A 288,358-nucleotide genomic window follows, 5' to 3' on the forward strand; every position below is an offset into this window, starting at 1 on the left:
GTCATTTACTTAAATACAAGTTCTTTAAAGCATGGGGAAATTGATTCTTAACTTCTGCTCCAAAGACAGAGTTTCCTAGCAACCAGGTCAAGATTGAGTCTTGGCTAGCTCTAAACTGAGACTAATTACTAGCTCACTTAAAAGCAAACTAAGAGGAGTTCTTCTTAGATAATTGAATGAATGAATGAATGAAAGCACATACACACATGCACACACACAAAATATCACTTAGAATGTATTTGATGGAACACACGACAATTAGCTAATCAACTTTCAAGAAGAGCTTTCTGACTACTTTCCATGGGTTTGATTCTGTTTTGGCATTGATGGGGTGGAGCAAGTATGATGCAGACAGAAGGTAAGCAAATGTAATCATTAGAATAACGATTTAGCATGTATTATGGGCTGGTACACACAAGTGAAATAACTTGAAACATGGGCAGAAAATGGCAGATCAAGGTCGAACCCAGGTCTGTCTTATCTTAAAGCCCTGTAAACTATATTGCCTTTACATGGGAAGCCCAAAGTGTTTCTTGTCTTCCAGAAAATTCCAACCTCACTGTAATGAAAACATATCAGAGTCTGTGCTAAGGATCTGACTTCATGAAGGAGATGGAGCTTCAAGCTTGGCCTTGAGACAGATTGGGAGAAATGGGAGCAAAAAAGGAGGATCTTTCGAGAAGAAGCAGCATAGGGGAGGTGGCATGATTTGGTATCTGTCACGCTTGGGGTGATAGGTTGGTGTATGGGATAGGCAGATTATGGAGGGCCTCACAAACCAGGCTGAGTTGCAGAAATTTGACCCAGGAGGGAAATGTGGATTCATTCTATGTTTTTGAACATTGAAGACCTGATAATTATCCTCTATAATTACTAGAACAAAGGGAATATGCATTTTCTGTTGAAATAGCTACTGCCAATATTCTCTCCAAAAGGCTTGCAATTTACACTAGTGTCAATATGCCGATAGGATCTTAGAGTTTTCCATCTGCTGTATTTTCAAACATTTTAATATTTGCTAATTTTTTCTTTAAAATGATATCTCTTTTTAAAAATTTAGTACATCTCTGGTTTTTTATATGATTGTGCATCTATTTATAGGCTTACTGGATATTTGCATTTATTTTTCTGTGAATTCATGTTTGTGTTTTTTTCTTTTCTCATCCTTATGTGCAGTTTGGGGTTTTTTTTCCTTGTTGATTTATAAAAGCTCTTTATATATTTTGGTTTGTCTCTTTGTTTATCATATATTTGCAATATTTTCTCAGAGTATTGTTTTTCTTCCAACTTACAGTGTGTTGTTTTCCATATAGAAGTTTTTACCATATATTTAGCTAAGGGTACAAGTCTTTTTAAAAAATAGATACTGTGCTTCATATGCCTATAAGGAAATGCCAACATTATATAAATATTCCAATATTTTCTCCTAGAACTTAAGTTTTTTAAATAGATTCACATTTCTATACATTTGATCCATCTGAAATATAATTTGATTTAGGTGTGAATTAGAAATTTATTTTTATTTTTGCTACTGATTTGATATGCCTGATTATCACATGTTAATTTTCTACATGTGGGTCTGTTTCTTATCTTTATTCTATTTCCTTATTCTATGATGAGATGGTACTATTTTGGCTTAATTGCTATTGTTTTGTAAAAAAAAAAAATTCTGATAGAGCATAGTACAGTGGTTAAGAGCATAGATACATCATATAGATAAGAGCACAAACCCTGGAGCCAGTTGACACTTTATTGTTTACTAGTACTGAGACAAGTTGCTTAATCTCTGGCCTCAGTTTCCCCATTTTGGAAATGAGGATAATAACAGGATGATTATGAGGATTTCATGAATCCCCCCCCCCTTTTTTTTAAAGAGAGACAGCACGCATGTGCACACATGCACAAGTGGTGGAGGGGAGAGGTGTAGGGAGGGGAGGACAGAGAGAATTTTAAGCAGGCTCCATGCAGTGCAGAGCCCCAGGTCTCAATCTTAGGACCCTGAGATCATGACCAGAGCCAAAATCAAGAGTGGGGTACTTAACTGGCTGAGCCACCCAGGTGCCTTGGATTTCATGAATTTCTACATATAAAATATTTTGAGCACTACCTTGCATATAGTTAGCATTTATAAATGTGTTGGCTATTATTATTTGTCATAACTTCTTTCCCCAAATTTTCTTGCTTTCCTGTGCATCCTCTGGATGGCTTTTATAATTGGTTCCTAAGAGTACTGATGAAGAGATTTTCAAAAGACAATTCCCTTCCTACAGTGAATCTGATGTCAGCTATTAAGATAATTCATTTTTCTGCCTGACACGTAGTAAGCACTCAATAAATGGCAATCTTTATTATAGTCATAATTATTATTTTGGAAGGAATAGCAATGGTGCAAAGTGAATACATTTTCCTCATATATCTCATTCTTCTCTGCCTGGAATGGAATCTAATGTAGAGAAGGGAAAGAAAGAAAGCTCAGATGTGAGGGGTATGGGAACAGAGTGTGGAAAGAGCTGCTTGTTTTAAATTTCTTTGGGGGAATTTGCAAGTCAGTCTCTGTTGCCCATCAGAGCATTCTCCTCTATGGCCCCTGCCTTTAAAGAGTTTTTGCAAGAATTAAAAAAAGCTAACCATCCTCTGTATTTCATTCAGCCCCTTCCTCTTTGGGAGACATATCTCCCAAAGGCAGATATGTCTTTGGTTCATCAGAGATCTAGCAAGGGGTGGGGGTGGGGGTGGCAGGGTAAATAATGCTCCCAAAAACTTCACTTGGGGATTAACACAGGCTTTAGCATAGAGTTGCTCCGCTGTTTTGCTAAGGCAGGAATCATTGACCAAAATGCCACAGGTGCCAGCAGGCAGAGCAAATCAGTGGTAGTCATGAACATTTCCCAGATTTTTGGAAAACCATATACCCCTTACCAGATTATTAGGTTAACATCTAAAATTTTTTTTTAAAGATTTTATTTATTTATTCATGAGAGACACAGGCAGAGGGAGAAGCAGGCTCCACACAGGGAGCCCGACGTGGGACTTGATCCCAGGACTCCAGGATCAGGCCCTGGGCCGAAGGCGGTGCTAAACCGCTGAGCCACCCGGGCTGCCCAACATCTAAAATTTTAATCATATGCTTAATTGTTATTTCTTAAAAAGTAGTAGTGTACTGTAAATGGTAACACTTTAAAGTCATTTACATCACTCTAATAGAATTTAGACCCCATAGCAATTTGATAACCACCATCAACCATAAAAAGAATACACAAACAAGTTCTTATTTGACGAAGAGAAATTTTACTTCCTTTTTCTCCCTGAACTCATATTTTAATTACTCTTTCCCCACAAAGTTTTATTCACCTATAATGTTTGATTTAAAGTGTTTTATTCATCACACTTCCATACTTTTCTGCAACATAAATAAAAATACAAATTAAAAGTTAATTTCCTGTGACCATAAGGCCATAGATCTTAAAATATTTTTCTTCTGGAAAAATTTATTAAAATAACCTAAATATACTTGTAAGTTTTGTGAATAATTATTAAACATAAAATTTTACTTAAACTGCATACCTACACGAGATAGATGGGGTTTTATTTCTTCCAATTAGTTCATATATGCATGCATGAATATTATCTAGAATGAGGTAGGGCTCTGCACCAAATCTGTTCCTGTGTTTGAAGTTCATAGATATAAATGCTGAGAAAAATGGTTTATTAAATAAGTAAATGGGAATAGAATCTTTTTTTTTTTTTTTTGTTATGGCAACATCAACATCAATACTGCAAATTGTCAGTTGTTCCCCAGAGGGTTGTAATACCCTGTAGCAATGCACGGTAGTAAGACCTGAGATGGGTCAAAGGTGTGCATTTCTTTTGCATAGCAGGTTGAGTTCTCTGGAAGCAGTTGCTGAGACAGAGTGTGGGAAGCAGGGTGTTTTCTTGGGATCACAAGTGCACAGAAGGAAGTGGGAGCAAGCCTGGATGAGAGGAAACTGGTGAAGGCTTCTCAACAGGCAGTTCTGAAATGAACACTACCCATGAGAGCTGTCTTGGAGACAGGTACCCCACATTGCCAGATAGGGGACTGTCCAGGGAAGGGTGTGACTTCAGTCAGGGTGGCCTCCTGCAGCTGAGGCCAACCCTGAAAGAGCTCCGCACAGAGTATACTGGTTTTCTAGGCCCACCATAGCCAAAATACTGCAAACTTGGTGGCTTAAAGTAACAGAAATTTATTTCGTCCAGAAGTCTGAAATCAAGGTGTTGGAGGGTTTGGGGCCTTCGGGAGGCTCTGGGGTAGAATTTGTCTATGTCTGTCTTGCTGATCCTGCTAGCTCCTGGCGCCCCTTGGCTTATATGCATCACTCTGCTCTCTGCTCCTGTCTTGACATGGCCTCCCCCTCTGTGTCTCCATGGCTGTTTTCTGCTTAAGGATATTTGCCATTGGATTGACTATCTCCTGTAACCCAGGAAGATCTTCTCTCAAGATCCCCACCTTAATTATATCTACAAAAACCTTTATCCAATGTTTTCTGAGGTTCCAGATGGACATATCTGTTGAGGGTCATCTTTCAATCCACCGTGGGCAGCAAGTTCTTTGTAGCAAGTTCTTTGCCATTTACATTTTCGTGTCTACTGCAATTTGTGAGGTGGGAGAAAGGTGATCTTAAAGGGGACCTGAGAGAGAGAAAGGACACATGTGAGGGCTCAGAAGGCAAGCAGGTTGCCGAACAGATCAGCCTTAGGAATGAGAACATATGGAAGTTGGGTGTCTGGAAATTGGTACTTCTTGGAAAACCTTTGTGTATCCCCCAGGGTGACAAGTAACCCACTTTGAGGATTTAGTACAAGCTGACTGCTCCCATGCAGGAATACAGGCCCCAGATTGCTTGATCTCCAGTTATTTAAAGAGAAAGTCACACTTTAAGTGATATCTCCTTATGTTTAAATGTTGTTAACTAATTCAAAAGAAATAAACCATGTAGGTCCACAGAAAAATGTTTGTAGGCTGAATCTAAGCCCCTGAGGTAACCCATGCTCTATATTTCTTTCCTCCTACCACAGCAAATAGAAGAAAGATCAGTGCATCTTCCTCTGATGGCCTCAAATTTATCTTCTCACCTGGAGTGCTGCATCAGCCAGGGTTCCCCAGAGAAACAGAACCAATAAGATAAATGTGTATTTATGTGTGTGTATATTAAGAGATTTATTTTAAGAAATTGGCTCATCTGACTGTAGGGGCTGGCAAGTCTGAAATCCACAGGACAGTCTGGAAAGATGGAAACTCAGGCAGGAGTTCAAGCTGCAGTCCTGAGGCAGAACTTTTTCTTCTCCAGGACACCTCAGTTTTTGCTCTTAAGAACTTCCAGTGGACTGGACAAGGCCTGTACATATGATCGAGCATAATCTGCTTTACTTCAAGTCACCTGAGTGTGGATGTCAAGCACATGGACAAAACAATCTTCACAGCAACACAACTAACTAACTGGGTACTAGAGTCTCACCAAGTCCGCGTGTAGAAGTAATCACAACAGGAGCTGTTGCTTACTTTGTTGAACTGAAGAATCTGAAATGAAGGGATCGTACAGGCTACCTGGCTCAGTAGCACCTCATGGTATAGCAGAGGAAGGTGGACCCAGGAAGGTGAAGTGACTTCTCTGAGATCACACAGCTGGCTGGGGAAACGACAACCCAAAGCAATACTCTGGCCTTGCAGCACAGTGCTCTTTCCATTATTCTATCTTCATGCAACTCAATGTCTCAAGACCAAAATTGTGGCATTTAAGAGCACAGAAAGCATCTCAGGGGTTATACAGGCCAAACCTCTCATTTTATAATGAGGTCCAGAGGCATTAAGCCATAAGAATTTTGATTCCTAGTGAAGAGCATTTTCCACTATACTACATAGCCTTTCATACAAAGCAAAGATGATTGTACTCAAAGAAAACTCATCTCTGTTAAGTTTTCTCTAAGACCAGAGCATAAATTTTCCTTGGTGACAGTGTTCTGCTTCCTTCTCCCATACCAGCCAGGATGCGGGATAGAGAGGACACAGAGATGGGCCTGAATAAATAAACCTTATTAAATAACTCTTGTCTACCATTAATTTCCCTCATCAATATACCCGTTTGCAATTTACCACTCCTAGAAACCCATACCCTTCCTTCCTAAAACCACAAAATCTCTTCCACCTCTCTGCCTCTTCCCCACCCCTAATAAAACAACAACAACAAAAAAAAAAAAAAAGGGAGAAAGAACGGATATAATTTTACAGCAGCATGGAGTTCACTGTTTCTCTAGGCAGTGAGGGGTAGAATAAAGTCTGTGGGTACCACATGTTCTCTGAAACAACAGCGAAGGAAAAATAATGTAGCAAATTCTATTTATTTTCACAGCCAATTCTCTTCCCACAGAATCGAGGTCTAGAATCCTGATATCAAATTTAACAATACCCAATTCTTTATTTTCCAGGATAAAGAGGTTTGGGAAATGGCCAGTGGAACTTTCCAGTTCAGTAGCCACAGTGGGGAGTGTACGTTGTTACACGATTGCAATGAAGTTTAGTAATGAGCATCACCATGGAAAATTAATAAAAGCTCAGTATAGCCCAGCCCATTCAAGTAATTGTCAATTAAGTCTACAATCAATACCGAGGTAATAGCTCATGAACGAGATAGTTGTGTACTTACCTCATTAATGTCGCAAATCGATGTCGACCATTTGGGAGTAAGTGCAGAGAAATGAGCTCATATACTGGAGGTAATCATATTTGGAGAATTTGCTGGCTAAAAGTTGACTTGGGGATCAGAGTCTGCAAATAGACAAATGTCAAGGAATGGCCCAATCTGGTTAGTAAAGTGTTCTGTTTCCTAGAAGACGAAACCTTTGTTCCAACCCTTGATGCTGAGATCTTTTGACAGGACCTTAGTCTCCTTTCCTGTGCTTGGAGCACTGATCAATTTCCTATTCACCTTGAGTCTACTGCAGGTATCTGTGTCCTCCTTCTGCTACTAAAAAATCGCTATAAATTTATTTCTTCTATGGTCCTTTGTATCACCAGGAAACCCTCCCTGAGCTAGGTCTGTTTATTCAACAGGTAGACCTTTAAGAGATGTTTGCCTAGAGGATAATCTCTTTAGGGTCTGCATTTGTTGGCACTGTGTCTTTGCCCTAACCTCACCCTCTGGCCCCTCCTTCCCTGCACTACAATATCACTTAAAACAAATACATACATAATATGAAGTTAGAATGTATTCCTAAGCCTGAAACAATTATTAAATTATATGCCTAATGGAAGGAGCCTGATCACAAAGTATCTCAAACAGTGCATGGTTGCTGACTTTCCAATCTAAGCTGAACACAGTACAAATCCAGCACAGTAATCATGCTGATAAATTCCACCAGCCCCTTATTGTCACCCAAATAATTTATTTTCTTGACCTTATTGTCTAAGAATTTATGGGTGTCCTTCTTGCCTCGTGTTCCTCCCCAGAATGTGCAGCCTGTGGCATTGATAGTTCAGATGTAAGCATTCCACGAAATCCTTGTCCTGCTGTATGAAAAAGAGAGACAGAGACAGGGCTGGGTCAGAAGGCTTGGAGGGGATTCTCATGCCAACTTTGTAGATTTGAGGCTCAACAACCTTCTACAGCCTTCTTTGGCTTCTGAGGCATTTCATGAGGCTCATGTGTTTCGACACTTCCACTTGGGACTCACAGAAAAGCAGATCCATGGGCCAAGTGGAAATCGTAGGTAAGAGTATGGAAGGAGCTGCACTCTTAGCCCTCAATCTAAGAGCATCTCTTTAAAAGAAAAGTAGAGAAGAGAGCAATAAGAGTTGGAGAAATGAATGTTTATTGGGCTCCTACTACTAGAGTCAAGCACAGAGCCACGGGCCCTAGTAACATCATCTCACAGAAAGAGCCCTCGCCCAGGAGGTCAGAGACAGGATTTAGAATCCGCCTTGTGTGGCCTTGGAGAAGTCACTTAACCTGCACCGAGCCTCCATTTTCCCATCTACAAGCCATGTCAGGATCCAGCGAGACAATATACACTTGAAAAAAGATAAAAGTTCTCTCCCCTCAAATGCTTGATATCATCAGAACATAGCACTGGTTATGTCGGCACGTCCAGCTCTGGGTGGAAAATCCAGTGAATTTAAGCTGTATTTATAATCTTTCAAAAATGACAACATTTAAAAGAGACAGTTAAGTCTCTTTTAAACAGACAGTTTCTGTTTTTATTTCCCCATGGCTTTTTTCCTTTTCCAAACCAAGTGTTCTCCCCCAAGAAGAAGCAATTGCTATTCTATACTTCAGGTGACAGCAGTGGAGATATCCACCCTTGCTACTACCAGGAGAACTGTAAATTGGGGCACACAAACGCAGCCAGAGGAAACCATTTCCTAGGCTGTCACCTCATATGTCAGCCATCAGTCAGGAGCATGTTTTTACGGCCCAGGAAATGGGGGACCCCAGTGGAGCCGCCAGCAGGCCCTGGACGACCCCACCACAAACTGCACACATTTTTGTGAGCTTGTTTGCCAGGAGATGCTTTCTTCACAGAGTTGAAATATGAGGTGTTTACTATCGCACTTCATGAAGATTCTCCCCTCATTACAAATCCCTCCTCTCTGGAGGTTTCCCTCCCCCTCATTTTGTTCTAGGGGGGCAGAAGCTTGCTCCACAAAGGGTGTGAAGGGACAGTGTTCCCCACCTTCTGAGTTAATTCCTTCCAAATGTATGCAGGGTGTTTGCACGTGCCGGGCTCCACCAGACTCCAGCGTGACGGTGTCCCAGCCAGCTTGACCTTCCATGGCTCCCCAGCCTCCCCCAGTCCCTCTACTGTTCTACACTGTCGTCACCAGCAAATGGCAGATCAGAATTCCTCCCTGGCCCGGTCTCCTTGGTGGGATTTTGTTCAGATGATGCCCAGATAATGCTCCCCGGGGGTGCTTCAAGAAACAGCTATTTGAAACTCACAACTGTGTTGTCTTAGGGGCGTTGTTATATACTATCTCACAGAAAATCTCTTTATGAAGACTATAAAAAAATTTCTTTGACTCAGTGCTAGAAAGAGCTGGGCCCTTTCTAAGTCCCTGGCTTCTTGTTATTTTTCTTAATTGTGTTTCTGTGAATCTAGCTGCTGAACTTTGCACTCTTGTCACCTGCTTGTCACTACGCTGCTAGTAGTTCTATCCAAAACTACTCATTAGGGGTTTTAACCATTCACTTTAACCCTAATTTTATCTTATTTCCCTTACCTTCGCATTTTCTTTCTCTGATTTATTATTAAAATAAATTATTTTTATTATTTTTTCATATTTTAATAACATATGTAGTTCTGTGTGAATTTTAAAGCAGTTTCTGAAATCCCTAAGAAGCAGACTATCAATTCCGACATTTATTGATCACCTACTAGGTGCCAGGTATGATGCTTGTTCCTTAGGCGCATAGATAAAAGTAACCCACCCTGCTGCCCCTGGGGAGCCCAAGGCTTGGTTTCCATGTACCCTGGGGGCTGGAAGCCACCACCAGGCAGGCCACGCTTGTGGGACCCTGGGGATGTGGGAGCCAGAAGCATACCAAGGAAGGGCCACCTTCTCTGGTTCTGTGACTTATGGGTCAGTGTTTCCTTCTCATACTTCCTCCAATGTGTGGGAATTGTTTTTCTGAATGCTGACTATTTGTATCTGTCTTTCCTCTAGAATATTAACTCTCTAGCACCACTCCTACCCAAGAATGCCAGGCAAGAGCAGGATCTCAGGTCATGTTCATTGACCAGACAGATGGATGCAGGAAAGTAGCTTTCCTGCCTAAATCCTCCAGTTTTTAAAATCACATTTAGCATAAGTTCCAAATTCCTTACATTGGCCTGTAATAAGCTTCCTCATCTGGCATCCATCTACCTCCCCCCAACCCCCACCTTTTGATCTCCTTTGCTCTGCTGTCAACTTTCCCCCTTTTACTATTCCTGGTGCTTAGGTTTACCCCCAGGATATGACAAGGCCAGATCCTTTACTTCTTTCAAGTCTCCACTCAAATGTTAACCATTTTGAGAGGCTTTTCTCCCTGTGAAAGTACCACCACTGCCAGCCTCACCTCCATCACTATGGACTGAATGGCCCTGCTTTCTTTTCCTTCACGTTCCATTCACGTTGACAGCTGGTTCCTACACAGACTACTGAAATAGCCTGCTGATTGCACAAAGCCAAGTTTATTGCTTAGTGCAGTAAGAGATACTATCACTTTGATGGAGTCATAGAAGCTCTTTAGAAGGGAGAGGTCAAGGGTGGAATATTGATAGGATTTGGAGGGTCTAGTTTACGATGGATCTTTCAATGTGGAGCCCTGATTGGAGCTGTGCAAAGTGTATGATATAATAGTCTAGGACTGATTACCACAGCGAGGTGTGGGCCTTGGAGGGGACCTTGAAGAATATCCTTCCCAGCTGGGTTGTTCAGAGAAGGGGATGACTACTGTGATGAGGACAAGTGAAGAGTCTGCTGCTCAGATAAATGGGTTTTCAGCAAGTTCCTAACACAAATAGTCACATTGTTTGCAACTTCATCTTTTGGGGCTGGAATTTTCCAGAGTATTGCAGTCATGTTAATGCTGAGTGCCAAAGAGTTTAATTGTGTTAGCATGAGCAGTACGCTGTGTGGCTATAATGGTTTTCATTCTCATTCATCACTCTATGAAATTATTATGTTTATCTATTTACCCTTTTATTGTCTGTCTCCCTACCACTACCACACACACTAATCCAATTTCACATGAATGTAATTCTCTATCCCGTTCATGTCTGTACCTGCAGTACCTGCAGTGGGACCACTAAACGGCTACCGACTTTAAAATTTTTAAAGAAGAATCAGGACTTTGCCAAGGCTCAACGCCAGAGGCCACAATGCTGAGCTCTGACTTGTCAATCACTGACTGAAGTCCTGAGGACCTCCTTGTCTGGTCAGAGGGAGCCTGTACCTGGCAATGTGGGTATAGTGTTTGGACTAGGGTGCTCCCAGGGCCTAAAGGGCTTCATTTATTTATTTATTCGCTTGATCAGTAAGCCTTTCTGGAATCCCTCCTATGGGGCTGGCATGGTTCAGGATCTTCCATATCAACATCTGATGGCTAACTGCTGTCTGCAAGCAGAGGGGGGCCTGAGAAGCTCTGTTCCTCTCACTCTCCTGTATGCTGGGAATTAGCGTGAGCATTTTTCAGCCATTAAAAGACCTGCTAATGGACATTATTTAGTGACAGGAAAATGCAGAGTAGTAAATATATATGTAATGATATTTCAAATAAAGTGTTTTATATGTCCGCAAACACACACATACACACATACATGTAATGTTATAGGGGAAAAGCATAATAAAAACCAAATACTTGGATGTTTGGTATAATCCCAATTTTACAAATACATGCCTGACAATAAACCACACATACAGATGTACATATGGAATAGACCAAAATGTTAACATGTTAGCATTGGTTAACAAATCTGGGTGGTAAAATGATGACTGGTTTTAATTTTATTTTTCATATTTCTCTACACTTTTAACAGTGAATGTATGCTTTTTAAAAATGGTATTTGAAAATGTCAAACAGTAAGTTTGAGGGTGGAAAGGGTGGGAGAGTTGCCAAACACATGATGCCCAGTTAGATTTGAATTTCAGACAAACGCGTCTTTCTAGTATAAGTATGAACCCAGCATCACATAGTACATAGGAATGCTACAAGGCGTTCCTTGCGTTTGTCTGAAAGTCACATTTCACTGGGTGCCCTGTGTTTTTTATTTGTTAAATCTGGCAACCCCGGGGGGTGGGGGCAGTTCATCAGTATCATCTTGGGAGCCTGCACAGACTTGTTCTCTGCCTGTCACCCACCATCCCCCATGACCCCCACACAGCCAGCTTCAGATGTGTCTGCTTACCCATCTAACAACATGCAGAATTTGGAATCTCCAGAAGTTGTTCCAGAAGCAGGGGCAGGGGGTGAAAGTGGTATTGGGAGGTTCTGTGGTCTGACCAAGCTCCAAGGATGTTTCAGTCATGGCTGCCCTGGTCCCTCTGGTAGAACTTACTGCATCCCGCACTGTAAGGATAGCACTTCTGGAAGCTGCTGGGCCCTCCTGACTGTGTTCTGATTAGGCTGTCTTCCTAACTTCCTGCTCATGAAGGCACTGTGTGGGCTCCTCTGTGGGAAAGGGCAAACTGTCTGGCGATGCAGTTCTGGGGGCTGCTTGAGGCCTCTGGTCCTAAAGATAATCCTCTGAAGCCCTGGATCTCCCACAGACCCTGGGGTTGGGACAGAGGAAGGGTTGCCCCCTCCCGCCTCCAGAGCACAGCTGTCTTGGCAAAGCCACCTATGAAAGGCCAGGAGCCTGACTGAACTGTTCCACCCTCTGGAAGACTTTCCCCTCTGGTTTTACCACCGCAGCCAGGGAAGAACGCCTTTCCACCAGGGGACAGCTGTGTCCAGAGAGAACGGCCCTCTTTTGGGAGTGTAGTATCTAGGCCCCTGGTAGTGGCCATTACCAGCCTGACACCAGAGCTGTGAGCAATCTGCTGCATTGACCTTTTGGAAGACCACTGCCAAAGACCTAAAATAACCCCATGTGGCAACACCTCACAAAATAATACTGGAGATGCAAACAACTAAACATTAGCTGGGATTTGTAAACCAGACTTCAAAAAGGTGATAATTAACAAGGTGTAGGGCAAAGAGCAACAGAGAAGAAATAGTAGGCTTTTAAATAAGGCTCCCAGAGCCTGCAGGTCTCAGTTTCATCCTCTGCAAAATGGATGGGTTGAACAAGGCGATGGAAAAGTACCTTCTAATTTTGATGTTCTGGAACATTAATTTGGAGAATTAACTGGGGGTCAGTTTCTGAACCAGGGAAGCAGAACAATGACTCAAATAAACCCAACATCATTTGCTGAAACTTGCATCACGAGGGAGTGGAGGGGTCAGTATTCCCCCAGTGTTTACGTTGTACCAGCCATTGTACATGTTTGATCTATGCTTTATAACAGCTCTTGGGACCGGTATTATTATCCTCATTTTCTATCCAGGGAAATGGAGCTAAAAGGAGGTTAAGTGACTTTCTTAAGGTCACACAGCTGGCAAGCGCAGAGCCAGAATTTGAACGAAGTCTGTCTTCTCCTGAACCCGATGCCTGTCTACCACATCATGTAGGCCTTCATGGGCCCCACCTTCCAAGTTTCTTCTCACACTTATTGTCTGACCCCTGAAATATCTTGAATAACACCCGAAGCTTTTTAGTGTGCAAGGAAAGAGTGTACTTTAAGTACTCTGAGTCTCCCCTCCCCATCCCTTACTAAGAGAATAATAGTAGCCTGGGCATCCCAGTCACTAATCATTTCTCATGAATAGGTTTTGACTGGGCAAGTGAGGAGAGATGTGGGTGGCCTCTGCCTGAATGAAGTCACTGGGAAAGAAAAAGCCTGGAAAAGGAGGAGTCAGAAAGTCTACCCTGATTGCAGAGTAAATATTCAAGCAAACTTTTTTGAATACAGTGATCAATCAGAGGAATTATTTGGCTACTATGGACCCTGATATTTGCAGGCCTCCAAGGGCTAGTCACAAGAAAAATATAAAGTAAAAAGATTGGAAACAACCAATGGCAAAGAATTTGGTTGGGCAGGAATAGAAAAGTTCCTTTATTTGTATGAACAGCTGCCACTTAAATGGTGTCAGCCACTTCACTTGGAAGAGGTAGATCTTCTTGGGGTCAGTCGAGGGAAGAGCCCTTTTGGCTGTGAAAATGTGAGTCAGAAGGCACTCACCATCTTGAGCTCTTTAGCTCTTTGGATGGTGTCCTAAGTTGAGTTCTCCAGGGGCAGACTCTGAGCTGAGAGCCCCGAGGAAGTGGTTATTAGGGAAGTGTTTCCAAAGGAAATGAGTAAGGTTGGAGGAAGAAGGACAAGGAAAGGAAGGAAACCAAGTAAGGATATGAAGTAGCTTCACCATGATCCCTCGGAGAAAACTTTTCCATTTCATTTCACCTCCAGCCTGAGGCTCCTGTCTGCTCCTGGTGGAGCACACAGCAGGACTCTAGTGAATGGCAGTTGGGGGAGGATGTTAGATAGAAATTTCTAGACACTTCTAGCTCCAAGCAAAGGCAAGTCACACACTCCTACCCTCAGGGTTGTCCTCTGAAGATCCTCAGGTGCCCACACTCTATCTCTCTCTCTACATCTTGGAGCGCAGAACCAGTCTCTGGAGAGTGAGTAGGTGAATCAAATGGACCTAGACCTGAACTCTTCCCTTTTGAAGATCTGATACACTGAGATGGGGTCTCAGTTTATTGGATCTGAATGAGGCCTACTTATAGGAAAGCTCAAGCTGGAAGAAAATCACCTTGAAGACAAGGTAGTATAGGTTTGTAAATGCCCCTACTAAATTATCTACCCTGGCATCATAGGTTCACTAGGGGACATTCACTGAATGTGTGAGGGAGGACATTATAACTTCAGGAGTCCAAAAGTAGAGCATACATATACATGCATAACATTGAGATGCAAAGGTCACCCTCAAACATCTACTATAGTCTCTGCTGCAGGTAACATTATGGGAGCAGTGGGCATCATTGGGCTGGGAGAGCCACATCTTTTCAACGGTGACAGTCTAACATAGTCATTGCAGTGACATGGGATAAAAAGGGACATTTGTTAGTGGACTGGTTGATTTTACAGCTCCTCTCTGTGAAATATCAGAAAGCTCCCAACTAACTAAATAAACTAAATGCTAGTATTCTTGGACAATACAGCCAGGAGTTTCCAACGTAAAGACATACTACTTTCTGCCACTATGGACATTTGGTGGCTCAATATGTTAATTTAGTTTTCAAAAACAGACCTGGTGAACTTAGGTTTCTAGTCCAACAAGTAAAGTGCTTGGAATCTTCACTTGTGTCTTCACAAGAAAAAAAGCTGAATCCACTGAAAATCAGCATCTCTTCTTAGATCTAACAAAGAATTGTGGTCACAGGGGAAACTGCTGCCTCAGAAATTAGACAGACAGGTGGTTGCAGAGAAGCACAGCTTACATGGAGCAGAAACATTTTACTGCAGCCAGTATTGATAGGAATATTCTAAACTATAACTAGCAAGTTGCTGAGGATTAAGTGTGGAGAAGCATGAAAGTCTGAAACTCTGAGAGGGTCCAACTTTAGGGAGGACTCCCTACATTTGTGAGTTTTGTCTCCCTGCGTTCTCCCAAGGTACTCAATGTGAAGATGGAAGAAAAGTGGCCTCATGCTTCCAACAGGGGGAAGGGCAAAATAGCCATTCTGAAATACAGCCAGAGCTCACTCTCCCCTCCATAAGACCTGCCTTCAAGGGAAACTAACATACAGTGTCTCCTCTACTGTGGTTTTACTGAAGCCTAACCACCCTGGGAAAGGGAAAATACCCAACTCAGGCTCACTAAAAACCTAAAGTCTAATTATAGAACAACAGAAAATTCCCCTCCCCCTCCACCTTATTACCACATCAATCCAGCTCTAGTACTGTAACAGAGGACTGCAGCTGCAAAACTGCTGGCCTCAGACCCTTTTTAAAGTGTCTAGGAAAACCCAAACAACAAGGGAGAGAAAAACAAGGAAACTAGAAGGCATTTTATTTCCTGACACCACAGCTCCAGCGAACAATAACACCACCTCACTCCCAGTCAGATAAACATAGAACTTCACACAAAAAGGCCAATCTAATTGAGCTCTTCTTACCCAGTACATCATGTCTGGTTTTCAACAAGAAATGACAAGGTGAGCTAAAAGGCAAAAGAAAAACACCTCTCATAGTCAGAAGAAATAAAATAAGCACCAGAATCAGACACAGACACACCAGAGATTTTGGAATTAAAATCACTATGATTAATATGTTAAGGGCTTTAGTGGAAAAGTGGGCAACATGCAAAAACATATGGGCAATATAAACAGAGATATCAAAGCTTTAAGAAGGAAAAGGAAATGCTGGGGATCAAAAATTCCAAAATAAAGGAAGAATGCCTTTGGTGGGCTTATGAGCAGATGAGATACAGCCAAGGAAAGAATCAGGGGATTTGAAAATATGTCAATAAAAAACTTCAAAAACTGAAATGTAAGGAGAAAAAAAAAGGAACCAAATATAAAAACTATGGAGCTTTTACAAAAGGTATAACATGCATATAATGGGAATATTAGAAGGGGAAAAAAAAGGAGAAAAGGACAGAAGAACTATTTGAATGGTAATACTAGCTGAGAAGTTTCCAAATTAATGACAGACACCAAACTACAGATACAGAAAGCTCAGAGAACACCAAGCAGGAAAAATGCCAGAAAAAGCTACACCAATTATATCACATTTAAGCTGAAGAAAGTCAAAGATTGAAAGAAAATCTTGAAAGAAGCCAGAGAAGGAAAAGCAACTTAACAACAGAGGAATAATGATAAGAATTACATCAGACTACTCTTCAGATATGATACAAGTAAGAAGAGATTGGAGTGAAATATTTTGAATGTTGAAAAATAAAACAACAACAACAAAAAAAAACCCACCAACCTAGAAATGATGATTACCCACCAGTGAAACTCTTCTTCAAAGGTGAAGAACAAAGACTTTTTCAAACAAAAATTAAGGAAATTTTTTGCCTTGCAGGAAATGTTAAAAGTTCTTCAGAGGGAAGGAAAATAATATATGTCAGAAAATCAGACCCACATAAAGAAAAGAAGAGCATGAGAAAAGGAAAAAATGAAGGTAAAATAAAATATTTCTTCTTCTTTTTTAAAGATTTTATTTATTTATTTATTTATTTATTTATTTATTTATTTTAGAGAAAGGGAGCAAAGTGGGAGGGGGAAAGGGAGAGAGAATCTTGAGCAGACACCACACTGAGCATGGAACCTGACTTGGGGCTCAGTCTCAGAACCCTGAGATCATGACCTGAGCTGAAACCAAGAGTCAGATACTCAACTGACTGGCACCTGGGTGCCCCTACTTATTTAATTCTTTTTTAAAAAATATTTTATTTATTTGACAGAGAGCAAGAGAGCACAATCAGGGAGAGTGACAGGCAGAGAGAGAGGGAGAAGCAGGTTTCCCAAGAAGCAAGGACCCCAATGTAGGGCTTGAACATTGGAATTATGATCCGAGCTGAAGGCAGATATTTAACCAACTGACCCACCCAGGTGCTCCTGTTTTTTTCTTCTTAATTGATCTAATAGATAACAGTGTCTTCAAAACCATAGCAACAGTGTTTTGGATATTTATATCTTATGGATAGCTGAAATAAATGGCCATGATATTAAAAGATACAGGAGAACAGAATTGGGGATGTACTGTTTTCTAGGTACTTACACTACCCATGAAGCGAAGCAGTATGGTGTTATTTGAAAGTGGGCTGTTTTCCCTGAAAATGTATATTGCTAACTAGGGAAACCACTATAAAAAATAAAGAAGTATAATTGATACGTCAAGACAGGAGAGAAAATGGAATCATATAAAATGTTCAATTAAAACCAGAGAAGGTGAAAAAAGAGTGGAAGATAAATAAATAAAGAGAAGGAGGGCTGTGAATAGAAAAGAGTTACAAATACAGTAGATATTAATCCATTCGGATAATCAGTATAAATGTTAGTGATCTACATACAGCAATTAAAAGAGATTCTCATAGAGGATTTAACAACAGCCAAGGAAAACAAGACCCAACAAAGTGTTGTCAGCAGGTAACCCACACACACAGATCGATTAAAAGTTAAGCAACAGATATAGAGTATGCTAACATGAATCAAAAGAAACCTATAGTAGCTATATTTCAGGCAAAGTCAATTTCAGAATAAGGAAAGTTACCAAGGATAAGAGGGGAATTGCACAACGGGAAGGGGGTCAATTCTCTAAAAAGATACAGCAATCCTTACTGTGCTTGTGCCTGCTATGCAGCTGGGCTGTTGACTACCCAGAGTTAGTGCAGACCTCACAGATGAAGGCCTCAGTTCTCTGCAAAACTCCCCTCATTTAGACTCTAGCTATAAGGCACAGGGTTCCCAGACTAAGTACACTTCTAAACGACTGGCACATTTGAGGGTTTCCATTCACCCCCTAGGTTAGATAACTTGTCAGAATGACACAACACTCACCTATGTGCTTTACTTTTTTTTTTATTACAGTTTTATTGTGAATAATATAAATCAGGACCAGTCAAATGAAAAGGCACATAGGGTGAGGTGAGGTCTGGGAGGGTCCCAGACATGAAGGTTCTTTGTCCTTAGAATACATCACCCACCTAACACATCAATGTATAATGACCAACTGGGACTCACTCAAGCCTCAGTATCCAGTTTTTATCAGTGTTTTATTATGTAGGCATGAAAGATCCAGTCATTGGTCACGTGGCTGAACTCAAATCTCTAATTCCCTTCACTTCCTGGAATATCACTGTGAGTTACAGTAATTAAGATAATGTGATAGTGGCATAAGCATAGACAAATGAATTGTTAGAACAGAGTAGAGAGGCCATAAATAGATCTACTCCGTATACAGTCGTATGATTTACGGAAAACATCCTTTTTCAATTCAGTAATTCAGTGGAGAATAGTCAGCTTTTTCAATAAATGTTTCTGAAACCCCTCTCTGTACAAAAAGAAAAAGGACAATCATTATTCACCCCATGTGTAAAAATTAACACAAGGTAGATATAGACCTAAAGTTGAAATTTTCTAGAACAAAAAGTATGTGTTATGTGTGTTCATGTTAATGATCTTAGGATAGATAAAGATTTTTAAACTGGACCAAAAGCACTAATTATAAAAAAGTTAATAGGTTGGAATTGATTTAATTAAGAACTTCTGTTTACAAAGGACTTCATCATAAGTAAGGATTTGAATCCAGAATATACTAAAAGCTCCTGCAAATAAATATTTGAAAGACCAAAAATTCACAATTAAAACTTCGCAAAAGACTTTAAGAAGCAATTCACAGAAGAGGATATCTAAATGACTAATTAGTATATGATAAAGTACTGAGCAGTATTATTCATCAGGGAAATGAAAACTAAAACCACAGTAAAATAGTAGAATGTACCCATTAGAATGACTAAAATTGTACAAACTGGAAATACCCGGTGTTGTTGAGGATATGGAGCAACTGTAACTTGTATACATTGCTTATGGGAATATAAACTAATTTAAACATTTTATAAAACAACTCAGTAGTAATTACTAAATATACACCTGCTCTATGACCTAGAAATTCTGCTCTTAGATATATACCTAAAAGAACTGGGTAAATTTATCCACAAACAGTCATATACAAGAATGTAGCACTTTTACTCATCATAGACCAAACCGAGAAATCACCATCTCCTCTCCATCGACAGGAGAATGAATATATCCCATGTGGTATATTCACACAATGAAATATCTCACACAATGAAATAATTAAAATATCTCACACAATGAAATAATTAAAAAATTATGTGGATGCAAGAAGTAAGACACACATTAGTATATACCCTTTGATTTCTTGTCTGAAACTCAACAACAAGCAAAACTAATCCATGACAGTAAAAGTCAGAATAGTGATTACCTCCAGGAGTGGAGAGACAACTGGCAAAGGACTTCAAGGGAAATTTCGGGTGACAGAAATGTTCTTATATCTTAATTTGCATTGTATTTCAAGTGCACAGACATGTAAAAATTCATCAATCTGTACACTTATGTTTTGTTAAGTGTATTGTAAATTATACCTCAGTTTTAACAAAGAAGAAAAATTAGATGTATTAAAGGTCTAACTAGGGGATCCCTGGGTGGCGCAGCGGTTTGGCGCCTGCCTTTGGCCCAGGGCGCAATCCTGGAGACCCGGGATCGAATCCCACGTCGGGCTCCCGGTGCATGGAGCCTGCTTCTCCCTCTGCCTGTGTCTCTGCCTCTCTCTCTCTCATTCTATGTGACTATCATAAATAAATAAAAAAAATTAAAAAAAAAATAAAGGTCTAACTAGAGCTGTTCATGCTAGTTATAAAGTCAAATGGCAAACGATGAATGAAGCATTAAGTAAACTAAGAAACACCCTTGCTACAAAACATTATTTTTTAAAAAAGGTCTTTAAAAAAAAGATTTTCAAAGAATTTTTCATGACATGGAGAAACACTAAGGAATGAATAAAGGTCAAAATGAGGGGCACCTGGGTGGCTCAGTTCATTAAGCATCTGACTCTTGGTTTTGGCTCAGGTCATGATCTCAGAGTTGGGGATTGAACCCTGTGTGGGGCACTGGGCTCAGCATGGAGTCTGCTTTGGATTCTCCCTCCGTCTCCCCACTGCTCACTCTCTCTGTCTCAAATAGATAAATAAAATCTTTAAAAAAGTAAAAATAGGGATCCCTGGGTGGCGCAGCGGTTTAGCGCCTGCCTTTGGCCCAGGGCGCGATCCTGGAGACCCGGGATCGAATCCCATGTCGGGCTCCTGGTGCATGGAGCCTGCTTCTCCCTCTGCCTATGTCTCTGCCTGTCTCTCTCTCTCTGTGACTATCATTAAAAAAAAAAGTAAAAATAAAAAAAATTGCAACACAAAATTTTCACCCAATTTTATTTTACTTCATTCTTTTTTTATTGTGGTATAATTGACATATAACATTATATATTTTCAGGTGTACAACATAATAATTTGATGTTTGTTTATATCACAAAATTATCACCACAATAGGTCTAGTTAATATCCACTACATATGTAATTCTACAATTTTTTTCTTGTGACGAGATCTTTTAAGATCTACTCTCCTAACAACTTTCAAATAAACAGCACAGTATTAACTATGGTATCCATACTATATTTTACATCCCTATGACTTATGTACTTTATATTGTATCTTTTGATTTCCTACATCCGTTTTGCTCACCCCATCTCCCCCACTCCTTGCCTCTAACAACCATCAATCTGTGCTTTGTATATGTAACCTTGGGTTTGGAGAGAGTTTTTTTGTTTTGTTTTGTTTTGTTTTTAGATTCCACATATACGTGAGATCAGTCAGTATTTGTCTTTCTCTGTCTGACTATCTCATTTAGCATAATGCCCTCAAGTTTCATCCATGTTATTGCAAATGGCAAAATTTCATTCTTTTTATGGCTGAGTAATATTCCATTGCATACATACACTACATCTTTTTATCCATTCATCCATCAGTGGACACTTAGATTGTTTCCATATCTTGGCCTTTGTAAATAATGCTGTGATGAAGATGGAGGTACATATATCTTTTTGAGTTGATGTTTTTCTTTTCTTCAGATAAATACCCAGAAGTGGAATTGCTGGATCATATGGTAGTTATATTTTTAATTTTTTGAGGAACCTTCATACTAATTTCCATAGTGGCTGCACCAATTTACATTCCAACCAAGAGTGCACAAGGGTTCCCTTTTCTCTACATCCTCACTAACATTTGTTATTTCTTATGTTTTTGATAACCTTTTTTACAGGCATAAGGCAGTATCTTACTGTGGTTTTGATATTTATTTCCCTGGTGACTAATGATGTTGAATGTCTTTTCATGTGTCTGTTGGCCATCTGTATACCTTCTTTGGAAAAATGTCTTTTCAGATCTTCTGTCCATTTTTTAACTGGATTGTTTTTTGCTATTGAGTTATATGATTTCTTTATATATTTTATATTAACCTGTTATTGGATGTATGTATCACAAGCATTTTCTCCCTTTCAGTAGGCTATAGTTTGCCTTTCTATTTTGTTGATGATTTCCTTTGCTGTACAGAAGCTTTTCAGTTTGATATAGTCCCACTTGTGTATTTTTGCTTTTGGATTCAAATTAAAAAACCAATAATCAAATGGATAAAGATGTGTGTGTGTGTACATATATATGTGTGTGTATATATATATGTACACACACATATATATACACAATATATATACACAATGGATATATATATATACATATATATGCACATATAAAATGGAATGTTACTTAGCCATCAGAAAGGATGAATACTTACCATTTACATCGACTGGATGGAACTGGAGGGTATTAGGCTGAGTGAAATAAGTCAATTGGAGAAAGAAAATTATATGATTTTGCTTGTATGTGGAATATAATAAATAGTCCAGAGGATCATAGGGGAAGGAAGGGAAAACTGAATAGAAATAAATAATAGAGGGAGATAAACCATAAGAGACTCTTAACTCTGGGAAACAAACTAAGGGTTACTGGAGGGGAAGTGAGTGGGGCGATGGGGTAACTGGGTGATGAGCCTTAATAAGGAAGGCATGTGATGTGATGAGCACTGAGTGTTATATGCCACTGATAAATTATTGAACACTACATCTGATAGTAATGAGGTACTATATGTTGACTTGTAGAATTTAAGTAAAAAAAATAACCCCCCCAAAACCATCATCAAGACAGATGCCAAAGAGTTTACCACCTATCTATGTTTTCTTCTAGGAGTCTGATGGTTTCAGGTCTTACATTTAAATCTTTAACCCACTTTGAGTTAATTTCGTATGGTGTAAAATTGTGGTTGAGTTTCATTCTTTTTCAAATGCCTGTCCAGTTTCTCGAAAACCATTTATTGAAGATATTGTCTTTTCCCTTTAACTCCTATGTCAAAAAATTTCTTAAATTTTATTTATTTATTCATGAGATACAGAGAGAGAGAGAGAAAGAGAGAGGGAGAGAGGCAGAGACATAGGCAGAGGGAGAAGCAGGTTCTCTGCAGGAGCCTGATATGGGACTCAATCCCAGACCCTGGAATTAGACCCTGAGTCAAAGGCAGACACTCAACCATTGAGCCACCCAGGCATCCCACTTCTTTGTCAAAAATTAACTGACCATATGTGAGTAGGTTTATTTCTGGGCTTTCTATTCTGTTTCACTGATCTATGTGTCTGTTTTTATGCCAAATACCATACTCCTTTTTTACTAATAGCTTTGTAGTATGGTTTGAAATCAGAGAGTGTAAGGAAGCTCTGTTCCTTCCCAAGATTGCTTTGGCTGTTTGGGGTCTTTTGTGATTCCATGCAAATTTTAGTATTGTTTGTTCTATTTCTGTGAAAAATGCCACTAGAGTTTTGATAAGGATTGCGTAGAATCTTTAGATTACTTTGGATAGTAAGAATATTTTAACAGTATTAATACTTCTCTCCCAATTTTATTTTAAACAGTTGGGGATTTTTAAAAACTGGTAACAAGTAAACTGAAATATTAGTGGCAGTTATATTTGGGTGGTGGGATTAAAGAGGGTGACATGTTTAAAACATAGATGCAAATTCTTTGACCATATCATATCAAGAGGTGGTATCTATGCCCTTTCTCCTTGAATGTGGGTGGGCTTTGGATCACTTTGGCTAACGAGTATAGTGGAAATGACCCTATGTGACTTCCAATGTGGGTTCATAAAAAGACTTCCACCGTCATCCTGGGTCTCTGGAGTACTCATTTGTGAATCCCCAACCTGCCAGTTATCAAATCCAACTACCATGTTGTGAGAAGGACAAAGTCCTCACATAAAGAGGCCATGTGCAGGCTCTCCAGTCAACAGCTCCAGCTGAGCCCCACTACTGATTCATCTCAGCCTAAGCACCATGCATATGAATGAAGAAGCCTCCACCTGGAGAAAATTCCAACTCCCAGACATGCAGTCTTTCATACCTGAGGTCCCAAACATCTTGGAACAGAAACAGCTGTTTCCACTGCCCTGTCTGAATTCCAAAGAGTTTGTGAGCAGAATAAAATGGCTGTTAATGACATTAATTCAGGGGTAGTTTGTTATTCAGCAATAAATAACTGGAACAGAGGTGATATTGTCTTAAAAAAAAAAACTAAAGCAAAACATAAAAAGTTCAGAGTCTCAGCTGCTTTCCATAGTAGATCTTTCATTAGATCCGGAAGGAAGAAGAAATTGCTTGTCTTACCCTCAAATGGTCTTTCATGAAAAATGTATCCAATACCCCTTACCTGCCCTTATCTAAGAGATACCTGAAGATGAAGAATCTCAGTTAAAAAATGTTTGCTATGACGGGCACATGATTCTCTGCTCTCTTCCTGGGGCTAGCCTAGGATAGCATGAATTTTCCAGGTGGAGGATTGCTTTGGAAAGGCCATCAGTTGAGAGTTAACTTCACAGCACACTGATTACATTCCACACTGCCCTGTGTGGTCATAGCTCCCTCCAACACAGCCACAGTTAATCAGAATATTTGAAAAAGCCAGCTATACTTAATGAAAATTTATTAATCCAGATTTAAGCCAAAACGTCCTTGGTGGAAATCTTTTTAATATATTATGGGCTTAATTGTTAAGATTGTGGTAGCCACTACAACAACTAAATCCAAAAATCTATAGTGGTTTGAATTTAATAGAAGTACCAAGCATTTTTGCTCATGTAACAGTAATGGAAGGGAGATTATGTTGGTGGGATACCCAGAGACCCATTTGAATAGAGGTTGTGCTGTCTTTCACGTGTGTCTTCCAAAGGCACCTTGGCAAGTTTCTCCATTTCAACCAGAAGGGGGAAAGAACACAAAACTGGGGGACCTGTGGCAGGTCTTATGGACCAAGACTAACAATGGAATACATTTTATGACATTGACTGGTACTCAGTCACATGGCCTCTCCCTAGGGCAAGGAGGCTTGGTAACCTAATCTGTGAGCCCAGGTAGAAGAGGCATCAAATATTGGCAAGCAGTTAGTAGTTTCTGCCATAACAATTTCTATGTTCAAAGGTAGATGAACAAAACTGAGTATTTAAAGAAAATCCAGCAGGCCCCCGCCTGGGTTCATTCTGAATATTGCTGATCATTGTTCAAGAGCTAAGTGAACAAAGATGAACATGACTCCATTCCAACTTCACAAGTATTATCTTTATTCAGTGTATTATCGTCATCCACATATTTTTTAAATGAAAGAAAACTCAAGAGCCTATTAACCATGTTGCCTATAGCAAGAAACATTCATATATATCATTTTATTTTATCCTCACAACAATCCTGTGAGATGTGTGTTTTTATTGTCTCCCTCCCACATTTTGCATATGAGGAAATGAGGTTTGGAAAGTAGAGGGGCTCATCCCAAGTGATAAAGCTGAACCTTTAATTCGGGTCCTTTTATTTCAGAACCCATGACCCATCAGTGTCTGTAGTGAGTTCTGATTAATAGATACAAACTCTGATTAAAAGATACAAATTCTGATTAATAGATACAAAGCCTGTCTGTATCTCCTCGGGTCTTTCCAACTACCAACATCTGCCTCCTTGTGCTTGAGGGTTTTCCCTTACTGCTGGAGAGGCTTTTACCAATCTTTTCCTTTTACCAGATGTGCTTTAACCAAATGTGACTTGGGCTCCTCTGGGGCCTCTTTCTGACGAGGCTTCATTCTTGGTCTCTGTCCTTGTCCCATTTAGTCCAATTTTAGCAAAATCCTGCTGGATCAGCTTAGTAAATGCCTCCACCCTTGCCATCTGATCAAAAATACAAAAACACGAGTTCAAAGAGATACCTGTGCCCTTGTGGTTATTGCAACATTATTTACGATAGCAAACTATGGAAGCAGCCCAAATGTCCATCAATAGATGAACAGGTAAAGAAGAGGTGGTATATATATATATATATATATATATATATACACATATACACGCAATGGAATATTACTCAGCCATGAAAAAGAATGGAGTCTTGCCATTTGCAACAACACAGATGGAGCTAGACAGTATAATGCTAAGCGAAGGAAGTCAGTCAGAAAAAGACAAATAGCACATGATCTCACTCATACGTGGAATTTAAGAAACAAAACAGGGCACCTGGGTTGCTCAGTTGGTTAAGTGTCCAGCTCTTGATTTCAGCTCAGGTTATGATCTCAGGGTTGTGGGACTGAGTACTGCATTGGGCTCCACACTCAGTGGGGAGTCTGCTAAAGGTTCTCTCTCTCCCTCTCTCTTTGCCTCTGCTTGCATGCACTCTCCCTCTCTTTCTCTTTCTCAAATAAATTTTAAGAAAAGAGAAAAGGAGCAAAGGAAAAAAAGAGAAGGAGAAAGACAAACCAAGAAACAGACCCCTAACTATAGAGAACAAATTGATGCTTAGAGGGGAGGTGAGCAGGAATGGGGGAAATAGCAGATGGGGACTAAGGAGTACACTTATCATGATGGAACAATAATTAAATGGAAAAGCAAAGCAAAACAAAACCAAAAAACCCACAAAATTTTGATCCCCCACTCTGGCCTGTTTCAGCAAAAATCCCATCACAGTTGGTTCAGCCAGAATTCTCCTTACCTCGTGTTCCCTCTTAGTAATTCTCCCCCACTCTTCTTGTTGGCTATAAATCTTCGCTTGTCTTTGTTGTTGAGCCTGATCTCTCCTCTATGGCTAAGCCCTAGTGTAGTAGCCCTCTTGAATAAAGTCTGCTTTACCATCTTTAACAAGTGTCATGAATAATATTTTTCATCAACAAAGATTTAGGCCCAGTTCTCCTTGATTTCACAGCCAATGTTATGGTCTCTAAACTTCTTTTTTTTTTCCTTAAGAATTTATTTATTTATTTAAGAGAAAGAGGGAGAGAGAGAGAGAGAACGGTAGGGGGAGGAGCAGAAGGAGAGAGAGAAGCAGAATCCCTACTGAGCAGGGAGCCCAACACAGGGCTTGATCCCAAGACTCTGAGATCATAACCTGAGCCGAAGGCAGATGCTGAACTGATTGAACTATCCAGGTGCCCCTGGCGTCTAAACTTCCGACAGAAGATTTCTAAAAATTTCAAAACTTGAACAGTAAAACCATAAATAAATATGCTTAGAAACACCGCATCACATGGTAAACTTCCTTTGGGTTTTCTAATGATGGAAATGTCAAGGTCTCTTCCACAAACCTGAGCTACTGTGTTCAGGAGGCTCTTGTAAACTTTCAGACCTACATAGTAATTCCTGTTTTATTTTGTCCTGGTAAAAATTTCAACTTCCAGACTATTGAGATCTTTATGAACTGGAATTCACTGAGCTTCATTCTCAGCATCAATGGTCTTGTTACTCAGAAAGGACTAGAGCTAAAGCCCAGCAGACCACCCTTATTCACCATTATCCTGGCCTCTATATGGTGGCTAGTGATCAGACCCTTTTGGATGTGGTCAGTCAGTTTTAAATACCACCGGTGGAATTGCCAGTCCATGACACAAGTACGCCCCCCTCCCTGCCCCATTCTGACATTTTCAGATTTTTGTATACTTACTTTAATGCAGTTTATCAGGACTATGTTAAATAGATTTAGTATATAGAAACATATGCAATTCAGTGTAATGACTTTTTACAAAGGGAATTCAAGTTCTACCACCAGATCAAGAAATAGGGTGTCCCAGCAAATCAGAAGCTTCCTTCCTGGCTCCTCTCAATCTTCATCTCCTCTCCAAAGAAACTGCTACTTTGATTCCTATCACCATAGGTTTATGTGACCTGAATATCACATAAATGGAGCTCTACAGTGTGATCTCTTAGACGTGTGGCTTCTTTCACTCAAATTATGTTTGTGGGGTTCGTCCATGTTGTTGTATGTAAAAGTAGTCTCTTCATTTTCATTGCTTCATAGTATCCCACTGTATGTGTATATTAATAAAATCATCCATTCTATTCCCAACAAAAAAAAATATGCTTAGAAACAAATACACAAATTTTACACATATTTTATGCGCAGTGAAATGGTTAAGAGAACTGACCATGGTACCAGCCTGCTTGGCTCCAAGTCCTGCTCTGCCACTCCTGAGCTGGAAAAGTCACTTAACTCACTGAGCCTCTGTTTCTTCATCTGTACAATAGAGATAATATCAGCATGTTTCTTATGGAGTCGTTGTGAAGATTCCATGAGTTAGCATGTGAACACCTTGAACAATGTCCAAATACATTTATGTCTTACACTAACAATGTCTAAACACTATTAATTGTTTCCTATTATTATCACAGTATATACCATATTCATTATGAAGAATATCCTTCCTGAAAAAAAAATAAAAACGATCTGATAAATAATAGATAAAATGGAAGTGCAGAATTTTCTGCCTTCCTGAATTGGCTTGCACAGCCATTGGCCTCCCTAGCCTCTCCTTTGGATAATACTAGGCTGGCCTACACTCACCTTGATGGATGAAGGGCCATGAAGACTACAGTCTGGGCCTGTTAGGATGCGCTCACAGACTCGAGGCATGCCATCTTGGAAACATGCTCACAGTGAGGCCAAGTGTGCATTCCCAGTCACAGAGCCAGTATGTGGCCAGCTCCTCACTGGGGCTAAGCACAGGCTCATACTTCAGAGAGGCTTTTCCAGACCCACCTGTTCAACTAGCCTCATCACCCCCAGTATGCTCTGGTCCATTCCAAGTGATATTTTGTTCACAGCTCTTATCCCTTTCTGAAGGGATAAATTTCCTCATTTATTGTCTGCCCCTTCATCGGAATAAAGGATGTTGTGTATTTCATCCACCATGGTATTTCTAGTGGTTAACGCCCATGCCCTGTACAGAGAAGATGCTCAACAGGTATTTATGGAATCAATGAGTGATGGAATGAACCCTCAGATGCCCCAGGGACCACAAGAAACCATAAATAGGAGAATGAACCCAAGAGCTTCTCCAAGCGACTCTTCCCCTATCTTTCCCCCTTGTCCCACATCCCTGTTCTATAGATGAGGACACTATAGCTCCGAATGGTTAGAGGATCCAAGGATGCACGCAGGGTGGGACAGACGCCTCCTGACTCTTTGAAACACAGTGACCACACCGTAGTGCTTTGCCCCACTGGAAGGAAACAGAAGAAAGCAGAAAAATTCTATGTGGGTTTAATAGATTAGAAGATTGACAAATTAGCCCCATCATCTTTTCATTGTGTATCAGAACAAATCATGTCTTCTCTACGTAGTTTTGAAGTAGTTTTGACCTTGAAGGAGAGAGAGAAAGGAAGGAAGTGCTTTCCTGGGTCACATCAATTCCATTTGCCCAAAGATTTTGATGGGATACTAGGTTCCAGGTCCATTTCAAGGGGCAAGAGGATTGGCCCACTGCACCTTTCTGTTCACATTTTTTTTTTAGATTTTATTTATTTATTCATGAGAGACACAGAGAGAGAAAGAAAGAGGCAGAAACACAAGCAGAGGGAGAAGCAGGCTCCATGCAGGGAGCCTGACGTGGGACTCGATCCCAGGTCCCCAGGATCAGGCCCTGGGTTGAAGGTGGTGCTAAACCGCTGAGCCACCAGGGCTGCCCCCATTCACATTTCTTGAGGCTTTCCTTGATCTACTTCTGGATTACATTCCACCTGATTTTGCTCTACCTGTATTCTGGGTAAGCCTCACCTCCTACATATCTTTCCATATTCCCAACAAAAGTTTTCTCAGCTATTTACTGAGATGGGATCTCTTGTATGCAGAGGCTTGTATGAAAAGCCTTTTCCCCCCTTTCTGTGAAGACTTCAAATTTCTGTCTGAGTAGCTGTATTAGCCCCATGTTATAGTATTGAGACAGAGGCCCAGAAAACCTAAGGAATAATTTATCCAACTAAACCACAATACTAGAATTTGAAGCCAAATCCTTCAGTCCCGAGACCAATTCACATTCCACTGTATCAGACCGACTTCCTCTTACTGCCAGGTATATCAGTAAATATTGGATTTAACTGCAAATAACAGAATACTCAATTAGGAGCAGTCTCAACAAATGGAAAGTTTATTTTCCCCAAAGAACAGAATCAGAAGGCCAGGAATCAGGTCTAGTGCAGTGGTCCAACGATGCCAGTGGAGACTCCATTCTCTTTTTGTAAGATAGCTACTTCACCTCCAACCTCGTGGCCACAGCCCCAAAGAAAGAAAAAGGGGAAGAGGTGAAAAGGCCAAAAGAATATGTTGACTGGGTCTGCCTTTTTCACAAGTCTTTTCTTTTTTTTTTCATTCCAAAATTTCTGTTTATATCTCTTTGCCTGAACCACGTCATGGGGCTGATCCTTGCAGTACGGACAAAGAGAAGATTAGCTGGAGATGGGGTCAAACAACACATCTGCTCCATCTCAAAATCCTGGCTGAAAGTCCCTCTTTAAATACCTGCTTTTGCTGCCTAGTTGTTTTCTGACATTCTTCAGAAGCATCTGGCAGTTCTTTCAGTGAAGAGGCTAAGTTTTACCATCTCCTGTACCCCACATGATTCCCCACACAGAACTGGTCTCAGCAGAGACTGATTGGAAGGGCACAGGAGAAGAAGAGCCTCAGAAATGTGTGATGCTGGGGAGAAGACCCAGCCAAGGTCACGGGACACAGTCCTGAGGGCCTGGAATCCAGGTGAAGCCAGCTGCCTATTTGGGCCACTGAGGCATGCAGGACCCAGAGGAAGGTAGAATGGGTGTGAGCTGTCTTGGTCTGCCCAACCCAGTGGAGGGAAAGCCAAGGCATGAGTTGTTGACACTGTATCAGGTTTTGTCATCTGTAGAAAAGACATGCTTGCACAAATAAGGATGACATTCTTTTTTTTTTTTTTTTTAAGATTTTATTTCTTTATTCATGAGAGACACAGAGAGAGCGCAAGAGAGGCAGAGACACAGGCAGAGGGAGAAGCAGGCTCCCTGCGAGGATCCTGATGCTGGACTCTATCCCAGGACTCTGGGATCTCGATCTGAACTGAAGGCAGAAGCTCAACCACTGAACCACCCAGACATCCCTGGTGTTCTTTTCTTTATTGCTTTCCCCACCACTCAAACTTTGTCTTAAAACTATGAACATTCAAAGAAGAAAGGATTCATGATCTCACTGCCCAGGTAATCCATGTTCATATTTTAAGAAATATAAGTACTTAATATATAAATTTAGAAACTTCCAAGAGTAGAGCAAGGTATGAAACAAAAGGTAAAAGCCTCACCCTTCAGACCCGTGTCTCTGCCCAAAGAAAAAAATGTGTTTATATATGTACCAACGTGCATGTCTGTTGGTCTACCTATCATCATCCATTTATCTGTATCTCTTCCTGTAAAATTATAACATAAGAAGAATGATGCTGGACCCATGGTCCTATAACTGTCTTTTTTCTGTATCTGTGCACAAAACCATTTCATCTTCATGGCTGCATGAGAACCCATCACATGGGGATCCCATACTTTAGCTTTTCGATCAGTTGTTACAAACAATATCTCAGTGAATACACCTGCACATACTTTTTTCTTTCACTTTGTTCTATTTTCATAACCATTTGGCGAGTCTTTCTCTCCCCAAGAGGTAGTTAAGTAATAGGAATATATTTCATATACATATTTCTTGACCAACATCTCTAGGTTTGTTTATATAGGCAAACTCCTAGCAGGATAGTTGCTGAATTAAACGACACATATCTGTATGCTTATAAGTTATGGAAATTTATTTCTTACAGTTCTGGAAGCTGGGAAGTCCAAAGTTAAGGTGCCAACAGATTCAGCCTCTGGTGAGAACCCCTTCCTGGCTCAAAGAAGACTATCTTTGCTCTGTATCCTCTGGCGGGAGGGCTGAAGGAACTTTCTGGGGTCTCTTCTATAAGGGCACTGATCTCATTCACAGGGCTCCATGCTCATGACCCCACCTCCTAATACCATCACATGAGGGGGGGAGGACTGAACATGGGAATGTGGGGAGGACCCAGATATGGTCAATGGGAGTACTTTTAAAACCAAATCGATCTTGCCAAGTTTCCTTCCAGCAACCCACCACAGCCGCAACCCCCCACGCGGCGGCCCAGCGTCTACTGGAGCTGGCCTCTCCAGTCTTCTCAGAATGCGCCTCCTCACTTTACTCTCTCACAGTCTGAGTTCCAAAAAGTCTCTTGTTGCTCTTTCATTTGCATGTCTTATGAGTAATGTTGAGTGTATTTTCATATTGACTGATGATGGCTTTTGATTTCACTTTTTGGTAACTGACTGCTAATGACTGTTGTTTGTCATTTCTCTATTTTATTTGCATAAGCTTTTTAAAAATGAAAGAAATGAGCCCTTTTCCTGTCACATGAGTTACATATTTTCCCAACTTGTGATTTGTCTTTTCTCTCCATTTGTGGTGTATTTTTATTCCCCAAATTCCAGTGTGCATACTGTCAAACTTATCAGTCTTTTTTCCTTTATGGCTCTGGGTTTTGAGCCCTACTTAGCAAGGGCTTTCTAATTCCTGGTGTATGAATTCAGTCATTTATTCTTCCAGAATTTTTATAGTTTCTTTTTTACAATTGGATCTTTGATCCATCTGGAATTGATATTAATGTAATAAATGAGGCAGAGACCAGCTTTATTTTTCTTTCCAATTAGTCTGTTCCTCCAATACCATTTATTGACTAATCACCTTCTCCTCGCTATTTTGAAGTGTTACCATTTCAAACATCAAGTTTCCATATGAATTTGGTTTCATTTATGGACACTTCATTCTTATTCATTGATCTATTTTTGTCTCATAATGCACTGTTTTCATTATTACAACTTTAAAATGATTTTGGCATCAGCCTGGGCTGGTTCTTGTTGTGTTTTATTTTTAAGAAGTTTTCTGATTAATCTTAAACATTTGTTTCATACGAAAAAATTTTAATACATTTTTTCAAGTTAAAAATTGTTCTTTTAATTGAGATTTCATTATATTTATAAATGAATGTAGGAAGAATTGGTATCTTCCCATCAGAGACAAATACTTTGTCTTTTGATGTCTTAAGCCATCTTTGGGTCTGTTGATAGATGGCTAAAGTGTTTTTAAATAAAAGCCCTGAAAATTATATGTTACATTCATGTCACTTTATGGTTGCTATTTTAAATGAGACCTTTTCTTTTACCACAATTTCTAACAAGTATGGTTTAGGAAACGCTATTGGTTTTATATATCTACTTTGCAACTCATCTCTGAATTCTCTCATCGTTTCATGTTGTTTTCCAGTGGTTTTCTCAGGTTTTTCTGTGCTTGGCATTCTCTCTTAGAATGTAAATTATCCCCATCGGGGTAATATTTGTCAAATCACTTATGTGACTAATATTTGATGTCCCTATTCTATGGGAGGATGTGCTATGGTTGGGGTGCATGAAGTCAGTGCCTTTGTACTTCCCTGTTCAAGTACCCCAAAAGCCTTGCACTCCCACTCAACCAACCACCCCTCTGCTCTTTCTCAGTTCCTAGAACCCCCCATGCTCTCTTGTCTGTGAGATTTCATGTGCCTTATTTCTCTATTCATCACTTTCCAGATCTCTGCTTAAAAGTCACTTCCTCCAAGAAGCCTTCCCTGAATCCTCATTGCAGTCACCATTCCCCTTGCTCTATGCTCTCACAGCTCTTTGTTATCTCTCATAATACTCAACACATGTAGAAGCACTGCTTCCATATCTGTTTTCCTTGCTAAATGTCAAGCTCTAGAAAAAACAGAGATGTGCTGCCTTCCTCAGAGCTATGATTGGGAATTCTTCACTATGCCTGGCACATGGGAGCCACCCAATGAGCATTTGCCAGATCGCAGCCTAAAGCAGCCTGCTGCAAATTTGTTTTTGTTTTTTTTTTAAGATTTTATTTATTTATTCATGAGAGACACACAGAGAGGGGCAGAGACAGAGGCAGAGGGAGAAGCAGACACTCCGTGGGGAGCCTGATGTGGGACTCGATCCTAGGGCCCCAGGATCAAGACTTGAGCCAAAGGCAGATGCTCAATTGCTGAGCCACCCAGGTGCCCCAAATTTGCTATTTTTGATGTTTTTGGTTTTATTCTTAAAACTCCAAGGAATTTGGCCTTCAATTACAGAACATATCTATGTCATTTTCATGATAAAAATCATGTTGCTTTTTTAATGGAATAAATTAGGACCCCAGAGATGGCCATGGTTTTTCCTTGCCTTTGTGAGCTGCGAGAGATTTAAACTCTCCATCTTGAACTTAAAAGATTAAGAATGATTTAGCTTCCCAGTAAAGTTATTCTATGGATCTTAGTTGGAGGTGAGTGGAGGAGCTTTATCATTCGTGCTTTTCTGTGGCTTTTCTGTGGGCTCCTTCACGTCATCCGCGTGAGCAGGACACAGAAGTGCAGGCTGTGGTGAAGGGTTGGTGATGTCTGGCTGGACCATGGGCCCGCAGAGGAAACGGCCTGCTACAAACATGCCACAGGCTGTGTGTGTGGCGGTAGAGCAAGAATACACAATAAACAAATAAATGAACCTCCCAAAGATGTGCTTCTCCAAGTTTGGCTGATAGACCTGGAGAAGCTGGAAGACGGCAGTCACTGAAAGGCCAGGCACAGATGGAGAGCCCAAGTGCCCAGATGTGAGCCTCACGTTCACCCCCATCGAGAGCCTGACGGCAAAGGTGCAAATCCTGAGAGGTGAATTCCTGCTGGGTCCGCTCAGGGCAAGAGGCTGGGCCCTCCGACATGAGCCATTCGTCCTGTCTTCCCGATCACAGTGCTCACGCTAGTTGGGTAGTTAGGGGCCAGTCACTTACTCTTTCTGAGTCCTGGTTTTCTAATCTAGAAGGAATTTCTTTTCTTTTTTTTTTTTTAAGATTTTATTTATTTATTCATAGAAACAGAGAGAGAGAGAGAGAGAGAGAGAGAGAGAGAGAGAGAGAGGCAGAGACACAGGCAGAGGGAGAAGCAGGCTCCATGCAGGGAGCCCGACGTGGAACTCGATCCTGGGTCTCCAGGATCACACCCCGGGCTGCAAGCGGTGCTAAACCACTGAGCCACTGGGGCTGCCCTAGAAGGAATTTCGATGAAAAAATGAAATTATGTGTATGAAGAACTCAGTGCCTTGTTTGCACTGCAACAAATGAGCAACAGGCATTAGTCTCCCAAGGTCTTTAAATCAGAGTGTGCAAAAAAGTCCATTTTTCATCCACTGACATTGAATCCCCAGATCTAAGCTACTTGCTTAAGAAGACGCTCAACCTGGTGAAGACCATTGATCCTCGGTTCCCTTCTAGAACTTCCCAAATTCTTGGAATCTTGACTTACTTCCTGAATATGACTTGGTTTAAGCACATGGGTGGAGCATCCATCTTTTGGGAATCAGACATTATGTTAAAAGTGAGGGAGAATGCTCACAGCCTCTAGGAGGACGTTTTTCTACTATACAGCAAAACATCTGCCCTCTTAGAGCCTCTATGATAGAAGAGATGATGGTCTAAGACATGCTCTTAGAACCAGAAGGTCTGGGCTTGAATTATAGCCTTGTCAGAAATGCTCTAGATGACCTTTGGCAAGTTGTTTAACCTCTCTGAGCTTTAGTGTCCACCGCTGTAAAGAAGGTATAATCACATATCCCTGAAGGATTGTTATGAGAAAATTATATATGTGACAGCACTTAAACATAGTACCTGGTTACACACACACACACACACAGTGGAGGAGGAGAAATTGTAAATGAATCCTCCTGGGTCGTGAAAACTGGTCCCATTACTTTGAAGTCTCAGTTTCTCAGGAGAGAGCTTGGACACCCACACCTACCCTATTCTGATCCTCCCTCACTGGGTAGGCCCGCCTGCTATTCCACACACAGCAGTGTCCCACCCACGCAGGGAGTAGAAGCCTAAGCTGGAAATCATTCCCATTCTGTTCTTGAAATCTGCAAAGTGTTGCTTCAGAAGAAAAGCAGAAGGGTGCTCTTGTTCAGTCCACCGGCACCAGTGGAGTAACTGAGGGCCAGCCCCACCTGGATCTGAGGCCAGGGGTGCATGCAGTTGAGGCCCCGGGCTGAGGATCCCTGCAGGGCAGAGCTGAGGGATAGAATGATGTGCCCTATGGGGGATCCGAGCCCTGCTGAGGAGATGCCAGGCCTCACCCTCTATGTTAGGCAACCAGGGAAAAAAAATCCCACCTTGCCCAGAAGGTCAGTTGAGGGGGAAGGAAGAGAAGTAGGCAGGAGTCTCCATCACACACGAGTGTGTTGGGAGGTACGTTTGTGTGAACACTGACAGGCCTGGGCTGAGAGGTAGCCAGCCAGTGATCCCAAGCTGAGGCTGGAATGAGATGGGCCTGGACCAAAGCTTGCATCTTCCACCCGCTTCCCCAGGAGCCCTGTGGCGTGCCCTTAGCCTTTCTGTGCCTGCATCTACTTGTGTCTCCAGGTTGTTCCCGGGGCACGTTGGCTAAAAACATCTGAGGCTTGTAGCAAGGGGCTGATGCCCGGGAAGGACTTGGTAATCTCCCAGGAGCGGCGACAGCGTCGACAGTGTCACAGCGCCACTCATCAGCAGCGACGATGACGCTAGCGGCACAGGATTTGCGGCTTAGGAAGGGCTTCCAGCCTGTGACAGCAGCACTGACAGGAGGTCAGGCAGGGGCTGTTGACACCACCCCCCTCAACCCCCACCCCCTCCACTCCCCCGTTTACAGATGAGTTACTGAGGCTTGGAGGCCGCAAACCCGCAAATCCACGTGTCTTTACTCTGCCTGCTGTGTTATGTGCCAGTTAGTTTACTTCGTAAAGTAGGAATAATTTCAGATACACAAAATATGTCCTAATACATCACTACTTTGTTTCCACTCAAATTCAGTGAATATTAACCTTTTGCCATTTTGCCCCGGATTTCAAAAGAAGTACATTTTATAGGCTGCAAAAGGCCTCTTCCTCCTCCATCAGATTCTCCTTCCTCCCTCCTATAAATAACCTGATGTTGATGCTTTGCTGCTTATGTCTTTATATATTTATGAACTATAGTCACAAGCAGTATTACCCTATTAGTTTATGTTTTTAATTCTTATGATACTGTGTGAACTTTTTTGCAGTTTCTTTCCACTCAGCATCAAGTTTTTGGTTACTTCTTTACATGGGTACATAGACATTCAAAATATTCGTTGTCACCACTGTATACTAATCCATATGCTCACTTATCCACTCCTTGTTACTGGATCTTTATGTTGTTTTGCTTCTCTGGGTTCCTTCCTGCTGCAACAATATCCCCCTCCTTACTCCTTTTAGTACAAGAGTGAGGGTTTTCTGGATCCATCCAGAAGTGTTCTTACTGAATTTAGAGTGAGCACATCTACAACTTGACTCGATTTTGCCAAATTGCTTTCCAAGTTGTTTTGTTAGATTTATTCTTAGTTAACATTTGCTTTTATTGCTACTCTAAAGGAGAATTTTCTTCAAGTGTCATTTCCATTGTTGCTGGTAGATAAAAATATTATGAACTTGGGTGTTTTAATCTTATATCCCTCAAATGTGCTGGGCCCCTTCATTCATTATAATAATTTATCTGTAAATATTCTTGGATTTTCTGGATAAGCAATCATATTGTTACAAAAATTTCAATTTTATTTCTCTTTATGAAGTTTATACCTTTCATTTCCTTTCCCTATCATACCACGGTACAAAGGACCTATAGTATTATGTTAAATAAAAGCAGTGGCGTGATGGTAAATATCTTTGTGTTCTCAAATCTTAAGAGTGCTAAAAACAAATAAAACCAATCTGATGATAGGAATCAGAATAGTGATTGCGACTGGGTCAGAGTAGGTCAGTTGACTGGGAAGTGTCATGAGAAAACTCTCTGCCAAAATAGAGATGTACTGTATTTTGTTCTTGGTCATGCTCACATGGCTGCACACGTTTATCAATGTTTACTGAACTGTACACTTAAGATCTGTACATTTTACTGTCATTTGCCCATTTTCTTCCTGATTTTTTATGAATCCAATATTTATTACCAACATAAAGTTTGCATTTTGAATTTATATTTTGCGTATAGAAATTTAATTTTTACATAGACAGGAAATCATCTTTTATAGTTTCTGAATTTTGAATCACAGTTTGAATGACTTTCCCCACTCCTGGATTATAAAACAACATGAGAACATGTTTCCTTCTGTGAAATTAATCTGTGTATTGTTGTATATTGTTTGAGGTATGTGCCTACCTTAACTTTTTCCGTTAGCTTTTACATGTTATTACATTAAAAGAATTATTAATGTTTCACCAACTTTATATCTCTAGGATAAACTCTTCTTGGTAATAGTATAATATTGTTTTTAATACATTTCAAATATTCATGACATTTTAGTATATTATGCATGCACTTATATATATGAAGAATACATATTTATGTGTGTGTATAAATGTACATATATTCTATAATGTACATAAACTTCTACAATTTTCTGGAATTTTACTTAGGATTGCTGCATCTGGTTTATAAATGAGACTGATTTTTTTTTTCTTTCACTGTCCTTTTTGAGTTTGGGTAATGAGGTCAAAATAAACTCATAAAAAGGATCAAGTAGTTTTTCTTCTTTTCAAGTCTCTGACGAAGTTCTTAAAACCATCTGGGCTCAGTGCTTTTTGTGGAGAACTATTTGACTCCTGATGAAACTTTTCATTGTCATTTGTATTTTTTTATTTCTTGGGAAATTTTTGTTAATTTCTATTTTTGTAGAAAAGAACTGCTTTCATCTAACTTTTCCAATGTAGAAGCTTAAAATTCATGCTATTCTCTAATAATTTAAAACGTCTACTTCTTTCTCTTTCTTAATTCTATTTCTTGGTGCCTTCTCTTTTCTTTTGCCTCATTAATTGACAAACAACTTTAGGGTTTCATGTGACATTTTTGGCTGACCACTTGAATTTCAGAGTCAGGGTGGCAGGAAAAAGAAGGAGAGAAGGCCACAATAAGAAAAACTTGGAAAGAGTCTTCTGGTAATGCAGGGTGGCCACTGCACGCTTCTACCAGTCATCAAAAACTCAGTTATGGCCTCGTTTTCCTCAGCTATATGATAGGAATACAGATAATAGCTACAATGCGGTGCTTGAGGATCAAATGAATCAATACCCAAAGACAAACCGACAAACAAAGCAAAACACGTAAAGCAGTGGCCAGCACACATGGAGATGTCACTCTGCATCATGAGTGCTGTCGTTGTCACTGTGTGCAAAGGAGAAATAAAGTGACAAGCCCAGCTTTCAACTACAAGGACTGAGACGCTGAAAATATTTGGTCATGGATTCCTCCCACACTTGGTCCCTGAGTCCTCCTCTCCCCACCAAATCACTTCCCTCATGCTGAATACACTGCCAGTCTCCAGAGTCAAAGATGCAATTTCCGTGGAGTGAGGTGGTGTGGCTTGGACATGGCCACACAAACGTTGCAGAGACTTTCTGGAAGTTACCTTCCAGCCTTACTTACTTACACAATCAGATTTAACATAAAAGGCAGGACTTGGTTACAAAATGTCCTAATTGTAGACTTAGTTCTTAATGTGTGCTTGATGATTTATTTGTTCATTTAGCTGAGTATTTAAATGACTATGATGTGTTGATCCTGGGTGAAAAAATAGTGTTAGATATATAGCCACCCCCAAATGATGAATGAAGTTTTGCCAGGAAGAGACTCAGTGTTGTCTGCTTTAGTGTTTGTGTTAAAGTCTGCATGCAGAGACTGACCCGTCTGCAGCTGAGTCTATACCTGTACTTGTACATTGACCAATTGGACCTTCTGGGGCTGTGCTGTTCAGTGTAGGAACCACTAGCCACAGGTGGCTATTTAACTCTAAACAAACAAAAATGAAATAGAATTAAAGAGTCGGTTCCTCTATCCCATGAGGCACATTTCAAGGGCTCAGTAGCCACACTGACCGGTAGCTAGAGTGTTGGAAAACTTTGAATTGTAAAACATTTCCACCGTCCAGGAAGTTCCACTGGACAGCTCTGTTCTAGAGAGAGTTTCAACAATAATTAAAATAGTAGTTCTTGAATGGATGCCTCAGGGAACAGATCACCTTGTCCTTACTTGGTTGGCTGAATGCCTAGAGTTATGGCTAGCATGATTAAAAATAGTTTGTTCTTTTAAGCAGGTTAAACAAATACTTTGGAATGTTTTTTATCCCAGGACTTAGCCTGGAGATTCCAAAATTTAGGAATTCTGAATTAGCAAAGTCCAAATTAATGTGATTTACTATACTCTCTGGGCCAACCTTGAAGGCTATGCTTACTTTCACATTATTCCTGGCCAGAGGTCACCCCTTACCCTGTTCCCACCTCCTGCCCCTTATATACTTGTTGATGTAAATGATCATCCACTTCCTGGTCACTATCAGCTCTAAAACATTTGTCAACTTTGGCCACTTTCCTAGAATAAATCATTGGGCATTTTCATTGCTCTTGCACTAACTATGAGTGACATCTTTAGCAAAAGCACCCTCCTTCCCAACAGTATTTGCCAGCCAGGCCTGGTAAAAATAGATAACTTATCATGATGTTTCCTGTTGTGTATGATTCAAGTATCAGATCTATAAATGCTGAATGTGTCATAGATGGAAGAACATTTTTTTTGATGTACTCATGGCAGTTCACGTGATATGGTGAAATCCACGTGAATCAGAGGGAAGGCAAGAGACCACAGGGCTTGGGTCCTTCCTGGGTCTGGAGGGTTAGGAGTAACAAAGGGATGACAGCCAGCAAGAAGAGGGTGAAGCCCAGGACATGTTGCTGCAGTTGCTGCTGGTCCTTCCCCTGATAGGAAGAAGGATCTAGTGTCTTTTATCAGAATATCTGTCTGTTCTTCCCCCCAAAATCATGGTGACACACTTGCTAGCACCTTATTCTCTTCTGTCTCTTCCACGTCCATCCTGAGCAGATGGTGTGGGTTGTAAACTAAGACCCCCACTGAAGTTGCTCAACCTCTCCCTGGCCTCGGTCTCTGGGACCCATTCAGAAGGGAGCACACGGGGGCGGGGGCGGGGTGAGTACTACTTTGCGAATACCTCCTTTCAGCTCATGACAAGCTGAACAAAACCAGGGGGAAGCCTGGAGGCAGAGGGTTAAAGGGATAGGCCATTAGAACTCTTTGTCCATCGTCATTGGGTGTCAGAACATGCTGCTCTCCCAGCTTCTTGGCCCTTCTAGAATAGGCGCCAACTGTCCCATTTAATCCATTGCTAATTCTCCTCACCCTTCTAAGTATCCCTGAACTGTGTCCCCCCTACCATTCCACAATGAAATGACCACCAGCTTGGTGTTCGCCTGCTCTCAGAAAGTGACACTGAAAGAAATCTGAACAAGTTCCCTCCCTGCTTCAAACTCTTCTTACTTAGGAAAAAGACCAAAATGCTCAGCTTGGCCTGTTAGTCCTACCCAGCTGGCCTCTGTTACGCTCTCTCACCTCACCTCAACCTCATTCCCTGGACCTTGTAAATCATGCTTCTGCCACACAGGTTTGTATTTCTTTCTTTTTTCTTTCTTTCTTTCTTTCTTTCTTTCTTTCTTTCTTTCTTTCTTTCTTTCTTTCTTTCTTTCTTTCTTTCTTTTTCTTTCTTTCTTTCTTTCCTTTCTTTCTTTCTTCTTTTTCTTTCTTTTTTCTTTCTCTTTCTTTCTTCTTCCTTTTTCTTTCTTCTCTTTCCTTTCTTTTCCTGTGATAAGCCAAACTTTTTCCTGTCACAGGGCTTTTGCACATGTGGTGCCCTGTGTTTGGATTACTCTTTTCCTAATTTCCTCTCACCTGGTCAATTCATACTCTTCCTTCACATGTCAGTTTAGTCACCACTTCCTCTTCATGCATCACTTTAATTACCACCCTCCTCTCCCCCAGAACTAGGTCAGGGTGAAGTTTTGTATTTACATGGGTGACTACTTGATTAACTCTTCCTCATAAGATATATAAGCTCCAGAGACAATCTTTATCTTTTACTCACCATTGTATTCCCAGCTCCTAACACTATGCCTGGCAATTGGCGCACGAGTAAATCTCTGTGGACCAAGTAAACAGGCAGTGACTTTTGTCATCTTCCAGGAGAGGACTATGGCATACAAAGGAAGTCATGGACTTGAGAGCTCTGGGTTTAAGTCCTGACTCTGATGGTTTGCGAGTCAGGTGATCTGGGGTGAGTTGATTTACCTCTCTCAGCTTTAGTTTTCTCATCAGTAAAATGGGCATACTGTATTCACATTGGGTTGCGAAGACTAAAGACACCGTATGCCAACTGGGCACCCGGCAGGTTCTTTTTTTTTTTTTTTTAACCCGGCAGGTTCTAAACAAACTACAGACACCATCCTCACTGATCCTCACTGCCACCGCCACTGCCACCACCACCATCACTGTCACTACTGTGATCCAATTTGGAGATAATGGGGTGGAAAGAGCCCTTGTGAGGCCCCAGTACTCCTCAGGGAAAAGTAACAGATTGCTCACACCCAAAAGGAAACAGATAGTAACATTTTTTATTAAATATTACAGTGGATCAAAAAGTACAAAATATCTCTTGCCTGCTATGTGATTGGGAAACTATTGGCACGTAATACAGTATCAAAAGCAGTAATAAGTACAATTTGGAAAACATACAAAATTGAGTGTTTATAGTTTGGCTCAGCATTCTTCTGGTAGTGTTTAAACTAATGCAAAGGTTACTCAATAACCTCTCCATTGGGAAACTATGTAATATCACTGGGCCATGTTGCTATATACAAATAATCACCTTACAGAGCATAGAGGTTACATAGCTGGAATCACCAAAAGTATACAATATTTACAACACAGGAAAGTTTAAAAAAGTATAAACAGCCAAGAGATTATGCTGCTATTTTTCAGACATATTTCAACCATGGGGAGACAAGCAGAATATCAAATACATCAACAGCCAACACTGGAATTTAAGTGCTCAAGATAATCATTGCAATGGTGTGGGTCTCACCAGGGCAAACTTGTTCCCATTTCTCTTTAAAACTGGGACAAGAATAAAACTGGACCAGATGGGACTTGGCTGACCACCACCAAATGTGACTTTGTGGGACAACAAGTGAAGAGAAAGAAATGGTTCTCTTTGAAGGCACACTACATAAAATATTTTTGTGGGATCACCTCGAAATTTCCATCAGACACACCAACACACTGAAATACAGTACTTGAGAATTCATGCACCAGGTCAGAAAGTTGTAAAGTCAACATTGAGTTTTAACAAACCCTTCTGTATATGCCCTGATAAACAAGTGAACTTAAGAGCTTCTAGCTAGTAAATAAATAAGTCAGTCCTGTGGCAAATATTACAAGTTCCAATCACTTACTAGAAGAATACTTAATTCTGAAACTCAGTTGGGCTGGGATAGGTTTTTTTTTTTTTTTTTTGGTTTTGTTTTTTGTTTTTTCTTTTTTTTTTTTTTTTGTTGTTTTGTGTTTTTTTTTTTTTGTTGTTGTTGTTTTGTTTTATTGAGTTGCCAAAAGTTAAACCAGAAGTTGCATGGAAAGGTTTTTCTTTTCTTTTTTTTTTTTTTAAATATTATTTAGAATCTCCAAATCTCCAGTAAATCATGGACTTAGTGCTATTTTGAATTGCAACATTTCTTGGAAGCCACGCTCAGTAAATAGATTTATGACTCCATTGCCAATTAGATTCCACAGTTTCCTTTACTAAACTACCAATAACAATGGTTTGATTGCACAAAGAAAGGCTTGTGCAATTCCATTCAATAATAAGGCCCCTTGAACTCAAACAATGCAAACAAAGCCCTATTTAAGACTTTTTAAAATGTAGTTCTCAGCCAATGAAGAATTCAATGGTCTTTTTGAAAGATTTCCAAGATCTCTGTCCGGAGTTTTAAAACAAATAACACACTGCTTCTGTTGGGAATGTATACCCCCATTTCTCTTTATTTGTCCTGATGTTTTGCCGAGGGTATGAGCTTCCTCAGACAGAAACAGTGAGTCTCCTCTCGGAAGAGATGAGAAAAACAAAAGCTGGACTCTGTTAACATTGTTTGAAAATGGTGTGATCGAATTCCAACATGATGAAACCAGACTGAAATCACTGTAGTGGGGAAAACAAATGCCCATATTCCAAACGGATAGGTGAGGTCCACTAGGGACAGAAGGCCCCCATCTCTTGGAGACACAAACTCCTAGAAACCGCGCACCATCTAGCCCATGTCTGCTGCGGAAATGCTGGAGATTCCTTGTTGTTCCATGTCTTCTGATTCGGCCACCATTCAATCTAGTGCAACTTTCTTCTAGGTGTCCTGGCTAGCATCCTGCCAGCTGGAATTGAGATCTCTTTCCCCCTCTACCTTGTGCAATAGCAGGATAATCTGCACTCACACATTTATAATCTATATTCTACTAGTCTATCTATGGTTCTATTAAATATATATATATATATATTTAAATATATATATATATGTGAAATTCCACAGGAAGGTAAATAATTAATTGAAGCAAATGGAACTCTTAACACTAGATCTCTACATTCTTTTGTTTCCACCTTTGGATATTAAGTATGTTACATTGAATATTTGGCTTCATATCATGGAGACATTTCAATACAAATGCACGGCATGCATGGCTTTGTGTAAGAGCCGCAGTGTCATCGTTTACCAGTTTTGATTATTTTGCAGTCGAGTTACCTATTTAGAAGTTGAAAATTGTCATCAATTTTCATAGAATTAAATATCTCGGAGGTAAAAGACTGGTTAACTATGGTTCTAATGTCTACTGGGAGTGTTGGAGGAGGGGAGAGGGCTGGCTGGGGAGTTCATCAAAGCAGTCTTATCAGCAGGGATGGGACTCGGAAAGAAAAATCCACTCTGTATCGATGGACTTTTAACAGGCTTAGAAAATGTATCCACCTTGACCGTTACAGCTCAGCAGCAAAGGGAATAATGTGGCAAGAATGACAATCCACACTCTCCACATCTTTTGACTGCTTGAACAACATGTCCATCTCTTCCAACGATAAAAGAAATCATCAAGTGGACCGTACTGCCAGGCGGTTAAAACCATGACGTGCACCACCAAATGTGTGTGCACACACCCAAATCGAACGCCCCATAAACCCAAAGAAGAGGACTTTCTTTTGAAAAGGGTAATCCAGTATGCCAATTATCCCCAAAGATGTGGCCTGGGAGGTTCTTCTCGGGAACAACCAGAAGCCAACTCGATGAAGGCAATGTGGCTACCTATTACTCAAAAGACCATGGCCCAAGGAAGGTATCTGGTTGGTGCCCGGGCCTCCAGCTGCTGGTTTTCTTCTGGAGAGTCGAGCTCCATCTTCTTCCCAACCCCCTTTCCCACACTGTTTAAAGGGATCAGTGCCAACACCAATGTAAATCATTTTGGCTTCTGTTCTAATTTCTGAAATTCCTAAAATATCTGTGCAGCCCACAAATATGTCCTCTAGACTCTTGTTATTCAGCAGCTTGCTGCCGGTGAGGTTTTTGTTTTTATGATTCCTCTGGTATGTAGGACAGTTTCACAGCCTAGATAAGGTAAGTACAACGCTCGATATTTTCACAGACCCCAATACTTCAAAGCAAAGCATTTGGCCGGGTAAGCAGTGTATAAGCTCTTTCAACTATGCCACTTATGAGGAACAAAATCCTTAAGTTGCGGATCTGCAAAGGAACATTCTTTGCACTATTGTGTGCTCAACTGTTTCTTTTTCATTAGTTCCACTAGAATCAGTTGCTTCAATTTGTAAACAATAACTTTACCACCCAAAGCTGCTCAAAATGATAAGATGTGGAAAAAATTACAAACACACATCAACAACTAGGACAGTCAGTCAGCCTTGAAAACAAAACAAAACGAAATAAAACAAAACGAAAACAAAAGACCTGCAAACAAAAGCGATACTGTTTAATTAAAAAAAAAAAAAAAAAAAAAAAGGACAAGGAGGAAGTGGGAGAAAATGGAACTACCTGTATATAAATTAGGTGAGCGAACAGTGATACGGGTAGTTTTAAGAAGCAAATATATACAGTCATTTTAACAGTGTTTACTTCTCTGGATTGTTTAATAGTGTCAAAATGAAAGATCTATTGAAGTTTCACTATACATTGCATTGATTGAACCTTGGAGAGTTTTAGGAAAAGAGGGGCATCCCTTGGCAAACGCTTTGCCAGTCTTCCTTGCCCCTTCCTGTGAAACGCCTGTCCCTTTTACTCATTTATCTATTTATTTTATTTTATTTTATTTTATTTTTTGCCCAGATTGTTCCTGACCGTCGGAACTCAAGGCGGGGTCCTCTAAATTCTTCCCGGGTGACGCACCCCCCTTCGCGAGACCCACGTGCACAGTGAACCATCCAGGTGCAAGGGCATCTGCGGTGGAAGGGGCTCGGGACTGGCCGGCCAAGGCTGCAGGCGTCCCAGAAAAAAGCAGCTCAGCTCTGTCCACCTGCCTCCGCCGCCCCTTTGGCGGGGTCGGCCGCACCCCGGGCTTAGAGGAAATACTGACTCCTGATGCCGCCGCCGCGCCCGGGGCTGGGGGGGGGGGAGGGGAGGAGCTCCGCGAGGCTCACAGTTTCGTGCTGGGGTGTACGGACGACAGCTGGGAGGACGGGAAGGCAGCTTGAGGGTTGATAGCAGCGAGTGGGTAAATGCTGTTGTGCAAAAGGTCCCCGTACGAGCTTCCCACGGGGGTGGCCGCAGCCAAGTGTCTGTAAAGCTGCTGAGAATTTGTCGGCGACGTAAAAATCCCCCTTTGCATCACGAGCGAGTGGAAAGCCAGGGGCTGCATGAGCGGAGAGAGCACGGTCTGGTTTTTCAAGTACTGCAGCGAGTGGGAGTAGCCGGCGGGCAGCCGGGAGCCGAGGCCCGAGCCGCACAGGCTCCCCGAGTACAGACCCGGGAAGATGGGCGAGGACAGCGCCGCCTTGTGGCCGTCGGCCGCCGCCCCGCCCGCGCCCGCGCCCGCGCCCGCGCCCGCGCCCCCGCCCGCGCCCGCGCCCGCGCCCCCCGGGCCGCCGCCGTGCGCCGCCTTGCCGCCCCCACTCTCCAGCTCCGGGCCCTTGTCCTTCCCGCAGGCCTCCTTGGGCGGGTCGAGCGGGGACACGGCGCGGGCCTTCTTCCCCGCGATCACCAGGTCCAGGTCCTCCAGGCCGCGCTTGATGGGCCGCGCGGCGCCCACGGCCTGCGGGCCGGCCTTGCGGTGCAGCACCGGGTGCACCATGCCCTCGAGCTTGCGGAAGCTCTCCAGCCTCACGTGGTGCGGCCGGCTCGCCCTGGACAGCGGCTCGGGGTACTTCCTGGGGGCCGACAGGGTCATGGGCGAGACCCGGCAGGCCCTGGGGGCACCGTCTCGGCTCTGGCCGTTGCCCACCTGGAACTGGGGGGCGCCCTTGCTCTCCTGGGGCCCGGGCGCCGCGTGCGCCAGGCCCAGGACCTTGCCCGTGGGTTTGTGCAGGTTCTTGGGGAGGCTCAGGTCCGTGGGCTGCTCGTCGGCGGGGGCCTCGGCGGGGGCCGGCTTCCTGTCCTGCAGGTGCAGCGAGGCGAGATAATTGACGTGCAGCTTCTCCTGGTGTCTGTGGGCGGGGAAAGCACTGTTCTCGGACTCCCTGTACGCGTCCCTGCAGGCGTACTTGGAGGTCTGCTCGGCGTGGAGGTGGTGCTCCGCGTGCCGGTAGAGGCTGTGCAGGTGGGGCGACGAGTAGAAGTCGGCCAGGAGGCTGGGCACGTGCGCGTGGGGCAGCGCCCTCTTCTCCGGCAGCTTCTCCTTGCCCTCCGGGCCGTCGGGCTTCAGCACGTAGGAGTCGGCGAGCGGGCCGAGGTGGTGCTTGGAGAGGCTGCAGCGGTGCGGCTCCGATCGCCCCAGCTTGTCGTGCTTGAAGATGTCGCCGAGGCTCTTTCGGTCTTCCGAGGGCTTGCTCCGGGAACTCTGCACGTGCTGGATCACCGACGGCCGGCTCACCGCCGCGCGGTCGCCGCCCTGGCCGGGGTGGGCCTGGGACAGAGCCGAGCACAGCTCGTCCCTCGGCGTCAGCTTCTTTTTGCTGACCAGAGGGGGCGGGGAGCCGTAGGGGTGGCCGCTGCAGAGGCCGGCCCCGCTCACTTGGGACAGAAGCTTCTTCTTGGCCAGCGGGGACATGATGCCCGGGTTGCCCCTCGAGTAGAGCAGCGGCGTGTAGTTAAGCCCGTGGTTCTCGTCCACGGGCCCGGGCAGGTCTTTGTCTTTGAACATGTCAAAGGACTGAACCACCAGCACCTTCGGGGTCTGCTTGAGCGCGTGGTGGATGTCGTCGCTGCCCAGCTGGTCCACCTTGACGGTGCAGTTGGCGATGTAGTCCGCCACGGCGGGCAGCTTGTCCTCCTCCAGCTCGCCCTGGCTGGCCAGAGGCGGCTGCGCGGCGGGGAAGCCGGGGAACGGCGTCTCTTGGAGCTCGCTGTCCGGGCTCTCCGCAAAGCAGCAGGGCCGGGGGTCTTGCCTCGGGTCCACAGGGGCACTGGGAGAGGTGAGCGGCTGCTGGCCGGCCCCGGGGCCCAGCGCCGGGCCCCTCTCAGGGGCGGCAGGGGCGGCAGGGGCGGCAGGGGCGCTGGGCGGCGGGGGGGCAGGCCCCTGCTCCCCCACCTCCCCCACCTCCTCTGCTGCCGTCTCACCGTCGGCACCTTGACCGGCGTCGCTGTCCTTTTCTGGGTCCGCTCGGGACCCCACGGGCCTCGCCGCGAAATCCTGGTACCCTTCCGTTCTTCGCTTCCCCTCTGCTGCTGGGAGAGGCTCGGTGATGCTCTTCTGATTTAAAGTCTCTTGTTCCTTCTCTGGCTCTGATGAAACCTGATAAGATATTTCAAAAGGCAGTCAGCAGGAAGCCCAGTGCATTGACACGTTTTGCTATGAAGCAACATATTACACGCAGCAGTTTTCCTTGAAAACAGGCTTGCCAATCAGCTCGGGGAGTATCGGTGAAGCTTTCTTGCCTCCCAATCACAGCCCTAAACAAAGAAATCTAAAGTACAGAAACCGTAGGCTAGGGACGCAGATCCGCCAAGTCCCTTGTGAGACACCTATCAAAATCGCAGAGTGTTACGCACTGATGCTATACGACCCTATCTATCCCTCCTTGATTCTAATATATAGTCTAATTCTGAGGTGGTTTTCTTGTCAAATCAGTCAATTATCCAAATGGGTTTTAAATTACATGTTGTGCTTTATGACACTTTGGAGAAAGATTTTTATTTTTTTTTTTCCCTAAGCATCTCTCTTTCAAAAACCAACCAACCCCCCCTGTCAACAACAAGCAACAAACTTACTAGAACCCCTTGCCCTTCTTTGAGAGGGCAGATCCCATCCCAATGCGGCCGGTGCGATGCATAAAATTAGCAACGCGGAAGTGTTGATTTCTACTCGGTGCCATATGACATGCAGGAAATGGTAAAATATTGGAAAATTATGCAGATGCCACACCAGCCCTGTCTACCTGGGGACAGAAGGACTCGAGGCCTGCTAGGCTGCAGCAAACTACAGTTCTATTAAAGCTAAAAATGAAGTTATCAAAATTCAGCCAGTGAGCACCACCACAAATACAGCTTTTCTATTCACTGGAATACATTGTAGTCAATGAGATGGATGCTCTTTATGTGTCCCTATTGACAGAAATTGTGGGCACAATTTGACCCATTCATTGCTTTATGTAGCTGTGCAAAGTTTGACCTTAGAAGGTCATTTTAACTTTCCATCTGTGACCCAGCTGGCTGACAAGCCCTTTCAAAACTGTCACTCTGCCCTGACATGTCTTAGAGAACAGTCACAAAACAGTTGTATTGAGCTGGTCTTCTACCCCGAATCCCTGCCGCCCCCCCTCCCCGCCCCCCCCCCCACCTCGGGCCCCACTCCATCTCGTCCCTTGAACATTGTTCTTCTTTGTTAAGAAAAGAAGTGTCGACCACATTAACATCTTTGGGTAAAACTGAGCATGCTGGTGTAGGGATGCACAGAAACAAAAATTTTAAGGAATCAAACCCTTTCGGAGATCCACTTGAAGATATCCCTGTCTTTGAGGGATGTGTTAGACCTAAGAGCTTTTGCTTATCATCTTTCTCTTCTTTCCTTCCTTCCTTCCTTCTTTTCTACCTTCTTCCTCTTCTCTCCTCTCCTCTCCTTTCCTTTCTTCTCTCTATCTCTCTCTCTCTCTCTCTCTCTCTCTCGTACTAATAGCTGCCTTTTCCAGTACAAATATCATTACTTGTTCTACATTAACAATCACCATTGGTCTCTTGAGCTCATACACTACATGAAAATACAGAAAAATGAGTCTGGCAAGGGTAAAAGGCAAATTGCATTTAAATGTTAGTTTCTGATGGGGCTGTTGTTTGAAGTGAAGCTATAGGGGATACTCAGTCTCACTGAAGTGTCTGTGACCTCGGCCTTTGGTTACAGGGCGCTCTATGGTTTTCATCGTAAAACCCCCAGAAGAGGGAGCCTGCTTCTCCCTCTGCCTATGTCTCTGCCTCTCTCTCTGGGTCTCTCATGAATAAATAAATAAAATCTAAAAACAACCAAAACCAACCAAACAAACAAAAAAAACAAACCCGAAACAAACAGGTTTAGGGGGTCTCTGAAAACTGGGCAGAAAAAACGTGATGACCTTTTTTCTAGGATGGCATTTTATGATCTTCCTTGATAGGTTAAATGGTACCTTCCCACCAGGTAGCTTGCAATCCAATGACCTGAAGACACTGGGGGTTTGACTGGAAGAGCTTTATAAAACCTCCTATCTCCACTGAGTTCACAGCTTCATATTGAAAACATCAAAAATTAAGGACAATGAAAACCGCAATGACAGCAATAACATCCAAACCCCCAACACCCAGTCAATGAGAAGGAATACACGTGGTCCAACACATGGGTGTACATTGGAGATGGGGAAGCAATTCTTTCCATACGGGCACCTTGGAGAGGGTATGAGATGCCAGGTTGTTCAGGTGACCTGATCATGATAACCCTTGACACTTACAGGGCCCCAAGGCATTGGGGCCCATAAGAAACAGGGAGCCTGAGGGCTTTAAGGGTTTCTTTGAGCTGGAGGGAGTCGGGCCCTACTCTTGGTAACAGGCATCTCCCACACTGATGGGCTTTAGGGCAATGGGCTGAGGATTCCACCCCCCACCTCACAAAACCACCATTTCAAACTTCATCCCCAAAGTGGAGCCACTCAAAGGTCAGCTGGCCTCTGGCCTCAGTTTGTCCTCTGGTGCTCTGGCAATGCTGTACATATGGTATCTAACAGAACTCACTGATCCAAAACCCTATAATAAATCACCAGGCCAACAGGATAAAGGAAGAATGGAATGTGAGCCTTAACTTGGAATTTCCTTGCTTTTGGCCATTTATGTTGCAAGCTTGCAGATGTTTAGAAATCTCTGCATCATCTCTTTCCCCCCATTTTTTTAATTACTAAAGCTTAGAATAATTATGAAACAAAAATAAAAACAACAAAAAAGTCTTTTCTTGGTACTCCTATTATCTTCTTAAACAGGAGTCAGTTGGGTAGGTTAATTTCTAGTTAGGAGGTTGCTGTGTGTTGTGTTTCAAGCCAATGTTTAATTAAGGAGTCTCTTATGTGTTCATTATAAACCTGATTTTTAGGGGGTGTTTAATATCAGTACCAAAATTCCCTCTGGGGTTGAATCCTAGAACATGCTGTCTCCAAATGTGGCTGCTAAGTTTTTTTTTGTTTTGTTTTGTTTTTTTATGGGCAGCAGGGTTTTTTATTATTCATGTTGAAACAGAGCCCAGATCAGCCTCCATGACCGGCTGTACGCTGACAGTAATGGCTTCTACCAAAGAGCTGCTGGGGGCTGTGGGTAGCTGGGACTGGTTTTAAAAGGTTCAGAAACTACCTGTTAACATGAGAGATAATAATGGTTTCAGAGGAATAATTTCAGAATTCTCCCATAAATAATATGTACTTAAGATGTTTCTAAATTGGTCTCAACCCAAGGCTGTTGCACGGAGGTCAATTCCGGGAGGCCAACGAATCTCTGAAGTTTTGAGGACAGTCCTGCAGAGACACGGCACATCACTTCAACATTCCTCCTCGCTAGAACCCACAAAAGTGTGTTTCGATGTCACACCAACTCCTCACATAGACTGGCTGTGAAATGGCAAAGAAGCCACATCGTTCACACTGGAGTCCCTTGGCTTCAAAGAGCTGAAGCTCTGGCTCCTTCTATCTCAGAGCTGGCATTCGCTATCTGAGCTTTCTACAGGATGATCCCATCTTTCTAGATCTGATTCTTGGCCTATCCCATGTAACACCACGCACTGCGGTCCAGCTCCTGAGCAGACCCAGATCCGCCCTCTGGGGAACGGTGGGGCTGAGGCGGTCTGATTTCTCAGTCTGGGGTTGCGGGTGTGCAGGCACCGGCTGTGACTCGGGGCTTCAGGAGACCTGGGACAGGACGAGTCTCACAGAGGGGTGTGTGTGTGTGTGTGTGTGTGTGTGTGTGTAGGACAGCAACTCACCTCTGGTGATTCCTGGGGCTTCGGGGCATTCTCTTTTTCTTTCTTGCTCTTAGGGATTTCATGTTTGATGCGTTTGGTTCCTGATACTTTTGTTTTATTCTCATTTTCCTGTGAACTGTTCTCCTGTTTCCGAGGTTTGATTGGAGGCAGGGGCTTATCTTCCTCCCCTTTAATAAACCTTTCATACGGTAGGATTAATCTGGAATGACATCAGAAGACACGATCAATCATGAGAGGCAATTCCGGGAGCATCGATGCTATTGGGGTTTCGTTTCTTTTCTCAATACAAGCAGTTTATTGATGACTCCATCTCCAGTGACACCAGCGCATTTCTAGAAACTTACTCCACAGTTCAGGGATATACTCCCTCAGTCAAAAACCAGTACCTGGTAACATACCTACTTCTTTGCAAGACCTCTTTGTGGTTTTGTGAATCTATATACCAAAGATGCCGACGGAAGCGTACGAAGTTAACATCATTATCACAGCTTGTGAAACAGGGCTAAGTGCCAACAACATCAGCACAGCAACAAGAGCAACACTCATGAAGGCTGCCATTCGTTTATCATTCTGCCAGCAACTGCTTGTTGAGCACCTACTGTGTACTCAGTGTTCAAGGCACTGAGATACAGCAGTGAGCAAAATATTCAAAGCCTCTGACCTCATGAGGATGATTAGTCTAGGAGGTACTAGTGTATGTGCCAGGTTAGTGTCCTAGATTATTTCACGTAATCTCCACATCTTTATGGAGTATTATTATAACTGTTACTACTATTACTACCACTGCCACTACTATTATTATTTCCCTCTTAACAGATGAGGGCCCCAAAAGGCTAAATAATTTGCCCAAGCATCACACCATTTGTTAGAGATGGAATTTCTGCCTGCCTGCCTCCAAAGTTGATACTTCCATTCATGTCAAAATATTGACCAGACACTTCGGATAAAGAGGCTAACGGGAGGCAAGCACAGTGGGGCTGAGAGACAGCTGTCTTCTCCTGAGCTCTGAGGTGGGTAGGGGATTCCGGTATGAGCTCAGTTTTAGGGTGCCAAATAAAAGAGTCCCCGGTCAACAGGAGGGCGGACAGACCACTCAAGCCACAAAAATCAGAGGGCTGAAAAATTCAAGCACTTTAATTATATAACTTTTTAAACAAAGTACATAAAATTGTTCTAAAAAGAGAAACATCAAACAGCTCTAGTTTTAATCTGTTTTCCCTTTGCGACATAGCTCTTGATCTGAAAGGGAAAAATAGCTGATGTAATTAAAAGGGATGGATTGCATTACAATCTCAGTTTCAACTTCAGTGATTAAAGTTTTTATAATGCATTTGGTATGATTAATGACTCACTGTGGGATTAATACAAGACTCAGCCTTAAAAATATGAACTTTAATACAGCAAACATAATTTGTTTTAAATAAGACAAGTTGACTCAATGAAGAAAATGTACTTGGCTTCTAAACAACATAAATCTGTTCAAATATTGGGAACCCTAATTATTTTTAAACTAAGACTTCCAGGCAAAAACTTCTTGGGTTTGGATATCTGTTAGCTATCCTGAGATTGGTTTCTAACCACGCAATCTGGATCTCAGCCCCTTAAACATACACAACTGTTCAGGTTTGCGAGTACAGACGTGGGGCATTTGTGATAATATTTCAGTGTTTAATAAAATACCAAGTAAATTATGGGAAAATGAAATCCCAATTTACAACGTATTAGAAACAGAATTCATTTACTGAGCATGCTCGGACAAGGTATGTGCAAGAAGGCGTGAATAATAGTTTCGAGCCCTCCATCTGGCAGTGGGCCAGCCATGAAGATCAACACAGCCCATGGGGAATAGTTATCTTCAGATCCCATTACAAACTGAGTTTAAACATGTTACAGCTGCTAAAACTGGAAACTGTTCTCTCTATGTCGACTTACTAAAATAATATATGGCTGCCAAATACCTGCTTCCCACTGTAATATTACAGTTAATGTTTATATAATAAAAAGCATAACTAAGCAGAAGAAGAGAGAAAAAAGCAATCTTGTTCATACTTGAATTTATCCCGTCTCGTCTATAAGTCCCCAACATTACCCCGATCCCTTTTATCTACACAGTCCTGCCAGGGACTCGATCCCCTTTAGCAGGTTGGGGATTACTGTCTGGGAGCCAAACACATCAAATATTTTAAATTGGAAAAAAATATTTTAAATAGACTTTAATGAAAACATTTTATATTGTTGGGACAGATAGGTTTGTTTTACTTGTGTTTGGTTGCCATGGGAACCTGAGCAGCACTGAAGTCTGGGTATTCCAGTGGTGGCTGCTGGTTGGGACTGGGACCACCCTGCCCTGGACTCCATTCTCTAATTGAGACGGCGACACCTTGAGGAGCTCTCTTGGCAGAGAAGCGCGGTAGTGTTACCTCTGAGTGTGGGGAGAGGATGACAGGAGGCAGAGAACTGGGTGGGAGACCCACCCAGCGTGGGCCCCAGAGGACCCCTCACCTCCGGGTCTGACTGTCCTGGGGCCGCCAGGCCCCCCAGAGGGGTGGGCGCCAAGGCACTTGAATTTCCTTACACAACTGCAGATTCAAGAAGAAGCAGGGCAACATTTCCATTTCATTTTTTTCTTTTTTCTCCCCCCCCTCCTTCTTTCTTTCTTTCTTTTTTCTTTTTTTTTTTTTCTTTTTTCTTTTTCACTCAACTCAGCAGCTGGCTGGCCGACAGCAGTAAAAAATACATTTCACTTTGCTGGTCAAAGGCCTAAAGCCAGAAGCAGGAAATGTGGAATTAAATGTTTCTTGTATCTGGAAAGAGGCATGACTAAGGTAAAACTGAATCCAAACACAAGCCTTGCTTGTTCAAGGCTTCCAGAGGGAGGGTATATGTGAGCTAGTGAGTGAGCAAGTGAGTGTGTGTGTGTGTGTGTGTGTGTGTGTGTGTGTGTGTGTAAAGGTCAACTGAGTGGCTCCCGCTACCCCCCCCCCCCCCGCCCTTCTAAATCACTGAAAGATAATTATAGTGGCTCAGGGAAAAAAGGTTCCCAAAATAAAACAAGAAAGGCAGCAGCTAAAAGGAAACAAGTAGAAATATGACCAGCTAAGCCCTGAAGAACAGGGTTCGGTCTCACCCGGCACACAAACAATCGCTGTTCATATAGTGATTTCCGTTTGGTGAGATTTTCACTGAATGTTTTTTCAGTTATCCTGTCACGGTACAACACAATTACCCCACAGGATATGATCTTATCATTTGATTATTAGAAGTTTTTACAGTGCGAGAGGACGAGAGCTATTATACGTTTCTGAACATTTAAACGTTCAGCGTCCATGTGATACCATTAAAAACAGGTTAGCCAATATGAAGGCCAACATTGCCCAATACAGGAAGCTGAGTAGGTTCGTATTGTATAAAGAATCTAGCATAATGCAACATGCCTATGCCTTGCGGATGATTATTCCTCAAATATTTGTAGTACGACAAAGATTTAATCAGTTTCTAAACTATACAGATAACAGCAAAAATGCACCCCAGCCCCAAGAACTCATTACACAGGAGAACTATTTTCAATGGGCTGCAACTCTAAGAATGTGGGTTGGGTTTTAGGTGGGCGGAAGTAATGGGGAAGAGAAGCAATATATTCATTAGAAAATCCAGAGAGATTTTTACCCCTGATCTACATCTACTCTGGGAATTGAGAGCGAGGCAGATAAATGGGCCTTTCTTATTACCCAGATTTCACATTTCAGATTAGCAAAATGCTTATTTACGATGCCATTAATGGATCTGAAATAGGTAAGCCATCATGTATTAAAAAATAACATCTTTCCATAGGCATAAGATTTGTAGCAGCATGAGATTTTATTTTTCCCTAGGAATAATACAAGAATAACATTTTCCACCCCAAAGCAGAAACAGTAGGGGAGCCTTTTGCTATCACCAAGATTCCTATTAAATTCAGTCACTGTGAAAGCAAGATTTTTTTTCTCCTTCTCCTTCTTTTTCTTTTTTTTAAATAAAGACGACTCAAAATCAACCCGAGTTAAAATTAACAAATCAATAGCATGATAACCTTGATTTATTAGCATCTGAGCCACTAAATTATCATCATCCAAGAAATTGCTGCTTTGAAAAGATTTCGGCTTTGTTAAATCTCAAGTTAAATAATGGTGCTCCGTATACTAGGTTTTTAGATCGGCCTCATCTGATATTATGAAAAATTCAATACATTTCTCTACAGCAGAAGTCAGGGGTCAGCAAATCTATTACTGTAATGTAAGTAATCTGGCAACCTGCCAACTCTTTCTCCCTTTTATTATTTTTTTTTGAAACACCAAGGCAGATAATTTTATATTTACAAATTCTAAAATCCTCCAGGGTCTTGCTTCTCTTAACAAAAACCGGCAGCCTCACATTCAAGAACTGTATATGGCACATGTCCTCATCATTTGCATTTCATACAAAAGAAGAAAGACTCTTCATCTTTATTAGGCAGCGTTCCCCCTTCCCTCACCATAGGCAGAGGGAAAATAATGTCAAATCTCATCTGAACGAGTAACCACTCATAATCTTCTGTATTGATTAATGCTTGCGTGGAATGACTGAACTTTTGGGCCAAAACATTTAGCAAACAGTGCTTAGGAGAAGAAATGAGAATCCATCTATTTATAGAACTCTGCAAAACGGTATTATAATACTGTCTAGAACTGATTCAATTTGGAGAGTCGGGGAAAGAAGTAGGAAATTTTTAGGGTTGAAACTGATCCTCGAACTCACCCTAGTTACTTTATAGACATTCTCATGGCATCAAACCTGTGAAAAAGTCTAGGCCCAAAGATCTGCTGGTGACCTCAGAACAGAATATCTTAGGGGCACAGGGAAATAAAGTTGGTGTGCATGTCAAGGCAAAAATGCTACTGCTATTCTTATACATTTTAGGTTTTTTTTTTCACGGTCGTAGAAAAGAAATGACATATTGGTTCCACTGGGGTTTCGGACCTGATCTGATCCCAAATGAAGTCATTATACCTCCAAGTTGATTCCAGGGTTGGTAAATTCTAAGGCTTGGCCAGACATTTCCCTTCTCAGCCAGAAATTGAAAATATAACTTCACTGTGAAGTGTGGGAAGCAATCTTTCACCAAATATGGAGCCAATGGAAGGTATATTTTTCTTTTTCGAAGATGATGTATGCACACTGGTTAAGGTTCCAAGAAGAATAGAAAGTTTCTAATCTCACATACTGTTCACCTCTCAGGGTTCCAGACTAAGACCATAAAAATGGCGGAAGAGCATTTGGGTGACAGCACCAAAACAAAAGTCAAATACACAAATGTGCTGTGGCAGTGCACACAGAAGCGGGATGTTTCCTCGGAGGGCACAACACTCACTGGGTACAAAAGAAACTTTGTTCCTGTTCTTTTAAAAGCCAAGTTCCATCTAAGAGAGATGTGGGCCCTGGGTAAAGGTCTCCTTGATTTTATGGTGTGAGTTTCTGTAAAGCAGAATAAAAAAAAAAGTGTGCCGAGTATGAGGAGCAAAATATCAGTAACCATGAGAGCTGAGAAAGAGGTCTCTGGTGTCTTTCTCCAACAGATGAGGAGGTGAATTGAAGACTTTGAGCATCAAGCCATGGAGCGAGAGTCCATGCTGACATGGAGGTCATGGAGGATGAGTCTATGGGAGGACTCATGGGAGACAGGAAAGCAATGGGAAAACGCAGTGTGGATTCGGTATAGAAGACTTAGCTTAGCCCGTGAGCTCACCAAGGGTAAATTGTACCGAGGTCTTTAATAAGGAAGTGGGTGTAGTAAATAGCATCATTTGTGTTCTGTGTAAGATACCCAAAAGGTATGTGGCACATTATCATGAACAGCATTATACGGCCACTAGTCTTTAGAAAAGCTCTTTCTTGGGAAAATGACCTGCCTATCACTACCTACTCAAGAGGCATTAGAAGATGAACAAGAAACTTTTTTTTGAGGGCATTAACACTGTCCATTTGCCCCTGGAAGGGGTGGGAGGGTTGTTTCTTCAGCCCATTAATGACTCTGACACCTTCCTCTGTGGTCCTGGAGTGCCTGTAACCCTAACTAAACAAAGAAAGAGAAAAAGGGTTCATGGACCAAAGCCCCAGCAAGACAGTGGCTTGATTCCTATAAACGATTGTCGATGTGAGAGAGATGGTTCGAGGATGAGAGGCCCCCTGAACTGGAGTTACATTGGTCTATGGGGACCTTGGTTAAAAGGTGAGGTGGGAGGGTGGGGAGGGCAACTTCTGATTGTTCTCATATATTGATTAGGTATAATGATATTAATAGTAGTCACCATGTATTAATTGCCTATCAATACCAGGCTTTTTGTATATCTTAAGTTGCAACCAGTACAAAAAGATGTATATCCAGATACATTATTTTATCCTCATTTTATAACTGAGGAAACTGAGGTTCAGAGTGAAATAATTAAATGACTAGTCAAAGGCATGCAGCTAGTAAATGTCAAAATTTGAGTTCAAACGCAGATATACCTGCCTCTCTGAGCTGCTTTCATATCAGCAGGGTAGCAGTGCATTTTCAAACCTTGTCTTAAAAGTACCGACACCGAGGAGACACTGAACGAACTGATCACCCCTGGCTTAAGAGAATCCTATGTCTTAAGGCACTAAAAAATCAGGGTGAGCATTCTCCTTTTCTCAGAAGCAGTAGTCCTATAAAACACTCATGTGGCCATTCCACAAGGAGTCAGCCCGTTACAACAGAAGCAGCCCTATGGTTTGGGCACTTGGCACAATTCTCCTCTAACAAAATGCCAGCAGGATGTCATGACTCTCTAAAAGGTGGTAACTCTGGGTTAGGTCAGGCCCAACCTGATGTTGGACGGCAAGAGAAAATTAAGAATAATATATCCTGCATGGATTTCAGCCTGTAGCACTGAATCTTACCACACACTGGAGGTTCTCATGGCTTCCCCATCTAGAATGAAAGCTCCTCAGGGGCTTTGCTTCTAGGATGCCTCCTTGCCACTTCTGTGAGGGTCTAGACTGACATTAGCCCTGTGTCTTTCAACTTAAGGCCACACTGAAGAAAGTTGGAATGGATTTAAGAAAGGCTGACTTTATGCCCCTAGGCATTAAAACACACGCTCACAACAGAGGGCATAGACCCAAAGCAGCACCCAGCCCTCCACAATGCCAGCAAGCAAAGATGGCGGCAATTATTCTTCTCGATGAGAAAACAATGACTAACTCAGAATCAAGTTGCGTGGATCCATTTCAAGGGCAGATGAACGTTATTTCAAGAATAATAGACAAATACAACTACAGTCTTTTCAACAGAATAAGCACCCCAGAAATGAAGGCAGGCAGTGTTCATTATGTAAAAACAGGCAAAGAACTATTGCATTTAGGTCCCATGTATGTGAGATAACATGGATTATGGAGCTTCTGAAATGTTCATCAGGTCCCCCAAACATTTATTATTTTGATCGAACTTTGTAATAACTCATCTAAAAACAAAATGTTCCAAGAGGTTTTCAGTGGAAGAGTTAAGGATATATTTTAATGGTAAACAATTACATTCTTCTGTCATCTGATACTTTTTTTCTTTCTTTTTTGGAAACAGGCTCTCTGAATTTTCAATAGTTCCTTTGTGAAGGCATCTGTTACTCACGTAATTGAAAAGATGTTTGTGCAGTGGCATGCTTGAGAGTACAGTTATTTAATCTTAATGATAAAGCCCCGAGGACAGAAAATCATAAGTAGAAACCTCTTGTTATTTATCAAAAAGAAAAGGGGCTAAGACACCTAATCTATTCTCAAATTTAAATTCATGCTTGATGAAAACTATCAATAAAACATTGGACCTGAAAAGTTTCTTAAATACTATAGCCAGGTTCAAAGGGGTGAGTTAGGGGGGAGGTAGGAAGAAAACGAAAATGAGACAATAAAGGAGCTTGACAAAGAAAAACTGCTGTTTGGCAAGCTTTTTTTTTTTTTTTTTTTTGGGTCAAACAAAGAACTTGCTGTAGTTTACAGCATGACACACACACTTGATTAGTTTGTGCCTGAGGGTGTTTTTACACTCTATAGTGTAAACTTCAACTTCTATTAATTACAACTTGCATTTAGAGGCAAATTTAAGAATTTTTAAATAGAGATTTTTTTTCCAAGGCTGTTGTTTATTTTTTTTTAAACAGAAACCAGTTTTTCTACTCCAGGGCCTGGCAAGGGCTTTGTTTTCCTTTTTAAAAGTTTTTTGAAATACTCAGGCATTGGAAAGGTAGCAGAGCACTTTAAGCACTCTGAGGGATACAGAGGGAGGCTTTTGTTTATGAAGTTAACTGACTGTCCTTTCGGGAGAAATTCTGTAGGTCCCCAAGAACAAGCTTGGTGGGGTGTAGACAGAAGGGCTGTGGCTAGGCCTCAGCCTGTCTGAATCTTGGTGCCTTGTTAGATTTCCCTGACTGCTGGGTGTTGCTAAGAGCCAGAGGCCTTCTGTGGGTTTAGGGGAAAAGGTCGAGAGGGCATGCGTGGCAGTGTTGCAGAGGTGTTGCTGTGCCCACTGGCCAGAGCCCCCATCATTGAGATGATGATTAGAAAGGAGTTGCAAGTCCATAGACTGCTCAACCCCACTATGGGTGCCCATGGGGGAAGATGGAACAGGGTCTACCCTTTGGACCTCGGGGCAAGACAGTCAATAGGCACTAAAAAGGTAAACTGTAATACCTGCCTTGGTGTATCCAATTCAGAAATTCAGCCTTAGTACTCACCTAATAGCTTCTTCCATCACCTCATTCCTTACCTCTTAACACACATTCCCTAGAGAAAACCATCCGTTTTGTTCAAATTTAATTTAATTCATTCAATCCCAATGTCCTGAGTCCCTGATATGTTCATGACACTCTCCTGGGTCCACTGGGGAGACTCCAGGAAACCAATAGCCCATGATCCTTGCCCTCAAAATTAGTATCTTTATCAGTCTCAAATTCAACAGCTGAACATTTTAGGCAATGTATGATGATCTCTAAAGTTATAACCTAACTCTTTAAGACCTGGTCAAAATTCTAGATCCTCCTGAAGACTTTGCTCATTCCAGCTTGAAAATTCTCTCTATTCTTTCTTTGATCCCTATTGAATTTGTTATTTGTATCAATTTCTTATAGACCTGAAGTTTTTATAACCTCAAATAATTTAACTCTCTTTCAGATATGTATGGACTATGAGTTGGATTGTATGATGTTAGGTAAGCCAAGGATCACAGCACCTTCCAGTTCTAATGAGTCAGTGGTAATGGCCTACGCGTGCCATACTGAGGAGAGTTCTGAAGCTGAACTTGGGATTGTGGAAACCAGCATCGTGTTTCCTTCGCGTTCTCTGGTAGCATGGGCACTTCCTCATTGTTTGCCAGCCTTATTCCAAACTCTTTGGTTTATACGTTTTCATTATCCCAGAGGGTGCTTTGCAAGTGGTAGACGTTCAAAAAACACCCATTGGCTCTTGAAGGCAGAAGCAAAGGAAAAACGGCAGTTGCTCAAATGGCAAATCTATCGTAACTCAGAAAAACAAACCAGCAACTAGGAGGGCTTCTTACCAATTTCAAATGTAATCTTAGGTTATGTTGATAGACTGATACTGCTACATCCCAAGAAGTACTATATGCCACATCTGGAATCGCTCTGGGTATTCTGAGTGACACAAATTGGAGGCATCTACATGACAGCAGGCCAAGCTGGTGAAAATCCATAAATCGTGCTCTGAGGCTTGGCTGAATGGAATAGGAGGACTTGAAGTGAAAAGGGAGCCAAACATATGGAGGCCCATCACCAAGGAAATGGCATGCACAGAAAGTCAGCCTCCACAGGCAAGGTAGGGTCATTGGGAAGCCACAGAAGGTGTCCTGCTCAGTATGTGGAAGAGTGTTTAGATGAAAAGCACGTTCAGTGATGGTTCTTCTTTCTCACCCCTCAACCGCAGGGCATTTGAGCAGAGATTGGATTAGCCCAGTGTCAAAGCTGGTTCAGTCCTCACAGAACTTGACAGCCTATAGGCTACTTTTGCCCAAAGGTAGGTTTAATTTAACTTATATTTTCAGAAATACTGGATCTACTATTTTTAAATCAGGTGATTTCACATGAAAGTCATCAAGAAACCATGGAAAGTCTGACAGCACTGAGACTCTATCTACCCAAAGCAATGGTGTTGGCAGATCCCACTGGACCTCTCTGGCTCGGCTGTATGTTCCAGCTTCCTACTTTCCTACCTGGCCACCTGCATCCACCTATGCTACGTCCCCCATAAACATCTGAGTTTGTGACCAGTGGTGTAGAGCTGTGCTTCTTCAATGACCTGACATGAAGGACTAGGTTTCTAAATTTTCTGTCTTGCTGACGGGACACTTTTGTTAAATTCATAATTCATGAAAATGATTAGTAAAACAATGAAATTTAAAGCAAGGCACACAAAATACCCCCAATGTTTTATTAGTCTCAAGGGACATAAAATTATTCTGGCAAATTGCTATATAAGTGTAACAATGCTTATTTGTAAACTGTTCTGTTCGTGGAGCACAGACAGGCCAGAAAGCCTCACTTGAGTAGTACTGGTGTAGAGGATGACTAAGGGACCTCTCAGATCTAAAATGCTGAGACCCTGCCTGTATCTTTCTGAATCGGGTTCTGATTAACTTCAAGGGTATCAAAATGAGCAAGAATAGATCAGATTGTGTCCTGGACATAGGGAGAGCTGCAACTCCCCTTACTTTCCCCCTTGACTTTCTCCTCATGACATGATTAGTCAAGTTCCTTAGAACTTGATATCTTTTTGGCATTTACCTTAAAGCACATATTTATCTTCCTCAAAACGTGAACCTCCCACACACTGCCTGTTCTACCTTCAGAGGAGAAAGGCAAGAGGTTCAGCAGACTGTCACTTGGGTTCTACCCAGATGCATCTGGCTTGGCTTCGGCTCCCCCCAAGTCTCCCCCAGCTCTGCAGCAGGACAGTCTTGCCTGGGGAATGCTTACGGGAAAAGCCAAAGGTTAGAATTTGAAATTGGGCATTACGTACATAAGAAGATGAAGCATAATTGCCCATTTTCCCCATAAGCAAATACATTTGTTTATGATTTTGATTTTCTAAATACCCGGCAAAGCACATCATAAAGTCCTTTTGCCTTAATGCTCCTTTTTCCATCCTTAATAACAACTTCATGTGCTCCTCAGACACACACTATGCAATTTATCCAGGAAAATTCAAACCAGTAATCTGGTATTCTGTGTGAAGATTTTTTGTCCCCCTCTGGCATGTGCTTAAAAGACATTTTTCTAAAAAGGAAAACAAATCTGCATGTGAAAACAAAGTCTTTAAGGTGAATTACTATTCCAGAAAATCAAGCTGAGAGGACTCTATAAAAATAACCATCTTCCTTTTTTGTTCCTTTACTCATAAAGGTGACTCAGGACACCTTCAATGCAGAGATGGATGAGAAAGAAAATGTTCTACTTAGAAAGTTCCCACCCAGCTGACAGTGGGCATTTTTTCTTTGCATTCCAACCTCTGGTAGCTTGACTATATATCCTGAGCAAGAAGTGTCCAGAATAATCACACTTCATGAGCTTTACTGAGTTTGAGACATCCACGTAGCAACATGAATGCTTTTTATATTGGTGATCAGCTGTAACATGAGCAATTAAGTACAGTACTAATGGACTATGGCCAGGAGCCTGGTACTAATATTAAAAACTGACAGAGATGAATAGGTTTGGAAGCAAAACCAGGCTGACAAAGACATTTTTATGAAGTGCCTGGACCTATTTGATTTAAACCAATCAGAGGCAAGTTTGGACGAGTCAGGCCTTCAGCGACAATGATGCATTCACAGGCATTGTACCATTTCTGTTATGCCTTAAATAAAAACACCCATTGATTCTTTTCAACAACCCACACTTTCATTATTACACTCATTAATAAACCAAAAGTGCTCAACTAAATATACAAGTAATATTTACTGAGGCCCCAGCTACTTTTTTCTTGTTGGAAAATGAAAACATTTACTGGAAACACGAACCGCACCACATGAAAAATAAATCAGAGGATAATGCATAGATCACTCATTTCTTCTTCATCTTCTTGGAAAGCTAAGCTGGCGATAGGGAAGGGGAAAGGGATCAAGTCTGTACACCAGAGTGAAAAGAGTGAGACCAGGTGACTGGCTGCACAGGAGCAACCCAGTCATTCTGATCTGATGGGGAAAGGTATGAAAAATGTCCATGGGCATCTCCGGACGAGATGTCTGCCCACAACATCCTGATATTTGTCTTTCTCACTTCTTGATCCTTCTTGAAAATGGTGAACCTTCACCAATCTAGGCCACTCTGTTTTGTGTTAGCACAGCCTGTAACTAGCAAGAAGGAAAGCGATCAGCCAAGTCTTTAAGCATGGATTCAGCCAAGAGCTCCAGCCTCTTCTCTGACCAAAGAAGAACTGTTTCTAGTCCCTGGGACAGATCTGAGTGTCCTCTGCCCTTCTCTGAGAGAAGTGTTAAAGAGAAAGAAGATGTGAGACACCTAGAGTAGTTGCCCCCAGATTTTTCTCCCCACCACAACACATAGGAGCAGGGATGAGTCCTTTCGGATCATGATTGGTGCAAAATGAGTGAGGCTGGTATAATTATAAGTGGAGTCTCATTTTTTTTTTCTAAAGATTCTATTTATTTATTTGAAAGAGAGAGAGAGAGGGAACATGAGCAAGGGGGAGAGAGGGAAAAGCAGACTCCTCACTGAGCAGGGAACCCAATATGGGGCTCAATCCCAGGACCCTGAGATCATGATCTGAGCCAAAAGCAGACACTTAACTGACAGAGACACCCAGGTGCTCCCTGGAGTCTCTCTCTCTTTTTTTAAAGTCAATTTCTGCCAATTTTAGTACTTCACTATTATTAACTATTAGTCATTCAAGACATCCTTGGTATCTGATCACAGCAACGTGAAAGGAGCAGCCCAGATGATGAAAGGATATACAAGGAAGGGTAAAGGACCTTGCTAATCACCCTGTTGTAACTGGAGTTTCTGAATCTGTGCAGGGAGTTCCACGTTGGGGGGCCCACTTGGCAGTTGACTATTGTTGTAGCTCCAAATCTACTCTGCTCTGCTTGGTGATTCTGGGACCAGGGTTCTGCAGATGACAGGCCTCTTTTGTCAGCTGTCTTCCTTTTGGGGTTCTGTAAATGGGGCCCTAGCCAACCAGGGAGGGGAGGAAGGACTTCTATTTTGCTTGCTGTTCATTTCAGGGCCAACCCAACAGTAATTTAGCAGCAGCATTTGGTTCCAGCCTCTAGCTCCTGTCAACAATCCCAGACCAGTTTCATGGCATTTGCTCTGAGGTCCAACACCAGTCAGGGAGCACCGCCTCCTCAGGTCTGAGAGCAGCTCCTCGGTGCTCCACCTCTGGGCTCAGTAAGGACCAGCACTGGTTGAGAGCCTCTCCCCAGGAGGGATCTAAACCCCAGCTCTGTGAGGCATACTCTCTAAACTTCTAGGTGGCAACACCCTAACCCTCTTTCCCTATTCTCCTGGTCCTAGGGAACCTGTGGTTATTACCTCTATATTAATGTTGCACTTTACGACATTTTTTTCAGTAGATTCTCTTTGTTGAATACCTAGTGTAGTTCTTATCTTCCTTACTGTATCCTGATACACACTGACCCAACAAATTCCAGATTTAGCAGAGTGAGTGACATAGTTTTTCAAAAAATATAATCCAGTGGGAGATTTAACCTTTATGAAATACTCCTTTTACTACCAAGAATGAGGAGAGAAGAGACATTTTTTAAGAATCTTAAATATGTTTCTCAGTAAACTTTGAGGTATCTCTACTAGAATTTTCCAATTTGACTGATTGAAGGCATTTTGGATGCTACTACTCCAGGTGAGGTAGATCATGAAACAAAGTACACAATCTTCAAAAGAATATATACTGGTATTTCATTTAAGATTTAGGCTCTTTGGACCCCTGGGTGGCTCAGTCAGTTAAGGACCTGCCTTTGGCTCAGGTTATGCTCCCAGAGTCCTGGGATCAAGCCCCACATCAATGGGGAGTCTTCTTCTCCTCTCCGTTTATCCCCTCCCCCTGCTTGTGCGTTCTCTGTCTCAAATAAATAAAATCTAAAAGAAGAAGAAGAAGAAGAAGAAGAAGAAGAAGAAGAAGAAGAAGAAGAAAAAGAAGAAGAAAAAGAAGAAGAAAAAGAAGAAGAAAAAGAAGAAGAAAAAGATGATGACGATTGAGGCTATTTTTATTCAGATAACTGCTTGAGTTAATTATACACATACACACTCACTCTACTATTAGATCCAATCCTTTTTCTATCCCAAACTCAATCTGTTTTTTACCATGTGATAGCTCTGTAATATGTTTGATTAATTTTCATTCTTTAACTGGATAAGTTAGCTAACAGTTAGGATATACTCTTTCTTGCAAATTTTAACGGCTATCTGGTCCTTGAAGTTTGATGGTTCAGGTGTTGGGAACATTTGCAGATAGGGGTAGGGGGGGTTTCCCATCAGAATAGAAGTCCTTCGAAAATACAGTGTTTCTAATGAAAATGCTCTGATTAAAGCCTTGACTCCTAAGTCAAAACCAGTCAAATGTGTTCCCTCAAGCGCTCCTTACCCAACACTCACCTGAGATATGGATACTATTTTGTAGGAGGATTTCAGTGGTGTCCCTGTGATGTACAGTGAGAATGTAGGTTTTCTATTAAATACTGAGAGAAATAACACTCACATTTGAAAAGTTGATATAATGTACTGAAAACAATGCTAGGACGAGTAATAATTCAAATTCCTGTTACCAATTTTTAAAAATTCTTTTGGACCATAACTCCAACATGTAAGGCAATCTCTTGGGAATACTTTGTGGGGATTATTCATGGGGTACTAAACCCAACCCAGTTTACTATGATTATTCCTACAAAAACTATTCTAAGTTTCATTGAATGGCTATACTAAAAGAGGCTCTTTGCTAAATGCAACACAGATAAAAATATAACTGAACTAAAAAAATATGACTAAGAGTTGATCTACTAGATAACATGATCTGAAGATGCATTTGTAGGATGCAAAGGCGGGTGTTGAGCATCTGGGTTGAAGTTGGAATGGTAAAGAGCAACTATTACACTTAGCAGTTCTGTTTTACCTCTCAAACTAGCAAGCCGACTGGCATGTTTGTTCATCTGGGTCTTGACTTCATTCCATTCATGACCGTTATTAACACACACACAGAGACACACACACACACAGACACACACACACACACACACACCTCTACTTAGATCTTACAAGCTCTGAATCTGAAACCAGGTTGCTGAGTCAGTCAACATGTCAGCAGGGAAAGGCCAGGGATAAAGAAGTTGGCGCGACCTTAACAAATCAAGTATGGAGTGGGAGCACAGAGCAAGGATAATGCATGAATTTGCTAGCAGATCTGCACTGTTGTGGGCAACAACAGTCCTAATGCAAAGAGGAAACACTCCTTTGGATACAACCGTCATAGTAGCTAATTCGGCATTACTTCTTGTTTGCATGATCATTACCTTCTGAGAGAAGCTGAAACTGTTAGAAAATGGAACCACGCAAAGCTTGGCAAGAAAGGATTTTCTTGGTCAAAAGCAGAGCCGTAGAAGAAAAAATACCAAGATGGCAAAAAAACAATGGATCTTATCTGGGGCCAATTTCCTTATTAAAGAAATGCTTACTTTTCAATATTAATACATTTCAATGTCAATACGGTTACACGGCAACCTCATAGTAACACTGCAGACTCATGATTGCCAGAAGCTGAAGGTTCTTGTAGTAAATGAACCTATGGAGAACACACTGAGTAATCTAGGCTTGTGGGGGGCGGGGAGGTATTGTCAAATAGGTGATCACAGGATAAAACCAAACAGAAAAAAACATCTAATTTTAGCCCCTGTAACTAGAGAAAGCCATGTTCCCTAAAAAATCACAAGGCGGTATGCAAGGTAAAATGCCAGAGGATATTTTCTATTTCCAGAAAGGTCCTTTAGACTTCCCCTTATCTTATCCTTCACCAGACGCCTCTTCCAATGAACACACTTTTAATTAAGCAACGGCTTTCCAAGAAAGGGCTTCTTACCTTTCATAATGTCTGCGGGTGCAAGTGGCGGCGCTGGTGCTCCCAGGATTACCGCCTAATTCATCATAAATATGTTTCCATTGTCGGCGGGCTGTTATCTGAAAAAATGGCAATGGGAAATTCAATCTTGCATCATAAGAGGTTCTCAGTGCCAGGACTCAATACATATGCAACAGGCAGAAAAGGACAGTCTGTTCTGGAAACCCAGAGACACAGAAGTCCAAATGAGGGTATGGGGAGACTTGGGGTTTCACAGTGGGATCTGTTTCGTGGTACTTTTCTTTACAATAAACACAGAATTCCGCTTTGGGCTCTATATTTTGTCACCCTTAGAGCATTTCACCTAAGGCATCTCCCTAGATATTTTATGCAGCTCTTTCCCCTCAAGGACCCAAACTCATACTCTGATCCTTTAGGTCATGTGATAAAGCACCCCATAAAATAAGATTTCAGCTAAAGTGTCAGTTTAAAATAATCAGAATTAACACTGGTTGTATAAGGGGCGGGGAACTGGGTGGCCAAGATTATAGAAAAAGAGAGAGGCTTCTCCCCAAGCTTCCTCTTGTATCTTCTGATTTTTGACCTATGTGATGCGTTGACTACTTTAAACACTAAATAAGATTACTACATAAGTTAATTAAATTGATCAAATTGCTTATGGAATTTGCAGTCATCTCCGGGATACTTTTATGCCAGCTCCTCTAACCACCAAGACAAAACCAAAATCTGAAACTGTGTCCGTTGCAACCTGTTTACTTTTATTCACTTAGGTCAGCAAAACGGGCTATCCATCAAATCCTACGAAACCAAACAAATTCCAAAGGGAAAACACAAGCTACGTCTACTGTGGCGCTGGGTGAATAAAATGGGGCAGCTTGCAAAACTACCGAGAGGCACATTATGGTCCTGTTTAATTTCTTTCTTTAATTTTATTTTTGTACATAAATTAAGATTTTACAAAATAACAGATGCATGATCTGGCAAATGATGAATTTGGGGAAACCACGTCATCTACTACATCCGAGTGAGTCTAGCATTTCCTTGAAACCAGGAGACAGAGCACAGTCTGAGGTCCTTGTGAACCTTTCTAAACAGAGTTACAGGAAAACTCTGTTAATGGAATGTGCGGGGGGCAGGGCGTGGCAGGGGTGCCAGTGGCACTGGCTGCAATCAGAGCACCAGGCTTCTTTTGAAATAGCCCCGCAGAGCTGCCAGCGGAGTTCACTTACGGGCTAAAGGCATCAATCTGAGAGAAAAAAAAAAATCTCAACTTGTAAACAGGGACTCTGTCAACTGTAATCTAACGAGGAGGGGAGGGGTGGCTAAATATTATAGGGTAAATGGTACCTTTTCCATTTCAAATAAAACCCCCTTTATTTCTATAAGCCCTTCTCAACCTCGAGACAATGGGAGGTTTGCATTGTTCAATTTCCCACGAAGCATTCTTGAACCGATTTGTTTCAATAGTTCTCTCTAGACAGAACCACGTCTTACATCTACTGGCAGGTATGACTAGAAATAAAATCTTCCTTTATTTAGAGCTTGGCTTAGATTATAATAAATGGTTTCAAACCCCTTTCAAAACACTCAAAATACATATTTTAGTAATTATTTTATATTTAAATACAAGCTCCCTCCGATCTTTCAAATAATATGCTTTCAGGCTGGTCTATTCAAGATCTGTGTCAAGGAAGAAGCGAAACAGGATCCCCTCCCACGTGTCTATGTTATTCCTCAAAGCCCTTAGAACATTGAGGCCCCTTGAAACACACCTCCGTATTTCCCTCCCTCAGATGATGTGTGTGCACCCTGGCGTGCCTGGAATGGTCAGGAAATAGCCTATGTATGTCCCTACATGCACTTCAGAGGAAATCACCACTCTTGTCATCTTTGTATCTCTTCCGTGCACTCTATTTCATATTTTATGAAGTATTTTCACATGCATGGTATCATTTCATCCTCCCATCAACCTGAGGTAGATTATAGGAATCTTGTCAGAGATGAAGGAAGTAAGACACAGAGAGGTTGCACACCTTGCTGAAGGACACACAGCAGTAGAATGGCCACGTCAGGACTCACACCAATGTCTTATGTCCCAAGAGCAGACTTTTTTTCATACATCAAAACAACCTCCCCATCAGAATGAGCTGGTGAATGGTCCACGTGTATAGCAGGGTGATAATACAGAATCTGGGGATCGTGTGCTTCACGTGAGGCAGAGGACTGTGGAAATCATAGCTTCTGCTATAAGTTCTCAATTTTGAGCTGTGGGTCTCTTACTAGTGGGGAAATAGCACAGCGACACGGTCAGCAAGAATCTAAGGGGGTTGGGTTAACAGTGCTCTGAAAGGTTACTTGCATCCAGCAAAACTATGGCTCCTTCTACCCTGACCACTTGTGTATCTTGCTAGAACAGAGGTTCTCTATTATGTTCACCACTGAATCACAATAACTCTCAATTATATTCAAACCCATCCATTCACTTGACCATTTATTCACCAAACATTTCTTTAACATCTCCTACTTGTTGGGTGCTATGCTAGCATCTGGGATGCAACAGTGAAAACCAGACCCAACATCCAACATGACCACATCCCAGCATGTGGGGTTGAGGTGGGGGAGGGATACCAAATATGGACCAAGGACCACACATATAACAAAATAATAAAGGTTGTGAAAAATGTAATGAATGAGAGACCACTGATGATGGGATACTTAATGTGTGGAAACTGACTGCGCCCCACTCCTATACCCTATCATCTAGACTAGGAAGTAGTATCCTAGTCAACACTTGCCTTTCACAGAAATGACAAAATTCTTTAAGAACAAATAATGAATTATCAAAAGGAGGGGAAAAAAATCTTCCTTACTCTAGGACTGAAACTATGGCAGCAGGGGGCCAGCATCAAGGATTACTTGGCAATAGTAAGCCATGTGCGGTTGGCGAGGGGTCTGCGATAGCCCTTGCTAGCAGTTTCTGGTGTTTAAATACAGTTTTTACCAGTGAGGGTTCATCTGGAGCAAAGACAAGGGCCAGGCCTTCCAGGAAGTGGTCCCTGTTTACTGAGCTTCCACTGGCCAGCCTGGATGAATCAGGCCATTTTGAGATATTTTCTTTCCACAGGAAAGTCATAAAATGTGCTCTTTCCAACTGTTAAATGCTTTTATGCTTTTAAGTACACAATTCTCCTGGGTACACATCTCCATTTTTTGTGTCCAGATGCGCTTTTAATTCAAGTGCTATCCACAGGATGCAAGGCAAGAAACATCTAAATCCTCCCGTGGTCCAAACCCACAGTGGGTCCGAGAGTCCAAAAGGAGAAAGGAAAGGCACAAGAGTTGCTCCTGGCCCAGCTACTGGGCATTGTGCTCTCACCTGTACAAATGTGCCTCCTGAACTAGTATGCTTTCATCATGCCCAAGCGTGCGTTTGCTTAGGTTTTTTATTCCGCTGTCCAGAATGTGCGTTATCTTTAAAACTCCAATTGGGAAAACCCAATGTCTACCTAGCAGTCGCTAGCCCTCCGGTTCCACTCAGGTGAAAAGTCTGATCTAGCCACGGGGTGAGTTTGACTAACTGTCATTAAGCCGGAGACTCCTGGTCATGTTCGTGTTTCAATTTGACCTTCTGTTATTTTAGGTTTTTAAGGATACGAAGAACTCTGGCTCTTTGTTTCCTAAAGAAAATGGCCAAATTCATTCAAGCAATGATCTCTCTCGGGTTGTGCTTCCCCTGTCATCTCCTTCAAGATCTTCACTGAAATGATAGGGATTCATGACAATCAACCCATCACCTACTGCCTGCTATTTTAGGACACTGTGCCAGGTACAGAGGCATGGAGGGAGCAAGTAGAGGATGGAGGGTTGAGGGTGGGGGATACTATAAAAAAGAAAGAGAAGTTACTATTTTCAATGGTTCATAATTTAGCAGGAAGCATGATCCCATATGACTAATCACAAAGCAAGAGAAAAAACTGAGCAGACCACACCCAAGGAAAGCAAATCAATCTCATGCATGGAGACCTCATCTCACTTTGAAGACACTTGTCAGTTATTCCTTTCCCTGGTGTGAGTAAGACCCAAGAAACTTAGTGAAAGGCACTGCATACGCATTATGTTTGTGTATGTTCACTGCTTCTAAATATAGTGGTTTTCAAATCACTCTTTGGAAGCCAGTTTTAGAGGTGGCCTGAAACTAACCTCCACACCGCGGCCAAGAAAACGGGTCCAGGGGGTGGGAAAGAAATCTGTCTTGTCTATAGTTTACTTGATGAAACTATCCCAGTCCTTTAAAAAAAAAAAAAAAAAAAAAAAAAAGGAAAACTATTTTAACCCAAGACATGGCCTTGGAGCCTTGCATTCTTTACCTTTGAGGTTGCAGGGATGAAATAATCTTAGAATTTTTGTGGCCTGGTTAGGAAACGGCAATCAGGAACCTCACAGGACTTTAGTGTGTCTATGGCTTAAGAATGTAGCAGATGTGAAGTCAAAAGGAACATTTGCCTGCATACAGTGTTGCCCAGGCTGCTCTGAGAAACAGCCTCTTTCTCGGGACACCTTGAGGGCGGACTGAATTCAAGGAAGATGACTTTTTTTTCCTGGTAGTACTCCAGGAACTGGAGCCTTTCAAAACTACATGACATCATCTTTGGCCTCGAGAATTCTGAATTAAGCAAGAGGCTTTGTCCGTCCAGTTTACTAGGGTTAGATTCAGAGGATGTCTCGAAATGATGTCAAAGCCAGAATCTGGTGTCAAAGCCTAATCCTTCCAGCAAAGAGACATGTGACTTTTTCCTCTAGATGAGAAATAATGGTCCTATCTCATCCGTGGAGAGAGATGGAGCAGCTAACTGGGCATTCTTGGAAGGCACCGCTTGCGTGGTCCTTTGCCTCTAGAATAAGGTTTTCTCAAGACCCATTTCCCTACTCTACCTTCTTTCCAAATATTGCCTCTGGTTCACCATCACATGGTTAGCCAAATGGAAATCACTTTAGCAAACCACCCTCAACACGCTGCATCCTGGTAATACCCCAAGCTACTCTTCAAGCTGTAATTGCTTCACCAGACACTGGAGTGAAGACCTTGCCCGCTGCTCAATGCAGCTTTATCCCATTCTCCCTCGGCAACTGCAGGTGACCTACACTCTAAAATGCTTGGAAGGAGAAGTTGGATGTATGATTGTAGAGGAAGGATCTTCACTGCCAGCCAGTCAAAATGTCAGGATATTATTTTTTTAGGGAATCAAATCCATTCAAGCCCTGTAGGATCTCTAAACCTAAGGATGCAGAGACACAAATTTCAATCCAGCGAAGGCAGAGGAGGCCAAGAGAACTGAATATAGTCATTAGTCAAATGCTTATAAAGGCTTAAAATAAAACCTCTGCTCCTCTTTTTTTGTTGTTGTTGTTTTAATTCAATTTGAGGGTTGTGAAGGGCTGCAATGAAATAATCCATAATCCACAATTCAAACCAGAAGGTTTGGAATAGTTTATAACCACAAACAAAAACAAGCCAATTAAGATGGCCTCTTTTTATAACCAGAAGGAATTCCAGAGAGATGTCTTTATCCAATCACAAGTTAACAGCAGAAGAGATACATCTACACATTTTCAACTTGCAAGGTTTTACTATGACTGAATGTTTTCATCATGCAGCCCTCTCGACCCATTCCTAGGTTCACACATTTTTCTCAAGAATCCGATAAAATCTCAGCTAGTAGTCAGTGTGCCTGGTAAGGTTCAGGGTAGGTACAAAGAACCGACTGAAAGGTAGGCTATTAGTGGCTTTTCCCAAAATATCACCCCAAAGAGGGAGAAGGCATTGTAGATGCCTAGGAGACTTCTGGGGGTGGAAGGACAAAGAAGGGTCATTAATGCATCTCTTTCCTCCCAGTGTTGCTACAGAGGTAATGGCAATGGTGCGCAAACATTCTCTGCAAGTCAGAATCCAAAGAAGCCCACAACGACCCCTTGTGACTCATTTCACCTCACTGTGCCTCAGTTTCCTGATTTGTAAAATGAGGGTATGGACTGGAGCAGGGTAAATACAAGGCCAATTTGCAAAACAAGAAAAGGTTTCAATGCTATGGTTTCCCACATTCAAAATGAAAATGGCTTATCGAGTCCCAACTTAGTTGGATTACCACTTCACCAAATGGAAAAACCTTCATTGGAAATTCTGTGCTGCTTCGGAACCAAAGGAAGGGTAATATTCTGGCGGGCTTCTTTAGTAATAGCGTGAAGACAACTTTCTAATCTTTGATGCTTGACTTAGATGGGTCTACACCATGAAGGAAGGAGCCACGAGGGCCAGTGGTCACTGCTACCACTAGCTTTGAATTGACATCACCCGGAGTGCTGGGAAAACAGGATTCTTGGGTTCTTAGGCCCAGGGCCCACCACAGAGTTAATATCTTAGGGTGGACGTCTACACAGCTTTGAATACCACAAAGTTCCCCTTTGAAAATCTGAGCCCTAGTTCTTGAGTAGCCTTTGGGAACCACGGATCTAGAAGATTCCAAGATCTCTTTTGAGCTCTAATGACAAATCTGCACTTGCTTCTGATATCAGATAATCGCATAGATAAATGTCTTTCAATAACACAGTGACGACAACTTAAGCCCTTGGACGGGATCTTATTCATACACCCGCTGGACCGACTTCAAAATCGAATCCTCAGTGAACAGCTCATTTCATTTATTGGTCAACATATACCAATAGAAAAATGTATCCTGTACTTGGGGGATTCAAAAGCTTCCAGTAGCACGGGAGTGGCAAGCTTCCCTGCCCATAGGGACAGCAAGATCATATGGATCATTAAGGAGATAAAAAGGAAAGGGAAGAGAGAAGGAATGGAGGGAGGGAGGGAGGAAAAATCTGACCCACCGACCAACCAGCTTCAGCCAGTTCATGACCTTGGATGTAGATTTTATAGCGAACAGAGAAATATGTTTTCTAAGTAGATTCCCTGCCTCAGAAGAGATGAAAATGTTGGAGGTGAGGAATGGCAGGGGCCCAACGAACAATGAGGGAGTTGATGGGTAAATAGGGAGAGGAGGAGGGAGGGAGCTTTTCCAGGGGTTGCCAGTCCTCTCTGTGTCTTGGCTGGAGAGGCCTGCAGCTCATACATCAGCAGTTGGGGAGCAGATGCAATCCAGTCTCCCACATGCCCCCATCCCAGCCTCTCTCCACTTGGCTCCACCTACACCCGGTGAAGGCAGAACAAGTGGCAAAACGTAACACTTAGCTTGTTATCAATCTCCTATACGCCACTCGTCCCCCACCCCCACCCCCACCCCAGCCAGACTACAGAATAATTCCAGGGGCTACCAACCAAAAAGTTCCTCTCACAGGACTCCATCCTCTCTGGACCCCCCTTTGAGGTCACTTGTCCCAGCCACCTGGTCACCCACTTTAAGTTACTCAAACTCTCTATGTCCAACATCATTCTACCTCCACATCTGATTTCTCCATCTGGCTCTCTCTTCCTGGAAGGCCATGATCATTCCTATCTAGATTCCATCTATTCTCCAAAATTCTGCTCAGATGGCACGAGAGCCACAAGTCCTCCTTCCCTCATTTCTAAATGAAGTAGTACTTTCCCTGATCAGGGAACGGATCTTTTTCTACCTTGTCTCTTAATTATAATCCCTGCCTCTCCTGGACAGCAAGAAACCAGAACCACTGGCTTAGATATTATTGTGTCCTCCAGAGCGAGAGCGTCCCACTCAATGCCTCGAACACATAAGACGTACTAAATGTGTGTTCAGGTGATCTGCTGATTGCGAGGTCATTTGTTATTTCTACTCCTTCAACAAAAGAAAAAAAAAAAAACTACTATGGGTTCAGAATACTGAAAATGCCCTGAAACTTATCAGAAGTTTCTTTTGTGCATTTTACACCCACTTGCTGTTGCATGGGGGGAAAACAGATCCTTGTGAAGATACAGAGGATACAAAGAAGCAGGAAAAACGGATTCTGTGAAATTTGTTGGCACTCTCCCTATCAGTAGACAACAATACATTTCTGGGTTTAAAAAAAGACATTTCATAATATTGTACAGTATCATGTAACTTATCTGCAGTCAATACAAATGTGCATTCCTATTCTTAATATCAAGCGTTAGACTTAAAAAATCTAGGCTATGGGGCTGACTCCTGTATCCACGAGACTAGCTCTGAATAAGTTATCTTTTTCACGTGGACAAAAGCTAGAATTAGCTTAAGGTTTTGCAAAACTATGAAGCCACCATGGAAAGAAGTCAATCTCTCTGTCTTACCAACAGATCCAACCAAGTGAAAAATTACGTTATTTATTTTTACCCAGGGTACTTGATAAAACAAGTATTTAAGTAAATTCATGTCTCTGAAACACACATTTTATAGTGCTTCATATGAGCTTTATATTGCTTTACATACGGGTATGTATATCCCAGGTCTTACACAAACATTTTACACCCACATTTACTCACATCTTAGAGTTCTGAGTCAGAATCCATAGCAGGTATCTCTAAAGTAAATACCAGATTATCTGAATCACTTCATGCTAGCCATCTTTTCCCATTCCAAACCCCTGACATCAAACCATTATATTAGTTTGTGGAACAATATGCTATATCTGGCAAGAAACACTGTTATTATGGTGGGGCTAAAATGAATTTCATTTTCTTGACTTTGTGTCTCATACTGTCATTTTACTGTGATATAGAGATATCCCCGGTTACTTTGTGAGGAAAGAAAAAAATAATTTCTTATTCAATTGCAGAAGAGACTGCACAACTTAATCTGATCATTGTGTGGAGGAGAAAATATTTCCAATGACGACATCTTCCTATGTCAATTGATTTTATTACAGATTTCATCTCTGCGTGCTATATTAATACAGCTCTTTCTTCTTCTTTCAAGATTTTAATCTTAGTTTGTTGCTCTAACATTTTATTGGTTCAAAATACATGCTGTAAAATCCGTGGCCATCAAATTTTCCTGTGGGCTAAAAATAAGCCATTCCTGTCAGTTAGAATTAGCTGATAAAGAGTGTCAGAGCCTGTTCTGAATAAGTTTGATAACTTCCTGTTTATGCGGCACTGACCCTTGTCTAATAAAGCTTCCTTGCCCTAGAATAAGAGAAGATTCTGCTGCATTCTATTCCTTAATGGCCAATACTGATTACTTTTGAAAGCCTTTAATACATTTCCCATATTAGACATGAACAGATGTCAGGTATGTTGCCAAGGGAAATTTCTTTTATGCAATCTTGGCTTGTTGTACAATAATAGCCCTTTCTCAACATGGGAAAAAATTACAGACCCAACTAATTTCCCTGACAGGGGAGAGTTACATATGTTTTCCACTTGTAGTTTTTATGACAAGTTTACAATTTTGCCAAACCTGGAACTAATTGGGATCATTTCCAAAAGCGGCCCAATAAACCCCCAAAAGTGTGGAGCCATTTGAGAAGGCAGTCAGTGATGGTTTGCTTTTACATTTTCTCCATTTTGGTCAAAGAAGGGGTGGGGGAGTTAGATTGCAAAATTATTTCATTTAAGTTGCTTAAACACTTACTGTTTCATATCCTCCCAGTTTTTGAGCAGCTTGAAACATAGTCCAAAGGTTAACTGTTAGAGGGACAATAAGTATTTAGATAAGCATTGCATTAACATACTTCCAAGAAATGTCAATTAAAACATTTTGTTTTGTTTTGTTTTCAATGAGAAAGAGAAAAAAAAAAAGCAAAAACAAAACTAGTACCCCAGAGAGCTAAGTTCTTAGGAAACAATTTGCCAAAGGGCATTTGACAACAGGATATATTATTACCACTTAAAATATTTCTTAAGAAACAGTCACAAATACGGAAATGGTTCTACTTTGGGGATAAAGGATAACACAGCTTTAGTCATGTTGCCATCAGCAGACCCAGAGAAGCTAAGTTACAGCGTCCTTGGGAAAAGTGTGAGATTTCAAAATTAGGGTTGGTCTTGTTCAACCCTTAGAAAGAAGCCATTGATTAAAGGGTACTATATAATGCTTCCTTCAGGTAAGAATTTACCATAATCAATAAATAACAGCCACTTTAATACACGATTACCTTTCTAATAGAAATGTCTGATGGCAGCACTATATTAAGAACTCATACTGCATTTCACTAACACATGGTGCCTTTGTAACAAGTAGGAAAACACATATTTTACCCTTGAAGTGGTAGTGATAAAACAGATCAAAGGGAAGAAGATACTCATTCAGTAAGGACTGAGTCCTGAGTCCACTTAGTCTCCTCCTCACTTGCCTGTGTGATATTTCGAATATATACCTTTTTCGAACAGATTTCTCTTTGTGGGGCTTGCATACATTTATGCTGTTAAACAACTCTGCCAAATTGCTAGCAATCCTGCTCATTTGTCCCAAATACTATGGAATGGGACTGCTGTGGCTTTGACTCTTTTACAAGACGGGAAAGTTGAATTTCAAGTAATTCCTTGGTAAGGGAAATGAAGAATAAAATTAAAATTAAAAGAAAAAAAAAGGCTCTTTGACACAACATGTTGGAAAAGCCTCATTGAACCTTGCACTATTTCAAAGCTATCAAGAGCCCTGCCTCGGCCTTGATTTAATCTGAACCAATGCATAATGCAACAAAGCTGTTCATAGTACATTAATTTTACTTCTATTTCAAGCAACCAGTTTTCAGACAAACATTGTAATCATTCGTAGTTATATAAGTTTATAATGGCTGTGAGGGTTCTCTTGCAATCAGTGCCAATTGCTATTAGGTATGTAAATTGTTATGTAAAACATACAGGTTTGACATTCTTCATCAAAATGACACATGGTTTTAATCTAGGAAGATACGTTTGGAGAAAATACTATTTCAAGCCAGGGGCTCATTGCTTTGTGTGCTACAAAATCCAGACAGAGGCAAAATATATATTCGGTTGTGAAATCAGGGCTGGATCTGGGTTTCTTCTCTTTTTCTATGGAATTCTGCTCAGCTGTGAGTTTCCTTTTCTACTTAAAAATGTATTATGATGCTTAAGTGTCTACATCAAAGTAATCCAAAATTGGGCTTTCGGTTCCCATCTGTGTATTTCGGGTTTCCTGTGAAGTCAGGTTTTTGTTATCTCTTCACAAATTTGGGGCTTAGGAAATACGTTTTTGCTTTCTGGTTGTTTTGTCCACCTTTAAATGTCTTCCTCTTGAAAGCTGCCTTTTTTTTGCAGGCAACATCTGTGTCTGATAAAGCTACGTCATATTATTATCTCAGAAGAAAGGCGTTACAGACACTCAAGATTGACAAAACAGAAAATGAGAAACTTTCAACATGTCTATTTCCAGTCATAATCAGTGGATTCAAGCCTATAAATATCTCACTGCAACTGCCCCAGTAGGGAACAATGTAGCGGGAAGGGGCAGGGAGAAAAATCCGTGGCCTGGATGATTTGTAGATATAGTATAAACAGAGAGAGCATCATCCCCACATTAGGATTTCAACATAACCCTGAGTCAATTTTTTTTTCCCAATTTAAAGAATCTGAGCAGTTTTGATATTTCAGAAATGAAAACAAGCATACTTACTCTGTTTAAAACCTAAATAGGGTATTCGTTCTATTGGCGTCTTCCTTTCTTTCATGTATTTATAGAGTGCCACCAGGAAGGCCTGCTCATCTGCCCTGCACTCTTCACCAATGGCAACCTTTGGTTTCTCTTCATTTGAGACTTTTTTACAGTTATTATGGTTATTCTTCGGCTTGGACAAGGCTGACCTGGCCTCACATTTCACCTGGAAGTGGGGGAAAAATACGCCACATCAAATCAAGTACAGCCTCGGAACGCTTACAGACACAGCCAGTGACAGCTTGCACAGTGTGGGAAGGGTGAACCAGTAAATAACCTTGCCCTGAAGTAGCTTTTTAGCGGCAACACTGAATACCATTGGGTGGTTACTTTTCTGTGAAGGGCCGGGTAGTAAATATTGCAGGATTTAGGGCCAGATAATCTCTGTTGCAGACACTCAACTAGCATAGAAGCAGTCACAGACATGTAATGGAATGGGTGTGGCTGTGTTCCAATAAAACTTTATTTATAGAAACAGGTGGTGAGGGGGCCATGGTTTGCCAAATTTTCCAGCCTCTGTTAGAGTCCTTACAAGCATGTTGATGTGAAACCAGAAACAGTGTTCAGATCTGGTGGTACCATTCCGTTGCTTTTTTGTCCACATTCATTTTCCCAAGGGCCACCATTTGTTAAGGCCATTGAATGAAACCCTGTCTTCTTAATGAAGAGTCCCATACTTTGCACTTTGTATCAACATGAAAGAAAGTTTATTTCTTCATAGTAAACTTAGCTTGTTGCTACTATTTCCAGCAACCTGAAAAAACACATGTCAATGCCAGAGGATGTTGGCCTCAGGAATAACAGCAAGATCTGTCACGTGACGGTGATGCCCAGATACACCCTCAGAAGGAAACAAAAGATTCCACTCCTTAACGAAGGCTCCTGGCTCTTCAGTCAGCTCTGAGAACGTAATAGGACATATAAACTTGCCACAAAGGAAAGAGTAGAGGTCAGCTAAAAACCCATGGAGACTAAAGTGGAAAGCACCATAATTAAAAAACTAATGGCGGCCACTGTGCCAGATGTCATTCCTTCCACACTCTAGGCGAATGTGGGACTCGAAAAACTGAGTGGCTAACCCAATGTTCCCTCCTCACTGCCATGTTCTACAAGAGGCCTTTGATGGTTGTTAAATATAACGCCAAGTTGCTGAGCTATTTTAATTGTAAAAGGGGGAAGTACAAAGGGTCAGACTTTTGAGTTCAAGTGCGCCCATGGGGAATGTGTACATTCCGATATTCTTTACATCTCCGTATCTAACATCGGAGAGAAGAGGGCAAGCGCTGGGGAAATGTTATGAATAAAAATGTCCCACATATTCGACATTGTTTTCCATTTCAGATTTTGACCGCTCTTTCTCTTTCCCTTCGGCGTCTCCTTCCCAGGCCTTAAGAATATAAAAGGCTATGCTTATTTATAAAAGGGAATTGTATCCTCCTGCAAGGGCTTTCTTTAACCTCTTTTCTCAAGTGAACATGCGAGGTTAATATCTTTAGACTGGTTCTGGAAAAAATAAAACTTCCTGTACAACTCATTCAACTGGAGCCTCTAGACTCTAGATAAGATTTTAATTTTTAAGGGGGTATTAGAAATGGTACTAAAACACTTTTCCATGTAGAATTTTTACTGACGATATTTTCAAACTTTGGTACTTTGTCTCATTATATTAAGGTGAACATCCTGTGAAACTTTATGTCGTCATCATTTCTCACTGCCAAATTTTAGACTGAGCCTCAAGTTCTGATGAAATCTCTAATTGAATGGCTTTTTGAAATTATAAAATCATTCCAGTTTTAATCTGTATTGCCCCTGGCCGTCTGTGAGTGCTTACGATGTAGCCAGGCTCCGTTCTCAGCACTTTTTAACGTATTATCTCATCTTCTGTCCACAAGCTAGTGAGGCCTGTGATTATTCTTGTGTTAGAGATGAGGACACTGAGGCACACAGGGGATGGGTGACAGCAATAGGATCATGTCCAAGTTAGTAAGTGATGAGCTTGGGATCTGAACCCAGGTGGTCTCACTCTTGGGCTTCTGGGATTAAACACTATAATTTACTGATACTCATTAAAAAAAAATGGAATCGATAGTCAAAACACACTTCCAATTAAAAGTGTATCTTATTACTAGGCAGTAAAAACCTACAGCTTAGAAACATGATCTATCAAATGAGGAATATAAGATAAAGCTAGGTGGTTTCCACAGTATAAAAGGGCTCCATTCCTTCTATTGTATATTGAGCAAAGGGAAGGAAACCAGTATCAATTGAGCTCCTACAATGAGCTGGATACAGTGCTGAGGGCTTCACATAGTCTACCAAATGTTCCTAACAACCATCAAAGGGCGGCCTCCAGCTCCATTTTACAGTTGAGGAAAATGAAGCTCGGCGAGGTTATGTATTTTGTTAGCTGGCTCATGGCGGCAAAAGAACTCTGGGTTTAGACTCTCAGGTCGGCTTCACTCCAAACCCCGGTTTTGCACAAACAGGAGTAGATCTAAGATTTGCATCTAAAACAGGCCGAGTCTTAAATCTGCAGCGATAATGGGCCAATTATTTATATTATGAGGTCAGAAGTGGTGCTTCTGACCTCATAGGTTAGGCAGTCCAGGTGGTCACCTAACCTCCTGCCTCAAACTGCAGAATCACCCAGAAACAGAAAGAAAGCATGGACGAGGTATACAAACCAGGCCCAAAGTCATTCAGACTCCCTGCTTTGTAGAAGGCTCCTGGTAAAGCCAGGCTGCCACCTACTGAACTCCGTCCTGAACCTCCGTGGGTGAGCCAGCAGATTTCTCCAAGCAGGGGTGGGAGGTGGGGGTTCACAGGTGCTTTGTAAGAAGTCAGCAGTGGTTTCCTTTCTCAGGCTGCCCTTTAGGCTATTACTCTGTTTCTGGGTAGGACCTGGCTAAGTTCCTTTCTACCTATTTGCACATTTACCCCAAACAGTCTCATTTTAACTTAACATTTTAATCTACTGCAATTTTAAACAGGAGCTGGTCTTCATGCTGACCTTGAGAAAGTCCAATCTTTTGATGGTGACAGTTAATTACTAGATCTGTTTTTCCCAACCTGAACACCTTATTCTTGTTGAGTTCACTAAGAGCTCTGGGGTTTCTAAAGTGATTGAGGAAGTGCTAATTAAAGAATCCGCATTTAATGTTTTCAATGAACCACCACCTATTTGATATTAACCACATCCTTTCACTGGACTGAGTTATAACTAATCCAATCTTCAACTGGGGCAGCAAGATGTGATGAGCCAGCAAGAAAGATGAAGCTACAGTCTAATTTTGAATTGGTCACTAACTTGCTAGGAAACCCTCATTTTCTTCCCAGGGAAGTAGGAAGGATAATCCCTGGGGATGCTTCCTGAGGACCAAACTGGATGAAAGATAGTGAAAGCATCACATTTGTGAAATATCAAAGGGAACATTTATGGTTTAAGTGAAAGAACATGGCACACCATGATTTCCCCCCCCCCCTTTTTTTTTTTGTTCCTTTTAGAATATAAGCCACCTGTAACATACTTCTGGCCTTTTGAAAGTGCTTACAGAGTATGAAATGTCATTTGCCTTCCATCAGTGAAGGCCTCCCATTAGATGCCTGGACTGAGAAGACTTTTCTTGTATAGATCACCACATGAATGGGCTTGAGCCCATATCTGCTGCCAAAAGAGGATCCCAGGGAAATAGCAGGATTTGGTTGGACATTTTGAAGACATCTTCAGAGAACTGGTAGCCTCTTTCCCCGTGTGACTTTCGCGGTTTTTGGAAAGCCATGAAATTCTCTGTCCCTTGAAAAAAAGAGTCTTGCAAAGCTGGTTTTTACATGCTCATTGAGAGACCGGCAAATTGCTCGCACTCTTCTTCCAGCCATGCAGATGACCACAAATCCAGGAGGTTCTCACTCTAGAGAGTTTTGCTGTGTGCAGGAAGCTGGTATGTATCCATAATCAGAAATAGTCTGTTTGAGGCACTTTTGTAAAACACAGTCACACAGGTATTGGTCATAAAGCCAAACTGTCACCTGAAATATTGCCTCCCGTTTAGAAGTGATCAGATGGTCACAGGCTTGTAATCTCTATTACAGTGTTCCATGAGAAAAGACCCCTTTAAGACATAAATGCCATTTTAGTGATCGTCCTGGGTCCCAGAGGCGGCTTGTTCATCCTGTAGAGACTTTACATTTATCTGTTGGTGTCAATGTACAAGCCCGCCATATTTCATACCTACGAATCTGTTTCTTTTAGTTGAAGTGGTCTTGCCAGACCCATTGAAAGCAATCAAAGCAGAACTGTAATCCAAGACCCTGAGAAGAGAGGGGGATTTAGACCAGCGCCCAGGAGCTGACAGCGGCAGATGCCTCATCCACTCACCACCGAAACCAACACTGGATGGATGATCCACCTCCTTGTATAGATTCTTAACGGCAGCATTGGTGGAGAGGGGGGGTGGGTGGAAAGGGTCACTCAGAAAACCCAGGTTTGACTATGATTCCTCCTAAGAAATCAGTGAAAATGAAATACAGAACAGGCCTCTGTCCTGTCCAGTCTTATGGGTCCAAGTCAGAGCCTTGACTGGCCTTCCATGGTGAGAAATATTGGAGGTACAGTTCTTTCAGGTCACTTTGTATGAGTTTTGTAAAATTCCCAGAGGCATACTTTGTTAGTAACTCCAAATGACATGAGAAGAAGCTTCATCCTGCTGGGCTCAGGTACAGAACATACTGGGGTAAACACATGATGTCACCTTGGAGGTATGGGGCAGGGTGCCAGCATAAGACACCAGCTGTGGGAGCTCAGCTGAACATTAAGATCCTAAAACCTTCTCGCTCCACTCTACAGTATCTTGCAAACCACATCGCAGGGAATAAACTGTTCCTGCTGACATTCTTCAAGACCATGGAAGCTGATAGGTAGTCCTAGGGCCGAGATGTCCAAATTACCAGAAAATGTCATTCTCGGTACCCATGTGTACTCATTTGCACAAGGCTAAACGAGCAAGACACAAATAACTTTGGGGAAAGGCAGATCTGTGTTTAGCTAGAAAATACACATTTCTACTGGTTGATCTCTTTTTAACCCTTTGCATTCTTGGAAGCATGAAGAAATCCTACCCAGAAAGTCCTCAGAACTTCCTGAAAATACAATCATCTGCTGAAAATAAGATTTATAAAATGTGAAGGACTGGCTTCATGAACACAGGGAAGAGGAGTGGCCTACATGGCAGATAAACAGTAGACTGACAACACAGAACTAAATTCATATTTTTCTACATCAGAATCTCCCAAATTCACCACTAGTTAAAATGCTCTCGTTTTCATAAATTTAATCCTTAGATCTGGAAACATAGTATCAGTTGGCATGTGATCTTCAAATTTAGGTCCTAAAGGGCTTATTGTTGTCTTTGGCACAGAATCAACACCTAAGCACAAACACCCAGTAAACAGAACCATGCAAATCTGACCAACCCCACAAAAGTCAAAAAGATAAGTCTAAATATACGAAGTGACACTTCACCCTTCATGGTGCTAAATACCTCAGGCATGTACTTTCGAGACTCCAAGGAATGCTTGGGCAAAATGGGCCTGCGCCCTGAAAAACCATTTAGAGTTTGGATTTTCATTCAGTGTTAGTAGAGATTTTTAAAAAGATACAGATGCATATATGGGTACATGTATACATGTAACTCTTTTTCCATACAGGTAAATATCTTCAGTTTTAATCTAAGGTAAACTAGAGGTGACTTTGAAAAAAAAAATATATATATATATAACTAAAAAACTCAATTCTAGCCATCTCTAATTTTGTCCTCTGTTAATCTCTGCAACATATTTAGATGAACACGTTCAGAAAGAGGATGGTTCAGCTTGGTCTATTTTTGACACAAGCAGAGTAAACTATGTCATTGTGTCACCTACTATGAAATCTCAGCTTCAATGACGTGGGCGCTTAATCATCTGTCCTTTCCCCCAACAGGCCTGACTGGGAGGTGGGAAGTCTTTTCTGTTGACTAATCAAAATGCCTACACTCCCCCCTCCCCCAACCACCCAGGGGAGGGGAGGTGGCGGGAACAGACACAGAGGGCTGTGAATACCAAAGTCAGACTCTGAATTGAAAACTGCCACCAAGACACAAGAGCAGAGAGAGAAAGAGAAAAAAGGGAAAATAGAACGATGCAGCCAAACGGATAGCAGGGACCAAAGGACCGTACCTTGGCAACAGCTTTGCCATCGGAGTTGTTGTTGGAATCTTTAACACCACTGAATGAATCTCTTCTCTGTGGGCATGGTTTCTTTTTGCGTGGTCTGCCTTTAAGATTTGGCGCTGAAAACAAATGAAGAACAATTGATGTACATTTTCATCTGCATGGGTTTCCTTATTAAAGACCAGCAATGGTGACAGCGCGGTGCCCTCTTGCCCTCCACACCGGTCAGAGAGGCGTACCCACGTGTGGAAGCCAGCCCCCACGTTACGCTCCTGTCTCCCAAGGGCTGCGTCTTAGTGGGCTGTACGGTTCTGTACACACTTCCCAAAGCCAATCTATTACACGTTAACGTGTCTAATTAGTATAAATAAACTGAAGCTCTCGCTCTCAAGGACAGTAAGAAGGAAAATGCACTTCCCTATTGTCAGAAAAGAAACATGCTGAGCTGAAGGACAACCCTGGGCCAGGCTCGGAGATTAATTCTCTGTTTTTGTTCTGTATCTTGTTTTCAGAAACCTAGGTGATCTGCAAGCCCCCTGTGGTATCATAGTAATGTAGCCTTCGTAACCTCCCTCCTCAAAACTGGAGACATGAGCATTTTCTTAGATTATGAGAGATAAGTGGATAAATAAGTGGATAAGTGGATCGGATACAAATAAGTAGAGAGAGAGCTACAGGAAGAGCCTTCATGGTAACAATCAGAAAGGTATTCTTACATGTATTGACTAACAGTATTGCGCCCAGCATGTTCCAAATCCCACAAATCGGGCAGATACCTTCAGATCAGCACGCTCCCCTCTCCTTTTCAATATAGAGTTTACGAAGATCTTGAGGATCATTTAAAATAACTTGCAAAGATCACACTGGGGTTAGCCTGATTCCGTGGAGATTGTACTTTCTTAAAGCCACAGACAAGACGCGACTCAAAGCTCTGCTTCCTCCTTCATGTGGAGCTTGAATCCCCTTTAAGATCCATACGGAAAGCAGCAAGAAGGGGGCTGCAGCTGTTTACCTCCGCTCCGACTGTCCGGCATCGGCTTTCACACTGAGCCTCATCAGTCACCCAAGCCGAGCAAAACTAAAACCAACCACTAACCAACCGAGCAGCCCTTGAACAATTCCAAACGAGTGAATTATCCCCGGAGCAGTTTTTTCCAGCCCTTCCGACGTACCCACACTTTCCTTGATTGCTTTAAGTTAAGATTACGACAGCGCCAATTCTGAACAACTCGGAGTGCTTTGAATTGTCGCTAGCCTGCCTTACATCACCCCCTGGACCAGGGGGTCAAGGCCTTTGGTATTGTGTACCCCTCTTCCCAACAGGACGAGTCCCCCTCAGTTGACTTTCTGCTGTGGCTAACAGCTCTGCTGTTGGGGACGCTCAGCAAAGCCGGGCTGCCTTTGCAGTCCAGCCGAAGTCTACCAAGTGGCAGTGGCTGTGGGGCTCAGGCTCCCCCTTCCCAGCCCCAGCGTCCCCTCGGTTCCCCTCGGTTCCCCCCAGACGAGGGTGCACAGGTGCGGCCCCCAGAGCCAGCCTGGAGCGATCACAGGTAGACAGACCCACAGCGGAAAATCAAGCAAAGAGAAAGTAGCGATTACCCATTCCAGTCGACGAACATCTGCCCGAGGATGTCTGTGCTCCTGAAAGCCACAGCATGTGACTGCCGCCGGCCCTGGAGCCTGGAGTCGGTGGATGTCAGCCTCCCTCCCCACGCGCCCGCCCGCCCCTGCCCCTGCCCCTGCCCCTGCCACTGCCACTGCGACTGCGACTGCGACTGCGACTGCGAGCCGCCGGCCGGCCGCTCTGCTTACAACTCCCCTCCCCCGGCAGCTCCATTACTCATGTAAACACACAGCGGTGACTAGCACGGAGTGTGTGGGATGAGCTCTGAGGACCTCGCCGACTTGCCAGACTGGCAGGGAGGCTCTGCTCTCTCCCCCTCCCTGCACGGGGCTGGTGATTTCATCGGGCCGGGCCGGTCGGTGGCTCCTGACCTCCCGCTCCCCTGTCACAGCCCGATGCCACCTTCCATGAACCGGCCGGGCCTCAGCCCGGAGCCAAGGCGCAGACTATTTTGGTTTGAAGACTCCGTGTAGCACAGAAGGGTTTCCACAACTGCCCCAAGTGCTAAGACTTTAATGACCCTGAGGGAAGGATGTACTTTCGTGTCCCTGATCAAAATAATAGCCGAGCAGAGAGCTGACGGAGAGGAACAGAACTTGGGGTTTGGTCTGAGACATTTCAGGAAAAGAAACAAAACAGTATCGCCTCTGTTCTCAGACTTGCTAACTATGATCTCTCCTTCCTCACATTTTGGCAAAAAAAAAAAAAAAAAACAAAAAAAAAAACACTTAAACCTAAAAGCATTTATTTCCAGAAAGCTTTCAAATCCCAAAGGCCTTTTAGATAGAACTTGTACTGAACAGGCTGTTTTAAATACAGGCAAAGGTTCCGGGAACCGACAATAGGTCATCCTCAATTCGGGTCTATTTTCTCCATTCTTTGAGCTGTTTTCAGAACCCAGAGAAGCACATGCCCTTCCCCAGCAGATTCTCAGAATTGTAAATTTAGAACAGGCTAGCACCTAATATTCTGGTCACACAAACTTAAACTCTAAATGGGATCTGATCAGGAGAAAAAAAGCCCTTTGTTCCTAATGAGTCGCATGGCTGACATTTCAGGTAGGCTAGGCAAATCCCACCAATCCTCAAGCCTCAAGCTCCAACACCCCTCTTCTGGTTTCCCCTCGGCCCTCCTTCTCTGACTTTCTCTTCTGGAGAGTACCACTGTATTCTTGGTACTTTAGCTGTGGTTTATGGGTTATTATTATCCGCAGCCGGAGAGTCCTTAAGGGCAGAACCATGTGAGATGCATCTGTCACCTGCCTGGCACACACCCAGGAGATGGCATTACATAATATAAATCTGTGGAATGAATAAGTGACTAATGGAAATAAAGATGCCCACGTGTACCTTCTTCAAGTCTTCAAGATCCAAACCCACCAACTTGGCCCTTTGTGTACCTGTCACACCAGGCACCTGTAAAACTGTACTCACTTTCACTATTTACACTTGAGCTCTGGGAACATAACCCAGTGACTCGAAAGTTTCCTCTGGGAATTGAGACAGAAAAACCAAAGGCCCTTGGTTCCTGATGACTCCTAAGCCTCTGTGTCTGGCATCTCAGAAGGGCTGTGATCTTGTCCCTAGTGCACCAGTGCCCTGAAGACCAGATGTTCAACGTCCCAGGGAGAATGGAGCATGCAGGACTGGGTGGGAGGCCCGTGATACAATTTGAAACCTTTTGGAACCATAAGACCCCAGGTGAAGCTTTGGGATTGAGGGGCTGGTATTTTGGGGAGGGAGGAGTAAAAATTCTGATTCCCAGGCTACGTTTTTTTCCCCTTACAGTCAAGAGAACAAATCATTTGCTAGGCAGGCGAGTGAATACAAATGCTTTATGGTGTGGTGGTGGTCAGGAGTGTGGGAAGCCAGCAGTACACTTGCTGATAGCACAACTGGCTCTAGTCAGTTCCACTCCAAAAAAAAAAAAAAAAAAAGTGTGAAGCAATAAATGCACGGTTACTTTTACATGTGTATATAATCCACAGCCCAGCCCGGGCCGGGCCTGGCTCATTCACGGAGTTCAGTCAATGCCCTTTACACGAATGTTTTCAATATTACACACAAATAATGATGATAGCTGGTATTCACGGAGCACTTTCTCTGTGCCAGTCAGCACTCTGCATACAATAACTCATTTAAAACTCACAGCAAACCAACAGGAAGGTGAGATTATTATCCCCATTTTCCAGGCCAGGAAACTGAGACAGAGATGAAATTACTTTGTCACAGGTCATGCAACTGGTTACTGGGAGCAGAAGGATTCCAACCCAGGCAGCTGGACTTTATCCAGAGTCCTTGTTTTAAGTAACTTCTAACAGACGGACACAGGCACTCATTCTGCCTCATAATGAGATATTTATATGATTAACTTGGGCTGGCAGTCACCAGGGAGCTTTCCCTAAACGAAAACATTCAAATACCACGGAGTACAAGGGTGCTAGAGCCATCTCGGGCGGCAACAGCATCCTACAGACTTGATAGGGAGCCGGGTCCCCGTCAACCTGACTCAGCAGTAGGTGAAAGGTTTCCACTAAAGCCACACAGTTCTAATAAAACTTGGAGCACCGTGCACATTACCCCTTTGCAGTGGGCCACTGATTCTTTGGCCTCAACAGTGGAACATCTCTGTGGTTTTTAAAAAATCTTTCCTTTCCAACTACCCATCTGTTCCTCTTACTCAGGGTCATGAAATTAACGAGTATGCACCTTTGTGAAGTCACTGCTATTTCTATAGGCGTTAATCCCAGGAGAATCAGCCACCGCCAGTGCTCCAGGCTACTTTGACATCTGACCCACGGGTTTTGTTTTTTCCTTTCCTTAATTCCGTCAAAAATTAATAAAATATAGGGCCCCCCCCTCTTTTTTTGACAGCATAGCAAAGCAAGGCTTTTTTGTTTGTTTTCTTAAAGTGTCTAGAAGCTCAGAGTTTCCAGGCATTCATTTATATATTCACTTCACTATGGGTTCTGACAAGTTATGTGTCAGGGCAGTGCAGGTGTGGGAAACTTTCAGCTCAACCCCAACTCTTGAAATAATAATAATAAAACAAAGGAAATGTAACCAGTTACTGGCAAAGTAAATTGCTTTTGGCTTAAACGTTCCTGTTTTTTTTCTACTGTGTTCTTCCTGTCATGACCGTCTCTCTTTTTTTATAACATTTATGCTCTTGGAAATACCACGAAGATAAACTGCTATAAAAGCTGGATTGACTCATCAGTTAACAACTCTTTCTTCTCATTTTGCAGAGAGGATTCTGTTGCCAAAGCAGCTCCATATTCTCTCGAGAAATTCTTTGTGAGCTTCCACTTAGAGATAGGACTAGCTCGTTGGTGGGGACTGCAATTAGGGGGATGGAAAACCAGGCATCATTTTCCTAAGAGTTTGACCCCCAGGGTCAATATCTAGAGGAAGTTGGCAGAGCGTTAACTCACTTGATTTGCAAGTTGTGCGAGAGCCCTTGCGGGGCGTGTGTGTGTGTGTGTGTGTGTGTGTGTGTGTGTGTGTGTGTGTTTTAAGCACTAAACACAAGCCAGAAAACTAAACTCCTCTGACTGATGTATTAGGGACTGACAAACATGGTTCCATGTATAGTACACATTGCTGATAATACTTTGCATTTCTGTAATGCCTTTCCTCTGAGGATCTTAATTCTCTGGTATATTTTCTTTATAGACAATAATCTTAAAATACTCTGGCAAGTTTCAGCACGGAGTATTACTCTTGCTGGAAAAAAAAATACCCTAATTTAGTTATCATTTACTGTGTTCTATTTTCAATGTTTCCCTTTTGACTATTTAGAAACTTCCTCTTTCACTACAACAAAAATAGGATGAGTGTTTTTAAAGTTATTAATGTATGAGTAAAAGATTCAGAAACCAAGCATGGCAGAAGGCTTGATCAAAGCCACTCCTGAAATTTATGGGTGTAATAAAAGAAAGGCATTTCACAGATAATCTCTTACAGAATTTCAGTTTTCAAATAGTTGGGAAAAAAAGAAAAGAAAAACAGAAGCTCTCAGCCCTCATTCTGGCTTTAACTTAAAGCCAAGGTTTTTATGTTAAAAATTCATAGATGATTCCCTGAAATGTTTCTTCCCAGTCCGCACTATGCTCCGCACTCACTGCTGCACACCTGAGAGCGTGGGGCCTGGACGGCCGCTGTGCTGCTCAGAGTCTGTTAATGGTCCAATCTTTCTGCGAATTCGCAAAGCATTCATGACAGCATCGATTTAACAATTTTCAAGTTTACTTTGCTTTTGTTTTGCCATAAACAATCTTCTACACCCAACAGGATTGTTTGGGAAGCAGCCGCGCTGGCGGAGACACGAGCACCTGGGGCCACTGAGGAGCCTGCCTCCCATCTGTGGGACATTCCGACGTAAGCGATGACTTGGAAGCAAGACGCCAGGTAAGACAAAAACACAAACAACCCCCGCTGCAAGAGTGCTCTCATGTTCCACAATTGTTCTGCCAGTTGCCTTCGCAAGGGTCCTTTTCTTTCTCAAATAAAGAGAACAGTTGGGAGGGGTGAACGGAGGCAGGAGGAGCCACAGGCCCTCCCTCTCAGGTGCCCCCGGAGGGCCTAGCACACTGCCACCCTGGAGGTCGAGGCCGCCCTCCGTGTCCACGTTTGCCTCGGCCCAAGCCCTGCCCTGGCCTGGTCTGGACCACAAGCCCAGTCCCCTTCACCTCCTGTGAAGGCTGAGCAGTTGTGTTGTTAGAAAGGGGGGGCGGTGCGGGGGGGCCTGAAAATGAAGCAGGCCTTCCGTGGGGCCCAGCCACTTTGGCTCTTGGTCAGAATCACTGGGATCCCCACGAGTCACTAATGAGAGTGGAATGTCCCAGTGTGTTTGTCGTACCTGGATTGCTTGGGCAGCTTACGTCCAAACAGCCGTGGACTTCATTGACTGCTCAACAAACCATGTAAGTAAACACTCTTGTAATCCCTTCCAAAACATGCCCAGTCTTACTCACGCTTTGTTTCATACTTGTGAATGCTGGAGCGATTGTTAATGCCCCTGATCAAAGTTTTAGTAATTTCATTGGCATGTGATTTGCATAGTTATTTCCTGATCCGCCTTCTCTCTGCCCCGGAGGTCTTCATTTCTCAGAAACACTTAAAAACACAGATTATTTGACTTCTCCCCTCCCCCCACCCTATAAATGGAACTCGATTTGCTAGCTCATCTGTATTGCTAATTGGTTTGAAAGCATGTGACTCCACGGGTTCTTGCCATTAAAACACAGGCAAACCTCTTTCTGTCAGGTTTTCCCAGCAGTGACAGGCAGATTTCTATCTTTATTTCCCCTCTGTGTCTTGAAGAGGGAGAGAAATTTAAATGACCAAATGTTATCTATATATTATTCTGAAACAATGTAGTGAATTCCAAAGGAATGCAGAAATGTTCTAGAAGCGTATCGTAGGCTTGTCTACAAGGGCCCTGGCAAAGAAGAAGGTGATTAGAGACACACTTTTCACTACCACTTGCAGGATGGTGGGGGGGGGGGGGGGGGCTTCGAGGTGTAGAGTGAGGAGAGGTTCTGGGTTTTCAGGAGGCTGAGTCTCTCAGGAGAGAATTTTGGAAATAGGGCAGGAGACTGAAATCCATGCCCAACCTCCAAACTCTCAGCTTCCCTTTGGTTTGGTCTGGCTACTCACAGTAGCCGCCAGGGGGTCTGTTCTCAGAAAAGGCCTGTTAAGGGGACATAGGTGGCCATCCGCAGTTGTTTCGAAAATGCTTATTTGTTTTTGAGGTGACAAGGTCTCCATACGTACCATGGCATCAGGAGCCGATGGATGACTCTTGCCTTAAAAGCCCAAATTTTACAGTGGTGTCAAGAAACATCAGGGCAGGGTGGACACCCGAGGGCTTAGCTTGGCACACAGAGTACAGGTGGCAGTGCGGTCTAGGTGCTAATGCTGCACACAAAGTGTCTGATTTCTTTCCCCAGCCACAAGGTCTCGTCACAAAGTCACAAGCCCAGCAAAATCAAAAATGGTCTCTAACAATGCCATGGGGGCTCACACTCCTACTTTTGCATCTACTCGTCAGCTCATTTCTCCGGCTGTTCTTCCCCCTGGCCTGGAAATGGACCCTGGGTCTCAGGCTCTTAATGGAGAAGATCGTGTGGGATCTTGAGGAAAAAACTGCCTGAAAGCCATCAACTATTAGATGAAGCGCATCGTTTCAGTGTTTACTGTGTACTTTTAAAGATATTGAAATAACTTATGTTTCCATTTCTTGAAAATTATTCACTAAACACAGTTTTAGTCTTTGTTGGTATGCTTGTCTATATTAAGAATAGAATGTTCATTTAAGGTACTTGTTTTTTTTTTTTTTTAAAAAAAACAATTAGGCTATTTTAAGGCTCTAGTCTGAAAATGCTTTCTGAGGACATTTGGATTTCTCTAATTTATGGAGTTTATAAAGATGGGACCTCTTAAACATAGAGAATTTTTGTCTCTCTTTTTTCTTTTTGTTACAATCAATAAACCCGCTCATTCTAGTCCATGATTGATATGTTCCATAGTGTTACTATTGAACATGACAGCACAGAAGTGAAAGTTACATTTTTGTGCTGAATAGCCTTGCAAGGAGCAGCAAATATCAGAACAGTTTTTAAACTCATATAAACAGAACATTCTTGTTCAGACATTTCTCCAGGTTTGGAAATAAGATATTCCATTTTCAACATGGAGGATAATTGATTTGCTACATCTCTAAAGAAAACATTCCCTACTTGGAAATAAGTAAAAGAGACATTTGTGTGTGTGTGTGTGTGTGTGTGTGTGTGTGTGTGTGTATTAACATGGAGGTATTTAACTTCTTACAGACTTTGGACTAACACGTTATGAGAGACGTTTCAGGTTTTCAAACACATACACATACGAAAAAGTAAAAGGTCATCAAGGAATAAGCTTCCAATCCCCCTTTTTTTTTTTTAAAAGAGATCCCAAAAGGAATTTGTACCTGAAGGGGATTTTTCACTTTCTTCTGCTTTTCTACCTTTCAGAAAGAATAATTTAAGGAGCCGGGCAGTCTCTTACCTAAAAGAAAAAGGATGACTATTCTCGTTTGTCTGAAGCTCTTAGACATTTCTTTTGCTCAGGTAAAGCCCTCCCAGCCCTCGTTCCTTCTATGAGCTATGCATGCCATCTCTGGGCTTCATTTGTTTGTGGCTACACACAGCCGCAGTACCGGCGAATGACTTCAGAAACTCGACGGTGACACCCTGGAAGTCCCTAGCTGGTGGAGGATTGTGTGTATGTTGAAGCGGAGTGAAGTGAGGGTCCAGATTGAGAAGAGCAAGAGTCTGGGTTGTGTGTGGAGGGGCAGGGCAAGCTACAGCGCTCGGCTAGTGCGACTGAGTGTGTGCCACATTGTGGAGAAACATGGACAGATAACCATCAGATGAACAAAGAGAACACACACACACAAGAGGTTAGAACTTCCTCCCATTTTTTTTCAGTGTAAGATAAAACATTTCTCTAACTGTTCAGAGCTGCTGCTCTAACACGGTCCCTACTAGCCACGTGGGGCTATTGAGCCCTTGAAATACATCTAGTACAAAGCTAAGATGTGCCACGAGCACACTGGATTTCCAGAAGGAAATATAAAATGTAAACTATCTCATTAATAACACTTTATATTGATTACATATTGAAAGGATATTTTGAATATACTGGATTAAGTAAGACACAGTATTATTATTATTATTTTAGATTTTTATTTATTTATTCATGAGAGACAGAGAGAGAGGCAGAGACACAGGCAGAGGGAGAAGCAGGCTCCACGCAGGGAGCCCGATGTGGGACTCGATCCCGGGGTCTCCAGGATCAGGCTCTGGGCCAAAGGCAACGCTAAACCGCTGAGCCACCCGGGCTGCCCAGTAAGACACAGTATTAAGATCAATTCTACCTGTTTCTTTTTAACTTCTAAAATGTGGTTACTAGAAAATGTTAAGTTACATGTGGCTTTCCTTATCTTTCTCTTGGAGGATGCTGGTTTAGTCAACAATTCAAGGTTATGGTTACAGATATGTCCTCAAAACGTGTTAAAAAGTAGACAGAACACGATTAACATCTGAAGCTAGAATCATCGGCAAAAGTGATGATTCAAAGTCTCATTGAAATTTAAGATTTCCATTTATTGTTATACACAAGGATAGTCATGCATCGATGTTAGTATCTGAGAATTTTGCCAAAGCTGAGGTGTTTCCTTTGCAAAATTCAAATCTGGTAATCATTGACTCCAGGTTACTCAATGGCCCCGATGAAGATATTATTTCATTAACTTCCTTAACTAAGGTGTCAAAGCAAATGTTCAGCCTTGACAGGACACTTGGGGGGAAGAGGGGGAAGAGACAGAGAAAAAAAGAGAGGCTGTCTAATTATTAATTTTACTAACTATTCTCTCCAGTTACTAACGTGGGTTGGGTATAATGTAAGCCATTTGCAAACTGAGTAAGAGAAAACAGACCTTGAGTGATTTTGGCTGGTTGGAAGGTAGAAGCTTCTTAACCACAAATTGTTGGATAAATTCATGGTCTGCCTGAGTTTACCTTTTTGGCGATTTGACTTGCAAGTAGGTAGAGAGATCAGATTGAGTGGGTCCTAAAGGCACCCAAGGGCATGGCCTTCCTGGCTTTGCCATGGTGCTTCAAGTCCCATGGTTTTATACAAAGGAAAGTGAGCTGATTCCCTAAAGACAAAGCACTCCAATGAGCCCCGAAAAGTTGATAGAACAAAAAGGTTTGAACTCAAGGGGGCCTAGGAGGAGACACATTCTTTCCCCATTCATTCTTAGCACCAAAAGGCATTGGGGTGTCACTTTAAGAAGACAGCAGCTGCTCAGTGGCCACCTGGCCCAATGTCCCAGCCTCCCAAATAACTGGTCACAGTAGCTGAAATCAAAGCCTCTTCCTTCCACCCCCTCACCTTTTGATTCCCATGGCAGCAACAACAGGGAAACAGAACTAGACGTTAACAACTCTCCAAATACAACAGCCAATCAAAGGGCCACACATCCTCCTAGATTCTTTTATGGAGACCCTCCCTGGCCCCTCCTATTAGGGTTCCCATTGTAAAAATAAAAGAAGAGCAATGGTAGCAATGGAAATAAGCTTAGGAAATATTTTCTTTTCTTAGAAGGCAGAAGTTGCTATAGCATCGAAGGCAGTAACATGCAGAGAGATTAAGAGCAAATCCCTACAACGCCAACAAATTGTGCAGGGAATGTTACACATTGTACTTCGTAGTACTTAAAACATTTTTAAAATGAAATTATTTGGCAGGTTCCACCTACAACTAGGCAAGCAGTCTGCACACCTCTGGATGTTTCTGCTTTCTAACTTTACCAGTATTTGTCTTTGTCCTCCAAACATTTTTTATAGCACATGGTATGCATATTTCAGCATCCAACATTATTAACTCATGACCAACTGTCAGTTGATGGTTATCTAACACATGGGGTCTCCAAAAAGGGATCCTTATTTGGGCAAAAGCTTTTGTCTGCACCAGCCTGTCTATATTTCCCCTCAGAAGAACTTTATTTGGATTATTATTCGCTGTGAGTTGAAACTTGGGAGGCCGCATGTGTGGCAATTGGAAGGCGGGGAAAGAAATCCTTAGCAAGTTAAAACACTTAGCTGATATTAAAGCCATTTCTAGCTTTGTTAGCTTGAAAGTCAACTCTCGGTTGCCCTCTCGTGGTGAGTCTCTGTGATGGGATGGGAAGGCCATAAAAAACCCAGAAACTAGGAGCTTAATCAAATACAGGTAAGCACTTCATTCTTGACAGACACAGTCACAAATCACAACCTTATGTTGTCGTATGTGTTTTAAAATTTACATTTAGCAGCCCTCCCATGCAGAGTAGGACGGAGGGGGAGGGACTGCTATGGCAGGGGGGCTTGTAAGATGGAAACGAGAACTTTGTCTTTCTGGCATATGATGACTTCACTATGTCTACTACCATAACTATTATATATATGCAGCAAATTGATTTTTATGAGATTTAGAAACTTCAAAAAACTCATGCCCACATTTTAAAAGTTCCTTCCTAACCAAAAATAGACTGATGTTCCAACTGGTTTGGAATTATAGGAACCAAGGAAAGAAGTCTGAATAATTTCCTAATATGGAAGAAAATCATTTTTAAAAAAAATAAGGAGCAGTTTATTTGTTTTTGACAATAGGCAACATATGGAAACTTGCCATTTATAGAGCTAAGTGTAGGTGCACAATTTCATTCATATCCTCTAAAAATAAAATTTTACAAAAATCCGAACTGCCAATGTAATAATTGGTTATTCCATTTGGTATTTAATTTTAATTTTTAAAAACATCATTTAAAATTTCTGCTGTACGCCTTTCGACAATTTCCTGCCCGACAGGCCCATCCCCAAAAAGCAAACAGACCTGGTATTAAAACAGACTGAGCAGCTTAAGAAAAAGCTGGGGGCAAAGTACATGAGCACATAAACTATTTTTTGTCATATTACCAGCAAATGTACCATTGCCTTCTTTATGTGCCTTTCCTTTCAGATAAAGGCCGCTCCTCCATTCTGCTTTCACAAACATGCTCTGTATTTTTAATATGAGTTTATTATGAGTTTAATACGAGTTTAGGGGCAGATTAATCTCAGCTTGGCTTTTCTACTCACACGTGGAAGTTCAGTTTTGCAACAACAGTTGTTTGGTTTTGTCTTTGAATTAGTAAAGTTCTTAAAGTAATTTTACTAGAAAATTAAACAGCTGTGAGTTCTTTAGCAAACATGATGATTCTTGTTCTCTGCACTATTGTGCAAGCTGAAATACCCTTTCTTTCATGTCTTTCTATTCCAAAATGAATTCCCTAGTTAGCCTTGTTTAGCTTTAAACAACAACCAAAAAAATAATAAAGAAGGGAGTGGGATTTGCCGACCTCGGAGACTCATCAGAATTTAAGCGTGGGGCGTTCATACAAGGTGCACACTCCAAAGGGCTTTTGTTTCATGCCTATTACAGAATGGAAAATTATATTCCGCCCTGATATAAAGCTAATCCTGATCTCCAACGAGGCTGCTTGCAAACACACTTCTGTGGAGCAAGGCACTTTGTGCCTATTTTGCAGATGAGAAAACTGAAACACGATAAATGGTAAGGAGGCGAGAAACGAAGACATTCATAGAGGCTGGAATTAAATTTAGAATTTGACTCCTAGCCCAGGACTCTAACCACGTGAGGGCTCTGACTCTTTGGAATCAACAGAAAAGCAATTTTAAAACATTCTTTTGACATTATTAACCACAGCCTCGGGGCTCGGGGAAGTGGGGGTGGGGGGCGGGGCCTAGAAACAATGCAGAGCTGCTAGGTGACAGCCTCTTGCAACAGGACTGACAAAATGGGTTACTTGATCCATAGGGCCATATATTCTAGCAATGTTCAGAGGCTTAATGATTACCTTTATATCTTAAAAAAGAAAAAAAGAAAAAAAAATCAAAACCTAGATCCAAGGGCTGGGGTAGAGGATCTCCTCAAATACAGAGCCAGAGAATCATTACAAGACGAGCATACAGAGAGCGCCTCTTGGCTTTTCAAACGACTTCACTGCTAGGAGTTGGTGAATCCACAGGTGTTGTGACGGTAGGATTCTTCCTTTGAGTAACTTATAAAATGCTTTAACTCCAGAGTTTAAGAAGATCCTTAGCTACCACTAGTCCAAACTCTTATTTTACACACCAGTAAAGGGAGGCCCAGAGAGTGTGCGATTTTGCCCGCAGTCACCCAGCTAGTGGCAGAGCCGCGGGAGACACTGGTGCCTGTGGGCCTCACGGGATCAGCAGCAGCAGCAGCGCCTTGGCAGCAGATGGTGTTTCAATGGGCCCTGAATACCTCCTCTTGGGTCTCTGTGGGGTGAGCTCTCTCATCCCAAGACCACACTACTAAAACACACTTTCCAAGGAACTGCAATTAATAAAGTCAAATGGGAGCTGACAAGGACATTCCCACTGTGTCCAAATGCCAAAACATACAACTGAGAAAGCTCACTTGGAGCGCATGGCCTGTGGGTCCTCCTGGCGAAACTTCTGTGCACCACATAGAAAGTGTGCTCAGACCCGAACGGGAGGGACTAGGAGGCGTGCACGCGGGACGCCACGGGGCAGTCCTCCAGCACTGGCATCAGCGCCTGCACCTGCTTGCTGTCGCTGGGCTGTGCTGAGAAACGAAGGGGCCCTCCTCGGATGAGGGGCGGCCTTGGGCACCCAGGACCTGGGCGCCGGGGGAATGGACCACAGCAGACCCTGCTTTGGACTGGCCTTGTTCTCATCCAACAATAACGGATGCTTTAGGGGGCACAAGCACCACTCATGGCTTTACCCCCACAGGCCCATGCTCACAAGCTTCCCTCTGATAATACCCTTCCTTTTTCACCTTTGTCCCTCCTGTCCCAACTCTTACTTTTCCTCCTAGGCTGACACTGGCCACCACACCCCCTTCAAGAGCTCCCTCATTCCCCTCATCTCCAGCTGGAGGGGAAACTCTTTGTAGCTTCTCCATCATGCATGCCTCTATCCTGGCTCCTATCTTCCCACTTTGAAATTGGACGTGTCCCCCTCACCAGACTCTGTCTTGTGCTCAACAGAGTAGGTGCTCCGTAAATGTTCACTGAACCAGTGACTCTCTCCTACCATATTTTGGGTCTAACAAATGTTTATTAAACTGCCCCAACCGCTGATCCCACTGGAGGAAATAAACACCTCTGAAGAGGGCAAGGGGGCTAGGTTGTCGTTGGTGCCTCACCTTCCTGCCTGTAGCACTTTCTGTTGGCCAAAATTACAATTGGTGAAGAGAAAGAGTGTATCCCCACATGTTAATTCCCACTCTGAAACTGTGAGGCCTGGCTACTGCCAATCACTTTAAATGCTTAACAGAAATCTGCCCTGTCTGTGAATCTATAAATCTGACCTGGTTTGCCAAGACCCTCCAACCTGCAGAGACGCTGGCTCTCCTGGAGAACCCTAAACAGGGAAAAAGTCAGTGATACCTAAGAGAAATTAAGTTCCCTGGGGAAGATAAGATGGCAGGCTGCCTAGTGAGAATTACTTCTTAAGGATCCCCATCCCTGTGCAGCTGCCTAAAAAAAAATGTGCCTACAGACTAAAGTCTCAGCAAATCTATAATGTAGAGATTAAATTTAAATTCCAATAAAGATTTTTAACAAAGGGATCGATAAAATAGGAGATTGATCTTCAGTTAAAAGTTCCCAGTAATGGGATAGTCTAAAAATTTCATAAATAATGCTTTTATCTTGATTGCAAAATAATCCCCTGCCACAAAAACAAGGCGAATCAAGGTAGGAAATTGTTCAGCGGGAATTAAAATGTCACACTTTACACAGAATAAACCATTGCAATCACCAGGAAAACACACATTGCAAATGTGTTAACACAAAATTACATACATCACTTAATTATATAAGCGCATAGCTCCGAGTAACCCATTAGCTAAACATGTCGGGCTGCAGTTGAATATATACATGCAATATTTTTAGCACAGAGGGGATGTAACTATGTCAGGCCTGGCACCATAAAGCCCGAGATGGCAAGTGCTATTAAACTGAGATGCAATCATGTTGAAAAGGAAACATGAACAAACAGCAGACAATTGAGAAGAAAATACAGTGAGCTTGTGTTCTACTACATGTGCTTCCAAAACCTTATATAACTATTCATTGTCTATTTCATCTGGCTTGCATCCCGGGTTTGTTCTATGCTATACTAATTTTATAATAATAAACTGCTACACCAGTTTTATGAAATCACGCACGCAGAGAGGTTGCAGATGACATTACATCTGATTATCTTCACCAGGAAAGGACACTGTTCTGAAATTAAACACAGTCTCATGCAAAATCATCCACTTTGTTTAAAATGTCCCCTAGAGTTCGCTTCTGAAAAAGCCATAAAGCATCTCCCCTTTCATCTCCAAAACACTGGTGAAGGTGGTAAAATTGCTGCTGGATCTCCAAGTCTCACAAGGAAGTAAAGAGGGTGCAGACTTTGAAAACAGAGCTGTTCATTTACTTCACAGACCAGGCAACCGATATGATCCCAGACAAGTCATCATTTTTCTCTGGGGGTAGGTTTGCCCATGCATCAAAATGGGATTGTATCTCTCTTGAAAGATTATGAATGGTGGAGAAAGACTACGAAAGAGATCAATGAGACAACATGCCTGGCACATTATTTGGTACCCAGAAGACACTAATAAATGGTAGATGCCATTATTATTGCTATTACAGGCATGGACACGAGGGAATAGTACAACACTTTAAACATTTCAAGAGGCCAGTGGTTCTCTGGTGGGAGAGGTATTGACACTCTGGAACTACCTGAACCTTCGACACAGAGATAATCACCTCATAGAACCCAGGAAGAAAGAATAAGTAGAATGAAAGCTCGAGGATCATTTGACACAAGCACCTGGTATACCTCCTTGGAGGCTAACTGTCGTCTACTCTGGCAGAGCCTTTCAACATAGAGGCAATAAGTAGGTTGTTAAAGGGGAAAACATGTATTGGTAATAATTGATTATAAGTCTTAGACCACTTTAAATCTCCAAACAGAAAGCAAAGAAAGAAAATTGCCACACAGTAAAGGGTCACCTAAATAGGATTTAAAAAAACACATTAAAATGAAAAGAAAAAAGCAGACAGTGTTAAGTATCTTCATTCTCTAGAATTGTTGAATATTCCTGAGGCCCCCAGGCTCATTGGAATCCCCTCTACCTTGGAATCACCACACAGAGAACTATGCACATGGTAGGAGCTCAATAAATAGACAATCAATTGAATGGAATTGCATATGGTAGGCCAAGGAGAAAAGCAACCTAGTGTCCACAGATGTCCCAGTACAGGCAAATCTATGAGAAGGCTGAAACCCAGAAAACGTACAAGGCTTTCCTCTGGGTTTTTATAAGAACATTTCTACGAATCAAATCTCACTTTAACAAGGCCATTAGGTGGCAAAAGAGAAGAGGAAACTCCATCTATATGGAAGTCATGGAAGGTCACTTAGGAGGAAAAAAAGGAGTCATTTAAGAAGCATTTAAAGTGCTGATTTCTTACTGGCCAAACCAAGTCCTGGTTTTGTTTCTCACATCCACTATTTGTTGACTCATAAATATTTGTTGCATTGCCATCACATGCCTGACCCTGTGCTAGTCCAGTTGGGGATAAAACAGAGAAAATAACACAAATAACACAGTTCCTGACTTTAACGAGTTCACATTTTCATGGAATTGAATAAGTATACCCCTCAGCAGGAGTATTTCCTCATCTATAGCATTAGGGGTTTATTAGACAAGACTGATACATAGACCAAATCTGCCTGGTGTCATAGGTTATTTAGCTTGTACAGGTTTTTTTTTTTTTTTTTTATCACTGTCATTAATCTAAAATCTGAGATTTTCACATAAAAATCAGTGTGTCTGGCTTTTAAAGAGTTGAGAGTTCTGACAACACTGAGCTCATGTTCCTGCAATAAAGCAGAAGACTGGAGCTAAAAGCAACTGCTCCTTTAGACAGAGCCTGGGTAATCCACCGCTTCCTGATTTCTTACAGGCCTCACCTGCCCTTCTCCTTCTGGGCTCCCTGCTGACACCTCTGAGTACCCGAGTTTGTGACCTCTGATCTGGAAGCTCACTTGGATTTTCAAATAAAGTAAGATTGTGAGAGCCAGCCAATGGGTATAAATCAGTAATCTGCAGAAAAGAGGCAGTTCCCTGATAACCCATGTTCTATATCTAGTGGTCTCAGTTCAAAGGTTACAAGATCCTAAAGTAGGTTACCAGAGGAGGTGCTATCATCCTTCTTCTTAAGGGCTTTCCAAAACTTCATTATCTCCACATGGATTTGGGATTGTGTAGAAAACAGTCCTGCCTAAAGGCAGAAAAGCATATCAAGCTTCATTTTTTTAAAACATATTCCCCCTTTGCATGTGTCCAAGATGAATAGGACATTTCAGTGGGTCTCCAAGGATGCAAGACCAGATCTCATTACTCTGAAAGATGCATGGCCTGATTCCTGGGGGATCTACTTTGAAATCCAGTCATCTCAGCTGCAACTCAAACTGTATTCACTCTTCATTCATTTTTAGACCCTTTGCGCTCCAAAAATGCTTCTTGATGGTTGCTAGGCAACTATTGTTGAATACATGCAAGAGGCATTAATTGTGTGAACACTTTCAAAAACAGGGGGAAAACTGTTTAAAACTGAGGACACTGCCATACCTAAAATAAAACATTTCCTCCTTAGGTAGCTGTCCTGGCTTCTGTATGTCAGGGGGTAAGATGATTCACCATAAATTACTCCCCTACTGACTCTGAATCTCCCATCATCCCTCCACAGCCCCTCACTCAAAGATGTAAATCGCCTCCTCTTCAAATCTCACTCCCAGGATAACCGGGACTTGTCTTATTAAATATTCTCTGCTTTCCTGTTGTGTGGTTCCTCACTGACCACATTTTCCTGACATGTGTATTTCATACTTGCATATCCTCGGGGCAGGATAACTTGTGTCTCGTCACTTATTACATCTAGCTTTAGAACCCACTAAACTTATCATATAGCGATCGCCTCTTTCTCTGACCCAAATGGAAACAGCAAGAACTCTTCTATTTTCCACATCAAAGACTATGTTTTCCGCTGATGCCAAATGCTCTGTGCTTCTTACCAGTAAATGCAGACTTCATTTTTTAGTGTGTTTTCCCTGCACTTTTTTTTGACATTCCAATGTCATGATCAAGCTACAAAGACATAGTCTTCCATAAATTGAGTCAAACGTCTAAACTAAACAAAGGTAGAACTTGTGGCAATGTGATCTCTCCCTTTTTGTTGAATATTAAGTGAAGAAAAAGAATTTTCCATCAGAGTCCTAAGGGCCAACTAGGCTAATTATATACTCTTTCCACTATATGGTTCACATGGGTAACTTAGTTTCATCATCTGCAAAATGGAGAAAATGATTCAGGGCTCAGAATAATGCCTGGCACATAGTAAATGGCATATAAGTAGCCTTGGCAGCAATACTACTACTACTATTATTATTATCATTTCTGGGCCTTCGATTTTTCTTCCTACCATTTCTTGGCCATATAGTCTCATCTTGTTTAATTCCAATCAAGGATTACATCTTCCCTATGAAATAATGTTTTAAAATATTTATTTATTTATTTGAGAGAGAGCAGGCATGCTCACACATGCTTGAGTAAGTGCGGGGAGGAGTAGTGAGGGAAGGATAAGGGATAAGCAGACTCCCTGGTGAGCCTGGAGCCTGAGGAGGGGCTCAACAGAAGTTGTTATCACAGATAAAATTGTATTAAATAATAAATATGATACTACACTTTCAAGTTGACTTTTGGAAATCCACAGAGATAAAGAGAGGGCATGGAGCACCTGGAATGAACAGCAGTCTTCATGGCATGTGCAAGCGTAGAATGCTTATGGGAGTAGGAAGAGGATGAAAAGAGACACAAGAACATTATGGCTCTGGAAGATTCTGGAGAGATCAATCCTAGGCCTCTCTGTGTCCCTACTGCCACCTCAAACTGTCCCGCAAGGAGTTCTAGAGAGCAGAGGCTAGCAGATCCCCCTCGACTTGGAGGTGAGTTGTGGTACACACTGTCGATCTCTAGCAAGTGTTCCATGCTCTGCACTGTGCTAAGAGCTTTAGGTGTAGTACTTCACTTAATCCTCATATGATATCCCCTGGAGGTGGGTAATATCACCGACACCAGTTTAAAGATGGGGAAACTGAAGCTTAGAGAGGTGAAGGAGTTGTGCGGGAGCACAAGCGTAGTATGTAGTGGTGAGTGGGGACTGAGACCTGGACCCATGTGGCATAAGAGTTGGGTTTCTTGGCATGCTCCTGCCTCTGCACAGCAGCCGGCTCAAACATCTATTGGGGGGGGGGGGGGACGGGGGGGTAGACTCTGTTCCCTCAGACGGGAGGTCCAGGGGGAGAAGCTGCTAAATGCTTGCAGTGACAACTGGCACACACTTAACACACGCTTGCTCACTCAGGACTGTACACTGGTGCTTTGGTGCTTATGTAACTGCTTCAAACTAAGAAAGAAGCAAGTCCGAGCTCGTTCATGTCTCTCCCTGTCCCACACGTTATTAAAGGAAACTCCTCTCATTCCTAGCTAAGGTAAATAGAATACCACAGCTAAGAATTGTTTTCACCAAATATTTTTTGAGCACCAATTAGCCTCGTGAGGGTCACCAAAGAAACGTGAGACCCATTTCTTGCTTTCTAGGCAAGCGGAACTGAGTTGGTCTGTTGGGAGTCAGAAGTGGCCTAAGCCTTCCACATTCACTGGCCACCTAGGATAGGGGAGGCTACTTCCTGGAGACACAGGGTTTTCCCAAGACTTCCCTTGGCCTTGCTCTCACAAAGCTGAAGCTCCAGGAAAGGGGATGGGTAGGTGCTGTCCACAAGCAAGAGTAGAAGCGCTGGGAACAGGGCGGGGTGCTCAAGTCCTGGGAGCACCGGGCAAGACCTCTTTGAGGAAGTGATGTTTAAGCTAAGGCCAGCAGGACTGGGGAAGTTCGCCAGTTTGAGGGGTGAAATGACAATGAGAATATCTTTTCCAGAAAAGACATATACGAAGACAGAGACATAGTCAACGGAGTCAACGGAGAGGACAGCAAGTTCAAGAGCCTGAGAAAGTCCCAGACTGCTGGCAGTATAGACCACCACTGGGAGTGGGGAAGGGGGAGGGGTGCGAGGGGCTGCTGTCCTCTGACCAGACACCACCAGACAAATGCATCACTGTGGTGAAGACTTTCTATGCTGTGGGCTTTAGCGACACACAGAGGGATTCAAGGAGGTGAGTGTAAGACTTGTGGCAGGATGGCCCAATGGCTAGGCAGGCAGGATTAGGAGAGACGGAGGGAGGAAGAGGGGACATGCACACCCTGTTTTTTCCCCTGCTCTTTCATTCCATATCAGGAACACAGGGGAAGACCAACCTGGCCACTCGCCCTGCTCAGAGCCTTCCTGCCCCAGCACCCTGTCTCTGTGACAGGGCTCTACATTTGTACATGTCATGCTGGGTGATAAAGGACTCACAATGACTCCTTTCATTCCCCACCAGCCCCTGTTTGGCTCCTTCTGCAGGTTGAGAGTGACTGTTGTAATATGTGATTCTTAATTTATTCATTTTCAGCTAGCAAATAATTTTTTAATTAGCCTGCTCTTTATTAAGGACATGGAGCCAGTTATTAACTAGGTGCATCTTTCGGTCTTTAAAAAAAGTGGATAAGGCGTAATCAATCTGTGTGTGATGTTTAGGGGTTTAATTGGTATTAGTCAACATCTTTAGAGCAAATCTCGTCAAGTTCCATTTTTAAGCCCTGACTCAACTGACAATCCCACAAGGCAGCAGGGAAGAGTGGGATTAATATATTAGTCACTTGTAAAACTTGCCAGTCCCTCAATTACCTTAGTTCCAGTAAAATATTCAAGGGAATAATCAAAATTTAAAAAAAGAATAAATATCTTCCTCTGCCTACTAAATCTGAGAAGAAGGATTCACTTAGCACTTAAATGCTATTTAAATACTTAAAGACAATACTTAAATACTAAGTGTCTGTTTAATTCAGGGGTGCCCCCACTAGCATGAGAGCACCTCTGAGGTCAGCTCTATGTTGTGTTCTTTATAGGGTACTAGCTCTCTATCCTCACACGGGGCAACAGGCAATCACGGAGTTGATCAGCAAAGCATGTTTGCTGGACACAGGAGTAAATGAACAAACTGTTCACACTGCAAGTATGTAATGTGGGAAAGTGGGGATCAGAACAACCACATGTGCTCCCAGAGAGACAGAGAAGGCCTTCAGATCACCCCATTTGGCAGACCTGCCCTGGCCAGTTGTTCTGTATGGTTCTGTTTCTGACAACAAGGATTGGGTATAATTACTCAGCATGAGACTGACTTCGCTTATGGAAAAGCCATTTAGGCTCTGAAAGGAGTGAGAAGGAGGGAAAGGAGTGTCATCATCACCTTCTTGGAAAGCCAGACCTTTAGCAGCCACTTAGTTATTTCTTTGTAATCCTTTCTGAGGCACATGTCAGAATTTGCGCGACCAAGGTCTTTGGTGTGTCTTTGCCACATACAAACACCTCTTGAGGATCCACTTAATGAGAGCCATTAGAGACTATAGTTATCAAAAATTTTTAGAAGTCCTTCCAATTTGCCAAAGTTAAAAATGCAAATGTGCTTTTCCTTTGCTGCAGTCCCAGTGGCCCCGAGTCAGCCTACTTGGAATGATCTGCTTGATGATACACAGAAAACTTGAAGGACTTCTGCTAATATAGGCACCGCAATTTGGTCACGAGTTACACCTACACTTCTCAACTCACAGTGACTTGATCAAGCTGATTTGTATTTAACAGGTTTTTCCAATGACACCTCTCTTGTCCTATCTAGCAGCTGTTGCAGAAGTACACAAACAATCGATCATCCAGCTAATTTCAAGGCAATAGATGCCGATTGTGGATACAGTAGCAAGACCACAAGTGCAAATGCCCACTCTTGCTACAGGGAAATGTATATCAAGGAAAGGCAGACAGACAAATCCATGTCACCTTTCCCCAAAGCCATTAGAAATGATCCAAAGTCTTCCCCACTCCAAACTCTCTTTTAAGACACCCATGTATGTCTGCTCATAATAATGTCACTAAATTATTTTTCTAAAAAGATTTTATTTATATATTTATTTGAGAGAGAGAGTGAGAGAGCACAAGCACTGGGAGTGGCAGAGAGAGAAGCAGATTCCCTGCCAAGCAGGGAGCCCTCTGCGACACCCCCCTCCCCCCCTTCTATCTCGGGACCCCGGGATCATGACCTGAGCCTAAGGCAGCCACTTTACCAACTGAGCCACCCAGGCGGCCCTGTCACTAAATTCTATGTCCAAGATCAAAAGGTTCCTTTACTGTGAGCTTCGTTCCAGCAAAAAGAAGGCACAAATGAATCACGAAGATGTATGATAAAAAACTGTGGAAAACACTGTGATAGATGACACATCTCATTAAATATAATTTTATGTGATCGGTTACTGTATTGCCCTGTTTAATTGATTTATATACACTTTAGGAAGCTTTTTACTGTTCAGAATGTAATTATACACTTTATAATTGGGTACATAGTTGATTAATTGCAATGTTGATGGTCATTTCTATTAAAAGCTGGATATCAGGCCCACGGTCAGAAATCTATCCTCCCCATCTTTAAAACATTGCTTCTACAAATAATGTTCTATGAAAATAAATTATATTTAACCTACAAGACTTTTGCTTCCAGCTCTGTTTCTAGTAGGGCATTTATATATAGCCATCAAGAGGATCTTTTCTTGGGATAATTGTCTACTCCTAAGTATTTGTGGTATAGGGTCATTCTCAGTACTTTGTAAGTTCTTTCCAAACAATTTCAGGACAAGAAAAGAACATTGATACAGATGATCATTTGTATTCAGTAGGAACTCAAGTCAATATCTACCCATGAAAACTTTTCTAGATTTTCTTCAATTCAATGGTTTGGTAGCTTTTGTACCCTTCAGAAGAACAATGAGAGGTTAATCTCTCTTCTTAAAGAAAAAAAATCAGAAAACATAATTTTGTCAAATCTCCTTCAAAGGAATTTCTTTTCTAGCTTCTTATCTGTTCAAAGCTGCTTAAGATATGGTAGTCAATATCAATCAGGAAACATTTGACCCAAAGAGATAAAGTCCGGAGGTATGATCGTTTGATGAATGGTCTACCCTTATCAGCTCATAATTGCTATTATAAACTCAACAGAAAGGTTCCCTTCCACTCTCCTTTCTGAAATAAGCCTCAAAGAAAAAGCAGTGGTGGTGTCACCACTAAACCTCACGCACTAAGCTCTGCAGTAGCCACTGGCTGCCAAAGCCAGCAGGTGTTATGTTAGTCAAAATTAAGAGTCTCTGAAGGTCTACACTTTATAGCCTTTGATGCATTTTCACATACAGTATTTCATTTAATCCAGATATCAGTCTTTTGGGTTTATTGCTCTTATCATGGCCTGTAATTCCTTGTGTGTGTGATTATATATACACAGACATACACGTTTTTGTATATATGTATCTCCTTGCTTACTAGTCACATTCCTAGACTCTAGACTTCATGAGGACAAGGTACTTATGTCTATTTAATTCACTAAGGTTGACTCGGGGTCCTAATGCAATGTCTGATACATAATAAGTCTTCCCTAAACATATGAATGGTGGCTTCAACAGAAAGGAAAATAGATGGATGAATAAGGAACCCTGTGTTGAGGGGATTGCCTTGTTCATTTTAAAGCTAAGAAACCAAAAAAAAAAAAAAAAAAAAAATTAAAGCTAAGAAACCTGAGGCTCGAATGTGAAACTGCTTATGTAGAGGGGGCAGGCACATAAATCAACATCCACCATGTCTTTGTGTGGATATTGCTGAGGATGCTCTCTCCTATCTTTAACCAAGATACAAAAGGAGTGAAGCAGCAGAGAGTACACCACCAGCTCCATCTCTATGTGGCCTTGATCATAACTACTACTGCTATTATTTTAAGACTACTGTAGCAGGAGCACTGTGCTAAACATTTCCTAGATGTTGGCCAATCCTTATGAAAACCACGGGAAACAGGTATTGTCATTCTTGTATTCAAGATGAAGAAAGCTCTTTCAAGTTAATTAAAACAACTAACAACAACAGAATAAAGAAGAAAGCAGACCAAACATTAGGCAAATTGGGAGTAAATTTCCTCAATACCTATTATCTATTACCCAGAGGTGGGCAGACAGCAGTGATGGTGAAATGGTGGCTTCACTTCTCAGGCCACAGGAAGCCTCTAGCTCAGCATCTCATCACTAGAACATGAAAGCAGCAACAGTAACTTGAATCAGGTTTATTCCAGACTCCTCCACTAACACGTTTATGTGACGAGTCCCAGTAACACTGTTTCTGCATCTGTGATAATGGGCTCATGTTATTTTCCTCCATCCACTCAAAGGACTCTGGGAGGAACAAGAAGAATCATAGTTTACCAGCTAAATGCTACTGTGATCATTTGGGATGGAGGAAGGTGAGGCACTGGTGTGAAAAATCACCCATAAAACCTTCATAACCTCCAGAGAAAGGCTGTGTCTCTATGGATTAGTGGCTATGTGCTCTGTAGCTATTTCACCCAAAACTCCATCATATCCAGTAGGCTGTAAAATGAGCTGCTCTGAATGTCAGCCCTTAGAAGTGGGACATAAAGTCTCATCAGGTTCAAACAGCATGAGTGTGCCACACAGTATGGACATACCCAAGTCTTTTCTATCCTCCTCCAAGTTAAAGACCATCCAGGAAGCTATCCTGACCACCCTGGCCATAATTATTAACTTTTTTCAATTACACATAGTCTTCATAACACAGCTAGCTCCTGTTCTTCTATTCACAATTTGTTTTATGAATTGGTTCAAGTCTATTTACTAACCCTCCCAACAAGGCTGTGTTTCCCCACTATGCCTGGGGCATAGTTCAAGGCAGAACAGCTATCACTCAATAAATATTTGTGGCTTGACTGGCAGATCAGAAATATCCTTCTTGACTTTGTCCAAAAGTACCATTCTTGTTAATATTGTAAGTAAGGCTTCCCTTCTCTTGATTACTGTGACATCTCACTATCTGTCACTATTTTTAGAGTCACAGCTATCTTATCCTTTGTTTCTTTTTTTTCCCCCCTTTCCTGGACAAGAGTCCATTGTTTCTGATGTGATGGTCTAGCTTCTTCTCCCTCTAAAACAAAGTTAAACTGACCAAGCCCTGCAGCACTTCAATATTTCATTTTTCTGGTATAAGAATATGCCTCGAAATGTGGCAATGACCTGCCCACATCTGTATAAATATGCCGTTTGGTCATGTTGGGTGTGAAGAGACTGAAAAGGACTCTATGTTATTATGTACTCATGGAACTCGGAGGGCAGTGATAGTTATTTCAGGGTTGTCAGCTGTATACTATGAATGATGGCCGAAGGAGACACTGTGGGAAGAGGTTCCTCACTGAAATTTAAGGAGCAAACCCTTGGACAGTCTGAACTGATGAATATTCTAATAAGTATCTTGTTACTTTCAAACATTTGACTATCTACTAGCAAAGCATGTCCAAAGAACAGTGTTACTTTAATGAACAGATAAAAGAGTTATCCATAGCAACAGGCTAAAATCCTCAAAACAAGTCTTTGCTGAATCATCCACAATCACATGGTTCTGCCATAGCTGCTAGGTGCTAGGGAAAGGATGGGAGACTTGACCCAGTGTCTCGGAAGTCAAGGCAGAAGAAAGAGATAAGCACAGAGGCATGTCTCTTTGGCTTAGTCCCCGTATTTTCCTTGATCTAGAGACCTCATCTAAACTCTCAAGAGAAGAGACGGTTCTTGACACTGGTTCAATGGGTTCTGCTGCTCTGGTCAATGAACAAATTTAACCTTGTACTCCAGTTACAGGAGATCTCTGTGGATAGTTCACATTGAGGAGTTTTGTTTGTTTGTTTTTGTTTTTTGTTTTTTGTTTAAATTTTAAGTCACATTTCCTTGCTGGAAAGCATGCTCCCAGTTCTTTTCTGTCATTTTGGTTCTTTTTTTTTTTTTTTTAAGATTTGTTTATTTACTTATTTATGATAGACATAGAGAGAGAGAGAGAGAGGCAGAGACACAGAAGGAGGGAGAAGCAGGCTCCATGCCAGGAGCCCGACGCGGGACTCGATCCCGGGACTCCAGGATCGTGCCCTGGGCCAAAGGCAGGTGCTAAACCGCTGGGCCACCCAGGGATCCCCTCATTTTGGTTCTTTATAAGACCCTGGGAGTTGTTGTCCTGAGAAAACACGTTGATTTTAACACTCCTTTCACAGCGACCCTCAAATCATATCAAGTCCAGAGACAAAGCCTGAAAATGGCTTTGGATTGCGGTGGCTGAGAGGCATGGGGGAAAGCAGGAAGGTTTTCAAAGGATCCCAGGCCCCAGTGAGTTCAAATGAAGCTGGAGTGCCCCTTAGCTGGAGTCCTGTACGCAGTCTGGAGAATCTCATCCCCAAAATGGGTTTTAGAAACCCAAGAAAGTGGTGTTCAGAGGAGGTTAGAGCTCATCTAGTCCAATCCACAGGACTACACCAACCAACTTAATTACATAAGCTCTGCTCATATCATAAAGCATGAATTCCATCTCAGAAAAAAAAAAGTAAGAAAGAAAGAAAGAAAGAAAGAAGAAAGAAAGAAAGAAAGAAAGAAAGAAAGAAAGAAAGAAAGAAAGAAAGAAAGAAAGAAAAAAGAAAAAAAAAGAAGAGGACTAAAGAGCCCGGGGCAGAGGGAATGGCCCTGGGGCTTCAGAGCTACCAGAGTGATTAGAGAATGTGAAATTTACAAGAATTGAAAAGAGCTATGTGATATTGGGTCTTATTTCTACTTTTCCCAAAAGGAGAAAATTACAAATCATTAATAACTTCCCTTCCTGACTCCTCTCTATGTTGTGTCATCTTCCAATTACTGTGATTGTGCTGATGGAGCCAGTTTCTTAAAGGCCCAGCTATAAAATATATGGACTAATTGTCGAACAAAACCAGGGAGCTATTAACACCCCAGCAGAGCAGCGCTTCTGGTCGGACTCTATTATATCTACACCACCAGGTTTGTACAGCTCCATCGAGGGCCTTGAAACGCTGAAATAAATTAACTCCTTTATTTAGACATAAACATCACATCACACCCCAGAAGGAGCCAGAATGGACATTTCTGGTTCACACATTCAGTCCAGGGCAAAGAGAGACACTTCCCTGTAAATATCGCTAACCATAATCTGAATTTTCTAATTTCAGAAACCCATTCCTCCAACAGAGTAATATTTATAGAAAATGAAATTTGGGTTTTCAGTTATGCCAACTTTCTCTTTCATATTCAAATGCTACATATATTCCAGAACATGTTTACAGAATTTTCCCATATTTCTAAATAAATACACAAAAGAAGTTCTGAAATATACACATTTTAAAGATGACTTTGCACACAGCAGCTTATTCCCAGATGTTTTACATTCTGAATTTCTCAATAAATGAAGAACATGCTAGGAAAGCAAACATGGGCTGACAGTATTTAGTCTAAGTTTTTTAAATGGTATAACATATGTAGCTCAAAACAATTTTCAATAACTATATTTCACCCTGAGCAGTTATTAAAGAATTTGAAATGAGCATTTGTAGGGTTCGGCACTGAGTTTTTAAAAATGCAGCTTTTAGGGTGATTTTCATTGTTTTGAGCTTCTCACAACCACACGGCAGCCACAATTCTTGTCTTCTATCTTCTGAGTTATATATATATGTGTATCTATATTCATGTGACAAGCCCATGATCCCAGTTCACTGCCACAAGTGCTCATTAACAAGCCTCACAGCCCACAGTCAGTTCTGCGAGCTTTGAACCAGTTCCAGAATGAGGGCTACAGCAAATGGCAGCCTGGCCTTTTCACTTCTTCCCGTTTTTATATATTAAAAAAAAAAAAAAAAAAAAGGCAGAAAACTCCCAATAACTGCTCCTTTCACACCTTTTATCTCCTTTATAAATTTGTAATATTCACTCATTAAATCTCAAACTTTGCTACATTCTTATGTAATGCTTAATTCTCTTCTTCTCTGGGGTTGGCTTGTGAAATGTCTTTAATTAAAAAAGCTAAAAGCACTCTAAATCTGGATGGCAGACTCATTTCCAGGGCATTCAGGCATGTTGTCTAATTTTAAAACTCTGACAGGATACATGTAAATTTATGCAAGTTTCATAAAAGTCACAATTTCCTCCTTGAATTCAAGCTAAAGAAAATGCCCCCGAGCTCTTTTCAAAGCTGTTTGTTTTACTGGAAAGCTCATTTTGCCCATTGTGTTGGAGGTGATTATTCTAAAGAATATCCAATGTCAGAATCCCATCAATCCACCAAGCATTAAGGAGTTAAGTTTCCCTACTATTGATCAAACAGGCTCTTTGATCACTATTTTATGGCTCTTTAAACACAGATGGGGGTGGGAAGGGGAAAATATTATCATGCAAATTATTTTGGTTGACAGTAATTAAGAAATTATATGTTAAGAAAATCAGTAATTGTTCACATGAGTCACTAATGTGTTTTCATTCTTTGTAAAACTTTCTGGCACGCCCTTCCTTTCTTGCTTTAAATAAGCAAGGACTGGAAAATATGCACAGTATTTGGAACCCAGGGGAGTGACATATTAATTCAAAGTTTGCTTGGAAGTGGAGCTTTGTGGAAATGCAGACGAGTTCCCATCCTTTTTGTTTCTACCACCCTGCACCCAAGACTTCATCTCCAGGATGTTGGGGGTAGCCCCTGTGAATGAGGGAAGGAGGGTCATCTATGGGCTGGGACTCTACTCTCCTCCCTTCTTTGGAAGGCCATAACTGGAAGACCCAGGGCTTAGGAAATCTATGAGAATAACCACCGCATGGGGGAATCACAACCAGCTCAGCCATGGGCACTGAACTAGCCCTTGCTAATTCTGCTGCTCTCCAGAAGCAAATCTTCACTCTGAATTAAACCTTTGCCAAAGTTTGTTTTGGAAAGGCCCTAAATCCACAGGAAAGGGCCTAACAGGGTCTGATGGAAGGCCGAGACGGGCTCCCTCCTGAACGGTTGGGACACCTTCAAATGAACTCAGGTTAGCTTACAAATCACCGATCCCTAAAAGAGCACAAACGAAAATTACATTTGTTTTTATTGAAAGACAGCCTCAAGTGCTGACATGTAGTGTATGACATGTGATACATAATAATACTCCTAAACCAGTTCTGACATAATATCTCCGGCGGCCTAATAACCACAAATGATTGCTTTACTTAAGAACTAGCCAGAAGCAAAATAGATCCATGTAAAAGTAGCTTGAGCCATAAATACCTCAACAATATTTTATGTCACTTTGTAAAAGTTAAAGGAGTCCTATAATAATTAACAACAAAAACGCCATGTTCTTTACTATTGTGTGTTGGTTGTGAAAGGTTATTTCATAGTCCCGAGGCTGCCAGAGCCGTAAATTATGCAGACACCAAGAAACATTAAGGAGAAATAATAGCAATTTAAACGAAGGCTGACGTAATTCATGATAAACAGTCATTGGAAAATATTACAATGTTGTCTTTTTTGAGTGGGTTTAATCAGAAGAATGTGACCATATTCTAACATAAACCACTTCTCTTTTCCATTGTGCTAGCACTTGGAATGTTGGCACTCACCCTGGCTGCAAGGTTCTTATTCACAATAATTGCTGAATCCAGAGCTCTAACACCTCCAGGGAACCTAACAATGTAAATTTGGTATTCTGATTGATGGAAGGAGCTTCCAAGACAAAGCTCACAAGCTCCGGGGCTGCATGGTGGTCCAAAAGAGGGACTGAAATCGGAGATGCATGTAGCCAGGATAACTTAAAGAATATATACCAAAAAGATGCCTTAGTAATGCAAACACTGAAGGATTGCTTTATTGTCACGTCTAATAGAACCTTGAGGTGTGGTATAAATCTGGCAGCTGTTATGATAAAAGCAAACCTTTGTCATAAGTTGTTCTGGGTGAACTGTAAATACAACAACACATTAAGAAGCAGATATGATGAGAAAGACCAAACCTGCCAACTTTCATTAACGCAAAGTATCACCAGGTCAGTATCAGAGACATGATCACAGGGTATGGCGGCCAAGCAGAGGTTTATATCTGAACACACGCAAATAATTACTCAATTTAATACGGGGACAGAGGGAGGGGAATTCTGTGCAATAAAAGACCGACCGGGAGCAGGGGTTTTTGGTTTTGTTTTTGTTGAAAAACAAAAACAAAAACAAAAACAAAAAAACAAACAACAAAACAAAAGGCACCAAGCTCAGAAACATGCCAACATGGAGACTGGGCAATATTTACCTCTCTGGAATTCACCCAGTCTTTGGGAGCGTAAAGGGAATAATATTGCTATTATAACTGCAAAGCCTTCCAATGTACAGTTCATTTAAAAGTCTTTAAGCCAACTATTGATTATTTGTGTCAACGAAGGAAGGCAAGGATAAGAGAAAACCCTGAAAATCCAATAGTTTATTTTTCCCACTAGTTTCTATTTCATTCATGATCCATTCTTTCCAAAGGCCATTAAGAGCAGCAGAAGTGATTTCATTTTTTCTTCCTCTCCTTTTCTCTGCCAACCTTCGGGTGGAGGTGCTAATGAGTTGGAATGAACTCAAATGAAGGCAGAGGAGGTCTGCCCAGGAAGTCAGGGACTTGGACAATCTACAGAGTGGGGACCCTGCCCCTGATAATCAAAAATTAATTGCCACCTTCCAAAGATCATTTATAATATCCATTATATAGCAAAACAGACTATTTTTGACTCTGGATAGCTTTTTCCAACTGAATCTATTTAAATAGTCCCAGAGGTCAAATATCTGGCCACTCCTTTAAAAATATTCTTTCAAAATATGATAAATGGCTTTCTTTGGCATTTATACTAATAAAAACGTATTTTATCTCCTCTTACCACACAAACCTTACTTTCTCTAAATAGCCCATTGCGAACATTATCAGTGAATTTTGCTCAGTGTACAAATATTTTATGTATTACAATGAGTAGCAGAACGCAAAACTTGCAAATATTTATTTTTAGACATATGGGAAAAAAAGCAATTAGAGCTAAAAATGTGAAGAATGAAGAACTCACTTAGAAGCAATTACATTGGACATGCAAACTGTTCTGCCATCAAACTTTTATTTAGATGCCATAGAGCATATTAAGAAATATCACTTGCACACACACACACACACACACACACACACACACAAGAAAATATTACTTCACAACTGAAAATATCCAATCACTATAAACAACATCTGGGGGTCATTAATAATTTACTCTGTGGCTGAATTAGCCAAATAATAAGTGGTCTGACTCAGAATTCCTAAATTTCTATTTTTGAAGGAAAAACAAAACATAATACCATGACTTATATTCGCAAATAGCGATGCTCTCTGGGCAGTTTCTGTGTGTCTACAAATGCGTGTCCACATGGCGATAGATTTGTGAACCCACGCAAGGCACACATCGTTTATGCCATTAATCGCTACCTCGCCTAAAGTGGTGTCCTGTTTTTGTTTTGAGGAAGTTTAAAATCGTAATATTGAGTTCACTCTTAGCTCAGAGCCTTCTGTGTAATTAGCATATTTTTCAGACTGGTAAGAATCTGACCATAAGCAGCATCTGAGAAGCTTCCCATTCCAAACTACTACAAAGCCTTTCGTATGCAGCCTCATAACACATTTTAAGAGCAAGCATACTGTTCAAATATTCCAGCCCCAAGATAAAAGAACTAACAATTTTACTGCCACACAAGCCACTGTGCTGAGACACCCTAAATATTTATACTAACGGGAGTTGAAAATAGTATCAGAGAACAAAGCCAAAATATTTCTTCTACTCATTAATAGCAACAGTCTTTGGCAAGACAGATGCCAGAAAGCCAGCACTTTTCTGATTCACTGGGTCCCATCACATGGTCTGTTATTATAGGTTTCATGGGGAGTCAACAGCCTGGTTGATTTATGGGCAAGGGAAAATAGTCTTCATGACAATCCATATTTACATTTTTTAAAAACGTCTCTAAAATATCTCTCTGGAAAGTACCAAATTTCCATTGTAAGGTACATAATTCTTATCACATTTTGAGGTCCCCAGGATCGGTGGTCTCCCAGTTGGCGGCATCTGAAAATCATAATTTTTTTTTTTATTTCTTATTGATGCACATGAAAATGACGTGTACTATGAATGATGTGGTCTTTGATCTGATGACACATAGCACCTCCACGTTTGGTCTGTATCAGGGTCAGGGAACTTTTCTGTACAGGGTCACAGTGGAAATATTTCCAGCCTTGCAGGGCATACTCGACTTTGCTGTTGAGGCCCAAGAACAGTCGTGGATCGGACAGGAGTGTATGAGTGTAGACTGGCAGTGCTCCAATAAAACTCTTTAAGACGGCGATGGGCCAGATGTGACCCACGGGTCAGGGTTTGCCCTATTTAGCCCAGTGTAAGAAGGGACCACGCGCGCGCTGAGGGAACCCTGGGCTTGCTGCCCACAATGGGCACAAGCCAAACCTACTCCCCGGGCTTCCCATGTCACACCTCACCTACAGCAGGTGCTCAGTCTGTGTCAGGGAAGGCCGAAGGGACCGACCGTGCTTAAACTCACAGGAATCATCCCAAGGCGACTGTGCAGGGGCAGGGAAACACACACTGTGCGCGTGAATGTAAAGAATGTACTCAGCTACTTCCACGGGGACTTTCTTTTCTTTTTTGAGCACAGGTTGGACTCTTGCAATTGTTATTTACGTGAATCAGTGGGGCTACCAGTTTACTAAAAAGAGCCACACTGAACACCCCAGAAGAGCACTGGCTGTAAAGTACAGAGCTGGGTTTGAATCCCAGCTCCACCACCTGACTATTGTTGGATGACTTCCTCTTAAATGTCTCTGAAGTTCAATTTTTTTCATCTGCAAAACAGGGACACTACCTACCTCAAAGTATTGTGAGAATTTAAGGAGTTGATGTATGTACTAAGTGCTTGGTACATGTGGAAGTTGGCTTCCCTAAACTTTCCATTGAAGTGATTAATCATATAAAATATAAGGATTCATTAAATAGATAGCATTTAGGGACACAGACTATGGTTAGGCACCTAACATGGTGCCTGACACATAGTATGCTCTCAATTAAAGGTACAAGTTGGTTATTTTATTTTTTAATTAACCAGAATTCTCAGGAAATGAGTTGTCCTACTTAACCATATATAAAGTTGACAGAGAATTGTTACAAATCATTATTTTTGTAGATAGAGTGCAAGTATGTGAGAACAGAAAGGGAACTGAAAGATCACCTGGTGTAAAAGTTCATAATCTAAGACTGTACAGAGTGGACAAGTCTTGAAAAATATATGCGGATTTCCCGTATTTGTTTGATATGTTCATTTTTGCTAACATTGTTCAAAGCCATGATGATAATGACGACAATGATGCACATTTTCATAAGAAGAAGATTCAGTAGCTTTCTTCACATTCTCAAATCGGGCCAAGATTCAAAAAAGCTCAAAAATCTAGTCCAATCTTCCATTTTATGTGTAACACTGGAAACTTGGAGTTAACTGAGCTGCTGAAGCTCCCTATTTGGTAAGAGGGTCAGATTCTGAACCCAGTTCTCCTGACTCCCAGTCAAGTGTCCTTTCTGGTACATTGTGTTTTTTCTTAATTTCTGGGTAATTAATAGCACTAGAGTGTATGCTTCCAAAATCATAGCTCTGCACATTTTTTTTCCTTAAGTAGGCTCCACACTCAGCACGGACCCTAATGTGGGGCTCAAACTCACCACCCTGAGATGGAGACCTGAGTGGGGATTAAGAACCACATACTAACTGACTGAGCCACAGGGCTCTGCACTTTTACTTAAGGCGAGGCCTTTTACCTGAGCCTGTGACTGCCCAGGGAACATACCCTACCTTCTGTTGCTACTTGTCACCACACTCTAGCACATCAGCACAATCATGGCTCAGCTGTCCCAGCATCACACCTGGGTGGAAGCAATGAAGCAAGGAGGAGCTGGCTGGCGGTAGTCATTACACTGCCAACTTCCATTCCCCATCACCCCTACCACCAGCTACAACTCTAGGTGTCCCTATAGCATCAAGTCTCAATCTTCAGTGTGCATCAAGTAAGATTAATATACCAGTGACAGGATGTTGGCCATTCAAATTCAGGAGGTCAGAGGCTAAAAATCAAAGTTTTAGTGAATTTTTCAGGAGACTGAAAATCTTTGCCTGAGCTCACTTTCTTGCCTAAGCCCCCCAAGTATGCATTGAAGAGATTCTTTCCTGTTGTGCTTTAGAGCCACACAGAAACTCTGGATTTTCATTCTGAACACTGGGTTCTCAGCGTCCTCAGCGGTAGCTGAAGAAGATCCAGTAGAAAGGGCCAATTGAGTAAGCACAGAGCTGGCTCTGCTTTGCCCACAGCTCTGCTATTGCTTAGAAGGAAAATAATTTTGGCAATAAGAGATTCTTGGAATTTATCCCAAAGAAACCATCAAAATGCTGATGGTTTTATATATAAAGATGTTCATTACAGTGTTAATTATACATTATACATTATACATTAAAGCAACAACACTAAAAACCCTAGAAGAAACGAAAACAAACTTCTAATAGAAAAGGATTATGTAAACTCTGATAAAGTCATTTGGTGCAGTATTATGTAACTGTTAACATGGTGCTTGTAAAACTGTCCATAATAATATAGGGGAGTGTTTATTTTTTAACTAAAATTTTAAGATGTAACAATTGCATATATAAAATGTTCTCCAGTAAATAAAAACACTTTGGAAAAAGTCTGGAAGGAATTGATAAACTCTGATGAGATTACTGACGATAGTTAGGCAGGCAATATCAAAGAGTGGATAAGCATACCAGCTTTGAAGCTAGACAGACCTGATCTGGAATCCAGCCTGACCACTTACGGGCCGTGTGACTTTGGGCTGATGTGACCTTTCTTAGCTTCTGCTTCCTTCCCTGTGAAGTGATGGTTAATACGAGATTCCTTCCAGGGGCACTTTAAGGAGTAAGTGAGATCATGTGCGTAAAGGACTTAGCATAAGGCCCAACATATGGTACATGCTCACAGAAGAGTGGCAACTATTATTATTATTATTATTATTATTATTATTATTATCCTTTATATAATGGCAATAATTTCATAATGAGAAAAATATTTTGAAAAACATATGAGCTGTTTTTTATTTTTTCCCTCCTTGACACATTGTACAAAGGGGAAGAGAAATAGGTAGCATCTGGTTGACTGAAGATCCTGGTTGATGAGGGTTTGTTGCACAGACCTCGCGGCTGTGAGGCCATGCCCTTCAGGACTGGGCCCCATTCGGGGGAACGGCCTCAGGAGCGGAGACTGAGAAGGGGGTGTCCAAGTCCATTGTGGTCTTATCACCACTGCATTCACGTTTAGCTACTGACTTCCCCAAATCAGTTCTTCAACTGCCCAGTAGGGTCATGGACACCGGTCCCGGAGGTTATACATGGTAGTTCTGGGGCAAGGCACTGAAGACGGGGTAAAGATCATTTGAAAAGTAGGAGGGACACTCATCCACGTGAAGGACATTCCTCTCCTGAGTTGTTCATGGCCAGGCTGAGGGTGGGCTGAGCAGCTATCGGGGTTGGGAGCAGAGAAGCCACAGTCTCTCTGCTTTCAGAGGCCACTTCTCATCCCAGCCCTGGCCCATGACGAGGGTACCAATGGTCAGCAAGACCACTTCATGAGGGCTCCCAATTGTCCCCTTTGATCTAGTCCTGACACATTTCGATTGCCTTTCTTTCAACAACTATGGTATAGAACGAATTCTCAATAGAATGGGACCTCTCATCTGGATGCTGATAAAGACAAACCTCAGAAGAACACACTTTTACCAACATCCTTTCACTTTTGGAAGGTGTCTGTGCTGGGGAGGGGGCAGTATAGTTTCTGGCACTGTGTGTAGCATCTTTTTTTTCTTTTTAAGGTTTTATCTGAGAAAGAGATATCGAAAGAGAGCACAAACAGGGGTTGAGGGGAGAGAGAGAAGCAGACCTCCCATGGAGCAGGGAGCCCGACGTGGCTCTCGATCCCAGGACCCTGGGATCATGACCTGAGCTGAAGGCAGACGCTTCACTGACTGAGCCACCCAGGCACCCCTGTGTGTGGTATCTTTGTTAAAATAGCTTATCTATTATTTTAAAGACCTAATGTTCATGTCTGGAGCTGTGACGAAGAAAGCGTGGCCTGTTCAACTCTGTGTGTTGTGAACTTGCCTCGTCCAAAGGTGGAACTCTCCTCCATGGAGCTCTCCTGAGAGACAGAAGGCCTCATCCTCATCTACAAATACCTCGGAGCAAGTCAATGCTCCACAAAGTATCCTCCAGGTGTAAGTGCCACCCAGCAAGTAATCTTCCTAATAACGAACATTAAACTGGCTAAGTCCTTTTTTTTCTCAACACTTTCCGAACGATTCCAGCCTGAACTGTGATCTCTATTATTTCCAGATCCATATAGTCCACGTTTCCTTGGAACTTGTCAATGTCCTATATGCTAATGACTGACACCGTTCCTTGGTTTTCACACTGAATTCAGAGATCTGTAGGTTACAGACTGTTAAGATCAGTGTGGTGACTTCTGGATACAGGCTACCACTTGCCTCGACTTACGGATGCTGCTTGACTTCCTCAGAGAACACCTTTCTAGCCTGTGCAGATCCCAGGATCTATTAAACATCCTAACAAACTAATAATCTCAACCGAAGACCTTGACCAGTTTATGAAGAACTTTCCTCTGGTTTGAAGAGGTGAATAAATGTTGAGAAAAATTTCCTTTGAGTTAGATACTTTCCCTTGAGAATTAAATCAACTGGCAATGAGCTAAACCTTCAAGATTGAGGTCAAGAAATACTTGACTCTAAGAAAGGAGATAAAATGATGATTTGAAACCTTCTGTAATTTAGCAGGGTTTTTATATTATTTCCACAAACATATGTGGAAGATGCAGAGGTGAGTCAGACATGATTCTTACCCCCTGTAGAAGCCTAGAGTCTAGGGAAGAGAAATGCAATAGAATCCATTAACTTTAATACCAAGCAGGGGGAAAAAAAAAAAAAAAGCAACTTTGGAAAAGTACTGAGGAGCACAGAAGGAGGACACAGAGTGAACAGTGTTCTAGATGATTCCTCAGAAGCTATAATTTCAACCTAGAAGCCTCCCCTTAAACACCCAGGAAAACAACGAGGCACTCCACTCCTTTACCCTCCACTGCAAAGTTGATGCATCCCTCCCTTTCCTTCGTATAGGCCCAAGGGGAAATTTCCAATTTAATAAGAGACAAGTTGATTTTTCCTACAAGAGGCTTCCCCTGGGTTCTAACCACAACGGGGCCTCTGGGAGAAGGACTCAGGGGCACCTGGCTCCCTCAGGGGAAGGTGACATCTTCTAGGAAGAACAAAGTTTTGCTTGCAGAGGCTGTTTTGTTTTGTTTTGTTGTGTTGTGTGTATGCGTGTGTGCATGTGCGTGTGTTTTAAATGTCTATGTTGACAGCTAAAAATGGCAGAGGAAACAACCTTTCTTTGAGCTTCAAAGTCTGGAGTGTTTTCCACCTCCTCACCTGAAATAACTTCCTTCTTTTTGTTGAATCCCTCAAGGTCCGGTTGAAGATCCACTTCCTCTCAGAGGCCTCTTTTACATCCTTTAACTCCAGGGGCGCCTACAGTTTGACCTCCTCTAGTTAGCCCTTAGTGGACTTCCTCGCGGTGTCCACCATGTGGCAAAGCTTTCCCATTTATAAACCTTGGCAGATATTATCTCCTCTGAACATCAAAATAAGTCCTGAATCTTAGCCCCATGCCCCTCTCACTTTGGGGTGGAAAAGTATGTTCCCCAGGGTCAGGGGACCAGGGTGAGGGTTGCTAACTTTGACAACATGCTAGATCTGTGATCCTGCAGAAACTATGTTATCAGGCCGCTCATGATAAGATGCAGAATTCTTTTTTATTTTAAAGATTTTATTTATTTGTTCATAAGAGCCACAGAGACAGGCAGACAGGTAGGCAGAGGGAGAAGCAAGTTCCCAATGGGGAGCCCAATGCGGGACTCCATCCCAGGACCCCGGGATCACACCCTGGGCCAGAGGCAGACGCTCAACCACTGAGCCACCCAAGCATCCCAAGATGCAGAATTCTTAAGAAAATCACAATAAGATTTGTAGTGGCCCACTACTCTACATCTTATCTTGGCCAAGTTGATTTTTAAACATCTTGACGGCAGAGACCAACATCCCAACAATGCCTGGAGTTCTGCCGTAAACAGAGCCGGTGCTCAATGAATGAATGTAAGCACCCAGAAGCATTAGAGGGTACCAGTCTTTTTCTGCCCAAATCCCATCTGTTCTTCAGTCCTCCATGATGGCAACTGGAGAGCCAAAAAGGCCGTTCAGAAAAGAGATTCTAAGGGAGAGAATTTCTAGGCAATTTCCAAAGGGAGCATAAAGCCCAGATGATGGAATCGAGGCCCTCGCCAGCCAGCAATGAGAAGATTTCCTGAGCAGGCAGCGGAGCCCGTGCCTGTGCCAAGAGCCTGGCTGCTCTGCCTCCTTCGAAAACCCATTACCAAATCATGGCAAGTGAAATTTAATTTTAAAAAGGGAAATGATTTATGTGCTACAGGAATAAAGAAGTGACAGAAGCAGGAAAGCTTGCATACATTTCATTTTTTGAAATTAGACCTATAATTTTTTCATTAAGGGAGGATGCCAAGTTGGGAAAGCCAACGCGTTCTAAGCAGAAAATTAGAGAGAGGTGTACAATCTAAGTCCTGTCAGCGTCGCAACCCCATGCCTCAGAAAGAGCCCATGAGAACACGGGGCAGTTTACGCTCTGCTCCTTTCAACTTGCAGCTCTTACAGGGCTCTATATTTTTATCTGCTTCTGTTTCTGTGATGAGATGGGAAGCATCAGTCTGGCTGGTGTGTGGAAGAGACCACAGGGCAGCAAAGGCTCAATCAGGGAGCCTGGTGTAATACAGACAAGCCAGGACGGTGCCTGGCTATCAAAGTTTCCTGATCCCATCCAATGGTTTTCAGATTTTGCATCATTATGATCTTTCCCTTCCCCACATCGATCTCTCAAAATCCTACAGAACCCACTGAGCCTTCATTATCTAGAGAGCTGGTGATCAGTTATCTGTTTCTAGGTAGCCAGATCTCAGGAAGCTGGAAAGATCTTTCTGAGCCTGGTCCAAGCTGAAAGGCAATCTAGTGTAACTGGTAAGAGCCTGGATACTGAGCCAGACCGTCTAGGTTCAAACCCTGGTTTTGCCACTTGATAGCCATGGAACTTTGCTGTGCTTAAGTGTCCTTATCTGCAAAATGGCGAAGAGCAATGATATTGACACATGGTATGCATGTATCCATTCACTCTTTTAACTGATATTTATTACACACCTTCTATGTGCCCAGTCTTGTTCTGGTCCCTGGATACACGGTTGTGAACATGCTTTCAAAGAGCTTGCATTATAGCACAGGTGGGGATGGGGGAGACAGACTATAAACATATAAAGAAACAAATAAGAGAGTTAATTTCAGATAGTGATAAGTTACAGGAAGATAATTATATGTTGGGTGATGGGGTGGAGCCAGACTTGCAAAAAGGGGAAAGTCAGAGAAGACTTCTCTGGGGAGCAGACATTTGAGCTGAGGCTGGAATGATGAAAAGGAGCCAGACCCAAGATATCTGGGGAAACACATTCCATGCAGAAGGACAAACAAACAAGTATTTCTGGAATGAGCCGATGTTGAATGATTTTTAGTAGTAAATGATACCTCATTTCCCCAAGAGTCTATAGAGGTATGAAATAATTCTGTAAATGTTTTTTGATGAACTACTATGGACTCGATACATGGTTATGGCTGTGTTGGGTGGTGGTGCAAGAGGTACAAGGAGACTTAGTTAATGAGAAGTACTTAAGTAGTACATGCCATGTACCATCTAAGTGCTTGAATCCCCACAGCTCTATGAGGTATGGTCTAGATCCATGACATACGGTCCATGGCTATCCCATACTTTCCCAAGCCTCTCCCCAAAGTCCTCATTATAAGGTTACTAGGAGCATAAATTCTTCTGTCTTGTTCACAACTGTGTGCACAGGGACCAGAACAATACTGGGCACACAGTAGGTGTGAACAGATAATAGATATTGGTGAAATGCATAAATGGACAAGAATGTACTGTGTGTCAGGCACTGTGGTGGGCTCTCGGCACCCCCAGACAGCTTCTCCAGCAGTCCAATGAACTTTAATCAGTCCCTTGACAGGATACAATGAAGGTGATTGGAGGGTATCTTTGATATCAAGAGGATTTTAAAAATCAAGTGAATGCATACTTATTCTGAACCTCATTCTCCCATCCCTTTCCCTAACTAGCACTTTTGCCTGTGATTTTCAATGACCTGGTTCTTTCCTATAGTGTGTGTGTGTGTGTGAACTGATAAAAATATCTGTTTCACCCTAGAGAGGAATATGTTGATCTTGCTAATGTAATGGGATATAACTTTCTTGCTTTTCTAAATGAAATGCTAGGTGAAATATTAGCCAATATAGACACAAATCCTTTCTTCTGGAGTGAACAAGAGTTTATTGTACCCATGGGTCCAAATAGTTTTTAATAACCCATTGAGTCCCCTAAGCTACAAAAAGGAGTCCAGAGTTATTTTAAAGTATCCTTCCAAGTTCCAAAAATAGAAAAGAAATTCACGAATCAGACCCATTCCATATATCATGACTCTGAAAATTAGTTTACAGTAACAACATAAAAATTCTGTTCATTAACCCTTAAGAGAGATGGTACCCTAGCTTCCAACACCTCTGCCCAAGGTCTGCTCCCCAGCCCTCTTTGTGTCCCAGTGTCCTGGAAGCCAACACCATATGTGAATCATTACATGTACTATTGAGCACATCCAATATACCACAACCAGCAGGCTTATTTGGGTTCAGTTGACCCCACTGTGTGATGAACTTCAACCTTCCACTGTCCTTCCTTGGGCAGCACATGCAACAAAGAGAAGGTACCAAGCATGGTCTTGGTTAGACCATTCTTTAATGATAAACAGAACCTCTAGAGAATTTCCAGGACGAAGCAGTCCCCCAAGAGTGATCTCTGGAGGGTAAGGACTTCTGCATAAATTGCAGTATAGAAGAAGCCTGACTCCTTTCCCACTCAGCTTCAGTTAAAGAGAAACATCTGCCTTGCTATCATCTGGGCGATCGGTGGGCACCGCAGGCGGGCAGGCAGCACAAGGCTGAATGTGGACAGGGGCCAGGAACAAGGCCATTTGATCATCAAAATCCACTGTGACCATGAAACCTACTTTGGCAAGGAAAAAAATGTTTACTCACTTACAAATTCCCATGATCCTTAACAAAACAACTGCCTTTCCTTTCATTTCCAGCAAAACATGTGATGTTTAGAGGGGAAGAGGCAGAGTCCAGCTCGTCCTCTGTGCTTCAAAATAATGTTACACATCCTGAATTTTCCTTCATAAAAAGTCAAGGTTTCATCCCCTCTTTTGTTTTCTTCCCTCCCTTGGCTTTTTCTTCTTTTGTCTAAAATGTCATTATTTCACCCAACAGGAAAACAGAAAGGGAAAGTTCAGGGCAGAGTCAGAAAAGCTTCTTTAAAACATATTGTAAAAAGTAGAAAACTTTTCTTTTCCATGAAGGCTCTAGGAAGAGTCCCAGAGCCTTAGAGAAGTGGATCCTTTATTATTTACAGAGCGAGATCGGTTTGGATGACTGTAAGCTGTCCAAGACCTAAGATTCTCCTGGAAATAATAGAGAATCTTCACTGATCATGAGGACTGTTTTTTTTTTTTTTTTTTTTTTTTTTTAATCAAGTGAATACAGACTTAGTCTGAGCCTGGTGATGAGCTATTACCACCCAGTGTGAAAGGTAGGATGAGGGAGGCGCCTCACCTCATTTGCCTGGAGGAAGAGCAAATCAGACAGGTGAGCCTGGATTAATACCTAGTGGATCTGTAAGCCTAGCACTTTCCCCCTAACCTGTGCTATCCTCCCTGCGCTTCAGCAAAAGACATGTTTTAATACCGATGTTGCTATCTTCTCCCTAAGGGTCAGGGTTCATGGTTTCCTAACATGGACCAAACGTCAAGACGGCAGCCCATCTCATCTCTGCTCTTTTCAGGAGAATACCACATCCTTCCTTTAACCCCATCCCATTCCTCGGTCAAGGAACACCCCCCCCCCGCCCCCAACACACACACACACACACACACACACACACACTCTCTCTCTCTCTCTCTCTCTCTGACTCCGAAGAACTTAGAAGCATGACTTATGTCTCTTTGCAGTTCAAAATTCAGACTAAAATAAACTATCTTTTATTATTTTTTAATCAACTATATCTTAATCCAGTTAGTTCAACCCACATTTAAGCAGTAATTTCATCTCACTTATATATATTGGGCCCACCTTACATCTCTCTGACAAAAGCAAGTACCTTAAAGTTATCCATTTATCGACTGTACTGTGCACGCCTCTGTTTGGATTTAGCTGTCAACACTTCGCACACGCGACATCAATCCGTGTGGTGTTAAGGGAAACATTGTGCATTACAAACTGGTGGACATTTAATTGTTCTAACAGGAAAAATAGACCGACTGTTTGCACATGTCTGTTTTCTCTACAGCACAGACAATAACAACAATATAAACGATGGTATGTGTTTTACAAAAGAGGAATCAAATTATAAAAAGGTAAAAGCAAGGTGGGGATAGCCGAAGAATGCCTCACGTTAGGAGGTTCTAACGGGACAGTGGGGGCAGGAATTACATGCAGGGTAAAGATTTTTATAAAAAATTGTCATTCATAATGTCACTTTCCCCTCATTATTATTATAATCTCATTTCCTAATTGCACGTGCAATACAACCAGTCTTCACAATGCTTTCATGGGGAGTCCGTTGCTTTAGTTTTAAAAATAGTCAATTCTCTTGTGCTGTGAAAAGATCACACTGCCTTTAAGAGCACTCTTACTGACAAGATAGAAGGATTCAGGCAGGATGTCAAGGCTGAAGCTTTTCAATCACCTGCCATTAATATGATTCAATTTATGCTTATGTCATAGGTTTAGACACTGCACAGCGCTGTAAGCAGGGAAGGGACTTGAATAAAACACACGGAAGAAAGCAGATGGTACGCTATCAAAACCCTTCAAGCCTAAAATAACCTTTCCCAAGTAAGGAGGATAGTTAATTAAAACCAGGATATATTTACTCTATTCTGAATATCTCAATGTAAATAAAAATCAAAATGACACCACTGTAATGTGGGACTAAATGATGAAATTTCATCGATTCTATTTTTCTTTAATAGTTTCTAATCAAACTTTTCATTAAACAGCTTCATAAAATTCCTCGGAGAATTTATTTATAGGGATTCATTGTAGATTTAAAAGCCTCACTTTTATTGTTCAATTAAACTTGTTATTCCGTGGACAACATTTAAACAATGGAGGGAAGGGGGAGGTGTCTGAGCAGTTGGGAAAGGTGGTCACGCAGAGAAAATGTGGATCGTTCCTGCCCAAGAAAGCCTAGTTCCACTTCCAGAGCCACTGCCTAGATTTGCCCCAGCCTTGGTCCATGGACTCACACTCACGTCCTCCTGGCAGAGAGGGCACCAGACCATTCATGAAGGGCAAACAAACCTAGCAGAGGCCAACAGTTGACCCACAGTGAAGGCAGCCATTCTTGACATGGAGAGTCAGGACATGAATTCTAAGTGATTTAGGTTGTTTCCGAAAACTTTTCTATTAGCCTTTCTCCCTGTTTTTGAAAACCAGACCGAGTCCTGCCTTGTTCATGGAGCTTTCCCTGACGCCTCTCATGATCACCCTCCCAAGCCCCCCACCCCACCAGCCCACTGCTAAATTCCTCCTGTGCTTGCTTTCTGCAACACTCACCAAATACTTAATCATTGACTTTCTTGTAACATTAGTTAACCTTTCAGGTGCGTTAATCCTGTCTTCCCCAATTAGAATTTTAAATCCTCCAAACAAGCAAGAACTGTGTTTTATTTATCTTTTGAACACCCTCTCTCACCCCCACTCCATAATCCCATTTAATAGAAGAAAGCAAAAAATATATTGGTTAATAAAATAAACATTATTTAATCATAGGAAAGCAGACACTGTCCTTTTTGAGAAGGGCCTTGCAGGTATTTTATGGCAATTTATGAATTTCATGTGTCAAAGGTGTAGCTGCTAAATGCTATAAACTCTTTGCCATCAGCTCCACCATTCATCCACCTGGTGATATGGCTAATAAAATTTGATTTTTACAGCCTAGGCATACTGTTACCTAAATTACATTTGACCAATTACTGAAGTCACCAAACGTGTGGTACAGAATATATACTGTGTAGAAAATTCGTCTGTGGGCCCCCTGGCACTCGCGGTAATCTGACAGAAGTGTTTTGGTCATCTGGCAGTGTTTAATATTAGGAACATTTGTTTAATGCTAGTCACTAATTAAATTTATGTTCTTCTACCAACTGTTAGTTGGTTAGAGAAACCCAACCCCACGTTTTAACAAACGCCTCAACCCATGTTGATTTCAAATACAACCAGTTGGAAGTTTAAAAGGGTGTTCTCTGGAAATTTAGATGTAGGGACCAAAAGTGGAAGGCGGGGGTGGGGTGCTGGCAAAAGTGTTCAAATCAGGTCAAAAATAAGCTTTTTTGGTGGGGGGGGGAAGAGGGGTTCACTTACTAAAATGAAATACTACACGAAATACAAACTATCTGAAGTACAAATTCAATGAAAAGAAAAAATCTAATATTCTAATTATTAAACTGGCCATCTAGCAGTTCTTTAAAGGTAGCTTTATTCCAAAAGAAAGTTTCCATTTTAAGAGGCTGGAGAAGAAAAAACAGCATTAAAATTAGCTTTACCAGAAGAAAAGTTCAGGAAAACATTCAAAAGTTAGACGCTGGTGTTTGTGAGAACATTTAAAACTAATTTAGTAACTCTTAACAACCATTGTGATCACTGTTAAATTGGAACTTCTTTCTATTACCAATTCCAGACGCAATAGCTTTGAAGCCCAATGACTAATAACTCTTAAATTAGCCAAAAAGGTTAAAACATTTTTCACTATGTTATGCTGTGATACTCTAACTTTGACTACTCTTAAATGAGGGAAAGCATTCCTTCAGTTTTATTTTGTGTCAGGAATTTACAGACCTCTTGAGTGGCAAGCAGGACAGAGGGTTTGGGAGTAGGGGGTATGGAAAAAAAAAAAAACAACTCAAAACAGAAGTATTAGAAAGGGAAGATTTGTAAATGCTGATCTGAAAAGAGGGTTTTTTTTTTTTTTAATGTGCTGGATACTTCACCTACTTGAATAAAATGATTATTTGAATATTAAAAATATGACAATAAATTCTTCTTGGAAGAAGGGATACATAACTTGTATAAACCTTGCTGTTCTCTTATAGACCGGTGGTCATCTGGTAAGACAGAGTTGTGAAAGGCATCCAAAAAAAAGTCTGTAAGGAAAAAAATGCCATGTCCAATGAACCAAGGTCTCCTTCCTCTTTCCTCCCTTCTCTTTTGGAACATCCCTCACCCTCACCCCTACTTACAATATCCCCCTGCAGCAGCAGGTAAAGGGCTGCTGGGGTCACGAATAATGAGAGTAGAGAGGTCACAGTGGATTTCCCAAACCATGCTGAGGCCTGTAACAGTTAAGCAAAAACTCTGAATCCGAATAATCCACAAACTGGGGATCCTTGGGAAAACCTTAGACGACAGAATCAAGGAATGTTTCAACTCAAAGCGACCCTATGAGTGCTCTCTCTGGGCCATGGGTCTCAGCCTCTTTGCCTCTGTAAGTACAGGAATTTCCAAGGAACATGTGTAGCTTGATAAAGCACCCCCAGGGTATTCTGATATCCCTGCCTAGCCAGTTGAGAATCACTGATATGATCCAATCTCTTCAACAAACAGATGAGAAAATGAAGATGTGAGAGATGTGATCCTGGCTTGCCTCCAGTCATTCACTGCATCATGCAAAGGCTCCCAAACCTATGATATATCTTCTCCTTTGCTTCTATCTATAGAGACACATGACTGATTGGCTAGAAGAGATGCAGATAAAATTATGTGTGCATATCCATCTTTGGGGGGCATAGTATATAAAGAGAGAGAGATCTGAATTTAGATATATATACACACACATATATAAATATCTATACATATTTTTATACACTGTGCCCAGCAAAGATGGATATATATGTGTAACCATACATACATATGAAAAAATGAAGGGGCACAGGGATCTATCTCTCATCAATCTATCCATTCGCCCTATAGCACTGAAGTGGTGACAACTGGTGCATTTTTACAGTTCCTTATCACACTGAAAAGGGAGTGATTAGTTAAAAAAAAAAAATCAGTATCTGAATAGCCAAAGCCTTTTAAGAAAGAGCGAACATGAAAGCTTCCTGTCCTGAAGTCCAATTTCAAGGTCGACCAAGCAACTTCAGACCCTCTATCAAACAACAAATTCTAAATAATTACCCTTTACCCTGGCGACCAGAGGCTGCCAAGGAGGTGATGGCACTTTCTGCCACAGTCATCTGGGGGGCACACAGAGCTTGGGGGGGGGCTAAGCCCTGTCCCCCATCACCACTCCTGGTGGGCACCGAAAACCAGCAAACATACATGCACAAAATAAAGGAGAGAACAAAATAAAAAGACTCACCAAACTCATCACATATACTCTCATTTTCAATGAGAGTTGGGTGGTCAAAGGTATCCCGACAGTACAGGATCTGCGGGTTCTTGCTGACCACCGCAATGCCCCCCAGGGCCAACGCAAACTGGTCCGTCAGAATGGAAGGCGGCTTATCCTGGATGCGCTTCAGCATGGACCGGTACCGGCAATACTGAGGGTAGCTGAGGACGATCACGTTCGTCTCTTCCTCGTCCTCCCCTAGGCAAACAAGAGAACACGTCCGTTAGCCTCTTCCCCCCAACACCGGGCAGCCGTGGCCATGCCACAATCCCAACGATCGCTCTGCTTTCGAATGAAAACCGTGTCTGCAAACAAGACTCCCCCCCACCTCATCTCCAACACAGGCTGCGTGGTGGCCGACCCCGGCGGCCCCACCTCCCCAGCCCAGTCCCACTCGCAGGCCTTGGGGTACCGCGGAGGAAAGTCCAGGTGGACAGATGAGGCGTGGTTTGGGCCACCTGCAAGCAGCAGAAAGAGCCTCATTTATATTATAAGCATTCAAGGCCTCATCAGCAGAAAAAAATTACAATTTGGTTGAGCTTCTTTATACATTTTTCTGGAGTCTGCTTTTTTTTTTTCTTTTTTTGAGATTATATAATCTTTCAGGGCTAGAAGTCTCTGGAAAGGTCATCTGGCCCCAGAGAGACGCCTGTAAGTTCAAACAGCATCGTCATCTCATCGGGTGGTGGTTGGTGCTGTTCAGCAAATATTTCTGGTGCTCTTTACGGTCTTGTGGAAAGACCATGCTTCCTGGCCCACTCAAGTCAAGGGGCCATGTGACTGGTTTTGATCAAAAAAATATGACAGAAGTGACTTGAAGGGCCAGTGCTTGACTACAACACGCTCCCTTGCCCCTTAGCGGCTGCACCGTCAGTCAGGGTCTTGGGGCAAGAGCGACATGGAGCAGAGTCCCTCGTTGGTCCTAAATGGATATATAACACAAGCACAAAAGCAGCCTTTGTTGTTTTAAGTGAGGCTGCAATTTGGGGGGTTATTTGTTTTTGCAGCATGACCTATCCCAACTTGATTGATACATCCACTTGCCTTGTCCCCCCTTTCCTTTGCCCCTTAGCTTCCAATGTGCCTTGAATCCATCTGGTAACTTGGCACAACTCAGAGAACCATGCTGAGAAGACTCCCCAAGCATCCTGTGACAGCTCCATCAGAACCAACTTAGCTCAGAACATTTCAGCAACTTCCATGAAGCTCCTTTTAACAATGATCTTAATGCTTATCTACACCTCACTATATTAAGTGCTTATTTATAAAAACCAGATTCTGCATGGAGGACTCCTTCCTTCACCTGAAGCTTGAGAAATGGCAAAAGCACCCCTCTGGTAGCCTGCCACCTGCATAACGTCAAGCTGAATTTAGGCTCCATGACCTGGTCTGCCATCACTCTCTATAACCACACCATCAGCGCGTTTGTAAGCAATTCCCAGATATGTCACTGGCTTATCCAAAGGGAAAACACTCAATATTTTGAGCCCTTACCATGCTGCCAGGAATTGCACAAGACAGTTGTTAAGGATACCAACATTATCGTGGCCATCTGGTAACCAGTGGGAGACAAATGAGTAAGGACAGAACAAATGATGGAATATAACCAGTACCAGTGGAAGGTGTGCATGTGACCTTTTCAGATAGGAGGCCAATACCCAGATGTATTTCTAATTATGTTCACTGAGTTCCTTGGGCTGGAGGCTTCTTCGAGAATGGAGATGTTTAGCTGCTTTCAAGATGACATCTTTTAACAGTTTGCATTTCTTAGACTCCTGCCTGGTTTGTGGGTAGCCACTTTGTCAGCTGGCATATTTAATTACAAGGAAATATGTTTACATTGAAGGCAAGTCCCCAAATGAAGTTCAGTTTTTAAATGCTGATATACATCCCAAGACATTACAATTTGAGATTTTTACCGCAGACCAAGATGCCGGTTCACACTTTGGGTTCGAATCTGTGCTTTCTATAGAGTTAAAGCACATAAAGTTATACTGGAAATAATCCCTGAACACCATCAGGATTCCAGGGTACCTAAGTCCTATTTGAATAAGCAGCCCCCAAATGCATCAATTGTATCGTCATACTCTCCTTGTCCAAGACACCGTGGACAAGGGACAGGGGGGTAACCATGAACCCCCAGGACTTCCGTCAGCATGCCCCACATCTACTACCACCTCCTGTAAATAGTAAATACTGTGCGAATCTAGACACTACTCTAAAATTCTATCCTGGTTGTGCCGTCGGCTTTCTGTACTGGGATTGTACTAGTTTCTCAGTGTTCTTAAGATGAAACGGAGCAAGTTGTGCTTTTCAGGATGAATGATGGCAGAAGAATGGAACAGTTACCTTTACAGCAGAAGATGTCACCTGGATGCTAGGGGGCATTTGCCTTCCTTCTTGTCCCCTTATTCTCCTTCTGTTTTTCTCTGCCCATTTTTCCTGATAATGCCATCTCTAACCTCTTCCTAATTCTCTGTTCTGGATGCGGTCAGCTCCCTGGCTATCTTTAGTGCTTAGAAATGACCTGGGTTTGTTGGTTGGTTGATTTTTGTGTTTGTTTCCTCAATCTAGCTTGAAACATTTATCCTTCTTTCTTCATGCAGTTCCCAAAGCACAAGCCAAGCCATGAATCCTCTTTCTGTTGGAGGAAAAACCTGCCAGCTCCTTTGGGTCCAAGTCCTGGAAATGTGTCCTGTGATGTCCATTCGTTCTGGAGATAGTAGGTCTGAGCATGCTCTAGGGACTGCCCCCATCAGAATCATTTGGGGTGACTGTAAAAAGGCAGACTCTAGGGGCCTGTCCAGAACCACTAACTCAGAATATCTAAAGTTGGGGCCCAGGAATCTACATTTTTAACAAGCTTCCAGGGAACTTATGCACATTAAACTTTGAAACCACTATCTCTGAGTTTGGGTTTAGCTCTTTGTATAGACCTATAGTAATTTATTTAGTTTGGGTTTTGATCTCTCTCTCCCTCTCTCTCTCTGAATGTGTGTGTACACACACACACACACACACACACACACACACACACACACACCTTTCTCCACTTTTGATGTGCTATGTCCTGATAACACCTTGTAAGTTGAAAATATCCTAAGTTGAAACTGCACTTAACATACCTAACCTACCAAACACGATAGTTTTGCCTAGCCTACCTTAGCTGTGCTCAGAACACTTACACTGAGCAAAATCATCTAAAACAAAGCCTATTTTATAATGACTATTTGACTATCTCATGTAATTTATTGACTACTGTAGTGAAAGTGAAAAACAGGGTGGTTGCATAGGTACAGAACGGCTGGGTGTTGGATGGTCACTGTCGTGACCGCATGGCTGTCTGGGAGCTGCGGTTCGTGGCTAACACCCAGCACCACAACGGTATTGCTCCATGTATGGTTAGCCTGGGAAAAGATCCAAATTCAAAATTCAAAGTACAGCTTCTATTGAATGCCTATCGCTTTTACACTAGCATAAAGTCAAAAGATTGTTGTTGAAACATCACAAATTGGGGCTCCAAAGTGTACATGTACTTATAACATGTTTCCAGTTATCTGCTTCTATCCACACCCCCGCTGTGCCCAGAACAGAATATAGGACCAAATTCCCTTCTCCTTGCCACTCTCCCAGGATGGTCGCGGGAAGCACAGAAGATGGCAAATGAAAAAAGACCTCTCAACTAAAAATAAGAGGGACAGAGGGATGGTTTCTTTAGAAATACTACTATGACTTCTGGTACTGATGGTAAAACACAAAAATTTACAAAGGTCTGCCACGAAACACATCTCTTTTCTTCCTCACAACAACCCTACTGGTAGGATTAGTGCTCGTTAATATCCCCCAACCCAGAGGTAGGATAACAGGTTCAGATACCCAAGTGACTAGCCCGGGATCTCCAGGAAGCAGAAAGTGATGGAGGTGAGATTGTCACCCAGTCTTTTAATTCCAAGTTCAAGGGATTTTCCTTATGACAAAATGTCACACCTACTAATAATAGCAAAATTACAATGCTCATTAAGCTAATACTTTGATTTCTTTTCCTATGTGGGTGTGCTTGAAAGATAATCTTTGTTTATTTGACATCTTATTATTAGAGATTTAATTAATGTACAGTATTAGGGATGAGGATGATAGCCTTTGGTCACATAAAGTATGAAACTTCTGTTGTATCAAGGACTGTACAATTCAACCAGGTATAGGCCAGAATTCTACTCCAGTTAAATAAATCAGCTTGTTGTGACTTCAGGAAACAGTAATTCACACCATCATGATGTAACAGTACTGACACACCTTTCACATACAGCGGCCCCCCCATGCCAGAGGTTTCACTTTCTGCAGTTTGTGGTCAACGGTGGTCAATGGAAGCAGATGACCCTCCCTCTGATGTATCATCAGAAGGTCAAGTAGTAGCCTAACACTACATCACAGTGCCTATGTTGTTCACCTCCCTTCCTCTTATCACAAGGGCATTTTATCACCTCACATCACCACAGGGAGAATGGTGAGTACAATAAGGCATTCTAAGAGAAAGAGAGAGAGAGAGAGAGAGAGAGAGAGAGAGAGAGAGAGAGACTACTTTATCGTTTGATTTTACTATTAGGTATTGTTAATCTCTTACTATGCCTAACTAGTAAATTGAACTTTCTCATGGGTATGTATGTATAGGAAAAAGCCCTATAGAGATACGGTTTGGTGTTATATGCAGTTTCAGGCACCCACTGGGAGCCATGGATAAGGGGGGGTACTAGGTATATCAACTTTTTGCTTTCTACTCACATAATAGGAAATAAAGCCAACTTTAGGTTGTGCAAGTCCAGAACCCCTGAGCCTCATGAACCTCTTCCATACTAAGATGCTAGAGGCCCAGTTGGAACCTGACCTAATGTGGCAATGTTTAATAATACCAACACAAAAATTATGATAATTTTGTTCCTTATGAAAAGAACCCTCCATTTGGCATTGTTTGGACAGAGGCAAATTTCCAACCTTACAATTAGACATCCCCATAGGAATCGCCTTTAATATTTACCGAAAAAAAAAAAAAAAAAGAAAGAATGAAACCCCAACAAAACCGAACAAAGCCCACGAGACCCTCAGGACTCCTAAGAAAATTAACAAGTGTTCTAGGTGAGAGCACAGAGAAGATCCAGAGTAAAGGTGAGACCTGGAAGAACCAACAATTCATGTAGGGTAAAGTTTCTCTGATTGAAGATACCTCAGTGAAACTTTACCCTGGATGAATTTCGGTAGACATGCTTAGTTAACCAGAGAATTTTTTTTTTTTCTCGAGACAAAGCATGGTCACCTTCACAAGAAAGGTATGTATAACAGAGAATAAAATTTTGAGTTTGGAAGAGCTTTCCAGATCTAAAATTCTATGATCCCGTAACTTTCCCCTAAGCCTTTGCATTAAATTAACTTCTTCCTCATACAGCTACAAAACTATTAAATTGTTCAACAGCTGTCATATTTTATTTTGTCCTAGTACACTAAGAAACAAATAAAGCCAAACAACCCTTTCAAGAATTCTTATTTAAATTCCTCACTACTTCTTTCTTCCCTATGCATTTCATGTACATATAAACAAACACTCGTATGCAGTTACCCATGAAACAGAGGCTGCCAATAAATGCTGCATAGGACATTTTCCCCTTTTTAATTCATAATAGGTCTAGCAGATAAATCTAAGAATGAATAAAGAATGGCTAAATTGTACATTTGTTCAGCAAAAGACAAACAAAGTGTTCCTGGAACAAAGATTTTCTTTCAACCACACCCACATAGGAAAAGAAATCAAAGTATTACCCCAAGGAATCGTACTCTAACACATTCTAGTCAGCTGTAGTTGGTTGGGTTATATAGGCATTACTTGATTTCTGTCAAAAGAAAATGATCAGCAATAAATTGTTGCTACCAAAGACTGAAATTTTTAAGCCATATTATGATACTCTATTAAAATGTCATCCCATTCCTCAATTCCCTCTCCACCAAAAAAGAAAAAAAAACTGAATATGCCTATTTTTAAATGAAATATTCAAAGGGAATAAGAGACCCAAAATTACTAAACCTCATTTCAACTTCAATGAGAAGAATTTTGCCTATTAAAAGTTAATACCTAAAGTACACTGCTTGTAATGCTCAACCAAAATTACCCTAATCCTGTGCTTATATCATAATTACACGTTTTGTTAACCTCTCTCAATGTCAATTTTTCACTTATTTATATATTTTCAAAGTCCAAAACAGAATTCCACAGAGAAACTGTAATTATAACGTGAGACTCCACCCAAGCTTTTCAAACAGTAACTGTATACCATTGCTTTAATCCTCAGAGTTGGGCTGGGAATGGGGAAGGGGTGGAGGGGGAGAGGGTAAGAGCAGGCATTCATTCTGAATAGCACGTTGCTCAAGTTGTCTTTATACAAAGAGAGATGCATGAAATAGCAAACACAATGAATTAATGGAGCATTGACTTTCAAATATCCATAATGCTATTTTTTTTTAAATAGATAATGGTGGCCAAACGCACAGGAGGCTGAAAACATAAATTCCGGAGGAGAAATTTGCTTTTATCTTTCACACAACATTTAGAAATGTAACTTTCTTTTTCATTCTGGGGGGTGAGGGGGAAAGGGAAGGCTTGTTGCGGAAACATCACACTATTATGCTTACTGAAAACCACTATAATCTACTTCTAAAATCAGTAAGCTTAAAAAAAAAAAAAACCTTAAAAAAAATCTTTGCACTAGGATTTTATAGAGCCTGGTGGAAAAAGTATGCATGTTCCTTCCTGCACCTAATTACCTCAACTGAAAAATCTGCCAAGTATTTTGCCCTTTAGTTCTCTTAATCGTATTAGGGCAAATGCATTTGGATGCCAATAGAAACAAACATTTAAAGATTTTCACTTAAAAGATTCCAAATATGTATGAAGGCTATGCTTGAGACACAAAGTCCCCAGTCCTTCAAAGACGACATACAGTGTTCTTTTTTCTTCCCCAAGCAAATATGAATTTGCTCATGTTATAAAACTTGATGTCTAGTTTTGAGACAATTTAAGTAAAATAATGTCAATACGAGAGGCTCTTACAATGATTTATGCTTCTTTCTGTTACTTTATTACATTAGGCATTCCTTTCTCAAAGCTTTCTACTTTTCACAGTGCTCCTAGCAACCAACCAAGGCGAAGCATCAACTTTATGTACCTGGCATGAGTCCAATTCTTACTGCTATTGACAATTATACTGAAGTTTCCATTTAATTGCTGCTCTGTTGTGACACTGAATATTTGTCATAATTAGGCATTTCCTATTTTCTGTCCATTCACTTTTGATTATTACTGAAAAGGAAATTTTTTTTTCATTTCTGAAAACCTAAGCATGAAAATTCTACAGATAAGAGCAGCTACAGCTGTTACTATCATTACCAACATTGTAACATGCAGAAAAAAAAAAAAAAAGAGTGGGAGAGAGAGAAAGAAAAAAGAGAGAGAGAATATAATTTCTCGGAAGGTGATTTTCTTTTCAGTCTAAGTGCTCTTATTCATCTCACAGTTACTCAATGATTTCCTGTTCTAATTACAGGACATTATACAGAAAGATATTTGTAAAAGCAAAATGCAGCAGTGCCTATGACTACATAGCTTGGATGGGTAGAAAGTGTTTCAGATTCCAAAGTTGTACATCAACTTTATCAATTCCTGATCGCAAGTTGGTGTGAGTGTGTAACGCATTTCTACATCTCTCCCCAGGCAGTAGGTACCCTTGGTACCAGGGGTAAATACACATCAAAGGGGAAAACACATTTGCAGTTAACTGATGTTGCAGACCTGGGTGGGGGAAGATGGGTCGTCAGTTGTTATTTTTTTCCCCCTCATCAAAGCTGTTAAATTGGAGGCATGCCAAGACAAGGAGTGGAAAATATTAATAATAAAAATAAATTAAATGCCTGATTAAAAGGGAGAGAGAACAAGATTCCATCCGGAATAGAAATGAAAATGCCACAAACTATTTCATAAAAACATACTGTGACGTCAATGACACATCAGTATTGCACTGTTGTGGTTATTTTGAGAAATGGTTTGTACTGTAAGTCAGCTGGTACTGCCCCACCCGTGATGATTTTGTAATTCTCTACACAGTAAGCAAATGGGGGCAGCCCTGAGATTGCTAAGACGGAAAACAGACCTAGCCATAGAGAGCTGGCAATAAAAAGATAATGTACTTTTAACATAACAGAACAAGAAGATTGGCTTTATTAACTAAAAAAACGACTTTAAATGGTCCCCAGCTTGCCATTTGTTTTGATAAATGGAAAGACAGATCTTCCCAGGATAGGCCACGAAAACATCACTGGAGAACTTATAAAAAAGAAAATGTGGGAAAATCTCTCTGTGCATGGTTGTAAACAGAACAAAGAATATTTCAAATGCAAAATCGGGGCTTTTAACTAGCTGTTTCCCAAAGCCAGCCACTTCAAATTACATGGACACACAAATATAAAAATATGTATTAGTACGTTCATATTGGCTTTTGCCCTGACTATTGCTTCCTCACTCCAAAAGGAAAACAATACCAGGCTAAACTAAAACCAAACACTGCCATCTCTCTGAGTAACAAACGAACCCCCTGGGAAGCAAGCCAGCTCAATCTCCAAGGTTCTCCCAAGTGGTCACTGAATCCTAAGCCACATCCAGGAGCCACTCTAGATTTCATTCTGAGAATTCTGCATCTACTTCCATATGGCTCATGTCAGCTGAATGTGAATGTTGCACGTGACTGTGGCTAGGCAATAAGTGTCTCCACTCCTGAGACCACATGGCCAGACTGCCAAGTGGGTAACGGGGTGACCACGGTTGGAGTGGGATTCTAAGAGGCCTGACCTACCTTAACCTGCCTCCCCTTCACAAATTGTTAGGCTGTAGCCATTCTCTTTATTCATTAGGATAAATGATTTTCAGTATCAGAAGAAGAAAATATAAAGAATCTATGAGAACGCCAGGGAGTCAGGGCTTAGACAAAATTCCTCCTACTCTAAAAACCGTGGCAAAAGTTTTCTCAGAGATTAACTCACACCTTTATTTATTTATTAGTGGGCCAGGTAAGGCTGTTACGGTGGATTTGAACTTCATTAAACTCAACTTTGTCTTGACTTCAAGGAATGAGAACTAAGATCCAGTCAGCCCCTATGGTTGCCATGACAATTGAAAGGCAAAAATACCTGACCTCATTAGTCCAACTGGCTTTAAAAATCATAATAATTTCTGCCGTCTTTCCATATATATATATAACATATATATGTTTCCTTTTCATATATATAGAATATATATATATATATGGCTTTTTATTTTCAAGTTGCATCTTACACGTGCCATCAGTGCAAGAACCACAATCCTACTATGCAACATCTGTATAAACCCTTTACTTTTGAGAGACCTTTAAGTTCCCACACTCATGACTAACCTCCATTAAGGGGTGATACAGGACAGATCAATAGCAGAATAATTAACTTCCTCACATCAATATCTCAGCATGTAAGATCCAAATGTGTGCCTTACACCAAATGACTAATCACTATTTGCCATGACTTTTCACGAACACAAGTAGTCAACACTGATCATGCTAAGTCTCATAAATTCCAAAGTGGTTAATATTAGGGGAAAACAAAAACAAGTATGTATGGAGAACTAAACACCAAAAGAGTGTAGGACTGACTAGTATGGAATACTCAATGCCTAGCATTTTGGAGACATTTTATACATGTACACATACATACACACACATATACATACGTGTGCATATGTCTGTAATGAATGGTACATCTACTTCATTAAAAATGTGTGGCCCTTAAAATTAGCAAAAGTAAATCATTTTTAGGTCATGCAAAGATTCCTTTACATTAAGTGAAAAAAAAGTAAGATATAAAACAATACATTCAAACTTATGTCTTTTGTTCAATAGCGTTACTAAGCCCCAAGTCACATAGCAGACAGTTCGTTCATTTAAAGTGTATGAGCTTTTGGTCTATTTAGAGGTATGTGTCCATCACTACAATAAAATTTAGAACATCTTCATTCTTACAAAAAGAACCCCTAAACCCTCTTGCTCCCACATCTACCTGACTTTCACCAGTCCTACGCAATCGCTTAATCTTCTGTCTCTACCGATTTGCTTATACTGAACATTTAACACAAACAGCATCATACAGTATGTGTTCTTTGCCACTGGCTTCTTTCATTTGGCATGAAGTTTTCAAGGTTCATGTATATTGTCATGTGTGTCAGTACTTCCTTTCTTTTTATTGCTGAATAATATTCCATTGTATCGATATGCCACATTTTATTTATTCATTCCATCAGATGATGAACTGTTGTTGTTTATACTTTTTGGCTATGAATAGTACTACTATCAACATTTATGTAAAGATTTTTATGTAGACATATGTTTTTCTTTCTCTTGTGCATATAACCCAGAAGTGGAATTGCTGGGTCATGAGGTAATTGTGTTTCCCTTGTTGAGGAACTGCCAGACTGGCTTTTTTTTTTTAGATTTTATTTATTTATTCATGAGAGACATATATATAGAGAGAGTCAGAGACACAGGCAGAGGGAGAAGCAGGGTCCATATCGGGAGCCTGATGCAGGACTCGATCCCGGGACCCCAGGATCATGCCCTGGGCCAAAGGCATGCGCTAAACTGCTGAGCCACCCACGGATCCCCAGACTGTTTTTCCAAAAGGCTGTACCATTTTACATGATCTCCATTAGTGTATGAGGCTTATGACATCTCCACATCCTCTCCATCATTTGTTATAATTTGTCTTTTGATGGCCATCCTAGAGATGTGAAGTGGTAGCCCATGTTGTTTTGTTTAATGCTTCAAAATCATTCATAGTAGATGAATACCTCTAGGTTGTGCAATTAGCAGTGATTATTTTCTCTTTTAAAGATGGGAACAGGGCAGCCCGGGTGGCTCAGCGGTTTGGCACTGCCTTCAGCCCAGGGCGTGATCCTGGAGACCAATATTGAGTCCCATGTCAGGATCCCTGCATGGAGCCTGATTCTCCCTCTGCCCGTGTCTCTGCCTCTCTCGCTTTCTCTCTCTCTCTCTCTCTCTCTGTGTCTCTCATAAATAAATAAATAAATAAATAAATAAATAAATAAATAAATAAAATCATCTTTAAAAAATAAATAAAGATGGGAATATCTGGAAAATTTATATGAAATTTCAAGAGATCTCAAACAGTCAAAACAGTACTGAAAAAGAACAAAGTTGGAGGACTCACACTTCCCTATTTGAAAACTTACTACAGGGGATTCCTGGGTGGCTTAGCGGTTTAGTGCCTGCCTTTGGCCCAGGGAGCTGTCCTGGAGTCCCAGGACCGAGTCCCGCCTCAGGCTCCCGGCATGGAGCCTGCTTCTCCCTCTGCCTGTGTCTCTGCCTCTCTCTCTCTCTCTTTCTATGTCTATCATGAATAAATTAATAAAATCTTTTAAAAAATTACTACAAAGCTCTAGTAACTAAAACAGTGTGGTAGAGGCATAAGGACAAAATGTGATTGAACAGAATAAAGAATCCAGAAGTAAACTTTCCAATATATGGCCAACTGATTTTTGACAAGGGAACCAAGGCCATTCATTGGGGAAGGGACAGTCTTTCCAACAAATGATGTGGGGAAAAGTAGATATTCAGAGGAAAAGAATGAGCTGGACTTTTACCTCACACCATGTACAAACATGAACTCAGAATGGATCAAAGACTCCAGTTTAAGATCCAAAGCTACAAAACATAGCAGAAAGTCTTTATGATTTTGTATTTCACAAAAACACAGGCAACACGAATTTAAAAATAGGTAAACTTGATATCTTCAAAACTGAAAACTTTTCTGCATCAAAGGACACTGTCAAAAAAGTAAAAAGACAATCGACAGAATGGGAGAATATATTTCCATATCATATATCTGATAATATCTGATTAATATCCAGAATATATAAAGAGCCCTTACAACAACAAAAAAACAAGCAATACAATTTAAAAATGGGCGAAGGACTTGAACAGGTATTTCTCCAAGAAGCTATACAAATGACACATGAAAAATGCTCAATGTTATTAATCATTAAGGAAATGCAAATCAAAACTACAGTGCAATAACCACTTCACACACACTAACATGGCTATTATTTAAAAAACAAATACAAAGGTGAAAACTCCAAATGTTGGTGAGAATGTGGAGAAATTAAAACCCTTGTATGTTGCTAGTGAGAATGTAAAATTGTGCAGCTGTGGTGGAAAACAGTCTGGAAGTTCCTTAAAAGTTACATATAGAATTACTATATGACCCAATAATTCCACTTTTAGGTACAGACCCAAAAGAATTGAAAACAAGGACTCAAACTGATACTTGCACTAGCAATGTTGATAACAGTATTATTCATAACAGTCAAAAAGGGGAACCAACTCAACTGTCCACCAATAGATGAACAGCTTTGCAAAAGGTGATATATATATAAATGCAGGACTATTATTCAGCCATAAAAAGAAATGAAGTTCTGGGACATGCTATGACATGGACCAACCTTGAAAACATTAAGCAAGGTGAAATAAGTCAGACACTAAAGGACAAATATTGTATGATTCTATTTATGTGTGTCTTCTAGAATAGGCAAATTCTTGTAGACAGAGTAGACTAGAGGTCGCCAGGGGCTGCTTGTGGATGGAGGGGACAGGGAATGGGATGTTGTTGCTTAATGGGTACAAAGCTTCCTTTAGTGGGTACAAACTTAATGGAAAAGTTTGGGAAATAGATAGTGCTGATGGGTTACACAACGTCATGGGTGTACTTAATGCCACTGTACATTAAAAAAGCATTAAATGGTAAATGTTATGGATATTTTACACAATAAACAAGGGAAATGTCTGGAAGGGGTTTTGTTTTCTGTGTGAAGGGGCTTTTAGCTGTTCTTGGGAGGAGGAGAGGTGTCCGTCCAACGAGGAACTAGGATATAAACTCCTGGAGGGCATAAATCCATGTCCCCAATTCTTGTTACCCGCCCAGACCCCTGCAAGGGTGCTGATGAGTGGAGCTGCCTACTGACCGCACTGCAGTTAGCACCTGATCCTCCCATCATGGAGTGAGAGCAGTCATGTCCTTGGTTCACCTTAGGCTCCAGACCAGCTGCTCTTCCTATAGGCCGAGGGAATCTGGAGAAAGTTGTCCAGCAAATGGCACCATAGTCACGGGTCACGAGACCTTTCAGATGAAGGGTCATGAGTTTAGGCAGACATCTCATTTTGGGAACTTTTGGGTTTTGGAATAATCTCACCACTTGAGGAGTGTGTGGACCATCCTGAGTGCTGGAGCACCTCCAAACTATTGTACTGACCTCCAGGAGCTCATATCTTGAGGTGTCAAGAGTTGTATAGATTGCATTGTTTTCTTTCTTATTATTGCAGGGCTTCTGGAGAGGGTTAGCAAGGAGAAAACAGCAAGGGCCTGTTTGGTTTCAGTGGTTCATTCTAAATCAGTGGTCTTCAAAGTGGTAATCCCCCATCCAACGGGTACAAGAGGACTCTTCTAGGGAACATACAGAAGTGTGGGACACATCCTCTATGTCTATATCACCCATTCTTCCATCCACCTGCCCAGGAATGAGACTGCGCTCAATACAGCCAATCCTCTTCTTTATCCATCACTCATTCCTGGTCTTAGGACCACTAAAGAGACCAATCAAAATACGGTTCTGAAGAAACCTCTTTTACTGCTGTATCAAGGCACTTTAGACCATAGGTTTCTGCTCTTTCCCTTCTTCCACATATTTCTGTTAAAGAAGCTTGGCAATAGAAATAGAGTACTTTGGCCTGTGTTTAGGATGCTCTGAATTCAGAAAAGCCAGAGCAATAAAGGTTAATGATGCTTATCCCTTTAAATAGGTAGAATGCTCTGCAAGTCTACCAGATTTTTTGAAGTAAATTAAATAAAACCTTTCATACGATTTATTCAAAACTGTTAAACTTTAATAAATACAGATTTTGAAACTTAAGATTTTTATCAAATCATATATGTTCATTTTAATTATAATCAATTGCCAGCTGTATCATGTTTAACATTTGCTACCTCCTATTTACAAAAAACTCATTCATACTGATGATGAGAAAATGTAGCTGTCCACTGGAAACCGGTAAAGCCCACATACGATGTTCTGGAAATCTAAAGCAGCCCTAACACAGCACTATTCAATGGAAACATAATGAGAGCCAAATATGCAAGTAAAATCTAAAAAGTAAAAAGAAAATGTGAAATAACTTTAATAATCTATTTATCTTTTTTGGCTCTATTTTTTCTATTAAAAGCAAAATTCAATGAATATTTTGTCTTCCCCTCCCCAGTTTTATTGAAATATAACCAAAGATAATATTGTATTAATTTAAGGCACACAATACAATGATATGATACATGCATAAACTGCGAAAATATTTTGTCTTATTTCATAGGACAAGTGCAAGTGTTTCTCTAGAGTAGTTTCTTTAAAAAAAAAATTTATTTTATCTCACCCAGTATACCCACATATTACTTCAACACATGTGCAATGTAAAGAATTACTAGGGAGATATTTCACATTATTTTTTTCCATATTAAGTTTTTGAAATCTGGCATGTGTTACAGTTGTAGTATCTCTTTATTTGGACAGGCCATATTTCAAGGGCTTAATAGCCACATGTGGCTGGTGGCTGTCATACGGATGGCAAAGCAGTAGAGAACCCACCAGAAAAGAAGCTGGAAGACCACTGTGTCAGACAGTCTGGGCCTGAAGGCACAGCCGGGATGGATGGGGCTATTCTGAGTATTTGCCACAGTCCCCACAATACCTTTCAGTCCTGGACTCTAGGACCCTATAACCTTAAGAAGAGAGGTTCAGGGGCAGCCCCAGTGGCTCAGTGGTTTAGTGCCACCTTCTGCCCAGGGCATGATCCTGGACACCCGGGATCGAGTCCGACGTCAGGCTCCCTGCATGGAGCCTGCTTCTCCCTCTGCCTGTGTCTCTGCCTCTCTCTCTCTCTCTCTCTCTGTCTCTCATGAATAAATAAATAAAATCTTAAAAAAAAAAAAAAGAAGAGAGGTTCAGGAACACAACTGGAAGAGGAGAACACGAAAGGAAAGCCTCAGGTGGCTGTTGCTTCATTGTTCTGATAACCCCAAGCCCCAAGCAAAGGCCAAAAGGTTGCAAGCAACCCTGCGTCATTATTTCAGCAGAGATTCTTGCTTGACACCCTTGGTTTTCTGATGAATGATAAAAAATCATTCAAAGGAAAAATTTTTTAAAAAGCCTCAACTATAAAACCTGGTAAACACCCTCTCTCTGAGTTCTATCTATTTTCCTGCTCTAACTAACTATAAGTTCACCTGGTGCCATTTCCACAAACCATCTGCTCTATTTTTTTTTTTTTTATCACAATGCCAAGAGAACATCAGTTGTTCAGAATGGGTTTCTTTCTTTCTTTCTTTCTTCTTTCTTTCTCTTTCTTTCTTTCTTTCTTTCTTTCTTTCTTTCTTTCTTTCTTTCTTTCTTTCTTCTTCTTTCTCTAGTGTGTGCAATATGAAAATTAGTTTAACATCTGAAGGAAAGAGATACTTATAAAACATACTGGAAACTGAAACCACTATTCAATCTCACGTCAATGCAGTCATATAAAAACCCCAGCACCTTCTAATGTGCTCTCACAGTGCATGGTGGAAGACTATCATTGAAAGCTGATGTTATGGCTATGCTCTGTCTTGCTTCCTTTTATACAGTGTTGTGAGTAAGCTGATATAAGACAGCAAGAGGAAGAATCCGGTTTATTCACATTTCCCATAATATCTATCATCTGCTGAAAATCATGTCTACTGCAAAATTCCTCCTTTCCCCAATCTCTAATATCCACACCTACTTCCTTTTCTCATAAAAGACACAATAAACAAATTGCTGGTGACTAATATATTAATTCCAGTTAATAATTCTGTGGTTTCATATCACGACTTACCAGTGCTACAGATCCCCAGGATAGATATTTCTTAAAAAAAAAAAAAAGATTTTATTTATTTATTTGAGAAAGAGAGTGAGCACATGCACAAGCAAGGGGGAGGGAGAGGGACAAGCAGACTCTGTGCTGAGCATGAAGCCCGATGGAGGGCTTGATCTCATGACCCTAAGATCATGACCTGAGCTGAAATCAAGAGCCTGACACTTAACCGACTGAGCCACCTGGGCACCCCTATTCTTGATATTTCTGTGAGATGGTTTATGTTAAGCAAGGGTTGGGAAACTACCGGCTAACTGTGGCCCGAAACCTATTTGTATACAGTTTTATCGCAACTCAGCCATTTCCATTCATTGACAGAGTATGGTTGCGTTTGCGTAACAGCAGCAGAGGTGCATAGTTATGGTGTTGTATTGTGACAGAGATTTTATGGACAGTAAATCTGATCTCTTTAGTCCCTGTCTCTGCTGATCCCTAATTTGGAGAACAGCTAATTGCTTCTAGATTGTGGGTTCTCTGAAGGGTAGGAGCAGGGTCTCTAGCACGTCTGGATGACTCCCTAACATTATAGATACAAGTGAAGTACATGGTAGGCTTTCAACTGATGTTAATTCCAATTAATGCTCAATTGATATTTCAAATTAATGTTTTCTGGTTATTCATTATTTGGTGTCTTCTACTTATTATCTAGCCTCTCTACCTTGCTATGTGAGCTCTAAGGGTTGTATTACTGGGCTTCCTCATACCGTGGCTTTTTCTTAATTCAGCAGACAGAAAACACCAACAGGAGATCAGCTGGTGGAAACAGAGAAGTTGGGGTATTTCTTTCTTGCTCCCTCCCAGCTCTGGCACCACAGTTGTGCCAGTGGCTGCACCCCTAACTCACAGCAGTTCCTCAAGGACTCCAGCTTTCACCAGCTAGCAATATCTCCTTCCTTGCTTCCTGCTGTTACTAAAACCTGGGTGCCTCAACCACCCTTCTTGGTTTCCTTTATCCTAACCACACCTCTACAAGCCTTCCCTTTGATCATATCTCTTCGGTTGAACCCTCTGAGTAGAAATCTGGTTTTGCCTTAACCTTGACTGATACTCCTCCAGGGTTCTCATTTGGCAAGTGGTAAGCCAGTAGGATGTCCCCACACTGCAAGTTTAAATGAAAACCAGGAGAGGACATATGTTCTGTGGGCCAGTTGTATCAGAACCGCTGAGGGTCTTAAGATTCCTGGACCAGCCTGCCACCATGCTAAATGAAACTGTCTGTCTCTGGATTGATTAGTGCTCTGTAACAAGTATCCCAGGTGTTAAAGCACCTATTGAAACAGATGGTGAGATTCACTTTTGGGGGAAGGATGAAAATAAGAACGAGAAAACCAGTCTGAAGCATGAAGAGTGTTTGAAAAATCCTGAAGTCGGATGCACAAATACAAGAGGATTAAGCAGAAAGAGAGTCAGAGCTCTCTACCGGTCGAGCACAGGTGGCGCTGTAGCTAAAAGCGGGACTTCCTCTTCTCTTGGTAGCACAGGTTAGCTCTTTAAAGTAGGCTACACATTAAAAAATCACATATTCCATAATAACGGCTTCCGGAGTCTATCTGTCGTCAGTACCAGTTTATTAGTGAGCATTAAGAGCAATTGCTTTGAGAGTTTGGGAAGCAGGAGCCCTATAGTGCAGTCATTTGCAGGGTTCAACAAAGTAGCATGTACGAAAGAGCAGCAGGGCTGGACGTTTGACAACTCCAACTCCCAGCCATGAGATCTGGGGAGTGACAACCTCAGAGCTTCAGGATCCTAATCTCTAAAATGGACATAAAAAAAAACAAAAAAAAAAAAACAGTACTTTCCTGGGAGCATACATGAGTTAAAAGATGAAAAGTACTAGTGTAGGGCACACTACACACTCGCTAGATGTTCACTATTAGGACCGCTTTGCAAGTGGCTTCCCAAAGTGTTCCACACAACACTAGCTCCTAGGGAGAGAAGGGAGCGAGCATATAACCAAGTGTTATGTGGGAAAGGGTACCATGGTATGGAAATGCTGAGTTTAACAAAGTGACACATATGGGCTTCTTGGAGTCTTCAACACCCTAATGGGCATTTCAATCCATAGGAGGCAATATGCTGCCTTTCCTGAATTTATTTTACCATAGAATCCTCTCTTACCCCTTCCCTGCATTTTTCTTTTTTCTTTTTTTGGTCATTCATGGCTCACCTCATGAGGTTAGCGTTTTCTGATCACATGTTGGGAACTACTCACTCAAATGTTGATTACAGCACTGCCCAGCTCCTTGCAACTCCCCTTCTTGCATACATATCCTGCTTAACACTGTTAAATTAGAAATAGGTTACTATGCATGGCATAATCACTCATCTGTATAACACTTCAGAATTTATAAAGCCCCTTCACATTCTTAGATCAGTCCATCTTGCCAGAACCCCCTTGGAAGTCTCTTATGAATTTCCTCATTTTACACAAGAGGACCCAGAAAGCTCAACGAGGTGAAGGACTTACTGAGGGTTACCCAGCTAATGACAGGGACAGGTCGTCTGGCACGAAATATCGTGCTATCTCCATTACACCCCAGTTGCCTTCAGTTTGGCCCCAAAGCTCTGAGAGGGGGTCTGGAAGATTCATGAGATCTGAGAGACTCTGTGAGCCTCTCCAATGGGCCGGTGGCCTTGGAAATCCTCGTGATTTTATGAACTAAAGAGAAGCAAACTTCTCGTTTCAGGTTGCGCTATTAAAGTATCCCTTCCAGTCTCATGTTCAAAACAATCCCTAAAGTGAAACTTGATTTTGCCTTATTTGGAAGATAATCTCAGAAAGAGACTGCCATTGTATAAAACATCCTTCACCAGCATACTTCTCCACTTTTAACCCCTCAGGAAGCAAATGTTAGGCTCCGGGAAGCCAGTAGTGTTATTTCTCTCTATTTTCTCTCCCTTTTTGGGTCCCAGGACAAAGATCCACAAATCATCTTATCTTTATCACACATATAGCTCACACAACTATACTCTCTGCATCATGAAAAAGGTGGCATTTGATGTCAACATTACCAGCCATCCACTGACTGGTCAAACACCATGTCCTGTGGATTAGGAAGTGACAGATGGCGGAAGGACGAAGATCACAGAGCCAGTGTCCCTCCTCTCAGGGATGTGCAGCCTGGGAGAAGCGGTGGGCATGTGAACAGATAAATAGTGTTCCCACAGAGTCACAGCAGAGGTAGGTCCTCAGCACCAACACAGTGTCAAGAAAATCTTCAGGAAGGCAAAGTTTGAGCTGAGTGTTGAAGGATACACACCCCCAAAGCTGATAAAAACAGTCACTCGCTCAGCCCCTTTCTGCGAGTCAAGCATGAACACATCCCTCTCCTTCTCTATAGGAAGTCGTTATTATTCCCATTTTGCAGATGAGGAGACTGATGAAAAGATGAAGTGACTTGCCACAGTCACACGGCTAAGGAGGCTTACAGAATGGATCTGAGCCCAGAGTCCAGGGCTGTCTGCTGCTGGCATCTCAAGGGGAAAGAGGCACATCTTCGGTGCCTTGGGGTCTAAGGGCTATGGAGCGATGAAGACGATGGAGTTAAAGGGCCATGGCTGGAGTGCAGGCTTGGCACTTAAGCAGAGGCAGAGAACCTCGGGGGCCATGGTACAGGGTCCAGGGTAAATCCTGAAGGCACTGGGAGTACCATTCGAGCATCTTACTTGATTCATTTGAGCAAGGGTGGAAGATGTGTTAGGGGAGAGCCAGATCTGAACCCTGGCTTTCATTTTCCTCCTTTTCATCACAGGAGAGAAGCCCTCCATCTGCCCCTGCAGCCTGCGCAAGCTCCTCTGGCCCTGGCTCAGAAGGGACAATATTCAACATCCCAATCAAGTCTCTTTAAGGGAGAAAGAGGCCATGGTGGCCAGCGTTGAAAGCCAAGATCCCAGGAAGGGTATCATACATTGGATCAACCAGATATTCAAGAATAATGTGTTGCAGTTTAGTCAAACATTCAACAAGTCTTTACTTAGTTCCTGCTCAGAGCCAGATGCTGGTCATCAGGAGTTTTCATCGATGAACATGACAGGGCTCACCCTCTAGGAGCGCCCAGTCTTGTGCTCCAGCGCAGAAGCCAGGAGATGACACCCCAGGTGAAGAAGGGATGGTGGCTCCAAACAGAACTACAGGGCCCAAGGGACAAAGAATTAAAATGCAAAGCACACCTGGAACTCCACACTTTGGAGGTGTTTATGCCCCAGCTGTGGAAGTGATGTTTTTTATTTCATCATGTTCAAGTCTGAAATTTCAAAAGCGATGGTTGGTGAAATAATTTGAACAAAAATGTGTTTTAAAAAATGCAGTTTGGATTAGGACCAGAGTCAGGCAGAAGAAAAATGAATACATCACCTATGTCACCTACAACTGAAATGCTTCCTTTTTCCTTTTTATATCTGGCACTTGGCTTACAAATAACCCACCCCTTCTACAGGGCAAGCGCTTCATGCTCTGTGCATGGAAGTGGTCGATAGTTCTTTTAATAATGAAGGATATTATTAATATATTTTGCCTCAACTGAAATTCAAACCCATTTCGGTTTTTTTCCTCAGGTGGGATGTGGACAGAGAACATCTAGGTAATCGGCGTTATCATTTATAAGGCCAAGACAGAACCAATACTTCAGAGCTAAATGTAATTCAAGAAGCGCAATTTAACAGCTCTTTTTAGTGACTCTTTACAATCAAGATGATTTCAAGTCTCTGAACACCAGCCAAGATGCCACCAAAGTATACTTACATACCAGCGAATATTGCATGTTATACAAATTCCATGCTTGTCTCCTCCTCTGACTTGAGAAAATCACCCCTCTCTCTCATCCTACCTTAAGACAAAGCCATTGTGACTCTTCAAGTCTTAATGGAAGTTGAGAGAGAAGGGCTTGCATGAGGAAATAGCCTGTTCTTGCCTAAAATTAGCACTCATCTTCCACCAATGCTCTTTTTATTGGCTGTTAAGCTTTCAGGTCCTTGAAGTCGAGTGGGACACCCCCAAACACCCTTTCCTTGCTCCAATAACAAATCTCAAAGCTTAAAGGGCTTCTAACACCAGTTATTCTAAGGATTTAGTCAGAGGCACACGTGAACGGCATCTGAGCGAGCCTCCATACACGGCCTTAGGCAGCCAAGAAAGATGCCCCAAGATCCATCAGATCCCACTGCCTTCCCCCAGCCTTCAAATCAAGCAGATGATTTAGTTATCTCTGTTCTTTCTGTTTAGGGTACCTATTTCTAGGTATGGAAATACCTAGAAAGTTTAAGAAACTCATGTGCCTGAGTTTCTTAAAAAGGAACATAATTTACCACCTGGAGGAGGGGATTATTCTTATTTTAAGATTGCTCATGCTTTGAAATCTAGAACTAGAGTCTCATCCTTACATGTACAATAAGGAGAACCCAACCAGGGGGCTTCCAACACCACCATTTTCTTGCTGGCTGCATCTCCTCTCACCTTTCTCCAATTGAGTAGGCTTCCAAGCTGGGACAAATATTCTTGTGCCCAGGTTAGTGGAAGAGTCTTCCAACAAAATTTCCCACCACATGACATCTTGGGTTAAAAATGTTCTGTATCAGTGTCAATGAGTGGCTCCTTCACAGGTAACCATGAGGAGACCAGATTGCTTCAGCCAGAAGAAATGAGATAATTCTTTTATCTTTGCTCATGCCTTCTTAAAAGTACATATTTTTAAAAATTTCAGAATATATAAATACATTCTTTCAAAAGACAAAGTGAAGACTCTCCTGACCTCACAGACCCTGGAACTTTAATGAAACTGTACACCTCTGTTTCAATAGAGCCTCCGAAAAACTAGAGAACTGCTTCTTCTCAAGACAGGAAGGTGGCCCGGAAGAGAGGTCTGGCCCAGCAACTCTGCTTGGATCTGAGGTTTCCCACTCTTTCAAAAATCATAGTGAAATAACAGCCCTCTTCATTCTTCCAGAATATAATTCACTCAATGCAGACACACCAACAATCCTACGTAGAGGCTACCCTGTGAGGACTCAGAGCACACGGCAAGCACGCCAGCCTGTGTGGACACAACCAGCTCAGCCCCACTCTGCAGCTGTGAGACTGCTTCTCCCAACCCTTGAGAAGTGACAATGATTGCATTTTGTTCAAAGTGTCTCATTACATTGATTTAAATAAGATTTCTAGACCTGTAAAAAAAGAAAACGCATTTAAAAATGTCACACCGTTTGTGTCAGAGAAGACTCCATAGAGACAGTTGGTGAAACCCATGTGACACTCCTGCTGGGAGGACACTGGCATCTCTCCTGCCAGGCGCATCTGACAGGAGGTCATGGAGTTCAGTTCCACCCAAGTCAGGTATTTCTTTTCCGTAGAATGCATCCTCCCGTGGCCAACAGGAGGCCATGGACAGGTGTGGAGAGATCTGCCTTGAGGGATGCACATCACGGGCTTGGAAAAGATCTTAAGCTGACGAACTGGCCACATCTCTGACAAAACTTGAGTGTGACTGACCTGCGACCATGCCCTGAGAGCATCTCACACACCTGGACCGGTAAGATATAGCCCAGTTTGCAAAATGCCAGGCACGCTTTCTGATGTTTATTCTTCCCACAGTCATCACAGAGCTGGATGCCCCACAAAAGAAAAAGTCAAACAAGGATCTTGGGGCTCCCCGTCTGGGGGTTCAAGTATGCCACCCTGTCCTGCCCCAGTACAGTAAACATCCACTATTGACAGGCAAGCGCTAAGCCCTTAATGTGTATTTAATCACTGCAGCAGTCCTGAGGGAGATGTTTACTGCTTCCATTTTATAGATGAGGAAATTGAGGCTTAGAGAGATTAAAGTGGCTTGGTCCAGGTCGGCCTCTTCCACAGGCCCTGGTCACAGCCACTGCTCCAGCCTGCTGAGAGCTGCCTATGCCCAGATAAACGTATGACACGAAGGGAGCTGCACGGGGGCAGGTCTGAGAACATAGCTGTGCGCCGGGCCAGAGGGATGCCCAGGGGAGCGATCTCTCAGCTGAGTGATGACATTGGAGATCCAGGTGTCATACACTATGGGGACAGGAGAGAGTCCTGAGAAGCTGTGACCCTCCCCTTTGCTGTGCTGGGTGGACACTCCAAGGAGTGTCCCTTGGAGGGAGGCAGGAGGGGCCCAGTCTGGCTTTGCGATTCTAATTCCTGCACTGCCCACTACAGGGAAGCAGGTATTTACTGAGTGTGGGACACTTAGGATTATTTTAAGAGAGGCCTTTGGAACCTGGAAGCTCGATGAATTTATGAGATCAGCAGCTATTTTTCTAAGAAGGTTTTAATACAATCCATTTCATTTGCAGCTGCTTTAACATGAAATGTTGTTTAAGAGAGACAAATAAACAACAATTCACATTTGCCAGGCTTCTCTCTTCCCCACCCTCCCAGTTGTTCCAGAGGAAATTTTTTATTGATTAAAGTACAATTACATTATGCTTTAGAAAAACCAGCCCCAGAATAAATCGTTTTAAGAAGAAATCTCCTGGATGTTCTATAAAGAAGCAGCCTCAGAAGGGAGTGGCACACCTGGCACTGGCTTTGTAATTTGGGGCAAACTCTCTTCTCAGTAAAAGGATGGGGTCACTGCCTTCTAAGGAAGGGAGGACCAGGTGAAGGTAGCACTCCATTAAGACTTCCAAAAGACTTCCTGGTGGCTTGGCGGTTTAGTGTCTGCCTTCAGCCCAGGGCGTGATCCTGGAGTCCCGGGATCGAGTCCCATGTCGGGCTCCCGGCGTGGAGCCTGCTTCTCCCTCTGCCTGTGTCTCTGCCTCTCTCTCTCTCTCTCTCTATCATGAATAAATAAATATTTTAAAAAAAGACTTCCAAATGCCCTTAAGTACATTTTTCTCCCTGAGCCCTTTCCCCCATAGGAAAATATTAAATATTATATTGTAGGACTGCATTAGAATTAAGACGAATATATAAATATTATGTACTAAAATATTTGCTTCGACCAAAATGTTGTATTCTCCCCTGGAGACATTTTTGTGGGTGACTAGAAAGGTACTGTGGACCTCACCCCCCTCCCCAGTGCTGTGCCTGCCTGGACGGCAGAACAAAGTGTAAGCCCCTGTTTGCTGAGGACCTGGGGGTAGGGAAGCTAATCTAGAGCAGAGAGGCCTAAGCCCTGTTGCTCAGCAAAACAGGGCTCCACGTGAGAGAAGGATGGAGAAGAGACCTCCTATCAGTGGCTGGCGGCTGAGGCAGGGCGACAGAAGGGTCAGGTGGGAAATGATGCTGGAGCCACGTCTGTGGGCAGGATTTAGCCAACCCCTCTGCCACTGGGCCACCTACTCTGGGAAATCCTTGGTTAGCTCTCCGCTGCTCAACCAGGAACACTGAATTCGAAACGTAAAAACAAAGCAAAGAGATTGGATTTCATGATGTCTAAAGTCTCTCCGTTCCCATTCTAATATTAGACTTTTCACCACAAGTATTTAAATACTGCTCCACAATGCCAAAAGCTGCTTCCTCTCCCAGAGGAAACTCACTAAGGCAGGAACTAAGAAAGGACTTTGAGGAACCCAGATCACTTGCAAAGATGCATCGCTGTCCAACGCTGCAGAGCTGTGGGTGCAGAGCTCCCCAGCAGCCGCGGTGCGCTCTGGCGCTCGGGCGGTTCCCTCGGTGACTTGTGTGTTCCTGTCCTGGATGGCCGCATTTCACACCCAGTACCTTTGGATGTTTCTGTCCCGTGGATATGAATGAATTTTGATAACTCAAAATGAAAATGCCAAGTGCCACATTCTCCCCGGTGGGGGGGAGGGGGCAAGGAGTTCTTCGCTCTGTGCCTACAGCTGTTGGGCATGGATGCCCCTAAATCACCTGCACTCACCAGGGCAGCCAGTTGAACAGCCCTCCCTGGCTTGGCTGGGTGGGGTGGTGGAGGGTGGCGTGGGTGGAGGGGGCTTCCTCCGGGCCAGGATCCTGCTTCAGCACCACCACCTTTCGCCTGCTCAGGTTTTAAGCCCTGTTATTTTGTTCCTTTTTCCCTACCGATATGCACCAATTCCCTGTTTCGACAACACACATGCTAAAAAGCAATTCATCCATTTTGTCCAATGGCATTACCCAAATGCCAATGTTTTGAGCTTTGGCATTGTGTCTCATTAAGGAGAATAGAAACATGGGTAATTTAGTCTCCATGAGCTTCCAAAATATTTAGGTTTACTTCCCAACCTGGCAATTAAACAAGCAAATCTTTATTCTGGAGCTGGGCTGTCTAATACAATAGCTGCCAGCCACAGGTGGCTGAAGTTGGATGAATTAAAATGAAATAAAATTTAAAATGCTCCATATCAGTCTCTCGGTCACACTAATCATATTTCAGGCAGTCACCAGCCACATGTGACTGGTGGTCCCTTATTGGAAGGCACAGATACAGAGCAGATTCATCACCACGGAAAGTTCTACTGGAGAGCGCTGCCCAAGGCTCGAACACTTGCAAAGGCAAAGAGTATCTTCCTTCCACCTCTCTGTCCCCGATGCCTACCGCAGGCTCTTCCTGACACAGAGTAAAAGCTCTAATAATTGCTTAAGGAACTGAGATTCTTCATCTCTAAACACGGGAACAAAATGTGGTCTCCAATAAATGTTGAGTTCAAAGAAGAAAAGTAAAAAATACAAGGAAAGGGCTATATTGGGAAAATTGTTTCCATAAACAAAAACTAAAATTCTAGTGTTAGCACAAAACAACTTTTCCTAGACCTCTCCCTAATGGAAGCGAAGACTGAATGAGACCATTGCTCAAAACCTGTATCTATGAGCCATTCACTATATTAACAGACAGGCCAGGTCACCAAAGCCAGTGTAATAATAACACAGTGGTGGCAAAAATAATAATGATGCTGGTGATAACGATACTCACGGAATACAAGGCATTCTACATGTATAAAATCCTTTCCCAGCTTATCTCCTATGAATCTCACAACGATTTTGTGAGGCTGAAATTCTTATACCCATTTTATTGGTGGGGAAAAAAGTGGAACGGAGCCTCGCTGTCTTGCCTAATGACTCAGTTGGTAAATCAGGGTAAGAGATACCTGGGTTCAGGCTTTCTGCCTATCACAGCTGCTATATTTTGCCCAGAAACTACCCACTGAGCTATTCCTGCTCTCTATCTATGCTGTTAAATGAATTGAGATCCCTTAACAAAAGCAGACCTATATGTCCAGTGCCCCAGAAGGCCAACTAATCGATTGTCCTCCTTAATAATAATTTTTGGCTTCCGCAATATCGAAGGACAAATCTTTGGTAACCATAGGCTCCAGAAAACATTATTAATTTATCACCCAAGAAACCATTTGTTCTGTGGATTATCAATCTCAAACAGTGGTTCTGAAGCACAAGCATGATATACTGTGCTCTGGGTTGCACAGCTGCTTTGCATTTTGAATTCTTTATTTATAGAACAAGTCAAATTAATAACTCAAAAATGTTGTTTCAGGCAAAGTAATGGACACACAATAAAACTATTCATTTCCTAAAAGGTCACTCCAGGAGATGCATACATTGTTTAAAAGCCTACCAACAATGCTATTATTCCTTCGAAAACTGAAAATGTATAATAAGCAGTTAGAGCACATATCTGCCCCCAAGACCCCAGGCTAATTTAAAGTACAATCACAAGGCAATCAATCATACTCCAAAATTACTTCATTTTCCAAACTGTTTACACTTTTTAAGTTACAAATCCACTTTCTGCTATTTCAACTCACGATTTACAACTACAGATTTAGACCGCTTGGCAAGCAGCCAAGCGCTAGTCATGAGGGAACTAATGATATGAACAGATCAGTGTTTTATAAAGGAGAAAAGCGCATGTAAATTTCCAGTGTGTCTGCAAGTAATCAAGGCACTGCTGACTATAAATGAGACCGTCTCAAATTTATTTTAGGAGAAATATCTTAAAGCTGCACTTTTTATCCAGGCCAAAAAAAGCCTTTAGGAGGAACTCTGAGATTACTCAAATTATTGTAAATAAATGGTTATATGAACAATATGGAAAGAATAGTGCAATAAGTGACTTACTTCAAAAGTGACTTATTTCAACATTCCTGTTTTGTGTGCCCTTATCATGATTTCTGAAATGCTAGAGTTAAAGGAAAGAGAGGAAAAGATGTGCTTGTCTCCCTTCTCTCTCCCTCTATCTCCCTCTCCCTTCCTTTTCCTCCCTCCCTCCTTTAAAATTGCTGTTGTTAACCATAGCAGCAAATCATGTTTGTTTTAGTAGCCAAAAATGCTCTGAATAAAAAAGAAGACCCTGGGGGATACTGTTTTAAATTAAATATGATTTTTATTGTTTCATTACAACAGCACAGCAACAACTTTGTGTTATTTGTACAAATAACGTAGGATGCTCATTTTCTTGCGGAAATAATTACTCTAGTCTATCATATTCTGCTCGTCGTCAAAACCTCCCCCTTTGCTGTCACCAAGCATGTGCATTAGACTCTGGAGGCTAAATGTAGCCAAAGTTTCATGTGTTCTTACATGTTAAAGAGTAAAGCCAAGTAAGCATATTCAGATGTGAGGGCGCCTTGAAGAGAGAAGCTTAAAATAGCCTCGCAGTATATACATTGGAAAAGTCCATGCACTGTGATTGATATTTTAGTTAGAAAATCATTACATGACTAAACTCAATTTTATAATTGGATAAAGCCAGATACAATAAACTGGCACTGCATTGTTAAAGCATCCTACATCTTAAAACTATCTGTAATCATAAATCAACCTAATTATTTGAAATACTGTCATGAAGTGGAAAAGAAAAGAAATTAAAACAAACTAGCTGCCTGAATATCTCATTTTATTTTCTAAGGACCAAAGCTTTTTTATTGGCCTGAAAGCCCAATCCCACAATAGATGGTAAACCATACTCTTTAGATAAAACTGTACACACAGAAAATCAATAACAAAGATTAAAAGCTTTCCCCTCCTCCCCTTTTTCACACTGGCATCTGGTGTGTGTGTGTGTGTGTGTGTGTGTGCGCGCGCGCGCACGCATGCATGTGAGTTATGTGTGTATTTGTGTGTGTGTGTGTGTGTGTGTGTGTGTGCGTGTGCCTGTGTGTTAATTTAACTATACTCAAAATAATGATCTTCATGAATCTGGAGCAACACACATAGACCTATTTTACTAAAACTTCAATTTATCCTGGTTTTTGTCACACTCAAAAAAGCTACTAAGAGGGGAATGAATGTTTCCAGTTCTGAGTAATTTCATAATCAATTCCCTGGAGCCTCTGATATCACCACTGTGACATCATCAGGATAAATGTTCATTGGCTGCAACGGTCTTTCAGCTTAACCCTTTCCCCGATGTCCCAGCCTATCACTGGCTAGCTCTCTAATGCAAATCCCTTATATTCACCTGTGAAGAACAGCAGAGCACAGAGAGAATGGGGATAAATGCTTCCTCCTCATACACACACATAAACACACCGCACACACACGGCATGGAGCTAGAACATTCTAAAAGGCAGCAGCGTGTGTCTCTTCTAGTAGAAAGCTTAGGGGAAATATAAGCCCTAAAGGGACATCATAGTAAGTTCTAGCAGGTGGAGAAGAAAGTGGTTAGGAACACTCTTAGATAGAGTTGGGGTATCTCTCCCAATCACAATGCAAGAACTAGAGACAGAATTCAGCATATAGAGACACGTTCTACACACAAAGGACAAATCTGCCCAAGATTATCTCTATCTAAATTTGCCCAACTTCTCTTAAAACTTGATAACATATTTTTCGTTTTACATTGGCTTCAGCAATGCCAAGCATTGAAGGATTTTCAGTGTATGTGATATCCTAATTCTGCTGGAGATGTTCTTTATAATTGAACCAATATCTAGCAAAAGCCTCTGAATTCAGCTTTGACCTTTGACCTCACAAGCACCACTTCTAGGAATTTATCCTGAGGAAATAATCAAGGATACAAAAAATGATATAATTTCAGGATGTTCATGAGAGTACTGTTTATAATAGTCAAAAGCTAGGAAAAAAAACCCCAAAGTCCAATAATAGGAGAACAGACAAATTACGGGACTTCCATGTAATGGAATACAGTGGAGTCCATTATTAAAAATGATACTTCAGATCAATATCTTTTGTGTATAAAAGACCACATTAAATAAGAAAAGAAATATGAAATTGAAGATACAGTATAAATTTAAAAAAATTAAAGCTCATATATAGGCAGGGAAAGAAAAGACTAGAATGAGTGACAATAAATATCACTAGTAGTTATTTAAGCATCGTGGTATTATGGGTAATTAATTTTTTTTCAATTTCTTTATATCATCTTAACATGATAAAGATGCATTACTTTTTTTTTTTTTTAAATCAGGCCCCATGCCAAGGGTGAAGCCCAATATGGGGCTTGAACTCATAACCCTGAGATCAAAATTTGAGCAGAGATCGAGAGTCAGACACTTAACTGACTGAGCCACCCAGGTGCCCCAAGCATGCAGTACTTCTATTATAAGAAAAGAAGCACAGTTAGAAGAGGTGAAGAAAATAAATGTGGGCACACAGAGGGAAAATGATCCCATATAAATTCACCAATGTTGGGTGGTCCAAATATTTGATCAAATCTCTTTGAAATAATATACCCAACTTATTTCTTTGTAACTCTGATAACTTCCTCACGATATATTTATTAAGGGAATGACAATCCAATACATATATTTAGTTAATAATAGTGATAAAACAGCAATACCAAACTAAGGGGGAAAATTAGATTTTGGTTTACATACTTAAACCTTGTTTTTGCTGCTAGTAACTTCCTACAAAATATTTTTTTAAAACTTCTTGCATTACTGTGGCATATTTGTTAAAACTGATGAACCAATGTATTGATACATCGTTATTAATCACATCCATAGTTTACACTAGGGTTCATTCTGTGTATTTTATGAGACTTTTGCCAAATGCATAATGTCATGAGTCCACCATGACAGTATCATATAGAATATGTTCGCTGGCTATCTTTTTTTAAACTGAGATTGAATATTTCCTTCTAATAACACATACTGACTTCATGTTATTAGAATAGACACAAACATGTCAACAACCCCCAGCATAGTCCAAGCTACAAAGACAGCTACATAGTCTCAGTGAAATTAATCATTTTTGGTGCCAGTTCTAAGGGTGGCTGTGCAAAGAGATAAAACTTTGGGATCAGCTAGTCCTTTTCTCTGAAATGTAAAGAGGAAGAGGCGGGAGAAGGGAGGAAAGGAGGGAGAGGAGGGGGAGGGGGAAAGGAGAAGGGGGAAGAAGGGCCTCCTTTAAATTTTCTTCTTCTCCAGCTCTAAATTCAGAATTACTATTCAATTACAAGACAGAATGTCAAGATATAATAAAGTGAACTGAAAAAGGGAAAAGAAAACATGCTCTTTTTTTTCTACAAATGAGGTTCAGAGCTTTTGCCCATTAAAGTAAACCAAATATGTTTCTCTCAAAAATTCCAGCCAAAAGGCAGGATGCCAAACACACTTAACAGATAAATCACTGTTTCAGGGTCTCTCTTTTACTCTTTTCCCCCTTTCTTCTTTTGTTTTTCTTCTCTTTCTTTTGCTCCACACACACACACACACACAGACACACACACACACACACATACACACACGCACACTTTAAAAGCAAACTAAACACCCCTCCCCCTTTCTCAATCTATTTACAGAAAAAATAAACCAAAGGAAACAATTACTTTTGTTGAAGAATGCATTGTTTAGGGGAAAGTCACATTAAAATAAGTTCTACCTTCTTCATTAGAGATTAGCATTTCATATCTTGGGATCAAGCCATTGTCCTGCACACTATGTATAACTTATTGTACTTAATTTATCACTTTAGGTCATTGTAAACTAGGAGGGAGTTTGTAAACAAAAATGAATCACAGGTTTCATTCTTGTATCCTTTTCAAACTGGAAGACCTAACAGTTTCCTGTTCCAACATACAAAATAGTATTGCTTCTATCAACCTCCTGAGCGCTCTTGCCAGCGGTTTCCATTTAATTAAACTGACAGCAAAACAGGGCCTTTCGCTAATGGGATCCAGACCATTTTTCCTTCAATGTAAATTCTCAGGCATGAAATTACATCTGAAACAGACACAATAATCCTTCTATATCTTCGACATACATTTAATCTATAATAACAATTCCTTTGTCTATATTACAGTGTGTTTTAGATTTCAGTCAACTTGTTTTAACGGGAATTCTCAAGCGTTATCCAATTTGAATTCACCTTCGCATGCCTCCAGTGCCCTGGCTGTATCTAGCCATAGATTATGGTTAAAGACCAGATGCCAAAGGCTAATGTCCACAGCAGAAAGGAACAATTATAAAATGAATGAATTATGTTTCTGTTTGTATCCTTGTTCTCAAAGCCAATTTATTTAAGTAAGAGCTTTTTCATCAACTGTTGACTCTAAGTAAATAAAAGCTATCACCATTTATAAGTATCTCTGAATTTCATATTACAAGACAGAGTTTCAAGTATTTCAATATAGCTAATCAAGGCAAGAAGATATTGATTAAGTGCAGCTTGGAGACCTGATTATATATATTAAGATAATTAGTGGGCTGGCTATTTTTCTCTGCTTGGATGTTAGTCACTTTTCTGGTAATGGCATAACAGTATATGCTTTCAACTTGACTTTTTCCAGTTCTTTAAGTGTAATTATGAAAAACTCTCCTTATTAAATGTATCAGTCAGATAGTTTAGAATGGAAATCGAGAACTTTAGGGCAAAAGAAAAAATCTAAAAGGATAGCCTTATGGGCTACTTCTAAACAAAATTAAAGCACTTAGTAAATTGAAAATGTCAATTTATTCTGATCGTGAGACAACAGAACATGATGATTCTGCAGTGAAAACTGGTTGGGTCAAGTGCCATTAAAAAACTGCGCCTCCTTCATACTTAGTGCAGGTCTAGAGATCGGCATCCAGGGGGTATGAGCATATAAATTATTTGAAAATGCTAAGCCCTAAGGTCAGGAAGGCTGACTGATAAGGTCAACTCAGTCCTCTTCAACACCCTGATAAAATGGCAGTCCCTTGATATGGTTTGTCTAGCTATCATGAAGAGGTCTGCCTATTTCAACAAAGGAAGGGAGTTTTGTTGTGGGTATTTATTGCCCTGACCACCACCCACCACACTTAAAAAAAAGAGATAGTGGTTTGCATACATACAATATTTTGCATTCAATTCTTGTTCCATATCCAAAGGGCTACTGTCCTTTTGACCACCCCAGAAAACTGGCCACTCTTGGTAATTGGTGAACAAAAAGAGAATCTTTGGAGCAACTTCATGAAACAACCACAACAAAAAGTGGTAGAAAATACGCATTTTAGGACCTGCTAAAAATCGTATCTTCCAATATATGAAATAATGTCATTGTTCTCTTGAAAAATCCAAAGCAAAGCACTTTATTTGGCAGGGGGTGGGGGTGAAGCGAGGGGGTACTATGAAGAGAAGAGAAGGAACTGTCTTCAGAATATCCTGACAGTCTCTTTGAAAATGAAACATTTCATTTATACAGCAGAAGACAGTTGTGGCAAGATTAGAAATCATTTCAAATCTCCCAGGCAATCAAAATACAGTCTTTTCATGAGGATGGAAGGTTTCTTGTTTTACAGAAAATGCTAAATAAACAATTCTATGGGCAGAAATGTGAAAGCAATTTATTATTGTTCTAGTCACTTTGGTTAAAACTTTAGAAACCACATGAAGCCTATAAATAGAAGCTCTCCTTTGTCTTTGGGATGTTGAAAGCAGTTTCTCTTAGGTCCAAGGCAAAGAAGCAGGAAATTATTGCTTTTTCTCCACCAAGGAGTCACACACCAATACAGACAATGCTTAAAAGATAAATTCTAAACACACTGCATATGGAAGAACAGCAAACCTACCCACATGTTTTGAAAAACCAAGGGCACTGTGTCATAAAGGACTACAATGGGGGGTTTCTTTTTACTTTAAACATGGACAGCTTAATTACTTATGTCAATATTGTATATTAGATTATCAGTAAGAACAGAGAACTACGCCAGTAATGGTGCCTTAGAAGTAGGATACCTTGGAAGGTTCATTTCTAAATTTTGGAAAATAAACACAATTTCTGTAGGAATTGTTAAAGAAGTGGGACACTCTGCATAACAGTTGATCGAATTCAGATCGACAAGCAGTTCAGTTTGGAAATAGTGTCTTAACCAGAAAGAAGACATTGTGCAAAACGATGCCGTCTGGGTCAGTGTTATTTGATCTGAGGCTTGCAGCCTATTAGTAGGATTACCAAATCTAGTAGGTGGGTTGCAACCATCATTTAAAAAAAATTAAATAGGCACGCCTGGGTGGCCCAGCGGTTGAGCACCTGCCTTCGGCCCAGGCCGTGATCCTGGAGTCCTGGGATCAAGTCCCACATCGGGCTCCCAGCGCATGGAGCCTGCTTCTCCCTCTGCCTATGTCTCTGCCTCTCTCTCTCTCTCTCTCTCTCTCTGTGACTATCATAAATAAATAAAAATTTAAAAAAATATTAAAAAATATTAAAAAAAGATAAAAAATTAAATAGAATGTAACAGAAAAGAAAATGCTAGAGCACATCATTCATAGTAGTATTAAGTAAGGTATGGGGAAACTATCGGTTCAAATATGTATACATGTACACATATCTACACACATATATATTTATATACTATAAATATTTGTGTGTGTGTGTGTGTGTGTGTGTGTGTGTGTACTGGCCTACCATTTTAAATTTATGATTATGATGATGAATTATTGAATGTTATTAGATTAGTATATTTGTTTACCCACAAATTCTAACCTAAGTAGTTTTTATGAAATGATCCATCCCCAATACTGCCATACAATAAGAAAATTAATATTTTCAAGAATCTTCCTACAAAGCTAAAGTCTAACAGAACCTGAACACAAGAGACCCGTAAGTGTTTAATGAATAAACCAATGAATGAATAAGTTAGCATAAGAATGTACAAACAGATAGTACAACAAGCATATCCCAACCAGGTTACGTGAACTGCCCATGAGCCTGGGCTGCTCCTTGTATTACATCTAGCTATACTAAATAAAATGCCAGCATCATTCTTCTATTGTAAATGGCACATACGTTAACAGAGACATTAGCATTCACAGGCCAGCAAGGTATCTGTGGAAATTGTATCTACATTCTAGCAAAACATCTGCTTGGAAAAGGAAAAACTGAGTTAAATGTTTGGGCAGTTTGTCTATACAGTAAATCATCTAGCTGAAAGATGAGCCTTTATCCATCAACCAGCTCTGTTTATCATTCTATAAGAAAACATATGGATGAGAAAAGGATTCTTTTGCATTAGGATGCATGACACTGTGTGAACTATCTCCATTGTGTCCATTGTGTGGTTTTACACCACTCAATTTCCCCTTTGTTCATGTACAAAGAAGAGTGGTGTTGGCTGAAGGTAAGGTGAGGTAGACATATAACTCACTACTCACTAATGGCCAACAGATCCATCAAAAGTTTACTCCGAACTAGGAGCTCTGGAAGACGCAAAACTGACTAGTAAGCTAAGCTTCTTTCTGTATGACACTTGGAGTCAAGTTAGGAGGATATACCTTAGAAAGAAATTCAAGTAGGAATATGGTCACATCTAAATAATAAGAATGGCTTGTGTTTATTTGCTGATTGCTTGTTTTTATCAACTACTTGAGTAAAGATATAGAAGAATTCTCAAACTTGCAGATGACACAGTGGGAAGCTATGATCCAAATATATGAGATCCAAAGATATGATCCAAATATATATTCAGCTGTTAAAGGGCTAAAAATTGGCTGAAATCAAATAATGCTAAATGTAATAAGGGAGAACACAGTCTTACACTTAGTTTTAAAAAGGAAAAATATATATATATTTTGTATAAGAACAGGATGGTGGTGGCCCATCTTAACATTTCATATGAAAAAGACCTGGTTTTCTTAGTTAAATATCATTTCCATAGAAGTCAAAAGAAAATAGTGCTAGGAAGAAAATAAAACATCGGGTGGAATTTATGGAAATATAGGTCCAGAGTAAAGAATGTAATGGTCTTATTTTACGCCACATTGGTTAAACAATATATATATAGTCTTTAAAAATAGCAGATGCTATTTTTAAACAAGTACTGATTAATTGAAGCACATCAACAGGAATACAAGGAATTATTTCAGGTTGAAAGCACAAGGGATGTTTAACCTAGAAATCAGAAGATGTCAGAAGAACCAAGTAAAACCTTAGGAGCTCTTGAAAGCAATGTGACAGTTGCCTTTTAAAACATCTAATGGACTTTTGGATGGGAAAAGAATGTATACCCTCTCTTGTGGGGTTTCTTAAGGAAACCAGTCCCAGTGGGAAAATGTGGTGGGATATACTATTTGGTCCCATATAAAAACAAAGCACTTTCTAAAATTCAGAACACATAAAACAGAAAATCCATGGTTGTATAAGGTAACTCAAGTCAGCATCCCAGGAAGATCAATGGGAGGATTACTGTGAGATTAGATTGAACTGTTGAGGTTCCTTCCAATTCCAAGGGTTTTTGATTTGGGCAGAATTCACTGTGGGCTGGGGACTTGGGGGTAATATAACTTCTTGGGAAAAGAAGGGCGAGCTGGGCCTTTTAAAATCAATTCTCAAAGGCACTCCTTGGCCCCCTTCACAATTTACTAATTTTCTGAAATCAGTACCTATCTAAAAACTGGAATAACATTGTTTCTTGTTTCCCAAAAGCTGTTGTGAAATCAGTGATGCATCTTTACAACCAGTGGTACCTTGGGATTAAGAAATATAGTAAATTGGAGTTAAACTGTTACCAGTGGTAGTAGTCTCTGGGTCATGGGACTGTGAATGATTTTTATTTTTTCTTTTTGCATATCTTTACTTTCTGCAGAAGAAAAAAAAGCCATATTACATTTGTAATGGGGAAAAAAATTAAAAGTATAATTTAGAATTAGATTGGATTTTTATCTAGAAAAGTCCCGCTGGTAAAAAATGAAAGTGGTACATAAATTATGACATTTCACTGTTTCTCAGAGTAAAGAATATACCTAGTTTTCACTCAGCTGGAGCATTTACTTTCCTAGACCGTGAAGAACAACCCATGGCCTCAAACCTAATTTCAACAGCCAGGACTGAGAAGTTGCTTTTATGTTACGACTCTCCAAATACCCACATGTTAACATTTTAGTGGGCAACATTCTACTGACATTCTTTTATTTACTAAAGTAGTTAATCTAAGTTGTAAAACTAAAGCCCCAGGGACACAAAAAAAGCCATTTTTGTTTTAAATAAGGAAAAAAAAAGCAACCTGTTAACATTTTTATTTCTCTGAACAGGCCTGGGTACACAAAAGCTCTTCACTTGGGACAGGGATCTATCTTGGCTACACTGTAGCAATCATGTACTAACTCACCTACCCTAACAGAGCAATCACACTACCCTTACTTAATTTTCAGAACCAGGGAAGACTTATTATTCTATCCCACCCTGTGGGTTCATGAGCTGAATTTTAAAAATAACTGTCTCTTCCTCTTCCTTAATATAATGTTAAAACCAGTATGTATTTAAAAATCCTCCTCCCCCCACAACATACAAATGAAGGCGGAGAATATGTGCTATGATCTTTATGGAGATGTTCAAAGGAGGTATATGTTTGAAATATGTAACTCTGAATATACACTGTTCTTTCAATAAAGGCTGGGCAAGGGTCATAAAACTATAAAAAAAAATACCCTGCCCCTTTGGACTATAACAGCTAATCATTAGCCATCCATTCGTAATGTTTACTTTTAGTGTGTTATTTTCACATTTTTCTTCATGGGGACTAACCATTAGTATCCCCCTAAGACTAACAAAAGTACATTCATTGCCTGCTGGCAAATGATTTCCGGCCCCAGAGCATTTGCTGGTAGAAAAAGTTAAAGTATATCTAGGCTTATATTTCTATTATTGTTGGGCATTAGCAGCAGCATAAATTTTTCTTCCCAAGACCTTCATTCCAGCTGGTTTCATGTATGACAGTAAAGGGGGCACCCCAAATTCACACATACCATTTACATGTTTGCAAATCTAATTTGGGAAAATATGAAAATGTTAACACAGTAGATGTCTCAGAAATTTTTACTAAATGGACAGATTTTTAAATTCATTCTCAAGTCACTCCCCCCCGCCCCTAAAAAAAGACTACCCCCAAAGCACCATCACTCCCAAATTAATATTCTTCTGCATTTTAAAAAGGGAGCTTGTTTGCATTGAAACATGGCTATGTAAACAAGGTGTTTGACTGGGATAGATTTTCTTCTCAGAGTATTCAAGAGCTGGAGTGGAGCTATTTAAAGACTGGAGTCTTCAATTCCTTAGGCCAGATGCTAGTATAAATACGAAACTATGTTCACACTGCAGATGAAACTATTTTTAGTTGGTGCATTTTGAAGAGCACTATTCAGTTAAGCATTGTAGGGTGGGCTTTCAGTCCGCTACAAGCAGAATCTAGATGGATTCTTGCCCCTGTGTTAACACACTGAGCCAGGGCCCTTGGCTGGTGTGCACCACGATGGCCTAGCCAGTTTCCAAGGACTTTCTTACCAGTTAGTAAACAGCCAGTGCTCCCAGCCCCTGTCTTCCATGCTCTCTGCCTCCTCCCCTGCCTCCCCAGATCCTCCCTTGGGACACCCTGCTCTGTCCAGGCACTGTGGGTCAACTCTGGCCACACTGGGGGGGCCCCTGCTTGCTGACTGGGGCCCCCCGAGGACCCAACAGTTGCACATGTGCTGATTTTCACCCGTGACTCCAACTATCCGGTAAACTGGACTCTGGATTTGATTCCAGACTTCAAAATCAAGAAAGACACAAATCTAAAAGGGAGTTGAGGACCACAGATATGGGCAAAAATATACAGTGTAGGGGTGTTGGCTGCTTAGGACATTTCTTCCTTGCACCTGCTAGTTGAGTCGTTGTGAGCTCACACAGAAATGCCTAGGCGAGGATCCCCGAAATCTCCTGAAATGGGCTACTGGCACAGAAATGAGGAGTGTAGCTATCATGCGGCAAGCAGCTCTCAACAGCCCCCCAACACCACTTGGCCTGCATTTCCATGGAACTGTCTGTGGGCCGAATGGATGTTACAAAGACTTGCCTCGCTCCTTGCTCAAATATGAGATGCTCTGCTGGGCCGGTCCTGCAGGGCAGTGACACCGGCCTGTAGACCAGCTGTTGGGCTGATCTTCCACCAAACTGATGTCACCAGACTTTGTTTCTGGACAAGGCCTAGCTCTCGCCCTCCCAGCGACGGGCCGCCTTCTGGAGCTGTGAGTGAAGCCAGGAGGCAGGTGTGGGTCGGCACCCCTGTGAGTGTCTCCAGCGTTAGCAGGCCAGCAGGGGAAAAGATAGGGAAACAAAGTCCAGAGCTGGAATGATGAATGCTTTACTTCTTACAGCCTGAAACAGGGGATAAAACAGCCAAACTGGGGACGAGGAGCTGAGAGGCCCAGGAACTTTCCATTGTTGTCTTTTTTTTTTCATTTATACAAAACTCATTCAAAGGAAAGGGATCTGGAGGGAGGGGACTGAGAAAGAAACAGGAGGGAATAATTTTATTTTTCTTTAAGTCTATACTGTTTGTTACAATATCCAAGCATTACACAAACCAAGGACCTAACTTCCTCTGGACGGTGAGTATACTCCCACTGCTTCTGGTGGGAAAGAGTTGCACATGTCTTGGTGTTACCCCCCCCCCATCCTCCAGTAAAAAACCTAACTGTGGCACTGAGAACATGGATCTAAATACTTCTCAAGGTTCTACTAACATGAGAAACCACTCTAGCTTCTCTCGTGGTTTATTACGATATCACCAAATGCCTGCTGTGTATTTATAGCTTGTAAGTCCTAATTACTAATCATTTGGTCTAAGACTATAAATGTTTTTTGGTGACTTAAATGGACAACTAATATTTTGGTTGACGAATTAAGGTACTGCTCCTGGATGGTAAAATATATTCTAGTCCAAATTTCAGGCGTTCATTTGTCAGATATTTTATGCTACTCTTCCTTTAATGATTCATTTACCGTTAGTAATATTTGTATTCAGAACTGTGGTGTTTCTAGCCAACGGCACAACGCTTGGCTGAATTATCTTTTTCTTTCACAGCATAACAGAGTAGAGCACGGTCAAATTGAGGCTGGTCTTCAGTACACGGTTGGAATCAAATTGTCTGGCAAACACACCCAGACCCATTTCTCAAACCACATGCAATGTTCTGACTACCAACGTGCCTGCAGAGTCATTAACAAGCATCCTAAAACGTGCCGTCCATATTTAAATGATTAGGAGAGTAGTATGGATGATGAGCTGGTTTCCAATTGGGCTTCTTCAGCTTTTATCAATTATGCAACACAACACAGATGTGAGCCTTCACCTTTGTTTTTCGTGTGCCACTAAAGTACACTCTCCTTCAGAGCAGGGTTTATTTTCTTCTGCTTTATTTGAACACAACCCTTGGGCAAGAGTGTTGTTCTAATCTAGGCAACCTGAAAGATTCAGCATCAGCAATCGCCCTCAACTGGGCAAATTTCTGAAGAAACAAATTTTACAGTTTTGCAAGGTTACACAATCACTGTGTGGGGCCAGTGGAGGGTAATAACAATTATCCTCTCCCTAACCCCCTGGGATCCATGTTCAGAAAGCGCCCAGAGTTGAGATCCTTAAGTCTGCAACCCCAATCACGGGCTGAGTCTTAAACCATTCACAAGAGTCTAGGCAGCTCAAAGGTAAGATTCATGTCTTTCTTCTACTGTTCCTACAGCATCTCATCTATTGGTGCTCAATTAACGCTGTGACGCACACACAACAAGGGCAGGTGCATGGTGGGTTATTTTCAGACCTCACATCTGTGTGGCAGTTACACTTCCTAGCCTATAGATTAATTCAGTGTAACTGGTTCCAACCCTCCCTAGCCTGTTGTTGACATGAGGCTTGCCACAGCCTGAGCAGGTCTCTTTGCTATCAATAAGTCAGGCTGGGCTGTTGCCCAAGAGAAAAGCCTCAAAGGAAATGACTTAAGTGTGGTATACACTAGTGGTACCCAAGTCAATTTTAGGTGGTACATGGATAAACAATTTTTTTAAAGAATTTTGTATTTATCTTCACTGTTATATATAGCAAGTGATACAGGTTTTCCATTTATAGTAGTGAAATAAAATTTTCTATTAAATCAAGTTAGGTAAAAAAAAAGTAGCCAATTGAAAGAAAAATATTAAGTAAATTATAAAATAGGGAGTCATCAATATGTCAAAAATTGTGGTGTTGGTTTATAAATAACTAAAGTCTAGGACATCGTGATGTAAGGTCTAAGACTTTAATTATGCTACTGTTTATCAAGTACTTTATTGTGCCAGACATTGTCTTAAGAACCTGAAATTTAGTATATTATTAAATCCTACAATATCCTTGAGAAGTAGGAATTATTATAATTTTTTTTTCATTGGAGATCCAGGGTTCCAGTCCAGGTCTTCAAGACTTCTGCAATTATATTATGCTGCCTCCAGATGAAAGATTTAAAGCCTAGTCACCCATCCATTTATACAATGTACATTTTGAGCACCTACTGCATGCCAGACAATATCTTAGATTAAAAGTTGGGTCTGGGGAGGGACCTTCATTCCCTTCCCTGTAAGTAGCTTAGTCTAGTAAATGGCAGGTAGGGTCTTGATCAGAATAAAATAGAAAAGATTTCTCATGTTGGGCTTCAACTCATACTCCCAGGAAATAAACCAAATGCAGAGCCATAAGCAAATATACAGAGCTCCCTAAGTAAAAGACAAAAAGTCATTATTTTATAAATATTAAGAATATTGAGCATGAGATTGATTCACATAATAAACAAATTGCTGTTAGAAGTGGCCACTGGGTCGATATGACAAAAAGCCTTTCAAAAGAATCCTTAGGCCTAATTTTATGAAAATCTGATATATAAAAATTAAGCCATAGGAAATGTATTTACACTACAAAAGGGCGCTCTACTTCATCAAAAGGAGTCTGCAGAGGGTTTCCCACCGTAGCAAGTCTTTTTATGGCACCCTATAGAGGAAGTGACTAATAAAGATATAATGTCTACACAGCAGATCCAGATTACCCAGACAGTAGAAAATAAGAATTGCCTATGGCCTAGCCCTGCTGCCAAAATTTATAATTTGAAAATATAGAAGAAAAATATACGAGATGAGAGAGCCACACATACTTAAAAACCAGAAATCCCCATATCTATCTGAAAGTAGAATCCCATCAGCGTTGTGAGTGGACACATTATCATCCTTATTGTTCTTCCTAGCATGATTATCTTCTACTCTTCAGAGAGAAGCAACCACCAGTCTTGACCCAAGAGTTCAATTTCACAACAGGATCCGAGTGTCCTCAAATGTCATTCCGGTTTTGTGGATGCAAATGTTTTCTTGGCAGTGGATCCATAGTGTTTTTTAGATTTTCAAAATCATCTACGGCACCTCTCTCCCAATGGTTATGCACCATCAAGACAGGAGAATCCAATTATTTTTCCTCCCAATAACATGTGAATGAACCAGCAGGAAAGAGCAGGACATCAGATTTGGCCAGAGTGCCTGAAGGGTATTTTTTGGGGACAGGGGTAACTGATAATCAGGCATTTAAAAAGTATGTCATAACCCTTTTTCATCATAGACTTCTTTCGGAATCAAATGAATGCTCTGAATGGTTTCCCAAGACAATGTGTATTTGCACAGAGAATTCTGCGAAGATTTGGCATTGGTTGTTTTTATGCATCCTCACAAAAATTTATTCATTGATCCTGGGTTAAGAACTCATGATTCCTCAGAACATTCAGGCACTTGACTTATAGCCTAAGTTATAGGGGCTATAGGGTTTTTTTTTGGGGGGGGAGGCGGGGAGAAAGTAGATGATCATCAGTACATGGGCTCCCACATGGGCTGCCAAACATGAACTGGCTATCTGCAGTATGGATCTATACTATCCCTATTTTCACTCCCAGAACAGATTTGACAGAAGTTTCATTCAGCCAGAAAGCTCTGCCCAGGGTAAATTCTCTGATTTTGTGAGATCCACCGCTAGCTAACATTGCCTTCAGGAGAAATTGTTTTATATGAATTGATTTGATTAACCACACTAGCCCCATTTGCAACTATGAATAATGTAACCAGGCAGAAAGCTGACATTTTCATGGAAAAGTTCTATCATTTGCAATCTAAAATTGCCAACTTTTTTCTTAGCTTGTAGGTAATACAAGCAAGGAATATCACATGAAAATATTGCTTTGATGAATCAAGGACATCCAATGACAGGATAAAGACTTAACATTTTGAATTTCAACTGATATCCTTTTATCATCAGAGAATGCATTGGTAGGCATAAAAGTCTACCTAGTTATGAAACAAATGGAACTCTATAAACCCAAATAAATCAAGAAAGAGCCCTCAGCTTAATTATCTTCCCTTCAACATCTCAGAACACTTTCTGGGCAGAAGTGCTAAAGCTTTGACAAAATATTAGGAATTTCAACAAGGAACAGATAATACGCATATTTCTTCTGCTAACAAGACAAGCTTGATATGAACCACAATGTGTTTATCAGAGACAATGAAAGGTCAGCATTTAACATCAAACACAGGAATTCTATCTGGAAAGCCAAATCTGAGCAAAACCCAAGTTCTTAGTGAGATGAGTTAGGCCATTCAGAAAGATCTAAGCCAGAGATGACCATGAGATTCTCCATTTCTAGTAATATACTGGTAGAACAGAGGAATCACATGGGATGGGAATCTCACTTACTCAACAATCCTAATCCCCACCCTTTAAGTATTTTCAAATTGGCTCGCATTGCAAGACATGTACCTAGGAAACTTCTGTGCTTCCGGTGTACATTGCTTACACCTTCATCCATTTACTGGCTAATCTCCATGTCACAACGTAGCTGTGTCTGTCTGCCCCACTACACTATGAATTCCTGAGACTGGTTCTCTTCCATCTTCATCTTCTTTCCATGGCAAATACAGTGCCTAGCCTTCTTAAGCACTCGGTGCATACAAACAGTGATCCTACTTCAAGTTTGGCTAACCATCACAGTTCTTCAAATCTCTCTAGATCAGCACTGTCCAATATAAATATAATGTGAACCACATAATTTAAAATTTTCTAGTATCCATAAAAAATGTAAAGGAAAAGGTAAAATCAATTGCAATAATATGTTTTATTTAACCCAACATATCAAAATCATTATTTCAACATGTAACCAATATAAAAATTATTAATGAGATATATATTCTTTTTTATGGTAAGTTTTTGAAATCTGGTATTTTATACTTATAGTACATGTAATTTGCATGCTAAACATTCAGCAAAGTGATATGGACCCCTACCAAAACAATAAAGCTACGTTTCACACACACACACAAAAATATTTTTTTAAACTGGAATTAATTAAAATTACAAACTCAGTTTCTCTTTTGCCGTAGCGATATTTCAAGAGCTCCGTAGCTGTTCCTGGTTACCATACTAGACAACACAGTTAATGGCTACCATACTAGACAACACAGTTCTAGCTACTTCAGTAGCTGATAAAAGCAAGTTGCAAGATAGTGTACTCAGTAAGATCCTATTTTTAAAGCAGAACAACTTACACACACACACACACACACACACACACACACATAACTGGAAGAGTAACCACCAATTGTAAATAATGTGTAAGTCCTAAAGAAGGAGTGGCATTGGAAAGGAAGAGAAGGACTTTTACTTCTGAATGGTTTGAAGTTTTATATGTATCATAAAAAAGTGAAATTAAGGGGGAAATGGTTTAAATTTTTGCAAGTATTGTATAAAAAAATTAAGGAGTTACAGTTCCATCTTTTCTTTAAGTAGAGACAAATATAGTTACACTCAGAGTGGCAGGGACAGCTGAGATTCCTTTAGATGAGGACTACCAGTAAGGGGAAAGAATTAGAAGCCATGCTTCATGTGGGATGTGCGATTGAGGCTGTCGGTGTTTGACCTAGGGAATGAAAGTGTGAAGCTGGGGACAGCTCTTTTCAAATATCTGAAACACCATCAAGGAAAAGGAAAATTTGGTTTCACATGGCTGTTACAAGCATTAGTAACAAGACTATACCATTAATATAGTAGTTTGTACTATAAACCATACATTTCAAACTTAAGTCATCAATAAATCATCATTTCTAACACAGGGATGGATCAAAGATGGGCTAGAACTGCCTTATAAGATAATGAGTTCACAATCATTGAAAACAGTAAAAGGTCAACTAATCAAGATTTCAGCAGAAGACATTTAAGATGTAGTAAGTGCAGGAAAGATGTCATAACTAGAAACTTGTAACTAAATTATCAACCCTGAGATTTTATTATTCTATGAAACTGATCAATATCCCAAGGGCACGTGTGAGATATTATAAATGTATATCCAACATCAATTTTCCTTTTCTTCCAAGAATTCTGTAGGTTTATATATCCTAACCTCCATGAAGTAAGCCATGACCATGGAATTAATCTGAACAAGAAGTGAGATGTGAGTAGAAGTGATGTGTGTTACTTCATGTTACTACTGAGTGTAAACATTTGAACTCTAGTACTCAGCTCTTTACCTCCCTGTTCCCCTTCCTATAAGCATGAACCACCAAGGCAGAGCCATCACAGAGGGAAAATTTGTCTTGTAGAGTCCTGTATGCCATGATGAACTGTGTATAAACAAAAAAGTAAGCCTCTGTTGTGTTAAGCCACTGAGATTTTGGAGATGTTTGATACCTTAGCATAATGCAGGCTGTCATGATGTATATTGAAAATTCTTGCTCATGACCTCCAAGAGAAAACACACAAAACCACTTCACAATGTGGTTTGGTTTCTTTTAGAATAATTAGGCACCTCAAGGACAAACAGATTTCCAGGTTGAACCATTCCACAAACACACAAACACCATACGCCTACCTATATACACCTAATATACCATAAGAACAGCCAGTTCACAGCCAGAGAAGCACCAGATGAGGCCAGTATTTCATGTGTTTCACTTGTGATATCCCAACGTACATTTGAATTCCTGGCATCAAATTTTCTAACCAACGAAGGATCAGCTGTTAATTATGATCTAAGGGTTATCAGAGGCAGGCCATTTGCCTTTACTTTTGTGTTTTCAGGACAATACACACTTAGGTAAATTCTGACAGAAAGAATTAAATTTTAAAAATTTTTTAAATTTTTATTTATTTATGATAGTCACAGAGAGAGAGAGAGAGAGAGAGAGAGAGGCAGAGACACAGGCAGAGGGAGAAGCAGGCTTCATGCACCGGGAGCCCAACGTGGGATTCGATCCCGGGTCTCCAGGATCGCGCCCTGGGCCAAAGGCAGGCGCTAAACCGCTGCGCCACCCAGGGATCCCGAAAGAATTAAATTTTAAAATATCACATTAAAAGCACTTCAGAATAACCCTTAAGGTTTTCTGGACCCCTAGAAAACTGAGATCATGACTTATTTAACCCTGAATTAACTTCTGTGCCTTAGAATAGCTACTCCAATGTTTATGAATGAACTTCAATGAAGTCAGGTACTATGATTATCTATTATCTTGGTATATTTTTATGTTGCAATTGTCTAACTGACTTTCTGGGGGAGAAAACAGCATTTTGTAGGGTTTACTTTTCTTTTTTTTTTTAAGATTTTTATTTATTCATGAGAGACAGAGAGAGAAGCAGAGACACAGGCAGAGGGAGAAGCAGGCTCCACGCAGGGAACCCAACGTGGGACTCAATCCTGGGTCTCCAGGATACCGCCCCGGGCTGAAGGCGGCACTAAACCGCTGAGCTACCCGGGCTGCCCTGGGTTTACTTAAAGGAAAAAAGAAAAGGAAAAAAAAAATGTTCTTGACTAAATGCTCCCACTGTGTGCTTGATGATTCCTCACACGTGACTGAATTTAATCATCCCCAGTCCCGTGAGACAGGTATTGTTAACTCTGGTTCGAAGATAAGCAATCAAAGCAGAATTATGATTTTTTAAGGTCATAGAGCTTACGGAGCAAAAATTTGAATCCAGGCCTGTCTTATTTTAAAGTCCAGTCTGCAAAGGTTTAGTGCACCTTTAGTGTACCAAAGGTTTAGGGTCAAAAAGAAGACACCCTAAAGTGGCAGCTTCTGTTTGCTCATTCTAAATCTTTGATTGAAAATATTAATACAAAACAATGTCAACTAAGTGTTCTCAATTTAAAAAAAAAAAAAGAAAAAGAAGAAAGACCTGTACAGAAGCTACAAATGTGAGAAGCCTATATTTACACACAAGTGTCACGTGATGGGTAATTAGCCAGGTAACTATAGGTTTTTCTCTGCTAGAAAAGTATACGTTTCATCATGCTTTGAAATCTGCCTTATTATCAGCACTGCTATGAAAACAATGTTTTATTTCTTATTGAGTGAATAGGCCACGCATGAAGCATTGTTTTTGTAGGGCCTAATAGAATACCTTCTTTGTGAACCAAAGAAGTAGAATGGGTAGTTGGAAGGTGGAGAATATCCTCCATCATGATTAGCAAGTAACCATTTTAAGGGAGACGAGGATTAAAACAGTGCAATTGCCTAGAATACGAAACATTAGATGTCATGCTAAAACCATCTCCTTAATAACCTGTCACCTAAAAAAAAGACAGATTACGAACAAGCTGATAATAAAAAAGATAAAGCAGAGCAAGTCCAGTCTGGATTTGTTTATTTCCCTGCACATTTTTGTAACTGCTATAATCCTGAAACATGTAAAAGATTCCCTTGAGGAAGGGACGAATTAATAAGTGCCAGTATTAATACGTAAAATGTCTACACACAACAAACCCCTACAACACCACCAAAAATCCTCAGGCTGGAAGGCTAGCTTCGAGCATGTTCAAAATCCCTCTTAATGAGTTTCTCAGAATAAGTCTATAGATGGCTGACTACAAATTAAGCCAAAATAGTTAAAAATGGCATCCCCCCGCCCCAAGCAGGTTGCTTCTCCTACCAGGTACTGATGAGACAGCCCCTCCACTAGAGTGTATCATCCTAGGAAGTGCTGGACAAGAAGTCAAGTCAACCACTGAAAGTACGGAGGGATTCTAGTTTGGTTCAGAGCAGAGAACTCCAGAGGTTTTCAGAGGTTGACCATAAAAGTGACATGTTTACTCAACCTAGTAGGTGTAACTTTGAAGTTAGAGTGCCTACATGATAGACCTAAGACCGTTACGGGGAAGATAAGACAAACACAGAAGAAAAAGATACTGAATTATATTGCTAGTTACAGAGTAAGGTGCTCAGTAGATGGCAGAGACACTCTATGTGATTAAGAGCTCCAAAAGGGAGCTTTCCCTCATAGGGAAAATCCTATGAGCTGCATGGCTCACGAGGGCTTCAGGTGCTTAACTTGGTCTTAAAGAGAACAGCATTTCTACAGGAAAAGAGTCCTGGAAGGGGCATTTCAAGAATGAGTGAAGGCATGAGCCACTCAAAATGCACTGCAGAGATTGAGGAGCAAGAGGGTAGGTCCATGTTGTTAACGAGAAAGAAGACCAAGCAGTCAGACGAGTTAGACTAAAGAAGGTGTACATAACGGGTAGGAGATAAGGTAGAGAGATAGGCGGTCTTAACATTCCGTGTCCACTCTGAGCTGGCAATTCCACCTTTACAGATATATAAGGAAATAGTCTTGGAAATGTGCAGAGCTCCCAGAACTTCATAGAGTTTTAGGAAAACAGAAGCAGCCCAAATGTCCAACAATAGAAATACCTCTATATTGAAACATTAGGCAGGTGCAAAGAAACAGTGTAGAGCATTTTAGGACATGAGGCACTGCCATACAAAAAACATCTGTACAGATTTCAAAGGGGGAGGCAAACATTAGATTTCATTTTTATGGGGAAAGAGTTTATGCATATGAATTCCTGTCTATCCACATATTAGATACATTGGCACATAGATATATCAAAGCGCTAAAAGCACTTACTTCTGAATGGGAGGGAAAGAAGCAACTTCCATTTTTCTGCTTTTTGTTTGCAATGCCTACATTTTGTAATATGGACATGGATAGCATTGGTAATAAAAAACCACAACAATGAAAGTTATTTCATAAAAAAGAAAAGAAATAGAGGCCGGGGTAAACAGTTCACTGGATGCTTGCCTACAACATTCGTACTTTATCCGGTAGGCATGAGGTTATCCAAGAAAGCGAGGTGGGGGGGGGGGGATGGGGACGGGGGGGGGGGCTACAGCCTGAAAGGCAATATTTTAAAAGGGTCCACGGGATAAAAATGTTAGAAATTATTAAAAATTTAGAAAGCAAGTGGAGAGGTCCAAATGAGGAAAGTTTGAGGCAAGGCATGGCTCTGGGATTTCGGGGAAGAATGAAGCAGTGCCACTTCATCCCAGCACACTAACAGAGGAGTACTCACGGGGCGAGGCAATCAGGAAACCCTGAAATGGCAGGACTATTTGCTCAGCCCCTACTGTGCATGAAGCACTTCAGAAAGGCTTTGAAAACCTACCATTACTTCAGTCTGTCCTAAATAAATACATTTATTAAAATGGGGTAAAAGTCCAAAACTCGGCTTTTCTCTGCAGTGACCTGTACAAACTACAGACTTGCACACATAATGCTGGAGGAGACAAGGGGAGTGAATCTTTGACATTTAGGAAAATTAATGTTTTGCAATAAAACCTCACATTTGAAGTACTCTAAAAGATAAACGAGCTGTTTGGAAGAATCAGCGTCAACACTAAAGAGAATTAAGCCTAAATGCCCAAATCAAATATCTGCTCACAAAACCCTCTGGAAAAGTCACATCAATTCACATGTACGATGTATGTCCTTTGTGTTCCAAGGTGATACCATTGTGATAACAGCTGTAATAATGGCCCACAATCAGTAACCATGCAGTGGCTCAAGGGATGAGAGGTGGAAAGCAAACAAAAACATTTTAGAGTCACAATAATAGGAGAAAAGCATTATGCATCTCCAACTGGAAGGGGAGCTGTTGAATCAAACCTTATTTTTAAAGCACATTTGAGGTACAGAGTCAATGTTGCACTCCTATCACCAAATGCAAATAGAATTATTGGTCCAAGTTCATCAATCTATCTATGATACCAGAAATTTATGAGCTTGCAAGAAGCTCAGGCTGCCAAAAGACTCTTTCCAGTAGACCAGGTATGTAACCAAGAACTAAAGGTGGTGTATATATATTTATGTGTGTGTGTGTGTGTGTGTGTGTGTGTGTGTGTGTGTAGAGAGACAGAGAGACAGAGAGAGCAAAGGACTCAGACCACAGCTGAATTTCTTTCATCTTTGGTTATCTTCCCATCAGATTGTGAAATTAGCATTTCTCATTAATGAAGCTAAAACAAAATTAAAAAGGTTGATTGCTTTCTCCATGGTGGTCCTTTTATCATAGAAATGGCCACAGAATACCCGACTAAAGACAAAATACCAGAAAAACAGAAAATGAAAACAAAACCAGAATAGTTAAGAGTCCAGGAGGATGCTAATGCATTAAACTAACACATATGATAACTTAGGGAATAGTCTTTCTCTTATTTGATCGGAGCAGGTTAAAGAAGCTGGACACCAAGCTGGTATTCAACTGTGGACCTTTAATAAAGCAAAAACCAGCTGAGGCAAGTGTCGCCTTAAATGCAAGAGTGCACAACTACAGAACTGCAGAAGCCAAAAGAACACAGCACTGGGATTGAGCCACAGAGACTCCCACCATCTTAATGGACAATAATTTTCATTAGATAATAGTCTACATTTAATGCTACTGTTTAAAAACAAAAACAAAAAACCAAGTAACTAAAATTCAGTAGTCGCTGAATTAACATGTTTTCCCCTTTGTGCTCTGAGAATTAGAAGTCCAGGCCATACAGCTGTAGAGAAGAAGAGTGCCATACTTTAGTCAGTGTCATGATCTACCTGGAGGCTGCCAAGCCGGATGGATGTATATCACAGTCCCTCTTCCACTGGAAGCTGTTCCTCATTTGGGTCTAGGTTTCTCAGCACAGATGAGCTCATAAAACATAAATGGGTAAGCAGGTATAAAAGAACACCCAAAGTAGATCCTAAGATGAGTAACCAGGATGGTGAGGGATTTTTAGAACCACATCCCGGGAAAGAATCGAAAAAATGGGGATTGTTTAGGCAAACAGAAATAGCACTAAGGACTAGTTCAATGAAAGGGGATGAGAAACATCAACTGGACCAACGTCCAGCTTCACAACTCTCTGAAGAGCTTGGAAAATAGCATGAGTTTCCTACCTTGTGCACACACTGTAGCCAAGAGGTGAATACTGGTAACCTGAATACCAAAAATAACACCAAAACTTCCAATTTCACTTTTTTTCTTCCTACTTCTGCCCTGACATCTCCATTCTAAAAGAATAAACTCCTAAATTCTACAAACTTCTCTTCTGTTGACTATCCATCTTCAGCCCATGATCAAATGAAAATAGGAATCTAGAATTCTAAAAAGCATTCATTACTCTAGAAAACACTAGAAGATCCACAATCAACAGAAATTCCAAACGAGAGGATCTTAACTTGGAATGAGCCATCATGAGTGATGGCAATACGAGTATCCAGACAGCAATATCCATGACCAGCTGCCGACTGGCTCACACATACTTAGATTTTGCAGACTTCCTTTCCAGCAGGAACAGCCAAGATGGCTGAGTGCAGACAAAATACACGATTGTCATTTTTTCAAGACAGTTCTTACACACACATTCTACCATTATTTCAGGACAATGTTCAACTGTTTGATTACATGGGCAAGCTGAATTCTGACTTTAAAATGAAAATAAATAACCTTCCTGATCTGTTCCCAGATCCTTAGAAAAGTTATTCGAAAGCTTTAGATGTCTTGGACACAGACTCTTGGAAATATGAACATACTCCTGTCAGAGGTCCTTTGGGCTGTCAATTTACAGTGGCACAAGCAACCTCCTGAAGACACAGCCATGTTGGTCCCTGGATAGCAGGCTTCTCCGGTGTTAATGGTGCCACGATGAACTTTTTAAAAGAATCTGTGGCTCACACAACAATACTGTCATAGGGCCTTGTGAGAAAATCCTTTAGAAAGTACCCTTACAAATTTTTGATAAGCTCCATATGTAATTGATTTCTATGTTGAACTCAACGATTCTATAAAGGCCAGATTGGTTTTAGTGAAGAGGCCCTTCTATAGGGATTCCTTGTGATATTCATGAACAGAATAATTCAACAACATATCATCTAAGAAACTCTGGAAATTTCTACCTTAAGGAAAACAGTACAGCTAACATGGCAACAGAAGTTAAATATAAATACCAAATAAGCTCACAAGACTGTTTCATATACATAGAAAGTTTATATCTGGGAAGGAAGAAAGAAGGAAGAAAGGAAAGGACTGTCCTAATAAGAAGCATGTCTTCAATCCTAGTAAGTTCACTTGATGTACCAAGTGAAAAACCCTCCCTGATAAACTATCAGCACCTTAGCATACTTCCTATTGGAGCCCTTTAAGCAGTTTTCGTCCACAGAGTGAGAATCCTACCCATATCCACACCCCAGGAAGCAGCTTGACATATCAAACTCCAAAGTGATCCGAAATAACCATTTGAAATACAAGGCCTCCAGAATTTCCAAGCAAAGACTATAGTCAATTTCTAACTAAAAATACTTGAGAAGTCATTGACATTACTGGCCACTTATGAGCCAGCTTATTTTGACAAAATTTTTGAGAGGAAAAAAGTTATACAACATAAAAATATACATATCTATATGTAAGGAAACATAAATATGTAATAGGGTACATATAAAATATCATTTTACAGTGTGAGTGTTGTGTGTGTGTGTGTGTGTGTGTATGCAAAGATCAGAAGGATTTTAATAATAGTATCGGCCTTCTTTTGAGGCACATAATAATAAGGGTATACCATACCCTCAACACTAGACCGTGTGATTAGGGAAGCTCAAAATGAACAAATAAACTAATATCATACTGCATAGCTCCCTCTCATATAAATCCTCCTTCTGATAATAACACAGTCATAATACTAGGACTTCAGTATCACAAATGATTCCATTGACACTAATTATTCCTCAGTCGATCTTCTCAAAAACCCAGTGAGATAGCGCAGGGTACATACTATTACAGCTACTTTACACAATTACAGCTAAAGGTATAAGCATACCGTGACTCTTCGAGGAAGTGACAGATCTCCAGAACAGGAAGAGCCAAGATTCTCCTGACCTTCTCCTTACTGTTCTTTCAACACCACCATGTTGTCTATTCCCCAAAGTATAACAAAATCCGGGCAACAGAAGGGACAGGGGAAGCCACACTTTCTCAATTTGATGGGCCTTTAGAAACAGAAATTGAACCAAGGGAACCCCCATCATTAAATTCAGCTGTACCCACACCCACATCCTTTGGTCTCTTTTCTCAGTTTCAGCTCAGACGCTCTATCTTTTCTTTCTTTTTTCTAGAGACACATTTGAAGATGAAACCATTCATAACTGCCCATCCACAGACAGTTTGTGGCAGCATAATTGACAATGAGTCTGCTGCAAAAAAATGAAAATGCTGTTTTAATAACCTTGGCCTAAAATACATTCTGTTGTATGCCTCAAAGGGTTTCAATAAAAAGTCAACCTGTAGAGACATATTTTCTTGGCTTAAACAACAATCCAAAGCATATAAATGTAGTCCAACTATAATGACATATTTATAGGCCAATAAAGCTTACACTGCAGCTTTCATACTTCACTTAAAGGAACTCTGTAAGAAGCAGTGTTATATAAAATAATTTGATTTTTTTCAAACTATAGCCCAAGGAATAAAAAAATGCAAGTTTCCTATGTTTAACTGATAGTGTTTATATTCCTTCGTTGCTAAAAATTTTGTAAAATGAAATAATTCTTCATTTGACGACGTCCAACTGCCATACCAAATATGGGTATCAAGTCCACTTTATTACAAAAGCTAACTACTGTAATTCTAAAGACAAAAATAAATAACTAGAAGCTTGTGTAGTGAATGATTTAATCAACCCGATTCTTCTGGAAAAACAGGTTCCTGTGTTCATTATGCTTATGAATTATACATTCCTTAACCCTTGTATTTTAACATAGCTCTTTCTCTCTCTTTTTATCCTTTTCCTATAAACTTCAGTATGAAACTGTCTGTGGAGAAGGTAAAACATCTTACTGAGTAAAGTCACAATTTGAATTGGTTTCATACTGAACTTTCTTTCTTTGAAAAGGACAAAGAGGAGGGAAAGGGACGAAGGCATGCTAACACATCTCAGGAGTGTTTTTGAAGATTATTGGTTTTCCCACTATCTAGATGTGTCATTTTAGTCACCAGTCATTTTGAATCTTAAACGAAAACTGCAGAGATTTGTAAAAAGCAAACATGATATCCACAAATATTGTCCTTGAAGGGGAAGAGAATAAAAAAAAAAAAAAAAGAGCTGTGCTTCGAATCAGAGCAGTTATTGGAAGCTGCCATTTGGGGCAGAGTTTCTCTTTGTGGAGTATTAATTTGCTGGCAGACACACATTTGTGAGAACATTCTTGTTTTTTTACTCTTCAGAGAGAGACAGGAAGTGACACAAACTGGGATTAAAGGGAACTTATTCCACCTAAACATTGAGCAAGAAGAGTTCTTTAATTAGCTTTTAGATGGTAAAATCCCTTCTCTAAGAGTCAACTTAATTATTTTGTCGCTATTGATGTTTTAACGTGATGAAATCCTTCGGTTAAAAACATAACGTATCGGAGTTTTATTTTAGCCACAAGAAAGGTGAGATCTTTCCATTCTTTGCTTACTTCCACCAGAAAAAAAAAGAGGGGGGTCTTAAATAATCTCAGAGTTCATCTTCTTTCTTTGGTAAGAACAATGAGGAGTTGGAAGTGTTCTACAGAAGGAAAAACCTAATAAGTGTGTGAACTTCCATTAACAATGTGGTATTGGAAGTGGTTTCAGTGTGGCCCGGAGAGAGAGAGATAAGAAAACCACTGTGTAGAAAGAAAAGTGCAGACAACAAATATTTTGATGTTGCAGACAAAAAGGAAGAGGTTGAAGAGAAAGTTGCTAGGACAGGAATGTGTACAGCAAGTGACACCCCCTGTCTCCCCAATATATACATCCTAACAATGTAGACTTGTGAACCTTAGATCAAGCAGATAATGGAAACTCATTACATTAAGGAAAGTTTTTGTTTCTCTTTCCACATTATTACAACACAGTGTGCATTCCAATTACAAAAGCTATTTGTCTCAAATTCCCCACAGTTCATACCAACTGAGTAGAATTTCAAGGCCCCAAATTCTATCCTTAAAGGGGTATTTTACATTAAAAAAAAAGAAGGAAAAAGTAACATGGTGTTTCTTGTTCACCAGAGGAGAGCCTCCCCATCAAATCTCCTGTTGATTATTTTCCCTTTCTCAGCACTAATTGTATTGCTGTTTCCCAAATGAGACTGAAAAAAAATTCAGAATCACCTAGGAAGTCTTTTTATCAGGCCACATTCCTTGGCCTTGCTTTAATCCTACTGGATGAACAATCTGGGGAAGCTGGACTTAGCAATCAGTATTATTTTTAAAATTCCCCTAGTGAGTCTATCAAACACTAGGTTTAAAAACCACTAAGTACTTTGAATATTCACTATAAATCAATTTCTTCTGAAATTAATTATTAAAAAGTACATCATGGACTTTTTTTTTAGAATTCAGTAAGATCAAACCCTCTAAATCTTTTGCCAGAATTAAGAGATTGAGTTTCTTTTCAGATTCATTAATAAACTATCAATTTTAAACAGAAAACAAGTCTGCTATAAATACTCTTGTTTATATGTGTGACATCAAGCTTAACCATCTACACATCCTTTTGTCCCCCGTGGGTTTCCTGTTTAGTTTTTTATTAGTAACAGTATATTCCATAACTAAAAAAAAAAAAAAAAAAAAAAAAAATCAAACAAACAAAAGAAACGTTTAAATGTTAGGGAAAACATAAGACAATAGCAATACAACTTAGAGCAAACATTAGAAAAGTAATACAACACATGTATTATCCAGCATTATCACACATCAAGAGACTAGTCATTGTGTGTTCATGAAATTGGGGAGTATAACAGCATATATAGGAAATTTAGTAAAAAAAAAAAAAAAAAACAATTTGGGGGCTTTAAAATAAAACACCAGATTAATAATTTTCTTCAAAAGTCAGGCTGCCATGTCCAAAATATTACCGCCCGACATTTACCAAAAGATGACAGGAAACTGTTAGTCGTTGACTCAAATTGCAAGAAAATATTAATATGATTCCCAATGCACAGTACAGCTCATCACAAATCAGAATCACAGGAAAGACAGTTACTGCTGTTATGCAGTCTCTTTATGCCAATTAAGTAAAGAGTCTGGGTTTGTTGTAATAGTTAAATCCTAGGCTAAAGAAAACAGGAAGTTGTCACATTAAGGCATGAAATAGGGCTATGAAAATCAGCATTGTGTTAGAATGAAAGAAAAAGATGCCTTAATATGTTAAAAGTGAAGTTCCTCTTTGCCTAAAGAGGAAATAACTAGTCTAACTCAGAGGTCAACAACTTTGGTGTTAAGCAACGCTAGGAGAGTAAGTCAGTGAGCACCACAGGGAGATACAAATAGAAGGGAGAGGATAAAAGAAATGGCCACAGAAAGCCTCTGGAGAAGAACGTGTTAAGAAAAAGCAAAAGAATTCATCAGGAAGCCCCTTGTATACGCCAGTCATCACTGTGGTAAACTAAACCCTTTATATCTTAAATTTCAGTGACACAGTAAAATCCCCATCTTTTCCAGATGGGGAGACTGAGACTAGAAGGCGAAACAATTTGACATTGCTCCACACTAAGTAACTCATCTCTCTTCCTCGCTCTGCTTTCCACCCAGCCTTGGTAAACAAAACACATGAAATCCTGACATGGTGTTAACAGATGTCATACTATCTCCTCAGAACAAATATTTAAACTCTTCATTAATTCAATCTCAGGTGCCCTAATTAAGTCTTCTGCCTTGACACCAAATGGAAGCTGCCTAAGGCCACGTGTTGTATCACCTGGTTGCTGGCTCAGGGCCCCACCAGGAGAAGGCCCTGCAATCCGGCAGCCAGCATCCATCCCTTACATACCCCAACAATCCGTCCATACATATTCCCAAGACCCTCTGAGGTCAAAGAAATTTTATGTCTATATAAAATTATATATATGACAGGGTTTCCAGAAAGGCCTACAACCAGGAGAAAAAAAAAAAAAGTAGGTTACTACTGTCTACACCCACACATGAGATTTGGAAGTATAAATTATATTTACCAAGGTCAGCCTTTTCCTTGAGAACGTCTTTGAAGTTGAGTCCACTGTTGAGTGTTGACTGCCTATACTTCAGCAAAGCTTCCTTCTGTCCATTCCTCCCCAAGGCCGTGGTCTTCACGGCCCCAGCCTGGAGGCCACATCTCCACTTGGAGAAATCAGAGTGTACCCACTTGACCAGGTCTTCAAGCTTCACGATTACCTTTTCAGAAACAGCAATGACTTCATCCTGCAAGAAGTGGTCAGGGAAGAACAAAACATTATTTGTGGTTGTAGGGCAAATGAGAAATGTTCAACAAAGCTCCTCTGAGATACTATTTGAGTGGTTCAACCTTATGCATGAAGACAATGTGCTTTTTGGTGACAAGAGAATCTTCAATAATTCACTTCAGTGGTTTTTCACTGCTAGCTGCCTAGTTGAAAAATAATTTAGAAGATCTACTTGTAATATGATTAGAAAGTGTTCCCCAATTTGGGTAGTGATTCTGATAGCCATTTTTAATGCCAGTTGCCAAGGCCCACTCTGCCTGTCTGACCACTCACTCCGGTGAAAGCTAATTTTTAGGTGCAGTTAATTGCAAAAGTAAAAAGTGAGAACTAGGTGACTAATGGTTAGCCTGTCTCTATATAAATGGTCTAAGTAATCTGGGATTCTTGGAACTCTGACTCACCCCCAAATTCCTATGTTTATGGTACATTTTCCCTTGGCTTATACACAAATATTGAATTTAACTTTTGTCCTAAAAATTAAATAAAACTGTGATGTAATCCCAAAAGAAATACTTCATAAATGTTATGTGCTTCCCACTGAAAGAAACTTACACATTCTCATGTTTCTTAAAAACTTTGTAAGCTGAGAAATGAACTGATTTTTTTCTTTTAATACATATGGGTAAGAGGAGAGAGGGTGAGCAAAGAGAAAGCCTTTGAATCTAAGAAAAGTAGTTGAAACTTAAGTTTCTCGTATGGATCATAAATTTGAATTTTAAGCATCTCTAATTGCTTCCAGGAAACAACCAACTTCTCTGATTCAGAATTAATCCAGCAAGATATTTAATAGATATCCATCCATGGAGTGAAGGAGGGCCTCTCTTACTGAAGATTCTTTGGAAAAGGCTTAAGAAGATCATCTCACTGGGTTTTAAGTTAAATTATTTGAAGCATTTGACATTTCAACTTGAACTGACTTCTTTCATTTCTTTTACTTCACATTTCTGAAGAAAGCTTAGCTGTGAAAACCCCTAAGCTTACAAAATCTTAGAAATATTTTTGACAAACAACAACAGGAAGATGTCTCTAAGCTATTAAACAAAAGGAATTCACAAGTGATTTTGGCTAATTTTGCTGTTAAACATGACTCTTTCCTCCTTCTCCTCCCCCACCTACACACACACACACACACACACACACACACACACACGTACTGCATATGCAACTCCAAAGCAAACAAAAAAGGGTTTATTAAGATAAGCTTCACACAATAAGAAACCCTGGATTTAGTTTTTAAAAATGTTTTAAGGTAGGATCTAAAATTTCACTTTTCCTCATCCAGTTCCAAGCTGCTTCTGAGAACAAAGTTTGTCAGGCAGCAGCAAAATAAATACTCTATCAAAAATGAAAAGTAAAACTTTCGTAATGGAGTCCTTTCTCTTATCATGATTAAATATGGACTTCCACTGAATGGGACCCAAAGTGGAAACTGTTTTTATCCTCTGCTCAAGAAAAAAAAAAAATCAGTACTTTATAAACAATGGAGCACATTACAAAGTACCATTTCAACGGATGATTTCACTCAGATTCACTACACCATCCTCTTGAAATAAAAGATCTGTCGTTGTCACGCATTTTATAGCTATTACATGGTGATTATTAAATGTCAGAATGAAAATTCAGGCTGGGTATGGTTTCAAAGCATATGGGAACAGCTTCTGGACAGGGCACACGAGAAGTCAAGTTTAGAATATACTGGAAAATAATTATCATGTATATAAGTCTCAATATTAGCAAAGATGGAATTTGGCAACAATGTTACCAAATATGGTTCCTCAGAAGAGGCCAGTTTGGAGATGAGTGTTATTTTCAAATAGCTCTAACTATGATCAAATGATTATCATTTCAATTACCAGTTGCTTCAGATCTTTTCCAAGAAATGGCATGACTAGCTCTGGCTGGCTTACAGCGCCCGCCAAACAAATAGTTTATTAACCAAGAGAAAATACAATCCTTATGATGTCACTGATGAATAAACCTATCTTTCAAGATTCAGTCTATAGATTTTGTCCTTCCTCCTTTTCTCTTTCTCAGGAACAGACTTCATGAATATACACACATATATAAAAACAAATGCAGGAATTCACATAAACACGCATAAGCCATAAACCCAAGTTTGGATTAATTGTGCAACCACCAGTATGTTTTACTGTGGATTCACAGAGAAACTGGCCCTGCAACATTGTCAAATGCCAGGATTTAGAAGGAAATCTGATAAGCGGAGGAGGGGGAAGCAACAAACCAACCCAAAAAAACAAAACAGCTAACATATATATAGAAAATGTCTCAGGAAACATTGCTTTGTACACACAATGGCATAAATCACATGTTCGTATTTACTATTCTGGGCAAGCATTGACTAAAGTTCCTAATACTCGCCGTTCTCGGGCAAGCCTCTATGTCTAAGAAAAGAATTTCAATAAGCTCATCTCATGATTACATTAGCTCTCTGCAAACCAAGAATTAGCACTGGATAAATATTGCTGATTTACCCTAATACAACACAAAAGGAACACAAAGGAATACACTTTGTTATTCTCATAATGTACCTTGGCTTTTCAATTAACCCAGCTCCCAATCAATATTTATGGAGGCTGCGTCGAGACGCTACCGAAGTCCAGATCCCCTGTCGCCATTGTTTGAAGTGGCTTGTTTCTGTCATTTGGATTTTGCGTGTACCACTGTATAAAAACAGCTTATTCCATCATGGAATCCTCTCTGTCAGAGAGGAGAGTATCTAGGCGTGAAGTCACAAATGAGCCTGTTTGTGTATTGTTGGCCTCCCCACGTGTTCAAAAAAGTGGGCAACTTCCCATTAGGTCTCTGGACTTCCATCTTTCCATAAAATAAAATAAAAACAAAACGGTAAAAAAATAAATAAATAAAATGAAAAAGAGCTGCCAAAACAAAAACAACAAACAGCTGAAAGTGGGTGCTTTCTTTAGAGAAGATGTGAGATCTCTAGTTTACTGGTGACCCCATCACTCTCTACTGTCTTACAGCCAGTCCACTTTTCCCTTACCTGCCTGGCCCCTGGGCAGCTGGCCAGCAGTTAAACTTGCGCACCCTGATGTAGTCCACCTCTTTCATTTTATTGACAAAGATGGTGAGGTTCAGTGACATAGCCTCCTACCAACTTCCCATAGAACTTGGACAAGACTTCAGGTCCCCTATCTGCCAACATAGCATTCATCCTGGACTCCAGAGTCTCTGCCTGGGTCCGCTCCTAGGCCTGCAATTTATTCACTGGGAACACCAGGAAACTTATTTAACCTCCTTGTGCTTCTATGTTGTTGTTGTTTTTTTTTAATGTACTGAAAAAAAAAGGACAATAATACTCTACCTCTTAAGGTAATTGCGAGGATTTAAATGGGCTTACATAAATGCAGTGGGATGTTGGAGTCAGCCACATTTTCATTGTCATAAGTCCTCTGCACTGGTGTTTTCCAAAGTGTGCCATGCAGAGATGAGTTTAGATGGTTCAGGGGTAAACTTTTTTTTTTTTTTTATAAGTTACTCATTGCTTATTTATTTTTGTGGTTACTTTCCATTTATGGGAAAGTGGTACTGGTTTTCCATTTATAGGAGATTTAGAAAGTTTCCTCTTTAAATAAATGTAAGTTAAAAAAAAATAGGTTGATTTCAACAAAACCATTAAGTAAACACAGGACATGTGAGTATGGCAAAAAAATAAAATAAAATAAAAGAGAAGATGCGATGAAAATGACTGAAATTTGGGACAGTGTATTATGTCAGTGGTTCTCAAAGCGTAGTCCAGGAACCCTGGGGAATCCCCAAGACTATTTCAGGTGGTCCGTACAAGCAAAACAAAGATCATAATAATACTAAGACATTATTTGCTTCTTTCAGTCTTATTTTCTTTCAAGTGTAGAGTGGGGTTTTCCAGAGACTATATGACATATGGCAAGGCAGGAGAGTAAATGCAGAAGCAGATACGAGAATCCAGCTGCCTCTCTCAAGCTAGACACTAAAGAGCTTATAAAAATGTAAAACAGTGCCACTGTTTTTACTAATTCTTTGTTTTTCAAAATATGGTTAATTTTCATAAAAATGTGGCACTTATATAATAGGTTTATATTACTATTTTTATTTTTTAAGTTAACTTACAGTAAAATTTCCTGTTTTGATGTACAGCTCTATGAGTTTTAACACATGGCAACCACTGATCTGTTCTTGCTATTGTGTTCTCTTTTCCAAATGTCATATAAATTGAATCATACCATCTGAAATCTTTTGAGACTGCTTCTTTCACTCAGCATAACGCCTTTGAGATCCATCCATGTTGCAGATGTACCAACAGCCTGATTCCTTTTCACTGCTGAGTAGTATCTCCTGTGACGTGGATGTGTCACAAAATTGTTTATCCATTCACCCACTGAGGGACGCTGGGTTGTTTTCAACTCTGGTGATTACAACTAGAGCTGCTGTAAACATTCACATGAAGGTTTTTTTGTGAACATACATTTTTAATTCACTAGAACAAATCCTCAGGAGAGGGACTGCTGGGTAAGTGTAGATCTAATGTTATAGAGTCGGTTTTCCAGAGTGGCTGGACCATTTTGTACTCCTACCAGGAAATAGATGAGTATTCCAGTTGTTTCTCTTCCTTGTCAGTACTCGATACCATCTTTGTCAATTAACTTATTATGGCCTACTCTAAATATGTGTGGAGTGGCTTCTTATCATGTTTTAATTTTCATTTCCCTAATGACTAATGATGTCGAACATCTTTTCAGTGTTACTTTTTCATCCATATATCCTTTATGGTGAAGTGCATGTTGAAGTCTTTGGCTTATTTCTCAAATTGGACTGTTTGTTTTCTTAACATTGCATTTTCTTGTATCTACTGGTCTTTTGTCAGATATGTGATTTGGAGTATTTTCTCCCATTCTGTGGCTGTCTTTTCATTCTCTTAACAGTGTCTTCAAAGGTTTTAAATTTTGATCAAGTCCAGTTTGACCAGGTTGTTTCTTCTTTGAATCGTGGCTTTGCTGTTCTGTTGCACCTATGAGCTCTTTGCCTAATCCCAGGTCACAAAGAGTTTCTCCTATGTTTCCTTCCCAAAGTTGTATAGTTTTATATTTAGAAATATGATCTATTTTGGCTTAATCTTGTATAATGTTTGAGATTCAGCTTGACATTCATTTTTTCTACATATGGATGTCATATTATTTTTATTTTTAAATGAATTACCAAGTACTTTAAGTTACTTCTCATTTTTAATTTATTCTTTAAATTTTTAAAAAGATTTTTATTTATTTATTTATTCATGAGAGACACGCAGAGAGAGACAGAGACATAGGTAAAGGGAGAGGCAGGCTCCCTGTGGGGGGCCTGATGCAGGATGAGATCCCAGAACCCTGGGATCACAACCTGAGCCAAAGGCAGATGCTCAACCACTGAGCCACCCAGGTGCCCTTCATTTTTAATTTGTAACACAGTAAATATCAATAGATATAAGTCTCATAAACTAAAGCTCCTTGGCGTCCTTGATAATTTGGATATAAAGGGTATTGAGTTCAAAACCTTTGACAATGTTGTATTATATCTTGAACCCAAGACCTTTTCTCATTCTTTGTTTCCTTTGATTTCTTAGTGGCATTTGATAATGAACAACCCTTCCTTCGACAAAACTCTCCCTCTTGTTAAGAACTGTGAAGAGTGTGAGATTTTACTCTACTTTCAAACTTACAAGTTGGCCTGCCACAGTTCTACAGATGCTGGCAGAGGACAGAAGACTCCTGGTCAGAGACAAAGAATGGTTTATTGCTCACAGCAACAGCTGCAGTGAAAGTATCATGTTTGTGTTGTTTCTTCAATACCTAATTGCCAAAATGGGATACAAAGAGGGTGAGATGACACGTGCACATGCAGTGGGGTGCATTACAGAATAGAACCCTGAGTGTAGAGAACCCAAATCTTTAATACTGATCAATAATCATGCCTACCCTTTGTTCTGTAGAAAGACACTAGCTCTGTCTTCCAAAGCTGTTCACTATATAGGCATCCTTGAAAAGATAGTCCAGGGATCCCTGGGTGGCGCAGCGGTTTGGCGCCTGTCTTTGGCCCGGGGTGCAATCCTGGAGACCCGGAATCGAATCCCACATCAGGCTCCCGGTGTATGGAGCCTGCTTCTCCCTCTGCCTGTGTCTCTGCCTCTCTCTCTCTCTCTCTCTCTGTGACTATCATTAAGTAAAAAAAAAAAAAAAAAAAAAGATAGTCCAGAACAGGAAATCAGTGGCTCTGCTCACAAGATGTGCAAAAACTCAATGGATCCATGAAGAACACCCACCCAACACCTACCACCTCTATATTTCTTTGCTTCATTCAATTTCTCTTCTTCGTTATTCCGTCTCCCTACTGGGAAAATGTAGGAAACATAGATCCTTAGATATAGTCTGGGCCCAGATCCTCTTTCTCTGAATATTACTCTTTGAGGAAATCATTTTCCATGGGAATTCCAGTATTCACCCTTTAACTACATTCTACAGTTTGGTTCCAAAAATTCATCTAGACTCTAGTCCCATATTGTCAATCTGATGTCTCAGAATCAACTCACACCTAGTGGAACTGCACAGCCCATTTGGCTGATCGTAAGAAAAGATCTTAGACAACACAAGGGTAATTTAAATCCCCCAACTGTGGCTAGCTTTCCCCCAAAATCTATTCTTCCTTTCTTCTTTAGTAATAAACTGCTAATTTGCTGCACACAGAATAAAGACACCATTTCCCCTGCTCCTCTTATAGCTAGTTTCAGTCATGTGACCAAGTTCTTACCAAAAAAAAAAAAAGTATGAGTAATAGTGGTGTGTGCAACTTCCAGGTCATGGCCTTAAAGGGAATGGATATGCCTTTGGAACATACACATGAGGACAAATCTCTTAGGAGAAAAAAAAACAGAGGAGTTGGCTCTCTAGGCAATCTCATGGAGAACCACCATACCATCCCTGAACCATATACCTGTAGGCGGTGACACAAGTGAGGTTTTGAACTCCCAACTTACTTAAGCACTTTAATTCTGGGTCTCTCTTGCACACAGATATACCTTTATCATGATAAATATATCATTCCTCAGGAGAGAGAACACGAACACAACCTTCCTTATAACATCATGTGGTAACTAGTAACCAATCATTGCTTAGGATAGCTATATTCAGGGGTGCCTACATGGCTCAGTCAGTTAAGCACCCAACTCTTGATTTCAGCTCAGGTCATGATCTTAGGGTCAGGGGATCGAGTCCCTCGTTGGGCTCCATGCTCAGCATGGAGTCTACTTGTTCCTCTCCCTCTGCTCCTCCTCTGCTTGCTCTCTTTCCTCCCATAAATAAATAAATAAATAAATAAATAAATAAATAAATAAATAAATAAATAAAATCTTTTAAAAAGGATAACTATATTCAGCTATGTTAATGAAGCCCAAAGATTATGAACACATAGATGTATTATCAAAGAGTTTGGCAGGAGGAGGACTGAATGAGAACAGGAAAACACAGCATATTCATCTCAATCTTCCCCAAACATCCTAGATTTTTAAAATATTCTTTGTAGCAATCAAAATGTGATAAATGTTGGAAACACAAACATGACAACAGGTGATATGTTAGCTAAATAAATAGTGAAACCAAAATAATAGTCCAATTGGTTCCACAAGAGTGGGATATTTTCATCTAGATAGAAACTAAAAATGAAAAAAAAAAAAAAACCAAAACACTCTATTAAATGCTATGATTTAGAAAGACCAGTGCAAGCACATCAGCTTGTGCCCTAACCACCGTGGTAGGCAGATGTGCCCATGGTGTGCAAAGGTAAGACAGTGCCACCAATGGGCCTGGCTGGGTTGGCCACTCGCATGCTTTCAAGCCCTGTCCAGATGACTGCTATTCTAGGCACCTTCATTTGGCTGACCACTCTCCCTGTTAGATGTTGGTGTGCTCCACAAACAGGATTCCTACAGAATGAGTATAAAGGTTTCATTACAGGCACATGGTTGCCAGTCAGAGTCCAACAAAGTCAGGGAGGACAGAATGGTGATATGGGTCAACAAGATGAAGTTTTCACTGGCTGGCCATGAAATGAGAAAAATAAAGACAATGCCATGAGCATTTTGTGAAGCTCCATTTGCTAGATTTCAGGGATGATCTTTGCACCAGTTAGCATCCCAGCAGGAAACAGATGGAATACTTGTGTAATGAAAATCCAAGGAAGATTTTATAAAGGCTCTAATGATAAAGTTATTGATAGGATGTAAAGGAACCACAAGAGATGGATAGTACACGAACTTGGGCTGAGCGCAGGTCGGTTCTCATCACTTCTAGGCCAAAAGGTCAAAGCCAAGGAGCCAGTGGTTACCAGAAGAGAGGAAACCCTTCTATCGGTGGCGGTGACTCTTCCTTAGAGGGACACCAAAGCCCGGAGGAACCTCACAGGAAAGAACAGGGGATAAATACTTGCCTTCACCCTCCTTCCTACCCTCATCTGGCAGGGCACCTCTATGCTATGGCTGAACCCCACTGGAAGCCACAGGGCCAAGAGCTGTTTCGATGGAGCAAACCAGTGAAACAGTCAGAGGGCAGAGAGAAGGGAGCAGTGCTGCTCTAGCGGGGCCCCTGCACACTCTTCCCATTTAAGACTTCATTCTTCCTCCTTTCATCTGGTGTAATAATATCCATTTTTCCTCAGAAATAAGGATGGCAATAGACGATAGTAGTTGTTTTTTAATGTCCTGAGTAGACAAAATAAAATGATATCAACACTAAGTTGGTCCCTGAACTGGGAATTACTGTTCTTATTACATGTGACATAATGGTAAATCTTTATTAGGCACCACTATTTCATGCTGAATTGCATAATTCTGTGTTCTACAGGAAACACCCACACTGCTGAAACTTTTCAGTGGCAGGTACCCTTGCTTAATTTCTACCTCTCCTGGACTTCCCAAAGAGCTAAGGACTGTGCTGTGCCTAAAGCACACAAAACTACTTATTTTAACAGTATACCATCTCTGGCTGTTCCATGTTGGGAGAAACTAAGAGACACTTAGAAAGCACTGGCTTCCAAGTCTGCCTAACCCAGGTTCAAATGCAGCTCTACTAGGTTGAATGTCCACATTTATCTTGGGACATGATATCATCTTGCCCAGGTCTCATCTAAAAAATGGGGTGGGGGTGGGGTCCCTGGCTGGCTCAGTCAGTGGATCATGTGACTTTTGATTTCAGTCAGGGTTGTGAGTTCCAGCTCTGGACATAGAGATCACTTAAAAAAAAAAATGGGGGGGGGGGAATAAGATTAAAAAAACCCTTGCCTCCTTGGGCAGTCAGGATGTTGAAGCAATCAGAGTACAATGGTCAACACAGAGAAGGCACCCAAGAAACAACGGCTACTACTATTACTACATCACATCATTTTAACTGAAGATGAGGGAGTGAAGGTGACGAGTATCCAGATGCCACCCGTGAGTAGCTGTGTGTATTCCTAACTCTTCTTAATTCTTTGGGAACAATGATACCTGTAGTTACTGCTAGGTACCTCCAAGGGGAAGCTGGGCCAGAAAGCAATCACTAATTGTCTGGGTTCCTAAGTCATTTCCCTCAGTCCTTGAAGAAAGAGCAGTGGAAAACTCTGAGATGTTTTACTTTACCTAGACACTAATCCACGAATTTAACAGACACGCTCTTATCTGATCTCTCCAAGGACCCTCTGAGGTAGGTGCTCTCAGGCCCATTTTAGAGATGAGAAAACTGAGGTGAAACCAGAAGCCAGATTTGGTAACACCCTCATCTCATTGGCAGATTAGTCTCTGTGGTCTTTTCAGTACAACACTCCATGCTACTCCCACCCTAGGATAAGGGAACTCTGCCCTAGCAGTGTCTTGGGGGCTGGGGGTGGGATTTAAGGTCATTCTGCAGCCAAAGGGATTTTAATTTTTGATTTGTATTGTGGTTTTGTCCCCAAAGTAAGATTACAGGAATTGCCGTTCATGTGCTTTTTAAAAATGTGAAGAATTTTCTGTTGTCTGAGTGATGAAGATATCCTCTCAAGTATGCGCTAAGGTTTAATTTGACTCCCTGAACATGATGAAATGGATTTGCCATGGAGCCTCATTAGTGTATTGGGTTCCAATTTCCCAAGCCAGCCCCTTCTCTCTCAACCTCCTCCCTCCCTCCCTGCAGACGTTTGCGTGAAGCTTGTGGCTCAATGAACTTTGGAAATCCATCCTGGCACAATTAGAGGGAGTAAGCAAACAGAAGACTGCTCTGAGGTGTGATTTGTCAGATGTAATGCGACCATCCTTCACGGCATAGCCGAAGGCATTTGCGTATCAAACAAGTAATTCAAAAATCCTAAATATTTTATGGTCCTAAATACATTTTTAATACAGGCTAATCTAAAATCTGTTAGGCTGCAGCCTACTCCCCTGACCAGAAGCCCATCTCTAAAGAAAGCCCAGAAACATCCTCTCATTAATTCCCAGTTTCATATCTTTCCTTTCGGATTGACCATGGATGAGCCTTTTTTTCCTCCCTGAGATTAAAAACTGTCTACACAGAAAGCAAGATACATCCCAGCGTCCTAGATATTTCCTCCCTAAACAGGCAAGCATTTGATATATACTGAAAGACCCGTTAATGGTGGAGCCCGCCCACCTTCCCTTTGGCCAAATTAATAGGGTCTTAACTCCACAGCCTAGGTTTTTTTTTTTTTTTTTAACTACCTACAGGTTGCTATAATAAAAACTAGCTTGGCACCCATATTCTTAGCTGTGGCCATTAAAACATAAGCAAAAGAAGATAAATGAGCCCAATTCGAGTGTTAAAGTTCAGTTGAGAACATTCTATAAAAGCAAAAACAGTAACAATAAAACCCAAACTCAACTTCTACCCAACACAGATGATCTAATACGCTGAACAACTCCAAACCATTCCTTTGACATCTCCTGATCTTTTTTTTACCCAGTTTTATAGGCACATTACCTCCTGCCCAGGTACACAGTTCAGCAGAACCTACACACCATAAGGACCCTAAAAGGAAGAAGAAAACTCTTTGCCTCTGTTGGTATATGAAAACCATATTATTCAGGGCTGTCTGAATTATTCAGGGCTATTGGGGATCTGGCACGGAGTCCTAAAATACTGCTGTCATTAATGAGAAGAGCAGTCTTCACAGAACATCACCAAAAGCCTCATGCCTATTTAGAATGCTTTAATGTAGAAACCAAGTAAGTCTTCCTGTTTTGTGTAGCCTCCATTTAAACATAAACATATGATTTAGACATGCTCCCTCTTGTTAAACATTTTTTTTTGCTCTGTTCACTTAGCATAGTTCCCATTATTATCCTTATGTGTACTATGGTGGTGGAATAATTTGAGGCCCACAGCTTTATTTAATAATGTAATTATCCTATATTGGATTACTTAAAGGGGCTTTGTATTTTTAAGTTCTGGTTTTTCCTAAACTGGTGATATGCTCTGCCGTGGTAAATGATTCAGGCTTCAATCAAAAGCTCTAAACTCAGTTTGGAAAAATATTGAGTGTTTTTGAATAAGCCAGGATTAATGCAAAAGCCAATTTGCAACCACAGTTGGTGACCTTTCTACTCCTGTTCAAAGACTGTGGTGTGCAGGCTGGCACAGGGGACAGACCCAAGCAACTCCAACGGCCTGATTCCAACTCTTCTGACACCTCAGGGAGGTTGTATAAACTAGAGTACAAAGCCCCAGGTCTCTTCAAGGTAAGCTTTCTGAAAGCAGGGCTGAAACTTGCATGGCCTTCCATGCCTTCCAGTATCTGGTATATTCCCACATGGAGCTTAAAGAATGAGTGAGTGAATGAATGAACAAATGGATGGATGGATAGATGGATGATGGATGGACAAATGAATGAACACATGTCCTTCTGGACATTCTGACAAAACAGGTGTAGGAGGGAATACAGAAGGAACCATCTTTAATGCATTCATGGGAGCATTCACATGCTGAGCGACGTCCAGTGTTATTGTCAGGAGTGATTTTTTTCCCTAATTCAACTCAATCTGATCCAGTTGACCTGTATTGACTGTGCTCTGTGCCAAGCACTGGGCTGAGAGATAAGGATGACTAAGACACTGGTGCTGCCCCTTCAAAAATGCATGGTGCTCACAGCCTCCTATTCTCAGCTAGGAAATGAAGGCTCCTCTCTTTTTAGTCCTTTGCCAGAGAATCCATTCACTCTTCCCTTCTTGATGTTCTGAGCATCTACTCTAAGCTGTGCTAGGTGCTAGGGTAGCTGGGAGAGAAACCCCTGAATCATGGCTGCCTGTCTGGGGTTGGTGGTCGGGGTGGGGGGAGTTGGGTAGACAATCAACAATAGCCCTCAGCTAAATATGATTTATATAATGAGAAACCATCATAAGTGATTTCATTCATTCCACAAATATGTAAGGAGCACCAATTATATGTCAGGCATTGGGGTTACAGTCAGAAATAAAAACAGACCAAAATCCCTATCTTCTTGGAGCCTACCGTCATTCAGTGCAGTGTGTAGCGTATGTGTGGGGTGTGTGCATTAGGGGAGAGAGGGGTGGGGCAGAGAAGCCACATAATAAAAGCAGAAGGAAAAGAACTAGAAGAGGCAATCATGGAAGACTGGGGTGTTACTGGGGATGGGTTCAAAATCGAGTGGTTGGAGAAGACTCTCTGCTATTACGCTAAGGAACAGAAGGAGCTAGCAAGGTGAGGACAGGAGGGGAGGAGGGGGAAAAAGAATACAGAACACTGCATGCAGAGAAAACAGAGGATACACAGGCACAATGTCAAACTCAAGGTTAAACACACACACACACACACACACACACACACACACACACCATGGTGCATGTCTTATAGCTGATGCATGCTTCTAAATCCGAATCCAGATTCCTTTTCTCTATGTTTCCTGTGGGTTGAACATGGAAGCTACCCTAGAAATCAACTTCCATTGTTAAAAATGGACCAAAATTTGCTCAATGTCATCTTTTCTTCAAACTTTTATGCCTACACATGTATGCTTTGAACAGCTTGTTAAAAACCAGGTTATATCTTCCCAGAAAGAGAAATAGATAAGTTTTCCTGTGAAATAGCTGATTTCCACAGACTTTAAAAGGTAGAAGGCCAGCTGCTCTCTGACATATGCACAAGGTTGGTGGGTAGCTAGGACATGCTCATCTCCTGTAGACGCACTCGTCAGAAACACAAACCAGGACAACAGTCCCTTTCATTTGAATGTTTAGGTCTTTACATGGACATATACCAATCTGATTTATTGCCTCTCCTCAACCACTGTGCATGAAATATACTTGTTTTCTTATAGATTAAGGAGCCTGTTTAATTATATCAGGTATAGGGTCCTCCTTCCCCTTCTCTCTGCAGCCTTATCATCATACCAGACCCAATGCCCTTTCCAGCAAAACTCTCCAAATTCACTGATCAAGATGTTAGGTTTAAGAAAGACCCAATATGGCTTGTTGACATGCTCTAAGACTAACAAATCTTTAAAAGATTAAAGCAATCTGCTGTCTACCATGTATGTCTCCTATAATTAAACGCCCAGAAGAGCGAAGAGGTATTTGGAAGGAACCACCCAAGGAGAATACGTAACAACAAAAGGAGAGAGAGAGAGAGAGAGAGAGAGAGAGAAAAGGAGCAAGGAGAGGGTAAAAAGAGTATCATTCAACCCTCATCAGACTAGCCTTACACTAAAGTGGCTGGCTCCATTGCTGACTGCTAATATGGCTCCCCTCAATGCCCACCTCCTCGTATTAATGCCCTTGGGTAATACTCTCCCCTTGAGTGTGGGTTGCACATCAGCCAACAAACAGAATTAGGCAAATGTATGTCATTTCTGAGATTAGGTTACAAAAGGTCTGTGGCTTCTGTCTCTCTCACACACTGTGAGGGAAGTCAGCCACCACAATGGAAACTGGCCCATGGAGAAACCACAGCGAGGGATTGAGGGAGGCCCCGGCCACTAGCCAGAAGGAATGAGATCCTCAGTCCAACAGCCCTGGAGGACCTGTGGCCTGCCAACAGGCAAGTGAGTCCACCTAGAAGTAGATTCTACCCAAGTGAACTTTGAAATGACCATAGCTGAGGAGGGCACCGCGGCTGCAACTTGGAGAAACCCTAAGCCAGAGGCACCCCGCTAAGCCTTACCCACACTCCTGGCCCACAGAAACGGTAGTAAATGTGGTCTGAAGACACAAAATGTGGGGCAACTTGTTATACAATAGATGACTAAATATATTCATCTTTAATATGGGATACATGTACGCATTTTTGTATGATAATGAAATGAAGTCTATAAAAGAAGGTGCTAAATACCAGTTTCAACTACGCTTGAAAATTAGCCGAATTTCCGTTGATAAGTGGAAAAATGCTTCCTGCAACTGCCTAAATCCAGAAACAACTGCCTATAGAAGAGCACTTTTCTTTTTTGGGGGGGTGAGGACCCACAAAAATTTCCAAGAACACTATTTAACAATATGAGCATACGTTCCTGGATGAAAGGGCAAAGTAAAAGACATTCTTGCCAAGTAAGGGTAACTTTATGTTTTCTCTCCTTGAAGCAACTAAAGCAAGAGGAGCCGATGTTACTCATCTCTTTGCCCCCAAAGTACCCCGGATATACTAATAAATATGGGTTGAATTGAATTGAATAAAAATTTGCAGTCAAAAGGCCTATGTTTAAAAATAGAAATGTTTTTCAAGAGCAGTATTGTATTACATCCTTAGCTACCAGAGAAGAAGCCCAAGCCTTGTCTCTCTCTTTTCCTCCTCCCACCTTTTCCAGATTCATCTTTGGAAAGCCCTTGGCACAGCTGACCAGTCAGAATTGTGTTGCTTATGAACACAATTTCGGGCCCTGTAGATACACAATCCTCCAATCTTCATGGCCAAAAGATCAAGATGTGGCTTCTCTTTGCTTAAAAAGAGAAACAAACAAGCAAATAAAAAGGGCAGAAAATTGCCTTTAAAAATTAAAGCCAAAAAAAAAAATTAAGGCAACTGAGATATCTCAATATTCTGACATGCTGAGAACGTTTTCACTCCACTGCTTCGAGGGGTCATTTAAGGAATTCGGGGGGTCAGGAGTGATTTGAACACCTGCTTGGCTGTCTATTGAATTACTGATCTATAACATCAAAAATGTGGAGTGAGAAACAGGACCTATAACTGGAAAGAAAAAAACCAGAGCCTGTTGATAATTTTAAAAGACACTACCATTTATGTGATTCATATAATTTGCATTAGGAAAAACATCTTCAGCCTTTTTACTAGATCCTTCTTTTTGCCTGCCCAGATAGTTGGGGATGCATATTTTACAACCCAATGCATTGTTGCTGAACGCACATTCAGCTCCCAGGAGCACAAAACACAATTAGACTATTATGGAGAATATTCACAAGAAACAGAATGGAACAGATTATTTCACTTAAGACACACAGAATTCAATTATTTTCTGTATTTATAACCCATGTACACTCGATTTTGGAATAATTTGGTGAGGAGACTGAGTACTACAGCAGTGTTTTCATCTGAATTCAGTAATCTGATATACACTGTGGGATTAACCCAAAGCAAAAGGATTTAATGGCCCAGCAGGCAGTCTCTATTTTGAAGATCCTTCGTCTGAGATCCCCCAGCCATTTTGGCTGGGACCCCTTCCCTTCCCTTTGCATCCCTTTGCTGATGGTTTTTTGCTTTTTAAAAGAACCTGCCCTTGTACATCTTCAAGATACGTGCAAAATACACTCCCTACCACCACCACCAACAGAGGAGGAGGGAGAGGCAGCATCTCGGGGGGTCAAACACGTTTTTTTAGATCGGGGGTGGGGTGGGGTGGTAAGAATAGGAAATTGGAGAGGCTTTTTTTAAACAGCGGGAAAGTGAGGGAGACGATTTTAAATAAATTCAATGTTGTGCACATTCAGCAGATCAACACCAGTTTCCTTGTAGCACAAGGTGTGGGGGCGGGGGCAGAACCTGAGAAGCAGGTTTGCACTTTCTTTGGCGTACCAAGAGGGAACATCTGGAAGGCAGATTTTGTCTCTTGATGCCATCATCCTCCCATCTCACCCTATGTTGTTGTGGTTGATGGGGAAGACGCCCCCCCTCAAGGTCCTTTAAGGTCTAAATAGTACAGATCAGAACAGAGACTTGACCAGAAGCCCCAAACTTGGATCAAAAACTCTGCAGCCTCGGGACAGACGGGAAGCCAGGAAGTTAAAACTCTACTCAAATTAAGTTTTTTTAGTTACCATTTTTCGAACAATAGTTAATAGTCCAACTGCTCAGCCAATCCATTCCTTAAGGAGCTACTAACAGTCTAGCACCTGACATACTTCATTGAGACAATGACGTTATGATTTGGCCCCTGACCAGGAAGGATCGATAACTAGCATCTGCTAAAGGCCTAGGACGCCAGGCCACGGTTTGGCGCTCTGTGTCCATATAAATTTCATTGGATATTCACGGCCCTGCAAGATGAACCCATTTTACAGGTAAATAAACTGAGATCCCAACAAGATTAAGTTAGCAGACCAAGATGACCTCTAGCTACTAACTGGCAGAGTATATATGCCCATTTGGTTTTCTCAAGCTTCTAGACTAAGAGTTTATATTTCTACCGGAAGGATAAAATGCACAGGTGAAATTACTAACCAGCATTGTCTTCAGATTCAAGACAAGCCTGACCTGCTAGATCCCCTAAAGTCTGGCCTCAGTGGACCTTATTTTCCACTAAATCCCTGCCCTCTCACCCAGAGCCGACCACAGCCAATATTGCCATGTCCTTCCTCTCTATCTGCCTATGGCTTCTTCTGTCAAGGATGAATGTCCTCCTCTGTCCCCCTCATTCCTCAGAACACCCCATCCATGAGAGTTAGTGATCTTCTAGCCTCTCCCACGCTTCCCTTCCCCAGGTGTCCTGCAGCACGACCACAGGCCATGTTCCCACTCGCGCACGCTTCCTTCTGCATCTCAGGTCCTGTGCCTTCAGGCCTAACTGCGGGCCCCCAGACAGAGCCCTGCTGTCTCAGCACAGCCATTCCTGTTGTCCCTCCAGACCTGTGGAACTCTGGCTCGAGAGAAGGGAGAGGGCTTTGCCTACTTGGCATTGCCCTTCTCATTTCTTTGCTGTCCCTTTAGGACCAATAGCTTTATTTGCAGAAAATGGGCCAAATGCAAGAGCGGTTTAAGGATGGAATAGTCCAAAGCTCTGCTCTAGAGAGTGCAAGGTGGCAGCTGGGGGTGAGGGAGGGGATGGGGGGCCACATCTAGACCCAGGATAGGTTTTGTTTGGCCCACAGTGTTTTTTGAAAGTTGAACTAAACTGCCAACTAAACTCACACAAAAACTCAGATTTCTGACACTTCTCTTGAAAAGTGGAAAGACCTGGCAATATGAAACAGCATTCCCGCCCCGCAATGATCAGCAGGATGGGAGTAGCAATATTTGTATGAGTCACATGTCCCCAGTTCCCTCAAGCATCATATTTTCTCTCAGATGGCCTCATTCCACTTGGTCTCACCTACCTGGCCCGGTGGGCACTCACGCATGTGCACATGCCCTAGGTCCCCTTCTTCCATACACAGTAGAAGATGTCATGGAGGAGGTGGCTTTTGAAGAGGACCGTGAAAGAGGGATCCCGTTATTGCGAGGCCTCACTTCACAGAGGAACATCTCAGGGAATTTGAGACCCCTTTTCTCATAGTGCCTGTGTTTCCTCCACTTGTCAACAGGACAGTGCAATGCATTTGCCATCTGTGTTTTGGAATTGAGACAGCTCAAGTCCCCATTCCGTCTCTGTCATTTACCTGGTGAAGGAATTTAGAAACCTCGACAAGCTGTCTAACCTCTCAGGTTGCCTTCCCGCAAAGTGGAGATAATGCTAGAACCCACCTCATGGTATTACGGTCGTAAGGAGTAAATAAAAGGTCATGAGTGAAGCTGTAAGCATCTCGTTTGACTATCCCCTTTATTAATATCATTTTAGTCCGGGGCCAGATAGAAAATATATTTGGCTTTGCACATCATGGTCTCTGTCACAACTACTCAACTCTGCCACCACAGTGTGAAAGCTGTCAAGACCATTTGTCGACAACTGGGAGTGGCTGTGTACCAATAAAACTTTATTTACAAAACAGGCAGCTGGCCATATTTGACCAGTGGGCCTTAGTTTATTGACCTCCTGTTTTCAATATCTCCACAGGTGGCCAATGTAATTCAGCTCTGAAGATGCTATCTAGGTGTCTCAATGACATCTAGAACAATAGGTGCCTCCGATATGCATCAGTGACCATCTCTAACCTGTTTACTGGATTCACCAAGACTAGGCTCAGCCCAGAAATCTTCCTGGAGGGACACTGCTCCCACCTCCACATCTTGGTAAGAAACCTCTTCCCAAGTCCTCATCAGAATCTCTCTGGACTTGAGTTCAAATGTTGTTTCTTCCAAAGCGCTCTCACAGAGCTTCCCAACAAGACCAGGCATGCCTGTCATGGGTCCCTGTATTTTTACTCTGTTACACTGTCCATGCCACACAATGACCTATTGCTCGTGACAGTTTGATTAATTACACACTTTCCACCTGACGGGAAGCTCCATGAAGGCAGGATCTGCCTGGTTTCTTACCTCTGTCTCTCCAGGGCCCTGTGCAGCACACAGATGTTGCTCTTGGGTGGGGGTGGGGGGTTGAGGCTGAGTTTCCTCTCCTGTGCAATGTGTGAGATACACCACACGCCTGCCTTGAGGGGGGGTGGATTTAAGGAACCCTTTTAAATGTTTTATTCCTCAAGTGCACAGTATTATTTACTGAGTCATCTGTGTATCTGTCAACCACCAATTTGTCTGCACATTCCTAGAGAGCAGGATAGAAGCCATATGCTGAACTAATAAATAAAGGATTAAAAGAAACCATATTCATGAAAATCCAAAGAGAGAATTGGTCAGTATATAATGAAAGCCCCATTGTCAGCCCCTCAATATCTTCTAAAGTGAGAGGGGGACAGGAAGGTCACCAGTTCTGGGAGAATCGTGGAAAACCCGGATTTCAATCGTGGTTCTGAGTCTTAACTATACATGACCTTGGGCAAGTTCCTCCTTTGGCCTCAGCCGTCTCATCTATAAAGTACGAAAATGTCACAATACAACCGACCTAAGAGAATTTCTTTGAGAATTAGATGAGCATTTAATTTATATATTAGTAGATATGCAATGCCTCACACATAACAGCTAGTCAATAAACAGAAAATGTAACTTCATTGAAAACACTGTGTGTAAAACTTTGGTGGATGGTTTTGGAAAAGAGAAAGTTGGGCATTTTCTCTGGGCTGCGCATACATAGAAAAAAGAAAACTTTAGAAGAAGGAAGTGCGAATGTGTTTCCAAGACCAAAATGCATGGGGACGATCTTCCATCATTTTGGATAAATCAATCAAATTGCTTCTTACTATGAGAGAATTAAGTAAGTTCTATGAGAATAGAATTCCTTATCTGTGTGCTAGTCACTGTGTTCACTCATAATATCCCTACTAGAGAGAAATGACACATAGTAGGAATGCAACAAACATTTCTGAATGGAAGAAACCATCCATGAATATCAGATAGTGGCAGAAATGCCAATTCCACCTGCCGTCAAGAATGCCATCTCAGCAAAGCTTTTCTTAAGCCAATATAAATAATACCATCCGAGGGTCCTCCTAGCTTCAAGAAAGAAGATGTTAAAGAGGGGACTGTGAACATGAAGCCTGGTTTCTTCGTAATCACTGACCCTTCGTAAGTATCTTGGCACTAACGTCCATATTCCCATTAGTGATTTTATACGAGTGATGTCACACAGAGACACCATCTACTGGTATAAGACAGGGCACTAGAATGACCCACCCGGGACACACCCATGGGAAACACTTGCCTAACTTTCCTCAGACTAAAACCTTAAGAGAGCAGCCCATCTTCCCCAAAGCAGCAGACCACTGTGTCTGAGGGCATTGGCTTGTAGGCCTAAGACTGTTCTGGGCCTTTCTGCATCCATTAAATAGAGGAGGCTGGACTTGCTCTCTTGAACATCCTATAAGTCTATTAAAATGTCCATGGCAAATCAGGCCCAGTCTTTTTCTTAGACAACCCCTGCAAGTCTTCTTGATCCTCATTATGAACAAAGCCAAAGGGATGTCCAGCCAGTCACACCTGAAACCAAACATGTCTGTGCAGTTGGCAGACCAGAGGGACCGGCTGCACCTATGGATACGCCAATATTCCAGCCAGGAGAAGGTCTCTGAGAATCTGAGCATGTTCTCAGCAACCTTCTCTGCATCGGAACCCTTCACCCCATGTCAGAGGCCCTCATTCCACAATGCCAATTTCCAACCAGAATATCGCCAAGGTCAGGTTTTCACAGAAGAAAAACAACCAAACCTGTCCTGTCGTGGAGGGAAGTCAGAGAACAAGGCAATGAGCAAGAACATTTTTATACTCTGGTATAATATCTGGATAGTTTCTTTTTTTCCAGTGGTACCCGGAGCTGAGCTCAAACCAGAGGACGGCAAGCAAAGCTTGGACCAAAGGGAAGACAGTACTCCCTCACAATGATTTCCACCTCCATGTTCCACAAGAGGCTTGGGGAAGGCCCACAGACAAGTAACGGGTGATACCCCGGCCTGTAGCATGTAAGGCTTCCCCACGGGGGAGGGGGTGTCAAAACAAAACAAACCAAAACCCACACATGCAGAGCCGTATATACATACACGCACACTTTATAATGTATGTATTTATACATATTTTAAAAACTCTCCTCCCTTAAGAAAAATACACAGAATTAGCAAGTTTAAATTATTTGCACTTAGTTCTTTGTCTCCAGTTATACTGTGTTCTTTTGTGCTGGTAAAACAACATGTGCTTTAATTAGCAAATATCTGTAAATAATTTACTTGCTTTTCAAATACAACAGAACAATGGGGTCAATTTTCACATACATTTACCCAGCATGCATCCTACGTCTTAAGCCAGACTCTCCCATTGTTCGATAACTATATCAAGCTGTCCAGCTCTTGCTACCTCCTCGGTGGAGGGTGGGTGTAGATAGGGGGCCAGAAACCCAAGTTTTGGGAGCCACATCCCATTTTGCAAGACCCCAGAAGGCAAGAATATAGCATTGTCCAGCCCCGGTTAGAACAAACTCTTAATGATCTCTAACCCTGGAACCTTCTGCAAGGAACGTGGGACTGTGCCAAGGGCAAAGGGCATCTCATGGCTGCGGGATGCAGGTGCTGTGCTGCCCCGCTGTCCCGGACACCCCCTCCCCCAACAGCTTCAGCCCAAAAACATAAGGTGCGATGTCTGAGGCCTACGAATCACGGAGCCCCGTCTAGGCTCTGCAGGGTTAAGGCCGGGCCTCGCAATGCAGTGCAAAGAAAGATGTTAAATCAAATGAGAATGACTGCTCCAGGACTGGAGGCACTATTATTTTGAATAAGATTGAAAAGGCCAGAAAAAGCAATTCAAAAACATTTCAATTATGTATTTCCCAGAACTACATCTTTGAGCAACTAATGCAAATGTTACCACCACAATAAAACTTCTTCCCACATAAAAGCATATAAAACAGGTTGCACAGCATATACTTTATATATCATGTGCATATTTTTGACTATTAATAAAAAATTCAAAATCTATGTATGCTTTACTCTCCTAAGCAATACAGTAATTATGATTAAAGGACAGGCAGCACAAAAAGAGCCAATTTATCTTACTCGTGCTCAGGAATACTATTGTGTAACTAAGCAACTAAAGACAAAATATGGTCTAATTAATTCACTCCTATGCTTATTTAAAAGACACAATTAGAACATTTTTATTTTCCAGCCTGCACAGTAGCTCAACATGCTTGAGGGTGTAGAAAGCAAAGCCTATTATTCTCAAAGACAAGAGTTTAATGTTTAGTGCCACCGATCAGGCTTGGAACTCAGCTCTGGGGAGGAGGGGGTGTGTTACCCAGCCTGGGTGTGCTCAGAGTCACGAGAAGGGAAAGGTATGGTAAGGGGGAAAGACGTTTCTGGGGCCACTGGATTGAACAGTAACGCATGGCCTCTCCCTGCTGCGTTCCTCGCCATGGCACAGGGGTGGGACAGGGCTGTGAACTTCATGGTCACACGTGCAAGGACACACGCCACTGTGCGTCTCTTTATACAGCCGCAAAGATTCTAGAGAAAATTCATGTAATTAAACCACACGTCCTCGTCTAGTGTGATAAATGTCAAATATCCATCTTTGACGCTGCTAACAGTGCATCTGATTTTAAAAGCGGAATTAATTTACGCAAGTGTGTGCTGGAGACTGATGCCATTAGCATGATTCTAAAGCATCCTTTCAGCAATAATCATCATCTGCATGTCGGAAATGTGTTGTCGATACGGACGTTCTCGGTCCAGGATGCGAGCCGTGCTCTCTGAAGGCCAAGGCCTGGGTTCTAATCTCCAGCAAGCCGGCAGAGATCACGGCGTGGCTGGAAAAAGCCATCCGTGCCTGTGCGAGGGCACTGGAGCAGAGTTTTCAAGAAATGCAGGAAATCTGAGACCACATTTCTGGGAGGCGGATGAATCTTTAAGCCAACAACCGATAAATTTGTTCTAAATTTCTTTAAAAGCCAAACCAACGGGTAATCACTAGCTATGGTATTATTCTGAGTGGAGGATGGCAAATATCCAACTACCCTGGCTATAAAAAATGACAAGCAAATGCATTTGATTCGAGCAATTATATTCTGGATATTGGTTAAAACTAGACTTTGATAAATGAGCTTGAGTCATGTATCACTAGATGCCACTAGGAACAATGGTATACTTTATTAATAATTAATAACGAAGTATTTACATGTATGGACTCGTGTACTTCATAAAAATAACATTTCCTAGTAGGTGCCTGACACCCTAAATGTCAAGGGAGGTTTTAATTGCTTACAATCTTGACTCACTATCAAACACTGGCCTAGTTAAGACCATCGGCCCGAGCAACATGCTGGCTCACAGGAACTGCCAACCACACTCAGGTGAGGAGGAGTGACTGTTCCCTCGATAGCCGGGGTCTGGTCAGACTGCCACCCCGCAGCCCCAACTTTTTATGAGCTGAAGGCTGAAGATGGGATAAGTACTCAAACGTGAGGATGCTGCCTCTAGACTCATCATCACTCTCAAATATGCACCAATTTCTTTCGTGAGTACTCTTCAAGAAAACCCTTTACACTTTTTTCACATCTTTGGTGTGAAACAACTGTGGATTTTAGAAGAGAAAGAAAATGGGTGAGGTGGGGTGTGCTGGAGCCAGCCCACATGTGAGTGACTGCTCGGTCGTAGGTCCTCTGCCAGGAAGAAACCGGGCTGACCTTAAGGAAAGCAGGCTGTGGGAAAAAACGTTTTAGATGACTGATGTCATTCAGTCATTCAAGAAATACTTAGTGACCAGTGCTGAATACTTTGGGGGGGCCCAGCAGTGAGTAAGGCACAGCCCTCCATTCCGGAGAATAGCAGCAGGCTGGGGAGGAGGGGGAGGGGAGGGACAGGCAAAGGAACAGAACACAGATAACCATCACAGAAAGCACATGTGCAGAGTACAGGGGAGGGTAAAACCAACCACAGCCCTGGAAGAGCCCTGAAGGCAGGATTCTTGTCTATCTCGTTCACTACTGTATCCCTAGGGCCCAGAACAGGCTCTGTAGGTGCTCTATAAATGTGCACTGAGTGACAGAGGCTTCAAAGATAAAGACAATACTTTCCAGTTTTCAGAAAGAATCAGGAAAGTCTATAAATAGTGACTTTGGTTAATCTCCACTTGAACCAAGGAGTACAGAAAGAGCGTGACAGCTTTTCTGTGACCAATGTCTGTCCATGGGAGTAAACGATGAGCGCTTTGAGGGCTGAGGCCATTCTCCTTCATCTCTGTATCCTGTTGCCCAGCACACAGTAGGCCTTCAATCAATATCTGCGGAGCTGAATAAATGCTTTTTCCAAACTCATGACAGTAGCGAGCCTTCCTTTGAACACACATCACATTTATTGTCAGCACAATTCACCAACGTGTTATATAACGTTCTTATGTTGTTATTACATTTTTAAAAACGTGTTGATCTCATCTCTCTATGAAGATTGATAAGCTTCTTGAGAAACAGGGTCACACCATGAACCGTTTTACATTCATCTCTGTACCTAGCAGAGCTCTGAGTACATGGTTAGCACTCAACAAGTAGTTTTTGATTAACTCAAGATAGAGGATACCAACATTTGCTGGAGTTAGGATGTGAACCACACAAAATATAACTCAGTACATATTCTACTGGTTCTCAAATTTTAACATCATTAGAATCAATGCTGAAACAGATTTGTTTATGTACATATTTTTGACAGATATTGTTAAATTATTTCTTAGTATTACTGGGTCTTCCTCCAACCCATGTAAGAAAGAGAAAAAAAAAAGTACACAATCCCGTTCCCTATATGATCAACTTCATAGGCCAGGGGTCAGCAAACGCTTTTGTAAAGGGCCAAACAGTAAATAATTTCCACTGTGCAGGCCATATGGTCGCTGTCACAACTACTCAACTCAGCCCCTGTAACCTGAGAGCAGCTATAAACAATACGTAAACAAAGGAGTCTGACCGTGTTCCAATAAAACTTTACAAAAACAGTGGTCCAGATTTGGCCCTTAGGCCTGAGCTCACTGATGCCTGTCACCGTCCTCTAAATTCTCTCCAGAGAGCTCATGAGGTCTCACCCTAGTTCTGAAGGGCCAACCAGTTAGAGCAAAGTTACTCCTTCTCCATGTGGAAGGTCATTACTAAAACTACCAAAAACTGCTGTAACTGCATCCCCCATTTGCTGAGCTCTTGTGTAGGAAGCGCTATGCTAGGTGGCAGGCCCTTTTCGCTTGTTTCTAATTCTCTTGACAAAGTAGAGATCATTATTAGATCCATTTTACAGACGGAAAAACTCAGGCTCAGAAAAGCTAAAGAAATTGTCCAAGGCCAGTGAGGTCACTGAAGAGGGCTCGGAAATTTAAAAAAAGTCAGCTCATGGATACTGGCCAGAGACTGAGTGGCCAGCCACTCATCCACAGCCACAACGGAGTCAGCGCAGCACCTCCTAGATCTTAGAACGTGTCTGATGAACCTGAGATGTGATACAGTCAGGCAATCTTTTAAACAAATCCTGCCGATCCAGATGACAACATATTTTCATACTGAAATGTAAATCTTCAGGGAGCTTTTTCTTTTGGTGACATAACTAAACCCATCATCTGGATGAAAGCCAACCTGATTTTGGGAGACCTGTATTGGCTAATTTGTCCTAGCAAACTCACCTATATGCTGTCCTCTCATAGAGAAAACCTTTCTTTAGGAAAGGCAGTGGTCGAGGTCTCAAACATCAATGAGAACGACGATATGAATATTAACGATAATAACAATGAGTCAACTACTATTGAAGAATCTACTATGTGCCAATCTCAGTTGTGAGCACGTTACATGTATCAACTCATTTAATCCTGAAGGCAATCCTAGGGAGTAGGTACTATATTTCCATTTTATAGATGAGAAAAATGAGGCGATGTTTAAAATGCAGGATCCTGGGCCCCAATTCCAGAGATTCCAATCGAGTTAGTTTCAACGGGGGTCTGGAATATGAGTTTTTGACCATTTTTAACCAGATAAGTAACCACTTGTAGAAATCCTGACTACATGCTAGGATCTGAAGTACCCCAGTGTGCTTGATCTTGACTTACTGACATCGTTAGCTTACTCATCCACATGCACAGTTGCGGGTGACCAGTAAAGCTTCTTGTAGAATCCAGCCCACGGCCAGGCTGAAATCCAAGCCTGCACATCCACGTCTTTTAAGAGGGTATATTGCCAATAGATTAAGCGCTTGGCAATTTGAAAATGAATGTAATCAGAAGTTACCCAGTAACAGAACCAATTACCCGCCTACTTTGCCAGTAGTGGCTGAATGTGGCAATTGTGGGTAATTACTAAAGACACTTAACTCCTTGTAGATGGCCCTGCTATTCACTTGCATGGTAATTTAAGACAGTATCGTGATTAGGCCTGGGAACCTCTACACAGGCATAAAAGTAATCCTGCTTATTGTTTATAAATTAAGAATTTCTAGAATAAAGGCCTCCACAATCATCACTCTTTTCTACTTATTTAAGGACTGCGCCGTATTTGAAGTACTTTTGCCCAGACAGTGCCTCTTGATATTCTCACAACCCACAGTAAGCCTTACTACTGTCCCCATTTTGCTGCTGAGGAAACTGAGGCTCAGAGTGTTCATCCTGGTTCAAGGTCAAACAAATACTAAGCTGCAGAATCAATATGTGACTCCTTCCCGACTGCTCTTCCTCAACACCAGCTGCCAGCGCTGGAAGTATGTAAAGGCGGCAGTAAGTCATTATCACAATTATTATTGCTAATAATACATTGTTAATGATTATTAATAATGGTATTGAAACACAACTGTTCTTGGTAGATACCACTAGCTCGAATTTGCTGAACTTTATAGAAGACGAATGGTTCTGCTACCCAAAATCTGGTGACCTTTGGCAAAATGGATTGACTAGTCACGATTCTAAAATGAACAAGGAGCTGCCCACATTACGTGCACACTTCTAGAATATAATATGATATGTTAAAACTCTGGTGCCAGGGGTAGGATTCAGTGGGAAAATAAACTAACCCTAAAGCTTAGGAAGGCCTAGGTTCTAGCCTGGTGACCTTTGACAAACCATATAATTTCTCTAAGCCTCTGTCTCCATCTGTAAAATGGCATGCAAAGTCCTGCCTTATCCAGCCTCATACAATTACTGCAAGGATCAATAAAGCATTCCCCAAAAAGGCCCTCCGCAGATCATAGCACACCACACAGGGACGCTATTTCTAATCTTGCACAATGATAATTTTCCTGCTTTTGGAACTGACGTCTTTACATTTCAAGAGATCATAAATAGAATGGTTCTCTTAAACCAAAAAAGCATACCAAGTCCTGGCTGTCCTTTGGAAATGGATGCTGATGTCAGCTCAATCAAGAAATTATTAACCTCCATTTGGTTACTTAAAATAAACTGTACTGGCTGATTAAATGTGCTGAACATTTTCTCCAAGTAACAGTGCACATCACCAAGAAACCTTTCTCTTTCAGTTACACTTTGCAAATGGCTAAATGCATCATTCAAAACTATTTAAAATCAATAACAAAAATCATTTCACTGTATATAAACAAGTTAATGGAGTAAGTGAAAACAAAGCAAATTTCTTAACGAGAGGACCCTGTTGCCCCCTCTAGGTGCCTGCAGTAAATGCTGGTTTCTGTAGGCTCTCCTCCAGAGAAGACTGCTGCTGCTATTCAGCTAATGAATGACTAACTTAGGCCAGGGGGGAAATGACATCACCAGGGTGGAAAACCGATCTGCATTGGGAAACTTTCTACCTGCTTTACATTTGTCATAATTATTTTGCACAATGCAGCCTGCATTTGCATAATTTTGAGGCGTGTCATTATCTCAATTGAAAATTGTTTTAATATGGCTGAATAATTCACAATGACATCAGCCAAAGTCCTAATGAAATATACAAGTATAATCATACAGCTAATTACCAGCCGTGTTAGCATTAAAAAACAAATCATGCATAATATTAGACGATGTATATGCAGCTGAGGATTATAAATAGAGCCATCTCTCTCCCCAAACCCCCTAGAGTTTACTTTTAAATGGCAAGATTAATTTTCGGAGGTATGGCTCATATAGCAGTGACGAAATGTACAGATCATTACAACGGCTCGCTTTCATTTCCCCTTAATGAACAATTTTTTTTAATTCGTGTATTTAAAAACACTGTGTACTATTCATTATCAGCAGTTCTAACAGACGCAACCTTCGGCTAATACTGCTTTTATTCTTAAATCAGAATTCACTATTTAATTACGCCAACAGAAATTAAAACTGGACCAAGTGGGGTCAAATTCGGGCTCTTTAAAAATATTTCAATTTCAATTAAAGAGAGAGAGAGAGAGAGAGAGAGAGAAAGGGCGAGTGACCACAAAAATATCTCATAAAACACTGAATAATTTCCTTCTGGGTTTAGTCAGAAGTCTATTAGGCACCAGCTCTTTTCTGGATATTTAATCCTTCCCTTTTCCAGATCACAGGCCATGTTGAAGTAATAAATTTGAAAAGCAAATAATAAGAAATCAGGAGGGGGAGGGGAAGAAGACAGCTGCGCAGGAAAGTTGGGTCGGGGGAGGGGGCCCGAGCTAGACCTCAGGAGGGGGAAAGAGCTCAACCTGTTGGTAGGTTGCAGGATTTTTCACAGTATTTCCAAACAACACCTTTGCAAAATTGCAGGCAGACGTCGCAAAGTAGGAACGTTTAAAACCCAGAGCTGGCGGGGGAGGGCGCGCGGGGCGGGGGAGCGGGGGGGCGGGGGGAGGGCGCGCGGGGCGGGGGGCGGGGGGGCGCGGAGGGGGGGGGACGTTCGGGGGGAGGGCGGGGCTTATTTCCGAGGAGGCAGATCCGAGGGCGAAGGTTTTGACGAACTCCAGTAATTAACCGGCATAGACCACTGATGGGTAATTCGATCCAGGGAGAGGGAGTGAAAGGGCGATGCCAAAAGTACAATCAACTCCATCAGACCAAGAAATTCTGGGAGGACTGGCAGGCAGCTCCACGCTCCGGGATGAGTTAAACGGGGAACCATTCATTTAACAAAAAGATCCGTACAGCTCCCTCGAAAGCTCGAGGGCCTGGCACGAAGCTAGCAGCGCCCAGAAGTCTCCGTTTGACCCCCCTGCTCGCGCCCGGGCAACACAAAGCCTTGCCAGGCGGCCGCGCGCCCGCCCTCCCCGCCGCACCGAGGGCACAGCCTCCCCCAACAGGTCCCCCGGTGGGCATCGCGGCGCGGGGCTCGGCCGGCTGACCCGGGAGCCCGCAGAGCTGCGGTCACACGCCAGATGACAGGGCCGGAGGGAGGCGGCCGCCGGCGCCCGGTGACAGCGGCTCACCTCGGGCGTCCTCCCGGGAGCGCGGCTGGCGCCCCCGCGGCCGCCCAGGAACGTGCCGGCGCGGCCCGGACCCTCCCCCGAGCGACCCGCGGGGCCGGGGGCCGAGCACACGCCCCTCCGCCTGCCGCCCGCGCCCCGCTCCCGCGCGCCCCGAACCCCGCGCTGGAAGGCGTCCCCTCGTCGTGGAGTAACTGAGACCCAGAACATCAAATGGCTCGTCCGAGGGGGAGGGGGTGGGGGTGGGGGTGGGGGCGAGAGATAGTTGTTAATGCTTAACGTGTTTGTGCCGGTTACACGACCGCTTTGAAATCCGCCCGGGCAGATCTGCAAGTTATTTGAATGTATTATTCCAGTACCTGTCATTTATCACTTTATTCAACACGTCTTTGCCAACTCAATAGCTTTTGATCTCACTCTGCCTCCATTTCGTAATTTCCGCCCTCTTAAACATATCAAATACTTACTTTAAAAAAGAAAAAAAAAAAAGTGAACCATATCGAAACCCACCGAAAGAAATCCACCCAGCCCCGACCCAGCCGGACGCGAAGGTAAAAATCTTAAAAGGCAAAAAAAAAAAAAAAAAAAAAAAAAAAAAAAAAATTATATATATATATATAAAGCATGTGATGTTCAAGCGGCAGGAGCAAGAGAGCGAACGATCTCTCTCGCTCTCTCTCTCTCTTACACACACACACACACACACACACACACATCCTTGAACAAAACCCTTCTCGAACAAGTTATTTGATCTTGACTAAAATCAGCAGTTGGATCCTCTTTGTAAAGCTGACAGCCAAACTCTGACAATGGCAAAATACTCGAGCCCCAGCTAGTGGCGCTACCCCTTTAAAAAAGGAGTCGATCCTGCTCGCCTGCAGAAGTGAATACAGTATTTTCAAGCTTGCCCTGTAATAAGCATTACTGGTGTTGGGGGGGGGGATAATAAAGAAAGAAGAGAGGGAGATATAAGTTTACCACCTCGCCATGGTCGCTATTTCTGCCCTGGGGAGTGTCTTCTGGGAGGAAATAAAGTTTAGAGCTGGATAAAAGTTGCCGGCTGGTCCTCTCTTCCCACAACAGCTGGAGCTCCGCTATGCAAATCGGATCCTTTGGCGTACATCTTACAAAGAAAAAGTCGCCAAGGGACAAAATTCTTGGTTTGCCTTCAAGGTGGAATTGAAAAGCCTTGTAGAAAATGTAAGGTCCGTGCAAGCCACACGGTGAGCCGACCCACTGCAGGGGAAAAAAAGCACCAAATAAATAACGTAGCCATCAGAGCACAAACATCTATTCCCAGACACATTTACACACAGACATCCACACTCTTAATACAGAAGAGCCAACAGATATAAAGCTGGGTGGAAAAATAATAGAGCCCACAAATTTTCTGCCTCCCTTTAAAAAAAAAAAAAAAAAAAAAAAACTCCGGGCACCCCCACCGCCACCTCTCCCTACTTCTCCATCTGAGGCGGTAAAATTACATTATGTATGTATGATCAGTGCAGGGATTTTTTTAAACAATAAAAATGATTTGGGGGGATGCAGAGGGTAAAAGTTTGGTGAAAAGTTTGTGGGGGGTGTGGGTGGGTGCAGAGGTGTGGGTGAGCTGGGGGGCTGGGGGGTGCCGGGGGGTGCCGGGATCGGAGGAGCGGAGGAGAGCGAAATACCTGGAGTGAGTTGGGCTCCATCTCGACGTTCTGAATTGATTGAACTCAACATTCTCTCCAAACTTGTTGGCTTGAATGGATTGCATCAGGTCCTGGCAGGGAAAAACATTCTCTGCCTTCAGCTGGCGTAATGTCTCAATATAAAACTGAGCTCTTGCCTCCCCTTCGGCACCAAAATGATTGAAAATATGTCCTAATATTTCTCTGACGACTCAATTTTCAGCTCCTGTCAAAACTGTGTCGGTTTCCTTCCAAATGTGGGATGATCAAATTCATAATCGGAAGAAAGGTTCCGTCCGATCTCGGCGGGAAGCGGATGGATCAAGGCAAGAACCAGATAGGAAGGCTTGTAAAAATAAAATCCACCCTAAAACTGTGTGAAGATGAGATCTCCCTCTTCCCAATCTCCCTTGTCTAGGGGTGTCGTCTAATGAGATTTTTGGAGGAGACGAGAGCTAGCGAGCTCCGCTGTGCATCTGACAGGACCTGCTTGTATATGTCTAATATAAAGAACATTTCCTGCAGAGATTCCGGGGCGCTGCTCCTCTTTCTAATGCTCCTTAGCAGATTTGCTGTTATTAGACATGTAGATTTGTTTGATAGTTAAATTACGCTTCCTCACTGCCATGTTTTCGAGAACTAATCTGTTAAATTATCTTTTGATGCCTATTTACATGGAAGGGAGAAGTGGGTTATCGATTATATAAACATATAAATATTAATGCATTTGTTCGCTTCGCAAAAAAAATACTCAGCAAAAAAAAAAAAACAGAAAGACAAGTGAGCAGTGCACACACATCTCAGGATTTTGCAAACAATATTGAACGGACAGTGACTGCATTTAGGGACTGGAACAATAAACGATGCATGATAAATCAATAAATGCGAGCAGCGAGTCTGCTCGGAATATGAATTCAGGCTCCCGGTTCTGCGTGTGCATTCTTTAATTTTGAAGTATATACACTAGTACGTGTTTACAATGCTGATGGACGCCAAGGGCGCTCTCAAATGATAATGTGTTTATATAACCCAGCGCTACAGGAATAATATACCGACTCCTACCCCACCCCCACCCCCTCCCCCGCCAAAAAAAAAAAAAAGGGAGGGGAGCTTCCTCATAACAGTTTGAAACTGCAAAAAATCCATTTGCAAACTAGTTAAATACAATCAGAAATTAAGCTGTTGAAAACCGGGGGCACGAACCGTAAGACAATAAAGGTTTTAAATGTGTATATTTATTGTTCCGGAGCCCTGGAGCATTGCGAGGTTTGCATGCACGGCTATTATGCAAACACAGAGAAACTTAAGAGCGACAGAACAAGGAACAGGCAGAGACTGCAAAGCCCTCGCTCGCCCCGACCCAGCTGCCCGTCCTCCGCCAGGCTAGATTGCATTTTCGCAGTGTTGATGTAAAATGGTGTACTCGCTTCCCCCACGCTCCCCACCCCCTTCCCCGTTCTCCTCCCACTCCTTCCAGCACCTCCCGCCCCCCCCCGCCCCGATCTTATTATATTGGCACCAATCTTTCTAAAGTGGGTCTGGCATGCTAAAAAAGTAAACATGTACTATATGGGGAATAAGGTCTGTATAGTATGACAGTTGAAACTTGATCTGTGATAAAATTACAGGATGTTGAAATTACTAGTAAGCTATTTTTAACGCTTTCGCAACGTTTCACCTCTAGTCACAGCATCTAGTTGAAACAGGATTACTTTAATGAAAATTATATTCACATGGTTGAAGTTAATACACCCGGCAGAGCACGAATGCCTCATATTCAGTGACTTGAGGTGGAAAGACCCTCTGTGTGTATTTTTTATGCCTTTTCATAACGTCTGCGTCCGCTGCAGTAAGAATTAGGGCACTTAACATTATCTAAACCACATTTTTGATTCAGAACATGGGGAAGTAATAAAAGGCAAGATCTATCTCGTTTCTATACACACAGAGATAAACGAAAGAAAATGGCAGATCCTCCAATTACAATAAGTAATAAAAGCTCATGCCAAAGAGCCGGTATTCTTAAAGATGAAAACTATTTTAATAATTTAAAGTAATATCACAACTCTGCACAATGAAGGAGGACAATGTAACAATTCACAGTCTCCCATCTTTGCATTAGCCAAATTATGACTTGCACATCACTCTTTAATTACCATCCTTGAAATTTCATCTGATCTTTCTATTTTATAAACATGGGTTACAAAGAGGAATTACAGCTCTCCCCTGCTTTCTCTCTCTCTCTTTAACTTTATGATGCATACTGCAGACGTTTGATTAGAATAACCCATTTTGTTCATTTTTTTACATATGAATGGACCTGACTGAAGGGCATTTTAAGTTTTTTTTTTTTTTAAACACAGGAGAGATGCCTAAGGCTTCAGTTAGTCTCTATCCTGTTAGCGTAAATATCTACATCCAGTTCAAGACATCCTATATTTAAAAACTTGAGTTGCAGTATTTTGACAAGATCATATTTGAGATCGACTCTGAGTCAGTTTCCTGTATGACCAACGCAGCAGCATTTATGCAGGAAACCTCAACAGTATGCCTGAGGGTATCCCTGGATTGTATATTAAATCTCTCTCTCTTAAAAAATACACAGCTCTTTAGAGCATCTAAGCAACTTCTGCTGGTTTTGGTGCTCTACGTCTTTAAGTGTCTGTGAGGGACTTCATCTAATTAGAAACCCTGTTTCTATGTCTCTTCAAGGTAGGCGCTGAACTAGGCTGCATGCTGCGTAATCTCTCTTCTCGAAAACTCCCGATAAGGTTTTTCAGATGTTAACAATTGCAGGGATCTAGGTCTGAATATTTTTGAATATCTGCAGTCTTGTAATCAGATGAATGTTAAATTTCAAAACTGTATCACTGGAGTATCTTCCCTCTTTTTTACAGCACCACCACTACCACCCCCACGAACATAATAAAATCTAATAAATCAAATCCCTGGTCCCAATCCTGTAAATGGTGCTTAAAATCACAGATCACAGTGGTGTGTGTTTACAAAAAAGAAAAAAAAAATCAAAACAAAAACAACAAAAACCAAAAAATATCCTCTGTTTTACCTCTTTAATATGATGCTTGATAGGCACCTGTAAATTATCTGTGTAGCAACTATCCATACAAAGAAAGTTTCAATTAAGATAAGGAGATTGTATTGAAACAGTTCTTTGAAGTAATGTAGTTAATAGCCTGTTTGATTTCTGCTTGTGAGAGAGTAATAACGTGGATTCAAGGCTCCATCAATCACAGAGCAGATGTAAGACTTGAGACACCGACACCCAGGGGAATAGAGGCAAACTCCTGCAGTGCAGGGTCCTTGGGCTAATGTAAAGTAAATACTCATAAACAGATTGAATGTTGTAAGAAGACAATCCATTCAGGACAGTTATAATCATGAAAGCAACTGCTTTATTTATCTATAAAAAAAAGAAGCTCGTAGCTGGGACTCAACTGTGTATAAAAGAGGAGTGGGAAAGAAAGCAGTATATGTTTATATGACCCCCTATTTCTGGGCTCTTTCTTATACTATACTATACCCACACATCTATATTCTTGCTGCTTTGCTAGCCCCCCCGCCTCCCCATCCAACTCTCTGTTTTCTTTGGTTTATTTAAGAGGTTAAAAAAAATTTTTTTTTTAAATCTCACCCCCTCAAGGGGGTGGGGGCAGCAGTAGACACATTTTTTCAGTGCCTGTGAATCGTTTCATAAAGGATCAGGAGGATTAAGTTAGTTGCAAAAACCAGCAGTGACATAATTAGGCAGCTTGGGCTATAATAAACAGGATCATAAAAAAAAAAAAAGTACAGTTTGAAGAAAGAAGGCAACCATTTCGAAAATTCAACCCTCTCCGCGCACCTCTGGGCCTCCCCCTCCCCCAAATTGCAAAAGACAACTGAAGCATTTTTGACCTTGGCTACAATAATACTTCATGTTTTAGCACTTTAGTCAGCATTTTATCTACTAATTGCTACACACTACCGCATGTGGCTCGAATCTGCCACTGCAGCTTTCTTTCACTGGTGAGCGAATTGCTTGATAAAGACTGGGAATTCAACCTGGCTGTTTCCTTTCCAGCTCCCCCTCGGCTGCCCCCTCCTTTTTTCCTTTCCTCTTCCAGCTAGAAGCCGCTAATTTTTTGCCGAAAATACCGCTCGGATCAGAACAGGGACGGTGAATGGTTCCCTAATCTCCTTCCACCGGCTCAACTCGGGGCCACTTGGGCGATCCCGAGGCAGAGGGAGGAGATGAAGGGGGGCGGGGAGGAACGAGTGGGGGCGACGCCGGGGGAGGGTGGGTCCCGGCCTGCTGGTGGCCCTGATGCTGGGTGATGCTGCAGCCCCGGTCCCTTGGCTAGCCCATCGCGGGCTGGAAGTCCCTGGGACTCCGCGCTGCCCACCTGGGCACCTCGACTCAGGGGCTCTCCCGTCTTGCTTGGTCAGGAAGTGGGGTCCGGGGTGGGGGGAGCCCCGGAGTCTGCAGACTGGATCGTGGATGGGAACAGCAGCCCCGTCTGAGGGTCAGCCACCGCCTCGTCCCCTCCCCCCTCCAAGGCTGGCGCCGCCGTGGGCGCTGGGGGTGGGTGGCGTTATTAATAAGGCGGCCTCCCGCAGAGCTGGCTCGCCAAGACTTAGTGCAACAAGTCTATTGGGTTGGAGGAAGATAAACCGGGTTATACGGGTCATTGCTTTCCAGGGGACCTCTAGTGGTCAAAGGTTGAGCTACATCTTCAATGTGGGGCTCCGATTTGTGTGGCTGGTCTCCCGGGCTGCGGGGGGCGTGGGGCTGCACCTGGGAGCGGGCGGGAAGGTCGGTAGGTAGCGGGGTACCGCTTTCTCATGCACTCGAGGCCAAAGCCAAGGGAGCAGCAAGGCCCTCGGAGAAGATGCCCCAGGGAGGGGTCATGGGATGCCCTTTGTGGACGCCGAGGCCCCAAGTTCCTGTGCCCAAAGTGCAGATGGGGACTTCCCATCTTAATCTTGATTTTTCCTCCCAGGTCTGAGATTAATTAGGTATTCTCAGGGAAGGTGGGTTAAATTTGCCCAAGCAATTTCCAGCCACGGTAGCAATGCTGAATCTGTTTTTCTAGATTTATTTGTAAATGAAAGCCAAGTCCCACTCAGTCACCCTGATCACAGAGACACCCAAGCTCCCCTGAATGTTAACAATTCATTGCCTTCCAGTGCCTTGATATTTATGAGTTATTTATTTTAGAAATAAATAAGCTTCATTTCTTCTTTTTTAAATTGCACACACCGTGGTGGTGTACGTGACATTTGACTAAATTGGGACCTTGTTCCTCTCTTGGGATGACACACCATTTCATCTCAGGTGGTGAAATGCTGGGGGGGGGGGAGGGGGGAATGGGTGGTGGTAACTCACAGGCTCCTTATTCTTCAGCTTCATTTGTGATCCACATGTTAATAAAGAATCTGATCAAATTGCCCCTCGGCATGGGCATGGTATTGCTGGGGATGGCAATCTTAGATCATCTAAGAACAGAGATCCCAGTCATCTGAGATTTGTTAAAACATCTTACCATACCTGATTTTTTAAAAAGAAGACGAGAAAATGTACAGATATGGACTCTTGGCTCTACTAAGGGACTCATATACTGCCTACTAAAAATTTCTCTGTGCAGTTTCAAATAGACGTTAATGATGCCTTGTATTTGGTGATTTATAACTTAAAATTACTTGACAGGCATTAAGCAACTCATTATTTAGCAGCAGAGTGGGTATGGTAGGTAAATCACTAGACAGAAAGTCAAGGGGACCATTCCTCACTGATTTCCTATGTCTCCTTGTCCATGGCTATAATTATCTGCAGGACTCAAACCCTAATTCTGGCTTTGTCAGGATTTCTCAGATAATTGTGGCAGAATTATCCAGACTGGTCATCTGTGTCGTGGCAGCCCCCTGTGCTAGGCCATCAACCAAACCCACGGGAAGCGCCAGCAAGTCCCTTGGCTGCCTCCACCTACATTTTGCCATGCCACAGACGGATAATTTTATGACTTGTTATTACAGGTTGAAATATGTAAATGTAGTAATTCACTAAGGGTGTAAAGAGATCTGAGTACTTCAGAGGAAAGATAATACCAAGAATAGTGAGATTGTTTCTGTTCTCGTCTTCAGTAAACTTTGGTCAGAAATTGGTCAGCCTTTTCAGGAAGAAGGTAGGGGACCAGATGAACCCTGGTTCAGGGTTTACACAAGGCATTTCTCAAGGTGCGCTGGAACTAACCATTTCTTACTCACCAGAGCTGATGGTTACATTTTCAGGAATTTTGTAAACTGGCTATTAAACATCTCTAGTAGTAAACATTAAATTACATGAAGTCACAATTAAGTATTATATTAAAAACAAAGGTAATATATACTCAAAACTCATCACTTTCTAATTACTACATTTTACTATTATCTATATACGCTTGAGGTTATTTTTAGCTTTTGTATTTTTATTGTTGCAACCCTTTAAGATGGTCTACTACGGAGTATCTCTTCCCAGTCCATGTCCATTGGAATGTTGGTGGCTTGAACTTGACTGTGGTGGGAGTTTTTAGACCATAGAACTCAGCAAACATCACAACTCAGGGCTTGTTTTATTGTTTTGTTGATTGCTTAGACCTAAGAAGATGATGGAGAAAAAATGTTAATATTGCAAATTGTGATGATTAAATTTACATATCATTCTGGGTCATGGGTGCCCAGATGTTTGGTCAAGTGTTATTCTAGGTGTGTCTGTCAGGATTTTTTGGATGAGATTAATATTTTAATCAGTGGACTGAGTAAAGCGGATTGCCTCCTTTCGCCCTCCATGTGGGTGGGCCTCATCCAATCAGTTGAAGGCCTGAGGAAAACAAAAAGTCTGAGAAAGAGGGAACTCTTCTTGCCTGACTACTTGAAAAGGGATGTAGGTCTTTTCCAGCATGTGAACTCAGACTAACACATTGGCTCTTCATGAATCTTGAGCCTGCTGACTTTTGGACTGGAAATTACATCAATGGCCGTCCTGAGTCTTTATCTTTGGACTCAGACTGGAGACTGGCCCATCAGCTTTCCTGGGTCTCCAGCTTACCAGTTGCATATTTGAGACTCTACGCTCCATAAATCATGTAAGCCAATATATATCCACACATCCTATTGGTTCTGTTTCTTAAGAGAACCCTGACTAATATGCAAATTAACTTAAAAGTGTGTCAAGTCTGTACCAATTATATTGCAAATAGTACAAAAAAGAGGAGGAAATACTTGAAAGTTATTATCTGATTCAGCAAAGAAGTTGCTCATGTCATTTATGAAAGATTGAAGTTCTGAGATATATCGTTGTTGTTTTTTCACTTTCATCTTACTCCTTAATATAAATGAAAAGATCAACTAACATTCACATTGAAACTATACTCACTTGGTTTTTTGTTTGTTTGTTTGTTTGCTTATTTTGTTTTGTTTTTTTTTTTTTTGGAACTATACTCATTTGTTGATGCAATCATAGGTTAGCTCTGGGCACAAGAGTTCAGCAAATAGCATTCTATGAGAATAGATTGGCTATATGAAATTTACAGGGAAAAGTGTATATTTTATTATTGTTTGCACACTTATGCTACACTTCCTGTATATCAGCAAAATGTATAATGAATTTATACACCCACATATTTGGATATATCCAAATCTAGATATTTACATATGTACACATCTAGATCTAAACAGACACATAATTTTTTTTTTTAAGGATAGGAAGCTAGCTAAATATTTACGAGCACATCTCTGTCTAAAGGTAGCCTTGAGCCTGACATACAACTCAAACTTCTAGAGCAAGGATTGGCAAATTATAGCCTACCACCTGTTTGTACATGAGCAAAGAATGTGTTTTACATATTTAAATGGTTGAAAAAAATCTCTAGGAGGATAATATTTTGTGACATAGAAAAATTATGTGAAATTCAAATTTCAGTGTCCATAAATACGTTTTATTGGAACTCAGCCATACTCATTCATTTATGTATTGTCTACGGCTTCTATCACGCTAAAACAGCAGTGTTGGGTAGTTGTGACAGGGACCGTATGGACCTCAAAAGCTAAAATATTTACTATTGTGCCCTTTGTAGCAGAATTTTGTAGAAGAAATTGTCTGTTTTAGAATATGTAGGTATGTTCCCTGGTTGGGAGTAGTAGACACAACCAAATGACCCTTTGAAGTCTTTTCTTGCCATTGAATCTAGGAATACTTCCTCAGTAAACAGAGACAATGGAACATCCAGAATTGTGAGGGATTTAAATCATTGACGCAAGGACAGAGCCAATGCCTTGAAAGTGAGACTGAAGCCTGAGATTTCGCGCTCCTTGGCTTGTGTTCTGACCACTGGTTGACAGTACCTTTCTTCCCTTCTGCCTGTCCTAAAGCACTGTATAATTTTATTTTGTTGGGTGCTGTTAAATATTTATTGAGTTTTCTCCTCCAATGTGGTTCAGTTACAGTGTGTCTATGTGTGAGATGGGACCCTTCAGGATTAAAGGTGCCATATAAATAGAGGATTATTTTATGACTTGTTATTGCAGGTTGAAATATGTAAATGTGGTAATTCACTAATGCTTATATCAGTGCATATATCTGGGAAACAAGAATGCATTATCCTTCCATTTGAGTCTAACATCATTTACATCCTTTAAAAAAAAATACCCAATCAATTTTTTTTTAAATGAGGGAACGCAGTGGAGGAAAAAAAAATTCCTTTAATGCAATACTTCAGCTGAAAGTTTAATGACACAAAAGGCAGGCAATTCAAAGTTACAGTTCCCACAGCAACTGTAACTCTGCTATATAGCACATTTAGGCATAGATTTCACAGCATGTACTGCAATACAAAATACTCCACACTGGGCATGCAAGGGGGCAGAGTTATGGTTGCTATGGGTACCATGACTTTGAATTTCCAGATTTTTTGAGAGTTTAAATTCTCAACCAGAACATCACATTAATAGTTCATTTTTTTTTGCATTGAAAATAATAAAGGTTGTATCACTGTCTCCACTGCCAAACCTATCTCCAGCTCTGTCCACCACTTAGTATAAATACCTACCCAAACATATTCACCCTGCTTGCTAAAATTAAACACATGACCTCAGCCCAGGGAGTATTTTAGTTTGCAAATTTATATGCGATGACTTTCACTGGATTAAGTAAATCTGCTCCCCCCTCCTTTTCAAAAATCACCAATAAATTCAGGTTAACTCTTTCAGCATTCTGGTGTATTTTATCTGTTATTCATGGGCTGTGAGGATATGATAATCAGATTCATTGTGTATGAATGTGTGATGTATATATTTATAATTTATACTCCGTCTACCTCCAAAAAGAACTGGAGGCGGCTAACTCCATGTATTCATTTATTCATTTATTCCTTGGACAGACCATGCGATCTTCTGCTTTTATGCTGGTGGTGTCAGGACCCTTTGCACTTTTAAAAATTTTTGAGGACCCCAGAAAGCTTTTGTTTATGGTGGATATATCTATATCTATATCTATCTATTCTATATCTATATCTATATCTATATATCTTGATATTTAACATCTTATAAATTATAATTGAAATTTTAGAAAAACATTTAAAAATATTCATTAACTCATTTAAAAATAACAATAATAAACTCATTACATGTCAGCGTAACTTTTTTTTTAATAAATAATGACTATATTTTCCAAAACAAAGAAATTTAGTGAAGAGAGAAGCATTGTTTTACATTTTACAAATCTCTTTAATGGAAGACAGCTGGATTCTCATAGCTGTTTCTACATTCAATCTGTTGAATATCCCAAGTCATGTAGCTTCTGGAAAATGCCACTATACTTTTGTGAGAGAATGCAAGTGAAAAAAAGCAAAAAATTATCATGATCATTATTTTAACCCTGTGGATCACCTAAAATGGTGTCAGGGATTCTCACAGGTCCCCAAACTACACTTTGAGAACCAGTGCTCTATGCATTTGCTTATGCTAGTCTTCTAAACCCATGCCTCTTGCTTGTCTGTAGGAAAACTCCTATTCATGCTTCGAGGCCCTAGGAAAACTTGTTCTCTTAGCTATATTCTCATGGCACTTTATACGTGTGCCAATCTAACCATTTATTATGTGTCCTTATGTTTGTTTAAATGTCTGGGGTGCTGTTGTTGTTATTAGACTATGAGTTCCTTAAAATGGAACTATGTCTTATGCATTTTTTTTACTCATTTTCTAGTATGGTACATGCCTTTCCATATAAGATGGATGGGATAAGAGTTCAACTCAACAAACATGTAATAAAATCATTCCTATTCACTGAGCCCATGATATACCTTAGGAACTATGTCTCAAATTTAACCCTCATAAAAATGCTATGAGGTTGGTTCTATTATTATCAATATTTTTTGAGTGAAGAAACTAAGTCTTGCCCAAAGTTGAACAGCCATGGGTCACCATGCCAAGAAAGATGAGCAATAGTAAAAAGCAAGAAACAGAGTCTCTGCCTTAAAGGGATTTACAATCTGCTTTGGGAGACAAGACATAATGCACAAATGAAAGGCAAATAACACTATACAAGTTAGCTAAAAACAGACCTCAAAGACTATAATTTAAGAAAGGCCCACTTACTAGAAATGGCTACTTACCCAATGAATTATTGAGATCCAAACTTTCCGAGGACATATTTCCATCAGAAAACCCTTGTTTTGGAATGCGCACCAGATAAATGTGTATTTTTTTAGTAAAGTATTTATTTACCATTACACTAATCCATTACAAGTACAATACTAGATACTAATCTAGTCAAAGACATAAATTATAAAATATAAAATTATAAATTATAAAATTATAAGGAAATTGAAAAGAATTGGATACAATGCATATAAGAAGACCTCCTAAACTTTTGTTCAGCCTGATAATAAAGTACCCCACCCCCTTACTTTGGGGCCAGTACGTTACTAGACCGGTGGCAGTCAACTTTCTGCATGCCAGGCTCATCTGGAGAGTTTTTAAGATAGGACACTGGTGTCACACCCCCAGGTCAATCAAATCAGAATTTCTGAGGGTCAGTGCACAAGTCATAGGGACTTTTTACCCTCCTCCCCCTAGCAGAGAATTCTAATGTGCAACCCAAGGTGAGAATCCCAGAGTGTGAGACCAGAGAGAAAAATCAGGGACAATAGCTTGGGAAAACATCTCGGAGAAGATGGTATTAAATATGGCTTTGAAATTTTTGCTTGGAAGTATTGAAAAGTCCTGCTTGTGAAGTCGGGTGAGCTGATCTTTAAAATGTCGTCTTGCCTAAGTTAATACTCAGGTTTTGATTTTTAGAAGCAGTGCCCATTTTGAGTGTACCTGGCTTGTCAAGGTCTGAATTGAAGCACTCTGAATTGTATCCTGTGCCTGGCTGATAATTTTTGCTGACCCCTTGGGTGATTTTTCAAGAATAGTAATCTTGGGGGTGGTGATTTTCTGCTGTCATAAAGTGCCTTGTCTCAGGAAAGTCTGTTCTTTGAGTCAATATATAGCCTAAATGGAACAAATAGAATCATGATACCATAAGTGAAATTATGAAATGTTTGTTCTAGAAGGCATTTTAGAACTGTACCCTTGTTTTACTTGTCAGGCAAACTGAAACCCAGAGACGCTAAGTGGTGTTGGATGACTTTTGTAAGGCAATGCTCTGGGAAGAGAGGTTTGGCACATTAGACAGATAGTTTTCAAATATATGCTGTGAAATTCCACCTTCATAAAATACATCAAGCCATTTGGGGATGGGATGTATGGACAGAATGGGGTAAAGTAATTGTGTCTCTTCATGTTTAGCCAATCTTGTCAACATTGGGGTTGAGGTTAAACATCTTTAAACAAATTACATAGAACACTCCTCAACTCCACAAGTTAGAAAGCTCCCTGAGCTCTCTGCTTGCCCATTTTGGGGTCCGTTGTGACTAGAGTGGTCTAGAACTTTCACTGTGAATGGAAAGGTTGAACCAGATGAATTTTTTCGACTCTCCATGGAATTTCTGGGACGGCATTTCTAGGTAGTGTTTTAATAATTGAGGACAATATTAAAACACAAAATTGGGTTCTAACCATCCCCCTTTGTGCTGCATAACAAGGAGAAAGGAGGTATTCTGTTACAATTTATATTTTGAGATGCAGAGACCGGGGCCCATAGAATTCTCAAACAAGTGTAGCCATACTTCAACATGCTTGCTCAGCCTGGGAGCTGCTGGACCCAGGGGGACAGTCCGGCTTAGATCAAGAAAATTTCATGTTGATTTGTCAAGACTTTTTTTTTTTCCATTTGGTTTAAACTGGGTTTCATGAAGTGAAAAATAATGCATGAAACCATGTTTGTTTTTCATTCTTTAAATCATATGAAAATATTGGAAAGGTTCAAATGTAGGAGCTGGCATGACACTTCATGTTCCTTTATGCTTTTGTTTATTACACTCCTTGTTTTGGGTATCCTTCGCCTTGCCTTCTTCACCATATCCACCTAAAGAAGTCCAACACACCCATTTGAAAAATGGGCAACCAATATCCTAAATGCCTGCATGTACTTGGTAAGTGCTAGTATTATCCACATTTTAGATGAAGGTGCTCACACACACAGAGAGGCTAAGTAACTTGCCTGAGATCACACAGCTAGAATGAGATAAAGCATGCATTCAAACTCCGGTAATCCTGTCTAGAGTATGTGGTCTTGACACACATTTTACCGTCTCTTTGATGACACCGTCAGGGATGCCAAAGAAGAAAAAATTTTCAAATATTTGATGAATGTGTTAAGCTGTTTTGTTACTTTTGATTTTAAAAACAATTAAATTAAAAATGAAGTTAGATTTACAACCTATCAACCTGGCAAAGATTTTAAAGAGTAACCCATGTTGGGATGGAAGTAGGAGAGTGGAATTTGTCCCAAGGAGGGGAGTGCCAATTTGTACAGTTCTTCTGAAAGACAATTTGGCAGTATATAATACATCCTTTAGATAGAGCATATCCTCAAACTTAGAAATTCCCCATCTCTGAATTTATGCTAAAGAAAATTTTGGACAAGGTCACAAAAAAGAATATTTAATCTACACCAGAATGTTATTTAAAATAACACAAATTTGGCAGAAGTATGAGTAATGGAAATAGAAGAGTGCTATAAAAATCATGGCACACATTAAGAATGTAATAGAAACATGTTTATTGACATGGAAAGATATTAAAAATACTGTTGTTTTAAAAAGGAAATGTTTTTAACTTAAAACATACAAGTTTATGTCAATAGTGTAATTGAGGCAATTATGTTTCTTTGTACTTTTTGGTAGTTTCAAAATTTCTACTGTGTAATACACACACACACACACACACACATATGTATATATGAGAAAAAGTACTCAACCTTCCTTGCCTTAGCCACTGGCACACTTTGTGCGGATGTGCAATACAGGCAGTGACTATAACCAGAGAAGGTTCAAGGTGAAATTAACAGCTAATATTTATTGAGCACTCATTATGTCCTAGGAGCTCAACTAAATACTTGGAATGAATTATTTCTTTTAATCTTTACAACTCTTATGATAGAAGCACTCTCAGCAGTCCTTTTTAGCAGTTGAAGCATGGAGAGATTAAATAACTTGCTCAAATTCACTAAGGAGGAAGCTTCTAAGGGGATGTGAATAATTTGTAGGATTCAGAAATAAAAAAATAAAGTTGACCCTTTGGTGTTAAAGCACCATCTTCTGGGGAATGGCACATTAGCTAGTTAACTCCCCAAAGAGGGTAAGTTTATCTGGTTAAAGATTAAACCATCCATTGTTAGAAATTGAGATCTGAGGGAATCTAGGATGGGTAAATAACTTTATTTACCACTTACCTTTTCTGCCAAATAGAAAGTGCTTTCCTGGTAGATTTTTTTTTTTGTCTTTTAAATAGATGTGATACAAAGGGTATCTGATCTAAGGAGGAGCCTAGAGTAGGTCAATTCAATTCATTTTGGTAATTTGGGGATTTTGCTTAGCTTGGCACCCATCTCTCCCCTTCCTAGTTCCTCTCTATAAACATACGATGTTCTCTTCTATATCCTGAAAAGTCTCCTCCTTTGACATATTGCTCTTTTTCCCAAATCCTAGTTGGGAAATACAGAAGCAGTAAATGCTGTAGTAATTTTAGAACTTCTAAACATTTAGGCCCTAAGGGTGGGAGTACTGTTGGAAGGAGGTAGGAGGGAGAAGCCCCCCAATTTGTATTTGCATAGCATTTTGCATAAGAATGAGAAAATATTGTTACATCAAAGAATGGGCCACTGATAAGCGACTTGGTCCTAAGGACAACTAATGCATCAGTGACTGGTTGCAAAAAAAAAAAAAAAAAAAAAAAAATGCGCCACGTGCCCTTGGGTGTCTGTCTAACCTCAGGGTGCCTTCAGACACAGGGGAATTGCTTACACTATTGCCATCCATGGTTCTTAATAATCTGTCTCAAATAGTGGGAACCAGAATCTTGAAAGGACAAAAAAACCTTCATGACTGTCATGAAGTTTTATTCGTGATGGTTATGTTCCTTGGAATGTCTCTATTCCTCTTTCCCTTCCTCATCATTCATTGAAACCCAACTCAAGGACCCCTCTTCTATGAAGAATTCTCTGATGCTATCAACTGAGAATTATTTTAATGTTCCTGGAACTCCATAGGCAGTGTGTATTGCTTTCTTTGGCTGTAACTCTGAATAAGTTGTATAGTTACATTGATCTTCCCCTAAAGGAACAGGAACTCTACTAAATAACAACAATGGGAAAACAACAGCAATAACTAGGGTGGTACAAACCTATTTATTTCAATACAGAGAAGCCTAGTGATTTAAAGTTAGACATAATCTACCAGATTAAGCCTTCAATACATGAGGCTTCAAATGTTTGAAAAGTCCAGAATCTCTTCTGTGCAAGGATTTAATTAGCTTCTAGGTCAAGCCTGAGTGGTAGAAGGTACTGGTTATAGACTTAGTTGGATCATCACTAAGACATATTCTCAGTTACTCCCTGGAACCTCAGTTTCTGTCATCTGCTGATGGGACAAATGACACAAAGTGGCTCATACCTAATCGAACTATTGTGAGAGCAAAATAAGATAAGCATAAGGTAAGTAAAAGAAAAAGCCTTGATCCAAGGCATCATTGGGTATTATTTTAAACCACAAGTCAAATCTTACCTCAGGGAGGAGATTACTATTATAAGGATGGGTGGTCAATACTTAGAATTCATGCATGATCAATGAGGCCAACTTCCTGGAAATGACACCCACTAAGGAGAGCCTAAGTGGCTGAAGTGGGCATAAGGAGATGAGTATAGCTCATGTCCAAACAAGGGGGAATGTTATAGGCTGAAAAATAGCACTTTGGCAAGGTTTCCTAAAGTAACTGCCCAAAGTTTGATCTGTGAAACAGATTTTTCAGGAAGAAAAATGGATCGAATAAGTTTTAGTTAAGATTTTTACTCACAGCCTTTAGAATGCAGACATGACTCATTAAGGGGGACATAGGCAGGCAGCCTCAATTTTCTCAAGGGCAGTAACCAGGCCAAAACTGAAATTCAACCCATTGCATTAAGGTCTGACAGAAGAAAGAAAGTGCTCATGAACTGCTTGAGGCTTCTGAAATAAGAACCAAAAAAAGAAGATTTGAATGATGTCTATCCAGCATTATAAAAGGGGAGGCTTTGATTTTGGCAGTCATGGAATGACTTGGAAAGTCCTTGGAAAGATGGATTCTATTATGAGGGAAAAGGTTAATCAAAACACCCTTTCTGGCCTTTCTTTTCCAAACTCATTCTAATAAGAAACAGTTCCACAATTGATTAGTAATGTCTGCCGTGGTGTGAGTGGGAGGAGTTATGGCACATTTGTCACACATTTTCAATCCTACAATAATTATGTAATGAGTAATATGTGGTTAGTATAAAAGTTAGATGCAATTGTGTGTACTAAAAATTATAAAAGGGTTTCACTACAGATCAACTACCTCTAGAGACTTTTTGTCTCTACTCTCTGTGTGTTCTGAATCTTCATTGTATAGTAGGGTGGAGAGAGAGTCTGCTCCCAATAATTTGTAACAGTCTAGGTCCTGATGCTTCTTAGTGCTATTCCCAGCAGAGAGATGATATTTTTATTGCAATGGTTCATAATTCAGGATTCACATATCCAAATCTCCAAATTCTGCACTGGAGTAACAGAGGCAGAAAAAAAAAAAAAAAAGCCAGTGTTTGCCAAGTGGCCAAGGATAAAATTGGTAGTGGAAAAATTGGATTTGCAAGCTATTAAGACATTTTTTACAAACAATGGAGCATTTAAATAAAATGAAGCTGAAGTCTTTCTAAACACTTGGTATTTTCTAATTTGTGTTCTTGTTAATGTTCTTTCTTACAGGAGTTTTTATTCATCTATTTTATTATTTTTGTGCAGATAATTTCCATTTGCACTACTGAGGAGAGAAGAAACTTTTTACTTGAGTTGAGTGACTTCAATGTTCAAGAGAGAAGTCAGATTTGGCAGTGACCAATTAAGTGGGATTTAAAGATGCATGCACTTCCTCATAGAAAAAAAAATAGGGCCCGGGTGGGGTGAAGTTAAGAGATAGACAGAGGTGTATGGAGGAGGAAATGAGAAACACTACAAAGACAAAAAGAGATCTCTTCCTTGATTAACATCTCTCCTTGTTGACCCTTCATTATTTCTGGTCTTTTTCCACATCCAGCCAATAAGATGACTCCCTGGGGAAAGACTTTCATTAATTTGTAACCAGAGCAAGTCCTTCCCAAGAGCCCTGATCACATACCTCTTCCTTCAGACTAGTCTTTCTCCAACTTCAAACATTGGCATGTTTTCTTTCTGATCTTTGGTTTCTCAATTCGCCACCTATATTTTTTCCCCTGGTTATTATTTATTTACACTGACTCACTTTTAAAACTTTTTATGACAAAAAGAAAAATGTGTCACTTGCAGTGAATAGAAAGTAGCCAGAAAAATACAATGGAAACAAAAATGTTGTAAAAAAGTTTAAAAAATAAAACTCAACAATGAAAAGTAATTATTGATAAACCTGAGAGATTTTCAATTTTATACTGATTTCTAATTTTCTAAAGTAAGTTCCTCACTGAGAAGACTATATCTACTTATTAATAGCAATGATGGGATAGTCAACTCATTGGTGCTTCCTTCCATCTAAAGTCATATAACTGTATACAGTTTGGGAGACAGACTTCTGTAGGGGGCCATGATTTATGGTGGGAAAAGCTTGGGATTTCTAGTCAGATTGCACTGAGTTCTAGCTCTTACTGGCCTCGGACAGTATAAGTAGAATGATAATATCACTTTACAGGACCCCTGTAAGACCAGAAGGTAATTGTATTAAAAAACATGTAGAGCATATTTAGGCAATTTCAATTTAATTTCTGTCAATATGATATTTGCAGAACATCTCCAGTTTTGGAGTATTTTGTTCTGGGTGGAGAAAGGCATTAAAAAACACAAACACATATAGAATCACAGAACTTGAGTTGAGTGAGATAATGAGAATTTGAGAAAAGGGAGGGATTATTCAGAAAAAAATAAACAAAATTTATGGGCTGTTTTTATTTTCCGTTCAAAATAAAAATAGCTTTATTGAGTCCCACAGGAAAAATGTACTGCTTACAACATATACTATCCACTTTATTGACTAGAAGAAAGTCAATGAGCAAATTGCTACAGTTTATAGTCATTCAAAGTTAATATCTGGACATGTTTGAGAAGCAGTAATGAGGTAGCATTCTAATCCTTTAGCTTTACATTCAAAGTGAGGCCAGCAGCAGGTTAGATATCTGGACCTCATAGTTTCTTGTTTAGCAGCCCTTCTCATTAATGATGAGGAAACAGACTCAGAGCATCAAGTGTCCCCATGATCTTAAAAAACAAATAAGTCATATATAATGACAACACAGAGTTTTACTCATTGTGGACTCTCATCAAATGCTTATTAGATACCCAACACCAAATGATGGTATTGGCATACAATTCTATAATATTAGAATCCTCAATATGGAAGAAATTTCAGAGATCACCCAGTTCAGGGGTCAGCATTAAGGAGTGATGTGAGTCGGAGGGCACTGGGAGAACCAGAGAGATCAAACTAGAAAGGAAATAGCTCCTAAATGTTCCTGTGTGAGGCTTTAGGCCAGTAGTTGTCTGGTCTGAATTCTAAAGGGAAGACAGGAATTTGGATTTTCGGATTGTTATGTGAAGATGTCTTTATCTCTTGGCAACTATGCAACTAAACTCCCCCACCTCTTCTCCCACCCCTTAACCTCACCTCTGCCACACACACACAGACACACACACACACACACACACACACACACACACAGAAATTTCATGCAGGTCAAATAGGAAGTGTATGGTTTTCATCCACTCTTGAGTGTTGCCATCTTGGTGCCTCTGATTTGGTCTAAGTATTTCTCTCCAAATGAGGAGATGGAGCCCCAGAAAGAAGTGATTTAGCCAAGGGCATATCAGAAGTCTCTCTTCTAAAACCTCCAATATCAAGCTGATAGATCATTCATTTTAAGAAAGTATGATGGAATAAAACTGTAATCTGATAATCTAGAGAGCAATAATTCTGAGCACAACTCTTTGTTTAATTGTCTGTACCTATATTATCCAAGCTGTTGAACACATGAAGTTAAGAAAGTGGGCCACTTCAAAAGAGTTGGTAAGGGTGGGTTTGAAAATTAAGTGGAAGTATTCATTGGTGCAAGACATCCCAGAGATGAGTTCCTATTTCAAAATTGTCGACCAGCAGTTAAAGTAATAGGGAAATATGTTTACCCATGTCTCAGAGAGAAAGTCGAGTGAGGTAATGAGTATCATTTGCAATTCCATTGAGAAAAAATATATGCATATTTTGTATTCATCTTCAAGGATGGGTAAATGGATGGATGATTCATTTATTAATGTGATAAATAATGATTGACCTCTTACTATGAACTAGTCATGGTTCAGGCACTGGGGATAGGGCATGAACAAGGAAAGAAAAAAGAATCTCTGCCTTAATGTGACTTATATCCTAATGGGTTGAATGAGCTGCTTAGGCAATTCTCAACTGGCTAAATAATGGATCAGCTCTCCCATCCTTTTTAGTCATGCCGACAAGAACAAGGAAGTTGATGATGGCATTGGGAACAAAAAGTTGGCTCTCTTGCTCTTAGGCCAATATTCTATTGCCAAGGCAATGATATGCTCGCTGATCTGGATTATGGCATAGACTTTTATATTTTGAATCAAAGCTCTAAAAATACCAGGAGGCAAAAGATGCTATTAACGGGACAAGGCAGGGGGACTGATATCAATTTACTTCTTTGTTGCCCATGCTTCACTTAAAAAAATATCTGAAACCCAGTACAAACAGGGTGTGCACCTAAATTAAGCCCGTGGTCAGCTTTGCTGGGGAGAGACGACACATTGTTGTAAGCGATTCGTCTTCAGCCCTGTTGGCTCTGGCAGATTTATAGGGGTTATATTTTCACACACAAATTGTCCTTGAACAATTTCTCTACTACCTGGAAACTGCTCCCTCCTCCCTGCCTCTTGTCAGATGTGCCCATCTGCTGTCTCCCTCCCAGATTTTTTTCTTTAATAACAAAGTAATTGTTGACATTGTAAGAAAAATCCAATTCTTGGTTGAAGTTTACGTTCCACAGGGTCTCTCTTTGGGGAGAAAATCAGCAGCGGATAGAGTTGCACATTCCTTACGTTGGGGCCAGCTCCCTCTAAAGCCTGCATTACCGTGAAACAACTGCACTGCCCTTTCCAGCTGGGTCTCTTTTCTTTCTTGGGAGGGATCGAGAAGGACTAATGTTTCTTGTCCTTTACCTTCCCTCTAAGTGCCAGGGCTGCTGTGGAGCAATGTCAGCAGAAGGTCAAGGAGAAGATGGTAGATATGCCCGATAGGCCCTGAGTTAACCTGCTATGTCCACTGCCTATTTGCTAGGGGATTTTGTGACCCAGGTCCTATCTTAGACTTATCAGTTCCTGGACAGTGAGGAGAACTTGGAAGTCATGATCATGAGTATCAAGCCTCCTGTGGCATTCACAGATGATGACACCCAGCCAGGCTGAATGGACCTAATAAAGATCTGATCAAGTGTGGCTACTGCTTTCTAGAAACACGCCAGCTGGTGATGTGAAGGCTGATCCTCTTAGCATATTTCATTGCACCAAAGTCCCTACTAAGTTGGCCAGCTGCATTCGAGGTCATCTTAATTAACAAACAAAATAGAAAAATGGTTAGAAGAAAGGAGAATCATGTAATCCTTGCTTTGTATCTCTGCTTTATCCTTTCTAGCTTTAGGACACTGGATGAGTTACTTAAGCTGCCCAAACCAGACTTTCCTGTTGGTACAAAGCAAAGAAAAAAATAGCTTCTATAATATATCTGGGAGTTGTCATGTTGTCCTAAGGGTTAAATGAGATGATGTGTGCCCCAATGGGCCCTCAATAAAAGGTAATTTTTATTCTTACTATAAAGTATAAATTATAGAATATTTTCAGCAAATACATTTTTAATTAAGAAATCTCAGTGAACAGAATCTTCATGAGTAGATCCTTATGGGACTTGCCATAACAAAGCAGTAAAAATATTTCTGAATTGCTGTATTACTTATTTATAGGAAGATGTCGCTTTGAAAATATTTCTTAAAGTTCCGAGCAAAATGCTTTGAAGATTAACTCAAAACTAGGGTCAATACTCCTCTTGAAGCCTTGTTTACATGTCCAGTCCTTTTTTTGTACTTGGTGCAAAGGCATGTTTAGTTAACTCCCTCCTTGAAGTGATACATCCTGAATTTGCAGTGTCTTGATTCCTGAATTTTTACTATTATTCCAAGCCTCAGTTCCAGAGAGATCCTGAATATTTCATATGTGAATGATGTGATCTTATATACAGTGTGGTTGACCTAGAAGATGGCCTGTTAATGACATGATTTTGAGTCATGGGTCTTGAGGCTGATCTTCAGTAAGATAGTGATAAAGATACTGAGGATAATACCTCCATCATCTGTGAAAAATCATTTCATGTGTGCTTTACAACAATCCTGTGTGACAGGCAGAAATGCATACTATATCCCATACTTTACAGTTGAGGACATTGAATATTGGAGAGTAAGTCACCTACCTTGTGACACTGGCTTCAGTGTCTTACAAACCTTTCTGTAGTTATTTAGCTGCAGAACTGTTTCAGAATCTGAAATGTTTTCTGGAAGGGGGAAGAAAATGAACCAGAGAATAGCCTACCAACCTCGCTCTCCTGTACTGTCCTAACAACCAGTGGTCCCAAATCTGAGGCAGCCTTCTTTGACAATGACCATAGTGGCACTGGCAGGTGGTCATGAGAGAGTAAAGCTCTTTGGTTCCAGATTTCTACATGGTCTTGAAATCTAGCGGGACCTAGAGATGAGATGTGCCCTGCGGATGCTGACGGAGCTGCCACAGTGAGTGAAACCCTGTCCCCAAGGGTGAGTTGACATGGTGCCACAGACTGAGGGGCTCTGCTCCCTGCTCACCATTGGCTGAAATTCTGTCTCTTGCCTATCAGATGTACCTGGGGATGGCTAGAGTCTATAGAAGAGCAAGAGACTGAATGTTGGTGATGCTGGCACACACAGAGGAAGCAAGGAATGAAACCTGTGTTTCCAAGTTGAGGAAAGAGCAAAGTGGCTAGTGGGACATGGGGGCCAATTATATACAACCCTTTCCTGTAGTCTCCAAAACAGATTACAATCCTTTGAATACAATGATGATGCACATCCTCGTCTATCTTACTGGTTTTGAGCATAGACACACATTAGCAGGGACCTACTTAGAGAGATATGGGAACACAGTCATCAACAATTGCTGAATGCTTTCTGCTTACAAAACACCTTCCCATATATACACAGGCTCATTTCATGTGGCAGGACTACCTCTCTGGTACTTCATCAACGTTGATTGAGTAAACAAAACTGTCTAAGAGTAGATATTTTTATCCCTATTTTACAGTGAAGGAACTAAGAGATTAGGGGATATGTCTGAGGTCATGCAACTGGAATTAGGTGATCTGACTGAAATCTGGTGACCTCTCGGTTACACCAAAGCATATTCTCTTTGACACCTTATCCTTGCACCACTGCAGGCTCTTGTTCACACTCTTGTCACCACACTGCAGAGAGAGACCTTTTATGCTACAAAGAGATTTAGGCCATGTCTATTCTGTGCTTTTCTTTGTCTATAAAGAAAAAGGGACCCAGAGGAGTTTAGAGATTAGAGTTTAGAGATCTTTTCCTACAGAGAGACTTGAATTTCATCTTCTTGTTATCTGCTCTCCTGAGATTATACAACTTATGATGTATTAAAGTTTAGGGATATACAAAATTGCCCAGGAAAACACAAAGTTATTCAGGAAATGGAAATGCGAGGTGGCTGTAATAGAGAAAGGTGTCTGTATTGGTTAGGAGTGTAACAGCTGCTGTAACAAATTCTAAAATCTTAGAGGTTTAACACCATAAAAATTTCTCTGTCATATAACAGCCTCATCCAGATATTGTTCATTATTAATGGTAAGAGGTTGCTTCAGGAGTCATTCAGATGTCAAGATGAACAGAGGCTCTGCCATCCTCAAATGTGGCTTCTCAGCACAGGTCATGTAGGACATCAAAAGAAACAGGCAAAAGAGAGAGGAGAATGTGGGGTTGCATGGGACAGTATTTTATGGGCCAAGCCTGGAACACAGCATTACTTTCCATGTATAATTGTTTGAACACAGTTGCATGGCCATTTCTGCTGCAAAGGATACTGGGGGATGTAGTTGTATTTACAAGGAGAGGAGGAAACACTGGTGACCAGCCAGCCATCTCTGCCACAAGATCCAAAGGCAGGATGGTCACTACGGGGAAGTGACAACCCACTCAGGTTGAAAAAATTCAAAAATTGTGGCTGCCCTTTAGATGGAATTCTTAGAAGATCACAATTCTGAACTATAGCTTTGATCAGGGAGGGTGAGGGGAGACAAGGAAGGGAAGAATGCCCGCCCAATTCATGTTCATCCTTTAGTCCTTATATCATGAAGTTTCTCCTGATCAGTTCAGCCAAAAGGAACTGTTTCCTTTTCTAGATTCCCACACTATTCCATTTTCACAGCTTCCATGTAGTCAACAACTTCCATGTAGTCAACAATGAAGCTCATCCCTTTTCTTCCTTCCATAACCTTTGAATTACGAGTGATTTCTGGAACTATGCAGTTTGGTTCTACATCCCTCTTCCTTCACTTTCTGGGTGACCATGGGCAGGTCATCCAACTTCTCTTAATCTCAGTTTCTTTATACACAAAATAGAACCTACTTCCTACGGTGCTGTGGAAATTAATTGAGATAATATGTGTGAAGGGCTTAAAACAGTATGGACTGGTACCAGTGACTGGTATCTAGTAAGTTATCAGTTACTAGTTGTCAGTTACTAGTATTTTGATACTGTTTACAAGTTCCTGAAAACTCTCTTCCTTTGATTTCCATGGGCCTCTAGATCTGTTCCTTCTTCTTTTGTAGGTTCTCATTTTACTGCTGACAACTGAATTGGGAACTCCAAGAATGTATTTTCCTCAGTCTTCACCTCTTTCTTCCTGCACACTTCCTGGGAGATCTCATTCACTCATGTGCCTCCATCCACAATCTGCATATGGATGGATGACTCTAGAACTGTATCTTGGCACAGTTACTGTCTTTCAAATCCAAGTTAGTGTAGTCTAAGTAGGTGTCAAATGGCATTTCTATTCAGGAATGGCACAGCTGGCAATATCTCAGCATGTTCAAGATGGAACCCATAATCTTTGTCTTCACCACTTGCTCCTCCACCTATACTTCCAAACTGGAGGCATAGCATCATAATCTGCTCTACTCCCCAGACTAGAAACATGGGAGTCTCTTTAGACTACAATCTTTCTCTCATTCTCAATATTCAAACCGTAACTGTGGAGGACCGTATTGTTACTTTTTCTTTCCCCAAATATTTACTACCCCCTTAACTGCTTTCATCTTTATAGGATTTCTTTCTCTACAGGACCTCCCTCTCCATGGCAAGAATGCATCCCAACTATTAGCATCAGGCTTTGCCGTGTGAATTGCTTTGGCCAATGATAGGTGAGCAGATGTGTTGCATTATATGTCTGAACAGAAGCTTTAGGGACCATTCCTTTCTTGCCCTCTGCCATGAGAATGCAATGTCCTCAAAAGAGACTGATTCTTAAACCTGGGTCCTAAAATAAAGAAGACTCATAGGATGGAGCTGTAGCTGTCCTACAGCTGGCATGCAGTATGGGTGGGAAATAAACCTTTATCATCATGAGCTGCTGATTGGATGTCATCTACAATTACTTGGAAATATGAGAGTTTGGGAAACAGAATATTACTAGTATGCCTTGGTTCTGGTGGCTGCATTTGACAAGGAAGAGATGAGCTTGAAAATGAACTGGCAGGTTGACAGGTAAAATTAAAAGGGCATATATAAGCTCCAAATTGCAGGACTTATGGAAAGTGGAAACATTTGTCATCTACAGTGATACAACTCAAGACTGAGAAAGCCTTTGAGTGCCACAGTTGGATTAAAATTTGGTCTCTTATAACAATAGAAGTGTTCTAGAGCCATTAAATGATTATACTTGTAATGATTCTTACTAGGCAGTTGCTTTTGGCCAACCATATCCTTCCCTTTTAGTCCTTTATCAAGTGTTATTTGAAAATGGAACTCTGCCCTTAGAGATTTTTGATAATCAGTTTTAGTCACAAATGATAGGACTCTAATATGACTTGTTAATTTATCCAACAAATATTTATTAAGCGCTTACTGTGAGTAGGTAATCAGGATGCGTCAATGAACAAAACACACACAAATTTCTGTCATAATAAAGTTTGCAATCTAGTGTAGATGACAGACAACAACATTTAGCAAAAAGAAAGTAGACTTGGAATTGGTGGGAAGGTAGGAGTGGCAGTCACAGTGGAGCTGACTGAAGAGGAGATGGAAATTGTAGATATTCTTCAAGAAACTTAAAAAGTGAATAGAAATGCAGGTAAGAATATGATGAAGATGTCGGGGTGTTGGGTTACTGAGGTTTTTTGTTTCTTTATTTTATTGGTTTTAAAAATGGGAAATGGGGGCACCTGGGAGGCTCAGTCGGTTAAACATCTGCCTTTGGCTCAGGTCATGATCTCAGGGTCCCGGGATCCAGCCCCATATCGTCCCCCATGCTCATTGGGGAGTCTGTTCCTCCCTCTCCCTCTGCCTCTCCCCCCACCCCTGTTCATGTGCTCTCTCTCTCTCTCTCTCTCAAATAAATGAATAAAATCTGTAAAAAATAAATAAATAAAAACAGGAGAAAATAAAACCTATTTAGAGCTTAAGGAGCAATCTACAGAGAAGTGGATATGGAGAATGCAAGAAGTGGGGCACTGAAAGAGCTTTGCCACATGCCTTATGCTGCATCCCAGGGGAGCCATTTCAATTCCGGGCCTTGGTTTCCCTGCTTCTAAAATATGGATGTTGAACTACATCAGCAGTTTTCAAACCATATTCATGAGTTTTTTAGCCATTTAACTTGAATTTTATTTTACAGTCTATTTCTATTCAATTTTAAGAATTTTAATAACAAAACTCATATACCCCCAAATTTTATATATTGCAGCTCATCAGTCCTTTTATTTGTGTGGCCACGTGATCTTGTTTTGACGAAGGCCTTGGAATACAGTGTCCTCTGACATTTGAAATTTATGTATTTATTTTTTTGCGGAGGCTCCACACCCAGCATGGAGCTCAACATAGGGTTTGAACTCATGACCTTGAGATCCAGAGCTGAGCCACCCAGGCACCCCAACATTTGAAATCTTTTAGATCAAGTTTCCTGTTTATACTTATATTTTACTTTTTTAAAAGATTTTATTTATTTATTCATGAGAGACAGAGAGAGAGAGAGATGCAGAGACACAGGGAGAGGGAGAAGTAGGCTCCATGTAGGGAGCCTGATGTGGGACTCGATCCTGTGTCTCCAGGACCAGGCCCTGGGCTGAAGGCGGCGGTGCTAAACCACTGAGCCACCTGGGCTGCCCTGTTTATACTTTTAAAATATAAAACTGTTACTATAGTACACTGCTTATTTGTGTGAGAAATGGTGCTTTCAAAAGCAAGGAACTAGATGCTGAGGCAGAAGTAAAACTCTTGTCATAAACCCAAGTATCAATATTTTCTATTTGTCAAACCAGTCTTGTCATTCTCATTTGTCCATGATATAAAAGGTTAAACGTTAAAATCATGACTTCTTGCCTGCTTTTAAAATACATTTATGATGTTAGAATGGCTGTTATGGTTAGTTAGAATCTAATTTGCACGTTGGGGTTCTTCTACACATGATTCCATTGACAAGATATTCAAAGCCTGAAAGCTGCAGACTAGGATAATCTCTAGAATTCCTCAGAGCTCCACCAAATCTACAATTCTGTTGACCAAACAACATAACCTGGATTTGTAGGATAATTGCCAACTTCCCACTTCACTTTGTAGTTGGAGCAAGCTTTTGATGAAAAGAAAGGAAAAAAGGCTCCGTGTAATGGAGGGGAAATTCAGCTGAACTTCATGAGACCAGCTTAGCTCTTTCAGGGAAAACGCTAAAGAGCCAAAGGATTGGCTTTCCATCACTGTTTCCCATAGCTTGGTGGGAAACCGGTTCCCCTTAGAGGGCCATCTCTGTCTCTTCTAAATGACTTTAATTCTGTTGGTTGCATGGAAATAAAACACCATCTAGGAGCTACTCCGAACTGCACAAACTGAATTCTGTTATCTGACCCAACCCCTAATTTTCAGTCTGTCAGGGTGTAAGTATATGCTTTTGGCTTTCTCTGAATTTGCATAAACTCCAGTAATCTTTTTTTTCCCCCTGGGTTGATAATAGTGTTTGTGTTAAAATCACACCTTCTTTTCATTTCTTGCATGCATATAGGCTTTTCTCCTGTTTGTGGACACAAGTGCTTTTATCTCACTCTGCAATCAGTCACAACCCCCGGTGGAGGCAGGGAACATTTGCTACAATATTTCCTATATAAACAGTTTCACTGTAAAAGGAACAATATGGCTCTAATTTTGATGTATGATCAGTTTAGAAATATGCAAACACATTTGAATATACATCCTGTACATGACAACAGCAATGTGAAATTGGATACACGAAAGGGTTTCGTTGTTTTTTTTTTTTTTTTTTTTTTTGCTATGGTGATTTCCCCAGCCCCCCCCCCGCCAGATAATATCAGCTTTATTTCCAAGCTTTTAAGTGAAAATGCCTGCTTTGATAGCTTTCCCAAATTGATAAAAAATATATGTAGTCAAATGGAATTTTTTTTTTAATGGTCAAGTTATCCCCTGGCACCCACACTCTATCTTAGTCTGAATACAAATAAAAGCAGCTTAAATTGAAGAGGGTTTAAATTTTTCCAGTGTAGCTGTGAAGTAAAATTGGAAGTGGCAGGGGTAGACATACAGCCCAGGGATATTTCAGATGCATTTGTTCTGTGTGACGAAAAAAGCACTTGGATCATTCTGTCCTATTTGACTGGGCCGGGAAGGAAGTGAACGTTTGTCCTTCTGGTTTGGTCACAGGCTGCCTAGGTGTGGTATAGTATTGATTGGGCATCCTGGTGGTAGTAGTGGTGACTTTGGTCTTCTAGCTCTTTCCCACAGTACAGCTTTGGGGTTGAACAACAGAAATACAGTGAATGTAGTTGTAATTTGGCTACTTTACATTTTCTATAGCCAACAAAGATCCCTTTTTTTTTTCTTTTAAACATTTTATTTATTCAAGAGAGACACAGAGAGGCAGAGACATAGGCAGAGGAGAAGCAGGTTCCCTGCGGGGACCCTGACGTGGAACTTGGTCCCAGGACCCTGGGACCACGACCTGAGCCAAAGGCAGATGCTCATCCACTGAGCCACCCAGGTGCCCCAACAAAGATCCTTTTTTGAATGTAAAAGTATCCCCCACAATCCTAAAACCTTAATATTAGTACCATTTCTTGGGAATTTACTCAACACCAGAATTTACTAACATCAGCTAAGCCAACTTGGGAGGTGGATACTATTATTAATATCCCTGTTTTTCTGAAACGGAACCCGAGGTTTAGATGACTATGTAATTTAGCTAAGATAACATTCAGGAGGAAACCTAACTGGGATTAAAGTCCAGTTTAGTGGACTCAGGACTCACTTCTATGCCAGACTGTCTCTCAGCTCTAATGCACAAAAAGTCTTACTTTACTATGTTTTTATTTGTCTGGCTCCAGAAATATGCACAGTGTTCCTCACGTGAAAGTAGAGTGAATACACATAAAGGCACACACTGGAATGTATTAAAATGGGAATACTGGAATTTTTGGAGTATCTTTTAATCGCCTTAAAGGTTTTTGATAATTGCTTTTATGGTCTTCTTTACTATGATTTCATCATTTGAAATGGCTGCATAGTTTATCCTAAAAATATATTTACTGCATGATTTCAAATTACGTGCTTAGGCATTACGTATTTATACACACCAGGCATTTTGTCTAGCCTCCGCCCCCTTCAAAAACATTGTTGCAAATGTTGATCATTATCTCCATTTTACAGACATGGAAGTGGGGAGTCCTATGATTGACGTAACTCACCCAAGATTATGCATCTGGTCAGTGTCTGGGAAGAAATATAGGAGACTTGGCTCCATATAACCTCACCCTTTCTACTATTCCACAAATGCCTTCAGAAAATTAGCAAACCAAAACGTCCAATACTTGGGGCATGGATAGGTATCATATCCCTTGTGGGCCATCAACCTTCTGTGTTGATGGCAGATGAGTGTGACTGTATGCACTGTCTCTCTCCAGTGGGAGCTTATCTTGTGGACTACAGTGACAGGAGGTGTGCTTGGATGTGCGTTCTGGTGATCGGGATAGATTTGGGTGGATTTATCCAGGCCCAACCACCTGTCAGACAATATGAGTTTGAAGGTTTGGGGCTCTGGGGACAGAAGGACAGAAGGCATCTTGAGCATTCGACTTCAGTGCTTCATCTGGGGAGTGTGTACACAGATGGGGAGTCCCCCCACCACCTGACACCGTTTGGAAACCCTTTTTCTACAAATGCTAAGCCCTAGCTTTTTTTTTTTTTTTTTCTCACTCTTGCCTTTTCCCGGTGTCTTCTTCTGTGTCTTCATCTGTTCAGGTGAAATCCCGTAGACTGGGTGGTTTAAACAACAGACATATTTTTTTCACAGTTGAAGAAGCTGGGAAGTCCAAGATCAAGGTGCCAGAAGATTCCATGCCCAGTGAGGGTCTGATTCCTGGTTCATAGACTGTGTCCTCACATAGGGGAGGGCAGACTCAGAGCCAGCTCTAGTGTCTTTTTATAAGGGCACTAATCCCATTCATAAGGGCTCCACCCTCAATACCCAATTATCTCCCAAAGCCCTCACCTCCTAATGTTATCACATTGGAGGGTAGGATTTCAACCTATGCCTTTGGGGTGGGGGGACACAAATATTCGGTCCATAAGAGTAGGGTTTCCTGAAGTGTGCTGTGAGGATGCCTGGTGGTACACATGAGATCGTTTTTAGGGACATCAAGATAAACTTCATTTTAATGGTTATGCCCTAATTTTAATGTATATTAGAAACAAACACGAACAGCTCGTTAAGCAGTGACTTTCACAGATGCGAGTGCTTGGGATGAGGCTGAATTGAAGGAAAAAAGTGAATCATCTGAAGAAAATATTAAATAAATAATAATAATAATAGAGGTGATTCTAGGACGTGCAGAAACCCTGAAGGTGGTCTGTGCGGGAGGGCGGTTTGGGCAACACTGCCTCGCAGACACTATTCCCCTCTCCTTCTGCACTGCCACCACAGCACCAGGCCTTCTCGAACTTTCTGGCTGTAACTCTGCCTCTCTCACCCTTTGAATCTACCCCTCTGTGGCCCTGGCGCGTGGCGCAGTGCCCAGCACAGAGTAGGAAGTTTGGCAGGGACCTGGGGTGCTGTGCTTGCCGGATGGCAAGCTGGCGGACCTGTGGCCTGCCCCTGCATCCTGTCTCCCAGGACTAAGTTCTGGGATCCAGGGCCCCCGAAATCTGATCTCCTCCTAAGAGAAGGAAACAAGGGACAGAAATAGAACCAGAAATCTTGAACACAGATAAAAGGCTTTTTGATATTTGCATGAAATATGCTTCTTAAAGAGGAACTATTTTTATAGCATTATCTATATGAGATTATAGGCAAAAATTAATTTTCTAAGTCTTTATAGTTAAAACAGTCTGTGCACAGAAGGAATTTAAATTCCTCTTTTAATAAAAAACCATGCATTGTCCTGCAGGCAAAGGGCTAGGTTGTTGTTGTTGGTGTGTGTGTGTGTGTATGTGTGTGTTTTAATGTGATTATTTTGTGATTTGTGAGGCCAAGAGAAATTTGTGAAATGCTATAGACTGCTGCGCTTACCTCACTGCATACCGGGCTGTGTCTATGCTGCTTCATAAAGGGTTATTTGGGATGGGGGTGGAGGGCATAAAAATTACAATATAGCAATTCAATAAAGTATTGTAAATCCATAAAATCTAGCAAGGATAGGGACTAAAGCTTTCTAGGTGAAGGAATTAAGAGACAGGCGAGGCAGGTCTAAGTGCCTGAGCTAAATGAATAGAAGGCCAATAATTGAGTTTAGGGCTGAGGGTTGAACCAAAGGCATTTGAAGTGTTAATTTATTAAATAACCCTTTGCTTTCATGGCTTACAATAAAAAATATTTGTGGTCAGGAAAGTTAGGAGACAGGAAACTGAAGTCTTCTAAGCCCATTTCTACACTTGGAATGAAACCAAACTGTTATCCAATCATAAACCTTATGTGTTTATTTGCAGGGGAGTGGGGAGGGAGACAGGGTAGCAGTATGTGATTTCTATTTAAAGTGCCTCTTTTCGCCCTGGATTTCGGTCCTAACAGGGTGTCTTCCTGCGGCTTAGAGGAGACAGCTGCGCCCCTACCTCTCTACCGCCTTGATCCATAGTACCCACCCTCTGAGCTGAGGTGCATGCGTTGGCTCAGTTTCCCACTTTGGTGAAAATTCACAGGGAAGTAGGGAATGGTTTAATGATCAAAGCTGAACTTGATCTGTATCAAAAGGATCCTTTCCATCCTGGACATCTGAGCCACTTGAAAATAGTTTAGATCCAAGAGAGAGACTACCCAACTGTCCACACAGGCCAGCTTGAAAGGAGACTGGGGCAGATCACCAAACATGCCTTGTCTTTAATACGATGGAACGGTGTATTTTAGGGCGAGCCACTGCCCTTCAGCTCCTTTTCAACAAGGGCTGCATCCTGGTCTAGTCTCAGTGAAGAATTTGATGGGAAAGACCCCCCCCCCCCAAAAAAAAATAAAAACCAGGACAAAAATATGAATTTCTCATACAGTTGGATATTGCTGAGATCTTTATTTGATGGATGAAGTAAAATGACTTGTCGTGGTGTGTAGCCACTGGGGAATGAGATACTGAGTCCACTTGGATAGCAGAGTGGTCTTGAGCGAGTGACCTAGCCTCTCTAAACCTCCATTCCCCTCCCCCCCTTGAAAATGGGGTTAGTGACAGTTTGCATTGCCATGTTTGTTTATAAACAAACATCTGGGTTCTCCATTCCCAGTCCAGGGCTGAATATGGTATAATTTTGCCTTCTTTACAAGCTTTTGTCACAGTGTGGAGAGAGAACGTGTGTAGGTTTGGTATAATCTGCTCACTCTTTACCCAGTGACTTTCTGAGATAAGGTGGGCCAGAGGGGGGATAGGAACTTAAATTTACAAAGTGCCTACTATGTGCCAGGCATTTTACATACATCATCTCATCTAATTCCCACAAAAACAAAAAGAAGATTTAGGAGAGATTATTATTCTCTTTCTCAATCAGGAATATTGAGCCTCCAGGAGTTTGTGTGAGGTGACCGATATAGTGTGCAGCTGGGGGCCCAATAAGGTCCAGACCAGGTTGTCTCGGCTCCTGAGTGTATGTAGGCTTTTTCTGTAGCAGTAGGGTGGTGGGGGCAAAGAAGATGATAGAGGGAGAATAGAAGTCAAAACCCTGGGACATTAGGCACGGCTCAAGTGGCATGAGATTTCCTCTTGGTTAGCTACTGAGAAATGTGCCTTGTGAATCAGACCTCCTGACATATAAGGAACATTCAGATTCCATGTTCGGGTCCCAGGGGAGATGCCCTGGAGATTACAGGGACGGTGTACACATATGGTGGCTATTTGCTGGGCATCATTACATGCCTGGTTTAGTTTCTCAACTAACTATGAGCTCAGCTCTTACTTAACCCTCACACTAGCCCAACGAGGTGGGCATTGCGGCAAATCGAGGCCTATGGACATTAGGGTGGCTCTTAGTGCCAAGATTCAAGGTGGTGTTTTTAGGTATTTCATTCCGTTATCTTCAAACAACATAAGGACAGAGCCCACGGTAGAAACAAGATAGCACGGTGCTCAGGAAGCCCAGGCTCCCTTCTGCTAGAATATGGCACATTAGCCATAGTCCGGGGGACATTTGAGAAACAGAGTTAGGCAGGACTTGGTGATGATCGCTACTGCTGGGTAGTGATCTGGCTTTGGGATCAGTCATTCCCGGCTGGTGTCCAGGCACTGCCTCAGGCAGGCACGGGGAGGGAGCTCCCCAATATCTCTGGGCCCTTTACCCTGATGATAAATGGTAGTCCTAATAACGCTCCCTCCTGGGGTTGTTTTGAAGATCAAATGAGAACATATTTGTAAAGAAGTAGCAAGATAGAGGCAGGATCCAGCCCATGGGTGGCCTGTAATGGGTTTTGAAATGTTTTAAGTTGCTGCTAATTTTTAAAAATAAAGGTATCACTGAACTGTCTCCCTGCCTGTCTACCTATTATCTAGCATCTCTCTCTCTCTCTCTCTCTCTCTCTCTCATCTATCATCTATCTATCTTCATCTTTTTCTTCCCCAAATATGAAATCAAGGACGCAGATTTTCTCTGACAATTCAGATCTGGCAGCAAAGGACTTTTGTTCCCACAATCAAATCAAGATAAACTGCAGCTACTAACTTGGAAAGCACACAAAAGCTCTAGTTTGCCTCAGTCTCTCGCACTCCCTACTGCCTGCTTTGTTTATCTGGTTTCTGTAGATTTTAGAGTATAGAGCCTGGCATATGGCAGCAGTGCTGTGCTTGGCATAGAGTCACATGCAGAAAGTAGCAGTCAGGAGCTGAGCCCTGCCAGTCTGACTCCAAGCCAGCAGGATTAATCAATCCCTCTAGTCTCTGGCCTTGCTACTCAAAGTGTGGTCTACAGGCCAGCAGTCCTGGGGTCACCTGGAGCTTGATAGACAGGCAGTATCTCAGGACACCTGGGTGGCTCAGTCGGTTAAGTGTCTACCTTCTGCTCATGTAGTGATCCTGGGGTCCTGGGATGGGATTGAGCCCCTCATTGGGCTCCCTCACCCTCTTCTTCTACCCCTCTCCACCATTGTGCTCTCTGTCTCAAATAATGAGTGAAATATTTATTTATTTATTAAGATTTTACTTATTTATTCATGAGAAACACAGGAGAGAGAGAGAGAGAGAGGCAGAGACACAGGCAGAGGGAGAAGCAAGCTCCATGCAGGGAGCCTGATGTGGGACTCGATCTTGGGTCTCCAGGATCATGCCCTGGGCTGAAGGTGGCACTAAACTGCTGAGCCACTCGGGCTGCCCTGGGTGAAATATTAAAAAAAAAAAAAAAAAAAAAAAAGATAGGCAGCATTTCAGGCCCCACCCTAGACCTGCTGAATCAGAATCTGCATTTTCATAAACACCCTAGGTGATTCTCATGCCCATTGGCATTTGAGAAAGACTGTTTTATTGCTCTTATTACTATTTTTTAAAACAATGTATTTATTTAGAGAGTGTGAGCAGGAATGGGGCAGAGGGAGAGAGAGAGAGAATCTCAAGCAGACTCCACGCTGAGCGCGGAGCCTGACTAGGACTCCATCTCCTAAGATCACTATCCTAAGATCATGACCTGAGCTGAAATTAAGAGTCCCACACTTAACTGACTCAGCCATCTAGGCACCCCTGCTCTTATTATTAACTAAATGTTTGGACCTTCAGCTTTATGGAGTAGACCAGTATAATAAATGGGAGACTAGCCTGGGACCTGAGAATGGAATTCAAGTATATGTCCTTTGAGACTTGATCAATTCTACTCTGGGCCTCATCATCTTTCTCTGTAAAATGAGAGGACTGAGGAATATTTATACTTTGCATTCTACACAAACACCTATTTACTAGTGGTGTGGCCTCTAGACAAGCGCTTTCAATACAACGCTGGGTGCTGACGCTATGACGTCTGATGAGGCACGAGCAACTCCCGCCCATCCTCTGGGGCCTCTCAGTTGAGTATACCAGAGAGACAAACAAATTAACAATTACTGCACTTATGACAAATGCATGCCCAGATCAGACCCCATGCTAATGCTCTGTGATTCCCCAAACAGCATCTAAGATGCACTAAATGGTCCCTAGTGTCCTGACCCAGGTAAAGGAGCCCCCACGTGAGTCTGAGCAACCCTCCAGCACAAAACATGCTCAGTGAGGAAATGGACCTGCCACGTTTATTGCCCGCAACTGGGTGCAGCCCCAGGGGAAGACATAGGTTGGACCGACACGATAAACAGTGTAGATCTCACAGATCTTTATTTATTAACATTTGTCCTGGGGCGGGGGGGGGTGGTGGTTGGTGGGGTGGGGAGAGAATGCTTTTTAATTTCATTAAAAAAATAAAATAAAATAAGGCCTCTAAGCTACCACTGGATTATAGATAGTGCTAATTTGTTTTCAATTATTTTGCTCATTATGGGCAGAAACACAAGTTGCCATTATAGGCCCAGGACTGAGAAATCAAGTCCCAGATTACTCGTGTGAAAATACAAGTGGGATTTAAAAATGTATCAAATAACTAGCTGTCACACCTGATTAATACCACCCGATCTAAGAGAAGTGGCCGTTCTATCTTCTAAAATGTCATTAAAATATCAAAAATAAAGAGTTCACATAATTAAAGAAACATTATTTTGTTCACACAGCCTGAAAAAATGTGATTAGGCAGCACTTCTGAAATGGTGATATTCAATCAGGTAGGTGTGCATGTACCAGCTCGGAGCAGACGTTGCTGGTTATGGGAAACGTTGCCTCCTTACGTGCTGCGTGGGGACAGGCGCCAGGGAAAGAGAGAGATGGAGGTGAGGGCACATGGTTCATTTGCTCTGAAGTCAAAAGAGTGGAGTTTTTGTTTCAAAGCCAAAATAGCCCTGTTTTATCAAATAAGCTATCTGGGTTACATTTCCTGTCAGCAAAGTGACAGGATCCACGTTGACTCTCGGGTTCCGAATAAGACTGATTTAGTTATTCTGTCACTAAACACAAGCTTAATTTCCATTCAACAAAAACAAGAGTAATTGGTTTGGTTTTAGAAAGACAAGCAATCATTTTTCATTAGCGTATGCAGGAATGAAGCATGCTGTTGGTTGTTAATGTATGCTCACAATGATGCCAGGGGCTGGGCATGAAAACTCTACTTAGCATTCATTTTTTTTTTGCGAAATAATTTTCTTAAAGTGGGAGCTCTGCCTAGAAGAGTCTCTTCAGCCTCATATCTATGTTGGCTCAAATCGTTTGGCAAAATAAGTTTTTATTTGTTGTGTCTTGTTCAAGGTAGGCACTCAATAAATGTTGATTGAATTAATTTGCAGGAATATGAGTAGAAATTGGCCTAAGAAAACACAGTTTTCGTGTAGTGGATGGGCTGTACACTTTGGCCTTGGAAGGAGAGGATGCCAAGAATGCTGGTGCTTTGTAACTGAAGGCCTGGTCAGACTACACAGCCTGGCTGTGTCCACGTAATGTGTTTCTGGAGAGAATGAGCTGGAGATGTGCATTCTCTTAGGTCTTCCAGCATTCGCCAAATAAACCAGGTCTTCCTGGTGTATAAGTGAGATATTTTGTGAGGAATATTCATTCAAGCAGTGTGTCTACTCAATGCTAAAGCCAGTGGTTGAAAAGCAAATAATTCATCTGATTTGACCATGGTTGCCCATATCTCAGGAGTGATTTTAAGTGTCCGTGAATCCCAGACAGGATCAGGGACAGTGCCAGCCACAGGTTGGTGGTTTTCTGGACCGAAGTAAGAAATACTCAGGCGAGCCCCAGCCCCGGAGTGCAGGTCTGTCGTCGACTGTGCATATAGGGAGCTGTAATTTGATTAGGACAATGCTTGGCCATTGGAGGCCCAGTCCACTAGACCAGTGTTCTTCAATGAGGGGTATGGGAAGGAAATATTAGGACTCTTTATTTTTTTTTAAAGATTTTATTTATTTATTCGTGAGAGACACAGAATGAGAGAGAGAGAGAGGCAGAGACATAGGCAGAGGGAGAAGCCATGCAGCTCCTCTCGTGCATGGAGCCCAACGTGGGACTCGATCCCGAGACTCCAGGATCTGGCCCTGGGCTGAAGGCAGCACTAAACGGCTGAGCCACCCGGGCTGCCCAAGGACTCTTTATATTAAATGTTGGCCTCATCCTTTTTGCTTTCTGTTTGTTGGTTGGTTTTGATGTGTATACACTATACTACACATATTTGAAAGTAGAGCAAAGACACAATTTACAAACAAGTAAATATACATTTATGAGGGATGCTTGCTCAAAAGTCTTTGTAATAATGGAGTGAAACAATCCAAATAGTTTAGAGGTATTGTGCTTGATGAAGCTCTGTGAGAGTGATTTATCTCTGTATAACCAGTTTCTAGCACAGCATGCAGAAAGCACTTTTTATATTATAGCCTCCAAGAAAACAGGCTCTTCTTTCTTTTCTTAATGCCATATCCCAGGTATCTAATACAGTCCTTAGAATTTAGGAGGTGCTCAAAAAAACTTTTTTTAAATTAACATCTACTAGATAAACCAATTGTTCCACCAGAAGGTGTTTGTGTTGTTGTTGCTGTTACTGTCATGTTATTTTATTTTTATTTTTATTTTTATTTTATTTTTTTGTTTTCTTACACAATTGAGGATCTCTACCTTGGGAGATCTTTGGAAGTATTTTGGACATATTGAATGATCTATTTGTCCAAACCTTTGAAACAGAGGGTAAGATATGCTCTGTCTTTTACATATGATCTGCATGCCATCAGGATTCTCTTTCTCTTTAAATTGTAGACCAAACTTATTTTTAAGCAATACTGATTGATTGATGCCCAGATTTAAATCATGACACTCATTTTCTTCTCAACATTCAGATTCTTCACTTTGCAGAAGGATTATCATAAAATCCCTTTGAATAAAGATATTTCTATATAGTAAAGTTTGACTAATAAAAAGTAATGAGTACCCACATTTTTAGGAATACTCTTCTGTATTGTGTGAGGCAGACCTTCAGAGTTGTTTAAGGTGCTAATATGTCTTAATTGGAGAGAAGAGCAGAATGACTCACAGAAGTCATTTAAAATCTCATGGCAGCATATATTGTGTGTATGTGTATATGTGTGTGTACGCTTTCCCTTATCTACATTGTGCCAGGTTTTTAATCATATGACTGAGAACAGGAAAGTATAGAATTACAAAAGTCCAATCTTAGCTGTGCTGTTTATTAGCTGTAATTTGCCTATAGTGATGTTCTGGAGTCTTAATTTACAACAATTACTTCTAATAATACTTCCTTTATAGGCATATGGACTAGGACTCTTTTGGTTTATGAATTATAGAAAACCTAATTCCAGTCAACCTACATAGGTAAAAGGAGTTAATTTGCTCATACAAGTGACAAGTTCAGATCATAGGAGTGGCTTTCAGCCCACTTTCATCTAGGGCTTATCCAACATCATCACAACTATGTTTCCTCTGTCTTTTTGGAGGCTCAGGTGGGGCAATATGACTATAGCAGCTCTTTCATCATTTCTAGGAAATAGTATGTACATTTATCTTAACAGCCAGGCTATACTTCTTGCCTGTCACTGGCTCGTTTGGTCATGTGCTCATCCCTGAAGGAATAACCGTGGCTAGGACAATGTGCTGTGCTAGTTGGCTCTGCTCTTGGCCATCTGCCTATTCACTGCTGTGTGCTGTTAGCACCTGTCACTCTACCAAAATTACTTGGTTCTGGAGTAAGAGATGGACTGTTTTGCAGAGAAACATCGGAGTAAGTTTATAAGATGAAAGAAGAGTGAATTCTAGAAGAAGGCAGAAATACCAGCTATCTTGGCTAGTTTGTGGTGAGATTAAATTTAGGTCACGTATGTGAAAATGCACAGGATATAGACAATCAGTGAACAATCAAAAGTAGAAAATCAGATTAAGTCAATCTCAAGAAATGAGACTCAGAGCAATATAAGTGGGACAAGTTTGAGATTAAGTGCACAAGCCTCGTTTCCTTGGAATAAATTGGCTGACTTCACTAAATGTTTCTTCAGCATCTGTGCTGTGCCAAGTGTTGTATATAGGCCTATGGGTATTGAAATATAAAAAAGAGTTGGTATTGGCACTGGATTATTTTATGGTCTAGCAAGGGATACATACAGGTGTGAATATCCTTGCAAACAATGTGTGGTAGTGTTCCATGGTAATGTGCACCAGGGCCAGTGGGAGCCCTACAGGGAAGGGCTCCTAGCACACACTTGGGGGATGGGTGTAGTGATGAGGGAGGCATTAAGGGGGAACTTTTTTTCTGGAGGAAAAGTTCTTGAGGAGAGTTTTGAACAATTAAAGAGAGCTATCCAGGTGAAGAAATGAGGTGGGGAGAAAGCTTTTTAGGAGCAATGGAATGGTATGGGTAGAGATGGCAGATCAAAATGCACAGTATGACTCCTGAGAGGATGGAGTGGTTGCTAGAGGCCATTTTCTACAGCTGGTGTGGGGAATTGGAGGCTGAGAGTTGCAGGAGATGATACTGAAAACATATTTCTGGGCCCCTGACCATCCAGGGTCCCATATTCCATGTGATGGACACTGGGCATTAACTTTAGCCTATGGGGGGCCACCAAATGGCTTATAAGCAGGGGAGCAATATGGTCTAACTGGAATTTTAGACTATTCAGGCTGGAGTCGGTGAACTGAAAGGAGTGGGCCTGGTGGACTCTACAGAGCTCAGTCCAGGAGAGAGATGTGGGAAGGCCTGGACCACTAGTAGTAGATGTGAAGGAGGAAAGACAAGACTGCAGGAAGGGAGGAGTTAAGGCTGCAGGAGTTAGTGATTGGTCAGATGTATGAAATTAGGGGTAGAGAGGAGTCAAGTGTATGACAAATATTGGGGTACATATGAACCTGTTCCTTCATGATAAAAGGTAAAAGGAAAACTGAAACTGGACAAACAAATCCATCAAAAAAAAAAAAAGAAAGAAAAGAAATGGTTGAGGACTTCCACATGGTACTTCCACATGGTAGGCTAAAATTACTCTGCAGAAGTCAAAAATAATATTTTAGTAAAATATTTAATGGTTGGGATATATGTTCATGATATAGAAAGGGAAAAAAGCAAGCCATAAAATAGGATAGCATTATGACTTCAGTGCACATAGTTATAGGAACATCTGTATTATATAATTCCAATTGACTTACAGCATATTAATTACTTTTACCTCTGAAATGACCGGGTATTTCTATCTTTTTTCACTTTTAAAAACAATGAACTTGTAATACTTATTAAAATTAGATAAAAATCAATGGTACATTATACAAGAAAACCCAAACAGCCATTTTGGATAGACATTGACCTTCCAGGAAAAAGGTTCCCAGTGAAGATGGGTAACTGGGTTTGGGACTTAAGTCCTGAGCCTGGGGAAAGAGTGTCCACTTGGGCCTAATGCATTGGTGGGTGAGAATGTTCATTCATGTCACAGGTTTTGAGGAGGAGCTCTGACATTTGATATATCTACCCAACTGAAGCCTGAAGTCCACCATTTGCTATTGGCTAAGCCAGAGGATCCCCCATATCCAAAGACCGTGAAGTCAGAATGTGAATGTGAAGCTTTACTCTGTATTTTTTAAGCAGAGGGATCATGCAAATCACTTATCTTCCCCAAATCTCATTTTTCTCACTTCGAGAATGGGGTGACTACTACATGCCCAACCTAACCTATGGGGTGAGGTTGATGCAGGATTCAAGAGATGATGGGAAAGGTCTCCCTAATGGGTAAAAAGTTACCCACCTCTGAGCTATTATTTACCTTTGTCTTGTAATAGCTTGTAGCTTAGTGCCACCTCTTCTCCCCAAGATGACCTCCCACCCCATGGTGGGGAACTGGTAGGCTCATTCGATGTGAATAAGTTTACAAATAAACGTATGCAGGTATTCACCCACATCCCTCCCTCACTCGCTATAGCAACAAAGATAGTGTGCCACATATTCCTACTGAGAAACATGGAAGTCTGTGTTTGCTTTTTCTTCTTTTCCCCAGTGATACCAGCTGGCTTATACCTCACATTTGGGTTAATGTGCCAGAGATTGTAAAATTCAAAATGTTGAACAAAAGGCCAGAGAGTAGTGACCCCTGTGGGTAAGCTCTGGGTCAAAGGCATTTTTAAAGTGTATTAACATATGAGTGGTGGTATTTCACCTGAAAAACCATGCCCACAGAGCACGACTGAAGGCAGGTGATGCAGGGGGAGTAAACTGGAGGGAGAGTAGCTGCTCAGGGCTTCTCTTGCTGCCTGGAGAATAGCTACCATCTCCACTGAAGTGAGTTGCCTTCCACTTTCTTGTCAGGATTTTCCTGAGGAATTGGGATTTCATCAGGAAGGAAGAACACAGATTGCAGTGTGAAAGGTGTCCCTGAGAGTTGTACCTGCACAACCATCTGGCACAGTGGCCCTGGAAAAGAAGGTAACATCAGCAGGGAGAAAAGTGGCAGCTCTTGGCCTTCATGACATATTAGTTTATACTCTAGACTAGGTCGATTTGCTGTAACAGCGTTGGCTGCTTTACACAGACGTATGAGCGTGATGCTTGTACCTCATGGCTCACTCTCAGGGCATTACATGGGCATCATCGCTGTGATAAATGGCATTGGTGGTGTAGCCTTAGTGATTGGCTGGGAATAGAGCAGCTTCTAAATATTTAGTAGAGTCAACTTATTTGATGCAGAAACCACAAATTAGAAGAGAAGACTCATATTTTTAGTGGACTAAGTATCTTTTGAATTTGATATTATTAAGATCCTCTGGAATGGTTTAAGATTTCTCCATGCAATTCAGGCATTGAGAGTTTGTTTCACTGTACCACTTTTCTCTCCTGAGCTCAAATCTTTTTCTCCCCAAGTTCTCTTCATCTCTGTAAATGTCCCGTTGCCTACTCAGCTGCTAAGGACCTTAGAGTCTTCTGGTCTCCTGTGTCTTCCCTCACGCTCCACCTCTAACCTATCAGTATTGACTCTCCATCCCCAGTCTGACCACTTTTTCTCACCTCCACTGGTTCTATCATCTCTTTCTTAGACATTGGGTTAGCCTACATAGAGTTTTCTTGTTTCTATTCTCTTTCTCTTTTTAAAGATATTTATTTGTTTATTTATTTAGAAAGTGAGTGGGAGGAGGGACAGAGGGGGAGAAAGAGAGGGAATCTCAAACAGACTCCACACTTAGCGTGGAACCTGACTCCAGGCTTGATTTCATGACCCTGAGATCATGACTGAGCTGAAATCAAGGGTCTGACACTTATCCATCACGCCACTCAGGCGCTCCATTCTTGATTTTGTTCATAAGCTCACACAATCTATTGTTCACACAGCAACAGAGTGATGTTTAGAGAAATATCCGGAGATGTTTATCATTCCCCTCTCAGAATCCTTCAGTGACCGTATCTCACAGTAACCAAGAATGGATGAGAAAAAAATTTCTCTTTATAAAAATATTTCTGCTAATAAATAAGGAAACAATGATAGAATTAGAAAACCACCATTTAAAAACTCTCTAGTAAAAAGAAAAGATAAAAATAAAATAAAAACTCTCTAGTGAAAAAAACATACTTAGCTAACAGTAGTGGCTACTAAGATTAGACTGAAAAAGAATGATAAACTGCCATCGTGTGTGGATGAATCTGCTATTACCTACAAAATTTTCTTGTTAAAATAGTAAACCCAAATCTGGCCAAACTTCTACATCTAATTGTCAATGCATAGGAAATACGAGGGACAGAGGTATATAATAAATGACACAATGGGAATGCACTTAGCAAAAGTCAAAATGTGGGGCATGCTACAGGACAAATAACTTGACCACTTCAACAAATAAAGAGCAAAAGGGTAAAGCAAAGAAGGTACAAAGAAACTTGTACCTGTTTGCACAGGACTTTCTTGGTTTCAGGACTGAAAGTCAAGCATCCTAGAAACCTGCTCAGTCCCAGGCAAACTGGGAGGGTTGGTCATCCTCAGCCTTGGTGGAGGGGGTGGGGGTGGGAATAGGAAGAGGATCCCATGGATTAAAAGAGGCATAATACACAGATATTTGGACTTTATTTATATCTTACTTAAATAAAAATTGTATGCCTGTGTGTGTGTGTGTGTTTGTTTTGGGTGGGGGGGAACATGATGGAATGTTTGATGATATTAGGAATTTTTTTAAAATTGTTTTTTAGGTCTGATTATGACCTAAAAGGTCACGCTTTTAAACAAAAAAATTATTTTTTAGAGATATATGTTGAAATATAAAATGACATGATGCCTAGGAACTCTTCTGAAATAATCCTGTGTGTTGAGATGGAATTAGGCCACCTGAATGGACGATTGCACCAAGGTGATAAAAATATGGGGATTTGTTATACCATTTTTCTCTAGTTTGGTAAATGTTTAAAATTTTCTATAATAAGTCAACTTGCAAACCAACAACCCCAAAATTCCCTCCCAGTGTCTTCCCTTTACACTCAGAAGACAGATCAAATTTTGGACTGCCCCTCCAGGGGTTGGCGAATTCCTAGAGAGAGTAAACAACTTGCCTTGGGGTAGTGGCCTGACTTTTGATATGTAAACCAATCAGTCCAGAGCTGTACTTTCACACCTCCCTTTTTTCAAACTCCTGTAGTCCCAGACCATTGTCCCTCTGCACTAAATCAGCCGGACCAGGTACTAGGGACCACCCCGGTAGCCCAGAGCCCAGGGCTCAACTGCTTGCCCTGCCTCACCCATTCCTCACCCATTCCTTACCCATTAAAACCACAACAAAAGCTTTTGCTCACTTTTCCCTTTTACCCCTTGTGCCTTCTGACTGATCCTGCTGCTTCCCCGTGGGGCCTTGCCTGACATGGTGAGACCTCCTTCCACTGGGAATGGTGAGTAATTATCTTTTCAATGGCAACTGTCTCCGGATCAGTTGGCCTCACCATACCTGAATAAAACCAAAATCCTAAATGCATTTTGAAACACCAACACTTGTCTTCTATTTCCTTACTTTGCTTTACTTTTCTCTAGAGTACTTATTACTATCTCTAAAGCATTACTATATGTATGGCCTTGAGAGTAGGAATCCAGTCAGTCCTATTCATCTTTTGATGGCCCAGAACCTAGAATGGTACCTGCTGGGTAGTATTCACTCGGTAAATATTTGGGAAATAAATTAGTGAGAGAATAACCCCCATTTGTTGCTTGGGTAAATAGAGGTTTGGGAAGGGAGATTGCATTGCAGGGAGTTTAAGGCACTTCCACCTTAGCAGTTATTCGTGGAAGTTTTCCACCTTCCAAATGTCAGAGAAGGTGTGATCTCTGCTTGATGCACCTGATGCGGGCGGTAAGGTTGTGACCTTGGGAGAGAGCAATCTGTTTTCTGTTCTGAATGCCAGTTTCAGTACTAACAATGTCACTTTGAACAGGTTATAGCCCGTCACAATCTCTGTTTCTTCACATTTAAAGTGGAAAAATAATCTAGAGTGAATGAGTTAATGCGAGGACAATTCTTGACATAGTGCCTGGCACGTGGTAACTACTCAATAGATAGTAGTTTTTACGACTAGGGTGATACCTGCTATCTTGAGTGTTTTCTTCTTGGATCAACAAGAAAAGTAGGAAAACTAATGAGGGAGAAGGTAAACCTACTATGATTCTTATTGGTCAAAGTACAATTGGACTATGATAGTCATAAATCCATTTGCTCACATGGATCCAAGCAGGGATGCCAGGTAGACTGGAGACCACATCATATAGAGATGACTGATACATTGGGAGAGCTTAGCCCCCCAAAATAAGACCTGAAGGAGACATTACAGATGACTTCTAGTAGCTGACATGTGCTCATGCAGATGAGACAGCAGATATATTTGGGGGCTCCTCAAAAGGAGGGCCAGGACTCCTAGCTTACCTGAGCTGTCCTGAGACAGAGTAGGCTTCCTCCAGCTGACTGCCACTTCCTGAGGCAGGGTTATGTCTATTGCACTCCCTGAGCCCAGTCATAACAGACACCAAATAAGTATTTATCTCATCAAGGAGAGAAACGGTTGCTGGTCAACCACTCAGTGATTCTAAGGTCTTCTGCAGTCCAGCTTTCCATTTCTGTGATTCTACTCCAACCCAGTCAGCTTTAGAGAATGTTCAACCCTAGCTCTTGGTTAATTACCTCTTTAACTCATCATATTTCACTGGTAAAATAATTCAATAAATGTGGGTTTCTCTTAGATAAACATCATTAATAATGTCCTCCTATGTATTACCCTAAAACTGCAAACTCAGAAGCCTTTGAAATTATCTACTGATATTTGGGAATTATGAGACTAGTCTTATGTAAGTAATTTTATTATCAAGGAACAAATGGAAATATAAGGCTGTCAGAATTGCAAGAGATTTAAATGGTCATTTGGTTTAGCCTCATGTGATACTTCAATCCTTTCAACAATATTCCTGCCAAGCAGGCCCCAGTATGTATTTGAATATCTTCAGTGAAAACAAATGCACCTCCCTGGAAAAGAGGTATAGAATAGGATTTGAGACCACGGATTTCGGAGTAAGGCAGACCCAGGATTCAAAGCCCAGTGCCGCTACTTAAAGCTCTGTGCTCTTTGGAAGTTATATGACTTTTATGAGCCTTAATTTCCTCATCTATGAAATGGGAAAATAATGTTGTTTGTATCACAGAGTGATCATGGACTTTAAATGAGACATAAAATGGTTGTGACTTTGCCTGGCACGTGGCCCATAGCCAATACACTGTAGTTCTCTGGGTTTTTTGGGAACTGCTTACTAGATTGACTATTGGAAAATATTCCCTTCTATAGTTGAAGATTGACCAACAGGCTCAGAAAGATCAGTAAAGATTGCTCAGAAAGATAGGCCTTCTCCAACAGGAAAGAAAGACAAGAGGATTTAGTGATATCTGCCATAGTTTAAGAATTGGGAAAAGAGGAGTGGGGGGCTCCGAAATTCAGTGAACGACAGCATGGGTGCAGTTCATTTGCTAGTTCTGCCTATTTTCCCCTCGAAGTCCCCTAAAATGCTGCTGTTCTCTCACGTCTCTGATCCTTCTCATCTCATGAGCCCTTCACCCAATCCTTACATAATATTTTTCCTGTTGGGTGGCCGACTGGCTGTCCTCACATCAATAATGCCCCTCTTACTTGAAGAGCAGGAACAATGCTGAGTAGCTGTCAAAAAGACTTTACTTTTTAACCAATTCATCAAATTCAACAATGACTTTTTGAAAATGCTATATGAATAAGGAGAGACAAGTCTCACTTTTTGATGCTAACAGAATGACAATTACACCTTGGATAAGGAAACAGAAACTTCAAAATGAGACTCCAGCAATAATAACATGGAACCGTAGGGTCTTTTGGTGTGGGGGCTAGCAAATCTACTTTCCTTAATAGCCCCTGAGGGCTTCATGACATGATATCAGAGTCCGACAACTGGTGCCTAAAGTAGCTTCACTCATCAGGAAAACCATAATTATAATCATTGCACTCTGTTTAAGAAAGCAGGGAAGTTTGTAATATTTTTTACAAAGGTTGCCAACAATTAATGGAAAAGAAGGAAATAATAATCCTGGAAAGAGGACTGAAAATTTTATTATGTGAAACACTGCATTCTTTGATGATATTGCACAATTAGAAATGTTTTCAACCTCAGTCTCACTTGGGTGGCATGTAGTATTTAGGAGCAGAGACTATTCAGTGCTGTGGAGAGATTATAAATTTTTTTTTATTTATTTATGATAGTCACACAGAGAGAGAGAGAGAGGCAGAGACACAGGCAGAGAGGGAAGCAGGCCCCATGCACCGGGAGCCCGACGTGGGACTCGATCCTGGGTCTCCAGGATCACGCCCTGGGCCAAAGGCAGGCGCTAAACCGCTGCGCCACCTAGGGATCCCTGTGGAGAGATTATAAATTAAATAGATAAAAAAAACAAAACTGAGAGGGAATGAGGGGTTCATCGGGAGAGATGGTAGATACCCATGTAATTTTGTTTTAACAGGCATTTACCAAGCACTTTTCGTGTGCCAGACACTGTACTGGGGCCTAGGGGTATTATAGGAAGGTGCTCACTCGCTCAAGGAGTTCATAGTCTAGCAGGAGAGACCACCATGTTGTAAATCATTCCAGCCCAAATGGAGGAAAATAATTCTGCCCAGCAGAGGATAAACGGTGTGGCAGGAAAAGCTAAGAGGAGTACTAAGGTACTGAAGGGTAACCAGGAATTTGCTATTTTCTAGACGTGCAAAATGAAAGGCATCCAGAGAAGTCACTTTTCCTGTTATTTAGAATCACCTGCAGTCATATCATCATAGAAGAAATGATGAGCCCAAAAAGTGTTTTGCTGGGAAAAAATTGGATTTTGAGAATGGATATAGAGGGAAATACTGGAATTGAGTCTGAATCAAGAAAATGGAGAAAACCTGAAAATATTTAAATAAAAGGAAAGGCTAGAGAAGGCATGGGATTTATATGACGAAGGAAAGTACATACTTAGGCCAAGCCAGGAGAGCCACATTTTAGTGTGTTGCTAGCTCTGTTATGAAGTGATCTTTTGGAGACACTGTAAGTCATGGCCATCTAACTAATTGTTCAGATGTTTATTTTTTTGTTGTTGTTCAGATGTTTAATAAGAAGATGAATGAGCTTGTAATCAAGTTTTCTTCTAGATCCAAAATGCCCCAATGTCCTACAAGATGAGGGAACTTGGATAGAGACAGCATCTGGAAGAACATAGTGGGAATTCAAAGGAATGAATTCATGGCCTTTCCTTTAAGAGCTGGAGGCCACTTGTGGGGTCCCATGAAAGGCACTGGCATGGGGCAGGTGTCTGATTTTACAAGTGGTTGGTATTTTATAAATAGCATTGTGTAATTGGATATCTCTTTGAGCTGGAACTCAAAGTGAGATAGCTGGTAATGAGATGATGACCATAAGGATAGGGCAAAAGAGGAGTGTCTGAGGACTTACTGATGTGGGAATGTCAAGAAGAGGTCAAGTATTGGTAGGGTGTCCACATTTGGGAATATTCTGGGACTCAGAGAAATGGCTTAACCTGTGGGATAGTGTTTAGATTTCTTTTTTTTTATTTTTTTATTTTTTATTATTATTATTTTTTATAAATTAATTTTTATTGGTGTTCAATTTACCAACATACAGAATAACACCCAGTGCTCATCCCGTCAAGTGTACCCCTCAGTGCCCGTCACCCATTCACCCCACCCCCCACCCTCCTCCCCCTCCACCACCCCTAGTTCATTTCCCAGAGTTAGAAGTCTTTATGTTCTGTCTCCCTTTCTGATATTTCTCACACATTTCTTCTCCCTTCCCTTATATTCCCTTTCGCTATTATTCATATTCCCCAAATGAATGAGAACATACACTGTTTGTCCTTCTCCGGTTACTGTGGCCAAGTTCAAAAAGGGTGTTGCCTGAGTTCTCCTCTGGGATTTTGATGGAATCTTGTCTCACATTTAGATCTTTCATCTATTTTGAGTTTATCTTTGTGTATGGTGCAAGAGAGTGGTCCAGTTTCATTCTTCTGCATGTGGATGTCCAATTTTCCCAGCACCATTTATTGAAGAGACTGTCTTTCTTCCAGTGGATCGTCTTTCCTCCTTTATCGTATATTAGTTGAGCATAAAGTTCAGGGTCCACTTCTGGGTTCTCTGTTCTGTTCCATTGATCTATATGTCTGTTTTTGTGCCAGTACCACACTGTCTTGATGAACACAGCTTTGTAGTACAACCTGAAATCTGGCATTGTGATGCCCCCAGATATGGTTTTCTTTTTTTAAAATTCCCCTGGCTTTTGGGGTCTTTTCTGATTCCACACAAATCTTAAAATAATTTGTTCTAAGTCTCTGAAGAAAGTCCATGGTATTTTGATAGGGATTGCATTATACGTGTAAATTGCCCTGGGTAACATTGACATTTTCACAATATTAATTCTGCCAATCCATGAGCATGGAATATTTTTCCATCTCTTTGTGTCTTCCTCAATTTCTTTCAGAAGTGTTCTGTAGTTTTTAGGGTATATTTTGAGAACCATTTGAATGGTAAATGGTTCTCCAACCTTTTATTTTCAGGTTGTAGGTGTCCTTCTGTCTAAAATGAGTCTCTTGTAGACAGCAAATAGATGGGTCCTGTTTTTTTATCCAGTCTGAAACTCTGCGTCTTTTGATGGGGTCATTAAGCCCATTCACGTTCAGAGTTACTTGAACTTCTTCTTAAAGGGGAGTTTTAAGAGTCCCCCTTAAAATTTCTTGCAGAGCTGGTTTGGAGGTCACATATTCTTTCAGTTCCTGCCTGTCTTGGAAGCTCTTTATCTCTCCTTCCATTTTGAATGAGAGCCTTGCTGGATAAAGTATTCTTGGTTGCATGTTCTTCTCATTTAGGACCCTGAATATATCCTGCCAGCCCTTTCTGGCCTGCCAGGTCTCTGTGGAGAGGTCTGCTGTTACCCTAATATTCCTCCCCATGAAAGTCAGGGACTTCTTGTCTCTTGCTGCTTTAAGGATCTTCTCTTTATCTTTGGAATTTGCAAGCTTCACTATTAGATGTCGAGGTGTTGAACGGTTTTTATTGATTTTAGGGGGGGATCTCTCTATTTCCTGGATCTGAATGCCTGTTTCCCTTCCCAGATTGGGAAAGTTTTCAGCTAGGATTTGTTCAAATACATATTCTGGCCCTCTGTCCCTTTCGGCGCCCTCGGGAACCCCAATTAAACGTAGGTTTTTCTTCCTTAGAGTGTCATTTATTTGCCTTAATCTGTCTTCATGGTCCTTTAATTGTTTATCTCTTTTTTCCTCAGTTTCCCTCTTTGCCATTAACTTGTCTTCTATGTCACTCACTCGTTCTTCCACCTCGTTAACCCTCGTCGTTAGGACTTCTAGTTTGGATTGCATCTCATTCAATTGATTTTTAATTTCTGCCTGATTGGATCTAAATTCTGCAGTCATGAAGTCTCGTGAGGCCTTAATGCTTTTTTCTAGAGCCACCAGTAGCTGTATAATGGTGCTTCTGAATTGGCTTTCTGACATTGAAGTGTAATCCAGATTTTGTAACTCTGTGGGAGAGAGGGCTGTTTCTGATTCTTTCTTTTGAGTGAGGTTTTCCTTCTAGTCATTTTGCTCAGTGCAGAGTGGCCAAAAACAAGTTGTATTGGAACACGGGGGAGTATCACTGGTCCGTCTAGCTGGTCTTCTGGGGGAGGGGCCTGCTGTGCTGATTTTCAGGTGTTAGCACTTGGGGGAGCTGCTCTGCCCCTGCCTGCTGCAGGGCTCAGCGGGGGTTGTTTACCCCGTGGGCCCCAGGAGGAACAGCGCAGTTGCTATGGCAACTCTGGAAGCCTGGATTCAGCCTCCGCAGGAACTACGGGGCTCGGGGCTCTCGGCTCTCCGTCCGCAGGGCCTGGAGGCTCCGGGGCGGGGCCGCTGATCTGCTCAGCTCGGGGCAGGAGCGTCCTCGCTGTCCTGGGCCCTCCCGGCCTCTGCCTGTCCCGGGGGAGGCCGGATCCTGGGCTGTGTCCCGGCGCCCTGTGCTCCGGGGCCTGCGCTGGTGGATTCGCGCTCCCGCCCCGCAGCCCCCTCCGCGGAGCCGCCGCCCGAGCCCCTCCGAGCTGCTCCGGTCGGTCCCGCCGTGCGCGCTGCAGCCCTTAGGGAGCTCGGAGCACTCTCCCGGGGCGCAGGTGTCTGTTAGTGTCCCCGGGAGCCCGAGGGCATCCCCGCCCTCCTGGGTCCTGCTCCAACTCCCTGCGAGCCCCTTTCCGCCCGTCCGGGAAGGTTGGTGCAGCTCCTGCTCCTCCGGGACGGGGCTCTCCTGTCCTGGGGACACTCGCCCCGGCCTCAGCCCGGCTCCTCGCGGGGCCCCTCCCCCTCGGAGGCCTTTTGTTCCTTTATTTCTTTTTCCCCGTCTTCCTACCTTGATAGAAGCGCGAACTCTTCTCACTGTAGCATTCCAGCTGGTCTCTCTTTACATCTCAGGCCGAATTCGTAGATTTTCAGGATGGTTTGAAGGTTATCTAGGTAATTTGGTGGGGACAGGTGACTTGGGGACCCTGCTCTTCCGCCATCTTGCCCCTCCCCTCAGTGTTTAGATTTCTACACTGAGATTGTGACTGCAATCTATATCCTTGGGTGCCTGGTCTGAATAACCTTATATAGGATGATCAAGGGCTCTGTAAACATTCAAGCAAAATGATGAGCCACACGTCCACCTTCTCTTACAGAAAATTTATGGGACTTAGAGAGGAAGCCAGGATAGGCTATCATGCACCCAATGGAGAGCATTAAGCTTAATGCCACCCACTAGCCCTTCTAATGGTTTCAATTACATTTTATATTCTTAATTTTTGCAACATCTTGGTAAAAACCTCCTTTGACTAGTCCATGGGGATCAGTGGCATTGTGTCATGGGGAGAGTCCCAGGAAACTAGTCATGATTTATAGATTTACAGTTTAGCAGCAGCACTCAAGTGTCTCACTCTCTGAAGCTTCCACAGTTGTCAGAGGCAACAGTTTTAGTGGGACAGGTTCCCAGACACCTGAACAGAAGGAAGCAATAGCATAGGAAGCGACCTCAGGGGAAGAAAAGGGGTGCCTTGAAGGACATGTCATCTACCACAATCACAGAAGCTTTGAGGGCACAGAAGGTAAGTGATGGTGCAAATGCCAATGTTGAAATGAGTAGCAGTTATCTGTGAACGCCATTCTCACCCATAAGTATGTCATGGATTTACGGAGATGGAATTTTGTGACCCATGTCAAGCTCTTTGATAAATGATATTGTCTTAACTGGTGCCAATGTGGTAGGGTTTGTTGTTGTTGTTGTTGTTGTTGTTAACTAAAAAAAGAGTTAAAATTACTCATATTGCCATCACTTTTTAACAATAATATGAAATTAACCATTAAAATCTAAAAATGGTGTTCTCATCCCAGTACGCTTACCAAAGGTAACCACTCAACATTTTGCTGTGCATCTTTCCTGAGTCATTTTGCTGTCCTCCTATCTATCACCTATTATATGTAAATATGTATATATATATCCATCCATATCTACATGGACAGGATTATCCTACATACATTTGCCTGGACCTATAGATATATTGTGGATATGTTTACATACTGGTAAATATAAATGTATAACATTTAAAAAAGTAGCTATATAACTTTCTATAGCATGTGTCATAATTTCAACTAGTGCCCTCCTAGTGGACTTTTATGTATTCTTTCCCTTCAATTTTGTTGTAAACAATGCTGCAACAAAATCCAAATATATGCTATGTGTGCTTTCATTTCTGTAGCCTCGATTCCTAGAAATGAGATTACAGGGTCAAAGGCTATACATATTAAAAATTTTACTTTCCAGGAAAAGTTGGGTCAATTAATATTCCCAATATCAATGTATGAGAGTGTCTATGTGTATTACCTCTGGCACCACTAAAAGTGTAACTCTCAAATTTCTCCAAATTGAAGGCTGAAAACCAGTATCTCATTAGTGATTTAGTTTGTAATTCCTGACAGCTCAGAGGTTGAACATTTTTCTGTGTTTCCTGTACATTTGTTTTTCCTTTTTTCTTAATTGCCTATTGAAATATTTTGCTTATATTTCCCTTGAGTTATTTGTATTTTAAGTTAATTTTCAGGAACTCATGATATATTTCACATTAACCCTTTATTGACGTTTTCTTCCCAAGACAAGTGACCATCAAAGAAATGCTTAAGTAGCAAAACATTTTATTCTATGGGATTTCATGCTAAAGCCCAGTAAATACAACTGATGAAAGTGAGGCCTCAGAATATGGTCTTTATATACCATTGCTCATTAAAATAAAGCAGGGCTCTTTGGAAAAATGGCGAATTCCAGACATGAGGCAAGAAAAGTATGAGAAGCACCTAGAACATCTAGGCATAGTAGAAAAAAAGTTATCAAGGACTACAGGAGTCACAAGCAAGGACCCAGAAAGCCAGTCTAAGTTAGCTCCACTGGACAAAGGTATGGAAATGTGAGGCTCAGGAGGACATTAATTACAATGAAGTAAAACATCAAATTGCTCGAATCCATGGATTTATACAGATAGTTATAAGAACGCTTGATTGACGATAAGGAACAACTAATTTTGAAAATGGATAATAATGAAAATGAACATTTATCCTGTCTTTCCTGTACCTCAGAGTAACCAGAAAGCTGATGAGAAGTTCTCATCATAAAAGTATTTCAGCTGATAACATTATCAAAATTAGGGTATCAGCAACTGAATAAGGGATCTAATGCAATGATTCTGATGAATTTTCTTAGTGATTCACAAATTATTTCATGAACCCCTAATGAAATAAGGGATCTAGGCAATGGCCATACATGGCTCTTAACTTCACAAAAAGCTCAACATCAACCAGATATGAAAAGCCTCCTGAAACACCTCTGAAATGCTCTTGCCAAAAAGTCAGAAGCAACTCTCAGCAAATGTCTGGCTGTAACTAGCCCATTACAGGAAATACTCCGGACAGAGGAGGGACATGTTAAATGAGACCACGGGATGCAATCAGCAAAATCCAGACTGTACAGAACAGAAGACATGGTTACTCCGGCAAATTTCAACCGAGAGGGAGAGAGAGAGAGGAGAGAGGAAGGAAATGTTTTAGACCCACGGAGAGTTAAGAGACATATCAACTAATTTCCATATATGGACCTTATTTTGATCCTGATTTGCATACATACACTTAAAAAATATGAGACACTTGGGGGAACGGTAAGTGAGATTACAAAATTAATGCTAACTTTTTAGGTAAGAAAATAAGTCATTATTATTTTTTAAAATGTCATCTGTGTCTTGGAGATGCATGCTGACAATATTTACAGATGAATTTCCACAAAATACTATGCCAGAGGGTAGTGACACTTGGACAACCTCTGGGGTAGTATTTTGTGGAATCAATATATGCTTTGAGTGGCATTGGGCTAGTTTCATCAGAATCACCGGGGGAACCTCTTACATCACAGAGACTGGGACACAAGCATGGGCCCCACACTTGGTGCAAGCAAAGTTCGTGGCTCATTCACAAAACTAGAATGTCAGAAATCAGTTTTGCCTTGCAAGCTAGGGACTTTGACAGCCTTGTGGCTCACATGGCAAGGCTGACCCAGCCCACAAGGTCCATGGGGGTCTCTAATCCTGATGGTCTCCCCATCGGTTGTGCAGAAGGACCACCTGGAAGGGTGGTAAAAATACAGTCCCCTGGGCTCTGCTTGCAGAGGTCCAGACTCTCTATTTGCAGGCCTGGGGGCCCAGGCAAGCTATTGCAACACAAAACTCCACAGGTGACTCTGAGGGCGATAAGCAGTTCCCCAGATGATTTCCTCAGCCCCATCCTGGCCTTGGCTCACGGAGCTGTGGTTTAATAACATGCCTACAGCGTCTCCCTGTTGGCGGGAGGCTGACGGCCTTCCCCTTGGCACCTGGGCAGGTTCACCTGGGCACGGCCATGGAGACGCGGGCTCATCATGATCCTCCTCCTTGCTCCTCAGCTCACTTGCCAGTATTTGTTTTCTGAAGTCGAAACATTTTGCTTTCATGGGGCCCGCCCTCCATATTCTCTGTAGGCAGCCCTCCTGCCTTAGAGCGGAATTGTCCCGCTTCTTTGTTTTTAACTAGCATTTTTAACTAGTTTCTGGAGGTGGGGCTTCCTGCTGCTCCACTGGGTCCCTGGGCTAATGCTTCCAATTGATATTCCTCCTGCAAGTTACCTCAGAGATAAGGCTCCTTCATGGCTGCCGAGTCTGGCTGATTTCTTCCCCAGGCCTTGACTGACTTTTGCTTTCCTATTATATCACTTTATTGATTGATCAAAACTATTGCTCACAGCTGCTGGTTAATGGATGATGGCTCTGGAGTTTTCCTGAATACAATTATTTATTGCTTTATTGATGTGCTACTTATGACTCTGTTAAGTACCACAGGGTGTTTAATTATGTGAAAGGGAAGTGCCAAGGCAGCTGCTGAAAGCTGGAGTTAAAGAGGCCCCGCACCTGAGCTCCTGACAATGTGCCATAAAACAGCCTTAAAACACATGCACCCACAACGGACAAATCCCCGCTCCCGAGTTTAACGAGCCTGCCAACAGAATGGACTCGGGGAACTGCCGTGCCATGTCGTTGCGTGATACTAGACACCGCACCAGCAATGAAATCTCCATGTTTCACATGAAAAGGAGACTTCTGGGGGAGTTTTCGTGCATTTTCTACTTATTGCTAATGATCGAAGTGGAGCCCACGATGGACACCACAGTTAGAGGATAGATGATGGGATTGAAACACGGTAGAATGGGGAGGATGTGGCCCACATGGCCTGCAGGCTACCTGGAATTGGGCTCCTTTCCGGTGGGTGGTCTACTCTTGCCATCCCAAAGGGCAGCCACATTGCCCCAGGAGAAGCCTTTGAGAGAAACGCGAGCAGTGGACTGTTGGAGTATTCACCACATTTTGCTTCTCGTTCTGTCCCTGCCAATGAGGATGAGCTCCCCAGTATGACGCCAGTGAGGTATGACGCTCAGAGGCCTTGGTGAAATGGGATTTGTGCCGGTGTTTGAGTAAACTCCTTGCTACTAAGTCTGAGCCCTGATTTGATATAGGAGGAAGTTCCATCCTTTGAATTCTTCAGGTTGGAAGTTTTCAGGTTACACTCTGAGCAATCCTGGATTCCTTGTTTCAAAGGTGGGCAGCCTTATTTACCATGCTAAACTGAAGCAGAAGGGTCTTTGGGCAAAATGCCTGGATTGGGGGCCTTGTGGACAGCTTCCTTGGGAAGCCAGCACCCCATGGATACCTTGAGCAAACCTAGCACACCATCCATACCACTTGTAGGTCACCTCTGTCTTAGGAATCTCTCCAGTCTTGGGAAGATACTTCTTGACAGTTTTGATTTACAGTAAGGAAAATGCCTTTTCCCTTTCAGTCTCCTATAAAATCAGGAACATACCATAAATTAATATCTCAGGAAATAATCTTGTCACAGACATGTATAGATGCCAACATAAATAATTTGTATGATGGGTCATATTGTAGTGCAAAGAACTCTCAGTCTGGAATAAGAAAGAGTTGGAATCCTGCTTCTGCTGCTTTTCAGTTATATGACCCTGGAACAGTCAGTTAATTCCTCTGAATCTTGCTTCCTTATTAATAAAATGGACAGAACCATAGCTACATCACAAGCTTGTTGTGCATATTAGTTGAGATGATAGAGGAAAAAAGCCCAGCTCTATCCTTGATAATGGTGAATGAGAAAACACTAATAATCAGTTGTTCCCTGATAATAATATAAGTTGTTCTCTCAGATAGGAAAAAATCGAGATTATTTTTTGACTTCTAATGCATTTCTTTCTAGAGTTTTTTTTCCATGCTGCTCTTTATGGAGATTGTATACTCATAAAATAAGCCTATGTTCAGGATGATAAACTTGCATATGAAATATGGTGTTTCCTGAAAGAATATTTTTACAAACATATATTTATTAAAAGTTTTAAAAATGTGTATGAAATTGGGAATATATATTGTGTGCAATTGTATATTCTAGTTTGTTATACAATTATGTCATGAGTAGGCTCATTTTAGGAAGCTTTGTTTTGTTTTGGAACGTAAACGCTGTTCTCAAGAATTCCTCGGAACTGGGACTTTGCTCAAGTACTTTAAAAAAAAAAAGTTGTTTATTGTACTTAAAAGCCCATATTTGTCCCATGTAATAGGGAATGCCTAAATAAAAATGGGTACTTTTCCATCACTAGGATCTGAGGCTCCGGAGACAGCAGAGCACTGTGGATGATGGGTACAGTGGTCCTGCAACCAGGGAGTCAGGATTGGATCTCAGTTCTTCCCTTCATTAGGTTTAACTGGACCTTGGAGAAGTTCTTCAACCTCTTTGAGCTTTGGTTTCACATCTATAAAAGGGGAAAATCAGAGCACTTAACCCAGAAGGATGTGGTGAGGAATACCAGCGACAAGCTAGGTAGGGCATTGAGCCAGTGCCTGCCATGGAGTAAGTGCTCAGCAAATGAATAGAGAGTTAGTGATTATTATTTGACTCTTAGATTGCCTTAAATTAAAATGAGCTCATTGAGATGCAATGAAGGAAACTGATCACAAATAGGACCAATTACTTACATTTATTTGTGTTAACTGGCTGAGTTCTTACGCCAAGCCTAGCAATGTCTTGGAAGAAGGGCATTTGGAAAGCTGTGGCCATGACTTTGTTTTCTCTTGTGGAGTGGATTTGTGATTCAGATGCTCAGTCCAGTGCCTGAGCTGGATTTTGCTCAAAGCTTTGTTGTAAAATACTTTTCCCTCAGGATGTTGAAAGTTGAAAAATATATATTATCAATTTGATTTTCTTTATTTAGTGTTTCTCTATTATAGTTTCAGCTTGAATGGTATCAAATGTTACGATATGGAAAACCAGTGTTACGTCGTGGTTTAAAACCCTCTCTGTGTGGATCAGAGTTAGGCATCCAGCACCTGGGTGGATCAGTCAGTTAAGCATCCAGCACTTGATTTCTGCTCAAGTCATGATCTCAGGGTCATGAGATCGAGCTGCCTGTTGGGCTCTGTCCTGGGTGTGGAGCCTGCTTGAGATTCTCTCTCTCCTTGTCCCTCAGCCACTCCCCTGAACTCCCATGCCTGTGCTTTCTCTCTAAGAAGCAATCTCTCTTGGTCATCAGGCCGAGCTAGGTCATGGCTTTGCATAAGTGAGGCAAAAACTTCTTTTCTAAGCTTCAGTTTTACCAACTGGGAAATAGGGATAATAAGAGGAGAGTCATCTTTGTATCCTTTACCATGCCTGACATATAATTACTGCTCATTCTGTTGGAATCATCCTCAGGCTACATTTTAAGCTTCTTTGTCCTGGTTTGGCATGTGTGAGGCCTACCCTACCTGCCCATCTCAGACAGGCCCCCTCAGATCTCTGACTACATGACTTCATTGGTTCATTGGCCCCTGGTATAAATTCTACTCTTGGCTCATTTGGGATCTTTATTAACACTCCAACCCGACATAATCTTACAAGATCCACTTGGGTATGCATGATTCTCATGCCCACCCTGACGGCCTCATCAAACCCCACTTCCTCAGGGTTCCTATGAACATTTCATACAGGTCTCTGGATCATTTAATGGCCTACAACATAATCCAAGTACAAATCAGACCTGAGGGCATTTGGAGAAATGGAGAAGCACTCCTCTATATTGGAAGAATGAAATGGAAGTCCAGAATCCTTTTCTGTTCAGAAATGAGATGATATCTATATAAGGATTGTATAACCTATGAAGTGCTTAATCAGTGTGACTTATCCCTGTCATGATATCTGCTTAGGGCCTCGCTCTCTGGGGAATGAGCAGCAGGCAACTTTCCTCTCCACTTTCAAGATGCAGAAGTTTGTACTAGAAGGCTAGATGATTGGCTTGAAGATATGTAGGTAGTTGTTGACACACGTGGCATTTGAAGTCAGAGAACTGACTCTCAAATCATTATAGTAGCATTGAGTACTTACTGTGCATCAGCTACTATACCTGGATCATTTCCTTTAATCATTTGAGTCTATGAAATAGGCATCTTACAAATAGAGTAACTGAGATGAGAAGAGAAACAATTTACTCAGGTTCTCATAGCTAGCAAGTGACGGAAGTGAGGTTTAAACTTTGGTCTGTCTGGTATGAGGCCTGAGCTCATAATACATAGCTTCCTGAGGAAAAACCTATTCTATATTGAATAGAGCATAAGGCATTTATGTGAAGCATTAAAAACAAAATCATGTTTTATTCTGTCCTTCCTTTATTTGACAATATTGATTAAGCCTCTATGGTGTGTGAGCCACATACTATACAGAACAAAGAACTGCAGTTGAACTTCTTGGGAAGTTACTGCTGATGTTTTGATTCCACTCAAGGGGCCTTCTAGGGCCCTGCCCGTAGTCAGTCTCCCACCCCGGTGACTTGTTAGCACTCTGGCTTGTGCAATAACTGCTATCTCCTGCATTTCTTTGCTTGAAAGCTACCTCTGATCACCAAAACCTGCTTTGTCGGCCCATGTGGCCAGCTGTCTGTGCCCCAGAGTGAATGCCTCTCGGGAGCAACCTCATCGAAAGGCTGATGGCAGCTGGTATAGAAATTCCCAAGCTCCCATCTCTCTGGCCGGATAACACTGAGATGTGTGTCTACACTGGCTCTCTTAATCCACTGGGACTAAGCTCCCATTGCCCAGAGTGGTAGTTGGCTTGTCTATACATCTTGCGTTGGCTGCCTTCCCTGGCCGGTCTCATTTTCCTTCTCCTTGACTGGTGTTTTTTTTTTTTTTTTTTTTTTTGCCTCTCAGATTAACTTCTTCACTCAAATCCTTGTCTGAAGGGCTACTTTTGAGGCAACCCGAGTTAAGACAGGGCTCCTCAGGATTATTTTGTTCTATCATGAGTAGGTATTTTGAATTTTATGAAGATAAGCAGACATTTAAATTTTGTCTTAGGAGCTAATTCTTGCTCTAGTAGTTGTTTAACTTATTTTTACTTCAGCCTCTCCACATAGTCTTATGTGGGGCTATGGAGAGCTGTCACCTACTTTATACTAGACTCTCAGTAGATGTCAAAGAAATAATGTACCAAACTTTCTCCTGAGAGAAAGTTCTTACCTTGCAGGGATTTACTTTGTGAGGCCTTCTGGGGTGAAGGATACGTGAAGTACTTACATATGGTAGTATTCTCCTTTTTCTGAATCCTACTATTTTAAAGGAAGTGCTCATTACCTTTGTTGAGAGGGTAAGTACATCCTAGACCTAAGCAGGTTTTTGTGTTGGGATTTATCCAACAAGTCTGGATGAGTGAACCTGGGAGCCATCCTTATTGCCTTAAAGGGCATTTTAATTTTGCTGCTCAACAAAAGTTTATTGAACTTTTACAGGATTTGAACCCCAGACGAAGCAATGTGGAATATACACAAACACACAAGATGGATAAAAGGCAAAGTTCCAGGTTAGGGTAATGGGTCTGAGAAGAACAATTGAAATATCCCTTTTCAGGGTTCATTTAGGTGGTAACACATTGCATCTTACAGAATAATAAGAAAATCAAATAGACTTTGATAAGTTTGCCTGATTTTAAAAATATAATCTCAGAGGGGGAAATGGCCTGTCTGCAAAGACAAATGGTCACCAAATCTCAAAATAGTTTTTATTTTATTTTTACTCAGCCAACAAACATTCCTTTTTGGAGTTTTAACCTAATTTCCCAGAGTTGCCTGGTCTTTCTCCTCTAATTTTAATGTTCTACTCAAGTCTTTAAGGTCTCAGTTGGTTAATGTTTAATGCTCTCCATAACCACTGTTTGATATTTACACTTTATAGGGCTAACCAAATTTGTAGAGCAAATTAAAAGTGTGCAGGTCTTTGGTAAGCCACGTTTAGATATGTGTTGCTCAGAAACCATCTCCTTGTTCAATACTGCATGCCTCAAATAGTTTCAATTAACTCTCCTTTCCTGGCAAGATCCACAGCTCTCTGCATTGCTTTTGGGGAGCTATTACTTCCCAGATTTACAAATGTCACAGCCTTATACCCTTCTGTTTCCAGAAAGCATGTCACGGCAGAGAGCTTCACTTCTGTGTGAAGTGAGAGTGTCAGCAACAGGTAACCTATTAAACCAGATTGACCAAAGACCACAAAAGAAGTACACCGGAGAGGGAGCAGGGGAAGCTGGCGGTGGAGGATTTGTGGGAGGGAAGGGGAGAGAAAGAATTGAAGATTTGGTATTTTAATTTTTTAAAAAAGTCCATATTCTTGAAAAACAAATGTGGGGAGCCTGGGCTCAGTTGGTTAAGCATCTGATTCTTGAATTTGGCTCAGGTCATGATCTCAGGGTTGTGAGATGGAGCCTTGATGGAGCTCTGGACTCCAAGCCCTGCGGGTGTCTGCTTGAGATTCTCTCTCTCTCTCCCTCCACCCCTCCCTCAGTGTGCTCTCTTTCTCCATCTATAAAATAAATAAATAAATTTTTTTAAAAATTAAAGAAAACCATGCAGGTACAATAACACAGAGATTAGGTAAAGAGTCAATACTGTAATTACCTAAAGATATATATTGTTTTTATCACCTGTGAGTTCAATTTCAGTTGCTTTATTTTGTTTTGTTTTTGTTTTTATGAACACACTGAAAGGGTGGTGGGGCATCACACAACAGACAGCGGTGGGGGGAACCAAAGCTTGGGTTTCATGTCTAGTGAGGGCAAGCCTCATTGTAGGACATTGGCCACACCCTCTCCTTAACCACACTGGGCATCATCCACGGAAGAAGAGAGTGCTATGATCTTTGGAATGTCTTCCAGTTCGGGCATACGGGGATTCAATCCAATCTTTAGCCCCAGTCATGAAATTCCAGCTGACTGGAAGTTGGGGCTTCTGCCAATCCTCTTAAAGGACACAAAAGTCTCACAAGTAATTGCCCAATAGACTACAACTTAACTTGAATTTTCTTCAAAGAGTGTCTTGCTTGCGGCTGGTGATTAGCACTTTTTTTCTCCATCTTGCCAAGCCAATGTTCTCTCTCAGCTTTGTTGAGAGACCCTAGTTTTGACACAGCGTGAGAAGATATTAAGAAGCTTCTGGGATTTAATCAGCAGATGAAAATGAGGAATCCTCGAACTGTAGGGTCATTGATGGACTTGGGGACTCAGATTTCCTGGGGCGGGGGGGCGGGGGGTGGTGGTGGTCAGATTTCCTGTCTCCTCGAGGCGATGCGGAGAGTCAGGCCCGGTCCGGGTCCGGAGTGATAGCTGCTTTCCTGGCACATGGGCAGTGGCTGAACACTAATGTGTTTAACAGTTGTACTTATTTTTAATCTACTGTATTAGGAACACAAATTAAATCAAGAACAAAATGTTACCAATGTTGTTTTTTTGTTCCTGCATATGCATATATCCTTAACACTGTTTTGCATTCCCTTGTGCTAGGAAGCTCTCCATCTGACATCTGACTTATTTCATAACATTAGTTTTTTTGTTGTATTTTTTTTTAAGTGCAAATATATGTGGAGGAAAAAGAGAAACAAGGAGCTGCCGAATTTCCACTCAATGCAGCCCCCCCCCCCCAGCTTAAAGAAATAACTGCAGTACAGATTTTAACAATTAACATTCCTGCCATGGAAGTCGTTCTGATGGAGCTAATAAATGTTTTCAAACACTCCCCAGCTCAAATACGCATTCAGCTTATTTTCTGTCATTTGATGGCATGGGTGGGTTGAGACATTCCTCCAAGCCTTTTTCCCCCCTTCTAGTCAAAGAAAGAGATCTTATCTCCCTACCCGCCCTGACTCACCCCCTTCCTCTGCCCTCCCCGCTCTGCTCTGCTCTGTGCCCACTTTGCTGAAACCTGACTTACAGGTCAGCGCACTGGTAACAGATTAATTTTACTCTGTGAGGAACACCAAGCATTTTGGCCAGGAAACATGAGAACCCTGTTATAATATTACCGTTTTTCTAAATTAAATATTAGGAAAAATTAAACCAAATTGTGGCGCATAGTGCAGTGGAAAATATTTCTCTTCCAAACACTTCTCTGTGATAAATGCCCGTGTAAGGGAAACACAATAAATATGCACTACATTAAAAACCAAGATTATTCAGGTTTTAAGACTTATAGCTAAAAGTGGTTTAATGTTTCATGCCTAATAATAGATTACTCCTATCACATTTCTAACCTTTATTTCTCCTAGCTTTGAAGTCCAGCCATATAAAGGTTGTTTGTAGAACCACACGAAAGTTAAAGCAAATATTACTTAGAATGATTCATACCAGCAAGAATTTGCAATGAAGGCAGAGGCCTGTGTGTGTGTGTGTGTGTGCGTGCGCATGTGTCTGAATCAAAGGAAATGAAATGTTTGTAATATTTTTTGGTTGATAAATTTATTAAAACATTTTAGAGGCTTGTAGTAGAGGCACAGCTGACATAAACAGTCTGACTGGAAGCAGATTATATTCTGCTCTGTGGGGGAGACAGAATTTAGAGGGGAAAAATTCCCTGGATTTCAAAAATTGCCACCAGGTCACAGCAATACTTAATTAACTGAATACATTAACGGAAGGCTATAACATAGACGCTAAAAAAAGGGTGGGGGGGGGAGCATGAAGTTCATTTAATCCTCTGTTCTTTGCTTACAGATTAGCCTTTCAGAATGAGCAACCTGATTTTTTTTTTTAAAGGATCCATTTACCTTCCAGAGCTTTTCATAGCAAAACATTTTGCATGGTTGCAAAAGAAATTAATTTGTTGCCAGTTGCTCCATACTGGCAGGAATTCTGAATAAAGAATGTAAGCAATCTATCTTTGTTTGCAAGATATAATTAATCTGGCAGTTAAAATTCTTTGGAAACATTCTGATGACTTATGTGGAAAAGTAGCGCAGCATTTTCAAAGAAAACTCAGAACTGTATGCAGGGGAAGATAAAAGATATATGAAGTGTTTGTTCTAAGCGATACTATTCATTTAAAGATCATAATGTAACCCCACCCTAGCAATTATTGTGAAAAACAAGACAAATCTCCGTCTATAGCTTTCTGACACAGTCTTGATTTGAGAAACAAAATAAGCACATTACTGTTATAGTCTAATAGACTGCAAGCTGTTTTATTAGAGTCAGCTGAATCCTGTTTTGCATAAAAAAGAACTCTGTTTGCTATCAAGAACACATTTACATTAATATGACTTTGACAAAGTAAAATAAAATCGCATTAAGATGATGTAAGTAGATAAGACAATGAAATCTCTGTGAGATAGTTTTGGCATACGCTAATTACAGTCAAGTCCCTGCAGGAAAAGAACATATTTTTACACCAACTATCCATGTGTTTGAAAATGTAGAGAGCCCAAAATGCAATCCTTGGTTTAGGTATTTCCTGAATACATTGTGTTTCTGAGGTAGTTTTTTTTTTTTTTTTTAAAGGAGCCTGCCTGATAAATAACACTTTCATTTACTATAATGCAAGCAAGTTTCTTTCTGAATACTAGCCTGTAATCATCCTGATTATTTTAAGGGACTTTCCAATATAGGGCAGCTGAAAACAAGGTTTTAGATTACATGGTAATTTAGGAATGCATGAAAAGCTAAGCAGTTACCATAATAGGGTTCTGGATAAACTTCATGGTTTTTAGAGCAAAACATAACAACATATGTTTTGTGATTTGTTTCAATGATTTTTCTGTATTTTTTTTGTTCAGGTTCTATCAAAATATTTGGAGGCCTCATCTGTGTACAGCGTTTTTATAACCTTATTTTGAAAACTTTGATGTCTCTCTTTTTATTCAGTCATTAAAAGAAAGGCAGTGATGGATGATGATAATGCTGTGGATTTTATGACTAATCAGTTCTTGGCAGTGGCCATATTTCTTCCGCAGTGAAACTTTAATATTCCTTTGGCCTTGTATAGACTTAAAAAATTTGGGCTAGGGAGGGGGACTATGGTACACCAGCTACTTATTAAGGACTACCAAACAGTTATTTATTGCTCAGAAGTTAGCACTCTGATATAACACCTGACAAAATGAAGCAATCAGGAAAGAGGATATTTCCCCCTTCCTGGTTACTCACAAATATTGGATGCCTCGTAATTGTGTTTTTCCCGTGTTTTAAAGGCAAGAGTATGGGGGAAAACGAGAGACAGCAGAAAATATGAGAGGGAAGAAATTCTCCTAGGCATGAGATGGCCTACCATTTGCATTTCCTCTTCTCCCAACTGTCTTTGTGATGATGCAATTTTTATGAGGAGCCTGACTTTCTGCCTGGAGTCTTTGATGTATTGTTCTTGAAGTTGCAACAACAAACACCAGGTGTCTCCACTTAGCTGAGCTAAAGTTTCTGAAAAGGAAGGCCCCTATGCCAGGAAAAGTTGAAGCAGCATTCCCTTTCCCTAGTGTGCTTGGCTACTGCCTACATGAGCCCAGAGTGACTGGCAAGGGCCAGGGGAAAGGAGTTCATTCGCTGATGAGAATTCAGGTTAGAGTCCATTGATTCATATCAGATCTGTAAGGGAACCTGATTTTTGTGTGGAAGTCATGAAGACCGGGGCCCTAGAAACATTGGTATGCTGGAGAAGGAGTCTAGTTAACCAGGGATGCAGTGACTGGAGTTAGATCCTTGGGCTACTCTGACAAGGACTTGCCATCCTGGAAAGCAAGAGGCCAGTACTGGGTGGATGGGAGCCTTCTTCTAGTGGGAAAGCCAACTCAGTGGGGATCTTCTGCTTGCGGACAATTAGAATGAAGACCTAGGAACTTCTTCTCTACCAGTGGCCAATACCTCAAATTCCAAGTAGGGATTTTCATTAAAATTTATTTATTTCTTCAAAAATAATCATTTGTTTCTAGGTACTGTTCTAGACTAAACCCTTTCATTTGATGGCAAGGGTAACAACTGAGGCCAATGTTTGCCCAAACACTATATTTCATGGCATTCCAATAGAGCTTGGAGGTAACCTGTTCAAGGAAGGTGATGTTTGCTCCAGAGAATGTGACTGTGGAAGCAGTACTGATCTCAGTACCAGGGGAAAGCTCTGTTCCCCATAGGTTCTGAGTAGCCTTCAAATAACCACGTGGAAGATGGGAAAGCTAAGAGGTATGGGTTCTAGTCCCAGCTCTGCCTCTAACTAGCTGTACAACGTTGGGTAATTCGCTTGCCCATTTTGATCTTAATTCCTCATTCCTAATAATCAGCATTGAATATGTATTAAGACACTTAATCATCAAAACAACTTTATGATCAAGTTATTACCCCTATTTTATAGATAAGGAATCTGAATAACAGATTAAGAAACTTATACAAGGTCATACAGCTAGCAAGTGATGGTGCCAAGAATATTCAATGACAATTTTGGACCAGATGGTTTCTTCTTCAAGATCTAATAGTCCATGATTTTAAGGACTTTTGCTACAGCTCATATCTATTGTGATAGAACAGTCAATCCTCTAAGCAGAAATCATCTGCTTAGAAATCATCAGTCAACAGATTTATTGAAACATGTACTTTGTACTCTAGCCAAGGTCCTAGAGAATCCACAGGGAACAAGATAAATAAAGTACCTGCCCTCAGGGCCTTACAGTCTAGTGGGGATGTGTGTGTGGAGGGGCTAGTAAATAGGCAGTCCATTTGTATAACAATGTTAATTATCACTAACATTTCTATGGTGAATCATAGTATTAAAATATTATGGCAGACTCTTCATTAAAGCCAAAAGGATAAACAACCCAAGTGCCCATCAATTAATGAATGAAATAAAAAACATGTAGTTTATCTATTCAATGGAATATTATTCAGCCATAAAAAGGAATGAAGTATTGAAAATGCTACAACATGGATAAACCCCCAAAACTTGTTAAGCGAAAGAAGACGTACACAAAGGCCATATATTATATGATTCCATTTACATGAAATGTCCAGAAAAGGTAAAGCCATAGAGATAGAAAGCCAATTAGTACATGCCAGGATCTAATGGAAGGGAACATTGGAGAATGACTGTTTAATGGGTATAGGGTTGTTGTGGGTCTGTTGGGGTATTGAAATATTCTGTGATTATTGCACATCATTGTAAGTACTGAATATTTCTAATGATAAGTTTTGTGCTGTGTGTGTTTTACCAGTATTTTAAAAATGATGATAGATAAGGCCGGCTTATTATTCCCATTTCAAGTTAATAAATTCCTATTCTTTACCTGAATTATGGAAAATGGCTCACTAGTGTTGTGGATATAAAGGTGAATAAGATATAATCCCTCTCCTAACAGATTTTATAATCTACTGACTGGAATAACAGAAGATCAACAACGAATTGCAAGAAAGCATAATTAAATCATCTTTAAAATGGCAGAACAGGCAAAAATGAGGAATACTGGGGAGAAAGAAACAATTCATCACAAGGGCACCAAAGATGCCAAAAATATAAGTCCCATCTGAAAAACCCAAATGGGCCTTCTGCATCATGATGGTGACATAAAGCAAGGATTGGCACACAGCCATGTGGTAATCGTTGGCCATGAGGGCCAGGTGGTAGAAGTTGGTGGAACCAAAGAAGGTGAGGAGGACGACAGAGCAGTGTAGTGTGTGTAGATAAAGCTGCCCCCATGCTCCTACAATATGGTTACTATCTGAGTTATGTGAGTTATGGTGACAGATGAGGGGCAGAAGTCATGGAAAAGTGGTGACTCGGGTCCAAAAAAAAAAAAAAAAAAAAGAATTTGTTTTCTACTGAGGTTGTTAGAAAATTCTCATGGAGGAAATGGTGGTTCTTGTGTCTTAAAGGTTGAATAGAAATCCAGTTGATGGAAAAGAGGAAACTAACAGGGAGGATAAATAACTTGCCAAATGTCATATAGCAGTGATGGAACAGAAATTGTATGGTAGGCTCCTCATTCTAGTTGAATATACCTTCAATCCTCCTTATTTGTAGATTCCATCCTTGTGAATTATTTGTAGTTCAGACCAGTACTTGGAGCATTTTTGCAGGTTTCTGTGGATCTGTGCAGAGTGGTGAATTGAGTTACTGGATAGGCATCTTCCCAGTGGAGGTCAAACCAGGCAACATCTGCCTTCTCGTTTCCTCTCTCATACTGTAAACACCTGTCTTTTTTGCAGTGCGTTTAGTGTTGCCTTTTCACATTTTTGTACTTTTACTGGTGATTTCACTATTCAAAGTGGCCCCCAGGCATAGTGCTGAAGTGTCGTCTGGTGTTCTTAAGTGCAAAAATGCTGCAATGTACTTTGGAGAGAAAATGTGTTAGATAACTTTGTTCCCACTTGAGTTATAGTGCTGTTGGCTGTGAGTTTTATGTTAACGAATCAACCATATATGTTTATCCAGGTATCTTTAAATAGAAACATACAAAAGTAGGTTGTATGTTGATAAGTTGATGAAAATGTTGGGACCAGAGGCTCACAGGAACCTAACCTTGTATTTCCTCTAGGAGCAATGGTTCAGTGTTCACAAATTCAGTATTTGCCATCACATTTTTGATTCCAAGTACTAAAAATACTGAGAATAGACTGTACTTCTCATCATTCTTTACTTGCAGGTTGAATTTGGGTCATCTTTTCTTTACTCATCACTCATCA

General features: G+C 41.3%; 1 protein-coding gene across 3 annotated transcripts; it reads right to left on the reverse strand.

Annotated features, from left to right (window-relative positions):
• Positions 1 to 42,113: 42,113 nt before the first annotated feature.
• On the reverse strand, positions 42,114 to 220,726 carry ARID5B (AT-rich interaction domain 5B). Of its 3 annotated transcripts, XM_055308719.1 has the most exons (10): positions 220,697 to 220,726; positions 220,008 to 220,262; positions 189,689 to 189,914; positions 133,174 to 133,404; positions 86,100 to 86,212; positions 79,848 to 80,052; positions 77,841 to 77,893; positions 68,281 to 68,378; positions 52,138 to 52,336; positions 42,114 to 48,447 (listed from the first exon to the last, which is right to left on the reverse strand). In XM_055308719.1, exons 1-10 carry the CDS (start codon positions 220,715 to 220,717, stop codon positions 46,195 to 46,197), a joined length of 3,654 nt encoding a protein of 1,217 aa, XP_055164694.1. In that variant the 5' UTR covers positions 220,718 to 220,726; the 3' UTR covers positions 42,114 to 46,194. The 3 variants fall into 3 exon arrangements, with proteins under 3 accessions (XP_055164694.1, XP_055164695.1, XP_055164696.1); XM_055308720.1 differs by lacking the exons at positions 77,841 to 77,893; positions 79,848 to 80,052; XM_055308721.1 differs by lacking the exons at positions 133,174 to 133,404; positions 189,689 to 189,914; positions 220,008 to 220,262; positions 220,697 to 220,726 and adding an exon at positions 87,693 to 87,799.
• Positions 220,727 to 288,358: the final 67,632 nt, after the last annotated feature.

Source organism: Nyctereutes procyonoides, unplaced genomic scaffold (assembly GCF_905146905.1).
Source record: "Nyctereutes procyonoides isolate TBG_1078 unplaced genomic scaffold, NYPRO_anot_genome, whole genome shotgun sequence".
Lineage (NCBI taxonomy): Eukaryota > Metazoa > Chordata > Mammalia > Carnivora > Canidae > Nyctereutes > Nyctereutes procyonoides.

What these genes read in the sequence shown, in the direction of transcription:
- ARID5B (XM_055308719.1), bottom strand. Translation starts at nt 220,717, where the DNA reads ATGGAGCCCAACTCACTCCAG. An exon ending in CTATTTAGGTTTTAAACAGA is followed by an intron (nt 77,894 to 79,847) that starts GTAAGTATGCTT and finishes TCCCTCTAACAG; the next exon opens with TTAACCTTTGGACTATGTTT. An exon ending in AACTGGGAGGATATGAAACA is followed by an intron (nt 68,379 to 77,840) that starts GTAAGTGTTTAA and finishes CCATTTTTTCAG; the next exon opens with ATAACAGCCCGCCGACAATG.